Source organism: Oculina patagonica, chromosome 14, assembly GCF_052425735.1.
Source record: "Oculina patagonica isolate OP01 chromosome 14, crgOcupat, whole genome shotgun sequence".
Lineage (NCBI taxonomy): Eukaryota > Metazoa > Cnidaria > Anthozoa > Scleractinia > Oculinidae > Oculina > Oculina patagonica.
The window spans coordinates 10,057,433-10,286,431 of NC_135771.1; the positions used below are offsets into that span (position 1 = coordinate 10,057,433).

At 38.6% G+C, this 228,999-nt stretch overlaps 11 protein-coding genes, 10 long non-coding RNA genes, 1 other non-coding gene and 2 pseudogenes across 34 annotated transcripts in view; 11 read left to right on the forward strand and 13 right to left on the reverse strand.

Moving 5' to 3' along the window:
- The window catches only part of LOC144639190 (uncharacterized), a 41,623-nt gene extending 39,572 nt beyond the window's left edge, over positions 1 to 2,051 (reverse strand). Inside the window, exon 1 of the mRNA XM_078498464.1 lies at positions 2,002 to 2,051. The gene's annotated coding sequence lies outside the window, so the exon portion shown is untranslated. The remainder of the gene's footprint in view (positions 1 to 2,001) is intronic.
- A 1,148-nt stretch (positions 2,052 to 3,199) lies between these two features.
- On the forward strand, positions 3,200 to 8,468 carry LOC144639189 (uncharacterized). Its single transcript, XM_078498463.1, has 2 exons — positions 3,200 to 3,672; positions 7,234 to 8,468. The coding sequence occupies exons 1-2, from the start codon at positions 3,492 to 3,494 to the stop codon at positions 8,154 to 8,156; spliced, it is 1,104 nt and encodes a 367-aa protein (XP_078354589.1). The 5' UTR covers positions 3,200 to 3,491; the 3' UTR covers positions 8,157 to 8,468.
- A 9,754-nt stretch (positions 8,469 to 18,222) lies between these two features.
- Positions 18,223 to 21,242, reverse strand: LOC144639187 (uncharacterized). Of its 2 annotated transcripts, XM_078498460.1 has the most exons (3): positions 21,042 to 21,242; positions 20,369 to 20,442; positions 18,223 to 19,571 (listed from the first exon to the last, which is right to left on the reverse strand). In XM_078498460.1, the coding sequence occupies exons 2-3, from the start codon at positions 20,424 to 20,426 to the stop codon at positions 18,592 to 18,594; spliced, it is 1,038 nt and encodes a 345-aa protein (XP_078354586.1). In that variant the 5' UTR covers positions 20,427 to 20,442; positions 21,042 to 21,242; the 3' UTR covers positions 18,223 to 18,591. The 2 variants fall into 2 exon arrangements, with proteins under 2 accessions (XP_078354586.1, XP_078354585.1); XM_078498459.1 differs by lacking the exon at positions 21,042 to 21,242 and having other exon boundaries at positions 20,369 to 20,616.
- Positions 21,243 to 22,807: 1,565 nt separating this feature from the next.
- On the reverse strand, positions 22,808 to 27,330 carry LOC144639183 (uncharacterized; annotated as a pseudogene). Its single transcript, XR_013568073.1, has 2 exons — positions 27,033 to 27,330; positions 22,808 to 24,079 (listed from the first exon to the last, which is right to left on the reverse strand). The product of XR_013568073.1 is annotated as an uncharacterized LOC144639183 (transcript).
- Positions 27,331 to 34,525: 7,195 nt separating this feature from the next.
- LOC144639121 (uncharacterized) lies at positions 34,526 to 36,339 on the reverse strand (annotated as a pseudogene). Its single transcript, XR_013568062.1, has 2 exons — positions 36,188 to 36,339; positions 34,526 to 35,503 (listed from the first exon to the last, which is right to left on the reverse strand). The product of XR_013568062.1 is annotated as an uncharacterized LOC144639121 (transcript).
- A 3,257-nt stretch (positions 36,340 to 39,596) lies between these two features.
- On the reverse strand, positions 39,597 to 42,682 carry LOC144638580 (uncharacterized). Its single transcript, XM_078497770.1, has one exon. It carries the CDS (start codon positions 42,550 to 42,552, stop codon positions 39,862 to 39,864), a length of 2,691 nt encoding a protein of 896 aa, XP_078353896.1. The 5' UTR covers positions 42,553 to 42,682; the 3' UTR covers positions 39,597 to 39,861.
- Positions 42,683 to 46,016: 3,334 nt separating this feature from the next.
- Positions 46,017 to 48,235, forward strand: LOC144637892 (uncharacterized). The gene is made up of 2 exons (XM_078496982.1): positions 46,017 to 46,364; positions 46,952 to 48,235. The coding sequence occupies exons 1-2, from the start codon at positions 46,214 to 46,216 to the stop codon at positions 47,920 to 47,922; spliced, it is 1,122 nt and encodes a 373-aa protein (XP_078353108.1). The 5' UTR covers positions 46,017 to 46,213; the 3' UTR covers positions 47,923 to 48,235.
- A 1,106-nt stretch (positions 48,236 to 49,341) lies between these two features.
- On the reverse strand, positions 49,342 to 56,033 carry LOC144639405 (uncharacterized). 2 transcript variants are annotated; one of them, XM_078498725.1, is made up of 4 exons: positions 55,551 to 56,033; positions 50,987 to 51,043; positions 50,551 to 50,670; positions 49,342 to 50,094 (listed from the first exon to the last, which is right to left on the reverse strand). In XM_078498725.1, the coding sequence occupies exons 1-4, from the start codon at positions 55,940 to 55,942 to the stop codon at positions 49,917 to 49,919; spliced, it is 747 nt and encodes a 248-aa protein (XP_078354851.1). In that variant the 5' UTR covers positions 55,943 to 56,033; the 3' UTR covers positions 49,342 to 49,916. The 2 variants fall into 2 exon arrangements, with proteins under 2 accessions (XP_078354851.1, XP_078354850.1); XM_078498724.1 differs by having other exon boundaries at positions 49,342 to 50,097.
- Positions 56,034 to 56,102: 69 nt separating this feature from the next.
- On the forward strand, positions 56,103 to 79,034 carry LOC144637677 (general transcription factor 3C polypeptide 3-like). Its single transcript, XM_078496736.1, has 21 exons — positions 56,103 to 56,390; positions 57,964 to 58,374; positions 58,739 to 58,815; positions 62,067 to 62,184; positions 63,442 to 63,551; positions 64,694 to 64,750; positions 65,162 to 65,249; positions 66,255 to 66,313; positions 67,528 to 67,764; positions 68,686 to 68,770; positions 69,172 to 69,233; positions 69,647 to 69,824; positions 71,359 to 71,468; positions 72,199 to 72,328; positions 72,707 to 72,790; positions 72,954 to 73,021; positions 73,867 to 74,227; positions 76,143 to 76,267; positions 77,538 to 77,625; positions 77,703 to 77,794; positions 78,773 to 79,034. The coding sequence occupies exons 1-21, from the start codon at positions 56,168 to 56,170 to the stop codon at positions 78,887 to 78,889; spliced, it is 2,880 nt and encodes a 959-aa protein (XP_078352862.1). The 5' UTR covers positions 56,103 to 56,167; the 3' UTR covers positions 78,890 to 79,034.
- A 990-nt stretch (positions 79,035 to 80,024) lies between these two features.
- Positions 80,025 to 81,599, forward strand: LOC144637810 (uncharacterized). The gene is made up of 2 exons (XR_013567804.1): positions 80,025 to 80,155; positions 80,721 to 81,599. It is a non-coding gene; the product is annotated as an uncharacterized LOC144637810 (long non-coding RNA).
- Positions 81,600 to 85,655: 4,056 nt separating this feature from the next.
- Positions 85,656 to 87,870, forward strand: LOC144639149 (uncharacterized). Its single transcript, XR_013568067.1, has 3 exons — positions 85,656 to 85,680; positions 86,654 to 86,863; positions 87,530 to 87,870. It is a non-coding gene; the product is annotated as an uncharacterized LOC144639149 (long non-coding RNA).
- Positions 87,871 to 89,476: 1,606 nt separating this feature from the next.
- LOC144637890 (uncharacterized) lies at positions 89,477 to 95,469 on the forward strand. The gene is made up of 3 exons (XM_078496980.1): positions 89,477 to 89,581; positions 94,380 to 94,627; positions 95,112 to 95,469. The coding sequence occupies exons 2-3, from the start codon at positions 94,403 to 94,405 to the stop codon at positions 95,205 to 95,207; spliced, it is 321 nt and encodes a 106-aa protein (XP_078353106.1). The 5' UTR covers positions 89,477 to 89,581; positions 94,380 to 94,402; the 3' UTR covers positions 95,208 to 95,469.
- A 430-nt stretch (positions 95,470 to 95,899) lies between these two features.
- On the reverse strand, positions 95,900 to 97,625 carry LOC144637891 (uncharacterized). Of its 2 annotated transcripts, none has more exons than XR_013567817.1 (3): positions 97,490 to 97,625; positions 96,597 to 96,808; positions 95,900 to 96,094 (listed from the first exon to the last, which is right to left on the reverse strand). It is a non-coding gene; the product is annotated as an uncharacterized LOC144637891 (long non-coding RNA). The 2 variants fall into 2 exon arrangements; XR_013567816.1 differs by having other exon boundaries at positions 96,588 to 96,808.
- A 3,531-nt stretch (positions 97,626 to 101,156) lies between these two features.
- LOC144638572 (uncharacterized) lies at positions 101,157 to 105,430 on the forward strand. Its single transcript, XR_013567969.1, has 3 exons — positions 101,157 to 101,317; positions 103,108 to 103,311; positions 105,265 to 105,430. It is a non-coding gene; the product is annotated as an uncharacterized LOC144638572 (long non-coding RNA).
- A 6,485-nt stretch (positions 105,431 to 111,915) lies between these two features.
- On the forward strand, positions 111,916 to 114,523 carry LOC144637692 (uncharacterized). The gene is made up of 3 exons (XR_013567756.1): positions 111,916 to 112,071; positions 113,481 to 113,691; positions 114,352 to 114,523. It is a non-coding gene; the product is annotated as an uncharacterized LOC144637692 (long non-coding RNA).
- A 34-nt stretch (positions 114,524 to 114,557) lies between these two features.
- LOC144637675 (tetratricopeptide repeat protein 28-like) lies at positions 114,558 to 122,423 on the reverse strand. The gene is made up of 4 exons (XM_078496735.1): positions 122,305 to 122,423; positions 121,418 to 121,483; positions 116,011 to 118,906; positions 114,558 to 115,537 (listed from the first exon to the last, which is right to left on the reverse strand). Exons 3-4 carry the CDS (start codon positions 118,893 to 118,895, stop codon positions 115,534 to 115,536), a joined length of 2,889 nt encoding a protein of 962 aa, XP_078352861.1. The 5' UTR covers positions 118,896 to 118,906; positions 121,418 to 121,483; positions 122,305 to 122,423; the 3' UTR covers positions 114,558 to 115,533.
- A 2,111-nt stretch (positions 122,424 to 124,534) lies between these two features.
- On the reverse strand, positions 124,535 to 136,449 carry LOC144637674 (uncharacterized). 3 transcript variants are annotated; one of them, XM_078496733.1, is made up of 3 exons: positions 136,308 to 136,449; positions 132,898 to 135,913; positions 124,535 to 124,616 (listed from the first exon to the last, which is right to left on the reverse strand). In XM_078496733.1, exons 2-3 carry the CDS (start codon positions 135,900 to 135,902, stop codon positions 124,613 to 124,615), a joined length of 3,009 nt encoding a protein of 1,002 aa, XP_078352859.1. In that variant the 5' UTR covers positions 135,903 to 135,913; positions 136,308 to 136,449; the 3' UTR covers positions 124,535 to 124,612. The 3 variants fall into 3 exon arrangements, with proteins under 3 accessions (XP_078352859.1, XP_078352858.1, XP_078352860.1); XM_078496732.1 differs by lacking the exon at positions 124,535 to 124,616 and adding an exon at positions 132,023 to 132,258; XM_078496734.1 differs by lacking the exon at positions 124,535 to 124,616 and adding an exon at positions 132,232 to 132,271.
- Positions 136,450 to 140,952: 4,503 nt separating this feature from the next.
- On the forward strand, positions 140,953 to 142,913 carry LOC144638513 (uncharacterized). The gene is made up of 3 exons (XR_013567960.1): positions 140,953 to 141,090; positions 141,981 to 142,176; positions 142,712 to 142,913. It is a non-coding gene; the product is annotated as an uncharacterized LOC144638513 (long non-coding RNA).
- Positions 142,914 to 143,940: 1,027 nt separating this feature from the next.
- LOC144637694 (uncharacterized) lies at positions 143,941 to 146,772 on the reverse strand. The gene is made up of 3 exons (XR_013567758.1): positions 146,470 to 146,772; positions 145,338 to 145,457; positions 143,941 to 144,540 (listed from the first exon to the last, which is right to left on the reverse strand). It is a non-coding gene; the product is annotated as an uncharacterized LOC144637694 (long non-coding RNA).
- Positions 146,773 to 147,125: 353 nt separating this feature from the next.
- Positions 147,126 to 153,377, reverse strand: LOC144637697 (uncharacterized). The gene is made up of 3 exons (XR_013567765.1): positions 153,184 to 153,377; positions 151,406 to 151,525; positions 147,126 to 150,482 (listed from the first exon to the last, which is right to left on the reverse strand). It is a non-coding gene; the product is annotated as an uncharacterized LOC144637697 (long non-coding RNA).
- A 2,010-nt stretch (positions 153,378 to 155,387) lies between these two features.
- Positions 155,388 to 157,942, reverse strand: LOC144637693 (uncharacterized). The gene is made up of 3 exons (XR_013567757.1): positions 157,776 to 157,942; positions 156,634 to 156,753; positions 155,388 to 155,550 (listed from the first exon to the last, which is right to left on the reverse strand). It is a non-coding gene; the product is annotated as an uncharacterized LOC144637693 (long non-coding RNA).
- Positions 157,943 to 163,386: 5,444 nt separating this feature from the next.
- Trnat-ggu (transfer RNA threonine (anticodon GGU)) lies at positions 163,387 to 163,458 on the forward strand. The gene has a single exon. It is a non-coding gene; the product is annotated as a tRNA-Thr (tRNA).
- A 14,173-nt stretch (positions 163,459 to 177,631) lies between these two features.
- Positions 177,632 to 194,409, reverse strand: LOC144637695 (uncharacterized). 5 transcript variants are annotated; one of them, XR_013567761.1, is made up of 7 exons: positions 193,476 to 194,409; positions 187,874 to 187,954; positions 184,078 to 184,146; positions 182,338 to 182,444; positions 181,868 to 181,949; positions 179,496 to 179,606; positions 177,632 to 178,610 (listed from the first exon to the last, which is right to left on the reverse strand). It is a non-coding gene; the product is annotated as an uncharacterized LOC144637695 (long non-coding RNA). The 5 variants fall into 5 exon arrangements; XR_013567763.1 differs by lacking the exon at positions 193,476 to 194,409 and adding an exon at positions 188,154 to 188,285 and having other exon boundaries at positions 182,338 to 182,427; XR_013567760.1 differs by lacking the exon at positions 193,476 to 194,409 and adding an exon at positions 188,154 to 188,285 and having other exon boundaries at positions 181,890 to 181,949.
- LOC144637680 (sodium- and chloride-dependent GABA transporter 1-like) lies at positions 188,435 to 208,670 on the forward strand. 2 transcript variants are annotated; one of them, XM_078496749.1, is made up of 16 exons: positions 188,572 to 188,866; positions 193,025 to 193,159; positions 194,255 to 194,405; positions 194,976 to 195,080; positions 195,265 to 195,397; positions 195,744 to 195,878; positions 196,481 to 196,584; positions 196,889 to 197,013; positions 197,214 to 197,326; positions 197,569 to 197,697; positions 205,115 to 205,214; positions 205,901 to 206,001; positions 206,721 to 206,888; positions 207,194 to 207,270; positions 208,267 to 208,380; positions 208,483 to 208,670. In XM_078496749.1, exons 1-15 carry the CDS (start codon positions 188,572 to 188,574, stop codon positions 208,337 to 208,339), a joined length of 1,944 nt encoding a protein of 647 aa, XP_078352875.1. In that variant the 3' UTR covers positions 208,340 to 208,380; positions 208,483 to 208,670. The 2 variants fall into 2 exon arrangements, with proteins under 2 accessions (XP_078352874.1, XP_078352875.1); XM_078496748.1 differs by having other exon boundaries at positions 188,435 to 188,866; positions 208,267 to 208,670.
- Positions 208,671 to 228,999: the final 20,329 nt, after the last annotated feature.

Below are 228,999 nucleotides of genomic sequence, written 5' to 3' on the forward strand. Positions count from 1 at the left end.
CAGGAAAACCGTTGTATATTCGACGGTATTCAACTCAACCTTCCCATCGTGCGCTGCGATCTTATTCTCGACGAAATTTATTAAGCGTATTTTATATGGCATGGTATAAAATAGTTACACAACACTTTCTCGTGGTATACCATGGAATATCCCACTTGTCACTTGTATTTTCTTCGTATACACACTCGCCTAAAGGCTCGTGTGTATACCGCGAAAATACAAGTGACTCGTGGGATATTCCACGGTATACCACTCGAAAGCGTTGCATAACTAGTATGTATGTACGATATTGCGTGCCATGCCAATATAGGTTTTATCAATACATCTGTAAAGAATATAAAGGCGAAACGTGCATCCAATTACATTAACAGAAGAGCGAAATCCTAGATACGCCACAACCAAGCACGTAAACATTAGCCCTATGAAAAACTATCGGGTTGAAAGAATCCGGCACCCTCAATCCCCGACTAAGGCCATGGCCTACTACCATAAAGGCCTGGCTAAACTAGAATTAGTGTTGCGGATGCAAATGTTTCCCAGTTTAGCCACGCGGGAAACACGTGCTTCGGGAACAGATTTTGCTCCACGGAAACAAAAATGTTTCTGCCTCTAGTCAAAAACAATTTTGCATCCTGGAGACAAATTTTGCTTCAGAAACATATGTTGCCCAGTTAAGCCACCAAGCAAGCAATGTTGACTAGTTAATGATCATGCGTGACACTTTGGTCTTGGAACAGTGTTTCCTCGTGTAGAGACTCGGTTGAACTCGGGCAGCAAAAAAAAATCCTTGCTTTCCGCTAATTAAGCCACCGGAAACCCGACAAGGAACAATTTTTCAGCAACAAATTTTCCTAGTTTTGCCAGGCTTTGAGGGTTAAAGTTGCTTTATCGCAATAGAGAGAAATTTTTCAGTAGACAATTAATTACCTAAAAACCTCTGTTAAACCGTTAACTTTATTACTTTGAATACGGCTTTTCTTTACTGTGGTGACCCGGTAACATTAAATTCCTTCGGGCGACACGGCTCTGAAACGGCGACATGAAGGAGCTGAAATGACGACGAACGACGAGATGCTCCCATGAAATTACGACAGCGACAAAGAAAACTGAATGCAAAATCAACAGCGACATTGGCGCTTTTTCAAGAAGCGGCTTGTAGGCGAAATTACCTTTGCTGTAGATTTACCCTTTTATGTTCGTAATTTGCACTATGTGAAGACCATTATCGTGCTTTGAACGAATGCAATCTTGCGCTGTAACATTTCATTTTCAGGTAGAAAAGTAATTCACTCCATGTTCTCTCTGAACTAGATCAGAATAAAGGAAAAATTCGTCTTAGCTCCTTCAGTTTTTCAAAGTTTAATGGGCATGTTCAAAATAGGTGAGACAATTATGCCTTTCTCCAAAAGTAACGAAGTATTTCGTTTTGAAAGCGTCTAGAAATCATGTACTAAAAGATCCTCAGCAAGTCTTGAATTCCGTCCACCCTGCTACTAAACGTCTAGTATTTTGTCAAAATTCTAGTGTACTAACATATGCTCAGTCTTGCAGTCTAGAGTAAATTAAGCGGCAAATCATATCGCGCAGAATTTTTGCATCCATAGTATGTTGTCGTATAAAATAGTACTGAATTATAATTATAAAAGTTATGGTGCAGAAATTCTGCATGGCGTAGCTCAACTTCAGTGTATTGAACGTAGTTTTTTCTGTAAATGTTCAGTGTACAATTCTGTTGAGAATAAATATCAGGAGTTATGACAACCGTCTGAAACTTTGCCTTCAGTGTGTTAACTGGGAATGACTCCTTCAAATTGTAATCTTGCCGTCGAATATTTTCATTTTCTGGCGAGAAATGGGATTTATGTTGTGTGAAAATATTACTTTTCGGCTGAACTCTAGATTTTGGAAAAACCCACTTTATTTGGAACCCGTTTCTGCTTTTGCTTACAAATAGTACTACAGCGTCTTAAGTATTGCTAACAAATTCTCAGTAAGTCTTACCTTCTCTGTAGTTTGTGTCTTTTGTTCCAAGCCCGGTTCTGTAAGTCGCGTACAACATCAAAAGCAGGGCAAGGCTAAATATCAACAGCAAACGAGCATCCCTTTTCGTGCAACAAATCCATCGCAGACGAGCTCCTGTTGTAGAAACCGACTGGTTGATGTTTGGCTTTTGAGGCTGCATTAGTCAATGCGTTTGGACTGCACCGATGGTAAAATTGAATGAAAGCACGGTTTTGGATAAATCTATATCGTGTTAGCAATCAGTTGTTGTTGCAAAGATGAGAGGAACAAGGCAATTAAATAGATTCTTATTGTATGAATAACACCGAAAGAAAAACTGATAAGCAGAATAGATAGCAATCTGCTAACCCGATATCTGATCATGTACATAATTTATTTTTTGAATATGGTCAATATGACGCCATTTGACCATTTAAGGTCACCGAAACATGCAACTTTCGTTACTCGTAGCACGCATTTAAGGCCCCGTCCGCAATAATGCGGATAAATTTGAAAACGCATTATGTGGCATTAATACAAGAGGTAACAGGAGCACAGTTTCACAGTCTCTCTGTAAATACCCAAATAAGCTCCGCTAATTTTTTGGTAAAGGTGCGGCGCTTATTCGAGAGCGGCAGTTATTCCAGTAGCGGCGCTTAATCGATCATAAACCGAGTGGGGTCTGGTGCCCTCAGTTCATACTCTACCTTGCGTTTTCTTGTTGTCGGTAGGACATTGAAGGTCACGTATGTTGATTGGCTTAAAACTGGTCATCTTTTACCGCCCACTTGAAGTTGCCTCAACGGGGGAAGGGGAATGGGACGGAGGAAATGTTTGAAATTGCTTGCTACTTGAGGAATTAAAATTACGTGCGTTATACGCGATTTTCTTTATGTTTAAGTCAACAAAGAATCATCGCTTGGACCACAGAGGAAAAAAGAATAGCTGGGCAATTAGAAATGACCAGTACGAGATAAAAAATGAAAGAGTCACGTTATATTTTATGGGTTTTAATAGTAGAAAGAAAACAACTCTGACATCTTTACTTTCAAAGTCTTCTATATCGGATGTCACGCGTCAACATGACGAACTTTTTGTTGGTTGGTTGGCTAAGCCGGAGAAAAAGAAAATACGTTTTCAAATTTATCCGCATAATTGTGTACGGGGCCTAAAATGCGTGCTACGGGTAACGAATGTTGCGTGTTTCGGCGACCATAAAAAAAATATATGGTCAAGCGATGTCATATTGACCAAAACTTCAAGTTATGTACATGATCAGATATTGGGGTAGCAGGTTGCTATCTATTCCGCTCATCGATTTTTCTTGAGGTGTAACTTATACCATAGGAGTCTATTTAATTGCCTGTACCAATAGCCAGCTTGTTCTTCTCATCTTTGCAACGGCTACTTATTGCTAACACACCATAGATTTATTCCAAAACGGGGTTTTGTTCAATTTTAACATCGGTGCAGTCCAAACGCATTGACTAATGCAGCCTCAAAAGCCAAACATCAACCAGTCGGTTTCTACAACAGGAGCTCGTCTGCGATGGATTTGTTGCACGAAAAGGGATGCTCGTTTGCTGTTGATATTTAGCCTTGCCCTGCTTTTGATGTTGTACGCGACTTACAGAACCGGGCTTGGAACAAAAGACACAAACTGCAGAGAAGGTAAGACTAACTGAGAATTTGTTAGCAATAATTAAGACGCTGTAGTACTATTTGTTAGTAACAGCAGAAACGGGTTCCAAATAAAGTGGGTTTTTCCAAAACCTAGAATTCAGCCAAAAAATAATATTTTCACACAACATAGATCTTATTTCTCGCCAGAAAATGAAAATATTCGACGGCAAGATTACAATTTGAAGGAGTCATTCCCTGTTAACACACTGAAAGCACAGTTTCAAACGGTTGTCATAACTTCTGATATTTATTCTCAACAGAATTGTACACTGAACATTTACAGAAAAAACTACGTTCAATACACTGAAGTTGAGCTACGCCATGCAGAATTTCTGCACCATAACTTTTATAATTATAATTCAGTACTATTCTATACGACAACATACTATGGATGCAAAAATTCTGCGCGATATGATTTGCCGCTTAATTGTCTCTAGACTGTAAGACTGAGAATATGTTAGTAACACTAGAATTTTTGAAAAAATACTAGACGCTTAGTAGCAGGTTGGACGGAATTCAACACTTGCTGAGGATCTTTTAGTGTTTCTAGACGCTTTCAAAACGCAATACTTCGTTACTTTTGAAGGAGGGCATTATTGTCTCACCTATTTTGGACATGTTCATAAAACTTTGAAAAACGGAAGGAGCTAAGACGAATTTTTCCTTTATTCTGATCTAGTTTAAAGAGAACATGAAGTGAATTACTTTTCTACCTGAAAATGAAATGTTAGAGCGCAGGATTGCATTCGTTCAAAGCACGAGAATGGTCTTCACAACGTGCAAGTTAGGAACGTAAAAGGGTAAATCTACAGCAAAGGTAATCTCGCCTACAAGCCGCTTCTTGAAAAAGCGCCAATGTCGCTGTCGATTTTGCTTTCAGTTTTGTTAGTCGCTGTTGTAATTTCATGGGAGCATCTCTTCGTTCGTCGTCATTTCAGCTCCTTCATGTCGCCGTTTCAAAGCCGTGTCGCCCAAAGGAATTTAATCCTTCAGGGTCACCACGATAAAGAAAAGCCGTATTCAAAGTTATAAAGAAACCAGAGGTTTTTAGGTATTTAATTGTCTACTGAAAAATTTCTCTCTATTGCGATAAAGCAACTTTAACCCTCAAAGCCTGGCAAAACTAGGAAAATTTGCTGCGGAAAATTATTCCTTGTCGGGTTTCTGGTGGCTTAATTAGCGGAAAGCAAGGAATTTTTTTTGCTGCCCGAGTTTCACTGAGTGCATGGCTACACGAGGAAACACTGTTCCGAGAACAAAGTGTCACGCATGATCATTAACTAGTCAACATTGTTTCCATGGTGGCTTAACTGGGCAACATATGTTTCGGAAGCAAAATTTGTCTCCAGGATGCAAAATTGTTTTTGACTAGAGGCAGAAACATTTTTGTTTCCGTGGAGCAAAATCTGTTTCCGAAACACGTGTTTCCCGCGTGGCTAAACTGGGAAACATTTGCGTCCGCAACAATATTTCTAGTTTAGCCAAGCCTTTATGGTAGTAGGCCATGGCCTTAGTCGGGGATTCAGTGTGCCCGATCCTTTCAACCCGATAGTTTTTCATAGGGCTAATGTTTACGTGCTTAGTTGTGGCGTATCTAGAATTTCGCTGTTCTGTTAATGTAAAGATGCACGTTTTGCCTATATATTATTTACAGATGTATCGATAAAACCTATATTGGCATGGCACGCAATACATAAATATTTGAACTTTATTTATCAAATTACAGAGTATAGCCTGGAAAGGCTAATATCTTTGAGAACATGAATACAGTCAACTCTCGCCTTGCGGACACCCCGCTATTGCGGACACTCGCAATTACGGACAAAATCCAGATCCCCAACGAACAAGGTTTGACTGGAAATGACTCCCGCTATTACGGACTCTCGCTATAACGGACACTAAACGACGCCCCGAGCGTGTCCGCTATAGCGAGAGTTGACTGTAGTATAAAAAAGAAAAAAAGGGGGATCTAATTACACCTATTTAAATAAAAAATGTTAAATTAAGAATTGGTTCATGCTAACCTGCGTATTTCGAGTTACGGATGGACGCGGGAAGTATCGAGAACACGAAAGAAGCGTAAGAGTTAGCTTCTAGCTAGCTCTAGCTTCTTGAGTGCTCTCCACACTTCCAATCCATAACTCGAAATACGCACAGCTAAAAGCATGAACCAATTCTCTTATAGCACAACGACTACAAAGTAGGCTGAAAACAGCAAATTTGGCATGAGCTTTGAAATACAAGAAATACAGCAATCAGCCTTCTCTAAAACCAAAAAGAAATGTTTGAAGGTACTTGTGAATGTACAAAAACATCGACTGAATGAAACCAAGCTGTTATGAGTTTCTGATGAAACGCGAAGACCGGAAAACTGACAACTAAATTTTATTCAGTGTACCGATAAAAATCAGGCTCAACACTTCAGTAAAGTCAGACCTTTGAAGCTTGGTCTTGTCTTTTTTACGCCAAGTTAAAACTTGTTAGGCCCGGGCCAAACGTCGAACTTCACATGAGTCGAACTTAATGCAAATGACCAAAAACAATCAGCACTATGAGCTTAATTTCGCTTCAATTTCAGAATAGTAATAATAATAGCCTTCATGCTGTGGAGCCGTAAACAAGTAAAAAGCAGGCCCCTGCTTTGTTCGACTTGCACAAGGCGTATAATTTCCAGAAAAACAACTCCAATGATTCTTAAATGATTTACCATTTTTTGGTTGTTAAATGTCAACCGTGACCAATTTTTTGCTTGGTATTCCACGCCGCCAAAACATTCTCAGTGACGTGAAACATCAGGTGAGAAATCAGTGGCGTGAAACATCAAATGCAAACACCGCCACTATTCGCATTTCACACGCATGCGGTCATTGATATTTAAATCTTTCTGAGAAAACAAAACTTTGGGTGACATCTTTATTGGCAACGGCTTGATTGACATAGACTCACACCGTTTCCAGGCACTGTTATGTCTCCAAAGAAAAGTGCCGACTTCCCCCCTCCCCCCCTTGGCGTCAACCAAAACAGCTGGGAACCTCAAAATTAGCAATTCTTTGGGCGTTTTTAATAAAACAATTATTCCACTCGTGTTTGCTGGATATGAGATTGTTTAGCGAACTCGGCGCTACGCGCATCGTTGGCTATCTACCATCTCATATGCAACGCGCGCTCGTGGAATAATTGCTAAATATACAACGGCTTTCCTGTATTCTGATTGGCTGTATTTTAATGACATGGTTACTATGATCGCTTAATAGGAATTAGAAAGGGCTTGCGCGCGCTCTATGTTATAAATATACCCAGGAGCGATAGTCCCGGATATGGCTTTTGATATAACATTATGTCTGAAAGGAGATTACTTTCGGAGTCGATCTTCTAAAACCAGTTAAAGTAGGCCCTTATCTTACATTGTTAGGTAGGGAGCTCCAAACAGAGTTGAGGCCATAATTATGTTCTTAAGGCAGTGAAGCTAAAATTAATTTGATCGAAATCAGTGTTCAGATGATTTTAATAAAATAAATCTTCTTTTTCTTTGTTTTTGCTGTTAAATAGGTACTCCAATGGGAAAACAAATTCACGCCAGTGAAGATAAAACAAAACCATTCATTTATCTCACTCAAACCGAACAATGTCTCCCTGCAAAGTTGTCTTCTTCTAGAGGGATAGGAGACAGCGACACTTGCAACTGCGATGTTATAGTACTAAGTTACAAAAAAGAATGTCAAGAAAAAAAGCCGTCACACATCTCATATATATTTGTCACAGAAAGCACTTGGACCTCAGGAAGGAATATCCTTTACTTTATTGCAAGGGCGAGAATGCGTCGCTACCATTATTACATCTTCTTAGATGATGATGTAGATCTTGAATTCAACTCATTTACCCCTCAAGAAATGAAGAAGCTGACTCCATTTAGAGCCTTTGAACGATGGCTTTTGGATAACGAGCCGGCTATTGGAAACTGTCCAGGTTCCCGGGAAGACGTCGATGTAATTTTTAAAACACGGCGAATGCTTTGTGGCATTAATGAAACATCAATGGTCGTTCCTGTAATGTGTTTTGATGCTATCTTAAATGCTTTTCATCATAAAGCCATCGACCACATTTTACCTTATCCCACTAAATACGACAAGGAAAGCTGGTGGAGCTCCCAGTTACATGTAATATGCTCGGTGGAGCTGAAATTCCGCGGACAAGCGCTTGTATGTGTACCTATAACCGTCCACAATGGCCAACACCGTGACTACCCCAGGATGAAGGGAAATTTTGATGCTCAAGTACATGCATTTGTCCAAGAAATTCAAAACAGGGCACCCATTGCTTACCGAAACCGCACCTTATTTGACAAATTAAAAAACACTTCGATTGAGGAGTACGTCTTAAACACGACTACTTATTGTATGAACACTGCTCCTCGTCCTATTGTGCCATACTCACATTTTGAACGCGAGAGCCAGCTGGAAGCAAAAGTATAGATCGTGTTAAAAGGATTTTGCTTCTAACGCCTGAAAGACACATTCGGTTGGAATGAAGCTATGGCTTTGCAATTTAGATCCAAAGAAGTGCAATCATTAACCCTATTCAGACCGGGATCACAGGCATGTTTTCCCAAATTTGTAATTTCCGTGTTTTTATTAATGAGAATTAACTGCAATTTCATTATTTTTACCTTGTTACGGGTTTTAAGCACAGTTTTATTGATTTTGAGTACGTTGCAGTAATTTTGGGTGGTTTTCTGGCGTTTTGGAAAAATTTTGAAATCCAAGATGGCGGCTGTTTTGACATCATGATGCAATTGTCACGTGATATGACATCATCATCTCACGTGACGTATACCAAAAGAAAGATTTTTGGACATACTATACGTCCTATAAGATTCATTGTGAATGCTTGAAGTTACATGGGGGGGGGGGGGGGGGGGGTTGGCGGCTTTTGAAGTTGTCCCCGGTCCCAGAAGGTCCAGGAAAGCCCCGTCTGAATAGGGTTAACTTAAGTTTCATAACGAGTGTTTGGCAAAACTTAATAAATTAAACTTCATTCATGTCGGAACACACTCCCTTTAAAGCTGAAGACGCAAGGTGGGGTGTGGTAAAGGAACGCCAATTTGAAAGGGACTGGGATGCTCGTCCTCTTGCTTAGGGGGATGTTCAGGACAGAATTCTAATTTTATCTTCATGGTCTGACTCGTTTTGTGTTTTACACAAAGAAACAAAAAGCGCCGTCATTCTGTATTGAGCAGTCTAGAACGATAAGGCATAAAATGGACTCTTTTAGGGATCAAAGCCAGAAAGCCTCAGTCATGCCCATGCAGATTGGTCCCCTTTGAAGGTTTTAGTTTAATTCTCCGACAACCGTTCCCTCCCCTTTCATATGGAAGTCCTCCAGCATTTTACTGTTTGTCACTTTCCATTAGGTACAACTACATCTGATGGGTTCAGGGCTACACACTTTCAAGTTTTTCCTTGACAACTCTCGTTCTTTAAAAACTATCACGTCGTTTTCTTGAACCCGAGGAAAGCGCGTTAGGAGAGATCTATCGACAATTACCATAACCCACTGACCGTCTATTATGTAATCGCGCAATCTGATTGGCTTCACAGGTGCCGTCTTTTTAACAATTATTCTGTAGTGAGATCAGATATAAGGGGTATCAGTTTGTTATTTATTTCATGACTCGGCAATGTTATACCGGCAGAACACATTTAATTGCCTATACCAATAATGATTTTGCTCCTCTTATATTGCAAGCAACAGTTACTAATGGCTAACACGCTACAGATTCATCCATCGGTGCAGTCCAAAATACATTGGCTGATGCTACCTCAAAATCCAAACAACCATCAAATGACTGATGTGCTACTCTGCGAATGTTTTGTGGCATAAGAGGGAATTTTAGTTTCCTGTTGATTTAGTCTTTCCCTGATATCGATGTTGTACTCGACGTACAGGACAAGTCTTAAAACAACAGAAAAAAGTTGTAGAGGAGGTAATACTTTTTGAGAATTTGCTAGTAATACTCCCGGGGAAAATTATCGAGCAAAATCGAAACCAAATTCAATCGAACACAGCCAGTTACAACCGAACACCAATCGTTCGATTGGGGTCGGTAATCGAACAAAATCAAATATCTACAGTGGAACCTCGATTTAACAAACCTCTATATAACGAAGCCCTCGATACGACGAACGTTTTTATTCAGCGCTGCCAAAATTACAGTGAAATGTATAGAACATAACTTCGGTATAACGAACCTCTATTTTTAGCGACATCCTTGTTATAGCGAACACAATCCAGAAGCCCAAACGTATAAAATATACCTCGATATAACGAATAAATGTCAACGTGTGACGCAAGATGAATACGAAACAAACCAACAAGGATGAAATTTCTTTAATCCTGTAACATGAGGGTAACAGCTCATTACAGCTATAAACATACTCACATACAAACACAAAAAACCTAAACAGATCGACTTAACCCTCGGACGTACAAGCAAACTCACACCCCCACCATCGTACAAGGGTGGGGGGAGGGGTGGATGGAACCCCTCCCCGGAGTTTTCGTTATATTAAGGCGTAGCGAAATTATTTTGCACTGAGAAGAAAGCCCTTAGCTTACTCTACAAGATGACATAATTTTAATTGGCTGTGACGTCATATGACGTCACGCGACGTCATTAGAGCCGCCATCTTGGATCCGCCATCTTGGATTTCATCATTTTCTTAGAAAGTCCCAAAATAACGTAAATTGATGCAAAATCAAGCCAGAATGCTTATGGAATGTAAAAATAAACAAATCTTGCACTTCTGTTTCAAAAAACTGGAAAAATAAAAAAAATGTTAAAAATTACGATTTTTTGCAAGACCTGCTTGTATTTGTGACGTTGCCATGGCAACGTCAAATGTCATGGACACATGGTTGACATATCGAAATTTCCGCAAAGGATGAATGAACAGCTACTGAACGTTTGAGCAGTGTAGAGTAATTGCTTTTTTCAAAATTTAGAAAAAACCTTATGCGGGGGGGGGGGGGGGGTGGCATCCACCCAACCCTCCCTTGTCTGTCCGAGGGTTAATCATCTTTGTGTCTTGTAAGTTATATTTTTTCTTTATCTTTGAAGGCTTCTTGTGGTTAAGAAGGACTAAATAGCAAGACTTTCTAGTCCAATACCCAGGTTTCTTCGTTTACCAACAACTTCCACTGATATTTGTCCTCTATGCTTTAGAAATAAGTGGAAGATACGGCACATGGCCCACGATACAAATCTGATACGATACGATCTGAAGCGTTTTGTTTACAATGTTCATTTTGAGGAATTTCTTAAAATGGAAGACGCATTTTTACGAAGGAAAAAAAGGTCATTGGCATTAATCGTTTATTAGCGTCTTAATTTATGTTTGTTTTTAAGTAGTTTTATTTGCCTGTCCCGTTCAGCTTTTAAAGATACAAAGCTGTACTTATTTAATGATTGACACATTTTCTTTTGTTATTCAACAACCTTTATTTAACTTACAACCCTGTTGAAGAGCTTGATAATGTAGCAGGGAAGAGCGGAGCTGATGAATTGAATTTACGATTTTTAATGCGGGATTTATCTGTATAAATACCTTCTTTCAGGGATTTATACAAATTAATACCTCAAACGAGGGATGTCTCTGTATAATCTGTTAAACCTCTCATTAATATTCTAGGCGTTGACTAATCTTTTCTTGACCAAATCAAACCCTTGATTGGACAGATTAAGCTCTACATTTCCAACAATAAAGTTTTCAAAGCAAACTTATATAAAACAATTCAAGACATATAGGCAGCCCAAACATATCTTAGGTTTACCTTTCCTAAAAGTTTAAGCTTTTTGAAATTTAAAGAAAAAAAGCAAAATCGACATGAGCGATTCGCTGAGCTCAGTTGAAATTGTCGCTGCATATGGCCTCAGTTAAAAATTCCTTCTGCTTGATTATCCTGTTTGAATACAACAACAACGCGCGTCTTCATTTTTGAAAACATGGCATTCCTAAACGTTTCCTAACAACTTATCTGGAGTACGGTTTCGCTAAGAAGCTTCAGTCGCAATGACCATGTTCTTGTCGTTGGTTGAACTCCGGCTTCGTAAAATGTCTTTGCCTTTTTCTGGAGGTTTTTCTTCACACGTTGCTTTTATGAGGCTGCAGTGACGAGAAAAACTATACAGCGGTTATCCAATTACATAAACATGGAATTCTCCATTTTGCTTTCAAGAAAATTTCCAATTTCTCTTCGGTTTCGTCGCTCTACGTTTGTTTACATCTGTGGAAAGGCATGGCGGCAGATTATTTTAATACTGATCAAGCTTTAGAAATGGTTTTGCGGGCTAGAAGTGATCTTTAGGACAAAGAAAGCTCGGAAGACGATTTTGACGATCGTGGAAACTGTATCTGGCTCGATTCAACCTTTGCCACCATGTCACGGGTCTTCGCTGCTAGAAAAGGGAATAGAGCTTGTTTATCTTCTTTAATGTCTTAGACGAAGTTTAAAAATGGTTGATTGGACATTTTGGCCAAGTTAAATTGACAGGTGCGATTCGAAGCTCACTGGAAGCTGTCCTAGGAGCTGCTACCACGTGTTTTTCCCTATGTTATACTAGAGTGAAAGTCACATTATTTTGTATATAGGAAATCGCTGTTAGCTAAATGATTGTGCTAAATGAATAACATGTGAACTGGCCTTTTTGATGATGTATACATTGGCTAGAAAAAATGTAAAACATCTTGAGAAAATTCGTTCAAACCTAAAAGTTTTTATTTTAATTTGCATATTTGCATAAATCATGTATGTTTATCGGTTGTCATGGAGACGGAAATAAATTATTTGTTTATGTTTTGGATCAAAAAATGTTCAGAATTTTATAAGCTTTCTAACCAAATATAACATGTGTATATTACTGTGAAGTTTACTCCTTGATAAAAGCCTTTTGTTCTGTAGCCTTGAGAACCATTTTCTGTCTAAAAAATATTCAGTCTGAAAAGGGTTAAGTTCCCCTGATAAATTTCACTCCAAACAAACAAAAGGTTAATAGAATAACTATTTAAAAAAAAGCACCGAAAATTTTATAAAGCATTATCGGTGGAATTTTAAGACCTCAGTAAAGCAAACGCACAAGGATGGACGACGATTTCTTTTTAACATGCCAAATGTCCGATGGCAGAGAAAATGGTGGACGCTGACTAGGATCATTTAAAATGATCTTTACTTATACTTCCTGCTGGCTCTCGCGTTCAAAATGTGAGTATGGCACAATAGGATGAGGTGAAGTGTTCATACAATAAGTAGTCGTCTTTTCGATGTACTTCTCCCATGCAGTGTTTTTAATTCTTCAAACAAGGTGCGGTTTCGGTAAGCAATGGGTGCCCTGTTTTGAATTTCTTGGACAAATGCACGTACTTGAGTATCAAAATTTTCCATCATCCTCGGGTAGTCACGATGTTGGCCATTGTAAATGGTAATAGGCACAAATGAAAGCGCTTGTCCTCGGAATTTCAGCTCCACCGAGTATATCACATGTAACTGGGAACTCCACCAGCTTTCGTTATCGTATTTAGTGGGATAAGAAAATGTGGTCGATGGCTTTATGGTGAAACGCACTCAAGATAGCATCAATCCACATTACAGGAACGCCCATTGATGATGTTTCATTAATGCCACATAGCATTCGCCGTCTTTTATAAAGAAAAGGGAATTCTGTGGATCCTGCGCAGACTCCAATTGCCGGCTCGTTATCCAAAAGACATCGTTCAAAGGCTCTAAATGGACTCACCATTTTCATTTCTTGAGGAGTAAATGAGTTGAATTCAAGATTAACATCATCATCTAAGAAGATGTAATATTGGTAGCTACGCATTCTCTCCCTTGCAACAAAGTAAAGAATATTCCTTCCTGAGGTCCAAGTGCTTTCTGGGACAAATATATAAGAGATGTGTGATGGCTTTTTTTTCCTGACATTCTTTTCTGTAGCTTAGTATTATAACATCGCAGTTGCAAGTCTTGTTGTCTCCAATCCCTCTGGAAGAAGTTAACATTTCAGGGAGACATTGTTCGGTTTGCGTGAGATAAATGAATGGTTTTGAAGTTGACTTCTTTGTCGTTCTTACTGTAGTGTTCGTTTCGGCTTGACTGAAGTGAACTTGTTTATGTACAACTCTTGGAGAAACTATTAAAAGAAAAAAAAATTGATTTAGTTGAGATCGTCTAAACACTGAACAAATTTCGAATTGTTTTGTTTTTACTTCACCGGCGTGAATTTGTTTTCCTCTTGGAGTACCTATTTAACAGCAAAAACAAAGAAAAAGAAGATCTATTTTATTGAAATTACTGAACACTGATTCAGAACAAATTAATTTTAGCTTCACTGGCTTAAGAATATACTTATGGCCTCTACTGTTTTTGTTACTTTGCATTTAAGACCTGGAATTCCCAACCTAACAATGTAAGATAAGGACCTACTTTAACTGCTTTTAAAAGACTCCTGAAAGTATTTAAAAGACTCCTAAAAGTAATCTCCTTTCAGACATATGGTATATCAGGAGCCATTATCGGGGACTAATGGCTCCTGGGTATATTTATAACATAGAGCGCGCGCAAGCCCTTTCTAATTCCTATTGAGCGATCATAGTGTAATACTCTTTAAAACTATGCCATAAAAAATACCGCCAATCAGAATGCAGGAAAGCCGTTGTATATTTAACAAAATAGCGACCTTCAGATTGGACTACGAGTACGAGATTGAGTACGAGTACGAGTTTTCAAACTAAATTCGTGTGCCTCCAATAATCACTTATCACACCAATCTTATCCTTAACGTTTATTTATATGTTAGTCAGTAACAGGAAAGAGTTATAGCTTGGGAGATATGATTGTGTTGAAATTCCACAGTCGTATTCGTGCTCGATCTCGTACTCGTAGTCAAATCTGAAGGTCGCTAATTATTCCACGAGCGCGCGTTGGATATGAGATGGTAGATAGCCAACGAAGCACTAAACGTCGAACTTCACATGAGTCGAACCTAATGCAAATGACCAAATGCTATTGTTTTTGGTCATTTGCATTAGGCTCGACTCATGTGAAGTTCGACGTTTGGCCCGGGCCTAACAAGTTTTAACTCGGCGAAAAAAAGACAAGACGAAGCTTCAAAGGTCTGACTTTACTGTAGTGTTGAGCCTGATTTTTATTCGTACACTGAATGAAATTTAGTTGTCAGTTTTCCGGTCTTCCCGTTTTATCAGAAACTCATAACAGCTTGGTTTCATTCAGTCGATGTTTTTGTACATTTACAAGTATCTTCAATAACTCTGGCACTCCCTTTGTTTTGCGTAGTTGAGTTCACTATAACATTTTTTTTAGCGTTAAAGAAGGCCGATTGCTGTATTTCTTGTATTTCAAAGCTCACAAATTTCAGTGCTGTTTTCAGCCAACTTTGTATTCGTTATGTTATAAGAGAATATGTTCATGCTTTTAGCTGTGCGCATTTAGGGTAATGGGTGCACTTGGGAAGTTTGGAGAGCACTCAAGAAGCTAGAGCTAGTTAGAAGCTAACTCTTACGCTTCTTTCGTGCTCTCCAAACTTCCCGCGTGCATCCATAACTCGAAATACGCAGGTAAGCATGAACCAATTCTCAATTTAACATTTTTTATGTAAATAGATGTAATTAGATCCCCCTCCTTTTTTTCTTTTTTATACTACAGTAGAACCCCGGTAACTCGAACTCTGATAACTCGAACAACCCCGCTAACTCGAACTAAATTGAAATTTAGTTTCCCTTGATCAAACTTTGCGACAAATTTACCCCGATTACTCGTGTTCCGTTTCTTTCAACACGTTACGGATGCCCATTGATTAGAGCAACGAACAGATCACGTATTTGACAGCCATTTTCCACTCTTACCTAAGAATTTATGATCGTGTTAGCGTTTCGGACGAGATACGTTTAATTTGAACTTACTGTATACTGAAGTGCTGAAAAATCAGTAAACTATCAATATTAACTTGGTAAATTAAATATTCAATCGACCCCGATAACTCGATACCCCTCTAACTCCAGTTGTTTTTTTTTTTTTGTTTCTCTTCAGAGTTCGAGTTACCGGGTTCTACTGTGTTCATGTTCTCAAAATTATTAGCCTATTCAGGCTACTCTGTAATTCGAGTATAAATAAAGTTCATATATTTATGTATGTACGATATTGCGTGCCATGCCAATATAGGTTTTATCAATACATCTGTAAAGAATATATATGCGAAACGTGCATCTTAACATCTTAAGTCACATTAACAAAACAGCGAAATCCTAGATACGCCACAACCAAGCACGTAAACATTAGCCCTTTGAAAAACTATCGGATTGAAAGGATCGGGTACCCTGAATCCCCGACTAATGCTATGCCCTACTACAATAAAGGCCTCGCTAAACTAGAAATATCGTTGCGGACGCAAATGTTTCCCAGTTTAACCACGCGGAAACATGTGTTTCGGAAAGAGATTTTGCTCTACGGAAACAAAAATGTTTCTGCCTCTAGTCAAAAACAATTTTGCATCCTGGAGACAAATTTTGCTTCCAAAACATATGTTGCCCAGTTTAGCCAACATGAAAGCAATGTTGACTAGTTAATGGTCATGCGTGACACTTTGGTCTTGGAACAGTGTTTCCTCGTGTAGCCACTCAGTTGAACTCGGGCAGCAAAAAAATTCCTTGCTTTCCGCTAATTAAGCTACCAGAAACCCGACAATGAACAATTTTTCCGCAACACATTTTGCTAGTTTTGCCAGGCTTTGAGGGTTAAAGGTGGTTTATCGCATCATAGAGAAATTTTTCGGTAGACAATTAAATACCTAAAAACCTCTGTTAAACAGTTAACTTTATGTTATAATATTGTCACTCGATCCTTACCATATATAACTCCCAAATATTGTTGTTAAAATCGTGAAGGAATTTTTGCTCTGTCTTTCATTTTGACTTGATAATGACGTGAGCCTAACGTCGAAACGTCGTCGTTTTTAACAAACTTTTTAGCTTTCTTAATATGCTTCGTAATATTTTATCGCAATTTTTTATCGTTAAATGTTTAAAAAAATCGCTTCTTATTCGTTTCAGAGACTTGTCCTTCTAATAAGCGACAATTGTTTTTTTTTTTTCAAATTAGCAAGACCGGTCTTGCTAATTTGAAAAAAAAAGTTCTTTTAAGAACTCCATGGCCAACATTAACGACGACAGTGTCGCCGCCATACTCGCAGACATGAGCAAACTGAATCTCCTACTCCAAATCTTATGAGAGGCTGGAATCTCATAACTGAGAACCATTAACCCGCTCAAACATTTCCTAAACCTCCAATTGTCGCTTATTAGAAAGACAAGTCTCTGAAAGACAGAGCAAAAATTCCTTCACGATTTAACAACAACATTTGGGAGTTATACACGGTAAGGGTCGAGTGACCATATTATAACACTTCGGCTTTTCTTTACTGTGGTGACCCTGTAAGATTAAATTCCTTCGGGCGGCACGGCTCTGAAACGGCGACATGAAGGAGCTGAAATGACGACGAATGACGAGATGCTCCCATGAAATTACGACAGCGACAAAGAAAACTGAAAGCAAAATCGACAGCGACATTGGCGCTTTTTCAAGAAGCGGCTTGTAGGCGAAATTACCTTTGCTGCAGATTTACCCTTTTATGTTTCTAACTTGCACTATGTGAAGACCATTCTCGTGCTTTGAACGAATGCAATCTTGCGCTGTAACATTTCATTTTCAGGTAGAAAAGTAATTCACTCCATGTTCTCTCTGAACTAGATCAGAATAAAGGAAAAATTCGTCTTAGCTCCATCAGTTTTTCAAAGTTATATGAACAAGTCCAAAATAGGTGAGACAATTATGCCTTCGTCCAAAAGGAACGAAGTATTGCGTTTTGAATTCGTCTAGAAATACTAAAAGATCCTCAGCAAGTCTTGAATTCAGTCCAACCTGCTACTAAGCGTCTAGTCTTTTTTCAAAAATTCTAGTGTACTAACATATGCTCAGTCTTACAGTCTAGAGTAAATTAAGCGGCAAATCATATCGCGCAGAATTTTTGCATCCATAGTATGTTGTCGTATAAAATAGTACTGAATTATAATTATAAAAGTTATGGTGTCTGTTGAGAATAAATATCAGGAGTTATAACAACCGTGTTTTAAAACTAAAACCTTGAAAGGGGACCAATCTGGGCGTGACTGAAGCTTTCTGGCTTTGATCCTTAAAAGAGACCATTTAATGCCTTATCGTTCTAGACCGCTGAATACAGAATGACGGCGCTTTTTGTTTCTTTGTGTGCAACACTAAGCGATTCAGACCTGACGATAAATTAGAATTCTGTCCTGAACATCCAAGATGAGACCAAACTACGTAATTTACTCTTCTGAGCGACAATCCCTGTCCCTTTCAAATTGAAGTCCCATTCCCACCCCCCCCCCCCCTCCCCACACCTTACGTCTGCAGCTTTAAAGGGACTGTGTCATGACTGAATTAAGTTTATTTTATTAAGTTTTGCCAAACACTTGCTATGAAAGTTTAGTTATTGATTGCACTTCTTTGGATCTAAATTGCAAAACCATAGCTTCATTGCAACCGAATGTGTCTTTCTGGGCCAAACACTCGCTATGAAACTTAATTTTTGCAAAGAAATTAATCTTAAAACCACATAGCTTTATTACAACAAAATATGTCTCCCAAACGTTATGATTTAAAGTTGCTATCATGTGGTTACGTGTCTTTAGTAAATAAGAACGACAATGATGAGAGAGGAGTTGTATCTGTAGGGTTTTTGGGAGAGTACCTTATTGGCACTTAATTCCGCAGGTGCTAAATTTCGCAATTTTGACACATTTCCTTTAACATGATCTATACTTATGCTTCTAGCCTCGAGGATTCTAGCTGGCCTTCGCGTTCAAAATGTGAGTAAGGCACAATAGGATGGCGTGTTGTATTCATACAGTAAGTAGTCGTTTTTAAGAAATACTCCGTCGCTGGAGTGTTTTTTAATTCGTCAAACAAGGTGCGGTTTCGGTAAGCAATGGGTGCCCTGTTTTGAATTTCTTCGACAAAGGCATGTACTTGAGCATCATAATTTTCAATTTTCCTAGGGTAGTCACGATGTTGATCATTGTACACTGTAATAGGTACAAATGCAAGCGCTTGTCCTCGGAATTTCAGCTCTACCGAACATATCACATGTAACTGAGATCTCCACCAGCTTTCCTTGTCGTATTTAGTGGGATAAGGTAAAATGTGGTCGATGGCTTTATGGTGAAAAGCATCAAAGATAGCATCAATCCACATAACAGGAACTACCATTGACGTTTCATTAATGCCACATAGAATTCGCTGTCTTTCAAAAATGACTTTCACGTTCTGACGGTTATCAGGATAGTCTGTTACACCAACTGCTGGCTCGTTATCCAGAAGCCATCGTTCAAAGGCTCTAAATGGACTCATCATTTTCATTTCTTGAGGAGTAAATGAGTTGAATTTGAGATTAACATCATCATCTAAGAAAATGTAATAATGGTAGCTACGAATTCTCTCCCTTGCAACAAAGTAAAGAATATTCCTTCCTGAGGTCCAAGTGCTTTCTGTGACAAATATATATGAGATGTGTGATGTCTTTTTTTCCTGACATTCTTTTCTGTAGCTTAGTACTATAACATCGCAGTTGCAAGTCTTGTTGTCTCCAATCTCTCGGAAAGAAGATAACTTTGCAGGGAGACATTGTTCGGTTTGAGCGAGATAAATGAACGGTTTTGAGGTTATCTGTTCTGTCGTTTTTACTGTAGTATTTGTTTTGGTTTCACGGAAGTGAACTTGTTTTTGCACAACTCTTGGAGGAACTATTATAACAGTGAAAACAAAAAACGGAAAATGATTAAATTGAAATCATCTAAACACTGAACAAAACTCAGCTTTACGGCCTTCATCATGCATACAACCGGACGCAGTGTAATATTGCGTGCCATACCAATATAAGCTTTATTTATAAATTCGTAAAGAGTAAGAAAGCGAAATGTGTATGTTTACATATACATAACAGCGAAATCCTAGATACAGTGGAACCTCGATATAACGAAGGGCCAAGGGACTGACAAAATTTGTTTGCTATAACGAGGTTTCGTTATATCGAGGTACTTTCTCATACCTTTTACTATTACTGGCCCCAGTAATAGTAAAAGGTATGAGAAAGTACCTCGAATCGTTCGTTATATTAAGGTCCTCGCTATATCGGGGTTCGTTAAATCGAGGTTCCACTGTACAGCACAACTGGGCACGTAAACACCTCAACGAAACCGTCGAATTTCAAAGTAGCTTGAGTTCGTGTCTTCATTAGTCAGCGAATATCATATTAACAAGTATTTAAGTAAGGTTTCGATTTCAAAGCGACGGTTCGCGTCCTCGCAATTATTGACTATACCTCGATATTACGAACATTTTGGTTGTTTTTCCGCAAATTCGTTATACTGAGGACTTCGGTATAACGAACAAATTTTCCCAGTTCCTTGGTACTTCGTTAAGTGCTTCGTTCACTGTATTCGATTTTGTTTGATTACCGACCCCAATCGAATGATTGGTGTTCGGTTGTAGCTGGTTGATACCCCGGGAGTGTTTCTAGCAAATTCTCAAAAAGTCCTACCTTCGCTGAAATGCCTTTCTGATGTTCCAAGCCCGTTTCTGTAAGTCGTGTACAACATCAATATCAGGGCAGAACTTAAAATCAACAGAAAAATAAAATTCCCTCTTGTGCCACAAATCAATTGCAGAATAGGTCTTGTTGTAGAAATCATGTGGTGGTTGTTTGGACTGCACCAATGTTAAAAGACCCAGTTAAGGATGAATCTATAGCGTGTAAGCAACTGTTGAATGTAATATAAGAGGAGCAAAGTCAAGGTCGTGTTAGTAGTATTGTGGGGAGGGTTAGACGAAATTATTCATGAATTCAACAGGCCTGTCAGTTAATGAGCTCGGCGTGCATTGGTTCATGAGCAGGGTTTAATGAGATGCGTGCCACGTTGGTTCATGAGATGTGTCTCACGTAGGTGTATTAGGGAGATACTATTAAAGCTTCATTTATGCATGGTATTGTTGTGAGTATCGCATCTTGTTTGCTAACTGGTCAAACTAGTTTTCAGGCCGGATAAAATTATTCAAAATGACGAATTAAAATCCACACTTTTTTAACCTTAGGCAAAGGAGAGTGCTTCTAAGCTAACTTGTATAAAGGGAAGCTGGTTGTGTTCGAGTTGGGTTTGATTTTGCTTGATTAGATACCCCGGGAGTGTTACTAGCAAATTCTCAAAAGGTCGTACCCCCTCTGCAGTTTGTTTCTGTTGTTTCAGGCCCGGCTCTGAAGGTGGTGTACAACATGAATATCAGCTCTTGTTGTAGAAATCATTTGGTGGTTGTTTGGCTTTTGAGGATGCATCAGTCAATGTATTTGGATTGCACCGATGTTAAAAAGCCCGGTTAAGGATGAATCTATAGCGTGTTCACCATATGGATCAGCAAATGTTGCATGCAATATGTAATGTTTAATAAATGAGCAGCAGTGTTTTAGCAACTTTTAAAACAAGAGGCGCAGCCCAGTGTTTTAGACTTGATAAAGTACACGAACTGCGAATTTATTGAACGGCTTCAAAATCTTCTGATGTAGATCAACTCATTCTTGCACTAATATTTAGATTTGGGGTTGTTTTGGCCTAGAAAATTGGACGTAAAGTTTAGCCGTGTCTTTATCAAATATAAAGACACTCATTAAACATTAATTTCTTTTGTATTTTCTTTATGAATTATAAATGAGTTTTTGAAACGTCTGGCGTTATTGGTGCAGGCCATGAATGTGTTCTGGTGGTATAATATTGCCGAGTCACGGAATAGTATTATATTCGTTGTTTTGACATTTAATACGCGCGGATGTTTATATTTTTAGTTGCAAAGTAGTTTTAAAATGGAAGGAACGTGGTTTTAAGGGGACTGCGTCACGGATTTGAGTCCAATTTAGGCAAAGGAAATGGCCACCAAATTCCGAATAGGTGAAATATAAAAATAACTGCTTAAAAGGAATATTTCAATAAGAATGCAAATACAAAAGAAGGTAAGGATGGTCAAAAGTGAAGATATTGAAACGGATTGCGATATCGGTTTTTGAAATACTGCTAGGCTGTACACTTTTCAAAGTTAATCCCGTTTGATAACAACTTTAAATTATAACGTTTGAGAGACATATTTTGTAGTAATAAAGCCATATGGACGTGCAAACGGACTCGATTCGCGCAAAGGTGTTCACTTGAAGAATTTGCGATCCTTGGTTATTATGTTAATTGGTAGAGACTATAGAATTTGATATCGCATTATTCATTCACTTTGCCTTGAGAAGGGTGTCACGATGACGCCGAAACGTCATCTTAAACCATCCCTAAACGTGCAAAGGTGTTCACTTGAAGAATTTGTGATCCTTTGTTATTATGTTAATTTGAAGATAAATTTCTTTGCAAAAAATATGTTTCATAGCGAGTATTTGGCAACTGCCAATAAAATAAACTTAACTTAGACATGACATAGTCCCTTTAAAATAAAGTCTCGCCGTTATTTTGAGTGTTTTCGTTTAGATTGGGGGCATAATCGAATAATAAATTCTGTATTTTAGTTATAAGGGGTGTCAGACTGTTATCTATTGTATTCTATTAGAATACAATAGAAGCACAAAAGCGAACGCGACAATACCGAAAGGTAAAATGGCTAGAAAATGTGGACACGCAACACGCTTTGCAACAAGGTGCAAAGCACCTTTTTATTGTAAACCTGAGGAAGTAGCCAGCTTAAGCGAAGTAAGTTTTAAGTCGGGTTCACACAAGCATTTTAACTGTGACAGTATTTAATTATGTGACAAATATATTCGATCATGTAGATGACACAACAACATTCTCTCGGCAGCTCAGAGTTCACTCAGTGCGCCACTAACGACCTTGGACAGCAGAGATTCGCACAGAGATACGCTTACTTTATACTGACTTTAACTTAAAGTTACAAAATAACGAAGGGTATAATGGGTAGAAAACGCGCACACGCAACACGATTTGCAACAAGGTGCAAAGGACCTTTTTATTGTAAACAGCAAGTAACAGCTAGCGCTAGCTTAAGCTACTTAAGTTGTAAGCCGGATTTACACGAGCAATTTTTTATGTGACAGTTTTTATATGACAAATATAATGATCATGTAGATGACACAACAATCATTTCTCCCATTTCTCACTCACTCACTCACTTACTTACTTACTTTCTTACTCATTCACTCACTCACTCACTCACTTTCTTACTTACTCACTCACTCACTTACTTTCTCACTTACATACTTACTTATTTACTAACTTACTTATACTTTAATGCTTCTTAGCTGGCTCTCGCGTTCAAAATGTGAGTATGGCACAATAGGATGGCGTGTTGTATTCATACAGTAAGTAGTCGTTTTTAAGTAATACTCCTTCGATGAAGTGTTTTTTAATTCTTCAAACAAGGTGCGGTTTCGGTAAGCAATGGGTGCCCTGTTTTGAATTTCTTCGACAAAGGCATGTACTTGAGCATCATAATTTTCTTGCATCCTAGGGTAGTCACGATGTTGTCCATTGTACACTGTAATAGGTACAAACAAAAGCGCTTGTCCTCGGAATTTCAGCTCTACCGAGCATATCACATGTAACTGGGAACTCCACCAGCTTTCCTTGTCGTATTTAGTGGGATAAGGTAAAATGTGGTCAATGGCTTTATGGTGAAAAGCATTGAAGATAGCATCAATCCACATTACAGGAACGACCATTGATGTTTCCTTAATGCCACATAGCATTCGCTGTCTTTCAAAAAGGAATTTGACGTTCTGCAGGCGATTTTGGTAGTCTGTAACACCAACTGCTGGCTCGTTATCCAAAAGCCATCGTTCAAAGGCTCTAAATGGAGTCAGCATTTTCATTTCTTGAGGAGTAAATGAGTTGAATCCAAGATCTACATCATCATCTAAGAAGATGTAATAATGGTAGTTTCGTATTCTCGTCCTTGCAGCAAAGTAAAGAATATTCCTTCCTGAGGTCCAAGTGCTTTCTGGGACAAATATATATGAGATGTGTGATGGCTTTTTTTTCCTGGCATTCTTTTCTGTAGCTTAGTACAATAACATCGCAGTTGCAAGTCTTGTTGTCTCCAATCCCTCTGGAAGAAGACAATCTAGCAGGGAGACATTGCTCGGTTTGAGTGAGATAAATGAATGGTTTTGAACTTGACTGTTCTGTCGTTTTTACTGTAGTATTCGTTTTGGTTCCACGGAAGTGAACTTGTTTTTGCAGAACTCTTGGGGTAACTATTATAACAGTGAAAACAAAAAGGAAAATGATTAAATTGAAATCATTTAAACACTGAACAAATTTTCAGCTTCACTGCCTTCATTATGTATACAACCGGATGCAGTGCAATATTGCGTGCCATGCCAATATAAGCATTCTTTTTTGTAACTTAGTACTATAACATCGCAGTTGCAAGTCTTGTTGTCTCCAATCCCTCTGGAAGAAGACAATCTTGCAGGGAGACATTGCTCGGTTTGAGTGAGATAAATGAATGGTTTTGTTTTATCTTCACTGGCGTGAAGAGTACCTATTTCAACAGCGAAAACAAAGAAGAACATATATTTTATTAAGATCAACTTAACACTGATTTAGAACAAATTTCAGCTTTACTGCCTTCAAATATACCTATGGCCTCAACTTTTTTCTTTACTTTGCATCTTAGCCCTGGAAAACCCTACCTATAGTAATGTAAGATCTGAGCCTACTTGAATTAATTGGTTTTAGAAGACTCCTGAAAGTAATCTCCTTTGAAACATATTGGTATATTTAAAATTTTCCTGTGGCTAGATGTCAAATATTACTGAATAGATTCCCCTTCCCCTTTTTATGCTACAGTCGAAGCTCTCTTAACGGACACTCTCGTAAGCGGACAGCTCTACTTACGGCCGCCTTGTTTGAAACCCCATTTTAACTCCCATACAAACTCTGTTGTTTTACATTCTCGTAAGCGGACATTCCCGTAAGCGGCCGCGGACACTTCGAAAGATTACGACTTAGACTTTTTCTTTGTTTTTAAGCTCCTGTAATCGGACACCCCCAAAAAATTCCTATTAACTACCTCTGTATCTGTTGTTATCAATTAACTTCACATCGACATTCGTCGCAATGATTTTACAGTAATTACAGTACCATATTGTAGTGTTTGCTTTGTCGGCATCCTCGTCAGTCCGGTTATTATTAGCTGGGCAAGCTCCGTGAGCGGCCATCTATCCCCTACACCTCTAGTGGCCGCTTTGCATGAACCATTCTCGAAAGAGGCCAGCTCCAGTTACGGACACTTTTTTCGCGTCCCAAGGGTGTCCGCTTACGAGAGTTTCAAATGTATTTATGTTCTCGAAGATACAGTGGAACCCCGATATAACGATATGCCAAGGGGGCAGTAAAATTATATCGTTATATCGAGGAATCGTTATATCGGGGTTCCGTCCCATACATTTTACTATTGCCGGGACATAACATATTCATCGTTATATCGGGAATATCGTTATATCGAAGATCGTTATATCGGGGTTCCACTGTATTAGATTTTTGAGGCTACTCTGTAATTCGAGTATAAAAAAGTTCATGTATTTATGTATAGTAGAGTAAAAACCCGCGAGTAAGAACCTAACATTTAAGAACCTGTTACGCTAAAATTTGCAAATTAAACCCCATTTTTATAAGAACCTATTTAGCCTAAAATTTGAAAACACGTTCTTATTTTCTAAAATTGATTAACAATGTTTACTTTTGGGAAAATAAGACATAGTTTGGATATGCAAGGCTTTACTGTACATGTATACAATGTCATGTTCTGAATGAAAAGTGCTTCATTTTTACATAAACACTTGTCTGGTATGCAAATTTTATACATATAAAAGGCTGAATATCATTTAAAGTTCTTTAAGCAACAATGTCAATTTTTCCTCTGAAAAAAGAACCTATTAAGAACCTAAATAGCCCGAATTTGCGTTAACTACCATTTAGGTAAGAACCTGTTTAGGCTAACCTGGAAAAAACTACGTTCTTACTCGCGTGTCTTGCTCACTGTATAATGATATTGCGTGCCATGCCAACATAGGTTTTATAAATCCATTTGTAAATAATATATAGGCGAAACGTGCATCTTTACAGTAAAAGAACAGCGAAATCCTAGATACGCCACAACCGAGCACATAATCGTTAACTCGTGAGAAACTTTCGGATGGAAATGATGGGGCATCCTGAATCCCCGACTAGTGCTATAACCTACTACTATTAAGGCCTGGCTAAACTAGAAACATTATTTCGGACGCAAATGTTTCCCAGTTTAGCCACGCGGGAAACACGTGCTTCGGAAACAGATTTTGCTCCACGGAAACAAAAATATTTCTGCCTGGAGTCAAAAACATTTTTGCTTCTCGGACACAAATTTTGCTTCCAAAACATATGTTGCCCAGTTTAGCCACCATGGAAACAAAGTTGACTAGTCTATGTCCATGTGTGACACTTTGTTCTCGGAACGTTGTTTTCTCGTTTAGCCATTCGGTTGAACTCGAGAAGCAATAAATTTTTCATGCTTTCCGCTAATTAAACTACCAGAAACCAGACAAGGAACTATTTATTTTTCCGCAACAAATTTTCCTAGTTTTGCCAGGCTTTTAGAGGTGCTTTAGACAATTAAATGCCTAAAAATCTCTGTTAAACCGTTTTCTTTATCTCTTTGAATACGGCTTTTCTTTACTGTGGTGACCCGGTAAGATTAAATTCCTTCGGGCGGCACGGCTCTGAAACGGCGCCTTGAAGGAGCTGAAATGACGACGAACGACGAGATGCTCCCGTGAAATTCGACAGGGGCAAAGAAAAATGCAAAATTGAAAGCGACATTGGCGCTTTTTCAAGAAGCGGCTTGTCAACAAGTCTTGAAATATCCAACGTTCAATCAAGTGTTTAGTATTTCTCAAAAATTCTAACATAACATATTCATATTCTCAGTCTTACAGTCTAGTGTAAATGCAGATCATATCGCACAGGATTTCTGCGTCCAAAGTATGTTGTCGTATAAAATAGTACTGAATTATAATAAAACTATAATGATTATAATAAAAGTTAAAGTTTTCGGCTGGATTCCAGATTTTGGAAAACCTATTTTATTTGGGACGCGTTTTTGCTTTTACTAATAAATAGTACTACAGCCTCTAGTATTGCTAACAAATTCTCAGTAAGTCTTACCTTCTCTGCAGTTTGTGTCTTTTGTTCCAAGCCCGGCTCTGTAAGTCGAGTAAAACATCAAAAGCAGGGCAATGCTAAAAATCAACAGCAAACGAGAATCCCTTTTCGTGCAACAAATCCATCGCAGACGAGCTCCTGTTGTAGAAATCATTTGGTTGATGTTTGGCTTTTGAGGCTGCATTAGTCAATGCGTTTGGACTGCACCGATGTTAAAATTAAATAAAAGCTCGGTTTAGGATACATCTATAGCGTGTTAGCAATAAGCCTGCTGTTGCAAAGATGAGAGGAACGTAACAAGCTGACTATTGTTAGAGGTAATTAAATAGATTCTAATGGTAAAAGCAACACCGCAAGAAAAACCAATATTGCTACCCCAATATCCGATCATGTACGTAATTCATTATTTGATATGGTCAATATGACGCCATTTGACCATATAAGGTCACCGAAACACGCAAAATTCGTTACTCGTAGCACACATTTTAGGCTCCGTCCACAAAAATGCGGATAAATTTGAAAACGCTTCTTTATTTTCTCCGGCTTGGCCATCCGCCCAAACTACCGTAAACGATCGATTAAGCTTTCGATTAAGCGCCGCCCCTTTTACATAAGCGCCGCTCTTGAGTAAGCGCCTCGGTGCTAATTTGGGTATTTACCGAGCTTTTTGTTTCGTTTGCTCAGAAACAAGGATTAGTGGAAAACACGGGGCCGGGGTCCCGGGGTCCCTGGATTCCGGGGTCCTGGGGTGTGGAAAACGCGGGGTCCCGGGGTGTGGAAAACACGGGGTGTGGAAAACGCGGGGTCCCGGGGTCTCTTTTTCCGGGGTCTCTGGAAAAACACGGGGTGTTGAAAACGCGGGGTCCCGGGGTCTGTGGAAAACACGGGGTCCCAAGGATTAGTGGAAAACACGGGGCCGGGGTCCCGGGGTGTGGAAAACGCGGGGTCTCGGGGTCTGTGGAAAACACGGGGTGTGGAAAACGCGGGGTCCCGGGGTCTGTGGAAAACACGGGGTCCCACGTATTTCATTTATTCCAAAGTTGAATTTGTTTTTTGTTTTGAAAACAGTTACTAGCGGCTTGTGAAATGTTTTAGGGTTCTTTTTAAAAATCGCTATGCTCTCAGACTCTTTCAGTGATATGAAAAGGTAGGTTGTTCCAAAGTTTAGGGGCGTAAAAAGAAAAGGATCTTTGACCGTATGTACATGTTTTCACGTCAGGAATTTGTAAGAGTAATTGGCCAGATGATCGAAGGGAACGAGCTGGTTTATAGGCGTTAAAAAGACAAGTTAAGGAGGCTCGATGTAGTTTTTTTAGCCCTAGGGTGGTCGTTTTGAAAATGAAAACTATCTGGGAAGCCAATGTTCGATTTTTGCCAAAATACACCATAATGATTAAATATGACCAAAGTTTAATATTTTACGGGTCACTTAGTCACAAAGGTTACCATAGCAACGAATGTCGTTTTCTTTTGTTTTCAAACAAGCATGATTTTCTTGAAATCTAGACTAACAATTGGTATTTGTTTTTTGATATGTTAAAGTATAGTGGATTGACTAACTGTAGACAAAATTTCAGAAAAATTTGTAAGAGCGTTTTAGAGTTAATCAAGAACAAAGTTTTTTGTAACTTCTTGTAGTTTCCTACAACTGGCAGTCGGTATATTTTAACAAATTAAAGCAAAAGCTCTTTCGCTTTTAGTCAATGGTCTTTGATGGTGTAAGTATTTATATTTCATTTTGAATAACTGCGTTCAAATACTACGAAACAATTTAAAAGCACCTATTTCACATTAAAACGGATTTTTTCTGAAAATTTCATTCTTGATTTACTTGAAAACGCTCTTACAGATTTTTCTAAAATTCTGTCAGCGGTAAGTTAATCTACTAATCTTTAACATATCAAAAAATGAATACCAAAAGTCAATCTAGATTTCGAGAAAATCAAGCTTGTTTGAAAACAAAAGAAAACGACAATCGTTGCTATGGTAACCTTTGTGACCAAGTGACCCGTAAAAAATTTAACTTTAGTCATATTTGAATATTATGGTGTATTTTGGCAAAAGTCAAACATTGGCTTCCAAGATAATTTTCACTTTCAAAACGACCACCCTAGGGTTAAAAAAAACTACATCGAGCCTCCTTAAGTAGGCTAGTGAATGACAATTAAGGGCTTTGTGGGTTAAAGGTAGGATCTTAAAAACGATGCGTGATTTGACAGGAAGCCAGTGCATGTCTTCGAGGGTGGGAGTTATGTGTTATTTCCGCTTAGTACCAGTAATCAGTCGCGCTGCAATGTTCTTTATTCGGCTGCAGTTGATCATGCTCAAGCTTAGGGAGGCCGCAGGGTCGCAACTAGCAAGAGACAAGACGAGGCACTTGCCTCGTCTAAATTTTTACCCAAAATTAAAAACAAGATACGTTTTGTTGGGAAAATAAACTTAAGTTGTACAAGACTGACTTTTTTTTCCTTGAAGAAATACCTCATGAAAAATGTAACTGAAAGAGTTTCATAGCTTCTTAGATTTCAAAATTTTCTAACGGGGCATGCCCCCAGAACCCACTAGCAAGATCTTGCTTCGTCTATGGCAATGGTGTGGTTACAGCCCTGGAGGCCGTAGAGTATACTGTTGCAGTAATCCAGGAGTGAAGTGACAAAAGCGTTCACATTTGAGATTGTCATGACAGATATTCCTCATCCTAAATACTCGGTACTGCCAAAATCACGGCACCGCACGCCGATTCATGAATGAAACTAGGTGAATAAAGTCAGCGCAGTGCGAGTCATGGACGATGTTGGCGCGTAGTTTGTCTTAATGTTTTCGGATTCAGGATAAACATTTGTAGGTTAATTTTTGGAAAAAAATTATTTCCAACTAACAAAGTGTATATAACTCATATTTAGTTTCTTTTTTTTAAAATGGAAAAAATACGATATTCAAAAGGATCGCAAAGACAAGTATATGATTCACAAAGATGAATGACTTTTTTACGACAGGAATAATAGGCGTTCAATGCAAGGAAACACGTTTTACGAATGTATTAACTTTGGTGATAAACTATTATACATGTCTTTTTAGCCAGAAAATTTTTTTCACCGTCTAGATCTTTTTATTTTCAGACCCCGGGACCCCGCGTTTTCCACAGACCCCGGGACCCCGTGTTTTCCACACCCCGTGTTTTCTACAGACCCCGGGACCCCGCGTTTTCCACACCCCGGGACCCCGGGACCCCGGCCCCGTGTTTTCCACTAATCCCAGAAACAATACGGTATTATTTTGGATTCGAGGCGAACTATTTACACAGTGGAGGCTACTATCCAATCAGGAGAACGCTCGCAACCACAAAGTAAATAAGTTTGACCGAAAGCAATTAATTTCGTAAAAGCATGTTCTTCAAATATCGGAAAGATAATCCTCAGCATGACCAAACAAATATCCGACGACTTCAATGGTTTTAGGTTTGATTAAAGCGATGTATTAGAGGCCTTATGCGTCCAATGGCGCGATAAGGATCGATGATGAAAGCGATGTATTGGAAAAAAAATAGAGTAAGCTCTTTTAGCGTTTAATTGTAAAGTAAACATTCTAGCTATATTCTGAAACGGAAGAAAACTTCCACCAATCAGAGTGTTTGCAACGCAAACAAAAGCGTGATGACATGGCATATCCGCCGTGTTTGCTAGCACGGAAGGGCTAGCGTGCCCCGAAAACGGGCAAGTTGATTGAAGAGAAGGGCATATATGCAGGAGAGTTACAAAGTTTTTTCACCTCATGTAACAGATTAATATACAAATGTGTATAGGAAAATTTACGGCATCTTCGACGTCACAAGCCGCGCGAATACATACAAAATTGCGTGGGTTCTCGCGTGGACGTATCCGGAGTTGCGTGATCAGTGTCACGTGAATCGCGAAAACATTCGAGTCGGCACGAAAGGTTCAGAACGAAAAAGAAGACAGTCAAGTTCTGTTAAAACATCAAATTTCTTATGGACAGTTTCGTATAGCAAGCTGTGCAACTGTCATGTCGAACAACATTTATCTCATTGATGTAAAGCTCAAGATTAACTACCGCGACTGCTGGATAAGTTTTCTGAGATGAAATTAGGTAATAATTTCATCTACGATTATATTGATAGGAACATATTTTTTGTAGTTATTTATTATTATTATTATTATTATTATTATTATTATTATTATTATTATTATTATTATTATTATTATTATTAGTATTAAAAGGAACCCCTATTAAAGCGAGACGACGGGCATCCCTGTCCCATTCAAATGGGAGCCCCTCCCCCTTCTCCCCCAACCCCCCAACCTGCGTCTTCAGCTTTAAAGAGACTGTGCAACGACTGAATTAAGTTTATTTTATTAAATTTTGCCAAACACTCGCTATGAAACTTAACGTTTGCAAAGAAATTACTTCTTTGGATCTAAATTTCAAAACCATAGCTTCATTGCAACCGAATGTGTCTTTCAGGCGTTACAAGCAGACGAGATTAACTTAGAAAACTATTCAGCTCAACATACAGTATTTCAAAAACACACAATCGCGATCCGTTTCATATTCCAAGTCGTGTACAATACCAAAATGGTTAGACAAAAAATCAACAGCAAATTAAAATTCCTTTTCTTTGAGCTACAAATCATTAGCAGACTAATTCCTGTTGTGAAAATCATTTGATTGTTGTTTGGCTTTTGTCGCTGCGACAGTCACGTCCAGAATGAACCAAGTATTAAGATGTCTGAGGTTTAGTTAGAGGGTGATATTGCCACACGTTAGAAGAGATGGAAACAATTTGGTGTGCTGCGAAAATGAAATTTTGAAATTTAGTCTGGCGGAAATATAGAATAGTGAACTCGATAGCGACTTTACTGTTGAATATATGATAGAACATGTTGGTTATAGGTGTTGGGGGTGGAGATATTTTGAGCATTTTTGAAATATTTACAGTACATTATTTCTGAAGTAGAGTATCACTACTGCCCCGGGGGAGGCACTCACTTAAGTGAGCTCCTTACTTAGGTGGGGAGCGGCGCGCTTCCAAAAGCCCCTGTTCCTATGTCACTTCAAAATAAACGATTTCCCTGCCCTATTTCTGGCCTGACCCCCCAAAACGATAACATATTTCAAAGCAGACCCTACCCAGGAACTTAGGGCCGTAACTAGCTATAGCAAGAGGCACTCGAGGCACTTGCTCGTCTAAAATGGTACCCAAAATTAAAAACAAAAAATGTTTTGTTGGGAAAATAATTCCCAGTTGAACAAGATTAATTTTTCTCAAGTAACACCTTATGAAAAATTTCTCTGAAAGGGATTCGTAGCTTCTACATTTTATTTTTTGAGGGCATGCACCCAGAACCTACAGCAAGATTTAGCCTCGTCTGTGGCAAAAGTCTGGTTACGGCCCTGGGACTGCTTCTGTTAGAGTGAAAATTTGAGAAAACCATAAAATTTCCAACGTTATAAAATCGCACTTTTCAAGGAAATAATAATAACGACCATAAAATTAGTTTTTGTTTTTCAAGAATTACATCTAATTGCTCTTTTGAGTGCAGAAAACATTCCCCTTTTCAGACCAAAATGGCTTGAATTAATACCGTACCATACCCTTTGGCGGCGCACGCAGATAGACAGCTTGCTTGAGGGAGTCCCCCTCCCCCTCCCGTCACCGGGCAGAAGTAATACTATACAAAAGAAATACTGTACTGTAACAATATGTAAAAAAAATGCCCAAACTATCGCCAGCCCCTTTATACCGTTATCAATTGTTTACAATGCAAGGCAAATATCTTCCTCAGTAAGGTGGCCAAGAGCGATCTTGTTTATTCACATATGCCGACGTTTAATCTTCGCATTAAACTGTAAAAACGAAGGTAGGCTAAAAATAATGTGAACAAATTATAATAAGAATTTCTTTTATCTTTTTCAGAGTGGTTTCTATTTATCATTTAATTCTGGCCTACATACCCTATATCGACCTTCCAATGATATTGTTGCGAATCCAAAAAGTTTCAATTGCCTAAGTGTATTGATTTAAGGTTGTTTCGTAGGTCAAGGTGAAACATCAAATCTGCCGTACTAATTCGGATCATTTAGGACCCCCCCCCCCCCAAACCTAACATTAACCCTTAGTTATCGCTGGGATGTTGGGGGGGGTGGTGAGCGTCCCGAAACTAAATTGATCCCTAAATTCTAGGACCCCTCCTTTGTTTGTCAAGCTTTTTTGCTTTTTAACGTTCAAGTATAAGCTTTAGATGTAAGCATGTTTGTCAGTCTCCTTACCACATTAGCTACCACCTCTTTTATAAAGAGATTTTAGATCTTCTATGGATCATCTATTACTTAAACATTTACGCAGCGAGGGGAGGGGGCTATGCACCTATTTTTGAAATTTTTTGATTTGTTTGTCCTTGTTTGGTTGACATCGAACATGACAGCCATGACCTGAGCGTAAACATTACCAAAAATTGCCGATAACAGCATTTTTGTGTAGTGGAGACTTGACCCCATTTAACTTAGTTTAACTATTTCATTCCAGGCCCCTGGGGCGAAATTTAAGGCAATAAGACCATGAACCAACCAACGACCAACCAACCATGAACGATATGAACCACTGGTACTCTAGGTAGACAGCGTTGGTAAGCTTAGTAATGTTCCTTTTATCGATAATCAAGATATTTTCTAATTTTGAGAGCCTTAAAGCATGATTTCTGCAACCTGTTTTTTAACATGTTTATTCTGTCATAGACGACGATTATTTTTTCCGATTTCCAAGTAAAAATTTGGGTCGCATCGTTCATGCATGGTTGGGAGTTTTTTTGGGGGGGGTAAAAATAATGCTTTTTATGGGTCAACGATTCTTTCATCAGATGTATTCAAAGCTCAGTTGCTTAAAAACGTTTGGTGACTATCTAAAGATAGTCTATAGCTACAGGAAATGTCATCGTATAGTAAACATTTAACGTGAGATTTCCATCCAAGATTGAACAAAGGAAGATCGCGTCTTTAGCTGTTGTATGAAACTATACTTATATCTTTCGGCTTTTTAGGAGTGGAGAAATTATACCATGTTTTGCTACAGCTTTGCCATCAACTGCTTTCTACGGAGTTGGATTTTAAATAATACGAAAAAGCTGCCGTTTTCTAATCATGTCATATATATTGACCTGGTTTAAAAGCTTTTCGCTGCTGAATTGACCAGCGTTCTCCAGATATGTGATAGGTCTAAATGTTAAATCCCGATAAACTGTACCGTTGAAGCAACATACTGAAAGGTCTCTCTTTAATGAGGCAATTGTAATCTATTAGCATAACACCCATTCGTAAACTTCTTTTGAACTTTATTCATCAGCCCCCATATTGCTGTGGGCGTTTTTTGGGGGGCCCCCCCCCCCTAAAAGGGCTAAAGTGCTGTCGGTCAATAATTTTTTTTTTAATTGAATGCTCGACTGATTTTTTTGCTATTGTTTCTGCATGGTCAAACATTGCTTTTAGGCTTGGCTAAATCTATTTATTAAATTTCGATCAAAATGCGAGTATGGCACAATGGGATGACCACGTGTTGTGTCCATGCAGTAGGTAGTCGTTTTCTTTGTGTACCTCTTTCTTATTAGATTGCTTTTTAATTTATTAAACAATGTACGGTTTTGGTAAACTATAGGCGCCTTTTTTTGGATTTCTTTGACAATAGCAGGCACTTGTGCATAAAACTTTTGTTTGCCCCTTGGGTAGGGACGATGTTGTCCATTGTGGACGGTAATAGGTACACACAACAGGGCTTGGCCACGGAAGATCAGCTCTGCTGAACACATAACATGTAACTGAGAAGTCCACCAGCTTTCCTTGTCATATTGAGTGGGGTAAGGTAAAATGTGGTCGATGGCTTTACGGTGAAAAGCATTAAAGATAGCATCAAACCATACTGTAGGAACAGCCATAGATGTTTTATTAATGCCACACAGCATTCGCCTTCTTTGCAAAAGCCTTTTTGCACGTTGCGAATTGGCCATAGCCAAAGCACCAACTGCTGGCTCGTTATCCAAAAGCCATCGTTCAAAGGCTCTAAACGGAGTCAGCATCCTTCATTTTTTGAGAAGTTAATGAGTTGAATCCAAGATCTACATCATCATCTAAGAAGATGTAATAATGGTAGCTACGCATTCTCTCTCTTGCAACAAAGTAAAGGATATTCCGTCCTGAGGTCCAAGTGCTTTCTGTGACAAATACATAAGAAATGTGTGATGGCTTTTCTTCTTGACATTCTTTTTTGTAACTTAGTACTATAACATCGCAGTTACAAGTCTCGTTGTCTCCAATCTCTCTGGAAGAAGACAATCTTGCAGGGAGACATTGTTCGGTTTGAGTGAGATAAATGAATGGTTTTGAAGTCGCCTCATCTGTCGTCGTTACTGTGGTATTCGTCTCAACTTCACGCAAGTGAACTTGTTTATGCAAAACTCTTGGAGTAACTGATATAAAATAAAAACAAAGAGAAGGAAAATTGATGTTGTTGTGATCATCTGAGCACTGAACTTCGCTGCTTGCACAATATACAACCAAACACACACTAATGCCTACCATGCTAAAGTTCCTTTGATTAACAAATTCGTAAAGAATGCACAGGCAAAAATCTTAAATAGACCGGCACAGCCAAGAGGATGCACCCCTAAGAAACCGTCCAGTGCAAAAAAACGGGGCACCACTGTGTACCACCGACTGATGCTATGATTCTATAAATGGGTCTAAAATGTGCCTTGCTCAAACAGACTGAGCATTTAGATATATTTTAATTATTTCAATAGAGCTAACTCCAGTTAGTTTTTATACTTCATTAAACATTTTGGGCGTTCTAAAACAGACCGACGCCCTCGTTACTTTAAAACTGGCTTCGAATAGGGCCTTTTGTTCCCTTACAAAATGCCTTGAAAAATTTTTTAGAAAGTAATGCCCCCGTAGGAAATTAATTATTGATCTCTCTTCAGTATTCTCCAGGTATTTTGCAAGTTGATAATCAGAACGAAAATATTGAAAACATTTTATTATAATAACTATATACAAATAAATATTTTGTAGGTATTTCTGTAGGTTGAGGCAAAAAAGAATTTTGTTTAGAAAGCATCTAGTTCTTCTAACAAATTCTCAATAAGTCTTACCTCTTCTGCTATTTGTTTCTAGTGCTCCAAGCCCGCGTCTGTAAGTCGTGTACAACAACAAAATGGTAAGACTAAAAATCAACAGCAAACTAAAAGTCCTTTTGGAGCTATGAATCATTCTAAGACTTATTCCTGTTGTAAAAACCATTTAGTTGTTGTTTGACATTTGACGCTAAGACAGTCACGTCCAGACTGAACCAAGTATTGAGATGTCTGAGGTTTAGTTAGTGGCGATATTAGCACACGTTAGAAGAAGCTGGTACTAACTCGGTGTGTATCAAAGATCTAATTTAGCCTGGCAAAAATTATAGAAGAAGAAGAATTATAGAGGGTTATAGGATAATGAAAATCGATAGCGTCTTAACCATTTAGTTAACTGTTGTAAATATGAAAGAACATGTTGGTTATAGGTGTTGCTGCTGGAGATATTTTGGCAATTTTTAAATATTATTACAGTACAGTATTCCTGCAGTATAGTATTACTACTGCCCGAGGGGGGGGGGGGGGCACTCGCTTAAATGAGCTCCCTACTTAGATGGGGTGGGCGGCGCGCTTACTAAACCCCTTTTCCTATTTCACATCAAAATAAACGATTTCCCTGCCCTATTTCTGGCCTAACCCCCCAAAAAGATAACATACCTCAAAGCAGGCCCTACCCAGGAACTTAGGGCTGTAACTAGCAAGAGGCACTCGAGGCACTTGCCTCGTCTAAAGTTTTACCCAAAATATAAAACAAAAAATGTTTTGTTGGGAAATAATCCCCAGTTGAACAAGATTAATTTTTCTCAAGTAATACCTTATGAAAAAAATAAGTTTTTGTTTTCCAAGATTTACATCTAGTTGCTGGCCTGAGTTGCAGAAAACATTCCATTTTTCAGACCAAAATGGCTTGAATACCATACCCTTTTGCGGCGCACGCACATAGACAGCTTGCATGAGGGAGTCCTCCCCTCAACCCCCCCCCCCCCCTTCTCTGTCACCGGGCATAAGTAATACTATACAAAAGAAATACTGTACTGTAACAATACGTCAAAAATTGCCCAAAATATCGCCAGCCCCTTTATACCGTTATCAATTATTTTCAATGCAAGGCAAATATCTTCCTCAGTAAGGTGGCCAAGACGGCGATATGGTTTATTGACATATGCCGGCGTTTAATCTTCGCATTAAACTGTAAAAACGCAGGTAGGCTAAAAATAATGTGAACAAATTATAATTAGAATTTCTTTTATCTTTTCAGTGTGGTTACGATTTATCATTTAATCCTGGCCTACATACCCTATATCGACCTTCCGAATATTGTTGCAATGCCAAACATTTTGTCGTTAAGTGTTTTGTAAGTCAAGGTGAAACCACAAATGTGTCGTGCCTAATTCTAGACGCCTCGTTTGTTTGTCCGAGAGATTTTGCTTTCAAAAATAAGTTTTAGCTGTAAAAATGTTTGTGGGTCTCCTTACCACATTGGCTACCACCTCTCTTAAACAGATTCTAGGGTTTATCTCTTACTTAAACATTTACGCAGCGAGGGCAGGGGGGCTATGCACCTATTTTTGACATTTTTTTAACGGTTTGTCCTGGTTTATAATTAGTCGTCCAATTGTTGACGTCGAACATGACGGTCGTGACTTGAGCGTAAACATTTTGTTGCTGACAGCGAAATTTGCCGACAAAAGCATTTTTGTGTAGAGGAGCACTAGACCCCATTTAACTTAGTTTAATTTATCAGGTACTTGTTTCACTGGCCCAGCCAGCTGGTTTGACAGCTGAAACCAACATTGTTTCCTGAACGTGTTCAAATTCCAAACAGATCACGGTCTTTACTCAAGCGTCAGGTTTAGTGAAGTAACCTTTCTTCGCCCCACAGATGTGTTTAAGACTAAAACTAGCTTGCAATAGTTGGGTTTTTCGTGGAATCTGTTTTGATTAGCTCTAAAATGCCTTTAGTGAGGGGCCTGAGTAAGAGTAAGAACCTAACATTTAAAAACCTGTTAGGCTAAATTTTGCAAATTAGAACCCAATTTTATAAGAACCTATTTAGCCTCAAATTTGGAAACAGGCTCTCATTCTTAAATTGATTAAAAATGTTTACTTTTGAGAAATAAGTTTACAATAGACAAATCATAAAATGTGCACGTATATTTAAGCTAAGCAATAGACCACACTTTCCAGGGCTTTACTGGCGTAATAAAGCCACTTGGGATGTTGGGAGAACACGAGAAAAGCTTGTAAATCGCGAGCCGGCAGGCGAGTGATTTACAAGCTTTTCGAGTGTTCTCCCAACATCCCAAGTGGCTTTATTACGCCAGTAAAGCCCTAGAAAGTGTGGTTTATTGCTTTTATGAAATAACTATAGGAAACGTCCTTCAAAGAAATAAGAATCTATTTTATTTTTCGTGATCAAATGTCTTATTCTCAACAAGTTCATCGAATGACGCGGTAAACCAATCACAGCGGCCGAAAGAATAAATCACAGGTTCAGCTCCACACACAAAATCCACAAATCGACGCGACAAAAACGTTTTAAAGTTCTTTTAAAGCTACGAAAGTCATAAAAAAGGAAAGGAAAAAGACAAACTGTCACGGTATAAAATGTATTCAACGCTTTTAAAGTTCTTTGACGTGGAAATCTAGCAAATTGTGGCCGGAGTCATTCACCGCGAAAGTAAAAGCAGGTAAAAGACTGCACGAAAACTTTGCAAGTTTACAAACTTCACAGACTGACAAAGGTATTGAGAATAAAGGTTAGTTCCACAAACACGTTTCGACGTTTGGCCTGTGCCTAAGTTTTAGAAGAATTAAAAAAAAAACATAAAAAGGTTGCAAAACGCAAATACAAATTTAGCAGTACTTTCCAAAGCATGAAAGCGAATTGGAAATAAATCACGTGTCAAATGAAATCTTGTATTTTCATTTCCAACGATATGCAAACTCGAGTGAATAGAGCGTTTGCACTCAAGTGACCAGCGGCCATATTGGTTTACTAAATCAAAAGACTTTTTACATAAAAATGGAGTTTAATTCCCGGAGGAATGGCTTGGTACACCAATATGGCCGCCGTTCCTTTGGAACACCAACATTTTTACAATTCCTTATGCCGTCGTTCGTTTTGTAATGTTTGTCTTTATTGATTGATTGATTGATTGATTGATTGATTGATTGTTTGATTGATTGATTGATTGATTGATTGATTGATTTTGTTATTTCAAATCAGATGAATACAAGATCCCTAAGAAGTACATCAGTGGACTAGAACAGTTCAAGAGTGGCAATAACAAGAAATTAAAATATAGCTTATATTTATGAAATAAAGAGAAATTTTTGCTTCATTATAGTGTGTTTCCTTTGCTTCGTGTAAAAATTTTGTCGCTGTTTCCTCAAATATACAAGGTTCTGAACGCGTATAGCTTATTCCAGGTCGGTCCAGGGGTTGGGTTAGTTGGAAAGCAGCGCGAACTGCTTTCCTACTTTCGAATAAATCAAGCGAACTGAGAACTAAATCGAGTTCTTTATTTATATTAAGGTTTACAAAATGCTCGAAGCGAAGTTTAGATGTTAAATCTTATGTTACTGCTTGCTTAAATATGGTTATCGATTGTCTTTATGTTTACTTCTCTCAATATCAATAATAAAGCAAATTTGAAAATACAACGTCAAATCCCCTGCGTACAGTCGAGTCAATCTAATGGGATTTCATCCATATTTGGTGCTTGTGACAGGACTGGTTGATCGGTTGGAGAGTGTTGAAAACGGCCGTCAAAAAAACGGCGAAAACACTGCGTCACTATACCAGCCGGTACGACGCGGTTGAAATCAAAAGGATTGTCAGGAGAAGGATTAAGCATTCTGTGAAGTGTTGCAACCTCATTTCCTGGTGTGAAGTCTTGCTTCAACGTGTACTTCCACATTTCAACTTGACCCTGAATTGCATCAAGCATACGCCGTCTCATGCTTGGTTCATCGCTGTTCCAAACCTTATAGTAGGCGACGTCCCAATAGTAGTCAAACACGTTCGGTAAATCTTCAACATGGATGCTATGGTTACTTACAATTTCTCTGAGATCTTCCACCAGGGACCTTTCCAGAGGGTCCAGAGTTTCAGGCTTAAAGTTGGCGTCGTTGAAAGCCATATCGATCAACTCATTGACGATCTCAAGGTAAACATCTTTCAGGTCGTGAAATCGATAACTTGGTCTACTTTCTTGAGTTGCTTCCTTCATTTGGGTGTCACCGATGCCTTTGGATGGAAGTTCTTCAATTTCAATATGTCGTTGTCCTTCGCCTGGCTTGCTGCTTGGATTGTTTTCTTTGGACTGAACGATTTCCTCCGGATTAGCAACTTCTTTTGTATTCTGGATCAATGCTTTTGAAAATCGCATCGGATTTTCCATGATCTGTTCAACATTTTTGGCCAGGGATTCAAGGATCTTGGGGTCTTTAATGTAATCCACACTGAACAGGTTGTATGATCTCACGAAGAAATGCCGCAAATCCTTCTTTGTAAGAGCTTCCAAAAGGTTCGCTAGGAGCTTTATCATGCATTCCGCTCTGTTGCTTTCGGTCCACATCTCGGCACCGGTCTCTTCAATCGTTTGCAGAAGAAGATTCTTTAGATGAAATGTCACCAGACTCGCTGGCTGAGTGGAGAGATAAGCACGATGATATTTTTTCAGACAACAATAACACTCCCGCTGGATGTCGTTCATTTCCTGGCTTAACAAGTATTCAGCATGAGAAAATGATATTCTGAAGTCGCATTCGGGATTGCCATTTGTCTTTGGGGGCTTTACTACCAAGTGGAACCCCTCCTGGGTAACCTTGTCGACCGTTTCAGGCGAAGGCCATTTACGGTCTCTTCCGATCCACTCCCTTGCAACCTTCGGCCATCTTCGGGATCTTAGTGCAGGAACAAAGTCAATTCCGGATACCTGCTCGTGGAACTTCGTTTTCTCGGTATTCTCGAATTTTATTTCATGTGATGGAGCTGCCTTCGTTTCAGTTTCCGTCATGAGGAGATGTTGAAACAAGCGGTCACGTATTCCTCGTTGAATTTCTTTAGTTTCGTCTTCTCTGTTGTCAGCTGGATTTCGTGGTTGATCTTTGGAAGTCATCTTTTTTATCAGGATCTGCCCCAAAGAATGCCATTCTGTATTTGTCTCATGTTTTTCCTGAGGGTCTCCATTCGTGCTAACTTCTCTCTTGTCGTTCATCGTCGTTTCCGATAATTGACACGAGTTACCTGGTTGATCTTTTGGCATTGTTGAGTAACCTGAGGTAGAATGTACCTCTTGAGTGGAGCGGTGATCGTCATCGTAGTTTTGTGGCGTGACACTTGACCCATCCTTTGAAAGCAAAGTCTCTTTCGAGTAGCTTTCCGCCATATTTGTTCCTTCTGAATCGTCTTCTGTTCGGGTGACAAATTGCTGATCATTACTCCGTACTGCAGGTGCGTCCCAGAAAGTTCCCGATTTACCTGCGGTTTCGTACTGTGATCGGCATTCGATCTCTCGAAGTCGAGCTTTGAGATTTTCGGCTCGTTCGCTCCAACAAAGCTGTTGAAAAACTGCTGGAAACAACTGTGGAACACCGTTTAGACTATTTTGATGCAAAGACAATTCCAACTCATTCACAAACTGCACAAAGTGGCTTAAAAGATCGGCGTGTTGTCTACTATAGTCAATTCCTCTGGTTACACAGTTTAAATGAGCCAGCCACTCCCATTCAGCTGGGTCCATATAAGACACATTTCTTTGATCTTTTAAGCCCTCCCGCTTTTCGGAAATAATTCCAAACGACTGAGCATAATTAAGTGTTACTGCTGGACTTGACGCTTTGTTCTTCAGGTGGGCAGTAACGTGTGAGACTGGTGAAAGCTTTCCTCCCGGCATTGCTTGAAATACACGGGTTATACGGTCGGCTAAATGAGACGATAAACTTCCATAAATTGCAGGATGGAAACTCTTTAAGGCTGAAGTGGCCACGTACTCTGTGTTTTCCACGAGACAGGATTGTAACATTGGATGATCGCCTCCTTTAATTCTCACGTGCAGTGGATTATCGAGGGAATATTCAAGTAGTTCCTCGTTAATCATTAAGTTATCTGAATTCGGGAAGATCATGATATCTACATCGCCAAGATCATAAGGTTCAAAAGACTTTAAATCTTCCGCGGCGCTGCCATAAGGTCGGACCGTGATGCAGTTTGTAGTAGTTTTGCTTAAAAGCTCAGACAACTGCTCTAAAACATAATTAGAAACATGCTCGTTGCGTTCCTTCCAAACCTGATGAGCTTCTTTCCATTGCTCTCCTAGACACTTGAAGATAAAGTTTAGTTCCTTGTTTTTGGCACCTTCTCCCGTCGCATCCATTTTAGAAAATTGAAAAGTTGATCAAGCCGAGCTGATTTAAATCTTTTTTACTCGCTGAAAGTGAAACCTTTCTGAGAATTTCACTTTCAAAGAATATTTTTGGGCTTTTATCCAATGCTTTGCCGTATACTACGAGATGCAAAACTTATGAGATCCGCTTTCTAAAGTTCTCCCTACTGAAATAGAAGATTAACCGGAATTTTGTTTTCTGAACAACCGCCCTGAAACAGAAACTTGCAACCATGTAAGGAAGTGTAAATGTAGGTAATCGTATGGGGGGTTATATCTAAGGATTAATATCACGCGTGTTTTAGAAGTTGTAGAAATTGCCAGAGGCGGAAGCGAAGAGGACAGAAATTTTCAGGAATTCGCGCCTACAATAACTAGTACAGCGTGATTTAGTCTCTCTGGCGACACTATACCCACTTATTAACAAATCATACGTCCGAAGAGAATAACGCTGACAGTTGTATGCAATGAAAGGTATGAAAGTCGTGAAAATAATAAAAAATTTTCCTACGTAAAATCGAATCAACCCTTTAGGGTTGATTCGATTTTAGGGTTTCACTTTAGGATGAATCCACGTGATGGCATTTTTCAAAGAAAACAAAAAGACCCCAAACTGTACATGTTCAAGTCTCAAACTGGCCAGAATGTGACCTTCATCTGGAGTGAAAATAAGTCCTCCTTTAATCTTACTTGGTGGTGAGTCTTAGAGAACACAAGGGACCAAAATCGTCATTTTTTTTAGTGGGTCATGTAGAACTTTCTTATTCGATTCTTTTGGACCTAGAGAGAAAATTAGGATGAATCCACGCGATGGTGTTTTTCCAATCTGCCCTGAAACAGAAACTTGCAACCATGTAAGGAAGGAGATCTGTATTTGAAATTTCTGCTCAAAATCCCGCCGTCTTGAAGCCAACGAAGTGCAGCGCGCTCATCTTCAGAAACGATTTTTCTAGGAAACGGGGAAAAAAAAGGTGTAAATGTAGTAATCGTATATTATATCTGAAAGGACAGAAATTAGGATTCGCGCCTACAGTAGAACATGGTTTACCTTATTAAAGGAAATTAACGCGTCGTGAAGTTAACGCGAATTTAAAAAAATCGCGTTAACCCAAGTCGCGTTAATTTTTTTTAACGTTAATTTCCGCACCGTTAATAAAGTGGAACGTTAATTTTCATGACCTTATTTCCATTATTTTGGCCCCAATTTCTCGTTACAGTCCACACGTTCTTGACTCTAGTCCCTACGTTAAGTACCACGAACATTGTTTGCGTTACGCCTACAAGTGTTGAAATAAACTTGTTCCTGTTGAGTACGTCGCGTTAATTTCCTTCATTTTGAAATGTTACCCCCTCTTTCGCCTTAATTTCCCCTATTGGGAAGTAATTTTTCCTTCAATTCGCGTTAATTTAGGTCACGTTAATTTCAAATACCTTAATTAACACAAGCGTTTATATTTCTGGCCACTGAACCAACTTAATAACAAATCATACGCCGCTTTTCCTACGTAAAATTGAATCAACCCTTTTAGCATCATGATTACAGCTGTATTTATTACACTGGAAAAGTATCGGTTTCTATCGGCATGAAACGACAAGGAGTTGGCAACCGGGGGAAGGGGGGGGGGGGACTCCCAGCCATCTGAAAGGGACGGGGATGCTCGTCGTCTCGCTTTTGCCTAGTTCCTAGGCCTCTATTTTCCGCGTTCGCCCCGGATACGTCACCGGAACGAGTAGTGACGTCAGTAATACCGTGAAGGCCTGGGAAAAAAGCCGTACAGGAACTAGGCAAGTCTCGCTTAGGGTTGTTGTAAAAACCCGGATGTCCGGCCAGTGGTCTCACTTAGGATGTTTAAAACAGAACGCCAATATTTTGAGCGGTGAACATTTTATGATGTCATTTCTATGGTCTATAAGTGTTTAGAATATATAGCCGCTGTCTACGCGCGATGGAATTCTAGCGGGCATTATTTTTAATAGAACATAGCTGAAAACTATAGAAGCCCGGTACCCCGGATGTGCGAATTGTTTGTCGAATTTCGCTGAACGACTTCGTCGACTTCGCTTCTATTCTCTTGTTTTGTTGTTTAAATGATGCTTTAAAGCAGCAAGTTTTTATCAGAAACGTTTTACTTGCTTAAATGGAAGTAAGACAGTGCCAAAGGAAGCGACAGATGAAGAAAGAATCGTTGAAATTTGTTGTTTTTCTTTGGAGTTGTGTACGCCACTATTTTGCCGTGAACTGCCCGAAATTGATTGGAAATTATTTAGCAAAACAAGCCGGACTCTAGAAACGCTTTGAGGTAAGAAACCTTTTTTTTAGCCACCATCTGAAGACCGAACACTCCACTTTTGTTCTTTTTAAATCGAAATTAGAGGCGAATTTGAAAAACTTGCTGCGAAACGAACGCATGAAATTTACATTTGAATGAAATTGAAGTAGGCTTACCAAACTTGAATGCGTAAATATTTCAACTAGAATTGTCGGCTTTGCGAGAATCTTTTGGTAGTCGGAGAAAGGACTATAAATAGAAAATATGAATGAAATGGTATCTTGGTTTATTAATAAAGAAGCCGCCAAAGAAAAGAATAAACTAAACTTTCACTTTTACCGATGTTGCGTGCGTTGTAAATGCCGTGAGTGGCCGCGAGTCTTGTAAGTTCTGTGCTCTTTTTAATGCTATATTCTAAACCAACTAGAAGATGGTTTTCCTATGTCCTATAAGAAAATAATGCACTTTTGAGGTCTAGAAAAGCAGCTGAATACCCTCGCCTAACGGCTCGGGCATCCACTAGCAGCTTTTCTAGACCTCAAGCGTGCATTATTTTCTTATAGAACATGGAAAACCATCTTCTAGTAGGTAATTAGAATATAGCCGCTGTATATGTGCGATGGAATTCTAGCGGTCTTTATTAAAGAAATAAAAAAGGGGTCGGTGTTTTTTTTTATTTTATAATGAAGGAGGAAATTTTTAAAAAAAAAAGAAAAATAGAAAGAGGAGGAGGGGGGGCGGGGTTTTTTTTTTTTTTTTTTTATTTGGTTTTTTTTTTTTTTTAATTTTTTTTTTTTTTTTTTCGCCAAAAAAAAAATAATGAGTTCGAATTGACCAATCACAGCGCGCGCAATTCCTCGACCATTTTATAATATTTTATAGAACATGGAAAACCTCTTCCAGTGCATGGGTAAGTAGACCACTGAATAAGGTGACCGTTTTGTTAAACAATACATACATCTTATCATAACACGCACGAATATTTAATTTCTTACTAGTTGTGTGGTTGTTTTAAAACGCGAGCTACGTGATTTTAAATGCGATTTAAATGCGTGATACAAGTAGCGTATTTTGCGTGTTTTTGGTGCCGTTATGTGGTCAAAGCCGTCATACTCGAATGATAAATTAGGAATTAAGGTGAGATATTAGTGGTAGCAGATTACTATCTATTTCGTTGCACGGTAATTCTTGCGGTATTATTAATACCACTAGAACCCATTTAATTGCCTCTACCAATAATCAGCTTGTTCCTTTCATATTTGCAAGACAACAGTTACTAATGACTACACACTATAAATTCATCATTTACCGGACCTTTTAACATTGGTGTAGTAGACTAAACGTATTGGCTGACGCAACCTTAAAAGCCAAACAACAACCAAATGATTTCTACAGCAAGAGTTACTCTGCGAATGATCTGTGGCACGAAAAGAAAGTTTAGTTTCCTGTTGATTTTTAGTCTTGCCCTGTTTTTGATGTTGTACACGAGTTACAGAACCGGGCTTGGACCTCTAGAAACTAAATGCAGAGAAGGTAAGACTTTTTGAGAATTCGCTAGTAACACTAGACGCTTTCAAGACGTAATACTTCGTTTCTTTCCGAAGAAGGCAATATTGTCTTGCTTTTCTTCAAGGTTTTCCATAGAGAATTTGTTTTAAACTGACAAAGCTACCAAGTAAAGAAAAATCGAATTCTAAGCTATAAAGCAAACGGTTTAACAGGGGTTTGTTAGGTATTTAATTGTCTACAAAACATTCACTCCGTTTCGGTTAAGCACCCGTTTAAGCCCTAATGGTCGTAGATCATAGCATTAGTCTGGGGTACAGGATACCGGTTTCTATCCACCGTTTCTTAGAGGGTTTACGTGCCCGGTTGTAACGTATCTAGGGTACGTTTCGCTGTTCTTTTAATGCAAAAATGCAGATTTCGCCTGTGCATTTTTTACGACTGTATTTATAAAAGCTATATATTGGCATGGCACGCACCAAGGTAAGATGAGATAAGATATCACACTGTGTCCGGTTGTATATTGTGAAGTCGGTGAAGCTGAAATTTTTTCAGTGTTCAGATGATCTCAATTAACTCAATTTTCTTTTCTATTCTTTTCACTGTTATATTAGTTGCTCCAAGAATTGTACAAAAACAAGTTCACTTCAGTCAGGAAGCCGAAACGGATACTACAGTTAAAACGACAAAGCAGCCAACTTCAAAACCATTCATTTATCTTACTCAAACCGAGCAATGTCTCCCTGCAAAGCTGTCTTCTTCCAGAGGGATTGGAGACAACAAGACTTGCAACTGCGATGTTATAGTACTAAGTTACAAAAAAGAATGTCAAGAAGAAAAGCCATCACACATCTCTTATATATTTGTCACAGAAAGCACTTGGACCTCAGGACGGAATATTCTTTACTTTGTTGCAAGGGAGAGAATGCGTGGCTACCATTATTACATCTTCTTAGACGATGATGTTGATCTTGGATTCAACTCATTTACTCCTCGAAAAATGAAGAAGCTGACTCCATTTAGAGCCTTTGAGCGATGGCTTTTGGATAACGAGCCAGCAGTTGGTGTTGCTGACTATACAACTCGCCGTCATAACGTCAACCTCATTTTTAAACGACGGCGAATGCTATGTGGCATTAATGAAACATCAATGGTCGTTCCTGTAATGTGGTTTGATGCTATCTTTAATGCTTTTCACCGTAAAGCCATCGACCACATTTTACCTTACCCCACTCAATATGACAAGGAAAGCTGGTGGACCTCTCAGTTACATGTTATGTGTTCAGCAGAGCTGATCTTCCGTGGCCAAGCCCTGTTGTGTGTACCTATTACCGTGCACAATGGACAACATCGTCCCTACCCAAGGGGCCAACAAAACCTTTATTTACAAGTGCCTGTTATTGTCAAAGAAATTCAAAACAGGGCGCCTATAGTTTACCAGAAGCGTACCTTGTTTAATGAATTAAAAAGCAGTCTGATAAGAAAGAATTACTTAGAGAAAACGACTACCTACTGTATGGACACAACACGTCGCCATCCCATTGTACCATACTCACATTTTGAACACAAGAGCCAAAGACGTTAGTATAGATTTATACTGCAGCTGAAGATAATGCAACGGCATAAAAGAGACCTAATGATATAGTCATTGCTTCGCTGTCACTCTAGCAATTGCACCTGTAATAATTGCAGCAGAAACTGTCACTCGCGGATTGGCCTGATTAGCCACTCGCATAGGTGCAGATAAAACAAACTGGACGCTACACCATCAGATAACGTAAGAATAACTGAAGTGGAAACAATTTCCTAAACCACATACTGAAGTTAACCTTGAGAGCTCTCAGCCAATCAATTAAACTTGAAATTCCTGAAATAATAAAATGTTCCAAACCCGTTTCTGTAAATTGTGTACAACAATAAAATGCCAAGACTAAGAATCAACATCAAACTCTAGCCGTCTAGGCGAGAGAGATGCTGAACAGTTTTACAATATTACAAGCCAATATTATTACCGCTATGCCTGATAACTGAAAAAAACGACAGGCATTTTGGAATTAGAATTTGAAGGTTTTGGGTTTACATATAAACTTTCGAATAATTCCAAACTTTTTCTTTTAGTGTTCGCGTCAAGTTACGTAAAACAAAAACCAATCTTCAAGATCATATGAACATTTGTTCCACGAATCTGATAGGTCAGTTTTTCCATGATATATTGGCTTTTAAGACCAATCTCGTTCCCAGATCTTTTGTGGACGAATCTCACCTTCGGCTTCATCCACAAGAGATCTGGGAACGAGATTATGTGAAGACTCGTGTAAAGTCAGTCAAAACCGGTACTGGATGTTTTTCATTCAACAAAACAAGTGTCCATTTTGTTTATGTACCTAGATCAGTTATCATGCGATGAAAGAAAATTTCCCGTAGAATTTGAGTTCCCAAGTCTTGTTTATTATTGTTGTAAATGGGACACATGCTCGGTTTTACTGCACCACAAAATAATATATATCAGATAACGCAAAAGTAACTGAAGTGGGAACAATTTCCTAACACCACACACTTGAGAGTTAACCTTGAAAGAGGCTGCCAGGGTAAATTCGACAAGGCGTGGCCCAAAAAGGAGCGACAGCACATAAAATAAAAACGGGATAAAGAAATTTTTGGAAAATTTTTTAGGAATTTTTTTTTACAAAGGAATGAAGAGGGAAAAAAAATTTTTTATTTAAACTTTTTTTTTTACCCCCCCCCCCCCTGTAGTGTTAGCGTTCGAGGTTATGCCGATGCGTTTATTGTATTGAAATGTCTAGTTTTGCGTACATTTATATTGACACACGATTGCAGCGGAAGCATCTGCCAATTAACCTGCGATCGGGTGTTCTTTTTTTGCAGCAAGAGGAAAAAGAACCTTTTTTCTGGTATGGATCAACTTACATGTATCACATGCATTACTGATTCAGAAGCAAGCAAATAGGAAACCAGAAGTCGTAAAAGAAGTACAACCCAAGTATTTGTAGCAATAAATTATTTTATTGTTAGTTGCTGGTAATACAGAACTGATGAAAAATCATTGGTGGTTGCTAATAATACATGTGCAAGATGTAATAAGAAAATCACTTATTATAAATACAAACTAATTAACAACTGTTTTGTTTAAAACAAAACAATTTCTTAAGTGAAGTGAGTGAATTAACTGATCAAAAATAAAGCCATGCACAAGAATTGGCAGCAAAATTACTATTTGACTTTCGTACTACAAACAAAGCTATCAAGGCCACAATTTTGCAAAATAAAAGAAAAATTACTAGAGGGATTAGTTAGGATTAAAGGAGCCATGTCATATATACATGTACTTGCCCCATAATGAAGTTTAATTAATTTTCTAGTCTGTGCATGAGAGCTGTGAGAGATGCTACCAATTCATTAACAATAGTAACACTGGCCTTTTCATTATTAATAGTACAAATACAGATAGTGCATACTAAATTTGCGGAACCTACTCTATCAGCAATTGATTTGTTATTAAAAAGTACACAAAAACTCTACAAAGGCTAAAATATTCAGAAAAGTCTGAAAGACATGCATTTATTCAGCATTGTCTTCGATACTATGATCATCATCATCATTAGGTGCTGGAGAGGCACTGCGGGACTTTTGTTCACGATCATTGGCTGCAGGCTTGTCAGTTTCCTCCTCTTTTCTGGTTTCTTCCTCGTCTTTAAAGTCTTCCTTCTCTTTGTCTTGGCTCTTGTTAGGGCTCATACTTCTAAAAATCAACACAGCAAAGTCATTCAAAATAGGAGGCAGTGTGGCCTAATGATTAGTGGGCTGAACTTTGGATTGAGTTGTCTGGTTTCCAGTCCTGGCTGGGGCCAATGTGTTGCATTCGCGAACAAGAAACTTTTCTCGCTCAATTCTCTTGATCTGTAGGTGTCGTCCACCGATTGCTAGTTGTAGGCAAACATTCAAAACTTAGGAAAAACCTATCACTAATCAGAGATACCACTGATCCAAGTAAAGACGAATGTCAGTTTGGTACATGTACTTACTCACATGTAATTAAAAGTTCAAGGTCTTACATGTAAGAGAGGGCATCAAAAATTTGAAGATGATTAGAGAACTTCAAAATGAATAATTTATAATATTATTATGAGTTGAATACAGTGACGACAAAGAATGGATGCAATTCTTTGCAATGTAACATGTATGTGCACCACACCTTCTTTCTTTAGTGGATTTCTCCTGGCTTTGGCTTCGACTGCGGGAACGGGCTGGGCTCTTACTGTGAGACTTAGAGCGAGACCTTGACTTTTTGTCCTCATTTGATTGTGAACGCCTCCTGAAAGATAAAGTATGTAAATACAATTTTAGAGCTTAAAGTTATAATGTACATGTATGTATGTGAGCTTGGGTTAGGTGCCTTAAAAGGTTGCTGGAGCCAGGCAGAATAATTTGGCATGGCATGGAGGTATCCAAGGCAACCATACAAGCAGCAACAACCCAAATCTTCAGAATCCAGGGACAATCTCGTTAAACACAATGCCTTATGCCTGTCTGTATTAAAAAGAACTATGGGGGTTTGAAAAAGATGACTATAGATGGAAAACTTGTGATAAAGTGTTGGCTTAAAAGAAATAATCTACAGTTCATCTGACCTTGGTGATTGGCTCCTGCTGTGGCTTCTTCTTCGTTTGGGTGAGCGTGAGCGCGACCTGAAAAACATCAAATATTCTGGGTCAACCATTTTGTTGGTTAGCTTAATATTAATGCACTCACATGACTGTATAAACACAGTAGGTATCAATAAACAGCTCATGGATAATGTTTTGCTAAACGGCACCAATTCTTTTTTTAATAAAATGGGTTGTTATGACCGCCTGTATTTTTAAAGGGTGCTACCTTGAGGAGGGAAGGGGGCGGGGGATCACTACTTTCGGAACTTAACAGATCACATTTCAATTCTTTGGTTAACAGTGACGTTTCATATTAAATTTTAACTTAATGATACAGTTTTGTCATTCAAAAAGTAAAGGAAGCAGCAGCTTTTTTATTTAAATTAAACACTTTTTGCCACAATGCAAATACTTAAATCAAATGATTTTTTTAAGTTAATTTAAAATCATTCCACATATTTTTTTTAATTCAAAAACTCATTAATAATTCATAAAGAAAATACAAAAGAAATTAATGTTTAATGAGTGTCTTTATATCTGATAAAGACAAGCCTCGACTTTACATCCAATTTTCTAGGCCAAAATAACCCCAAATCTAAATATTAGTGCAAGAATGAGTTGATCTACATCAGAAGATTTTGAATTCGCAGTTCGTGTTTTATCAAGTCTAAAACACTCGGCTGCGCCTCATGTTTTAAACTTGATAAAACACTGCTGCTCATTTATTAAACATTACTTAAACTTGCTTCAATAACGTTGTTGAGGAACGATGTTTAACTTATTGCAATATCAAGTTAGATTAAACCTTGCATGCTTATAAGATAAAAACAAAGCTTATTTAATCAAGTTTATCATATAGATAGGAGTCTACGCGTGCTCTGATTGGCTAAAAACCTATGTTTTATCAGAGTATAAAACACAGAAAAATCATGTTTTATTGTTTTTCATCAGCTTTCCTCGAGTGCTTCGAGCGTTGTTGACTGTTCGTTGGCTATAACCACTCGTATCCAACAAGGGCAAATGGAATAAATGTTTTATTAAATTCCTAGTATAAATTCTCGGCACTGGACATTTCATTTTGATGTAAACGAAGTGAAATAATTCTTGAGTTGAATGAAACTCGCAAGAAAAGCGAGCGAGAGAGTTTTCTTTCGAAGTTTTTCTTTGACACTCTCCTTTTAAATAGTCTATTCATGCTGGAAAATTGTGACAACAACTAAGGTTTACGGGAAGATCCGAGGCAATAGCTTTTCTGGAAATTATACGCCTTGTTCAAGTCGAACAAAGCAAGGGACGGCTGTCATCGAGACTACTATATTATGCTGAGACGAAATTGCACTCAGAGTTGGTGAAGTTTATTGAAGTTCAAAAAGACAAGATCAAGATTGAAAGGTAACAAACTTAGCTAAAATGCTTAGCCTTATTTTACGTCGAACACTGAATGAAATTGTGTCAGTTTTCTGGTTTCCCCGTAAACTAATTACTGATTTTCATCTTTGTTCGGTAACTCTCGTTGTACATTTACAAGACCTTATTTTTAATTATACTTTTCACTCGTGGCGTCTAAAATCTATATCATAAAGCAAACTTAAGAAAGAAGCTCAAGTCATGTTTTATTGTCATAAAACACGACAGGGATTTGAGAACACTCGAGAAATGTAGAAAACATTCGCCTGCGGCTCATGTTTTCTACATTTCCCTCGTGTTCTCAAATGCCCGTCGTGTTTTATGACAGTATAAAACATGGCTTAGGCTTCTTTATTTGTTAAATAAACCAGTTAAATGGCCATATCAAACATAGATCTTTAAGCGATATTTTATCTGACTGTACATTTATTATTACACCATGTACATGTACATGACATAATAGGCATGCAAAAGATGTGCTTTCGGTAGTTCAAAGACAGAAACAAAACAGCTTGATTTGATGTTTTTAATATCATTTGAAGTTTCTGCTTGATTTAAGTGAAACAGTGTCGTAAAGTTTGCAACGCGCGGTATAATTATGTTACGCGTTACATTCCAAAATGGCGCTTTTTCCACTGGTCGAAAAAAAATATAAATTGCATGTTGTTCGATTTTCGCAAAATAGTCTGCTGTGAATAATCTTTATTTACCTGGGAAAATTTCTGCAAATTTTCAGCTTTTTGAAGCAAGGCGTTTTTAAGATATTCCCATTTCAGTGTTCACATATGCAAATGTACCCCTCAATTATGCTATTGATCAAAGCATTAATATGCCTTGGGTATAAATAATAACAGCCACGATTTTCATGTGGTTTGTAGTTTACAACATTAGCTGTGTTATATTTAAGGAAAATAGTTGTCCTTAAAGACAGAATACAAGTTCAATAAGTTTTATCCACAGGGTCTTGGCACAAAAGTTTAATCAGAATCTAGTTTATCCATACTGTTACACTAAAACCTTTAATTTATTATTATGTTAAAACAAATTAAAGATTATACATGTAAGTGTCTGTTCTAAGTTAGTGCACCATTTAAAAGAAAAAAAGATAACATATTTCATGTTTCTGTCATGTTCAAATAATAGGAGTGGAAGTTTAGGAGTACAAAAAATGCTGTGGGAACACAAGCCGCATTTCCAAAACTTTTTTTTGAGTTCTTCTAAACTTTCAACAGCATTTCTATAACTTAAAAGAAACACAGACAAAATGTTTTCTATTTCTTTTAGAAAACACTGTGAGAGAAAGAAGGAAAATCAATTGTATATTTTAATTATCAAAAAGTAAATTCTCTTTTTCCGCACCGTTATAACGTCAACAGTTTGTGCCAGTTCTGTGTTTCTATCCAGTTATAGAAGTACAGCCTTAAGTCCTCGCTTTCTTACAGGGTGCTTTCTGATAGTTCATATGTAGTGAGATCATCCAGTGAGGGTAATCCTGAAAAGGCCTGTTGTTGAAATTAATGGTGAGAACAGTCCTTTTGCGAACTACATGTACCCTAAACATGGATGATTGCACAATATGAACTACTGATAAATGTACTTCCAGCTTCAAACCATTTACTATGTTAACACCTTTTCCAAGTTTAGGTATCATCAATTTTGTCTCCAGATTGGAAATGGTCTTAAGGAAAGATTGTCGATAGACTGTATGACCATACTAGGTTAACTATTGACACCCTTGGTTTCAAACCATGAATTCACCATATTGTAACTTTTGTTGGGTATGATTGCAATGCTAAATTGCCCAGCATTTTCTTTTTAGAAGTCGCAATCAGACATGTATGAAAATGGTACTGTTGAAAAGTTGGTACTTACTCACTGACAAAAGTACCAGAAGTGACGCTGTGTAGTGCGCAACTAGTGCTTCACTAGGGAAGTGAATTGTTTAACCCTGCACGCTCGTGGGTAGAGAAGCTATAAGCATAAGGCTTGTTGTCGGAGTAGATGGTTGAAAGCATGACGCTCGTGGAAGTCGCAGGGGAGAGTAGAGTAGAAGCACACAGGGTGGGTAGAGTCACCTCTCAAGGTGCTGGCGATGCACACACTGCTCGCCAGTTGATTTGACAACTGACGCAATATTATAACACCCTGATATATGAAACAAAACTCTGCATAATTAGTCTTGATAGTTTGTTGAAATCCCAAAGACATACCCAGCAGACTACTGTACATACAGTACCACCTACTACCATACCTAAAAACTAAGGGGGAAAGCTAAAATCAAAAATAACCTTTCCAGCTTTGTAAATTTCCACCATTTTGATAAAACAGATGTCTCTTTCTGCACCCTTTGTTTATCTTCTGAGCCACTCAAGATATACATGTACAGTAGAACCCCAATAAAACAAACCTCTTTGTAACAGAATCCTCAGTACTGTATACTGAAAGATGCTGTTCAACCTGGCCAAAGTTACATAAAAACAGAACCCTGGAATAATGGACTCTTGTTTCGACGTTCACATTTTCCGAGGCTCTTGGCCCTTTGATATATTGGGTTTCACTGTATTTACCGTTTAATATGAGAACAATCCATTTTGGAAGACAAGGCTCTAAAAAGATCTATGAGGTGGTACAGTACCTCTGATTGGCTATAATCTTTTAGTTTTTATGCGCTAATGACAACTACGTCACTGGCTACGTCACTTTAAAATCCAGTCTTTCAAGTAAGTTATAACTGAGCGTGCAAAAAAGACATCTGTTTTATAAAACAGGTGTAACAAGCTTGTTGAAAGATCATGAATTTGCATAATTTATGAGGATCAAGAGAAACTTTTCGCTAAACTGCAACATTGTGGGTTTGCTATCAGACAGGGTTTCGAGTTCCTAAATGACCTGACCTATCGCTACATTTGGTTAAAAAATCAAAATAAACAAAACCTATTCGTACATGTAGCAAAAAGGAATCGGATCAAGATTGTTCTTACTAGTAAAAATTTGATTGTAAGCTAACATGTATTTCCGATCATGTTTTGTTTTTCCTACAAATGTAACCATCGATCTACTAGTATAACAGTAAGCTTAAAATCACACTTACAATGACCAAACATGGATGGAAAAATATAAACCTATATATAAAACTCACCGAGGACTTCGAGATCTAGAACGACGTCTGCGTTCGCCTCTGTCACGGCCGTAATTTCCCTGTCTTCGAGTGCAAGCTCGGGCAAAATGTCCCATCCTTCCGCATTCATAACACTTCTCGTTAGTCATTCCACGGGAACCGCGTCCACCTCCACCTCCACGGCTCGGGCCACGAGCCATTTCCACGCGAACTTTTTCACCGCACACGTACCTTCCGTCCATTTCGCGGCACGCGTCTTCTGCGTCTCGTGGATCTTCGAACAAAATGAAGGCAAAGCCCGGCGGATTGCGAGCGACCCATACATCGCGAAGAGGGCCGAATTTATCAAATTCACGCTCCAGTTCGCGCCTGGAGCCGTTGCTTCCCAGGTTTCCAACGTAAACTCTCGTCATTTGACACCGAAATGCAGGTACTTTGCACAAAAACTAAACAAAAAGATCGAGATATGAAACGGACATGAAAGCAAGCAGAAAGCAGATTGAAGCGTGAAATCCCAGGGCGCTTTGCGATACACACAAAAAACCCGGATGAACTTCCCGCTTAGCAGCCAGGTCAAAGATGGCGGACGGTCGTGTGTTCAAAAAGTGAATTTTCATGCATGCTTTTTGTCGCGCAAGATGGAAGACGAACGGATTAATATTCTTATGAAATATGTTCGTGGGGAAATAAGCTTTGCTGAGTGGATTGATAGTGGAGGAGGGACAGGTGATGCAGAGTTGGAGGATAATGGAATGCAAGTTGACATTGAGGGGGATGGAGAAACGCAAGCACAAATGGTTGCTGAGGCTGGCGATATTCAAATGAATACTGCTGCCAGCGAAGACAACAGTGCGCCAACTGGTAAGCTCCTTTTCAAGGAGGTTAATTTGTTAATATTTATGATTGCATGTAGGCTGCTGGACTTGCTAATACAAGAAATTTTAATACGTCATTTGCAAGACCTTCCCAGCATGGTAGTAGCGGAGGTCCACAGCGGAGCCACATACCCATAGAAAATCCACAGAAATAGGAAAACCATAAACTTGAGTTTTGATGGTCTTCACGGCAAGCAGCATGGCTCGCAGGCGCGTACCTCCGTACGTACGTATGTCGCCCACTTCAGAAATAGATTAACCCTAACCTCTTTGATACTGGGCATCCACATTATGGTCAATTGACAGCTGTCAATACAAGGTGTCTGCCGACCAGTATCACATGACCATATTGCAGGCTCAGGTGTATCACTCATCGAGGCAACATGTTTTTATAAAGTTGAATGCTGACCGGAAAATGGTTTTATATTAGATGGTAGGCTCAAGACCTACATTTTTTTATGTCTATGGTCAGTGAATTCAGACATTAAAATAAAAGGCAAAGTAAATTTTTGGGGAGCTATGCTTTTAGGCTTGGCTAAATCTATTTATACATGCAGGGTGGTAGGTCATTTTTTTGGCAGGGGGGTGCAGTGGCGGATCCAGACCTTCAGCTAAGGGGGGGCCCGCTTGACTATGAATATTGAATTCTGCGAAGAAAATTCCCGCACTTCAAAGAAAATGCCCTATTCCGAAAAAAATAGGGGGGTCCGGGTCCAGCGGCACTTCAAAGTGGATCCGCCACTGGGGTGGTAAGAGGTTTGAAGGTCCACTATCAGCCTGTCTATTTAACAAATTGACCACATTAATTTTTTCCATGGTCTACACTCTTATAGACCATAGAAATGACGTCAGAAAATGTTCAAAACTCAAGTGGAACCACCAGGCGTTAGCCGAGTGGTTTCACTGCAAAGTTAGTAGCCAAGCTTTGAAATGTAGAGAGGAGTCTGGGCATTAAAAACAAACATTGCGACATTTTCTTCGGAAGAAACCCCTTTTTTAAGATTCTTGGAAACTGCTACCCACAACAGGATAAAAACTTTATGCAGAATAAGAGTTTGATAATCCAACAGATGCATTTGCTGTGATTTAGGTCAATAAAAAGGCGAAGCGGCCGGCCATTTGCCTTGTGAGTACTTGGTTTTTTCTTGGTGCTTTATACGCGCGCGGAAAGACATGCTTCGAAGTGACCGGCAGGCTTCACTGCAAACAGCTTTTCAGAGGAACCAAAAGGCAGTGAACAACAACAAAGTTTTCAGGTTGTTATATGTTTATTCAGTGCCGTCTTGAGAAGTTTTTTTTTTATGAATATTAATTAGGCCTTTGAAAACTCCAACCAGGGATGTTTCCGTAGATAAGCCGCACCCCCGATTTTCGACTTAAATTTTGAGTAAAAAGGTGTGGCTTATACATGGATCTTTACGGTATGTATTTAACTATTTCTTGGACATAAAAAAGTCATGAATTAATTATAGCAATAACTATCCAGAGACACTACTTTACTAGACTGGATGTTACGACTGACATTATGTCTCACATCCGTTTTTTTTTTGTCTTTTCAGAAATGATCACTGTTGTTGTATCAGATCCAATTTTTGCCAAATTGTCAGAAATAGGTTCAGTTGAATCCGGGGCCAGCACTGCGTCAGTTGAGCAGAATCAGTTCACTGATAGTGGTCAAAATCGTGATTTACTGAACCTGGTGCAGCTGACAAAGAAATCAAGACCTGCTGTTAAAATGACAGATCTCTTGCTACAAGGATCAGCTGCAAAAAGTGCAAAGAAACATGGGGGTACAGATGTCGATGAATTTATGGAGGAGATTCCACTCCAAAAGAAACGGAGAGCTGGACGACGTAAACTATCTGAATTACCACCAAAATTGAAGCAGACTATGGGTCAAGCTAACATTTTATGGGCTAGAGGAGAAATTGAACAAGCCAAAGGAATATGTATGGAGATAATTCGACAAGGTACAGATTTTTTTAGTGAATTTGCTATAACTACATGACCGTATTAAAAATGTTGATTTACAGCTGTAATCTGGTCGCTTCAAGGAACAAGTAGTTTATGCTTGTTTTAGATAATTTACGGTTAGTAGCTATTGTAAACTGGTCATTAAAGTAAATAAAAACTTGTTATAGCAATTAGAAATTAAATGACCATAGATTGTAATCATATAGAAATGCCACATACATGTACAAATGCACATGTACATGTAAACCTGCTTGTAGTTTTTACTGGCTTGCTCTTGAAGATATCCCATAGATTACTCTTCTGAGTGCCGTGCTGATTATTTTCCATATTTTGACCTGGACGATGCATTGTATTTTTCAGTTCCAAAGTGTGCAGAACCTTTCCAGACTTTAGGGATGATGTACGAGGAACAGGAAGATCAAGACAAAGCTCTCCAGGTAAATTCAGTTACAGTGTCAGGGCTTGAGACTAACTTTTTAACTCACTGGTTTACTGGCTAGTGACATGTCAGATTTTACTAGCCAAAAGTAATTTTTCACTAGTCAGGTATATTGATTTCTATCAAGAACAGTTGACTTTTCCGAGTTTTTCACTAGCCAAATGGCTAGTAGGAATGCTAAACCCGGTAGCCAAAACCTAAATTTTAGTAGCCTTTGGCCCCTGGGGGGTACTCCGGCTTGTAAATGACGGGGATGATCGAATGGAGGCAAAACTCAGGACCTAAAAAAATCCTTAAGTCTTCCGACATTACCCAAAAAAAATCCCTGGACCAAAAATAACCCCCCAAAAAATCCCTTGCCAAATTACCCCTAAATTGCCAGGAGGGGCAATAACATAACACAAAGAACGCTCGTTTTGTTTATTCATGATACCATTAGTACGCCAAGGCCGTGCCAAGGCACTTTAGTTCGTTTTTAATACGCAAAAAAATCCCCTATCTAAATCAAGTCACCCCAAAAAATACTTGCCAAATTTTCCAACCCAAAAACATCCCGGAATCGAAAATTTCAAACCCAAAAAAATCCTTCGATCATCCCCATCATTAACAAGCTGGAGTACCCCCCTGGGCCTTTGGCTAGTTGGCTACCGTTAGTCTCGAGCCCTGAGTGTACACTGTGTATACAGCTTGTTAGGAGTTACAAAATTTATGATCTTTTCAAAACGTCTTGCAGAATGTGAGTACAATAATCACAGGTCTGATAATCAACAGTGCACTGTTCTTTGCTTGAAGAGCGGGTCTCAGTCAGGGGAAGCAAAAAAGTGTCATTTTTGGTAAATCTTTGTTGAAGTAATAGTATTTTAGTTTCTTACATGTATTTGTATTATCCCTGGAAAGGGTACAAAGAAAAATTAATGGTTTATCTAGCTTGTCCTTTGGGCAAGTTGGAACTGTTGTGTGTTAGGCTGAAGGTCTCTCTCAGTGGTCTACAACAACAACAACAACAACAACAACAACCATTTTATTTTGCCAAATTAAATAGAAAATAAATTACAGCATAATATAAATTAACTAGAATAGGCAAAAAAACTACTCAGAATAGAAATAAACTAAACGAGCTGAGTAGTTAAAAAAAAATTTAATTGCTTTGACAAGGTTGTACATAAAAGAAGACAAAAGTAAAATAAAACAAGTACTAAGTAATTAAGTACCATGCAGAAAAGAAAAAAAAAATATAAAATGAAATACAAATAAATAAGTATAATGTAACTAAGTATGTATAAGTGATAATTTAATTTAGAAAAGTAGGGAAAAAAGGGAACATGGGAAAAGAAAAAAAAAGAAAAACAGTACCAGTTAATGTTTAAACTAAAATTTGTTAATATTAGTTTAGAGTGATTTCATTTAACCCGTGCAACAATATCTAGCAGTTTGTGCGTAATAGTCGAACGGAAACAAAAGAAAACAATGAAATTTGTGTCTAATAGTATCTAAAAGTGTAATAACTATTTCACGGGTTAACTGAAATCACTCTAATACGAGCGAAAAGAAAATTAAAATACTAAGCCAGCATTAACCATAAGTACTTAAATAACGCTTTTTCATAGTTTGCTTAAATGAATGAAGAGATAGACTTTTTAGTTCTTCATCCAAGTTATTCCAGATGGAGGGACCAGAAAAGTGTAAATTAAATTTGCCATAATTAGTTCTAACACGATTGATATAGTAGGTTGATTTGGTCTTACTTCATCTTACTTGATTTGGTCTTACTTGATTTGGTCTTACTTGATTTGGTCTTACTTGATTTGGTCTTACTTCATCTGCCAACCAAAAAGTCCAAACATTTACTTAACTAGCCCAACAGGAAAATCTCTCAGCCCCAGGCCATTGGACAGGACTTTCTTTGCAATTTGCTGGAATCAAAGAACAGTGCAAGTGCTCAAGAGTACTCAATCTGAAAGGTTGTCACCCAGTTGCTTAGCATTTTTGAGATGAAAACTGTAGGTGGTATAATATAATAAATCTGGTATCAGAATGGAGTTGATCATCAACTAGTATTTACTAGTTGATAAAAAACCTGACAAGACCTCTTAAATGAAGCAGTTAAAAAGACGGTTTCAATCTCCCAATATGCAACCCACTGCGATACTGTAAAATTCCATTTATGAGCCCAGAGTTTACACAAGTTCGTAAGGGCTTGGGGAGTTTACTAACAGGGGAGCTTACACCCCTGGAGGCCCAAGAGCAGATTGAAAGAAAGTACACTTCGGAATGAGCTTAAAGGAAACGAAACTGGTCTTTTAGCATAAACTAGTAATAAAATTATTTACAATCATGTGCAAAACTTCATTTGTCTGCCACAGAGTTGCAAAAAGTACAGCAAAAGAGTCTAGAATCTGGGTGCTTACCATTTAGCCAAAAAATCCGGAAATTTCGGTTTAAAGTCAAATGGTAAGGTAATTTTCCGGAAATTCCATTCGAAAATTGTGGACTACCTCTAGAGGTACTCCACTTTTTCCGTTCGGAACGGAACATCGGAAATTTCCTTACCATTTGAACGAATCTTCCGTTTCCAGGCCCTTTTTAGCACTTTCGCGCGGTTTTAGTCGTGTTTTATACAATATGGCGTATTTACTGTGACCAATTTAGAACGTGTATGTTCACCTCGACCATAGAAATGTCAGCACTTTTTTTAACAGGAGATAAAAGCTGCCTGCCTCTGGTATTCCACGTTGGAATTGTTCATGTGTTCATATTTTTTCTCGGGACAGGATCTAGCTCGGCCGTGCCAATTTTCACTCGACTGCGAAATTCACTCGGTGCGTAGGTGGGAACAGTTACCTCAAAATAACCTTGTATTCTGTTTAAATCGCGTCTCATGGAACAGCTGACGGCAGTAAACAGCATCAGCCCATCTTATTCGTCGAAAAGTTTGTTTTCTACCTCAAAATATTCAGCTATATCGACAGAAAACAACACTGAATTTGGCGCTTGATCGAGTGAGCGGGATGGAACGCCTGGTAGAATAATGGTAAGCGAAATCTCATCCGGTTGGTCGGCATATTCGGAAAATCGCTTACCATTATGCAACGGTCACACCAACCGGATTTTTCTTACAAATGGTAAGCACCCTCTGTCATTAATCTTTTGTCAACTCTTAGCTGTGGAAAACGTTCTTCACTAGAACACTGCTCATTGAGTTATTGTGCTCAATCCCCATGTTAATGGCAGTGTTCTCCTGCATTATAGTTTTTCCTCATTGCTGCCTATCTCAGCAAGTCTGGTGATGTAGAGGAGTGGGTAAAGCTGGCTATGATGTCTCTTGAACAGAATAACTTTGATCAGGCATTAACTTGTTACAACCAAGGTAACTTAAACTAGTATTCATGGTAGAAACTCAGCCATGTTCTGTTGAAAATCTGTGGATGTAATGGTTGTTGAATTGTTTTCCATTTGCCGATAGAAAATGATTGCGCACATTGACTAGCTTTCCTTTTTTTTGTCTTAAAAGTACATGATAGGTTTCGGACTGCAATTAGACTGTTTACAGTCCCCTATTTTTCCGTGAAGTCATAGAGATCGATTGTTCAGTCCGATGGGCTGCCATCTTGGTTCACAAACATGAATTAACACTGGGGAGAGTGCAAAATTCCCATGGGTATGGGGACTGGGGCGGAAAAAAATATGTTTTCCACTCCCCCACCCCCACGCTATAAACACCCCACCCTCTTCCTACAGTGTTTTTGCACTTTCCCCAGTTTTTGTTCACATTCTGAGCCAAGATGGCGGCCTGTTGGACTGAATGATCGATCTCTACGACTTCACAGAAACATACAGGACTGTGAACAGTCTAGACTGCAATATCCTTTAGCGTTTCTACCAACTAAACAGTTAGACCACTCACCCCTGTTTTCGATGAGTGATAGTCAACTTGGCTATGCCTTTTTGACTATTTAACAATTAGACTACGAGCCTGAGTTTTCTATGAGCAAATAGTCAACGAGGCGCAGCCGAGTTGACTATCGCTCATAGAAAACGAGGACGAGTAGTCTAATTGTTTTAGTAGAAACTCTAAAGGATTACAGTCCAAAACCTACAATATTGTGCACTTTGAAGACAAAAATCAAGAAAATTTACCGCTTAAAGAGCTACTCGCGCGCACGACTGCTTTCTATCAGCGAATAGAAAACAGTGGGAGAACCAATCTGATTCGCGGATTTTCAATAGAACACAGCTGAGTTTCTATTAATCGCTTATAGAAAGCTCAGGCTTGTAGTCTAGTATAGACTAGTATACTTAGTAGAATTGCTGTTCAAGGGAAATAATTCTAATCTTGAAGCTGATAATAAAAAGATCACTCTTCTGATGACAAAATACAGTACATGACTATCAATGTTTAAGGAAATTAATGTAAGAAAAGTCCTGTGTTAAGAGTACAGGCCTTTCAATTTGTTTGGAGGCTCTTATTGAATTTCAGGCATCCAGTTTTGTCCACAATTTGAACATTTGAAAATGCTTAAAGTTGAATCATGTTTATTTATAATGTCATAGTATGCAAATTACAGTAACTGGAATGTGAAAGAAAAAAGAAATTTAATCATGTCTACTGGTAATTGTCTTGTAGCACTGAAGCTGGATCCTATAAATGTAAACATTCTGTGGGACAAAGCAGCCTTGTGCTATCAGATGGAAGATCCAAAGAAGGCTTTGGAATGTTATGAAGCTGCTCTTAAGGTAACAGTTGTAGGTGACTCATTTTAGAGCTACATTTGATATAATTACCGGTATAATGTTTTGTACCATTTTGCTAACCAGAAAACAGATCTTTTTAGGGGTGACTATCGGGATCATTTTGCCTATTGCGATAAAATTGTGATAGTCAAATTACTATAATAATAATTGCAGTACTATTGCGATAGTAGTGACACTATATTGCGATACCATTGCGATAGTATTGTAGTTAGCAACTTTATAGGGTTGTAATCATTTCGTTCTCCTAGAGCGAGGTGGAGTTAATATTTGAACCACCATTTTGAATGCGATAAGGCCCTGGAGACAAGCGACGTCTGTGAAGTTTGCTTTTATGGCTAGTTATACAGTACGGATTCTGAAACAAGGAACAGAAAGCCCAGAAAGGATGGCAGAGAACAAGAGAGGACACCATTTGAAAAACTATCATAACTATCGATAGTTAATGAAACTATCGCGACTGTTATCGATAGTTGAATTTGCGATCGATGTATCACTATCGGAGCACTCCTGATTGCGATACATCGATAGTTTGATGTATCGTTTACACCCCTAGATCTTTTTCAGACAGTTTTGATGTCAAAATTAATTATAAAGCACTTAACCAAGGAAGAGGATTTTAAAATGCTATGCTTTCTCGCACATGTTAATAATGGTAATAGGACTGAGTGGAGTCCAATTTGGTCTGTAATCATACGAGTGATTAACAAAATCGGACGACCGCGAAGCGGGAGTCCGATTTGTTTAATCACAAGTATGATTACAGACAGAATTGGACGAAACGAAGTCCTGTTACCAATTAATCAAAACTATGACAAAATTCGAGAAACAAACAAACTTTACCGGCGAAATGGTTAAGTCTTAATGAATACTGAAAAACATAACAGTTTACTCAACAAAATGCACAACAACAGCGCGCGCAAAATGACGCGTACTGTCCAATTACACAGGCATGATGCGTAAACTGTCCTATTACACTGTCCAATTACAAGCATGACGCGTACACTGTCCTATTAGTGCTCAAATCGGGCTGTTGATAACCAATCACGTTCGAGAATTTTGTTATAGTTTTGATTAATAAAGTTATTACTGTAAATCAAGGTACTTCAACTTCTGTTGGTTTGTAGGCTGTGCCTGAGGATGATGGTGCAAAGTATATTGATCTATCTTCTGAAATAGCAAAGGTGGGATGCAAGTACTTACATGTAAAAATCATAATTAATACTATTTTATTGAGATATTGAAGCCTGTTACAAGTCTTACAGTCATTAAATGAACAAAACATGCAGACCTTTTTATTTCACGAGAACATTTAACTAGTCGAGCTATGGCTCCTGAGCTCTTGTTGGGTAAAAAACTATGTCTACACCAATGACATTAAGTACAAAACAAGCTCTTCAAGCCATAACTAAAATACAAACTCGTAAAACTTATATTCGGTAGGGCTTATATTATCGCAAGGATTTTTGCATCTGAAATTTTTCGGTGATATGACATGTATTTTTACAGGGAGAGGGTGTGGGGGCTTATTTTAATTTTATTTTTAATTTTAGGGTACAATGTAAAATATTATGTGCTTCTTATCTTTGGACTAGTTATACCATGAAAACAGTTCGTTGGAGGAAGCTGTTAAAGTGTTGAAAGCTGCATTTTCTAAATATCCAAACCATGTCAACAACCAAGGTAAGTTTGTTTTGTGTAAAGTTGTTTGAGCAGGTTCTCACTTTCTCGTTTGTATGTGTAGCCATCTTTGATTTAAAGCTGATTTCCAGTCCGTACTGCGCAGACTCGGGATTTGTTTTTGTTTTTGTTTTGAATTCATTAAAACGTTACACTTCGGTAATAGCATACAGTCATGAAGAGTTTTAGTCCGCCATTACGGTTCGTTTTGTTCAAGAATTTCCGATGAGCTGAAACGTCGGTTTGAAATAGCTTCGAGGTTCTCCTACTCCTTATTATTGTTTGCAAGGATATCTGTTGCTTATAATGAAGAAAAAGGTAAGCTTGTCACAGAATTTTTAACTTTGCTAGTAAACATTCCTTCGTGTGAGACTCACATAAACATTGCAGGCGGAGATTGCGCAGTACGGACTGGAATTCATCTTTAAGGCCAAAAAGAGCGATTTTCTTATGACCTTGAAAACTGTTTTCCTGAGTCTTTGTGATCTGTTCCATCGGCTTATAGATCAAAAAATCAAAACAGGCTATATGTCAAGTCTTCCTGCTTATTGTTTGATTGAACTATCAGAATGCTGAAAAATGAGTGATATCAAAGACAATAGCTTCTTTCAATCTGTACACGTTTACCTTCCTTTGTTTAAACCAACTTGTTGCTTGCTTGCTTGATTTGCTCACTCACTCGTTCGCTCCTTCATTTACTAGTATTGGCTCGTTTATTTGTCTTGTTTGTGTTCACGTGCTTGAGGCCATACAAAAATCACTCTGACTATTGTAAATTGAACCCTTTTGCTAGAGGTAAAGGTCAACTTTATTTAGGTAGGGTGGCCCAATCAGCACTTGGCTGGTATCAAAAGGGGCCCTGCTGTAAGAAAAGACAAAAATCTACCACTTGTCCCTTCAAATATTAATTTTTTGCCATAATTTTCCTGTGTAATTTTAAAATTGTGCATCAGATTTGTTTTATTAATTTATTAAACTGCATTAATTGTAATTCTTGTTATTGCCCAGTCATCAATATGCTTGCTGATCTTCACATGACATCCAAGGCTTATGAACCTGCATTACAGGTAAACTATAGTGAAATACAGTTAAATGTAATGCAATACTGTTTCATTGGTAAAATTATATGAAAAAGATAGTTACAGTAGCTATATTATATCAATGGTAAAGGAGAAGCCACAAGCCAAGCGGCCCACACTGCCGCACTGCCGGAGCTTATCCTGGTTTCCGTAGCATTAAGCGGCTAGGATGGGATGCTAGTCCATTGCAGAGTCCCCCCCCCAGCATTATGTTGCCGGTACCCATTTATACACCTGGATGGAGAGAAGCACTATGAAAGTAAAGTGTCTTGCCCAAGAACACAACACAAGTGGCCCCGGCCGGTGCTCGAACTCGGACCGCTCGCTCCGGAGTCCGGCGCTCTAACCATTAGGCCACCGCGCCTTCCACAATACTATTCAATACTGTTAAATGTAATGTTATACTGTTATATCGGTAAAATTATATGAAAAAGATAGTTACAGTAGCTATATTACTGTATATCAATGGTAGTTTCATTATAAATACAGGGAATTAACCTTAAGTACCCTTTGAAACCATAGGAGGCCTGGTGGCCTAATGGTTAGCACGCTGGACACCGAATTGAGTGGCAGGGCCAGTTCAAGCCTTGGCCGGGTGGTTGTGTTGTGTTCTTGGGCAAAACACTTTACTCTCAGAGTGCCTCTCTCCACCCAGGTGTATAAATGGGTTAGCGAATTTAATGCTGGCAGGTAACTCTGCGATGGCAACCCTCCAAGTTTATTTTTTTCCTTAGTGGCCATTTGGCCACCAACTACTCAAGTTTGGTCGCCAGTGAAAAATTTTAGTCACCACATTAAGCTGATGCTTTCAATCTTTCCTCCCAATTTTAGTCGCCAGGCTGGCGACCTTGGTTCAAATTTAGTCGCCAGCTCCAAAATTTTAGTCGCCATGGTGACTAAAATGGTCTTAACTTGGAGGGTTGGATGGATTCAGGGGGGAGTAGTAATACTCCTAGTCATCTCATGCTATGAAAACTGGAATAAGCTCTAGCCTGATGGGCCACTAAGCTCAAAAGCAGACCTAGACTTGCTACAAGTCGACTCTTTTGAGTGACGAAGTCGGGATAAATGAGCGACAAAGTCACGATAGCGAGCGACGAAGTTATAAGAAGCAAGTGACGCAAGTTTAATGCAGACCTTATCAACCCGTTGAACTGATAACAGTCAAATTAAATGTTATACTTCTTGATTTTTTGTTTCAGATGATTTTAAAGTATTGTGATGTAAAAAAGGAAGTGATAACTCAACCTTCTGGGGAGTCACCTCTAACATTATTTTCGCAACTACAAAGTCCAGACCAGACAACCACAGCCACGTCTCCTCAGAAAAACAGTGGTGAAACAACAATCAAGTGGATTTTACCAGAGGACCTTCCAATCGATTTACGTGTTAAGATTGTTGTGTGCCTTATCCATGTTAGGCAGTTACTTGCAGTTAAGGTACATGAACTGTGACTATGGGAAATTCTGGTTTGATAATGTGGCTAAATTGAAATTAGGCTAAGTTAGACTTTAAGATGAATTCCAGTCCGTACTGCGCAATCTCGGCTGCAATGTTTATGTGAGCCTCACACGAAGGAATGTTTACAAGTAGAACTAAAAATTCCGCGACAAACTTACCTTTTTCTTCATTATTAATGCCAGATATCCTTGCAGAACAAATAATAACGAGTAGAAGAACCTTGACGCTATTTCAAACCAACGTTTCATGAGCTCATCAGAAATTCTTGAACGAAACGAAATGTAATGGCAGACTAAAAAACTTCATGTATGCTGTCACCGAAGTGTAACGTTTCAACGAATTCAAAACAAAAACAAAAACAAACCCCGAGTCTGCGCAGTACGGACTGGAAATCAGCTTTAAACAAATGGTAACAAAATGGGATTTAGGCTAAGGTAGACTCAAACCAATGCTGGTCAGTGGCGCATTGCAGCAGTCATGCGTATTGGGTCTGTGGGGGCATCATGCTTGTTGTTCCAGCCGTGTGCTGCATGTAATTTTTTGTGTGGTCTCCTGCTCAACTTAGACCATGCTTTTCTGCTCCCACTCCTCCCACCCTTTCATAGGGTAAGCATTAGATTTGGCAAGTATTTGGTTGGTAAGTATTCCACTGATTTCTATCAGTGTGATGTGCCTGGTGGTTGCTGCTCTCAGGGTTACCATGGATACCTTTGCATTCGCTAGAAGCATACATGGCTCCACCATTTCCATCATCTATTGGTGATGAGTTTAAAGTGTCTTTAAGTTCATCTTTTTGTCAACCTTGAAGAATACTTACGAATAATATTATTAAACACAATTTGCTACTGTCAATAAATGGCACATGTACAATGACATATTGTTACTCTCTATGCTTTCAGGAAATTCTTGCTCCTCTTTTTATGGAACCAGTGGAGGGAGTAGGCGATCTGTACATTGATGTTGCTGAAGCTTATGCAGAGAACGGTGAGTTATGGTGTCCTCAGAAATCAATAAACGAGTAAAGTGAACTCCTTGTCACCCTCGGGGCTAACTCGGGGCTGTCCAACAGATTGAGCAGTAGTAAGAATACTCCTTAAATAGATTGACAGATAGGCAACTTTATTTAGAGAGGGTAGCACGTAACAGAAAAATTCTGATGAACCTGCAGCCCTCTTTTAAAAAAAAAAATACAATTTAAGATACAACTAATTAATCTAATTACAAAAACTAAAAATCTCTAAAATTATGCTTAAGTTACAATAATTAATTGCAGTTGTAATTGTCGCTTAATGCTTTAGAAACCGGAATAAGCTCTGGCGTTGTGGACCACTTTTGTGCAGGTGCAGACACTTTACTTTATTTTTTTCCCCTTATTATGTGTGTAGGTGACTGCGAGCAGGCTTTGCCAATTCTTGACATGCTTGTTGCAACGAAGAACTACTGCCTGGTGAGTGACTGGATACTTGCCGTTTTTCCGCAGTTCTATTCTTACTTTGATGGGAGGCACAGTGGCATTTAGTGACATGCAATTCAACATAACTAACAGGGGTGGTATTGGTAGGACCTATCTTGGGTTGGGGCGCACGGGCCGGGGGCTGGGGGGTAGGTAGTAATAATTGCGTCTGTTTTGGTTAGCGGTAATTGGCAGCGATAAGAGTGTGGATAGCAATACCACTTTAGAAATTTCATCCTGCTGAAATTGCAAATTTACACACAATGTAAGTTGCTGCTAAAATGTCCTGTGTTAATTTGTAAGGCAATCATAAGTGGAGCTTTTCATTCATGCCAGCAGCTACTTCATGTATCGGTGATCAGGCAAGTTCTTCTGTAAAAATTGACAATTACTATAAATGCATGTAGGCTGGTGTGTGGCTAAAGAAAGGAGAATGTCTGACCTCGCTTGGCAGATTAGAAGAAGCCGCCTTGGCGTATGCACGAGTTGTCAGCTTAGCTCCAAACCATCTGGATGCGCGGCTCATCTTGGCATCCCTTCATCAACAGCTTGGGAGACCCAACCAGGCTCTCGATGTGTTATCTGGTGAGTTAACTGTCAACAGAGCTTTTAAAAAGCCCTGACCAAACGGAGACGCAAGTCTTGCGTCTACTTGCGTCTCCGTTTGGCTAGCACTTGCGTGCACTTGCTTTGACTTGCGTTCAGTTAACGCATGTAAGTTAACGCAAGTTTTTCTCCGTTTGCCCACCCAACGCAAGTCTTGCTGTTTACTTCAAATACTGAATTGCACCTCGTAGCATTTTAAACGGCTTTTTGCAAAGTTGCGTACACTTTCAACTAAACTTGCGTGTCCATTTGGCTACCCAACGCAAGACTGTATACAAGTTGAACTTGCAACTACTTGCATCCACTTGCCTTAACGTTTGGCCAGGGCTTTAGCGAATGAAAAAAAATAAACAATTTTATAAAATGGCAATAATGTTATGAGTGTCCTGATTGGTTGCCTAGTTTATTTGCGTATAGTTATTACATGTATAACCAGGGTACTGTTACTAGCCAGCTATCTGGCAAGTTATGTTACTGCTGTTTACACTGCACAACAAGTTTCAGAGCTGTAGAAAGTCAAAGGTTAGGAGGATTTAACAATTCGAACATATTTTACACTCCAGAATTTGCGTCGTAAAATGTTCAAAACTCGAGTGGAAACACGAGTTGCATGCGAGTGGTTCGGTTTAAGGGACTACCTGGGGAACGTTGGTTTTCCCTTGGGCGTCTTTTCACTACTGTTCGGCATCTTCTCGTTAATATTGTTCACTTCCGCGTATCATGTTGGCCGTACTCTTTTCCAAGACGCCTGAAGAAAAAAAATCCACCTGCTCTGCCAGCGACACCCTGTGTCATTCACCGGAGTGTCACTACCCATGTCTCAGCAGGCCTCCAAAGAGTACTTAAACCCGGCTATGAAATCCTTGTCTGAAGTAGTCCGAAAATCGAGAACCGGCCACCGTCATCTTGGTGTAAATCAGCAGCCTGGTGATGTACACATGTGTGACGCTAAAGAGCTCAACCTAAAGTTTGGCAGAAAGTTTAAACATTGTTTAAACACTTGACACTCATTGTTTATTTTGTATTGGCTTGTTTTTCGAAATGCCTGTTTGTGCAGCCTCATTTTTCACAAACCAAGCTCCAAGAGATAGTAAACGTTAACTTCATTGACGTTAAGCATACATCACCAGGCTGCTAAGTTACCGCGGTACTCTAAGATGGTGGCGGCTGGTTTTTAAGTTTTGTAATTCAGACAAGGATTTCACAGGGTTTAAATACTCTTACGGAAGCTGCGAGTTTGGTTAATAACATATCTTTGTATTATCATTTCGTTGGCGTGAAGAAAAAGAGTGTCATTTTGGAACGAACTTCACCTTTAATGCAATGACTGCAGGAAGAACATGCAGTGGCATTATAGTCACCCCAGCTTCGTTTAGTCAGTTGCGTTTGTAGAAAACTCAAGCTCACGTTTTTATTCCTAGGTAGTAAACTATTATTGTGAGGTATCGTTCCTTTTGAAGATATTTCATGACGTAGCTTGTTCTTTTTTTTTTGCATATTGGTAACATGATAGACCCCAGAGGTACAGCAGGCGCTGCCGATTCCACTGAGGAAGAAGTTGCCATGGATACGAGCTCTGTGCACTCAGAGGGATCTGAAAGGGAGCCTGCAGTACAGCCACAGGTTGGTCAGTCAACTATGTTTCTGTTTCGGTCACCAGTTAAAGGGACTGTGTCACGGCTGAGTTTAGTCTATTTTATCAAGTTTTACCAAATACTCCCTATGAACCGTAATGTTATTGAAGAAATTACTTCTATGGATATAAATGACAAAACCATAGCTTCATTACAAACAAATATGTCTCCCGGGCATTAAAATTTACAGTTGCAAACAAACAAGACATTTTATCGCATTTTAAGTCAGAATTAATAAATCAACACAGTAAAATAGTTATCGTAGAGTTAAACAGCTGCTTGTATCCGCATGGTATGATATAGTTTAACAACCTCTTATTAACAAGAGGAATCAAAAAGTTATTTGTTTCTTGCTAAATCAGTACTTTGTCAAACTGTCAAGTTGTGAGAAAACAGAAAATCATCAAGTGGGGGACATCATCCTGCTCTATCACAAGCTGAGTTCTCAGAACTAAATTTTCCAAAAAAAAAATGAATGTTACTTTGTTGAATAAATTCGGCTTCTGTGATCAGAAAATGTGATCCTTACAAGGGGAATCAGTTATATCAAAGTACGTTATTCACACGAAAACGTCCGGTCTACGTCTTGAAGGCTGGGCATAAAGTCTGTTTTATTACTGTAGAGTGGGTAAAACAGGGAAAATTTCGTTTGATCACGGTGTTTCCTCTCGGTTTCTTTTTCGTCTGTAAATCATGGCAATTTCTGTTTTATTTGACAGGATTTTCGACTACTCTTCCACAAGTGTGCCTTGTTGCACTCTCAGAATCGCATTGATGAATTTCTCGAAGCAGGAATTGAGATGTTCAGACTGTTCTTCATTGATGTATATTACATGAAAGATTTGGCAGGTTTGTGTAGAGATGCTGTTTTATACAGTCTTTTTATGACGGGGATGGGACGGGGCTGCTTGTCGGAAAATTTGAATTGGACCCTTTCATAATGAGACCAATCTGGGCGTGGCTCAAGCTTTTTTACCCCTAAAAGAGACCATTTTTCTTTCCTAATCGATCTAGACCCGTTTTAGACCGCCATCACAGCATAACAACGTTTTATAAAAGAAAGGAAAAAATGATAACAAAAATGACGACGTTTTATATCTTTTTACGTGCATCTCTAACCTAGACACCCTACGCGGGACCAAAATCCGTAATTTACACCCCAAAGCAAGACAAGGAAGTGTCACGTCTGCTGAATAATTTTTTTGTTGATGTTGTTGTTTTTCTTAGAGATGGCCCTAAGATCAACTAGACACAGGAGAGAATTCAAACAAAAAGAAGCGTTGGAGCAAGAAGAGTCACGCTCAAGAGCAAGTAGGACTTTACAGCTCTATTATTTTGTCACTGCTAATGCTTATGTGATGTTTACGCTACGTTATGTAACGCAACGCTTATTCCCACCAGTACGTCACGCTTTTGTTCTAAATTATTATAATGGACCATTTTTTGGTGAAATAACAGTTCCATTTTTTGGTAGGTATTGCAGCCAGCAGTAGAGGAGACACTGGTCTTAGAAACGAGGAATGGTGGGACATGTTCAAAAAGGTGAGAGAACGAACGAACGAGCGAGCGAGCGAGCGAGCGAACGAATGACCGAACGAGGGAGCGAGCGAACGAGCGAACGAAGGAACAAACGAACGAACGAACGAGCGAGCGAACGAAGGAACGAACTAACGAACGAACGAACGAACGAGTGAACGAACGAACGAACGAACGAAGGGGCAAGTGAACGAAAGAAAGAACGAACGAACGATCGAACGAACGAACGAAATCTTACGAACTCTAGTTACAGAAAACGGATCTGGTTTACGTGAAAACAGTGTGAAAGTGCGTATGGTTGAGAGTGGTATTGCTTTTAGACAAAGAATTTTTGATCAATTAGCATAATATACTGAAAACCAATAGACCATATATGTCCGAGGTGCCTTTTGCCTCCGTTTAAAAACGAGTCCTTGTGCAAAACCATTCACGTGGGAATGAGTTTAACTTGCACGTTCCACTTCTATTTTTCATATGAACAGTTTTGCACCAGGGCACGTTTTGAACGACAAACAAAATTCAGCTCGAAAGCGACCTATTGCTTGTGCTTAATTCCAGCTTATTTCTTCTAAAAGGTTAAGTCTGTATTCGAGCCTTATGGCCCATTCCGTAGCATGAAGCAACAGGGACTATTTCTACTCACCGCTGGATGGGGCGCAAGTCCTTCACAGGATTGTAGTCAAAGCATTAAGTACCCGTTCATACACCTGGGTGGAGAGAGGCACTATGAGAGCAAACTGTTTTGCTCAAGAACGCAGTGCCCCAGCCAGGGCTCAAGCCCGGACTTCTCGATCCGGAGTCCAGCGCACTAACCATTAGGCCACTGCGCCAATTCTTTGCATTTCTTGTAGGTTGTGTCAAATCTAAGTCGTCTTAAGCGTCACTCTGAGGCCCAGCACATGGTGTTATGTGCGCTGTCTTCGGATCGCTTCTCCGACTCCTACCAAACAGAGCTTGTCTTTATGAGTATTGTGGCCTTGTACCTTAACAGAGAGTACAAGACAGCCTTTGATGCCGTAAAAATACTCATCTTAAGGGACAGACAGAATCCCGTCTTGTGGGTTATAATGTCCAGAATAACTGCCAAGTCAGGAGACTCGAGGCATCAGCGATACGTTTTGCGGCTCTTGATAAAAAATCCTGATGAATTTCCATTGGTGATTTACAGCGCTCACAATGCTTTGGTCAGCGGTAGTTACAGATTTGCAATAGGTATGTTTTCACAGCGGTTAAACGCAAAAAACGTCGTCACCTCCGGTTTCACCGCCTCGAACTTTTCAAAGAATTTGACTCGACCTTTTGACCTGAACTTTTGTAAGAAATTGTCATAGAAATAGTACGGTGAGAGAAAATTTCAAGCTGGGTAACTCAGTGGAGATCAATTATCAAATTTCCCGTCCATAAGTTGCGTATAAACCTTAACTTTACAGGGACGGCGTTAACTTTTGGCTTTAAAGCGAAAGCTTTCGGAAAATTTAAGACTTTGTATGAAGAATTTTGGCGGGAATTGCGCAGGAACTGCGAACGCGTGCCGCGTTTGACAGCTGTGTGAGGTTTGTTTCTTCACAGCGATCAAAAGTCGCGCGTGTGCAGTTCCCGCCAAAACTTTTCCAAATTGCTGCATACAAACGTTTTAAATTTCCTAAAACTTTTTGCTTTTAAGCCAAAGGTTAACGCCGTCCCTGGAACTTTGAGGTTTATACGCTGCTTATGCATTGGAAATTTCACAATTAATCTCACTGAGTTTCCCAGCGTTAAACGTTTTCTTAGAAAATTCTTGCCCACTTTCGAGTCAAATTCTTAGAAGGGTCGAGGCACCGAAAATCGAAGGTGACGTCAATGTTTGCGTCTGACCGCTGTGTGTGCTTTGTTTTGTTATGGAACAAAAAAGTCGCAAAGTCGTAGCCATGTTGAAGTGGGCTTTCCCGCAAGCGATTTTGAATTAAACTTTGCTTCTGCTTCAACATGAAGTCTGATACACACTTTTTCATTTCATTAAAAGTAAAATGAGTTCAATGTAAAGGTCTTGTATCGGGCAGGACTCTTTTTGAAAAGGAGTGAGAACTGGGAAATGGTCTATTACACGGATGTCCTGGGTTCGAAATCAGTGGATTCCGCAGAATGTTTTGTTCAGGGGGGGGAAGCAACTTCCCATACATTCTCTTATATGAAATCTGAGCGATGCTCTCACAACTTGCAAAGCAATCATCGGGGCGGTAGTCTGCGGATGTCTCTAAGGCGCATGAGCAGCTCCTTTCTTTGTGAACTTGCCAAAATAAAAACAACATGGGACCAGTGAGAGAGTTCGATTTTTTTTATATATGTAGTAATAAAAAAGACTTTCTAAGTTTTGTCTTTAAAGCAGCGAAAATTTCTCCGGAAAGGTTCTTGGTGTCAATATGTGGTGTTTGTTATGAAATAAAACCATCACTGGAATGGTAATGAAAACGTGGCGATCGAATATTCCCGCGCTGGTCGGAGCTATTGTTCTTGCCGCTCTATTGTTTGAGGTTGTTTGTTGACTTGGTCTTTCTTTGTTTTACTTCATTTACAATCCCCATGTGGGCCAGTTGAAAATCGTGGTACAAACATGTCAAACATTTGCATTTCAGCACTGAAAAGTAGCACGGCATCACAAAATTCTGCGTTCTTAAAACTACACGACGATGACGAAATTTTCGGATTTAAACACGCTGCTTTTAGATTTTTAGTTAAGAGAATTGAACCCCTTTATAATAAGTGATTCCACGACATAGCAGCTTCCATTTCGCGGGAAAAGATTGCCTGTTGCATCATCGTCCAAAAACCGCTGACTACATCGTGAATTGATCGCTTTGCAAGTTGTGAGAGCATCGCTACTCGGTCCCAGACCTCGTTTCTTCCCCCCCCTGGTTTTGTTTGTTGGTTCTTTTTTAACAATAATAATAATAATAATAACAGTTCTTAGCACGCACTTTACATACGTCTCAGTGCGTTTACATTTGAAATTTAAAAGTAAAAATATAAAAACCCGATTTAAATTACAATCAGATAAAAACCCTTTTCTTTTGCGAGTTCTCTTTGAAGCAACTGGGTATTTATCTATTATGTTTTTTTTTTGTTCATTTTTGTTTCCGTTTGTCCTCAGGTGAATACGTTCGAGCGTTCCGCCAAGCTCCAAACGATCCGCTCATCATGCTATGTTTGGGCCTGCAGTACCTCCACTTGGCGTGTCAGAAGTTTCCTCGGAACAGACATTCCAGTGTTGTGCAGGTATTTTGTTTCGTTAAAAAACAAACAAAATCAACGTAATATTGTTGTTCTATTCTAAATTAGGCCCGGTTCATTCGTCGCATTTCTGCCGTGTCGAATTTAATTCAATTTAGTGCGGCAGAAATGCGACTGTTGATTCATACGTCGCACTTGTGTCGCACTTAATTTGGAGGTTATACTGCAAGTAGACTTGCTCCAAGTCGCTCGTTAGATTCGCAGGAGACCGCTGGATACGGAAACGGAGGGCGCGCGTGGGCATGAGAAACAAAATGGCGGAGAATCGTGGCGGAACGAGCGACTTGTCTCACCTGCAGCGCGCCAATTCTGAAATATGGCATCACCGGTGGATTTTTCCACCGGTGACGCCATCGAGATTATGTCAATCATATTGTATTGCGCGCGAACTTACTGAGCGCGCTGTGCCCGCTAACTTAGCGCGCGCTGCTCGCGAGACAAGCTTGCCTTTAACTTTTTACCTCTTGAGCAGACTTGTTTGCTTCTCACATTGGCAGTTAAACCAGTTTTAGAACAAAAAACACAAATGTCTTCTTTTGTGCCTGTCCCTTTTAAATATTACAGAAATGAGAGAGCCATCAAGGGCCTTGAGTATGATTTCCCACAAAAAAGGGAAGAAAAGCGAAATTTTAACACACGCCACAGCGCGCGTCAGCTGCACACGGCGCACGAAACTGACGTCAATACAATAAAAGAAACTCATTCAGTGCACACAAGCATGATGCAATTTTTCGCGGCAATAAACGTCAGCCAGAATCGATTTCCTGCAAGTGACACAAGTCGCTCGTTCCGAGCCATTCCTCGGCAAGTGTCATTTGTTTTCCTTCGCGCGCGCGTTCACAGAAATGAATCCCGCGCGATCTCCTGCGATTTCAAAGGTGATTTTACTCAAGTGGTCTTTCGCGCTTGATTTCAACGCGATTTTATTTAAGGAGCTATAGATGCAAAGAAAAAACGAGCGACTTGGGGCAAGTCTACACTGCAAGTTGAGTTTACTGGCCAGCCGAACTATATATCCAAACGCAAAATATGTGTATCTTTTATCAGATTCGACACGGCAGAAATGCGACGTTTGAATCGGTGTCGCATTTCTGTCGGATAATGCGACAAGACTAGTCGAACGTGCGACAGAAATTCGACAGCCGATTCAGACGTTGAACTTCTGCCGAATTTAATTCGTTTAATTGAATTCGACACGGCAGAAATGCGACGTATGAACCGGGCCTTAATACCATGTTCATCCTTTTTTCGGCAGGGAATCATCTTTTTATTTCAATACCTTGGCGTCCGTGGTGAATGCCAGGAAGCATTTTACAACATTGCACGCGCCTTCCATCAATTAGGTCAGTTTGTATTCGTTTGAACATTCTTATCGCCTCTGAGCACAGTTTATTTTTAAATATTCCCATTTCTGTTCCAGGGCTCCTTCAATTCGCCGTGCATTATTACAACAAGGCGTTAGAATTTCCTTTACACGAGGCTTCGAAAAATGGCGGAGAAAAAACGGCCAAGGTAGGTTTAATGTACGTTACTACAGACAGGAACTCTGCTTTTGAAAATGTGTGGGTGAGACACAGAAAACTGGAAAATGCCAGCAAAAGAGAGAGCTGTTTCGAAAGCTTGGAACAGGCACCATCTTTTTGTAAGTGTTCAATAGTGTTCTTGGAGTACATTGAAGGCTGTAAAAAAAAACCCAGACGCTTCGGGGAAACCCCTTTATCAGTGTGAATTTGATGTCTAAGAAACACTTGAGCTACAATATACAGCCTTCAATGCACTCCAAGAACACTATTGAACACTTATTGATAATTGTTTTGAGTGCTGCGCAGCAAAAACTCTTTTTTGTGGCATTTTTTAATACAAAAAGATGGTTTTTTAAACCATCTTTTTGTAGCAAAACGCCATCCTAGAAATCTAGAGTTGAGACACTCTTGGTAAATAATGGCTTTTCAGACATCTGCAATTTATACCTTGTGCCCTCTTTTTTCCCTTATTTTTTTTTTTTTTTTTTTTTAATTTTTTTTTAAACTTTTAAAAAATTTTTTTTTAAATGGGGGGGGTGTTTTTTTTTTTTTTTTTTTTTTTTTTATATATTTTGATGTTTTGGGTTTTTTTTTTTTTTTTTTTTTTTTTTTTTTTTTTTTTTTTTTTTTTTTGGGTGATGTGTAATGAAAAAAGCAATCTATGGGAGAGTGTCTCAACTATTTTGCTAATGGTTGTAGCTGTTGCCCTGTCACTGCAGCATAACAGTTAGGTCTGGCTCACACTAGCGACAAAACAACATAAAGAAGGGGCCGTTATGCTTATTTCATTATGTTCCTGCTATGTTATGTTGTGTTGTTCACACTGGTGACATAAAACATCAACGTGTTTTTTGAGGGTTGCGTGACCTTGCAGTTTTGTCGTTATTTCGCTAGTGTGAACCAGGCAAATGTTAACAAATGTTGAGCTAATTCTTTTTTTTACTTCCCCCTTATTTGTTTTGTTCAGTTTTCAGAAAAGCACGATCTTCACAGGGAGACAGCGTATAACTTATCGTTAATATATAGAGCAAGTGGAAATGAAATCATGGCAAAAGAACTGTTGATGACCCACTGCTGGGTATAAAACATTCCTGATGCAAATTTGCCGCGTCAACAGTGAATTAAGAAACAAGTAGAGTATCTATTGTATATAATGTACATAGTTTATCAAAATATACATTATTTATAATAAAAGATAGTTTATTTTTACAATAATTGTTTCTTGGTGTTTTGCTATTATTAATGTCACATCATTCCAAACCAAATCGGTCATACTTTATGCAATTTAAGCTGTCACTTTTTGAAGCGCCTGTGTTTCATTTTTAGCTGCAAACTTGAAAATGTCAGTGAAATATATTTCTTTCAGTCAGTCAGTCAGTCAGTCAGTCAGTCAGTTCATCAGTCAGTTCAGTCAGTCAGTCAGTCAGTCAGTCAGTCAGTCAGTCAGTCAGTCAGTCAGTCAGTCAGTCAGTCAGTCAGTCAGTCAGTCATAGAGTCAGAGAGCATCACGTCCCGACCCGCGAGGCAAGAGCACCCAGCAGAGGAGAGAAAGAAGCCGCGGTGGAGGGAGGCAAACCAGAACAGACCAACCCGGAGGAAGGCACAAAGAACGACGAAAACAGCAGTCAGTCAGCAGCAGTCAGCAGTCAGTCAGTCAGTCAGTCAGTCAGTCAGTCAGTCAGTCAGTCAGTCAGTCAGTCATTCATAGGTTACTAAAGTATACAAACATCCTGAGTTGACAATATAGATCTGACAGGAAGAGCCGCTCACACCTGCCATTTAGAGTTGCACGTATCAGGCTGCGTGCGATCCTGACCCCACCTTAGCCTTAGTCACTAGCCGCGTGAGGCATGCACCACTCTCGTTGGCTCATCCCTCTGTAGTTTCACTGCTATTCACCAGGTGTGGCATGCGCCACACTGGTTGGCTCACCCATTACTTGCGGGATGTGTTGTTGCCACCCCATGCCACCCCATCACTTTCACTTGGAGGGTGTATTGCTACCACCCTATTTAGCCCAGGGAGCACCCACCAACCTTAGTCCCACTTTCTGCCAAACACTGTTGTGGTTTTATTGTGTACATTATTACAAGGAACGTGAATGGTTAGTGGGTTGAGCGGAAACGAATTGTACATAACTCGATATCAGTTGTCTCGAGGTTGGGCTTATTAAACTCTTTCGCTAATGCTAGATGCCTTGTATGTGCTCGCGTGATGATTTGTTTGATGGCGTAAGCTGATGTTGGGCGTTTAGAATGCTGGCTCAGCTGCTGTGCCAAATATCTCGTCCTTATTCTGATGAGCACATGCGAGTATTGAATACTGCGTTAATTAGATGCGTTACTTGAAGGTTAGGTTAGGTTACACTGTTGTTGTTAGTGTTGTTTTTGTTAGTGTTATTGTTGCGGTGGTGTTTACCATTTTAAGCCCTAAGGCTGAACGGTCTTTTTTCCTAAATTAATAAATATAAACGGGATGTCTATGTATAATACACCAATTATGTTGCATACCACATACGTAAAGTGAAAAAACAAACAAACTAACAAATCTATAAGTTATGAAGGGGGTGGGGGAAACATGAAATGATGGGGGTGGGGGACAGTTTTGTTGTCTTGTTTAGTAATGGCATGTCCCAATTGACACTGAGGTTAAAGTGTTAAAGAAGGACCGTGCAAAGCAGATCCATTAGATCACCCACCCACAACAGCAACGAAAAATATGTCAAAATTGCGCGCCAAATTACGAATGGCACTACAGAGATATTTTACTCAAGTTTACACAATGTACAAATAATGTAATGCAAACTTAATTTTCCACAGATACACATAGTTGTAGCTGGAGCGGTTTAGCATGCAGTTCTATCTTTGTTCTTCGGTTCAAAATGTAATATTTTTTTCTTATGTTGCGCTACGTAGGTGCAGCAACACAAGACCGATGGGTGCGAGAGAACACCAACTAGACATTGTTCGGGAAAAGACGTGAAGACTAATGCTATAAAAACCCTGTTAAGCCCCCATTCCCCCCCCCCCCCCCTTTCTTGGTATCTCTCAGTTTATAATGACCCCCTTCAAGAACTGCAATTTTCCTGTTTTATCTTTTTGTCGTAGTTACTGTACAGCTGAATTCTTTTGTTTAATGCTGGTTTTCACTGGGTACAGACTGTATAAGCATAGCACAGAAGAACGAACACACATTATTCTTGTGCTGTCCTCACCAGGAATAGGTATTGTCATAAGCACAAGAAAACAAAATGGTTCGTGATGAAATGTAAAACTTTATTTTAACACGGAAAAACATCAGTTATTTAAGCTAAAGTAAAAACCTAAAACTAATTACAACTGCCTTTCATGATTGTGTGGGAAATGATATATCAGCTACCTTCTTAATAATTTGCTTAAAATTATTAACAGATACAGGATTTTTTAGACATTTGGGCAGGTTTTTCCATAACATAGCCCCGCTGAAAGAGAAGGTTTGTTTCAAATAGTTTGTACTGGTTTGGGTAGAGTTGGCTTTCCCTCAGAGTCTCTCAAGTTATAAACAGAGTGACGCTGAGAAAAAAGACTTTGAAGATAATCTGGGGCGAGGCCATTGCTTTTCGTTCTAGCTTTTAGTCTCATCGTCCATTGTTATACTACTTATTGAGTCTAATATTATATTGTTTCTTTGTATTGCCTTTCTTATAACCATTACTTTCAAAATATTCATTAATACATGCACAACTTGCGATGCTCTGATGCTCTTACAGTACATTAATTGTAATACATTACTTAATTACAATACATTTTATTGAAGTAGATCTATCACTCACTTGCCTACAAAATAATACTTACTGCAACGAATGAAGTGGAAAAGGGAATGAATAGAACATCCAACCAGCTGCCAGACCTGCGCTCATGCACGAGGCAAATGCGCACCAGAATGAGCATGAGGAACACCACCCAAGGAGGAGAGAAGAAAACGCCCACAGAACGCGAGCGGAAAACACCACCCAGTGAGAGACAGACAGCACGAGGCAGCCCCCAGAACGAGGAGGAACCACACCCAGAGACCAGAGGAGGGGAAAAAGCCCACAGAACCACAAAAGACAGAAGCAGAAAGCGCGACCCGAGCACGAGGCAAGGCCCCAGACAAGCAAGGAACCGCCACACAGACAGGACAGCCAGGCAAGGCCCCAGAACGAGGAGAAACGCCACCCAGTGAGACAGCCAGCACGAGGCGCCCCAGCACGACCCCACCACCACAGGAAGAAAAGACCAGAGAAGGAAACAGCGCCCCAGGAACGAGCCGAAACGCACCACCCAGAAGACCGCCGACGGCAGGCAGGAACCACGCCCAGGAGCACGAGGACACCCTCAAGATGACGGAGGGACCGCGGAACAGACGAGGCAGCGCGGAGGAGGAGCCACCAAGAGAGGGCCCCATGAGGGAACCAGCCGGAAAGGGAGAGAGGGCCGGGGCGAGGAGCGCGAACGAGCCGGAACCACACAGGACAGGGGGGCCCCGAACACAAGAGAAGGAAGAGCGACAGAGAGACACAGAAAGCCAAGAGAGAAAAATATGAGGGGGCGAGGGGCGGTTACAATGGCGAGCCGATAGGCGAGCCATTGTAAATGCCCATACAGATCTCCCGCGAATATTTTATTCTACTTGTGAAATGAAAACAATAAAAAGAATGCATAGTACTGTTATGCGAATCAGTAGAGATCTGTATCAAAAGTTAATGAATACTAATTAGCTGAGCAGGAGTTTGTATCAAAAGTTAATTCTATTGTTTGATTTGTATTGGGGTTTACAATTGTGTACATGTGATCTGAATACTGTGCTGGGAGTGGTTTGCACCCTCATGAATTATTAATGAATTTTACAACGACTGTTGAAGCTACACAGAAGTAATCCTGATTTTAATGACACTACTACCAATGCCCCCCTCTCCCCCATCACAAAAAACACCACAACTTATAAACACTTTTACTTTCCTGACATTACTTTTTCATTCGTAGCATACAGAAAAACCCGTTTGAGCTCAAAATGAAGAGAAATACCTTCAATGAACCATTCAGGCGATCTTAGTGATTCTTGAAGGACAGTAACCAACGGGAAGCGTTTAATCGACAATTCCAGCGAAGTCGGCGACAGTACTCGATAACAGAAAAAAATCAACAACATACTGTTGCTGGTTATTCGCTTTGTTCGCGGCTAATTACAGCCATCTTAGATTCTATATATTTACTCTCTGACCCGTTTTAATTTTGGATATATTTTGTGGCTGCCTTTGAATTGAAGGCGATTTTTATTGTTGTTCCTTGCCAAAAAGAAAAAGAAATGACTGGCTTTATTGGGGCATATCTCTATCAGGGAAAAAAACTTTTTGAAGTAAAGATACTTGTTTTGTTTCCGCGGTTGGGATAGGACCCGGCTGTATATTCACAGCAGAAATCCATAAGTACAGATGAAAGAGCAGCCAATATTATTTATACTTACATGAAGAAATGACTGAAAAATTTGGCAGTCCACGTCGAATGAATAACTGTGACTTCTCATACGAAGTAAAACACGTGACTAAAAACTCCAATAAGGAAAACTGACAAGGAAGCTTCTTCCGATACCGATTCAATTTACTATGACTTTTCCTTAGCGGTTCTATAACAATGTGACAGACCTCAATCCTTTAATCTTCCCAGTCATGGCTTGCCGGAATAACTGGCTTAAAAATGAAAAGACCCCAACCTAGCTGCATCCTTCAACAAAATAAGACGCTTATTTCATAATAGGGCGATAAATCAAACCACTAGAGTAGTTGTCACAAGGAAAGACGCTTCCGCAAAAGGCACTGCTTGTGGGCGTATTTGACGATAAGATGTCGCCACATTTTAGCCGGTTAATTAAGGGGGAAATGTGGTGAGATACGTATGCGTGATTTTGCTGTCAGTAGTTTTCGTTGACATTATATTTTAGTGGAAATAATTGGTATGATTTCAGTAGTGTTTCCTTTTTTGCTCAATTCTAATCCACGAGTCTACTCTCAGTGTACGTTTTGTGTTTTTCACCCTACATTGAGTCCTGGCACTCGTGTCTTTTTACACTGATACAACAACAAAGTTTGAACTTTTGAAATAATAACATTAAATTAAATAGTAGTTGAGAACATTTGACTTGTTTTAAATGTCCATGAGCGGGTCTACCGTTATTAAGTGATTTGTCAACCTAGACAGCGAATAAAATATTCCCATCCCCCCGCGCAATTCATGTCTTGATAGCAATTGAAGTTGACATTTCGTAATCCCAAGCGGTTATATGTGATCCATGCGTTTTGTATAAATATCCATTACAATTAACAATACTATTCGGAGATAATTTAACTTTTGCATAAAATTGAAATTGATTGGCCATCTTTGCTTAAAGGGTGTCATTTCCTCATTTTAGTTAAGTCCAGATGTTTAAAAAATCGTTAACTACAATTAAAATGGTATTTCAATCGTGGAAATGAGTTTTTCGGAGACTGAACCTTCGCATTGATGTATAAAAAGAACCTCCTAAACTTGATATGTAAGATACACTGAATTTAGCAACCGTATTATTTTAATTAGTAAATATAAACGTTCACTTTCAAAACAAACGGCTTTCTTTTGTTGCATAAAACACAGTGATAGCTACAATCATTCAGTTAGGAGTTGTCGGAACACTTCAGATTTAAACACGTTTACCATTTCAAAATTGTTGCAAAACGTTGAGACGTTTTCAACTGAAACAAAAAAATGTATAATTTTCAACACTGGAAAGAAAAGAAAGGGAACTGACATGTTAGAAGTCGTATAAAATTTCGTAATAACACTGTCTTGGATAATACTGAGCGCAAAAAGTCTGCTTCATTTGACAAAATTAATTTGGGATATCAGTGTCCATAACGATTCATGAATCGTAGCTTCTATTTAGGACCATATTCATTGTTCATTCCGGTTCGTTTTTCTGTGGTAAGTATTCTCTTATTTCTGTTTTAGTGTAAAACGTTTAAATAATTATTCAGTTTTTGTGTTCGAATTGAAGCCAATGTGCAACTCACCACACTGAGTCTGCATTCAATGTAAATTTCCCCCCAAACACCAATCTTACAGTCTCGTTCTTGCTACATGAGCCACATTAATTAAAAAAACTGTGGCATTTTTGTTCGCTTTTGAAAATTAAGCGGTCCATGATCGCCCCGATCGTCCTGTCGATCTGCGTGATCGAGGCGATCGAAGCGATGGAGCGAGAGGGCCTGACGCCCCGATCGTCGGCAAGGCCGACGCTGCCCACATGAATCGATCCGACGACGACGTGTGCACTCTGAACGCGGCAGCCCGATGCAGGCACGTGGCCCCATCTCAATGCCGACGGCGAGAAGGGGAGGCCCGCGAGCGGGCTGGCACCATGGGACAGTTTGGAGCTCGATCCCCCGGGCAGAGCCAAATCGTCGCGACGCCGGGCGCGACCGACGCCCGGAAGAACGGGGCGACGAAGCGACGCGACGCCCCGATCGTCGCAGACGTCCTGATGCGACGCCCCGACGCGCCGAAGCGAAGAGGCGACAGAGACGATCGGGGCGATCATATGAGAACCAGCCTTAAACGAGCTTTTTTCTTGATTGCAAGCAGTGCTATCATTATGTTAAATCTTGAATTGCGTCTTATCTGCAGATAAAAAACGGGTTCGCTTTCATGTGTACTGACTGAATAAACCGCCAAACATTTTATTATTTATCCTAAGATCTAAAGCGCAGGAAATACGAGCGTTTATCTTTTAAATTGCGCTATTTCCCCATGGTTATAAATTCGCCAAAAACGGCAAAGAATAAATGAAAATATATCCGCCGTGAGGGTTTGTTTCGATTAGCAGGTTTGAGGCTTCTTTTTCATTCTTATTACAACGAGGGACTGTTAGAGATCTCTAAAATTAATATGTATATCCAAAATTACCTTTGCTAAAGACCGCATTATTCTAAGATGGGTACCGAACTAATGCCTCGTCGATTTGACCAGTTAAGCTTTAACCATAGAGAGAAAGTTTAATAATTTCCTTTATGCCCAGACCTGGATTTTGATGTTGTTTTAGCGCACTCTATTGAAATGGAAGAAAATAGCGTTCACTTTGTTTCACGTTGTAAAAAAAGAAACATCTCTCAATAATCTTTTACTGTACTAGAATATTCGACCAGAAGTGGACAATACAAAGGTTATTGTTTCCTACTGCTTTATCTGCAACACAGGCAGATCATTCTATCTCAAGTGATCTGCGGTTAGGCTTTCTTTTTTTCATGCACAACACGTGTTAATTGATGCGTATGGAGACCTTTTTTGATAGGTATATTTGAGGGAAGGGATTACCAATTTGAAATAAAAACACTACAGAAAATCGAGGAGTGTTCGTCAACATTCACTGCTTCTAGGCCTAACTACATATAAGTCCTTGAGACTCTTATTTTTGTATACACTCGTGGTTTTAAATTATTATAATGCCCATGCATGTAAAAATCCATTTTTTTAAAAAAAAGACCTTTTGGCAGAAGCAGTCGTATAAGACAGCCGTTGTCCAATTGCAGCAATTGGTCATTCTTAGTCTTCACAGTTTTACAAAGTGCAAATCCGTGAAAGTCCCGTTTTTGTGTCACTACATTTTCATTTTGTTTTGTTTGTTTCTATTTCATATTATTTTAAAAGAATAATATCGTGGATTGACTTTTAGGAGAACCCATACAATCTGATAAGACTTGACGATGTGTTATGTTGTGGTAGTTATACTCTTCGCATTTCTATTATAAAGCGCTACTCTTCTTTTCGTATCAGTATATGTTTTATTCTTTGCTTCACAGGAGAAGCCATGCCATCGGCTAAAACTTCGCACGTTATCTTAGTCGTTTTCGTCGCAGTACTTTGCGTTCTCAGTCTATCTGGAGAAGCATTTTTACGAGAAGGAAGAACTATGGACCAAAAACCTTTCCTAAAAAAGAAAGCTTTGCCAAGAAGAAGCCGAAGTAGCATAAACCAAGGAAGAAATGGATACGAAACAGATCTATTAAGGGGTAAGTGTAAATGCAACTACTACGCGTTTGCGGCTAGGGGACCTTTGGGAACTGTCGTTTTCCTGATTGAGCCCGCGAAATTCATGTGGCGCGTGCGCAACCGACCGTAAACTTGTCCCCATGGTCTTCTCCGCGACGTTTTTCAGAATGGCGCTCGTCGGGCCGTCCCACTCACCATTTTGAAAATCGAAGAAGAGCCGTTGGCATGCCCGTCAATTCTATTGATCAGAAACCAATTGGGATAAAATATTGGATCGATGAAACGTATATATACGTAGCCATGAATACAACCACACAATTTTGACGACAAATCTATAGCTTTCAAATTTAACAAAGCTCTGAGGTCATGAGATTGGCCGTTTTCACACTAGAAGACGGTCAAATCATCTAGACGGACAAGTCGTCTGACGATTTGTTCGTCTAGTGTTAAATTTAAGACGGCTTTTAGACGACTTGTCCGTCTAGACGATCAAGTCATCCTCAAAAAATCGTCTATCCAGACGGCCAAATCGACGGACAAATTTAGACGACTTGTACGTCCAAAATCGTGTCCGTCCCGTTTTCACCCAAAGACGACTGTCCGTCTCTAGTGTGATAACGGACATTTTAAGTGGCTTTTCGTAAAAAAAGAAAGAAACTAACACGGATTGTACTGTTTCTTTTCAGGTATTGCGAGAAAGATCAAAAGCGAAGAAAGTCGATGACGTACCCTCTCATAAGCATCGCCGAACAAACTGTATCAAATTTTCAGTACTGCTATATTGCAGGGATATAAAATGTCCTTTTGTATGACATAGAATGTCTTTGCATCATCTTATGATACATATGGTAACATTATTTTTGAGAGAATATAAATTATATTAAGAATATGTTTTCGAATGTTGTGACCAGGCATCACGTAGAATTTAAACATTCCTCCTTTTCACTTTTACTTTACGATTAATCAATCAAGAGGCCGCATTGGTTCAAAGAACTTATGCTAAGGCGGTTGCCCTCGTATTCTTAATTAAAAAAGGTTTTCACGTTATAATTTCTTTGTCAATTGCTCCTTGTACCTAATCAAGTGTTGAAACTATACAAATCTGCCAAGTGTTATCGGTTTTTCTTTAAGCAGACCCCGTACACTGTACTGCGCGCGCACCCTTACCTTGTGACCTTACGTACACTCACCCCGCCCCGCCCCGCCCCGCCCCGCCCAGCCCCGTACTTTAATATTCAAAGTGTAGCAGTTATTCCCTCTTTAAAGGTAGAGTATACATGTAGTCCAATTCCCATACTCCAAATACACGTGAAGGTATTATTCTGAACTAGCCACACTAAAGGAAAGATGTCCACCTCATATGTCGTTTATATTTCTTGTGGTCGATGTGTACATCTGCGAGCACATTTCTAATTTCGCTTTCTTAGACATAGAAATAGACGTAGACAAATCTTTATTTATACACGGTTAAAACATCAGTAAAAAATGATAAAGCTGTATGTTATACATTGTTACGTGTTTGCCGTGTGGGTGCCCCTTGAAGAGTAAAGGTCATTGATTCCCTTTCTTAACCTTGCAAGGGTTAATGGTTTACGGGTTTACGTAATTTAGATGGCAGTCCATTCCAAAGAACAGCCCCGGAATAGCCAAAACTGTGTATAAGAGAATTAGTTCTTGGTTTAGGTACTTGCAGGATGTTCTCAGAGTTACGTATAATACTGTAGTAAAAATCACGAGCGGAGAATAGATCTTGCATGTATGGGCATGGGGGCGTTAGTTTGTTTAGTTTTTTACTCTTCCTTCTCTGTGCTTTCTGTTCTGGCAAAACGCAAGACGGTTTAAAAAAAAGAAAGAAAAAACGCGCATGAAAGAATCGAATTGTGGAGCAAGCACCATCATCATAAGTAAGAATTTCGCTTGAAAATATATGTCTCGACTGTTTTTGCCAATTTTTTTTTCAATTGTAGAAATGTTTTTTTCTGGAACCTGTCTTCGTTGTAAAAGAACTTTCGGTTTTTCGTGCAGCTTAATTGTCTCGCAATTTTAAGTCGCGATACAAATTACACTAAACAACTAACACCTATTGTAATATCGCCTTAATAATTCAACATTAATTCAAACTTTAAAAATTTTCAATTGCATGTCCCTTTTCATTATCCAAGGTTCAAAAGGGCCTGATGAAAAAAATACATTTATCAGTTAAGAAATTTTCGTTAATTGTTCAAACACACCGATTATTAACAATAAAACACATGTGCAAGCCGTCTTTAATGTAGAATGCTGCGTTACTTTTTATTAGAATCATTCGTTGTTAATTCTGGCTTTTTTTAAAGTACAAACCATTAATTTTTTTCCAAATGGGGAACAGAAATTCTTAAAGCGAATGTTTAAAAAGAGAAACCGTAAAATTCGTGCGAAACTTTTAATTTGCAAGCGGATGAAAAATACATTAACTTTAAGAAACAATACGTGTACAATACTAGTAGAGACGAATTGTTTCCAAAGTCAGTTATTATCCTCTTTTCAATTGAGTAATTACAAGGTATAGGCAAACAGAAGTGAAATAAATTACAGCTATTTGAAACGCTCCTCGTCAATTAAGGCAAACGGTGATTATTGTTATAAAAGGAAGACGCGAAAAACAATTTGAAAACAGCACTCGCTCGTGTTTTGAACATATCTCTTGTTGCCAAAAGGAAAAAGACTCAAAGCCTAAGCGAAGGAACATTACTTTAAAGGTGAGTGTTATTATTTAAAAGCTATTCAAACTTTGCGAAAAATGTTCGCTCTTTCTTTGTCATCAAAAACTCTGTTTTTACACACCGTTGTCAGATCATGCACAGTGTATATGTACATGTGCCGTTAGCAGTAGAATCTCTTGGAGTTTTCTATTAGAAACCAGCAAGGGCATGCCATCTTTATCAGTTAAAATCAACAGTAAGCTTGAAGGCATAAAAGGTTTGATTACAGCATCGTAGTGCATTTTCCAGGTTTTAAATTGTTTTTCGCTATTGTCTATCGCGACTGTAAAGTTTCCGCTTCTTTAGGCGTAAGTTATGGCAATACATTTAATAACCTGATGATTAATGACACCTTTAAGATGAAGCTAGCTGAGAACATGAGAAAAAATAATGCTATGGCTCATTTTACCCACATAAAAACGTAAAATAAATATTATGCCATGGCATAATAAGCGACTAAGGTAAATGCGTTGGTGGGTTTGTAACAACAAATGAGACAAAGAACTTGGGTGAAAATATTAAAACGTCGATGCAATTTGAAATAGGGTTGAAACTTGACCAAACTCATAAAAGTAAATCACCATCATTTTCAAGTAAAAAGCACAGTGTTTTCGTGTTATGTGTCAATTTGCAGACGTGTTAAGATTCTGAGAAATGATGTCAACTTCATCTTCAACTCCAAAGCATCAACTTTATTCAAATGCAATCTTTACAATTCTTTTAAATAAAACAAAAGGATCACCAGGACAGTTTATTCCAGTAAACACAATGCTGGTGAACTCAACATATTTTTTTCCGCGAACATTAACTTCTAAACCTTTCTCTGTAAAATCCTGTCAAAGGAACGTAGAAATCTTAAATACATGAAAAATGTAATAACCCAGCTGCAGGCCCTTATGTAACGGTAGGCGTACGTAAAACGGGTGAACTCTGAACTTGTGAAAGCGCGACATCTGCGACGAAACTTGCGGGGGGAAATTAGATGCGGGCCCCGTCTACACTAATCCGGATAAATTTGAAAACGCATCTTTTCCTCTGGAAAGGCCAACCATCTACACTAAAACGGCATTTTCTTTTTCGAAAACGGTCTCAAAAGTGGAGAAATTTGAAAACGCCAGAAAGTAGTTGACGTGTGGACGGCGAAAACGGACCATTTCGAATTAAACGCTGACGTCAAATAGTCATGTGATCTCTGTCAAATTTATCCCGATTAATGTGGACGGAAAACATTTTTTTCTTTTTCGAGTCGAAATTTCCGTTCTCAAATTTATCCGGATCAGTGTGTACGGGGCCTCAAACGGGGCACTTACTTTTAATTTATAAGAAAGAGCCGTTGCAGTCTTGGGTGACGGGATCTAACCACGAACTGCATGGACGGACAAAAACAGCAACACTCAGCTTGGTTCCAACAGCAGTTTATTGCTATAATCAAAATGTAATCGAAATGTAATCGAAAAAGCATACTAGTAATAAGTGCAGTGCAATTTTTTATATACGATTTGCATGTGTCTATTGTTAACCGAGTGTAATAAGTGTGTTAACAACAATATGTGAAAAGTAATAACAACAGATCATAAGGTTCTTTGAGGAAAGTGTCGAAAAGCGTAGTCTCTTTCGCAGCCAGAGTTTGGGATGTAACGCAACGCTACCCTAATAAAATTCAAACTTAAAAGTGCTAGTGTTCGTTGCTTGGCAGAGAAAGTTTCAAAAAAAACTCCGAGCACTAAATTAAAACTACCGAACGACATCAACCTATAAATAGCTAATAAATTCTTAGTGTTAACGAGCACTTTTTTCCGCCCGACTGCACCTTTAACAAATTAAGTAACTAGGCATTAATTAAAGAAACTGGATGTGTCAGAAATGTATTCACAGTTAAAATACGATGAGTCAACGCTAGCAACCAACAGGTTCTAAGAGTTCGACGCAAGCTTATTTGGTTAGGTGATCCAAAAGCTAAATTAACTTCTGACAAATTGTTACACTTTGAAGACTTCAAAGTGTAAAAGAAATGCGACACTTGCGGAACTCAAAAGTAATTACGCTAAAGTGATTAACCAAAACGACAGTTATTACTAAAAAAAAAAATTCATTTAGATTTCCACATTCCACTTAACCAACATTGTGGAGCCATCTCTCGAGAAGAATGAGTGGAGTCATGGAAGAAGGGCAAGGGCGAGGGGATCGGCGGCGACAGATCCGACCCCCCGACTGTCGACGTCGTGCGCACCTGAGAGCACCGGGGGGCAAGAAAGAGCTGAGGCGAAACAGGTTAGTATATTTTAGTTATTACTAAAACCGTAGTAGAGGGAGACTGATTATAAAAGTCGGCGGGCTTCAAAGGACTAACTCTGCTAAAACTTACGTCACAAAAACTTCAGAAATAATAAGGAAAAATCTATTTTTATAACGAACGCGTTTTTGCTATCTCGGATACGACATGAACAATACTTGAGTCAACATACTGGTTTTCGGCTAGGCTAACAAGCTGCTGTTGGCTTTTTAAGTGTCTTAAACAACTAAATACGGTTAACCAAAGAAATGAATGAAATACGGCAAATTCTTTCGTGGTAACATTTGTCACATCTTTATCCCTCTCCAGTTATACTATCTGACGTTCAAAATTCAGTCATCTGACAGAATTTAAATTTCACGGCCTTTATAACATCGTTGTTTTTTCCTTTTTGTCATATTTTGCGCAGTGTTTACATCTAAGAATATAGCGAAACAAAATCCTTAAAAAAGAGACAAAAGAAATCTTGTGATGAACAATGAGAATTGTTTGACCATGAAATTTAAACTTATCCGGCCGAACCTTTTAAAGTGAAAAGCTAAACTTTTTTGCAAAATCTTCCACGGTAATTTTCTTGAATACAGCAATAGCACCGATTTTCAGGGTTTTTTTTTCGTGCTGATTTAAAAATCGTTCGTGACAACTCATGATTAATCGTGCATTTCTCTGATACAGCAGTCTTTTAATTTCTCTTTTTAATTCTTTGTTTATACAAATGTTTACGGAATTTGCATCGTTTGAAATTGAAAGCGGAGTAAATTATGTCCCAAGGGGAATAACGTTTGGCTTTTACACATTTTAATTAATAATGCATTTAAAACTAAGCGTTCTTTTAACGATCAAAATTCATATTTCACCAAATTTGTTTCTTGCACTGAGCGAGGCTTATCCGCCAGAAGGTCAATATTTTTTTTCTAAAAAGGTGAGCATACAAAGCGTTCCTTTCTAGTTTCAAGTAATTAGTTGGGTTAAAAAAGTTGTACAAATATTGTACACTTTGAATGGCAACGGTCAAGCAAAATTTGAAATTTAGATTTTTCGGTTAAAGTGAAATTTAATCCTCGAAAATGTCGCTTTTCTACCTCGAACTCTAAATCCAAGTTTGAGAAATGACAAAGTTTTTAAGTAAGAGATAGCTATTTTTTTTTTAGAATGTAAGGTAAGAACCTTTTTTTAATCTTTTTTTTTAACCTTTTTCGGGGCCCCCAACTGACTGTTTCGGTTAATATTCTGTTCGGAAGTGCTTTAATCGCCTACGATTTTCGGATTAAAGTGAACTAAAAAAACTGGAGTTTTCTTTAGCTCAAACCTTCGTGATACAGGGAAAGTAATGCCTCTTGTTTTCGGAGAGAAATGTCGTTTGGGTACAAAAAAGGCCAGCTACGTTTTTCGAAAAGGCAGCAGCAAATCGTAAATTCGGGTAATAATATTCGTTCCCTGAAATTTTCTGAAGTTTCAAAGTTCAGCCAATGCATCGGAACCGATTTATTTTTCTTAGCGTTTAAAAACAAGCCTTTAAATGACACATAAAGGGCACTTAAAACATAAAAACAGTGTTCCGACTCCTGTAGTAGATTTTTCTCGTTGGGTGCTCCTGACTTTTGCGAAACTGTGTTTAAAATTCTTTGACTTCGAAAGGGAATAAATTAGCTGAGAATATTTCAAAGAAAGGTACCATTCTTCAACTCTGTTCGTATCCTAAATGAAGCTCAACTCGTCAGGCAAGCTTTTTTGGTGAAATTGCTAAATGCCCGCTTGTTTCGTGTTTCATTCGAAGAGACAAGGGGGAATTTGCGAGTCGATAATCTAAAGTACAAGGAAGGGTACTCCAAGGGGGGGGGGGGGGGGGGGGGAGGGGAGGTGCCGCTGAGACTCTGAAACCCTTACCCTATAACAGACCATGTTCAGCAGATTCTTCGACCCTATACTAGACTCAACACCGAGTATCCCTACCCTACCCCAGACTTGCTTTTTTAAAAACTGTATCTCAACTAGATCGAAAACTATCTGTCAACAACGGTTCTGCAATGATTTTAGGTCATTTTACTTTTTTACTTTACGTTCAGGAAGGCTTCTTTCTCTTCCGAGTCTCTATTCCTATTGTAATTATTCATACCACGGATCAGTTTCCCGTCAAATGATATCCTATTCTAGACCAAAACTCTTCGATTCCTATACCCTGTCACAGACTAAACCGGCTGCTTGAAAACCATACCCTTCACAGCGGCACATACCTATATAGTTCATATATATATGGGAGTGCCCCCTCCCCCCTGAGAGACGACTCAACATGAAAGTAAAGAAAGGCTTTTATCTGTACTTAATCATAATGCAGCCATAAATTCGGCTGATTCGAAAGAATCAGAAGATGCAGAATGTTTTTTTAAAAAAAATAACTTCGAGCGAGCGAGCAAATGAAACTTTTAATTCGTAATTTCCTATGCGTAATTTTGCCAGCTAGTTAATGTTATTTATTTATTATTTTATTTTTACATTCTTTAGGAATCGTCATATACCAGATAACAATGAACAAGGCTCTCTTTACAGCGTTGGTTGTTGTGCTGATTACTGGGTTGCTTCTTGGACAAGCTTGCTCTATGCTTAGAGCAGGAAGAGACAAAATAGCGATACCAAGAAATAGTGCTAAAAAACAGCTCGAGCTTAAACCTGAAGTTTATCAGCGAGTAAAACCGGTTTACCTCAGAAAAGCAAGCTACAGGCATACAAAGCCTTTGGGGAATACAAACAAGGTAAATTTATAAAAATTTTGTATGGGAATATTTAAACGGTATAGATAAGTAAGTTTTTGTTTTAATTGTACCAGGTGTGTCCAGGGCCCCGTTTCTCGATGGTCGCGAAAAGTTTTCGCAGCCGGAAAGCCATGGCAAAATTTCAAACCTAAAATAATTACAGAGCCGTTTTATTCACATTTTTTTTTATTATGAACTGAGATTCCCTTCGTATAAAGTTCAGTCCTATATATTTCTATGTTTATAAAATACAGATAACTAAAATGGCTTTGTGGGCCCGAAACGTTTCGGGGTCTTTCGAGAAACGATTTTTTTACCAATGATTGGGTATCTGTTTGATACAATTATTGTAGCAGCAACTGATAAAGAATTGCAGTACTGACCCACCAAAGTATAAGAGCTGGAAAATGGCGGGAACCGTAAGTTGTCAGCCTCCTTAAACAGAAACAAACTTGTTTTTATAACTTCATTTGTTTTATTTTAGAAATCAAAAGGGAATGGCCTGAAGTCTGACATCCTGGCTTACAACTGCGATAGACAGAAGAAAAATAAAAATGTAGTGTTCCTCCACCGCTCTTGAATAGAATGAGAACTGGATGTTTGTGTCATTTGTAAACTCATTTTCTCTCAAAACTGAGTTCTAAAAACTAAAGAACTCTTTATTTTGTTTTTATTACTTGATGTAGAAAAATAAATGTGTTCACTGTGTGCATCACCAATTTCTGTTAAGCTTAAGTTGAATAACTGCAATACGGATAAAAATGGCTTGTTTGGAAACTAAACTTTTTACGTTCTGCCTTCCAACATCCATACATTCCTTTTATAACTAGTTCTAAGGAATTGACGGCAGATCAATGCGCTATCCGTAACTAAACAGCGTTATTCTGAGCTTCATTAAGCTTCTTGTTTTAAAATAGTAAGAAATTAAGTCGCACTGAATGTTGTAATCTGTTAATTCTTTGGCCATAAATTAAGCAATTTTAATAGTCCATATACTGATTAACAAGACGCAAACTGCATTGATGATGTCACCACTTCTTTTATATATGCGCTTTCCACTTATCTACTTGGAACGAAAACTCGAGAAACTACCAATATTATGAACAAAAAATAAAGTCGGAATTTTTCCCTTTTCTCCGCTTTCCTCATAGTAAGGAAAACTTTTATAGCATTTCAACCTCAGGCCCTAGCTGTGCAAGTTTCTCGGTCGCAGGTCCTAACGCTTTTCCCCCTGCAGCTTTTAAGCTTATACTAAAATAAAAATTCAACTGCTCTGCTCAAGCTACTTTATTTACACCGTAAGCTTACAGTTGGATTTCAATGTTATTAGCTTCCTTTAAATTTGTTAACATGCTTTTATATTTTCCATTGCCACGTCTACGAAAAAAATCACATTTTCTTTGTCTCTGTGTAAGTTTTTAACTCTTTAGGTTCTTCGTTGAATTCATTTCTTTCTTTCGACCGTGTCTGTGAAGATATAAAAAGACCAGAGTAAATTCGATAATAACAATATGATAATAGTTAGATCTGTTTAATTGCTGATATGAGGTTTACGCGGAGCTCTGTAAATAACACCTGGTCTGGGGGCATCCCATATGAAAGGGGCTAGGATGTGTGTCGAAAAATTTGTATTAAACCCCTAACAAAAACCATTCTTGGCGTGGCTCAAGGTTTTTTAACCGCTAAGGTACCATTTATTATGCCTGAATGGTCTTTCATTTCTTCATTTGCAACTTAAAGCGAGACCTTAACGGTGAAAATACCGGTATTCTGTTCTGTACACCCTAAGTGATACTAAACAAAACAACGAGGCGACGAGCATTCCTTTTATATGTTGTATAAATTGGTGAGATATCAAATTTACTAAAATAAATATATACTGAATTACGCAAAGCTGCCTAGCTTTATCGCTAGGGCGTTCTTCGCTTGGGTGACTTTTTGATCGTTTGAATATGTTTACCTTTCTTACCTGGGAGAATGCAGTAAGGGACTCCACCCATTTCATCTGTCTCCCTTTGCTGCATTTGACGGTTACGCTGCACTCTCTCGATTTTATCCCTACCGGCACGAAGCAGGGCGCTTCCGTGCTCTACGAAAACTCCAGCAACTAATACGATCACTAGAACTGTAAGAAGTGTTTTGTTCATGGTGAAGACGGAATATTTTTCTCTGACAACAAGTCTGAAAGAATAACAATGGAAGAATTAAGAATTTTGTCTGTTTAGTTTGGTAAACATGTAGATTCTGGGATGTGCTTTTTGCTGTCCTCAGGTTGAAAAGAAATGCAAGTTAACTTGTTGCAACAGATTTTTTTAATCTTCGCTCTTTCAGGATTTTATCATCTCTGTTGTAATTAATTGCATTATTTAAAACTTATTAAATTAAATAAAAACATGACTGCACCGAAAACATATTCACAGATAGAACTGTTGTTAAATAAAAAACAAGTGCATTATTGACAAGAAATATTGTTCAAGTTACCACGAGAAACACCCTAAAGTTTTAATCTTTTTTTAAGACGTGGCAGTGAACTCCAATCGAAATAAAAGGCAAAAGCCTCAGCTGAAGGTAGACGATTTAAAATGTCATTTTACACTAATAAACAACAAAATTTGACCGTGTATATATATAAAGAACAATTTATAATGCTATATCCCTATAATTTGTTTTTTTCAAAACAGTTACTTTTTATATCCTTTTTTGACAGTAAACAAGGCAAATTAGAAATTGTTACACAGATGAATAACGTCAAATAAGTCAGCTTGAAACTTGTAGAAACACATTCACGAGGTTTAAGAATCTTAAAATACACATAATGATTAGCGGATTAGAGAAAACTTAAACGTGTCAAGAGTATCTTACCTTAGATTCTACGAGCTTCGTCTTCTCCAAAGACTTCTGTGATTTATGATGAAATAATCAAAAAGTTGACTTAATTTATAACCAAAAAACACGTACTTCATGTATCATTCATTAAAGAGCGTGAAACACATCTCAGATACAAATTTTAGATAATAGAAAGCTGTTAATGTCTTTAAGGACCAATACGCCAAATTACCATAGGCAAGCACGAAATGATCTTCTACACGCTCTGGTAGGAAATAATGCATTAAGATATAAATAAGGGAAAAGGCGCCTATCTGACAAAATATCACACAAAAAGTTTCCTTGATGTATCATTTAGTTTGCTTTGGGTATTCATTCCTTTGTTAAGTTAAGGCCGGGAATATCAAAGCGGAAATAAATCACGGTATTAGATAGCTCTAAAGATTCTGTTACCTACTTTTAAAAAGATTTCGATGCGTTAATTTCTATCATTATAGCAAAACAGTAACACAGAGTGTTTTATTTTGTCAAAGCAAGAAAAAAACTATGGCTGAGTTTGACCATTACCTCACATCACGCTAATAGATTAGGTCACAACAATGTCCCAAGCCCTGCCCCAAAACAACAACGATAGCGTTTAAAAAGGAAGTGTGAAAATAGAGGTTACTTCATGAGTTGAATAGAAATACGAATAAACGATATGACAACTTGAAAACGCTAATTTTGTTTTTTAAGTTCTGCTCGGATCCTTTAAAGGGATCGCCTTCCATATTTAATTTAGACATAATTTACAAAGTTTTTTATTTCATAGATCGATAAAACATTTTCTTCAGTAAATTAAAGTTGGAGGAGTTTTTTTTGGCTTTAATTCTTCAAATGGTCTTTCAGATATTTTATGACCTGTAAATGATACCTTAAAAATTTAAAGTACAAATAGTAATAACAATTTGCCTTCGGTTTTTTTTAAAAGGATGTCAAATTGAAAATAATCCTACAATTAATTTAAATATCCGTCTCATATTTAAGTATTTAAAAAAAATCTCAGAACGTCCAAAAATTGCGTGATCTAATTAATTAGAATACGGTATCCGCCTTTTTGATAAAATCATCCATGAATCATTCAGTTCATTTTCTTTCAACAAGACGCAATTGATAAAACCTTTTTAGCTTTAGTAAACTTAAGACGAAAGGCTTTATGGTCGATAATTACTCCATTAAGCCCTAAATCTAGGAAAACAGAAAAGGGAAGTTAGGACAAAAATAGAAATGTAGCCGTCGTTGTTGAAAAATTTCAAATACTTAACTTCATTTGTTCAACATAATGTTTGTCAAGGGGATAAAATGTTTAAAACGTTGAAAGGCTATAATATATACAAATAAAAACCGAACGTCTTCGACTATAAAAAAGTCATCATTAACCCTAATGATGACTTTAAGTCGAAAACGTTCGGTTTTTATTTGTATATATTATAGCCTTTTAACTTTTTTTAAACATTTTAACTTCATTTCATCAGCGTTTATTCAAGTTTTATTTTACAGACACGATTTACGTTTTATTTTCATATGTTCAAGTCCAAAACAAACTGTAACAGTGATTCTGCGAAACATGTAGACCTCGAAGATTTGTGAAGTTTAACGTTCAAGACATGTTAAATGAAATTTGTATCCTTGTTTTTTTTCACTTGACGGTGCATCATTTTTTGGTATTCTCTCACTTGTATTTTTTGAACATGTTAAAAATATAACTAAAATCCAAATTTTTTGTCACGATGTACGCGGCTAGGTTTCCTCAATGCAGGGGGCGCGGTCACGAGTTTACTCTGAAGATAATGATTAGTTACGCCCATGACAAGCCCATCGTTTATAGGACAGTGAAAACTGTGACAATGAGAAAAAGGATGTCGCACCCCGGGGTGTCACACTTTAAGCCTGGTTTTCGTTAGCGACGCAAGTACAAGCGCAAGCACAAGCGCGATCACGCAAAAAGGACAAATTTTGATCCTTGTTCTTGTGCTTGCCGCAAGCACAAGCACAAGGATCAAAATGCAATGAGCTTGTGCTTTTGCTTGAGTCGAAGCCTTTTCCACGGAGAAATAAGAGCTGTTATCCTTGCGCTTGTGCTTGCGCTTGTGCTTGCGCCGCTAGTGAAAACCAGGCTTTAGTTAGATAATAAAATTCGAGGGGAATTGTTGTCTTTCATGTAGTCTCGATTCCGTGTTACGATAACAAACTTGAGTCTTATAAAGCTCATAAACCACGTCAAATTGGACTCACTCAACTCGTTTTCATAACGTTTTCTTTGCGAGTGTTTTCATAAAATAATGTTAGCAAATGGCCACGTTGTTTTGCTGTTATTGGTAATTAACTCCATCAGCAAGCGTGTCACTAGCTGATAAGCGCAACATATCATGACTCTTAAACGTTTTTTTTTTTGCGAGTGTGGCATGAGTCACATATTTCCCTCCACGTGGGAGGCGCGGTGATGTAATGAACGTACGTGGTGCCCCCCGGAGTTACTTTGCGATAAGAAGGTTGAAAGCCCGATCATAGCAACTGCCTTGGAGTTGTGTAATCGTACAATAAATTTTTTACATAAGGTGCCAAAAAGTCAACCTCAGTATAACTTTAGGTGAAATCAGAAGTAACAACTATCGACACCATGTAAGAATGCGCGCGTTAAAAGTCCTACTTTTGTAACTCGATTGAAATACGGAACTGGTACAAGTTGTTGACGCAATGATCGCGCGTGCAAAGAGAGTTCACATTTTGATAATGGAAATAAACGATTGATTTTCCTGCGTTTTCTCTCAGTGTTTTTTTAAAAAATGGAAAACACTTTTCTCTCTGTTTCCGAAAAAGCCGAAAAAGCTATCGGAAACACACCTATGGCTCGTGCTCCTTAATCTTCGGCATTTAACTTTTTTTACAAACGTTTAAAATATTCAATACTCAGTTTTATTCTACCGAGTCAGGGAACCTCTTTTCTTAATTTCCGATGGGGATTACAAACACAATAGTCACTTTCTGCTTGTAAAAAGGAGCTGAAGTTGAATGATTTATGAAAGATTTTATCAAAAAGGGAAGTATTTTGATAAGCAAACCGTCACGTACCTTAATAGATTAAGCTCCTGAAATTCGAATACAATTTCATTTAAAGCAGTGTTTCAAGCACTGAGATCGTAGCATCGCTTATTTTCTCTGAACTTACCCTGAAACAAGCGGAAATTAATTAATGATTAAAATAATTGAATGAATCCGAGCCACATTTGGGCCACGTGGAATTCATTACATCTCCATGTTCCGCTTCAGTTTGTCTCATGATATTGTTATTCTTTTTTCAGTCCTCGTCAATGTTAGTCATCTTTGCTTCCTAATGGGTTGCTGACATTTCTCTAATACTGTTAGACTATAAAACCAAACCATTATCTTGGTGCATCATATGTTTTTTCATGACCTCCCGAAACCATGCCAAAATTAAATGTAATACTACCGCCTAAAAACCAGCTGATGTACTGATATATTTCCGCAAAAAATTCTTTAAACATTGCGCCCATTTAAATGCAAATGGCACTTCGTAGAAACGCCACAGGGACGTTTTTTAAGTTATGTTCTGTAAATGAATTATTTCCTTTTCACGAGAGCGTTGTTAAAGAGCTTTGCATGTCAATATGGAAAACGGACCTATTGTTTCTTCAAAGAGAGTCATTAACTACAACTAGGTTGTCTTATCTAAATTAATACGCATCCGCCGTATTTGGCTAATGACGAGCTCCTATGTGCATGGTTATAAAGTAAGTCCACTTTCACATCGCACAGATCACATCACGCCACGCAACGCTTAGAATAAGACTTACTCGTGAAAAGGTAAGAAAATCTTAATCTTTACAAAATTTGCTGTAGCCAGATCCCCTTTTATGGGACTATTATTTTTAGGATAGGTATTTCTCGTGCTTTTAAAGGCGATTTCATTTTATTTTGTCTATTGCAGATTTTCGAAATAACTAAATATTAGAAAAAGAAACAAAAAAATTACAGTTGCAAGATACGCCACAATTAAACCATTTTCAAACAAAAACGATTACTTTATTACTTGTCAAAATTTAATTAATGTTCGCAGTTTTTAATAATTAACCTATAGCTAACAATAAAACTAAAGTAAAATTCTTCAAAGAAATTGTTATTTTGGTATCTGGTTCTGTTTTATGAACCTTTATTAATAAAAGTGCTTTTTAAAATTTTCACTATGAACACATTAAATTTTTTGACAACGTCTTAGAAAAATTGAAACACCGACCTAATACAAATACAAAACAAATGCACCTATCTAATCGTTTGTGTGGTTCTTCTGGCTTAATGTTTAGGTCAGAATTAAAGTTCCCTTCACGGTCTGTGTCTCTGATTCAATAACGCTGAATGAAGACTTTTGTATAGATTTTACGTTTCAGTTGAATTCGTACATGCTGAATAATGGTACATGGTCTCGTTGTATTGAAAGTGTCAGGTCGCCTCAACCGTCGTGATAAATTTTGATTAATTGTGTCGTGATTAATTAATATGTTTGGTTTCTGGGCGGTCCTATTTTGCGTTTTAATTGGCATAATAGGCATATACTGGTTACAGGAAAGTAACAAATCTGTCAAAAGACAAAGTAACCGTTCTTTTCGTAGCGTATGGCTCATGACCCAAATAGGCCATTTGTTAGATGCCTCTTTCCTCTGTTTTATAACGAGAACCCGTGCATAAACGTTCATATGGAAATGAGTTTCACTTGAACAATTCTTGTGTTACAAATCAAACTCATTCGTTATGTATAATCCAACATATTTTTTGTTAAATTTTCTTGGCCATTGTTTATTGTATCGTCGTTTTCAGAATATTTGTCGTTATTGTCGTCAAGGTATTTCAACGTTTGGAGTAAGCACAGTAGTTCTTGTAAGTTTCCTTGTTTTCTTTCTCCCTTTTATGCTTCAGTATATATATTTCTTTATTGTTTCGTTCCTCGTGTTGTATACAGACGAACGTTTCCTTAAAGGACACCTCCATAATAGGGCGACTAAGCTCTGCCCTGTTGCCGTTCTTATTTATTGTAACTTTGATTTTAGCAAATCGCCAGAGATTGCGTGTGATTCACAGCAAGTAGATCATTCCTTTGTTATCGCATCTACTGATTTCCAGTTTAGCCAAAGCGAAGAGAGATTGTGGCTACAATGTATAAGAGTATAATTATATTAGAAAAGTTGTCCCTGCCAAGGATCTGCCAGCCGAGCCAAAAATGCAACTCCGGTTTTAAGAATGCTCCGCATCCAGACTGGTCCCTAGTGAGCGAGTAAAGAATAGCCAAGTGTTTATAACGTTGGCTTACTCCCCAGCGTCAACCTACCTTCAAAGCGAATGACTCTCCATCCAGGGTCACCCTATCCCCTGAGCCAACGTTGCTATATCTCATATAAATGATTCTCAACTATTTTTTAAAGAAATGTGTGAAAAGCTCTTTCGCCCGGGGTGGCTCTTAATGGACGGTATTGCAGCCTTCGAGGGACAACTTTTCTCCTAAATATATAAACAGACCCTAATAACAATAATGAAATTTTCACAAAATGCTTGGACTGCAACGCCAACAGAACTTATAAACCGTCAGTATTTCATTTTTTCAGACCAGTCGCAAAAGAAAACCCTCACCATGGCCAAAGCACTTCTTACGGTCCTGTTGATCATGCTAGTTGCCGGAGAATACATCGATGAAATTGACGGCCTACTGCGTGCTGGCAGGGACCGTATCGAAAGGCTACAACGTGGCCTTGATCCGTACGAAAGAAAGGCTGACGAAATGCGTGGAAGCCCTATTTACTTTAGACGAGGTAAACGAAAATGATTTTTTAACTCCGAATTGTTTCACGATTAATTGTATCTATAACAAAGTTCTTGATTGTTACTGGTTCCTTGCGCGCCTATTTTGTCTCGTAATTTGCCCGCGATCACGTGGTACGCTCCAAGGGAGGGTTTTCTGTCAATGTACGGTTTCGTTCAAACCTTTCTATTTCTCCAACGCTTTCTGTTTCTTCTTCGACGATTAACCCATAACATGCTAAGTCCGGATTATTCCGGGATTTGGAGGAATGGCCATTCAACCACTTATGACGTCCCCAATTTACAAGTCAGCACATTTTTTTGGTGTGCAACTTATAGAGTTTGGATAGATCTTTCCACAGGACTGTCCATCTTGAATATTGACTGCATTCCGAAAGAGCTGATCGAAAAAAAACGTGATCAGTTTTTGGTGTAAAATTGGTGCTAAAACAGGCCAATACTGATACCCGTACTTGATCATGGTCTCCTTCCCAGGGTTTTCCATTGATTAAGATCAAAACTTTTCAGGCCAGTAGAAATGGTGCACAGAGTAAAAGATAGAGAAAATAACAAAGCCGAGAAAAACGAAAAGGAAAGGAGCAAGGAAAAAAATCGGAACGGTTCAGCAAAAAGTCCAAATTTTGGCTTATGCGCATGCGTCAAAGTAAAATATTGTACATTTTTACATCGAAATTTCATTAAAAACTTACTGCAGTGTCGGAAAGTGCATTTCTAGCAAAGTTTCGAGAAATTTAGGAGCGTAGAGCCAAGAAAATCGATTAACGGTTTAAAAAAAGTGGTTTTCGGAGGAATTTCAGCATATTAAGGGTTAACATAAACCAAATAGAAAGACACAAGCGGTAACTCTACGTGAGAGTTATTGCCCTATGGCGGCCATGTTGCAAATTGGTATGTAGTTCGTATAGTGTGATCGTCCGGGTGAGAGTAGTTCTTAGAAGAACTGTTGTTGGTGACTGAAGTTTCGACAACCTGAGCGGAAGTCATTTTCAGAGTCAAGTGAAAAGTTGTTGTCAGTCGATGATATTATAAGTCTGGTCCGTTGAAGCTGATTGGTCAGTTAAGCCGTGATGTTATTGGCTGTAAGACTCGTGTAAAGTTTGTCATCAGTAATTGGTCAGTTTCGATCCGTCTATTGTTAGTCTAATTAAGTCGTTCTGTTCCGTCTATTGTTAGTCAAATTAAGTCGTTCTGTTGGCGGTTCGTTTGTCGGTTCTGTTTACGTCGTGAATAAGTCGTTTGTAAGGTGCCGGTAGTTGTTGACATCTGTTGATAGGCGTCTGTTCTAAGTTTGTGTACCAGCTTTCCAGAGTCAGTCGTTGAAAATAGTTAGTACTGTAGGTTAAGCATTCAGCAGAGTCCCAGTCGATTTTGTGTTTAGTAAGTCGGTGGTGTTCAGAAATGTGATTGTTGACATCACCATTTCTCGTCGCTCGGTTGTGTTCAGTCAGTCTCGTGGTCAAGTTTCTACAAGTCTCTCCGATGTAGGAGGCCTGGCAGTCGGAGCATTTGATCTTATAAATCGCTCCCTGTCTGTTGTTAGGTTCGTCCCTGTCTTTAACGTTGGTCAGTAAATGTCGTTATAGGTTTGTGAGCTACACGGATATTGTAGGGTTGTAGGATCCGCGCAATAGTCTCAGAAGTGTCCTTGATGTAGGGTATAAAGTCGCTGTAGTAACAGATGTCAGATTTCTGTCAGTTTCAGTAGTTTTGTGAGTGTTGCGTCTAATAAAGTCAGTATTGTAGTTGTTCTTGTGGAAAACGCGGTCAAGGTATTTGTTTTCGTCAGATAAACTGTCCGGTGTGTCACAAACTAGTTGTGCTCGTCACACTCGCATAAATTTTATTCATTTTTCCAAAAAAATAGTAAACTATCTGCTCATATTGTCTGTAAACCATCCAATAAGGTGAAGGTATTGATTTGATTATTTTTTTTTTCTCCACAGACAGGATCGAAGAGCCTGAGAAGTGAAAAACCCAACCGACCTAAACCTAAGACCTAAAAGAAAGAAATAGGTCTGCCTGTTGCGATTACATCAGTATACTTAAAAATGAAAAAAAAAAAACAATGTGAAAGTGTTGGCAAAAACACTAGAACTGCAAACCCAACGAGATCTTTATCATGGCAGCAATAATTTGTTTTAACGAAATAAAGCTAGTCTACTGAGTAAAAAAAAATGTTGCTCTTAATTGTATGTCTGTGATTGAATGTCAAGCGCTCAGCGCACGCCCATGCAGTTCCTACCAAAACTGTCGCCGCTTATAAACTTCTAAAATTTCCGAAATAATCTACTGTTTTCCAAACCCAAAGTTAAGGCTGTCACTAAAAAGGTACGTTTTGTTCGCTACATACAATGTATGCACAAATAATTTATTAATTGTTATCCACCTAGTTGCTCATTTGGTTCGTCACTGCTTTTTTTGTATACCTTTTTCTAACAAACGTCTTGCACATTTTCGCTTCAAACTCTAACAATCGTTGAGGTAACGAAAACTGGAAGTAGCTTTGGATTTTTGCGTTTAGCCGCTGTGAAATTCCACTCAGAGATTATTAGACAAACGAGGACATGGATCGGCCACAAGCCGCGAAACTACCCACTGTCGTGGCCATGTAGCATTGGACTGGACTACAGGGTACGAGGAGTGTCGGAAAGCCAAGGAAAATGTAAAGAAAGTGCATCAGCGGAGGAAGAGCTAACTGCAGACGGTTCATGTGTGATACATGACGTAATCTGTGACAGTGATAGCCTCTATCTCTTCCAAGAAGACAACGAAATAATTAGTGAGTGTCGTCAATCATATTTAAAATGTCTTACTGGTCTGTACAGAAATTTAGTAGAGCCTGCAGAACAGGCGTATTTATTGGCGAGCACTGAAACGCTCAATGCTTCCTCGCAGACTCATACCCAGTAGCTATTTATTGTTTCAAGGCGAGAACGATCTGGATCGAGTACAGCGCGCACCCCGCGCGCCTCAATCCACCCTCGTATCTAATCTTCTCTACCCCAAAAAACACGCAATAATAACTGGGTACGAGTCTGATTTACTCGCGGAATGGGTGGCGGTCATCTTGGGTTTTGGAAGCAGAGAAAGATTCGGGAGTGTAAGAAACTGTGAACAAGAGGGTGGTAATAAGGTCAAATGACGGAGGGAGAAGCGAAGGGAGATAAACAAATTGAAACCAACAAGGTGTCGGTGAGAGTTTGCGAATATAATACAAGTTCTTGTTTGTTGCTAAGGCTGCTGTTCTGACACCAGCAGCTTTTATAAACTCAACTACTCATAAAATGTTCAATGCATAACAAAAACTTATTAACCCCAATATCACATAATGACACCATTCTATCACTTAAAGAATTTCAGCAACACTTAGTAAAGAGACTTGTACCTAAAGGGTGTTCATTAGAAACAAATTATGGCTAAAGTCTTAGAAATCATAGCAAAGACCTAATAATACCATCGAAGGTTGCCGAAAAACACCGAAATGTTTCCGAAGATTTGTGAACAATTCCCGAATATTTTTGAAAGGGTTTCATAAAAAATGTGAACAGTTTATTATTAATAAGTAATCACATGAGTTTTCTCCAGCGCTTAGCAGGAATAAATATCTGAATCGTAATAGGTTTTAGCCTCGTGCATATTTACTACAAATTGCACTTTTTTTACCTATAAGTACATTTATTCGCAAAACATTGATTTTATGCTTTCAAACGTAATCAAAAATGAAAACAATTTTCGTGTTTATTTTTTTTTTCAAATGCCTATGAGGGATTCAGTATTTATTTGTTGGTATTAAGATGTACAACTGCAATTACTTGGTGCGAAAAAAATGTTTTCACGAATAACTCACGTAAGATTGTTCTTTAGCATATCTCTGAGTTGTGCAACCATTTTTCGCGTGCTTTTCATCCAAGACACATCAGGGAGTCTAAAACCAAATGAACTCCACAGGAAGAGTCACATTAGGGTGTCTCAGTTCTCGCCTCTGTTGCTTTTTGCGATTGGGGCTATTATATGAGAACAATACACAGACAATCGCTAACGTCTGCGGCGATTTGGGTGATCACGATCGTTTGGATCGCCGCCCGTGTTCCATCCTTCTAGCTTCTCTTTCCCTTCTTCGCCGTAAAACCGTAATTACTGAAAAGATAGGAGGCCAGTTGCTGCCAGTAGTTCTTCTCCCTCATTGAAGGATGCCATTGTGTTGGATCTAGGACTAAAATAATTGTTTTTCGTAGGTCTTCACTCATACCAGGCGATCAAGACCATCATATGAGAAGCCCCTGATCGCTTCTATCGCTTACGATCGTCTCAGTAGTCGCAAACGACCACTGCGATAGAAACGATCGGGGTGATCATATGAGAACCAGGCTTTATCACTCGTACGCGCGATTAAAAATCTTGGATAAAGTTTGGCGTGATTTAAAGAAGCTATATCGACCAAATATATTTACTGCTTATTCTTTTTACGACACACAAAATCACCTTTATTAAAGAAGTAGTTTAGTTATTATACCTGCTTCAACCAAAGCTTCAACATGTTTAAAAGCATTTTACTGAAAAAATGGTTTGAAATTGTTTTGTCGACAAAGTTTGACTGTTATTTATTGTCTTAGAAGTTTCCATTGTGGATCTAAGGCTTATTTGCATCTGTGTGAAATTCTGACTTCTAGTTTCCTTGTTACTGATCGCCAATTTTTTTAAAACCTGCATTATAAAAAACATATATTTTTAAAATAGTATGAAAGAGGTGTAAGGTATAAAACCCTGACTAAAGGAGCGAAAAACTTAACAAGCTAAGGTGGTTAAAACCAAAACAAGCACAAGGACGATTTTGGTCATAAAAGATCGTGGAAGATATAAAATGGTTAAGAACGACAACAAATTCAGACTTCGGAACGTAATTCCTTGCTTTTTCAAAAATATCTCACATTTAAAGGAAATCAGCTCCAATTTTTAGCTTCATAAAATGACGATTTTTCAGGCTGTCCACGATCGAGTTTACACTGTTGTAGGAGAAGTATTCTTGTTTACAATGAGGTATACGTTGAAAAATGAAACAAAATATTTTCAATTTTTCTGATAAATCACAGCGTCATATGACAGATTAATGGAAGATGATAAAATATGTATCAGGAATAAGATATGACTAGTCAGTTTACTCTACGGGAAGTAAATGGTTATCATCGTATTAGGCTACTGAAACTAAGATTAACTTCTTATCTTCTTTGCTGCGTTCTAGTTTCCTCCAAATTTAATATCCGGCTCAAAAAATCATGCATATAAACAAACTTAATGCCATGAAGGCAAAAATAATGGTTCGATCAAGGAACACATTTCTCAAAGCATTTCAACTGTGCTATTTCACCTTAAACTGAACAAGAAGAAGATTAAAATATCTAATCCGGTACAACGCAATCAAGAAAAAATCACGATGATATTGTAAGGAATTTTTCCGTAAGAGCAATTTCTTGTTGCTCCTAAACGACTATGAGGAGACCCCATTTTTATTTCAAAATAAACGGTCCCATACGATAAACAAGCAATAGAAAAAGTTAGAACAATAGCAGAAAAGTGAAGTTTATACCAAAAAAATAATGTTTCAATAAAATCAAAGTTTGTATTTTGAACCTCAGACACCATAAAGGGAATTTATACCATGCCATAGAAAATACAGCCAATCAGAATACAGGAAAGCCGTTGTATATTCGACGGTATTCAACCCAACCTTCCCATCGTGCGCTGCGACTGTATTCTCGATGAAATTTAGTAAGCGTATTTTCTATGGCATGGTATAAAATAGTTACACAACACTTTCGAGTGGTATACTATGGAATATCCCACTTGTCACTTGTATTTTCTTGGTATACACACTCGCCTAAAGGCTCGTGTGTATACCGAGAAAAATACAAGTGACTCGTGGGATATTCCATAGTATACCACTCGAAAGCGTTGCATAACTAGTATATAAACTACTTGGAATGTTATTTGATGGCTGGCTAACTGGCTGGTTATTTACATAAGGATCGTCTGGCAGTTGAACCCTGCGGGACCGCTGTGCTTTAAATCAGCTAGCTGAGCCCTACAGCCAAGAAAGCTGTCTCCTCTGGCAATGCTGCCTCTATCAAATGGAGTTTTTTAGCGTCATTTCGATTGGCTGGTAGCAAACAGTACAATTTAAAAATTGGTCAGAATTTGGCAAACGCATCCTCGGACTCTGACTTGGTTAGTCGGGGCGACACGAAGTAAACAGAGCAGGAAAATCATTTCGAACGGAAGTTTACTTCGTGTTTCCCCGATCGACTAACTGTCCCTGGGACTCCTAGGATATGAAATGTGAAAAAACGTTGTATGTTTGGGATTTTTATGTCTGTATCGTAGGAAACCTAAAAAAATAATGTTCCATTTTTATTAACAAGCGTCTTTGGCTGTGGATGGCTAGGGCGGAAATGGATTGAAACTTGAAAAATAAAGGCTTAACTTTTCAAGTTGTTTCCGCGCGTCTTAAAAAAAATCGATATTTAAAGCCGTAGCTTGATTTCTACCCGCGAATTAAGATTATATCGTCCTCTTATATGTTCCAAGATAATGTTTTCATGGGTTAGTTGCCTAGCACTAATTTCAGAGCCGTTTATACCAAAAAATATGCGAAATCCCCGTGACGTAGCTTCCTTTTATTTGATTTGATTTGGAAAACAATCAGAAATTGGCCTAATTATAATGCAGAGCACCAATATTTTGAAATGAGGACAAATGTGGCAATTTTTTTTAATTTGTTTATTTGTTTTTTAAAGGCGTATTACACTCCTCTTATTACCTTAGACATCATGTTCAAATTTCAGTTACGGGTATAAAACTGATTTAACTTGATTTGAATTAAACAATTTGTTTAAATTATATGCCTAGATTTACCACAAACCCCTTACCAAGTGCAAATTAAAGCTGTTATAATTCTTTTTATCCTTAAATTTCGACACTATTTAATGCTTGAATTGAGACCCATCCCCATATCTCTGGCTTGCCAAACGACGAAAACACACCTTTCAATAAAATGAGTTGTCTGACCAAAATACTTCGTGAAAACGTCTAAACGATACGCCCCAAACCTTTCTTTGCAATTTTTTCAAGCATAACGTAGCAACAATTATTAAAAACATAAATGGAAGCGTTCTTTTCGGGAAGGAACATGCAAGATTTTCAAAAAATCTGTAGCTGTTATAAGTTCACATTATTATAAATTAATATTAGCACATGAATTCATGGCAACTCTTTGGAACTATACGTCATTGCTATAGGAAAAAATAAATATATATTTTTATATATCATTATTGTTATTTTTATGAAGGTAATTACCGTTAACCGAAAAGGAGAATAAACAGGTTTAGGATCGACACGGAGTTTAAGGAAGGAGGTATTAAGACAAATCATTTAATTCACATAAACCTTATTTAATACAAGCTATTTGCTCTCCTGAGCTGAATTACGAGTTCCCAACAATAATTCTTCCTTCTGTAGATGAATAATTTATTACTTGTCACAGTTAAACGCAGAAAATAGTGCGACTTTAAGTTTACCTACAAGGCTATTTGTCATCGGCTTTGTTTCAAATTACCATTGTTGCAAAAACGAATGAGCCATTTGAGTAAACATGAAGTTTATTTTTTCCAAATTTTATTTTTTGAAGTATTTTTTTTTTATTCACTGGAAGTTTTTTCTCATTTCCGACGGGAAGAATCTACGCTTAACTCCAACAAGTCTTATCAGTTTTATCTTGAATGATTAATGGCAGATTTTATCAAGAAGGTAAATCCTTATTAGAACACCCATGCCAATGCTTGATTAAACATGTCGGAACCGTTTAGGAGATTTGCCACTCATTTTCTCCAATCTTCAGTCCAGCAATGTGTCTGTTGAAGATTTTACTGAAATCAAAATTTTTAAATGGTTTTCTTGTGTCACAAAATCCAGTACTTACGTTTTTGGCCTAGATTTGTACCAAATAAGAAAAAAACGCGGAGGAGGAAGGAACTGATTTATGAATAAAAAAATAACCATTTGGAGTCACAATGAAATGTATCTTTAAAGTTAGTTCCGCTCAGCGATTTTCGTTCCTGTTGAGCTGAGCGGAATAAATCTTAATATTATAATGAGCTGTGCAATAAACCCCGATATTATCTGCGCTATTTGTCGTGAAATCAAAAAATGCTTATCTGTTCAAGAATTAAGTCTTGATATTGTTTGCAAGCTACAAGAAACCGACGCGAATTCATTAATGACTTAGCGAAACTCATTTATTTAAACCGTGTAAAAGAAGGGAAGATTAGGGAAAATGTAAAAAGGAAGCTGTTAAACACGAAAATTGTATCTGATTTTGTGACAGATTTCCACCATAACATTCTAAAAATCGACGAAAGGATAAAAAATAAAGCAAATAACACAGCTCAGGAACCTTTGACGTGTTCCTCGCCAGTGGGGCGTCCTCGATAATATGAAAAATGAATTTTAAAATTCGTGCTGAGCAGATAGCAGAATTCCTTTTGCATGTTTGGATATGGAAAGGGAACATATTGTTCTTAAAACCTTATTAACCTTTTGTGCGTGTTATCTAAATTTTGTATCATTCACACCACGCTAGCATCCGCTTGTTTTCAGCGATGATGAAGTGCTATATGGTTATAAATAAAGTCCGTTTTTTCTCAGTTCACACCTTACAGATCACAGGACTCTTTGGAGAAGACAGAACTCACAAAAGGGTAAGAAAATCTTGATACCTTAAAATATGTAGCGTACTGAAATAAATTTATTTGGATCTTTTACCAGTAGAGATTATATTGAGCACATCTTCCTCAAACCACGTATGAAGTTGTTCTGTTACAAAAGTGCTAATTTGTCGGAGAAAAATACCTTTAATTTGTCATATTGTTTAATTTCGTGAAAAAGACAAAAACTGATATAACAACATAATTTCATGTCGTTCGTGCTTTGATCTGTGCGTTTTGGTTGACAGATTTCTATTTGTATTAAAATACAAATAAATTTCAAATATCTGAAATTGCAAACGCCATATGGTTAACAGTCACTTTCGACAACTCCAATCTAAACACGTGCATTTAGTACATGTTTTTTTTCTCGCAAGCTATCTGAAAATACGTTGAATGATTTTACGCCATGGCTTAAATTGACTGTAAGGTGGCTGGACTTAAGTTTTTTATCTCATTGGTAAAGTATTCGTAGAAAAATTATCTTTTTAGTCGAGAGCCTTTTTCCCTATTAAAAGCCAACGAGAACGGATTTTCCAGTTGTGATTTCGTTGAATTGGAAGTACTTTTATTTTTAACGTTATAAATTATTTGTATAATTATAGTAATTACTACAGCACAAAAACATTAAGACGGATGGGTGCTCGTCTATTGATTGAAATCGTTACGAATTCTCTTTTATAACACTGTAAAAGAAAATTTAGGAAAGAGAAGGTTCATTCATTTCAATCATTCAGTTAGGAAAGAGAAGGTTCAACGACGATCTATCAGTCACTTCTTTAGAATAAAGAAACAAAAGTACATTTATTACAGAACTTCGATTAAACTATTAGTACTAATTGTTGATTTACAAAGGTTAACGTGCAATCTGTTTTATTTTGCTGGTATTTTTTTCTAAACCATCTCATGTAATTTTCTTATCAATGTACAGTTCTACACTAAAAATTCCGATTTTTACTCAATCTTCTTATGTTCCTATTTTATTTTATATCGACTTATCCCCCCCTTCTATTTCTACTCTTCATAAACATTACAAACTTTCCAGAACAAAATCTCAAAATTTACTGTGAACCTACCAAAGGACATTTAAATAAGAGAATAGCGATAAAACGGGTAAAACATGTACATAGGCGACACTCAAAGGTAAAGCCGCCCTAATTTTCCTGATAGATTTTTATTTAAGCGTTAAGGCTAAAGTGCACTTAGTAACCTCTAAGCTATTAATGTTAAAGAAACTTATTTAGCTTTGAATGGTAAAACTACCCACCCAATTCATTCGGTTGATAGCCATGGTTTAAATTCCATCCCCTCCGTGGTCGACGCTTTGTGGACGGTTTCTTCATATGAAGTGCAGATTAGACAAAGCTACATACTTAAGCTACGCTCTGATTTTTTTCCCTCAGATCTGACACAGATACCCGTCCTTCTTGACAATGAACAAAACACTTCTTACAGTTCTAGTGATCGTGCTAGTTGTTGGTGTTTTAACACAGCAAAGTGACGCTATCCTTCGAGCCGGAAAGAGGGATGGATTTGAGAAGCTGGAACGTAAATCTCAAATGCAGCAAAGGGAAGCTGCCGACATGGGTGGGGTGCCTTACTGCATTCTTCCAGGTAAGGAGGTTTGAGCCTCCCTTCCCCACCTCCCCCCTCCCCGGGAAAACGATACTCTCTTATATAAGCCATGTAGATATGTGCGACGTTTAAGGGTATAGTTTTTTGAGGTCTGGTAAGAGATCTTGACTCACTTCTCTTCGAGATAACAATAGAACAACCAACAATAACAATGCAGCTAGTCCCCCCCCCCCCCCAAAAAAAAAAAAAAAAAAAAAAAAAAACAACTGCTACACTTGAGGACCAGTTTCATAACTATCTTACAATAGCTGCATACATTTTGACCTTTTTGATTTCAAAAAGGCTATGATTTGCTTACTGTAGTCAGCAATCAGATCTAATTATTGTAAGAAACTACTTTTTTGATCGTTATTATTCATCATCTCATCTCTCGTCGGAAATGTGAAATACTTAGAAGCATTTTCAGGGTAGAGTTGTGTCTGAAATAGGGTGTCACTAGGGTAAGGGTTTCAGGAAGCGCGCAGGACACCCTCCATATATGTCGAGCCAATTGGAAAACCTTCCATTACATAATAATCAAACTGTCGTAACTATTTTTTTAAGAAATGAAATGTTACATTAACTTTGACTTTTCTTCTTTCACATAATGGCCACCGCCGTTTATACAGGAAATTACAATTTGTGTTATTTTTTTAACAGACGGCATGGAAAAAAAGAAGTAAATGACTGAAACGACCATAACCGTGCACAAAGACCAAGAAAATAACTATCGTAGTCATTAGTTTCATGTTTTAGTAGAAAAAATCATGTAAAAGTAGAGTTGAACTGATATAAAGGTAGTGATGCAGAATAAAAATATTTGACCATGACACCAATTTGTACTCGCGATCTGTTTTTATTTTATTGATGGTGTAATTGCTCTCCCTCCCCCACCCCTCTGGCTCTCTATCTTTTGGCTTACTCTTAATAGAAGAGATAAAGGAGACAAAAACAACAATCTTTATTGTACTCTTCTTGCCTTGACAATTTACAATTCTACAATATCAAGATATTTTATTAGAAATAAAATTAGAATACTAAAAAAACTTTAAACCTGGAACAAGTCTGTCCGAATCAAGACCGGCCGACGCGTATGGATAAAGCCTTGAATCATTAAATACAAAAGAAGCACCCCGCTTCTTTTTATACCACCCAAAATGTCAAGCATATGAAGTCCCTCACGGGAGATCAGACTTAAGGGGATCAAAATTTTGAGCCAAAGGCGGAAATCATTTCAGAGGCTTAATCCATCCACAAATGTAACTGTAAACCCAAAAACACTTTATTGAAAAACACATCTAGCAATTCGAAGAGATTTCAGTATCTCCTTAATTTCGAAATTGCAGTAATAGCAGTCACCATATGCATGACCAATAGTCACCCACGAGCATTGGATGTAAGAGACTAAAATGATATAATGTAAGAACAACATTTGTCGTCATATCAGAATTCATATGAAGTGGTAAAAACATTAGAAAATTTCGCACCCGCCATCAGCCCTAAAAGTCAGTGGTCGCGGCCGGTCGCCGACAAAGTCAACGAGAGCTGTATTTAACTGAGAAGCATTTTTAATTTTTTGGTTTTGGGAAAGTGGTCATTTTACGGGAGGTGGTCGCACAGGTGAGTTCGAGCGCATTTGACAAAATAAAAATAAAAAATCCGTGTAACATTTCTCTTGATATCGTTCCTACTCGAAGCATATTCAATCAGGCAAACAAAGCAAGCAAAACTCGATCGTCAAGCTACAAATATATTGTGTCAGTACGACTCAACACTAGCAAACAGTCTCTCAGCTGGATCATAAGTTCTTATTAGGTGGGGCTTAATAGGGCACTGATCAAGTCACCTAAAAGATAAAACAAAAAAACAAAAAAATAATGAGTATATCCCTCAGGTCTTGCGACATAACTACATTAGAAAAGTACGACGGGGGCTTCCCTAAACCTATTTATTTCCCATCGACGAAACAGCATAGATAGTACACTAGTTAGTTTGAACGATAAACGTATTTGAAATACATCATTAACTACCGAAAATAAAATTGAAAATATACAATACAACAAAATCTAACAGGAGGCTCCACGTCGGTGAGTGAAGCCTCAAACCTTTGATTTGAACACTTGAAGATAAAAAAGATTATATTCCGAAATCTGAAAGAGTTGAATAAAAAAATTAATTCTCGTAAAAAGTAAAACCCGTGAAAATTGTTGTTATTTTGGGACTTTCAAATCCCGAATGATTAAGTAGCCGACTCTTAAAAATAAATAAAAGCTAGTTACTTGTTAGGAAATATGGATTCTATTCATTATTTATACTTACTTTGTTTTTTCAAACTGAAATGTCACGTTATCACCAATCAGCATAAAAGGCGCCCACTGTCTCACTTCAGAATAGCCGTTACATCTCATCCACTTCATAGCCTCGTGGAGAGATTCACTGGCGCTATACCCACCAACAAGGTGGTCGTAGAAACGACTCATGAACCGCTCTGTCGCACTGTCTTCTAGAGCCCACAGTGCCACCAACACTGAGCGTGCACCAGATCCTAAGAATGCTCGAGCGATTCCAACAACTCCCTCGGCTCTTATCTGTCCACGTCCACTGTGACAGCAGCTTAGTACCACCAGTTTTGCTCGCAGTTGAACTTTTGAAATATCAGACATTGTCAATAAGTAGTCTTCTTCTTGTGGGATCCTGTTGAGAGTACGAAGAGCCGGAGCAAGGGCAATTTCTCCCCTTTCTGCATCACCGTGTGCAGCGATATGTATCAGACTCATTGAATTTAACACTTGAAGTACTGCTTGCTTAGTTGCTTGCTTTCCTAGCAAAGGCTTAACACCCAGCTTCTCTCCTATCATGGTTGCTTCGCTTTCTGCACAAGGCAGTGGTGAAATGTTCCTTAGACGTCCATGGAGATGCACCTCACCAACATCAGGATTCCCCACTATTAGTGCACCAGTCTGACTGTGATAGTCTGCTGGGCTGTCCTGAATGAGCTTGAGAGTCGTCAAGGAAGGAACGACGCGGATCCTGAAAGTCTCTGATAAGTAATTTCCACATTCATCAGGTAACGCGGCAAAAGGAATCTTGTATAAAGACCTTTCAGGAACAATGATGATTTCAGGACCCTTTAATAAGTCTACAACAGGTGCGATGACAAATTTGTGACACAGAGAAAGATTGCGTTTGAGACTATCCTGGTTATCTTTAACATCATTTCCATTTCGCGACGTTTTACGGATATCTTCCTCACAAGGTTGCTGTTGAATATCGTTCAAAGATCGGTCTTCGCAATGTTCCTTTGGTAAATTGTCAAAACTTCTGAAGCGTTCGTTGGTAAAAAACTCGTCCACATTTTTTGTCAGTCCTTTGGGAGCAATCACTTCTTTTCCATCCACATGTCTGAAATGCACGACTCCTCTTGCTTTCAAAATCCACAAAGCCATATCCTCATCAAAATAAGACAAGTATAGGCAAGTACAACTGAGTTCTTTGTCCATGACACTTTCAATGTCAGCCCATGATTGAGGATTAGCTGAGATTTGATTCTCCATGGAGTACTGAGCTGACATTAAATCTGCCAGAGCTCTGGCCCGACGAAGCTCTGAAACGTACAGAGCTTTATAAGGATTTCCAGTAGAACAGAGCAATGCAGTGAGTACCAAGTAGGGATAATAATGTTCGTGAGAAAAAGATATCTTAAATTGATCGTTGCTTCGTAGAAAACCTCGTAAGTCTTCGCATTTTTGAATACTTGGAAGGAGAAAAGTGAAAGCTTCCTGAATCTTACCTGCTCGAAGCATAACACATCCAAGATTGTAAAGACACATATATTGTTTCTTAACGTCTCCAATCTCTTCGCTTATTACAAGCGCCCTCTTATGATACTCTTCCGCCTTGACATATTTACCAACGAGTTCAAAAACTTTTCCAAGCTCTGCATAATTTGTGGCTTCTCCGTTTCTGTCTCCAGTTTTTTTACTGATCGTCAGCGCCGTCTCTAGATATTCTTTGGCTTTCGTGAAGTCACCAATTGATTTAAACAGAGCTCCAAGATTTCCGTAAACAGCGGTTTCTCCTTTTCTGTCACCAATTTCTTTACAGAGTGTAAGTGCTCTTTGAAGATATTCGTTAGCCCTGTCATATTTACCAAGAGATAGGAGCACAGCCCCGAGGTTTCCATAAACAGCTCCTTCTCCTTTTCGGTCGCCGATATCTCTTCTGATCGCAACTTCTTTCTCGTAATATTCTTTAGCTTTGAAATACTCACCAATACATTGAAACACGTTTCCAAGGTTTCCGTAACAGGAGGCTTCTCCTTCTCTCTCGCCGATTTCTTTTTTGATACCAAGTGCCACTTCAAGATACTCTTTTGCCTTCTCATATTCTCCAAGTGATTGAAGTACGGCTCCAAGGGTTACATAACATGTGGCTTCTCCTTTTTTGTCACCAATTTCTTTTTGGATGGTAATTGCTTTCTTATGATATTGTTTCGCCTTCTCGTATTCACCACAAGATTGAAACACATTTCCAAGGTGACAGTAACAGCGGGCTTCTCCGTTTCTGTCCATCATTTCCTTTTTAATCGTAAGTGCTTTCTCGTGATATTCTTTCGCCTTCTGATATTCTCCAACAAAATTAAACACTGTTCCAAGTTTATCGTAACAGAAGGCTTGTCCATTTCTGTCACCAATTTCTTTTCTGATGGCAAGTGCTCTCTCGTGATATTTTTTCGCCTTCTCGTATTTTCCAACTGACTGATACACTTCCCCAAGGTTTGCGTAACAGGAAGCTTCCCCATTTTTGTCACCAATCTCAGTACTGATTAGTAGTGCTTTCTCACTGTGCTCTTTTGCTTCTACGTACTTACTCTGACGAAGATGCAATGTCGCTAGTGTTAGGGTTATCCTACATTCTTCGAGCCTTTTGCCACATTCTCGGAAAATGTGAAGAATGTTTGTAGCGTATTTTATTGCACTTGTCCAATCATCGATAAGCCAGTAGGCCAGTAACATTGTCAAATATATCACCTTGTAAAGCAATTTAAATTTCTTTTTTTCTTTTATAAGTGGTGTGTTGTCGAGGATGAACAAACATTCTTTGCATAACTCGATGGCTTTTTGAACTCGACAGGTGTTGATAAGGAAATGTGCAACAATAAGGCCGATATTGGTGACTTGGATAACTTCTCCTATGTTGTTCATGTTAAGCACTTCTGTTTAAAAAAAGAGAATATAATCATTGTTAAAGTGTCCGTTAACATTTGTATTACATTAGCTGGGAAAAATCCTCTTAATGATATCAATAATATTTGTTGCAATTCTTACCCTTTTGTATGCTGTAACGTGTGAAATTCCTACCCTAATATACCTACAGTCTGAAAAGGTACCCCTTTCAGGAGGATCCTCACCGTTATTATTAAAGTCCACTGTAGGAAGTACCCCAACCCCCCGGGTTTGTATGTTATCAACTTCCAAACCTTTTTTTCGCCTTGCATTTGTTGTTGATTTAGATTACTGAACCAACAGGTCCTCTCAAAGAGGTATTAAGTTTATCATACAATATTATCATTTCAACTTCGGACTCTTAAATTTCATGGTAAAACGACACGTACAAAGCAGGAATTAATGTTGGTAAACTTAGCACAATTCTGTGCCAAATGACTGCTACCCCCCCCCCCCTTCCCCCCAAGCAATATTGAGAATTGACCATCTCACACACCGAGATCAGGGCATATATGTTTGTCAACATCGCTTGGGGGAAGGGGGAGTTAAGAAATGAACAATAACAGTGCCAAACCCATTTTTGACGTACAAAAAGGTTATTTGGTATGATTAAGACATCGCCTTCATAAGCGTCCCAAGTATTTTTGACCTACATTGTAGAATACAAAATAATCCAATTTTTCTATCTTTAAAATTCATATCAAATTCAAATCATGGAAAGTGAAATTAGGACTGTCGACGTTCTCAGCGTCATTAATTGTTCACCTTTAATGACTTAGAGAAATGAAAACTATTTATGTTGTCTTATTTTTTAACAAATTGTCTCTTTCAACAGCAACAAATGAAATATAAACACTCGACGTTACCTTAGGTTTGGTCAATGTTGCTACTTTTTAAACCTTGTATAAGTCCTTTATAGACTTAATATGCGAGGTAACCTTTATTACTGTAAAATGTATATCGTGTGAAAAAATACAACTGACAGTAAAATATGCGTTTGCTAAACAGGGATCAACAATCCTTGAAAATCACGATAACATAAGTATCGAACTCCTCTATCAATGAGACTAGCTTTCATTTTCGACTGGAATCTTTCTAACACAGAGCAGTATTAATTTAAAAGGAGAAATGAAGCACGAAATCAGAGTTGTGGCTGAGCCGGTTTCCGAGTCGCTGTTATTCGTTGGAGTTTTAGAACATGTTCGGCTTAACTTGCAAGGTCAAACGAAAATCAGCCTCGTGCTTCCTTTGAAAATGACACGCAAGCGCATATAACGTATTGTAGATACAGCACAATCATCCGATCTCTTACCTCCAGAAACGGTGAAATTTTTACAAGGTAACATGTATTTTTGTGACATTTTTCCCAGTCTAACATCGTTATTGATATTTAAGAAATAGAAAACATGTTCCGTGTTTCTATCGAGTTATAGAAACACGAGTGGAAGTTTGGGAGAACGAGAAATGCTGTGGGAACACGAGTCGATAGACGAGTGTTTCCACAGCTTTTTCGAGTTCTCCCAAACTTTCACGAGTGTTTCTATAACTCGATAGAAACACGGGAAACATGTTTTCTATTTCTTTTAGAAAACAGCACAAAGTAAATAACGCACATCAAAGTAATATTTAGCGCTTTATTTAACATCAAAACGTAGATTCTCTTCACCTCGCGGTTTTACGTCATGAACATAATCAGCCAATCATAGTAAGGGAGTCGATGAACAGAAATAAATCAACTGTTCAACATTTGATTGAAGGCTAAAATTCACCGTTTTTTGGCCAAACAAACAAAGAAACAGGCCCCAAAGTTAACGTAATTATAAGAAATAACTAAGCCGATGGTTTAACTGAAGTCGAGCACTGGAAGGAGTCAAGAATTGTGGTTAACCGAATGGTTTGACGACCGATGCTGTCGATCGAGCGACTCGAACCTTGGAGGTGAAATTGCATTATTTTCCTGTTAAAAGAAGTTTGACTCGGCATTCTGAACGAATACCTTGTCCTGTTGAGGAGCTGTGAATAGTTCTGAAGTGCTGCAAAGCCTAGAATGGAGTGAAGTTGCGCCAATTCATATACTTCTTTGAAAGGTCAGCCGCTTCGATAATTTCTTTGACAGACTATTTTTGAATGTGTAGCGGGCTCTGTAAACATCTTACTCGCTTGTTTTCAAGTGTGCAAATATTTGTTTAGTCTTAACCTGGTTTTTGTCAGCTGTGACATTAAAATTTGGCACAATTCTTAGTTGTTATTTATGCATTGCTTGTTTCAGCGCCGTGAATATTGATTGCCGTGTCTACGACAACTGTCTGTGTCTCCATCAAGTTATAGAAACACAATTTTTAACCAATCAGCGCACGTATTTACTTTGTGCTATTTTCTAATTCTTATTTGTTGTTTTAAAAAATTAAATTATAACACACTCGACTATAAGATGTTTTAGATTTATTTAAGAGAAGTAAGAACCCTTGCCTAGGTGCAAATAAAATTAAGTTTGTACTTACCACTTTCCCTGTGCCTTGTGAAAAGAATACAAAAGTAACAGCGGCAGTGAGCAACAGGAACTTTGTCTGCAAGATAAGAAAAATAATCCAACCGGTTTATATGAGTATATTGAATCTTTGGCCCACACTTTAACCAAATTCCCCGGAAACGAGGATCCAAATTCCTCGTTTATACTTTAGGAAATCTAGCAAGCAAAGAACAGAAACTCAGGAAACTGACCGGGAACGACTGTACGAATTACCAATACAGTCAACTCTCTCTTAACGGACACCTCTATAGGACAGACACCTTCATAAGACGGACACCTAGTGATGGTCCCTGCCGTTTTTTAGTCATTTCACTGTAACAAAACTCTGTGTAAGCCGGACGCCTCTTTAAGACGGACAACGGACACTTTGAAACCGCCAACGGACACGCACAAAAAGTTATTTTTTAGCGAACAATACTTTTCTGCAGTTCATAACTTGGTATCGACACGTAGCATAGTAAGTCAGCGCCTTTAGACTACCAGACTTACGAATAACAATTCGCTTTAACGTATTACTTTTCTGTGTATGGGCACCATAGAAGTAGTTTACTACTTACAGTATAACCGTTTGTAATGAACTAACGAATCAAATTTCTGATATTATTTTTGTTCCACCTTATAGGTTTTGCTAAAGTAAGCCACTCGAAACAGACATGTATTCGTTGTGCATAGCAGTTTAGCTTTATCATCTCAAAATTTCTGGTGTCACGTTAACTCGACGCTCTAAAAGGCGGACAAATCTCTAAGACGGACAGTTGGGGCTAGTCCCGACGGTGTCCGTCTTAGAGAGAGTTGACTGTACTGGTCATGAGAGAAAGTTAATTAGAGACTCGTAGTAAAACATAATAAAACACCTACCTTTGCGAGGTCATGCGCAATACGTATTTTTAATAGTTACAAACGCTTAATCGGCTCCTGTCTTCCTATCGGCCAAATGAAACTTGGCCAATTAGGTTGGATCATAACTTGGGTTAAACTTTCTGTACGTACCGCTCTATGAGAAGTCCAAATCGAAATGATAAAATCCACATTAGCCTGCGTCCTAAATGCAAACTTCCTTCGAAATTATCAATGACACATTAGTAACTATTAGATTTTCCGACCATGACATCACCTTTCAATTTCGACTGTAGTGTTTTCAATACACTGTGACAATAAAAATTGTACATTTTGTAATAAAATATAGGCTTTTTGACATCTTCAGCACAATGACTACACACTCATGGCAATTTTCTTGAGTGTATATCTTAATCTCGTCACTGAGTTTGTGTCATTCAGGCGAGTTTGAGCAGTTTGACATAGTGCTATTTTTGCATATTATCTGTCATTGCTACACTTAGTCTCATATATCTCACTTTCCCCTGTGTTTCAGTTTTCGCCGCATTAATTCAAGTCACGATACAGAATCTTGTTTGTGACACAATATTTCATCAGTTTATGATAATCCTTCCCTTGCATTTGCAAGGTCCTTCACTGGGAGAAGGAGGATGGGGAGGTGGTTTTTGTGTTAAGATAGGTTTGGGGACAGGCCTTTTTTTGATGTTTCGAGACGTGGAAATATAAATTCCCACATCTCGTGATATCAAATTGTCTCACCCTTGATCTAAGAAAAAAAAGGAAACGAGGCAACATGGGCTGACAACAACAATCTTTATTGTATTCTTCTTGCCATTACAATTTAAGATATTTTATTGGAAATAAAATAACAGTATTGGCTGCCTGGAATATCCATACGGGCTAGCGGAGCCAGGCAACCAGTTGATCTAACCATTTAATGAAAATAAACTACCGTAATGATTCGATTTAGCGCCCTCCTTCAAATAAGCGCCCCCTTCCGAATAAACGCCCCCCTTCGAATGTGTTTTTGCAAATAAGCGCCCCTATTCTAATAAGCGCCCCCATTCTAATTAGCGCCCCCGTTCTTATAAGCACCCCTATTCTAATAAGTGCCCCTATTGTGGATAACTGCCCATACTGAAGTTATTGACGTCAACTAGATAAACTCCTGACCGTTCGCCGTACAGTTCATGTATATATTTACTGCTAAAATGAACAATTATTTTAAAAGTAACTGAACTTTAAACAATTTCTAACTGTTACATTTTCTGTTATTGTTAGATACATTTGGTTGTTTCTCAAGAAATTAAATAAGCGCCCTGTCCCGAATAAGCGCCCTGTCTCGAATAAGCGCCCTCCCTCGAGGTGCCAAAAGTAAATAAGCGCCCCGGGCGCTAAATCGAATCATTACGGTACGCCCACAGAAGAAAATGGCAAAGATTGCAAATTTTAAAAAGTGTACTAAAAGGAACCAGTCTCTTTAAACCAAGACTGACCCGGTGACGTATGGATGGAGAGAATCATTAACTACACAGGAAGCACCCCGCTACTCTCATTTTTCTTTAACTACAGTCAAACATCCCGTAAGCGACCACCCAAAGTGTCAAGCACATGAAGTCCCTCACGGGAGGCCCATCTCCAGAGGATCTAAATTTTGAGCCGAAGACTGCAATCATTTCAGAGGCTTAATCCACCCACAAATTTAATCCCAAAACGCTTTATTCAAAAACACATCTAGCAATTCGAAGAGATTTCAGTACGTTCTCAATTTCCAAATTACAGTACTAACAGTCACGATGAACCAATAATCACTCGCTAGCATCGGATGTAAGAGAATAAAATGCTATAATGTAAGAACAATATTTGTCATCGTGTCAGGGTTGCAATGTGCCTCGTTACCCCATTGGTGTCCGTAGTGAGATCAGATCATATGAAGTGGTCGACGTCGCTTTAATACTGAAGGATAAAAACATTAGAAAATTTCGAACCTGCCATCAGCCCTAAAATTCAGTCGCGGCCGGTCGTCAACGAGGTCAACAAGAGTCTCCCCCTGTATTTAACTGAGAAGCAATTTATTTGGTTTTGAAAAAGTGGTCGTTTTACGGGAGGTGCTCGCACAGGGAAGGTAGAGCGCATTTGATAAATTAACAAAAAAAATCCGTGTAACATTTCTCTGAATATCGTTCCTGCTCGAAGCATATTCGATCAGGCTAACAAAGCGAGCAAAATTCAATCGTCAAGATACAATTAAATAGTGTTTACGACTCAACACTAGCAAGTAGTCTCTCAGCTGGGTCATTAGTTCTCACTTGATGAGGCACTTACCAAGTCACCTAAAAGAGAAAAAAAAAAACAGCAACAACAAAATGAACATACCTGCAAATTTTATTTCCCTTAGGTATTGCAACATAACTATAAGAAATGTACAACGGGAACTTCCCTAAACTTATTTATTTCCCGTCGTTGACTCAGCATAAAATAGTACACTAATATTGAATTATAAACGTACTTGAAATACATCATTAACTACCGAAAATAAAATTGGAAATATAATATGACAAAATTCGTCACTATTCGCGACTATTCGCGACTATTCGTCACTATTCGCACTATCCGTACTATTCGCTATTCGCGACTATTCGCTATTCGCTAATCGGGTTTTCCAGACACCCCGTCCGCCCATATTACATATTGTAGATACAACACATTCATCCGGTCTTTTACCTTTAGAAAGTGAAATTTTTACGAGGTAAACTGTCATTCTATTATGAAGTTTTTCCTAGTTTTACATCGTTATTGATTACTGATTAGAGTTTAAGTAAGTAATAACAGAAGTATGAACTCTTGCCTGGTGCAAATCAAATAAAGTTTCCTTAGCTTGTGCCGCGTGAAAAGAATACAAAAGCAACAGGGGCAGTTACAACAGGAACTTTGTCTGCAAGATACGAAAAAAAATCGTATATGTTTATACACGGCATCTTTGGCCTACGTTTTAATCAACTTTACTAAAACGAGAAGTCTTAATTCCTCGTTGTTCTTTATGAAATCAGGCAGGCAAAGGAGAATGCTTCAGAGTTAATCCACTGAGGGTTGATGATTTCTTATTTTAGAAAATTCCTTTACAAATATTGTAGTGCCTGATAACACCCCTCTGTAACAGACCTGGTGACACCTGATTTTCCACCAGGTTTTCAACACAAAATCGACCAGGGCAGTCAAAAATCCACCAGGTTGATTACTTTTTTTCACCAGGGAGGGTGTTGATATATTAAATCAACCAATTATTAATGCGAACTCTGTGAGCTAGTATGCAATAAACTTAGCGGGGTTGTCGTGCACAATTTTCCGCACCGATGTCGTCTAAGGGCTGTAGATGACACCGTCGTTTTTTTCGCATTGCACGTAAACAACTGAAGTAACACACTCTTTGTATCCTGCTCTTACACGAAGAAAGGTGGCGAAGGAGAAACGGCAAACGGGCCGTTTTGAGATCCCCGTGAGTTCTTTGTATCTAACAGTGAATTACCGCCACTAGATCCGCAATGGGTCAAATTTAGCAAATAATTGTCCCAATGAGCCAACGAATGGCCCTACTATTGACATGGTTAGTTTACCCTTGGACTAGACTTGCCTACAAGTCGAGCTCAGCAAGCGCAAAGAGAGAAAAGCACACAGAGCGCGGAAACGAGAAACGAGAAGCGAACGACTTTTAAAAAGTCTACCCTTGGGCTTAAAGCAGTCGCCGAGGTTATATTCCTAAAATCCTCTGAAATTCTCGCATGCACGTTTTTGTCCATCAGGGTATCAAACAAGGCACGCAATGCATGCAGAAGCGATGACGAACAGAAGAACAAATTCCGCCAATAACGTTATGATATAAGGTGATGGACTGACATCATCGTCTGAAAATGATTACACTTCCTTTTGATGCATGTTACTTTTCCAGTTCTTAGCAGGCCTACAGGCAGGATTTGAAACGACGGTTCTGAAAGATGCAAACGACGAAACGACGGATCTGAAAGATGCAATCGTGTGAACTCCGAAGATGTAAGCTACTCGGGAGCTCTTCCGCTTACTTCGCTCGCGTAATCCTTCTCTAGAGCCTATTCACAGGCTAGCTACTCGGGGTCCAGGAGGCATGCCTCCCCGGGATATTTTGAAAAAAAATAGACAGGCTAAAATCACATTTCGTGCGTTTTAAAAGGAGTTTCATATGCAAATAGGCACCTAAAATAAACTTAAAAAGCCACGATTATTTCTAGACCTTTTCAGTTAAAATCAAAGCGTCTTATTTTTGAAAGGGAAACTGGACGCGCTTCACCAGGCAATCAACCTTGCACTCGACGAATTACACCTGCCAAAACATACATTAACGACTAAAAATTCCTAAACTGCGCGTCGAAGGACTTTGAGAAAGTCTAGGTAAGCGTTAATTCAGCCAGATATTCGATAGTTTTTCAAAGAAATTGGGAGATTTTTTCGTGGGAATATAATTATTTTCTCAACTCCCTAGTTTGAACGTCTATCTAGCCCTGCTAATCTGAATACAAGTTTAATTACTTTTCCAGAAAGGTAAATGGCATAAATATTTATTATCAAAAGAGCCTAGCATCAAGAGACAGAATCAGCGCCTCTCCACTCGCGAGTGCACCAAGATAAATTTAAACTGTGTCATCTGTTTACTTTTAAAGTTGAAAAATGTTCAATATGCCGGCCCTTATTCGTTGATCCTTTTTTAGAAGGTCAAAGCATAAAAAAATCTAAATAAGAGAACCGTTTGCTTATATTTTTTACATGTCGAATAAATTATCTCTTTTTTGGATTTAGCGAGCAACGAAAAATACGTGTTAATTAATGACTGCTGTCCCCCAGCCCCGGGCTCCAGCCGTAGGCATCAATAGTCTCATGTAGGTGAAAGCTACACAAAGTTCTATTTAGACAGTACTTACAATTTGAGGCAGCTTAATTAAAATTTACCGTAATACGCCACTTGAATGATCTTGAATGTACTTGAATAACTGGCGTATATTTTACATCACATTGTGCCGGCGAGCTGCAAAGTTAAACATGATTTACATCAAGCGCCTCTCAAACTGCTCGAGGCTGCTTAATCGAAGGGAACAAGCCGCTTAATACTCACCAAGAATAAGCTGATTATCCTCTGCGTAGTTATTCAATAAAACGCTGTTAAAAGCCGGGTCAAAAATACTTCCAATCTTGGGCCGCGCGCGCTGTTCAAATCGCTCGATCTGAATCATTCACAAGTTCGAAATACATACAGTAAAGGAAACATATCTGTTTTGTCTCTTCAGTGACGTGCATGACAGCAGAACAAGCGACGAAAAGAATAGTAAAAGTTAACAATTACTTTTTGCTATATTTACTTTGAGTTATAGTCAATTTTTTTCCTGACCAGGTAAACAAAATTTTTTCACCGGGGAGGAAAAAAATCGACCAGGGATTTTTCAGATAATCACCAGGTACCAGGGAGGTCAAATTTCCACCAGGGAGGGCAAAATAACCCACCAGGTCGGGTTCCACCAGGTCTGTTACAGAGGGGTGTCTGATACACTTAACTTAGTCTCGGTAGAGCCTCAATTATACCAAATCATATGTTATGGCGAGCTTTTCTCTTGTGCGTTTCAGTAGAAAGAATGGTAAAGAAACTGAAGAGGAACGATTATAGAAATTAACAATACTGAGAGGAAATTAATGAGGGACTCAGAAGAACATAATAAACACCTTCCTTTGCAAGGTCCTGCGAGATACGTAAGGTAGTTTAGTTACAAACGCTAATTCGGTTCCTGTCTGCTTATAATAAAATAACTTCGCCAATTACTTTGAATAAAAACTTGGGTTAAACTTTCTGTACGTACCACTCTATGATAAGTCCAAATCGAAATGATAAAACCCGAGTTTAAGCCTGCGTCCTAAATGCAAACCTCCTTCAAAATTAACAATGACCCAAGTAAACCATCTCCATCGACTGGAGCGTTTCAATACACTGCCAAAACGGTATCAGATTTAAAGAAAGTTAATATAGGCTTTTCGACATCTCCGGCACAGTGACTACACACTTGTGGCAATTTTCTCGAGTTCTTAATCTCTTCACTGAGATTGTGTTATTCAGGTGAGTTTGAGGAGTTTGACGTACTGTTATTTTTGCATATATTATATTATCTGTCATTGCTACACTTAGTCTCACATATCTCACTTTCACCTGTGTTTCAGTTTTCTTCGCATTCATTCAATACACGACGCAGAATTTTGTTTATGACACAATATTTTATCAGTTTATGATAATCCTTCTCTTGCATTTGCAAGATCCTTCATAGACTAGTCGGTATTTGCGTAAAGTCATTCTCAGAAAAATGAAGGGGCATTTTTTAGTAAAAGTTGGTAACAGTAGTTTTCTTAAGTAATTTGACCTGCTGAAAACGAAAATACTTGTTACCAAAAATTTTTTTGCGATCTTCAGTCTCAAAATGACGTCACAAATAAAGACACCTAAGATGACGTCATTACACCGTTAACCCTATCCGTAACTTCCTGAATATTAAAGCAATCACAATGAAATTTAGAGGATATATAGTATGTCAAAAAATCTATTTTTTATAATACGTCATGTGTAATGGTTACGTCACATCACGTGACAATTACATCATGATGTCAAAACAGGCGCCATCTTGGATCCGCCATCTTGGATTTCATAATTTCCCAAAACGTCAGAAAACCGCCCAAAATTACTAAAAAAAGTACTCAAAATAAATAAAACGTTGCAAAAAACTAAAAAGGTGAAAATAATTGCATTAATGTTAACTTAATTTCATTAATAGAACACAAAAATTACAAATTTTGGAAAAGAAAAATATGCCCTTGACGACGAATTTGTAACACAAAGATCCGAAGAAAAGGTCAATTTCACGTTTTGTTGGAAATATATGGAAATGGACTCTATCCTCTTAATTCTCGCACGGGCTCATAGAGAGGGGATATGAGATCTGTACTTGCAAGTTTCCGCCCGATGTTGCCATATGAAGGGAAACTTCCTTTTCAAATGGAATGCAAGCAAATTCAGCCAGGTCAGTGCTGATCACAGTCTTGAATGGCTAAATGAGATAGGGAAAAGAGGAGGAGGGATCGTGGACATATCCAAGAAGTAATCAGCATTGAGTAGAGTGGCACTGTTCTATAATCCCCTGTCACAGATTGCTGATATTACACACACAATGTTTGGATTGAGCCAAGAAGTTTTCCCGCAACAAGTCTACTCCTGGTAGGAAAGATTGGGGCAAGAAGGATGAATCTTTATTGCTCGCCATCATTAAGTAATTATAAGTATTTTCGCCACCAGAAAATCAAACCTGACTTTATAGCATTGCCACGAACGATCTGTCGCTGTTAAATACCAAAGAGCTTGGTCAAAAAAAGCAAAAACAGGTGAGAGAATTTGTGGTGCAAAAGGTTGGAAACTGTGTCTTGACAGGAGCAAGATGAATCGTCAAAGATGCACAAGAATAACGCTCCAACTTTCGATAACTTAAAAGCCCTATCATTGCCTATAAAGCTGGTTGTTCAGTACTTTTATTTCTTCTAAGATATATTTGAAGCAAAAACACCGCCAATATGAATAAGTATAAGGCAAAGATGTAAATGACTATTTCCTAATAGCGAAACGTCCAAGGAATGTGTTCGCAATTTTTAAATGAAACCGTTCCTTTTTATAGACCCAACGAAGATTCCATAACGGTAAAGGTATAGATCTCAGTTGTTTCTTTAACTTTTAGCCACAGTTGAACAGCCTATAGAGTCGACAGTATTTATTATATTTTTCATTCAGCATTTCAATTATCCTGTCGCTGTGTAGTTAAATGGCAAGCTATATGTGGCGTCATTACATGACGCCACAGGTTGCCTGGAATGCTTTCTGTGGCCTATTCTAAAAAAAGGCAGGAACTAGGTTGGAGGCAATTTATTTGGTATAAAAAGATGCAAATATAGTGCATACGGCTTAGAACCTATTTTTATTCACAAAGTTAACCCTATCCAGACCTGTAGGGGAAGGTGGGAGGGGGAAGTAACCGCGCTAACTTTTAACGCTTATAACTTTTTCAAGATTTAACCGAACACTGCCAACTTTGCGAGTTTATCTAAAATTTATCTGGGAATAATTTGGAAGGATAGGTTGTTGTTTGGGGAACTTGACATTACAATGGCAATGACATTTTGACAGGAATGTTTTCCAAAATGTGTGATTTTTGTGTTCTATTAATGAAATTAATAGAACACAAAATCTTTTTAGGTTTTTTGTTTTGCACCGTTTTATTTATTTTGAGTACTTTTCAGTAATTTTGGGCGATTTTCTGACGTTTTGGAAAAAAATTTGAAATTCAAGATGGCGGATCCAAGATGGCGCCTGTTTTGACATTATGATCTGTAATTGCCACGTGATGTGACGTAATCATCCCACGTGACGTATAACAAAAGATAGATTTTCGGACAAACTATATATCCTCTAAGTTTCACTGTGATTGTTTTAATATTCTGGAAGTTATGGTTAGGGTTAACGGTGCAATGGCGTCATGTTAGGTGCCTTTTTTGTGACGTCATTTTCAGACTGAAGATCGCAAAAGAATTTTTGGTAACAAGCATTTTCGTTTTCAGCAGGTCAAATTACTTAAGAAAAATCCTGTTACCGACTTTTACTAAAAAATGCGTCATAACTTTCAAATTTTATGAAAGTCGTCTAGTCTATCACTGGGAGAAGGAGGATGGGGAGGTTTTTTTGCGTTCAGATAGGTTTGGGGACTTGCCTTTTTTGATATCACTAGGAGTGGAAATATTAATTTCCACACCTCGTGATATCAAATTGTCTCACCCTTGATCGAAGAGAAAAAAGGAAACAACATGCGCTGACGGCAATAATCTTTATTATACGCTTCTTGCCTTTACACTTTACAATTCAAGATATTGTATTAAAAAAATATAATACTGGCTACCTGGAATAAACATAGGGACTAGCGAGGCCAGGCAGTTGATATAAGCATTTAATAAAAAAAAGCTACACCGACAGTGGAAAATGGTAAAGATTGTCAATCAAAGTGTACTAAAAGTCTTAAAAAAACTCGGAACCTTGAACCAGTCTCTCCAAATCAAGACTGACCCGGAGACGTATGGATGGTGCCTTGGGGGAATCATTAACTACCCAAGGAGCACCCCGCTATTATCAACTTCCGTTAACTACAGTCAAACATCCCGTAAGCGACCACCCAAAATGTCAAGCATATGAAGTCCCTCACAGTAGGTCAGACCACAGGGATCTAAATTTTGAGCCGAAGGCTGCAAGCATTTAAGAGGCTTAATCCATCCACAGATACATCGGTTAACCCAAAACGCTTTATTCAAAATCACATCTAGCAATTCTAAGAGATTTCAGTGCGTCCTCAATTTCCAAATTGCAGTACTAGCAGTGTCACGATGAACCAATAGTCATTAGCGAGCATTGGATGTAAGAGACTAAATGTCAAAATGTAAGAACAAAGTTTGTCATCAAATCAGGGTATGTTGTAATGTTTCTCGTTACCCAATTGGCGCCCATAGTGAGGTCAGATCATATGAAGTGGTCGCTTACTGAAGGATAAATAATAAAATTAACCCCCCAAAATAGGGGCCGGGGCCGGGCCCCAAAAAAGCTCCCCACAAAATAAAAAAGAAAAAAAAAAGGGAAAGTGGTCGCTTATGGGAGGTAGGCTCGAGGGTATCTTACAAAATTAAAAAAAAGAAAAAATATATGTAATATTTCTCTTTAGATCTTTCCTGCCCGAAGCATTTTCAGTCAAAAAAACGAGCAAAGTAAACTGTCAGAGCAAATTCGATAGTCAAGTTACAGTTATAGCGTTTACAACTCAACCCCAACAAATAGTCTCTCAGCTGGGTCAAATCAGTTTCGTGTTTAAGATCTCACTTGATGGCGCACTGATAAAGTCACCTTAAAGAGAAAACAAAACAACAATAAAAAAAATAAACATACCAGCAAATTATCCCACTATATAAAAATATGCTATAATGTAATCTTTTGGTCAGGTATACCAAAGTCAATTTGAGATAACCCATTTCATAAACTTTGAAGCTACTAAACTTTATATCAAAAGCTAAAACAGTAAAGAACCTGAGATCCAATAAATTGTCATAAATGAACATGTATTTTACTACCGAGACCAAAACAAGAACTTAAAAGACTTGCGAAATAACTATTAGAAAAGTACAGTTGGGAATTCCCCATTGGGTTGAATGATACACGTACTTGAAATACATCATTGACTACTGAAAATAAAATTCAACAATATAATGCGAAAAAATCTAACAGGAGGCTTCACCTCAGTGGGTGGAGCCTCCTAGCAAAATCTTTACTGATTTTCATATTGTTATAACAGTATCACAGTAAAGATCGCTCAAAGTGTTGAATAGAAAGTTTTACTTCTCGCAAGTAATTTCTGTATAATTTTACAAGTCAAGATTACGACTTTAGCGTCCCCAAAAAGTAACAACTCTTAAAAATAAATAAAAGGTTGTCACTTATTAGAAAAATTGAAGTCTTTTCTTTTTGAAACTTACTTTGATTTTCCGAAATCAAATCTCACGTTATCACCAATCAGCATAAAAGGTGCCCACTGTCTCACTTCAGAATAGCCGTTACATCTCATCCACTTCATGGCCTCGTGAAGAGATTCACTGGCGCTATCCCCACCAACAAGGTGCTCGTAGAAACGACTCATGAACTGCTCTGTTGCACTGTCATTTACAGCCCACAGTGCCACTAATACTGAGCGTGCACCAGATCCTAAGAATGCTCGTGCGACTCCAACAACTCCTTCAGCTCTAATCTGTCCTCGTCCACTGTGACAGCAGCTTAGTACTACAAGTTTAGCACGCAGCTGAACTTTTGATATATCAGACATTGTCAATAAGTAGTCTTCTTCTTGTGGGATCCCGTTAGGAGTACGAAGAGCCGGAGCAAGGGCAATTTCTCCCCTTTCTGCATCACCGTGTGCAGCGAAATGTATCAGACTAACTGAATTTATCGCTTGAAGTACTGCTTGCTTAGTTGCTTGCTTTCCTAGCAAAGGCTCAACACCCAGCTTCTCTCCTATCATGGTTGCTTCTCTTTCTGCACACGCCAGTGGTGAAATGTTCCTTAGACGTCCATGGAGATGCACCTCACCAACATCAGGATTTCCCACTATCAGTGCACCAGTCTGACTATGATAGTCTGCTGGGCTGTTCTGAATGAACTTGAGAGTCGTCAGGGAAGGAACGTAGCGGATTCTGAAAGTCTCTGATAAGTACTTTCCACTTTCATCGGGTAACGCGGCAAATGGAATGTTGTATAAAGACCGTTCAGGAACAATGATGATTTCTGGACCCTCTATTAAGTCCATTACTGGAGCGATGATCCATTTGTGGGACAGAGAAAGATTCCGTTTGAGGCTCTCTTGGTTATCTTTACCATCATATCGAATTCGCGAAGATTTACGGGTATCTTTCTCACAAGGTTTCCGTTCAATATCGTTCAAAGATCGGTCTTCGCAATTTTCATCTTTTAAAATGCCAAAACTTCTGAAGCGATCGTTACTGAAAAACTCGTCCAAATTTTCGATCAATCCTTTGAGAGCAATCGTTTCTTTTCCATCCACATCTCGGAAATGAACGACTCCTCTTGCTTTCAGAATCCACAAAAAGATATCCTGATCAAAATAAGACAAGTATAGGCAAGTGCAACTGAGTTCTTTGTCCATGACACTCTCAATACCAACCCATGATTGAGGATTAGCTGAGAATTGATTCTCCACGGAGTACTGAACTGACATTAAATCTGCAAGAGCTCTGGCCCGACGAAGTTCTGAAACGTAAAGCGCTTCATTGGGAGTTCCAGCAGAACAGAATAGTACAGTGAGTATCCAGTAAGGGTAATAATTTTGGTGCAAAAAAGATATCTTAAACTGATCGTTGTCTCGTAGAAAACCTCGTAAGTCCTCGCATTTCTGAATACTTGGAAGAAGATACGACAAAGCGTCCTGAATCTTTCCTGCAAGAAACATAACCCATCCAAGATTGCAGAGGCATTTGGATTGTTTCTTAACGTCTCCAATCTCTTCGCTTATTGCAAGCGCCCTCTTATGATATTCTTCAGCCTCGACATATTCACCAAGGACTTCAAAAAGAACTCCAAGATTTGCACAAATTGAGGCTTCTCCGTATCTGTCGCCAATTTCTTTACTGATCATAAGTGCCTTCTCTAGGTATTCTTTAGCTTCCTTGTAGTCACCAATTGATTTAAACACAATTCCAAGGTTTCCGTAAACAAGGGATTCTCCTTTTTTGTCACCAGTTTCTCTGCTGAGAGCAAGTGCTTTCTGAAGAAATTCGTTTGCCTTGGCATATTTACCAAGAGAGAGGAACACAGTCCCAAGGCTTCCAGAAGCAGCTCCTTCTCCTTTTCTGTCACCAATTTTTCTGCTGATCGCAACTGCTTCCTCATAATATTTTATAGCCTTGACATACTCCCCAACAGATTGAAACACGTTCCCAAGGTTTCGGCAACAGCAGGCTTCTCCGTCTCTGTCGCCGATTTCTTTTTTGATCGCAAGTGCTACCTCAAGATATTCTTTCGCGTTCTCATATTCTCCCAGTGATTCAAGTGCAGTTCCAAGATTTCCATAACAGGAGGCAACGTCTTTTCTGTGGCCAATTTCTTTAGAGATCGTAAGTGCTTTCTCGTGATATTCTTTCGCCTTCTCAAACTCACCAAAAGATTGAAATACAATTCCCAGGTTCCCATAACAACAGGCTTCTCCGTTTCTATCCCCCATCTCCTTTTTGATCATGAGTGCTTTCTCGAGATATTCTTTCGCCTTGCAATATTCTCCAACAGATTCAAACACAGTTCCAAGGTGTTCGTATTCGACAGCTTCACCATCTCTGTCACCAATGTCTTTTTTTATCGCAAGGGCTCTCTCGTAATATTCTTTTGCCTTGTAACATTCCCCAACAGATTGAAACACCTCTCCAAGTTTTCCGTAACATAAGGCTTCTCCATTTCTGTCACCAGTTTCTTTGCTAATGGCAAGTGCTTTCACGTGATATTTTTTCGCCTTCTCATATTCTCCAACTGATTGATACACCGCCCCAAGGTTTACGTAACATAACGCTTCTTTATTTTTGTCACCAATTTCTGCACTGATTAGTAGTGCTTTCTCACTGAGATCTTTTGCTTCTACGTACCTACTCTGATCAAGATACAATGCCGCTAGTATTATGCTTATGCCACATTCTTCCAACCTTTTGCCGCATTCGCGGAAAACTTGGAGATTTTTTCTTGCGTATTTTATTGCATTTGTGTAATCATTGATATGCAAGTACGCCGTTACCATCGTCCAATATATCTCCTCGTAAGGTAATGCAAATTTCTTCTTTTCTTTTATGAGTGGTGTGTTGTCGAGGATGAACAGACATTCTTTGCATAACTCGATGGCTTTTAGAACTCGACGGGTGTTGAAAAGGAAATTGGCAACAATGAGGCCGATAGAGATGATTTGTACAATTTCCTCTCTGTCGCTCATGTCAAGCAGTTCTGTCAAAATAAGAAGAGAATGAAATTAAAGTTGAAATTTCCGTTTATGTTTGAAAAAAGGATTTTCAGTAAAGTCGAACTAACGACAAACCGATCAAGTATTCTGGCCTCTCACAAGTTTTGATTGAAATCTGAACAGTTATACCGTTGTGCAAGTGTACGTTTTATACGTGAAAAATTTCCGATTGTACATATAAATAGCGCTAACTCGATCTCGTACCACCAGAAAGTGAAATTTTTACAAAGTAAAATGTCGTTTTACCTTGAAATTATTCGCAGTCTTACATCGTTATTTCTTCTTTCTTATGATCAATGATAACACACTCAACTATAAAATCTTCAAGAGTAGTATGGGCCCTTGCCTCGGTGCTAATCAATTTAGGTTTGTACTCACCACTTCCCTTGTGCCGTGTAGAAAGAATACAAAAGTAACAGCGGCAGTTAACAACAGGAACTTTGTCTGCAAGATAAGAAAAAATCACCCCGGTTTATTTAACCACTTTCACTGAAACGAAATGTCTCAATTCCTCGTTTGATGCACTCAGGGTTAATGATTTCTATTTTTTTTTTCAAAATCCCTTCACAAATATTGCAACATTAGTGCCTGTGCCTTTGCCTTTCCAAACCATATGATATGGCAAGCTTTACTCTTGTGAGCTAAGAAGATAGAATGGATACAAAAACTGAATAGAAACGGTTACACGAATTACAAATACTGAGGGAAAATTAACGAGAGACTCTGCGGACTCAATAGAACATAACAAAACACAAACCTTTGCAAGGTCCTGCGATTTACGTATTTGAAGTAGTTACAAACGCTTAATCGATTCTCTCTTCTTATTACGGAAATTAACGTTGTCAGATGCTTCAGTGATCAAAACTTGGGTTAAACTTTTTGTGCGTACCGCTCTATGAGTAGTCCAAATCGAAATAATAAAATCTACATTAGCCTGCATCTTAAATGAGAACTTCCTTCAAAATTAACAATGACGACAAGTAATTATTAAATTTCTCAACCATGTGATCACCTTTCAATTTCGACTGTAGTCTTGTCAATACACTGTGAAATAAAAGTACCAGCTGAAAGGAAGTTAAGGATGTAGGCTATTTGACATCTTACGCACAGTTGCTATACAATTACGACAATTTCCTCGAGTCCATAGTTTAATCTCGTCACTCGCTTTGTGTTAGCAGGAGAGTTTGAGCAGTTTCACGTAGTAGTGCTATTTTTGCATATTATATTATCTGTCATTGCTACACTTAGTCCCACATATCGAACTTTCCCCTATGTTTCAGTTTTCTTCGCATTAATTCAACTCACGGCCCAGAATGTTGTTTTTGATACAATATTTCATCAGACTATGATAATCCTTCCTCATTTGCAGGCCCTTCATTTAACTTCGTCCCTTCTCCTTCATTGGGCCTAGGAAGGATGGGGAGAGGGTCTCTGGGCTTAGGATAGGTGTACCCCCTTGTATCCCTTCCCCGTGTGGGCCGCTACATCATCGTGCCGCCAGAATGTTAATTTCTGATAATTCTACCCCATTCCTCTCGATCGTTCGTCCCCATGCCTCTCAATCGTTAAAAACAAAATTTTCCTATGTCGTCCTATGACCAAACAAATGGCTACGGTTTTTCATTTCTGCAGCGACTATTCCATTCTATTTTTGGACCTCTGTTATCACCTAAGTACTAGTTACCGACTTTGCATACTTGCTTCCTCAACTACTAAAAACTACTTACTGCAGGCGAAAATAAAAGAAGGTCACTTAAGATAACTTAAAAGTAGACTATGTCTTCATGCTCAAAGCTGCTTCTTCGCAATATAAATTAATCTTTCTGAACACTCACTTTTTCTACTAGACCTAACTTCCCGTTATTAGCGTGTGCACAGTTTTATGAAACATTGAGGCTTTTTTTATGTGTCTGAGTTCACGATAAAGATGAATAATAAGATATTTTGTGTAGCGGCAAACCTCTAGATTTGAATCCCATGTAGTTGATAAAAAGCACATTCATTAAAATACAAAAAGCTTTTCTCTCCCTCTCTCTATTCTCCAAGTCCCACAAAAAATAAACTAGAACTGAGTTCATTTTACAATCAATAAATCATTCCATAAATCTTGGCGAGTGAATGTTCGTCGCTCAATCTCTAGTCTAAAGTTGTCTTGTAATAGAAAATTAATTATGTCAAACGTCATTGGTTAAATAACCGGAAGATTCGAAATAATTGCGGAGTTGTACATGAGATTCCTTGTGCAAGGCAAATCGAGCACAATTTTACCTTTCAACTGCTACTGCGGCTAAAGAAAAGAAAAACCCCGGAAAACAAATTAAATATCCATTTTATTAAATTATGCTTCCACATAATTTGGCTTAAGGTCGCGGGGGATACCTACAGCATGAATAAATTTATTAGGCGAAATTTTGCTTGACCTGCATCTTTTAAAACGTTTATTTCTCGGCCGTTATGGGTGCGATTAAGCTCAAATTTTACAGAGACGTAAAGAAATGATGGAATATTACGAATGTCATCTTTTACTTGGAAGATTTCACTTGACGGGGTGATATAGCCTCGGAAGTGAAAATGGGAGAAAATATTGTGGAGAGTTTGCGGATCGATAGGAGACAACACTCTGTGATCTTCAATAACTGATCAGTCATTACCTCTAGTGTGTCATAACAGAAGCGGATATTTTAATTTAAAGTTTGCCAGCAAGTTATGATGGTTTAATCGCAATTGAATTTAATGCTTTCTATCTCTTTCTAAAAGCGCTCTTTAAAATTCCGCTTCTTTATGACACACTACAGTATTCCTAGTTTGCCCTCTGCAGTGGCAGGTCATGAAGTTCTATATCCGCGATGAATCTCTGCCACAAAATTGTCGGAAAAGTCCAATTTTCAGATTTCCGAAGGTGTCACGATCAAAACACGGTTTCCAAGTAGTAATTATGGTAATATTTACACGCTTTTATGGTGAGAACAATGCGTTTTCAAAAAGACATAAACAATTCCACACGCAAACACATCAAATCACGCGCGCGTGCCATATTTTTATGCAAATATCTCGTCGTAAAGTTGTCGATGTCAGTCGTTGCACTTCGTGCATACGCTTTAAATAAATGCATAATGATAAACCTAAGCTGTCCCCCGCGACCTTAATGCTGGAGGTTTGCGAGCAGTTTTTATTCTGTTAATGGTAAAGATTCAGTTACATTTCCCAAACCAGTTTAATTTTTATTTTTCATTGTCTCATCTTTATTATCATAATCTGAAACCAAAAAAAAGAAACATAAATCAAACTGGTTCGGAAAATTTTGAACCAAAGATATACTTAAACCACAACATGCGTTTTTCTCTCTGAAAAATAAGGATAGTAAAATACTTAATGCCAACATCACAGGGTTCCCACACAAGCCATAACTATACGATGAGAAGTATGTTTATAAAACGAACTTAATTTCCTCAGTTTTGCTGTGGTTTTGAAGAGATGTTTTGTTTCCAGAGATTTTTAACCAACTGAAAAGCGGTTTGTTCTGCGAATTTTACTATCGTTAAAAGGTTGAAGGGAACGATTCCTGTTCGAACTTTTAACTCTAAACTTTACTCCAGTGGTCGGTATAATTTTCGCTGGTACATATTTATACACCTGGGTGGAGAGAGGCACTATGTATTTTGCTCAAGAACAAAATGAAGGGACCTCAGCCAGGGCTCGATCCGGACTCCAGCGCGCTCATCATCAGGTCTCCGCGTGAGGGTAACCCTGCGATGGATTCGCATTCCATGCAGTGGAGTAGTCAAATGTTCCTAGTCACTTTATGCTACAGAAACTGGGATAAGCTCCGGCCTGATGGGCAACTAGGCTCGAACGCAGCTTTAACCCTACCATTATAATCTCGAACCTTAACGAATTACTCATTGAAAAGTGAAACACGCAACGTTATGCTAGAATCCAGTTTCTTGCGCACGTGAAATTCGCTCAAGTAATGGTTTCCGCGATCATGGTGCAGATCCCTCTAAAAAATATCTTAAAATCGCAACAAAACTCAGGGTAATCAATTTGCTCCGACAAAGTGTGGATGCCTTGTGAAGTACACCAAGTTTTCATTTCCTGTAAACAATTGATGGCTCAAATCCTTGTAGATAAAATAATAATATTGAAATGTTGTCTATGGGAAAAGCACCGTGCTGTAAATCAATTAGGAAGAGCGGATACTAATGATGATTTGTAATGAACAGATTTTATCAGTCCGTCTGTCTCGCTTAGTTCAAAGAAAAATCATATCTAAACTGTTACTTTGTAATTTCCTTAGATGTAATATTCATACATGACCACGAATACTTTTTTCTAGAAAAATAATGAATGTTTGATCGGCACCAAAAGCAAGATTTTTCTTAGAAACTCAGGCGCGAAAAGCAAGTAACATTATTTTAAACATTTATTGGGCACCGGGAACTGTCCTGCTTAACGTAAGTTTTTCTTCTAAGGTTTAAGCTAGCTGGCTTGGTTTTTTATTATTTTCTTTGTTATAAGGAAGCGGAACTTAAGTAATGAATTATTATTGTCTACGTTTCAGCAGATATTTCTAATTGACTTAAACGTCACTAAATATCGAGATTTGTTTCGGAAATAGGTTAACAATTGTCATATCTTTTGAAACTATCGGAGTAATTGATTTTAACCTCATTAGCGAAATGACATTTATGCTACATTTCCTTCTCTTTGAATTCTACAAAAGCAAAAAGATATAATTTACAGTTAAAACTAATGGAGAGCCTTACATAAATTTCCCATCCAGCGACAGAACAACATGGCGTTACCATTTTTAAGAGAATTTATTTGGAAAATTCGCTTAAAAAATTTGCTTGAAAAAAAACGTTTATTTGATGCAGTAATTGAAATGTTAGATTTTAAAATTTCACTACATAAATTGAATAATTATTAAGACGACATGTCGGCTTTTGTTTAGAGTTACCTGAAAGCTTTCAAGGCTTTTATCTCTTTTCGGAGATCTGATGTTTTCGAGTGGACAATATCCTTTCACGTAAGAAAAAAAGATATTGTAGATATATACAAGGGATATATTTTTCCCACTGAATCATAATTTCACATCGGTTTTAGCTGCAGTGGCATCAAGTTTGATTACAACAAGCTACGCTCGAGAACTAGCTGAAAGGTAACCGATGTTTTTGCTTTATTTGTTGTTATATTTTCTTATTTTATCCATTCCGACCATTACATTTCAAATCGAACAATCGTCTTTGTTGTTGTTTCCGTATTTCATCTAGTTTCATTTTAAAAAATGCTATGTTTCGTACATGATCTTGCTTTTTTAGATGATAATGAAGTGTACAAAAGGTTCAAAAGGATTTACTTATGGCGAATTCAGTAAAACCAACAGTTGCTTTGTCAGAACTGAAGTTAAACTTGAGTTAATTTGATTTTAACATAATTCGATTAAATTGCTGACAATTTACTTTGTTTCTGGCCTATTCAATCTTTTCTATTCACTCTTTCTCCGAAATTATTAATTCACTGAAATATAGTCAACGGCTCGTTTCATTTTTAAGGTAAAAGTCGATGTCCGTCCAGCACCATTTTCCCGATCTATAATTTTATATCAAATTATGACAAACTACGAAGCATGGATATTCAATTAAAACAATTGTTTGTTACACAAGACTCCTGAAATTTCCTCGGTCAGATGGATGGATAGCAGGGTGGTGGTGCGGGGACAAACAAACAAAACGAACGAACGAACGAACGAATACGAAAGAACGAATGAAAAAACGCACGCACGCACGCACGCACGCACAAGAACCAACGAACGAGCGAACGATTGAACGATCGAACGAACGGACAGACGGACGAACAGGCGTATAAATAAAGAAGGCGAAAATGCAGTTAAATTGACTGATGCAGTTTTGGGCTTCAATTGTTCTGGAAAGTTTTTTTAAGATGAGTGCTCATATTTCCATTTGTCTCGTGCGAAAAAATCACTTATCTTGCTGGTAAATAGAAAGTTGCTTTGAATCACTAGTAAACTTATTCCTTTTATTCTATAAGTTTTCCAACACCATGAAGAAAATACTGGTTACAACACTGCTACTAGCACTACTGGCTGGCGTATTCTTCGGGTCAGGACAAGCACTCATTCGTGGTGGTAGAAATATGATTCCGAATCAGCGGGCTGAAGGAGAAGCTGACGTAGTGTATGAAATGTACGACAGAGCCGAAAAAATACCTCGTTATTCCAAACGAGGTAACAGTTATTTTAATATATAATCATTAAGAAACCAGTATCTGGGAGGCCATGGGTTCGATTCCCGTCGGGGAATTTTTTTTTCTTTGTCCCATGGTCGTGCCATTGTTGAACAATTCATCTTCATTATTTATCAATGAGCTTAAAATTTACCATCTTTTTGAATTACTACACACTAGATGAATTCGACATTGCTGATCCTACACTAAGCAGTTTGCAGGACGCGTATCAAATATCAACCTAGTAATGGCCCAGCTCACCACGTGTCTCTCGTAGGTCAGTTGGTTAGAGCGCCCAACCGGTATCTGGGAGGCCATGGGTTCGATTCTCGTCGGGGTCTCAGAATTTTTCTTTGTCCCATGCTCGTGTCAATGTTGAAAAATTCATCTTTATTAATTGTGTTAAAAACAAGATCACTCTTCAACAATTCAGTTCAGTCATTAATTGTTACAGAGTTCACTTTTGAGAAAGAGTAGGACTTTCAAACTAAGTTGCTTGCTGGTTTGTTTAAGTATTTCTTTTTCGCTTTTTGCAGAGAAACGGAGACGCGGGGAAAATGAATCCTGAACGTATTCTATAAATGATGACTGCTGCAAAGACAATCGATCCTATTAGCAAAAAGAAACAACCACTGATCACAAATATACGACAATGATTAACTAAGAAAAATTAAATTGTGACAATAATTTTGAATAAATTGATACGTCATTGACAATAAACAATGCCAATTGTTGAAAGAGTCTTTTATTTACAAACTCGTATTTTTTATCCTTTTTGTAGGCAAATTAAGCAGACTGTCGTTTTTTTTTTCTTTTGAAGTACTCACAAGTGCTAGCTTTTTTAGGAAAAGAATATTGGAAACTTTGCAAGTGATTTGCCAAAATCAGAACTTTATCACTTTGAGTATACTGAGCATTCCCGACAAATATTATATGTATTTATTTTACTATCTAGACTTGAAAGAAAGAAAGAATGTTTCATTCATTTTTATGAGTTCAAGATTTATCAGCATTGTAAGGGCGGAATCGTGTTTCACTTAACGTGGGGGATGTAATATTCCTTGTTCATATTTGTGCCTACTAAAGGTAATTGCACCCCCCCCCACACACACACACACACACACACACACACACACACACACCCTCAAGCCTTGCTCTCAAAGTGCCAATCGCTCTTCTTACCGCTTTTAAGAAGCAAGAAAGAGCACTGTTTCCCTGACTCCCTTTCTGCCTGCCCACTCTTCCGTCCAAGAAAGGACTCATTTTCCCCACGGATGCCCCCCCACCCCCTCCCAGGCTCCACCCACTTTGCCTTCTTTTAAGGCCGTCTCTATCAGCCACCGCAAATTGAAACTTCCGTTAGTTCACTTTGCTTTATGAAATTGGTTTAAGCACTCTCATATCTTCATTGATCCTTTTTCACTCAATAGCAAATGCTCATAGAGCGGTTTTCACTTGAGTGTCGAAAGTAAATTACGTTTGCTTCGGTTTTGCATTACTATGCTTATTGATTGGCTTAAAATCTCGCACCACTTTCTCAGCCAATCAGAACTAAAACCAAAACCAATCGTGACTGCTCGCGCACGTTTTCCCGCGCTTCGTGCCAGCTACATGTATTTGCTCGAGTTTTGATTGGTTTTGGGTTGTCTGGGTCTTTGTGATGGCCAGAGTATACTTTGGTTTTAGTTTTACGACACTCAATTGAAAACTGCTCATAACAAACCTTACACAAATTTACTGGAAATCGAGCTGAATGACCGAGAACTGTGAGCAAAGATCATTTTTAATTCAATTTGTGACAAATTCTAAAAAAAATACAAAGTCGAGGTGGAGGAATTTTCCTTTGACCTTGTGGCGCAAGTTAGTCTTCTATCTGAGGTGTCAATTGTTGAACAGAAGTTTGTTTCCCTGTTTATTTTTTTATGAATCCTTGCCCTTTCTAAACTAAACACTAATTATTTGTTTTCCTCCCTGAATTATGGAGACTGTATAATTCAATGGACCAATCAAAACTGGATTATTAAATCTCCGCGATTAGCTTTAGAGTCTGGTTTGCTTGTCTTGCGTGTTCACGTTCGTTGGACCAACCAAAACCCGCGCGAACTCGCGTTTTACAACCAATACAAAAAGCAACAAGGAACTCTACTTTAATGTGAGTTTTAAAGTTAAAGATCACTGACAATTAAGTGTTTACAGGTCTTTCTTTAATTACCTTCAAATAATAGGATATATAAGTTGAAACGTATTGGCTACACAGTGCTAACTTGAAAGTTAATCCATTGTGATAATATTAATTCTATGTTTAATATTTAAACATTTTTTTTTTAATCTTTGACATCTTCCTTTGGCGGTAGTCCTTTTTACCCTAGAGATAACAAAATACACATTTTGTTTAAATTCAACAGGTATGCAGTGAAAATGTAAAGATAAAATTAAGTAACTCCACTTCTTTAAATGGGCATATTAATACGCCCACGGCACAGGGGATACATGTACAGTTATTCATACTTGTCTTCCTACATGTCCTATATGGTCATAAGCATCACTCATCAGTCTTTTTGCTATTTTTTTTTTCTTTTTTTTGCTCAGTACTCCGCTAGCATGTCTTACAGTGTAATTTGTAGGCTTTTTTTTTTCAAGAAAGTATACATAATTCCGATGAAATCTTGTGCTTACCCTTAATCGACCCTGAAATGAATAGCGTACTATCATTTTAACGTGCTTTCACATTCAGAGTTCCAACTGCCCGGATATTTGCTTATTTTGTGCCCCCAGGTTTTTTTTATGTTTTGTGGTTTGGACAGGCAAGCACCCGAGCAAAAGCAAGGGCGTACAATGCTTCCTGGCCTACAGGCTAATCCATCTCCTGTTGCGGGGTGTGCAGGCCACAGAGATGGTCCATAACCAAGGACGGCTAACGGCATCGCCAAACGTCATGATAAGAGGGAAGAAGCCGAGTTGGGTGACCCCAGAAAGGCTCCAACCCCGCTGCATAAAGTACTAACCTTAAAATAATCCAATAAGCGATCCCGCGGACAATTTTCAAAGTGAGCTATTGAGATTGCAATTGTCATGTAGGTGGTGGGATTTGTGGACATTAATTCGCAAAGACGAAAATCAAATTGAAATTAAATTGCGTAAGAGGTCATATACATATCTTACCTTAAGGACAGCCGCATGTAAAGCGGCACTTCTCTCTCATTAATTCACCATTGCGATCACTGTATGGACAGAACTTATTAAACCGCTTGCAGAATCCAGTGGAAAATTTGTTCATGCAACCTATAATAAAAATAGTTTAGACCATGATACTAAGTTTATTTTGAGCGATAAAAATTGCTTCAAAACCAATCTCGTCCCCAGCCCCCCCCCCCCTGTCTTTCTTAGCCGGCGGGGCCTTTACACCTTTTCCTCGTGCAGAGGCCCCGCCGGTTGAGACGGAAAGGGGGCTCTGGGGACGAAAATGCGTTGGAAGCGCCAATGGAATCAACAACTTAAAGAAGGGTCAACGGCAAAATTGAAAAATAAAATTTTGAGCATATACTGAAATGTTTACTGATAGTTGGCGAATTAGGAATGCTATCTGAAACACGAAAGGGGAAAAATTGCTTTATCGAGGTATGCCGCCGATTTTCTTTTATTTTCTTGGCTATTGTTAGTCTTCATCGTGCGGATGTGAAAAAAAAAACATAAACCGTCTACGTACATTTGTTGGAATTCAGGGAAAGTTTTGACTACAAAGAAAATAACAAAAAAAGTTGTATAACATACATTAGGCTTAGTACTTAAAGCTGATTTCCAGTCCGACTGCGCAGACTCGGGGTTGTTTCGTTTCTTTTTAATTCGAAACGTTACACTTCGGTGACAGCATACATGAATTTAGTCCGCCATTACAGTTCGTTTCGTTTAAGAATTTCCGAGAGCGAAACGTCGGTTTGAAATAGCGTCAGGCCCACTCGTTATTATCTGCTGCAAGGAATCTGGCGTAATTATGAAGAAAAATGTAAGTTGCGGATTAGTTTTGCTGTAAACACGTCGTGTGGGCTCACATAAACATGCAGCCGAGAGCGCAGTACGGACTGGAATTCATCTTTAAATTACTGACAGCGGGTTTTTTATTTTTTTTTACATGTTGAATTTTCAAACATTACAAGATGCATGGTAAAAAAAATTTTTAAAGTATTAAGCACATTTCTCATTAAAAAAAAAAAAAAAAAAAAAAAAAAAAAAAGAACAAGAACAAAACAAAACATCACATTCTTATATAGGTTTAAAAAGGTTCTTTGTTACATACCCGGGAAACCCAACCTATCTGAAGGCGAGCTCGAATCGGCGAAGGATTCCTCCCCTTGAACCAGAAAGAAGGCAGTCGCCAAGAGGAAGAGAAATACCAAAGCCGATTTCATTGCGAAGGGAAAGTCGTTGGTCGATCCAGAAATACTGATTTGTTGATCTGATTCACGAGTAATAGAGAACTATTGCGGAGACCCTTTCTGTGCTCTATTTTATAGCTTACCTAGCTAACGACAGCTGTTTATGATGGGCGAGTTTGATTGAACGTACATTAATGGTGTCAAGTTTTACCACTGCTAATTACGCCTGCATGTCTTAAATGGAGTAATTTTGCGTGTACATGTTTCTGTACTATATTAATGGATCTATATGTCACGATATTATAAGCCATCTTTCTGATATTCAAAATTTCTTTCAAATTGAACGAACCCTTAAAAAACAGTTTTCTAGGGAAGAAAACACCAAAATGTAATAATAAACCAAAAATAATAAAGATTACGAATTAAAATCTTGAAAAAATTGTCAAATTTTTCAAGACCTGCTTTCGTGACGTAACTGCTTAAAAACGAACGTGTTTTCAAACATTGTCGTTAGAAACTAAAAGACAAAAAAAAAATAAAAATTATTGTAGGGCAATAAAAACAACAACAGTAACTTAAAAGAGATAAAGTCGGATAATCTTACACATAAAAGGTTTTTTATTGTTATTTTATAGCTGGGGATATTGCTTTTAAAATACAGCTTAAATGAAAAAAATATTTGTCTATTTGCTTAGTTGGCTTTAGTACCGACAAAACAAATCTTTTAATTTATTAATGACCACTTATTATACCGTACTTTGATCGGCAGGCAGTTTGCGGTAGCAGAAAGAAAAGCGATATTAAATGAATGACTATGAAATTATCTCCCATACCATTTTTAACCGGAATGGCGACAGTACAGAAAATCAGACGGCGTTATGAGTTAACTAAACTTAAGAAGAAACACCATAAAAGATCTATTGACTCTTTCCTGTCACGCACAAAATATGCAAAATTGAAATCAATGAATATTTCATTTAATATCTCGACAGGTATTTACAGGAATATGGATTTTTATTAAGCCACCTGTCTCTTTTAAAAAAGCGCGAGCCCCTCTCTAAAAACCCCCCTCTCTAAAAACCCCCCTCTCTAAAAGCCCTTCCTCCATCAAAAGATCTCAAAAAGGAATACCCCAGAGGAGGGGGGCTTAATAGGACTTTTAGCGTAATTCTAGGCTTAATCTTCATAGCCTACGTAGCGGGCATAAAAGGGGGAGGGGTAAAGGGGGGAGAGGAAGAGGGGAAGGGGGGAAGGGGGGAAGGGGGAAAAGCAAAGTGCTCAGGCATTAATTTTGAACACGGCCTTATTGTTCATACTTGCACTTGTGAAGTCTTGAACCCCGCTTGGAACATGTATCCTCGCTTCTGAACTTGTGAAGAAGCGAACCAACACTTTTAATATGAAACCTCCCTTAACTTTTTATTCAATGATTGTGAAGTTGCGAACCAACGCTATCAACATAAAACCTCGGGTAAAGGGACTGTGTCACGATTTAGTTAAGTTTATATAATTTCATTATGTTTTGCCAAATACTCGCTATGAAATTTAATGTTTGCAAAGAAATTACTTCTATGGATCTAAATGACAAAGCCATAACTTCATTGCAATCAAATGTGTCTCCCGGGCGTTACAATTTAAAGTTACAAGCAATCGAGATAAACTTTCAAAGCTGTTCAGCCCAACAATATTTCAAAAACCCATATGGCAATCCGTTTCAATCTTCCCCCCACTGTTTTAGGAGGTTATATTTTATATTTCACTGAATTTGATGGTCATTTCTTTCCCACGCCTAAATTTGGCTAAAATACGTGACAGTCCCTTTAACTTTATTCATACTTTTGAAGACGCGAACCAACGATTTAAAAATATGAAACCTCGCTTGTCTTTTCAGACTTTTTATTCATACCTATGAAGACGCAAACCCGCGGAAACCTCGCTTTTTGATTGAATATCTTTCACTCGTAATTTCTAATTTATCATTTTGTGACACTGATTAATTATGGCATTATAAAACTGACACTTGCTTAATAACGTATTAAACGAATATGAAAAATGAAAATGAAAATCAAATCTAAATTTTTTTTACAACGTTTAAGAAGTTGGTAGACCATTAGTTCGATAACATTTTGATTTTGATTAAATCTTCCCTTGAGATATAAGTCCTGTTTTTAGTATCTAAACTTAGTCACTATTGATGGTTTAAAGTCACAAATAAAAAAGATACAGAGATTACACACGAGTGCGTGAATAGTATTTGTGCGACTTCCGAAGCCTTTTGAAAGCTATCCAAATACTGTCTTTAGTGATAAACTCCTATATTATTATAAGATCAAGAATAAGACAGATAAAGAGATATATAAGTTCTTGGAGAATGAATTTACTACGAAACATTTTTTTGCACTTTTCCAAACTTTCCAAGAATTTTTCGACGAGTTTTCAGTGTAGTGATCCGAAGATGCTTCGACTAATAGTGATGGGATTTTTAATATTTCGTTTATTTCATTTTAATAATTATTTTTTATTTTATTTTCATTTTTTGTTTCTCTAATTTATTATTACTATTTTTTATTTTTTTTCGCCGTCCGCCTTCCGCCGTCCGCAGTCCGCCATTTGCCATCCGCCATCCGCCATCCGCCATCCGCCATCCGCCATCCGCCATCCGCCATCCGCCATCCGCCATCCGCCATCCGCCATCCGCTGTCCGCCATCCGCCATCCGCTGTCCGCCATCCGCCATCCGCCATCCGCCATCCGCTGTCCGCCATCCGCCATCCGCCATCCGCCATCCGCTGTCCGCCATCCGCTGTCCGCGTCCGCCGTCAGTTTCCTCACTTTTGAATCGAGTCGCCGTTTGAACATTTTATTATTCAATTTAAGAATGGAATATTTAAGCAAGAATGAAATCAAATTTACATTAATGAATTCATTAATTCACCCCTGATAGGAACCCTTGAGCTTTTTTGACTGTAAAACCCAGGGGGGGGGGGGGGGGAAGCAACTTCCCATACATTCTCTTATAAGAAATCGGAGCGATGCTCTCACAACTTGCAAAGCAATCAGCGGGGCGGTTTTCAGCGGATGCCTCTAAGGTGCATGAGTAGTTCCTCTCATTCTGAACTTGCCAAAGAACAACAAAGTGGAGCCAGTGGGAGAGTTCGGTTACTTTTTTAGTAGTAAAAGAAGATTTCTAAGTTGTGTCTTTAAATCAGCAAAAATGTTTCCGGAAAGGTTCTTGTTGTCAACATGTGGTATTTGTGTTGAAATAGAACTATTACTGAAATAGTAATTTTTCCCGTGCTGGTCGAAGCTATTATTCCTGCTCTATTGTTTCGTGGGTGTTTGTTGATTTGGTCGTTCTTTGTTTTACCTCATTTGCAAATCGTGGTACAATCATTTGCATTTTAGCGCTAAAAAGTAGCACAACATCACAAAATTCTGCGTTTTTATAACTACACGAAGATGACGAAATTTTCGGATAAAACCAGTGGATTAAGGTTTTAAGTAAAGATAGTTGTGATCTCTTTACAATCAATAAATCTACAGCATCGTAGTCATGGCTGCTGTAGATTCCATTTCGCGGGAAATGATGGCCTGCTGCGTCATCGTCCAAAAACCGCTGACTTTATCGTGAATTGATCGCGTTGCAAGTTGTGAGAGTATCGCTATTCGGTCCCAGACCTCGTTTCTTCCCCCCCCCCCCCCCCCTGGTGAAACCAATACAAAGACGTCAAGGAACTCTACTTTAATATGAGATTTTAACATAACTCACAAACAGTGTTTACAGGTCTTTCTTTATTGACTTTGTAACATATGATGTATAACTTGAGGCATCCGTAAACAGTGTTAATTTTAAAGTATTTTCGTTATGATTACATTAATTCCATGTTTAATATTTCAATCTTTGACGTGTTTCTTTAGCGATAGTCCATTTTAACCTAGAAATAACAAAACACAAATTTTGTTAAAACTTAATAGGTCTGCTGTAAAAATGTAAAGATAATTTTAAGCAACTTCAACTCTTTGAATGAAAATTTTAACAAGCCTGCAGCATAGGGCATTCAGTTCAGGGCCGTAACTAGCATGAGGCAAGACGAGGCACTTGCCTCGTCTAAATTTTTATCCAAAATTAAAAACAAAATAGGTTTTGTTGAGAAAATAATCCCCAGTTAACAAGATTGATTTTTCTCAAAAAATACCTCATAAAAATGTCTCTAAATGAGTTTCAAAAGGCTTCTAGATTTCAAAGTTTTCTGGGGGCATCCCGGGGGGCATACCCCCCTTAGCCCCCTTATAAGATCTTGCCTCGTCTATGGCAAAGGTCTGGTTACGGCCCCGCAGTTATTCAAACTAGAGTTCGTATATGGTCATTAGCCTTACTCATCAGCCTTCTTGCTATTTTTTTTACTCAATAGCGAGTAGCGAACGTATCTTACAATGTAATTTTTAAGCTTTTCTGGAGGAAGTATGCATACATGCCTTGTTAGTTCTTAATCTTTTATCGACCCTGAAATACATGCTTTCGCATTCAGAGTTCCAACTGCCCAGATATTTTGTTTATTTTGTGCCCCCAGGTATGCACCTCATGTAAAACTACTTATAATTTCCCGAGTATAACCTGTTAACCCTTGTCAATCTTGTAAACCCTTGTATACAAGTATAAACCTTTGTGGTATACTCAAGACATTATGAGTAGACTTAGCTTACATAAAGTACTAACGTTCAAATAATCTAATAAGCGATCCCGCGGACACTCTCGGCCAGGGCCTTTACTCTTTTTCAAAGCGAGATATTGCGATTGCAATTGTCGTCAATTGCTTTCAAAATGTGGCGGGGGTCAAAGGTCATATAGATATCTCACCTCAAGGACAACCGCATGTTAACCGGCAGTTTTCTTTCATATATTTACCATTGTCATCACTGTTTAGACAGAACATCTTATTCTTCTCGCAGAAATCTATGGAATTTATGTTTTTGCATCCTATATATAATACAAAATAATTAAGACCACGATACTTAGTTTATTTTGAGCAATAATATAATAATTGTGTCAGAACCGTTCTCGTCCCCAGAGCCCCCTGTCTTTTTTCCCTGTTTTTTTTTTTTTCCTCTCGAGCAACTTATTGCATCTTGAGCAATTTCCAGACCGAAGATCTCCGAAGATTATCCGAGTGTTGCTCAAAGGCCATACGAACGTTTCCGAAGATTTACGAAGTTTGCCAAAGATGTTCGAGGAACATCTGAAGACGTTTCAACTTTCGGCTCATTCCGCAATAAAACATTACAAAACTTGTCAGGAAACATGACGTCGTCGATATCTTCACGATTTTCCTCAGTTAAAGAAAATCTTGTTATTTAACAAATTTTCGCCTTAATATATTATTTAGATACTTCTTTTGCTGTAAAATTGCAGAAAACGGCTTAGAAATCTATCCTTCAAAGGGAAATTAGCATAGATTTTGAGAAATTCTCTTGATTAGAAGCGGCGTTTTAGAATTTTTGGAGCAACCTTTGAGCAACTTTTATTATCAGAAGCAACTTTTTTGGATTTTTGCAGCAACTTTTGAGCAACTTTTTGAGAAATCTCGAGCAACTTGTGGAAAGCCCTACAGTCTCAGCCAGCGGGGCCTTTGCATCTGTTCCAAGTGCAGAGGCCCCGTCAGCTATGAGGAACGAGAGGCTCTGGGAAAAAAATGTGTTGTAAGGGCCAATAGATTCAACAGCTGAAAAAGAAGGGAAAACAACGACAATAGTTATACATAAATGTGGAAACGCTACAAATATTTAGTTAATTAACCCCTTCAGGGGGCTAGTATATTTGAGGATAATGCCCAAGGCTGAAAGATTGTCGAAAAACGAACAGTTGGCCAAGAAGCGAAGCTTCGAGGGAGTGTAGTTGAGGGCAATCCTTCAGTCAAGGGCATTATCCTCCAATATACCAGTAAGCCAGAATGCAACTCTTTATTATGCCTAAAATGAATTAGGGGGTATTATATTTCTCACTCTATAAAAAATTATTCTCTTTGTTTGACAGCTCCTCTATCTTATCAAGTTTAGCGCCAATCGCATTTGCTATTGTTCAAGCAGCTAGTTCCTGAACACAGATTTCTTGCGACGAAGCACAGACTCGTAAATCTGTTGGCAATGCTGTTAAAAAACGTCAATTCCGTGGAGTGTTGGTTTTGCAGAAGATATTTTTGCCAGGGCTCCATAACTGGTAACTGAATATGGGTGCAAAGACATCGGCGGGGGGGGGGGGGGGGGATCACGAAAGTTACCAATAGTAATGAGAGGGGATTACTTCATTTAAAAGGTGGACCTGCTAAATTTCACCGTGTTTATCCCAACGTCCTTCGCTCCCCCCAAGTGATAAATAATGACCGGTCCCTTAGTGCAAATTTCATCTCCACCAAAGTGAACGCAAGTCAACGCAAGTGCACGCAAGTCCTGGCCAAACGGAGACGTAAAAGTGATCGCAACTTGCGTCTACTTGCGCTGCCGTTTGGTCAGGGCCTTAGAGGCGACAATCATCATTTTAACAAATATAGCATAATACTGACTTACTATTTCATAAATTACTGACGGCAAGTGAAGTTTTTAAACAGTTTTTACACAGTCTTATGTTTATTACGGACATACCCCGGACGCCCAACTTGTCCGAAGCTGAGTTGAGTTGAGTTGAGCCGAGTTGAACGCTGAGTTGCGATCCCTGCCCTTGACCAAGAAAGAAGGTAGTCGCCAGAAGAAAGAAAAATACCAAAGCGGATTTCATTTTGAAGGGAAATCGTTGACCAATCCACAAACACTGTTTTGCTGAATGGAATCTGATTCAGGAATAGTGGAGGACTGTTGATAGGACCCTTTCTGTGCTCTTTTTTATAGGCTTCCTAATTAATGACAGCTGTTTATGGTGGGCGAGTTTGATTGCATATAAATGTAAATTAATAATGTCAAATTTTACGTCTGTATGTCTAAAATGAAGTGATTAACGCGAACACGAACCCTGCGTGTACATGATGTACAAAGTCTACTTTCAATTTGAACGAACCCCCAAAATAATAGTTTATAAGGTAGAAAATCACAAAAGGAGTAACAATAAACTACACATAAGCAAGGGTTAGAAATGACAAACTTAAAAAAAAAACTGGCCAGTTTTTCAAGACGAGGCCTTCGTGACTTAAAACGAACGTGTTTAACATTGTCGTTAGAAACTAAAATATAAAATAAAACTTATAAAAGGGCAATAAATACAACAACAGCAACTTGATAAAGATAAAGTAGGATATTCTAAACCATGAAAGGTTTTTAATTGTTATTTTCCAGCTGGGAATATTGCTTTTAAAAACAGTTTAAATGAGAAAATATTTCTCTCTTGGCTTATTTGGCTTTAATACTGACAAAACAAATCTTTTCTTTATTAATGACCACTTACTATACTGTACTTTTGATCGGCAGGCGGTTTACAGTGGCAGAAAGAAAAGCGATATAAAAGTAATGGACGAATTCCTGTGTATAATTATGTCGGAAAAAGTCAAAGTGCTCGGGCATTAAATGTAAACACGGCCTTATTGTTCATACTTGCATTTGTGAAGTCGCGAACCCACGCTTGGAACATGTATCCTCACTTCTGTACTTGTGAAGAAGCGAACCAACGCTTTTAACATGAAACCTCCCTTGACTTTTTATTCACTGATAGAAACATGAAACCTCGCTTATCTTTTCAGACTTTTTATTCATACTTATGAAGACGGGAACCTCTTCCTTTTTAGCCATGGGATATGGAAAAAAAACTTTTACTTCCTTAATGACGACGAATTCTGTCACAAGAATGCCAAGGTCCGCATATATATTACTATTATATTACTACGGTCAAACAGACATGAATTGATTTTACTTCCATTCTACGAAAAAAAAAAAAGAGTAACCTGTTGTTAGTTCTTTGCAATTTAATCGCATTTAAGATCTATCTATTGTCCCTTTATACTTCGAATTATTGCTGTATTTTTACAAGCAGATTGAAGCCAAATTCTACCAAACTTGTGCGGTTTTTACAAAGGACAAGCTAGCTAATTGTTGCGCCAAAACCCTGGCTGCTGTACCAAGCATTTCACGTCTCGTACGTCGACGATACGTTAACCAAATTGTAGGATGATAAGAAATCTAACTGCAAATATTGTATTTTCAATCCCTAAACATAACTTTACTTAACTTAAATAAAGATAATTAAAGGGAAAACCACTTGTGTGCAAGGTAATTGTTAAAATATATTATTAAATATAATAAAAAGGCCAGACAAAGAAGACTGTTTACTTTATTTGTCTCAAATACAATATTATTTGTCTTAAAGACAATATTATATATAAAGACAACATACATATTGTTATGAAAGCGGTCATGGCCTATACGGGGAGGCTCCGCCCGAAAGGGGTACCTTTTTCAGGCTTCAGGTATATAAAAGGGTAGAGATTTGACAAGCTTAGGTAAATGAAAGGGTGGGGATATCTTTCATTTAGGTATTTAAAAGGGCCTTTAATTAAAATATTTCGAACAGACGCAACTTATGGCTGTATCTTTTTTTTTTTTTTTTTGCGCTGCATGAAAATGACAAGAAAACTTTCTGTTTTAAGTCTAGGTCATGTCATGTAGGTATATAAGAATGAAAGGGTACCTTTTTTCAATAAAAGGTATATGAAACGCGGATCTTTTCTGGCAAAATGATATATAAAAGGGTAAGGGGACTGATCTCAGGGCGTAGCCTCCCCGTATAACACTTTTTGGAGTACCCCCCCCCCCCCCGGACTCTACTTTAATATGAGATTTTTAAAAATAAATCACAAACAGTGTTTGCAGGTCTTTCTTTATTGACTTTGAAACATATGATGTATAACTTGAAGCGTCTTAAGTAAAAAGTGTTAATTTGAAAGTTAATTTCGTTATTATTGCATTAAGTTCCATGTTTAGTATTTTAATCTTTGATTCTTTCTTTTGGCGGTAGTCCTTTTTAACCTAGAGATAACAAAACACACATTTTGTTAAAACTTTATAGGTCTGCCGTAAAAATGTTAAGGCAATGTTAAGCAACTACAATTCTTTGAATCGAAATTCTAATAAGCCCGCAGCATAGGGCATTCAATTAGGGAAATGGTCAAAACTATTGAACTCAGACAGGACCCACCACTCTGCAAAAGGATGGGTGGTCTCTCATGTACCCCCCTTTCCCCACCTTAAAAGATGGTGTTTTTTGTAAGCCCCCACTCTATCAGGAGTAGAAACTAAGAAAAAGATTCAAACCTCCTTGTGCCATTTCTCCAGCAGGGCAAGCTCATGCACACCTAATATGAAAGTCTCAACTCAAATTTTAAGGTCAATAATTTTGTCCATTTGGCTTACCAGACAGGTGGTATCGCAAAGTCCCCCTACCCCTACACAAGGTGGGTCCTCGTCGAGTACACTTGTTATGACCACTTCCCTTATTCATACTATTGTTTGTATATGGTCATCAAGTTAGCCTCACTCATCAGCCTTATTGCTTTTTCTTTTTTGCTCAGTAGCGAGTACAGTTAACTCTCGCCTTGCGGACACCCCGCTATTGCGGACACTCGCCATTATGGACAAAATCCAGATCCCCGGCGAAAGAGGTTTGACTGGAAATGACTCCCGTTATTATGGACTCTCGCTATAACGGATACTAAACGACGCCCCGAGCGTGTTCGCTATAACGAGAGGTGACTGTAGCTAGCTATAGCATAACTTACGGTGTAATTTATAGGCTATTCTCGAGGAAGTATACACATGTCTTGCTGGTTCTTAATCTTTCACTGACCCTGAAATAAATATTTATGTGCCCCCAAATATTTACTTCATGTAAAACTACGTATGATGTCCCGAGTATCTCTTTTCACTGTAAACCCTTGCCAGTCTTGTAAACCATTTTACACCACAAATAACCATTGTGATATACTCGGGACATTATAGGACACTCTTGGCCCAGGCCTTCACTCTTTTTCAAAGTGAGCTGTTGCGATTGTAATTGTTGTTGTCACTTTTTACAAAATTTGGCGAGAGACAGCGGTCATATACATATCTCACCTCAAGGACAACCGCATGTAAAGCGGCACTTTTCTCTCATGTATTCACCATTGTGATCACTGAATGGACAGAACTTCCTAAACCGCTTGCAGAATCCCGCGGAAAATTTGTTCATGCAACCTATAAAAATAATAAAAATAATTTAGGCCATGATACTTAGTTTACTTTAAGCGATAATAATTGCGTCAGAATCGTTCTCGTTCCCAGAGCTCCCTGTCCCTCTTAGCTGGTGGGGTCTTTGAAACTGTTCCTCGTGCAGAGGCCCCGCCGGCTAAGTAGGACAGGGGGCTCTGGGGACGAGAATGCGTCAGAACATCCATTACGTTAACAGCTGAAAAGGAAGGGAAAACACCAAGTGGGAAATAAAATTTTGAGCTTATACTGAAATGTTTAGTACTGACAGTTTGCGAATTCGAAATGCTATCTTAAACACGAAATGAGATTTGCTGTATCAAGGTATTCCGCCGATTTTCTTTTATTCTCTTAGCTTTTTGTTAGTCTTCATCGTGCAGAAACACAAAAAAACATAGGGCATCCACGTACATTTGCTGAAATTCATTAGGGACCGTTTTGACTTCATAGTAAATAAAAAAACACTTTTATAACATTATTTCTAGTTGCCAGAAATACCTGTTCCGCTTCGATTAAAAACTCTCCAACCAGGAGAGACAGCCCAAATAACCCACGTTATGTGTTAGGTGTGACACGAGGACAGGTCTGAATACACCTTTAATAGGGGAAGGAGTAGGGGAGAGAGGAGATTAGGCCAACAGAAGGTCACAAATTTGCCTTCAGTGGGTGGGGAAAGGGCTGACGAGGAACTAGGGTGCAACCATCAACATAGAGCTAAGATTGACTAGTCCATCCCAGAAATCTCTCTTTCGCGCGCCCTACATAGGGGTTGAACCCAGGCCTGACAGGGAACTCTACGTTTAGGGGTAACAATCATAATTTCGACAAATACAGCATAATATTGACTTAAGGGGGAACTTTATAAAATCAGGTTTTGCATGTTGAATTGTTTAAATATTACAAATATGAAAGCAATTTTTTTTAGTATTAAGGAAATTTCTTTAAAAACTTAAGAACAAAACAAAACAAGACAGTCATAGATAGTTTTTAAAATGTTCTTGGTTACATACCCGGGAAACCCAACTTATCCGTAGGCGAGTCCAAGTCAGTGAAAGATTCCTCCCCTTGAACCAGAAAGAAGGTAGTCTCCAGGAGTAAGAAAAATACTAAAGCCGATTTCATTGTGAAGGGAAAATCGTTGATCAATCCAGAAACACTGCTTTCTCGATATGATTCAGGAATATTCAGGTATAGACTAAAACCCTTTCTGCGCTCCATTTTTATAGTTTTCCTAATTACAGACAGCTGTTTATGGCGGGCGAGTTTGATTGCATATAAATTAATGGTGTCAAGTTTTACTGTATACATGTCTAAAATAAAGTAATTAGCGAATACGAACCTTACGTCTACACGTTAATGTACCACATTAATGAAGGCATGTCACGGGATAATAAGTCAGCTTTCTGTTGTACGTAATTAATTTCAAATTAAACGAAGCCCCAAAATACAAGTTCCTAAGGTGGAAAAACACCAAAGGAGTAATCATTAACTGAAAATAAGCAAGGATTACGAATTAAAAACTTGAAAAAAATTGCCAAGTTTTTCAAAACACGCCATTCGTGACAACTGCTTAAAAACAAACGTGTTTTCAAACATTGTCGTTAGAAACTAAACGACCAAAAAAAAAAAAAAAATTATTACATGGCAATAAAAACAACATCAGTAACTTTATAGAGATAAAGTAGGATAATCTTAAGCATGAAAGGTTTTTATTGTTATTTTATAGCTGGGAATATTGCTTTTAAAATACAGCTTAAATGAGAAAATATTTCACTCTTGGCTTGCTTGGCTTTAATTAATACTGACAAAACAAATCTTTTAATTTATTAATGACCACTTACTATACCGTACTTTGATCGGCAGGCAGTTTGCGGTAGCAGAAAGAAAAGCGATATTAATGAATGGACGACAAATTACAACTGCATGATCAATTCGTGTGTATATTCATGTCGGAAAACGGTACTTTAACTATGAAATTATCTCCCATACCATTTTTAACCGGAATGGCGACAGTCAGGAAAATCAGGCGGCGTTATGAGTTGACTAAACTTTAGAAGAGATCTGTAAAAGGTTATTAACTTGTCACGCACAAACAATGCAAAATTGAAATCGATGGATATTATTTAATATCTCGACAGGTATTTACAGGAATATGGATTGATTAAGACACCTGTCTTTTTTTAACCCCCCTCCCCCCCCCCCCCACCCCACACCCCCTGTCACTTTGACTGTTCATCGCTGATTTGAACTAAATTTTCATTGAACGCTGGTCTAAAGATTCCCCCCCCCCCCCACATCCGACACTGTTTTGTGTGATAGAGTCATTGTTGACTTCTTAAAGCCATAAACCGACTCAAATAATTAATTCACCTTTATAATGTCCGCTCTATTTTCATTCAAATAAACACAGTTCATTTATTTACTAGACTCAACATGAATGAATAAATAAAAACTTTGTTAATTTTTCAATTATTATATTCTACAGCCTGCTATAGCCTGTTAGAATGAGTATTAGTTTACTTTATGGCTTGCAATTTGAGAAATGTTTCCAAATGTGTTGGTTTTATCTCTTTTTGCTAAGAACTGCATCATCGATTTTTGAGTCTAATGCTTGCGTGCGCTTTGCGCATGCGCATTAGACTCTTTGTTATATGAAAAAAGCTGTTAGCAATCCCAAGGGAATGGTTCGGGATCGATAATCGTTCGCTGTAATGTAGAAAACAATGATCAGCTGCAAGAACGGACTCCGTACGGACACGCACGATTAGTTTCAATTAAAAACAGCCAATCAGCGACACGTGTTGCCACGCATAATTAAAAGTTCTTTCTCAAGTCACGATTATTCAACACTTGAACAGGACGTAATAATTTTCCAGTTAAGACATTTGTAAGCTTTTTGTGAAAATAAATCTTCGTTTTCAGTTCAGTTAAGCACTTGTGTTTTCGTCTTGCTTAAAAAGCAAGACGTCTTTGAGAAAAAATATTTCGACGGCGACTCGCGTTTATTTACACAATGCGACCAAATATTTATTTTGTTTTAAAAAATAGAAAACTTTACCTCGTATTTTGTATTTAAGTCATTCGAATTTTGACCAATTTTTTCTTTACAGTGCAAACAAAAACCTTCAAAAATAAAAGATGTACATGGATAAATGTAAATCAAGTTACGCGACTAAATCAAAATGCGTTTGTTTGGCCGCTTTGCAGTATTACACTGTCCCGGCCTTTGCCATACACTGAAATCGAATTTCATGCTTTTACGACTCTCAGAGATCTTAAGTTCTTCTTACAGCTAGAAAAATCATAAAATGGTTACATTGATATGGAAGTGATGATTCGCGAAATTTGTACATCATGATAAACAGTCTTCGCTCCTGTGTATGGTAGCTCGATAATAATTGCCTAGTTTCCAGCGTTCAAAAGGTCATCATTATATTGACGTGAGCATTTACACCCGTTTTTAGGAAAATCTGTCACTAATAAGTGCTTACAGTACAATGGAGTAACAGTCACTATTTCAAGTGCTTTTATTGCAAAATCTGTTTCAAGAGTCATCATCAAAATGGTGAAAAATCTGAAAGAAAACGATGTGAAGTTCTTCAACCCTTGTTGTAATGAACATGCTTTTTGTAAATCGTCACGCAATCTTGTCCAAATGTTTAATCGTTTCTGCTTTTACGGACAATACGGAAGAAGTAACATCAACTCCTGTTCATACTTTAAATTTTGTGAAGCATATAACATTTATGACTGTTTCGTTTTCATCCATAATCATCCACGATGCCCCTAGCTTGCTATAAGCATTTTAAATTAAACTCCCGAACACAAACCTCTAACCAATTTTAACCGGCTTACGAAAACCGCGCAATCTGTATCACTATGCCATACGGCATTAGACTCATGTCACCCTTGGTGACCTATTTTTGCTATAGCTAGCACTCAAAATGAGTAAACGAGCGTTTTCAGAATCACAGTGGGAAAAAAACAAAAATTCTTTCGTGACATTTAAATTAAAAACAAAACCCTGTTCTAGCTATTTAGTCCTGCAAAAAGTCATATATAACAATATAAGATATCAATGGAAAGCTAATTCACAATTTTGTAGTTTACTGATGCATGTTGCTAATTAAAATGCGTACATCGATTTTTTTTTTCTTGCGTTCTAATTTAAGGTAAGGGCCAAATAAAGCATATTCCGTTCCAAACAAAGATCCTACCATATATAAGGCTTTCTTAGTCAATTTTTGATTGCTGATTTTTTTTTTCGCTTCTGCATTGAAAGCAAAACCATTTTCTACTTCATTCCTAATTAAAGTCATATGCCAAAAAATGAAATATTAAGGGAAAGTTTATTTTCCCAATCAATTGTAATGTATAATTGATGTTACTGATTAAAAGGGGTGTGTAGCTTAATTTTGATTGCGCTTTGCATGTGAATAAATACCGCTAATTCTACTCAAAACGGAAAACATTTTTGAAGTCTTTTAAATGTAATACAATTTCTGACTTAAGTTATGAAAAACCTTTCATACGAAAGTGAAACTTATTAACGTGTTCATTGGTCTACATATGATCTTCATGAAACTTTTTTAATCAGAGGTTTTGCACCTGTTCTGTTTTTCGAAAGGCAAAAACTAACTTCAAAATGCGTATGAAAAATTGTAATCATGCGAAAGTATTTTTAAAAAAATTAAGCTGTTTTCTAAAATGTTTTACAAGAGAAAAGAGGAAAAGCCCTCCCGAATATCAAGCCTATGGTCTTCTATTCATAGTATATAATAGCCCTTAAAGAGAGATGTGCATTTTCCGATTATAGTACCCTTATGTAGGGCTTATTTTGTATTTTACGTTGCCAGAGCGACTGTAGGACGTGTTTTGATTTGGGTTTCATGTCGTTATGTTTAGAGAGTTTTTCTATGTTTTTTTTTTTTTTTTTTTTTTTTTTTTTTTTTTTAGATAAAGCAGTTTATTGATTAACACTGACTTACAATACATAACAATACATAGCTTACTTACAATTACAATACACTACAATACATAGCTTACTTACAGAGAATAATTTACGTTACACAAAGGGTATGCAGAAACTAAATAAAAAAGAATATATTACAGAGAACAGGAAACCTGGGTGCCTACTTTTGTTGTTGTTATTATATCTATTATTTCTATATATGTTTATTTCTATATATACTTATTTCTATAGTTGTTGTTACGGATTACAACTGTATCTGTTTCTTAGATTTATGCATCTCTATCTGAATTTTACTTTCAAGAACGGCCATGAAAGCTTCCCAGTAGTACTCTTCTTCTTTTCTGGAGGCAGTGTAAATGTAATGTTTTGCGATAATCAAGCAGAGGTTTAAACCAAGTCGACGAGAGAAGTCATTGGCAACACCGTAAATGATCATGTTTTCATCAAGAGTTATTGGCTCGGAGTTTTTGAAATTCCACCAATTAGTAAAATGAGACCAAAAGCTCTTAATTTTTGAACAGGAAGCGAAAAGATGAGCTAGTGTTTGTCTTTCAGAGCATAGGTGACATTTATCGGTTTCTTTAAGTGCGTCTCTGAAAAGTGTTGAGTTTGTTGGCAGAATGTGATGTATAATTTTAAATTGAAAGATGGCAAGTCTGGTGTCCTTAGTAACTTTGAAAGGAAGGCTATATATGAGTTGTATTGTTTTTTCATTCAAATTTGCTTTTACCATCCTTTTTTCGGCAGTAGGTGTTACAAACTTTTCTTTGACAAAGAGTTTTTCTATGTGGTATTCTTGTACGCACCAAAATAATTCCTTTCACAGTATCCCGTCCAAACAGAAACCCAACGATTTTTTACCCTTGTGCCCCTGGGCGCATAAGGCCATAGAGGCAAATACAAGCCCAGAGCTTGTTCTCTGATTTTTACAGAATACCTTCATTTGTCCTATGAGATAAAACAAAATCAGGAATTGCAATTCCTAACAGTGATCTGGAGAGTGCTCTATTGAAATTGGTAAGCGTTTTAGCATGCTAGAGGCTTGACATCTTAATAACGTTCGACCTTATTTCTCATTATTTTAACCAGAGTTTGTTGATAGTAGATTCAGTATATGGACTGTAAATTAAAAGAAATAACAAAGCTTTTATGATTTCGTAATTGTTTCATCGGTCTAGCCAAATTCTTCAATGACAAATTGTATGGAAGCCGAAACTTTTATGTCAAAGAAGCCGCTGATAGCATGTTTTTACTGAAACCTTTTAACAAGATTTGCGCTTGAGGTAATCATTTTCTAGCTTAACACCTGCAAAGATGTACAAAACATCAATTTGTTGTCACGGAATTGTTATCAACCTCATTGTTACCTATGGATAAGGCAAATTTTGCAAGACCTAAATTTCGCGATTTTGCAGAAAAATAATCATGTTTCGTGTAAGCGAACTAAATTTCGCGGAAAGTTCACAAACGTCAACAAGCTTTGTTAACATTAACGAGCCAGAATTGTCTCGGTTAAATGGACTCCTGTCGTAACAAAAACCATCATTTTTCCCCATACATTCCCAGTTATCGACAAAACTAATCTTTGCAGTTTGCGGGAAGTTTTCGCATTTGAACTTATATTAGTTATAAAGCCAAACTTCCAGGATTCTCCTGTAGCTCAGTGGTAGAGCGTCCGACTGGTGTGCGGAAGGTCATAGGTTCGAATCCTGTTGGGGGAACTTTTTTTCGAGTAGTTTTGCTCACTGTCTGATTAAATCTTTTATGTGATATATTTTCCCTCTGCTATCAGATGCATTTTCTTTTACAAAGAACGCTTCCTTTCCTTTTTATTTTAGTTTTTTTACCATTCCACTTGGAAGCTTTGCAGTCACTGGCAAAAACAACTAAGCAAAAGAAGTGTTATTCATCACGTGCGATGGTTTTATTTTTTGACGTTTTGTGATTCGCTGGTTCAAAAAGCGTGCAAACAAAATCCGCGCCAAAACCAGTGACGTATTGGTCAGTGATGGGCTCCAGTTTTTAATCGTATTCACGACAAACTGTTTTGCTTTTTTTCAGACCACGTTGGTCGTGGACGTGTGAAGACGTGTCGTCCGCTGAAGACTGGTTGGTGTCCTTGAAGAAGACGCTTGCACGAAGAAGAACTCAAGCTGGGGAGGAGGTCTTCACGCGCCATCATGATTCCAACCGAAGGTAAGCCCCGCTTTTGGAAAGTTTTACTTTAATTTTGTTCAGAAAGCTAGCCAAGGGTTATCAGAATGTCACTCGAGCGCGTTAACATGTTTGCTCGCATGCTCTTCGCTTCAAGCGTCTCTTCAACTCGAAATTCATGCCGAGCAAAAAAGCAGCATCTTCATGCGTTCGTTTGCAATATAGCATTGCGGTGGTTACAAGAATAAGTTTCTGGCGTGAATTAATGATGCGTAATATTTTTAGAGAAATTACGAACAGTTTAGTAGTCTAGACGTCTAAGACCAACGCTGAAATGAATATTCTAGGTTAGAAAAATGCAAGGGTCAAATTTTGAAGTGTAAAAAACGCTATAACCGTTGAAATCTGATATCGGCGCGTTTGTCGCGGCCACGTGTATCAGCGATATTTGTTTTTCTAAACGTACAAAGGCTTTCAGTTCCTCTGTTTTAGCATTATGTCTCCACAAAAAGTTCGCCAAATTCTTCCTTTCTTCACTTCGGAACTATATTTTTAGGATATTTACTCAGTACTAGTACGAAGGCTTTTAACTTTGGACTTCAAAATGTTTTAGTTTGCAAGTTTCGTTGGACCATGCGCCAAGCCGGTCGCACATTTGCATTGTGGGGCAAATACAGCCATAATTGAAGCATTATGTTAGTTCTAAAGATTTAACAAATTCTCATCGTTGAATTTTGTTACTATTTCATTTCCAGGTTTTAACATAACTTCTTAGAAAGCAAAGAAGAGCAAAGAATCTGACGAAGTGGACACAGGGGATTTACTACATTAGGATGAAAAAACTGCAAAGATAAGAAGTTTGAATTTATATAGCAGTAAAAATGTTGGCTGATAAATTATTTAAATTTATAAGAGAAATTTTCTGTCGGTCAATTAGCTCGGGCTTATTGATTGTCTGCATTTTAGTCGGAAAACACCGGGGGGGGGGGGGGCAAGAAATTGGCACAAAGTACTTTGAAAACAAATAATATCAGCCAACATTTTTTGTGGAATAGCCTACAAACTTGACAGACTACAAACTTTAAGCGATCATTGTATTCAAGCCGATTTGTAAAAATTGCATTTGTTTACATCGTAGAGAAATCATCGATATAGTTTTGATTTAAATTGGCGTTTTTTCAACTAACCAAAAGGTGGTTTTTGATTGTGTAACGTTGATCGCTCAAGGTCATGTTTTATGTATGCACACACAGAATGTCACATCAGCACCGCTATCGCTACACACGTGTTGTAGTTGGAACTCGAGTTGATGGCGCAGAGATGTGGTAATTTTAAGGTGGCACTGTAAGATGAATAGGAATTCTAGAAAAGATCGGCATTAAAACAATCAAACAAATTAACTAACTAAATAAAAAAACCAAAGTTATCCATTTTAGATGACAACAATGATATTCCGATTCTTTCAAAAATTAAAGGAAGTTTTTTCACCGAAAGTACTTTCAACTTATCCAAAATAAGAAATTCAAAACAAAATTATTATATGGCAGACAATAATTGAGACTTTCTTTTGCTTTGTTTCCTTCAGAAGTATTTTTAAACGGACTGTTATTTCCCGAGCTTTACTTGAAAAGGAGGGGGATTCCCAAGCTTTCCCAACGCTCACTTGCGATCAACAAATAGGACGAGGACTAAAAACTTATTCTTCAATAAAAATATCGCTATTTTTCTTTGCAAATGTTTTAAAAAATCTATCAAATAATGAACCGTTATTGAATTACTTTCTCAAAAAAAAAATTTACTGTGCTAGGTTCTCAAAAGATTTGGATTGAAGCTTCGTTGGAAAGACTCTCAAATATAAATTCAAATAACATTGTTTGAATTCATTTTTCAAATTTTTCATGTCCGTTGTGAAAGTAAGTAACGACAAAACTTTATTCTTTTCTTAAATTTTCTCGTTTTAATAGTTGTTTCGACAATAAAAATATTCGGATTATGATCGCAAAGATTTGGATCCCAGTATCTGCGAATTTTTTCGGAACTTTACGGATCATCTTAGGCTTTAAAAGAAGGTCAAAGAAGTTACTAATAATTGTAGCCATCTTTAAGAAATCGGAGACAAATTTAAGTTTCAACACCAATCTGCAATAGAAAATTTCTGATTAATTGCTTTGTCCGAAAACGATCAAAATGAAGCCGAATGCATAAATATCACTCCTTTTTTCCATAAAAGCAGTATGTATTGCCATATAATAAACTACCCATCAGATTTGTTTACAATATATAACTGGCATGAAATTATGTTGACAAATACAGTATATTTCACAGTGCCACCTTAAAAAGACTCACACGTTTGCGTCATCAACGAAATGATTGAAGTTGACAAGAGAACACTGGCTTTTTTAAAAATATAAAGAACGGATTCAAAACAAATTCCTTCATTCAAATTATTTTACGATATAGCTGAATTTTTGAACAGCAAAGTGTAGTTGTTTATACAAATTTGGCTTGCTTTACAGATTGTAAATAAAAACACGTATTTGCCTGTGTTCTCTTGTCGGCTTGGATTGTTGTAAATAAAGTCCTGATGTCTGGTTCTAAGAATAATGTCTTAAAAAAGTCAGGAATTTTCTGTTATGAAGACCAGTTATACAGACCACATAACGGAGCATTTCAAAGACGTTTTGATGATCCAAAAAATAACAGCACAGGTAAAATGTTGTATCGTCTACGAAAAACATCAGTGATTAAGTCCATACTCTTTTTAAGAATTAAAAATTGGAGATAAGAGTTTTGCACAACCTTTTGATGTCGCCATGACATCATTTTCAATTGAAAAAATAAAAAATCAATAAGCAGTCTTAATGTTTGTCCAAATGTAGTCGATATTGTTCGCGAAAATTTTAAATTGCCATTACTTCTTGGTACACTGTTCGACGGAAAATAAACACTTAAAAAATTTCTTTAATTCAAATCCTATCACCAATTGTTCTTTTTCTTCCAAAAGAAAAAATACACGGAAAAGAACGATAAAAATATTGGCTGATAAAAAAACTGTGTTCAAACTTTGTTCTTGTGAATTGAAATTATTTTGAAATATTTTTTTGTTTGTGAAGGTTCTGTCTGCCAAAGCAAAAATTCACGCGAAATCTAAACATTAAAAAATCTGTTTGATAACAAAAAAATAAAAAGAACATGAACAATTCTGTTCAAATTATCACTTTTTGTAAGTTGACAATCTTGTAAAAGGAATAGTTTGTTTCGTATGTACAATCTCGATCTACCAAAAGACCAAAAGATAAATTTTGCTGACTTTATGTGGCCTGTATAACGGTTATTTCATTAATTCTTGTGTCTGTTGATGATTGTATGTCCATCAAAAATGAAAGTCGTGTTAAGGGTGGGATTGAGTTCGGAGTAGCGTTTCTGTTCCTAGAACCAGGCAATGGGTTATGTTGTGATCTTTATATTTACCGTTAGTTTTTCTGCCGGATTTAAAAGTAACACAGGACAAATCGATACTAAAAAAAAAAAATGCAATTGAATTATTCGATCATTTTACTGAATTTTGAGGACTAATAAATAATATGGAGCCAAGCAATTAAATTGTCATATTTCTTAGCTCTTGTGGCTAAACCAAAATTTCAAGTGCTCGCTCCAAGAATCTTTTGTCATCAATGATAACAGAGTGCTTAGAATGTACATTTTAAGGATCGAATAGATTTTTCTGAAGCCAAGCAGTTAAGTGGCAGTTTCTCTTAAAGCGGTCCATCGCATTTCGGGTCGGAAAAAGGTCTTCCCTCAAACTTTGCCCAGTGAACTATCTTAGGTTGTAAGTAAATGCAACGACTTTAGTTTTTGGAAATACGTTAAAATATATTTTTTAGAGCTCTCAACAGTGAAGGCCTAATTTTTAGCTTGGCCAGAACGAGAAATTTTACAAATTGACGAGCTCGCCGCTCAAAAACAACCAAACGCACCAAATTATTATTATTTTTCCTAAGTTAAGTGATCCTTCAAAGGTTGGAAACGCATGTTAATTTTGATATATTTTGATTTACGGGTCCGTGAAAATTTAAATATCAGCAACCGGTTAGATCGCTTTTTGTAAACATGCAAAAGTATGGTGTCTTCGCCGGCCTTTATTTCACGAGTCCAGACCAGAACATTCTAAATTCCAACTGAATCATACTAAACAGATGTTAGGAAGCATAGAAATATAAAAATACCTTGCACTTTTTATCTTCCTTTGCCACAACAACCTCGAACATTTCGTGCTTGGGCGAGTATTTCATACACATTATGCAAATGAGCTTACTTACTCGCATAAGCACGAAATTTTCGGAGTCGCTGTGGCAAAGGAAGATAAAAAGTGCAATGTATTTTTATATTTCTATGCTTCCTAACATCTGTTTAGTAGGATTCAGTTGGAATTTAGAATGATCTGGTCTGGACTCGTGAAATAAAGGCCGGCGAAGACACAATACTTTTGCATGTTTACAAAAAGCGATCTAACGGTTGCTGATATTTAAATTTTCACGGACCCGTAAATCAAAGTGTATCAAAATTAACATGCGTTTCCAACCTTTGAAGGACCACTTAACTTACGAATAATAATAATAATTTGGTGCGTTTGGTTGTTTTTGAGCGGCGAGCTCGTCAACTTATGAAATTTCTCGTTCTGGCCAAACTCAAAATTAGGCCTTTTGCAGCCTTCACTGTTGAGAGCTCTAAAAAATATATTTTAACGTATTTCCAAAAACTAAAGTCGTTGCATTTACTTACAACCTAAGATAGTTCACTGGGTAAAGTTTGAGGGAAAATTTTTTTCCGAACCCGAAATGCGATGGACCGCTTTAAGAGAAACTGCCACTTAAATTGTCATATCTGTTAGCTCTCGTGGCTAAACCAAAATTTCAAGTTTGTGCTTCGACAATCTTTCAATCTTTATGGCAACAAATATTGTTCAAAACGCGTATTTTTAAATCGTTTTTTTTTTCTGGAACCACACAATTCAATTGTCATATATTTATTTGCTCTTGTGGCTAAACTATATTTTTTTAACCAGTTTTCGTAATTGACAACAAATTGGTCAGAAGGAAGATTTCAATGATCGGATAGAATTTTTTACTTCGTGTTTTTTGTTTGATTTGTCCTGTGTTACAATAACTGACGGCCGAGAGAGATTTTTTAGGGGCAGCATGGCAAGTTATAGGCATTTAAAATTAAAAACGAGAACATCACGCGCTTTTGGCCTCGTAAAGGCCCAGTTATACGGGCAACATTTACTTTCAACTTGTTTCACAAAATTGTTGCATTGCAAGTATTAAAGTGTTGTTGCGTTAATTGCCGCCTGTGTTGCAAGTTGCGGCAACATGTTGCGCGAAGTAGACAACTTTGTGCAACATGCTGCCGCAACTTGCAACTCGGGTGGTAATACGCGCAATAACACTTTATAACTTATAATGCAACAATGTTGTGATACAAGTTGAAAGTAAATGTTGTCTGTATTACTGGGCCTTATTTTATCCAGATTTTCGCTGCAGCCTATAGCTTGTCATGTTGCCCATCTTTTAGTAACATGTATACACCATCTCGTGCAAAAAAAGCAAAAAACGTTTCAAAAAACGATAAATTCGAGTTCAAAATTTCATTACCAAAAGAAGAAAGTATGAAATTTTTCTCGGAATTTTAAAGTTAAGAACGAATTTGGTTCTCATTTTTAGCAATATTTTTTGCACGAGGTGTTGTTTACATGATTTTTGGCGGAAAATTTCAAGGGAAGCCATTTTGAATTTGTTGTCGAAAATGTTGTCAAGGGAAACGCTGTGCAAATTTTTTCAAATTTTCCCGCCAAAAGACTTAGTATATAGAGGAAACATTTTTCTTCACACTTATAATGATTTAATCGAATTCAATTAACTAATTAAGTTATAATGTGTTAACTTGAATAAAGATAATGAAAAGAAAAACACTTGTGTGCAAGTTGTTGAGATATTTTATTAAAGTCAAGACAAAGAAGACTGTCACTTTATTTGTCTTATACAATATTATATATACAGACAACGTTCACATGGTGAATTCAATTTATTGACAATATTATATTAACATGAAAAAGTACAATGAAATGAAAGTAAATAAAGATTTTTTTAAAAAAATTTGGCGCATGCGTATTTTGGGCGCCCGTATTTTTCTAAGTCTTTTGGCGGGAAATTTAAATTTTTTCAAACAGATGTTAACAAGAAGTAATTATTTAAAAATTTGGCGCATACGTATTTGAGCGCCCGTATTTTTCTAAGTCTTTTGGCGGGAAAATAACAATTTTCTGAACGGCTGTCAACACAGACGAGCAATTGCCAAAAAAAATGTTATTACAAAACTAAGGAAATTTTTTGTTGCAGTAATCAATTTATTTAAAGTTGCGATTCAACTAAGAACTCTAAATAATGGTTACGCTTGTTTTAGAAGTTTTTTTTTTCTTCCACAAGTCAATTCACCTGAGGTTAACCTCAGCAAGTGGTTTTCCAAAACAACTAAAGCTCAGAATATTTCTGTGATAATTTTGAAACAAAATTTCGTTAATTTCGTCTTCTACCTTTAATTAATCTTCTCTTGGCTTGGCTTGGCTTGGCTTGAATGGTTATCTTTCTTGATTAATTCTGACTTGAAGCTTCCCGCAACCTGCATGAAAATAAAAACAATATAAATCAATGAACTTCGTAGCATTTCATCTAGATATTTTTATGCGCTCAACTCGTCGAAGAGAAGACGGTCAAAATGTCAGGAACCGGCCGCAGAAACATTAACGTCAAGCTCAACTGCTAAAGCAACACATTCAAACACACTCGATTTTCATGTTTGTTGAATTAGCAGCTAAGCCCAATGTTAATGTTTACTCCAACCGGTCCAAGGAGCTGATACTGTTTAAACAACAGCGGCTAAAAAGGAAACTAAAAGCAAGTTTCCAATGAATCGTTTACGATCAATCGCTAGGGAATTCGAGTAAAATATCAATATGGCCTACTTGTAATCATTTAAATTTTTTAAGATATTACTGCAAGAGAGTTTTTTTTGTCCCAAAGCAGCGTAAATCCAGTTCAGTGACCAAAATAAAAAAACTGTGGCGAACACAAACAATCTTATGGAAACCAGTCTGACATGAATACTTACAAATAAATGCCGCATGTCTTTTTTGGTATTTATTCATCTACAAATGCATCTTTACAGCAACACAAATTTGATCTGCATTATTTTCAGCTCAAAATGCCCAACAAAACAAGACTTTTACTAAGTTTTTACTTCACGCCAAAGAAAAATCGTGCGAGAAAATTGGCGAAATTAACAATTACTGTGAGAAAAAATGGCGTCAGTGGCTTTGTAATGCAAAATTTGTTTTTTCGAGGGTGCCTAGGTTCTTTTATGAATGATAATTTTCTTTATTTCCACATGACGAAACTGACATTATTTTTGACATTTGTCAATTTGAAGAATTTTTGGCAAACTTAGTTATATGCGCTCTGTAACCGTAAATGTAAATTGTAGGACCCGGTTCTGAAAGTTTGATTATGGAAATCCAGTATTACCTTCATTTGAATTCTGATCAATCCTGTATTTTAAATCACTTACAAAGAATTCCGGTTTTTTCCTTCATTTTTGCCTCTACTTTATTGAGTTGCACAAAACCTTCGAACAAATGGCATTCGACCTTGGGCAACTGTCTTTTGTCCTGGATTATCGTTAATCTGCTTTCGAACAACTTGGACCCAACTGACAGGTGTTTAAGATACTGAACTAACCTGATTAGCAAACGTCATTCTGAAGTTGTCCACTGTTTATCATTTCCATCTTTTCCCATTTTTTGCTTGACTTTTTCTTGGAAAGAACGGAACGTTGCACATTAATACAAAATCAGCGCACGGAGGAAAAATAATAACGTAATAAATTTGGGAATTATCATGCAAGTGCACGGTATTTCTTGATAGAAATTTCTAACATAACAAACGCCTAACTTAACAAAAGGCGCATTGTTAATTTCCAACATTTGTTTCACGCCAAAGAAGATTAACTTGAAGCGACTACGCGTACTGCTTCCCCCCCCCCCCCCCTCCCGCTCTCCCCCACCACACCCCGATGAGATCGCAGGTAAGCGATTGCCCTCAAAATTTTTGCTAGATTCGTTAACAAATTTCCAGTAGCCATTTATACACTTGGGTGGAGTGAGGCACTGTAAAACAGAGGGTAAAGAATTTTGCCTAAGAACATGGCAAAAAGACTAGGTCCACAGCTTAAGGACGTTCGCGCTAATTGTTTATGCGCATCCTTACTGCGCACGTAATTTATGTCGCAACGTCACGCCACGTCATGCATGAGCGCGCGCGCTGAGAAAACTTTTCCAAACACATATAGGGTTGGTAGCCGTTGCGTTAACTTCGCTTGCAGTTTCCTCTCTTAAACGGTCGGTGACCCCCACTTTTTTCGGGATATACCAACTTTACCGATAAATCTCTACTGATTGACAAAAAATGAGCGAATTTCCAATGTTGGAACTTTGTTATTTTTTCATTTTCTCCCCTCGCGCGCGACCAAATTAGTCACATTTTCCAGTCTCGAGTGTTCGCAAATCCAATTCTTTAAGGCAAGATTTTCCTTAAGGGACTTCAAAACCGAAATATATTTGTACAATAGACCCACTAAAATAAATTCAGACAAAGAGAGTTAGCCTACATCAATTAATTTAAAATATTTTGTCGCCCGAAGCCGCTGAGGTCATATCGAGTGACGAAGTGAAATTTATCCAAATACGCGCCCTCTTTCGGTTATCGTATTTCGGAAACGAAGTCGGTGACCCCCACTTTTTTTTACATTGCTGATAAAAGTAACTAATAAACTAGCTCTGGTGAAATTTTAAGAAAAATTGCAATGTTGGAAGATTTTCGCGCGAACGTCCTTAAACCCGGAAGTCTCCGGCTACACAATTTAACATGCTCATTGTTGGGCCACCACACCTCCCAGAATGACCCATTTTCGAGCCGAACAAAATCGTAATAAGAAATACATATTCTTTAAATTTTGTGATGGCTTTTCGTGAAAAACATTCAAGGGCCTATAGCACGGTGTAACGCTCATGTACAACTTTGTTTGAAAGTATAATGCGCAAGAACATAGAAATCCTCTCGCTCCTTACTACAAATAAACCTTAAAGGGAACCTCCAATCTTACAACATGTTGACTTCGAATTGTTTGAAATAATGCCCATATTCCAAATTTCACAGGACAGGGGAGAGCTAACATTTAATAGTAACAAAAAATTGGAAAAGATTATGGCTTTTAAATTTCCCGCGCAACACCATATTGAATTTTTGGACGCTTTTGGATTTTATCAACTTGTCTTAAGAGTGGAGGCCCCCTTTAAACTTACTATGCGATACAATTGATTTGGTTGAATTTTTTTTTGAGTTTATTTTTCAGTTTTTTTGAGTTTATTTTCGATCTGAACTTACTGCTATTTCGATAAACGTTGTAAGCAGGGGCGTAGCAAGCAAACTTAAAGACAAGGCCGAAAGGTAGCATGGGTAAAAGAGAGCTGCCCAATGTGCTGAATATACTAATGAGATGTAACGACATGACAAACGCGAATTTGCACGTTAGTTTTTTCTTCAAACATGTGGAAACAAGGTTAAACTTTTAGCCACATTGAATTTTTGAGAATTTTTTAAAACTCAAAGCCGTGCGAGACAAACTTCTACATTTCCTCTAGGCCAATATGCAATATTTCAGTAAATACCTAGACTACCATTCGGTCCTGTCTTTAAGCGTTGATCTGACAACGTTAATTGAAATAGCAGTATGTCCAGGATGCAACACAAAGGTGGGGGCAATGGCATTGCTCAATTTGACCAAAATAACACAATGCTATCAAACAAACTGTATTTCATTACATTTCTTTCAATCTGAATTCAGCATTCTCGCATTCTTCTGAGCGATCACTAACGGTCGTCAGTTGTCATATAGAAACCACCTTTTAAGAGTAACAATACTTCCCCTGGTACAAATATTTCTAGTGTAATAAACAATAATTTGAGGCTGATTTCCTGTAGATTTTACAGCATCGAGGTGCGTTGAATCTCCGATCTACAGCTTTGTGTATAAAGTAAACAACTCACCTCTTAAAGAACATTATCTCGAAGTTGTCTTTCTCCATGACATAGTCACGTGATGATTTCCAGTTTTCCCCATCCCACGCTTGAAGTGCAATTCCTTTGAGGACCAGAAACTTCATGTTAGGTAACACAACTGTCTGTAATGAAGGACACAAAGGGTTTCTGGAAAACCCGAATAGCAAATAGCGAATAGTTGCGAATAGCGAATAGTACGAATAGTGCTAATAGTCGCGAATAGTGACGAATAGTGACGAATAGTCGCAAATAGTGACGAATAGTGACGAATAGTCGCGAATAGTGACGAATAGTCGTTGAATTATCGCGAATATTGACGAATAGTCGTAAAATAGTCGCTGTGAATAAGCCTGCAGGATTTCTACAAAATTTTCCGCCACATGCACAGAGCAATCTAGAAGTTCAAGCAAATAATACATCATATGCTTGTCCGCTCACTCTAACAGAGAGTGCAAGTCAAGATGTAACTATATGAATACTTTTATTGATCAATTAAGCCTATATCTCAATGCCGACCGACCATAAACTGTATTTACTCACACTTCATTCTCATGAATCGCGATCCAAGGCACGTTCTATCAGCAAAACAATAAAAATACAAATGAGAGAAAAGTGTTCTGTAATTATTATTAATTTATCGATGTGAAAAGACAATAGAAATTGTGTTATAAAAAAAAACAACGCCAAACCCAGTCTCTTTCGCAACCGTTGTTTAGACTCGTCACGCAACGCTTGCTTGCATTAACTTTATTCCCTTTTCTTTTCTGGACTCTGCCTGGGGCTGTCGATCACCGGCAAGAAAACAAAAAACACAATAATAAGCGAACGAATACGCTTTTTCAACGGTATAAAAGATAAGAAATTCCGTTTACCATTTATAACTTATCTCCTACCAAGCATCCATTTTATCGGGAAAATCTCACGTTGTTGCGAGGTATGGGGAACTACGTCTCTAATTCGTCACTATTCGCGACTATTCGACGACTATTCGTCACTATTCGTCACTATTCGCGACTATTCGTCACTATTCGCGACTATTCACACTATTCGTACTATTCGCTATTCGCGACTATTCGCTATTCGCTATTCGGGTTTTCCAGACACCCAGGACACAAATACACAATCAGCTTTCAAGGGATTGACTGGGAAAGACCTTGAGTGATTTCACATGAGCTCGCATGCATTTTCACGTGACGCCAGTCCAGTAAAAACATTTTGAAGAATTGTTCCGAATCACCACGTGAATAGGATCATAAAATACAAAGCTAACAAACAAGTATCGCAACACTTGCAAGACCTTGCAAAGCTAAGGAAGGGATGTGCCAAGGATGGGGTGGCGGGGTGGCGTGGCGCGGCGCCCCCCCCCCCCCACCCCCCAAAAAAAGGTTAATTTTGAACAGCTTAAAACAAATGGTGGTTTCTAATAATCTGGTATATCCAAATCCTTTTGTCGCGGAAACAAAGTACCAGAGAATTTGCTGCTGGGGGGTAACCCTGCGATGGACTAGAATCTCATTCAGGAGGAGTAGAAATATTACTAGTCGCTTCATGCTACTGAGACAGGGATAAGCTCCGGCTTGATGAGCCATTTAGATCTAAGTTAGTCTACTCTTAAAACACGTTGAGACACTAACCTGTGTCAGTTGAGAAACACCATAATTCCACTGTCCATCTCAATCCCAAATAATTTTTCTGGCCAGTCGTACGACATCGCTGGATCAGACACTTGCCTAATTACGAAAAAAGAGAGATGGTAATACAAGACTGATAAAACAACTGTTAATTGCATGTTGTAGGCGTCGTGGTTTAAATTTATCTCTGGTTCAAAATTTTTCAAACCAGTTTGATTTTGTCTTTGTTTCAGATTATGATTATTTATAAAAGACAATGAAAAATCAAAATCAAACTGGTTTGAAAAATTCTAAACCAAAGATAAATTAAACCACAAATTACATTGTAAGTTCCTCATAGAACGCGAGTTTTTCTCTATCATACCAATAAATGCCAAAGAACCGAGAGAAAAAACTCCACTTATACTTCCCCCTATTTGCTTTGCTCTTAGAAAGCTTGTTGACGGTTATCACCATTTAAAGGGTAATTCTAAACTGCCAAATGTTTGTGATTACAATCCATTTTTTTTTTTCAAAAAGTATCCTGTCCCGAACCTTTTTTATGCAAATACACCGTGCATACCATTAAATATGTTTAGCGTAACTTTCTGTGCCACAAAGAAAATTTTTTCTTAATGAAAGTTTAAAGCACATTTTTGTAGGCAATTTCGAAAATGCAACATAGAATAAGTTGAATACCTGTCAGGGAGGTCCAAAACGAAACATGTTCGTCGACTTCTTCGACGTTAAATGTGCACGTGTTGGCGGCCATCGTTTCAAAGCAACTTTCTTGTCAAGTCAAAAATTACACACTATCTTGCTCGATTTTTGTACCAGAGAACATCTACAAAGGCGACATTCACGTCTTTCGATGCTAACAACGTTTAACGGGTGTTTCTCTACCTCAAAATAACTACAAAACGACATTCTGGCATCGAGTCGTTCGCTTGTTCTTTCACGGTATCGGGAAGAGGTGACCGTAAAATTCGAATAACTGAATACTAATGTAATGTATCTGAAATTCAAATGAAGATATCCTAAACAAATGGACAAGAGGTGGGGGGGGGGGGGGGGAGAGCTGTCTTTCCCAAATACTCTAGAAATGTTTCGGGCAATTTCTGCAAATTCTTTTCAGAAATTAAATGTGGATAGCAGTGCCAGCGATTTATTGTAGACAACGATAATAAAGGGAATGTGACACTGCTGTTAAGTTTTTTTTTTTTATTAAGTTTTGCCAAAAACTCGCTATGAAACTATGTTTGCAAGAAATTACTTCTATGGACCTAAACGACAAAACCATATCTTCATTACGTGTCTCCCGGGTGTTACATGTTAAAGTCACAAGCAAACGAGATCAACTTTAAAACTGTTCAGCCCAACAGTATTTCAAAACCCCATATCGCAATCCGTTTCAATCTTCTTCACTTTTGGCGATCCGTACCTTCTTTAGTGTATTTGCTGCGTTATTAAAACGTTCCTTCACTGTTATAAGCGGTTGTTTTAATATTTCACCGAGTTTGACGGCCATTTCCATGCCTAAATTTTGGCTACAGCTTTATCCACACCGTGACTACAAAGGTAGAAACACTAAAATAGTTTTCATTTGATGATCATCCGGCCGTAAAATTTCGAACCTTAGATGGGGACAAGGGAGGTGATAGAACATGACGAATTAGAGGTTTTACATGTAATGATAAATTGGGAAGTTTAATTTGTCACATTTTGTTTGTGATTTCATAAATTTGTGTAAAGAGTACGACTACAACTGCAAGCACATTTTCACACCGTTACTTGTTTTATTTTAAAGATAAAGACACCATGTCCAACAGATGCAGTGTAAACACAAAAATGTTTTTCATCATTTAACGACTACCAGCCGTTAGTTAAGCAAGGAATAATGAACATATCAGAATAACTCGTCAAGCGTCACTAAGATAGGGTGTGCCATGTTAATAAAATTGTTTTTTTTTTCATAGATAGAGCGGTTTTCACTTGAGTATCGGAAGTATTTCGCGTTTGCTTTGGTTTTGCTTTTCATTGCTTAGCGAATGGTTTAAAAAACTCGCGCCACTTTCTTGACCAATCGGAAGCAAAACCAAACCCAGTCATGCCTCGCACACGCAGGTTTTCCCGCGCTTTGTACCAGATACATGTAATTGCTTCGAGTTTTGATTGGTTCACTGGATTGTCCGTGTCCATTATGATTGGACAGAGTGATTACTTTGGTTTTCGTTTTACGATACTCAGTCGAAAATCGCTCTGCATACATGAAATAAATAACTGCTGATTGCTTTACTGTTGTAGCAGTATACTGTTCGTTAAGATATTTCGTATACCATGCGCACCACCCATGAGATGGCCTAACAGTTCATTCCTTTCTACTACAAAACTGTTATGAGTATTCAGTCAAGCCATAGCTAGTGATCTCTGTCGTTTTAACTTCTCAGGGCTGAATCAAGGTGAAAGCGATGCTAGGCGGCGGTATTCGCAGGCTAGCAGAGTCAGGAACAAGTGCATGCTCATTGGAAATGAGTGCAAGAAGCTGTGCATCACTGTGTACTACACGTAAAACAGGTAAAACGTTGTTGTGTTTGAGGGATGAGGATGTTAGCTATTCCAACGTTGAAAACAACTGTTTTTTTAGAGTTAATGACATTAATAGGAAACAGTCTTTCGTCCACAGTTCTTGGTCTGCGGTCTGTGGTACAGTCCTTGATTCTGCTCTTGATCCACAGTCCTTGGTCATTGGTCCACAGTCCAGTCCTTGGTACTCTATCCTGGGTCCGTGAAGAACTATGGTCCTGTATTTGGTCCACAGTCCTCAGTGGATCCACGCTTCTGGGTCAATGGTCGTTGCATCTGTCCATGGTCCCTGATCCTGTCTTTGGTGCCACGGTCCTGGGTCCATAGACCTGACTCCACGGTCCTGAGTCCAAGCTGTAAAACAATAATAAAGAAATAAGTAGTGTACCTGGGCCCTAACCTTGGAATTGCATATTCCAGCATAACCGCTATTATTATTTGGTTTTGTGGGGAGATTATCAACATTTATTACATGGCTAAGGTGGCCAGAGGGCTATCTAAGTATTGGACTGAGTATTATCCCAATAAACCTCCGTAAACCTGTGCAGTGGTTTGGCTTACAAAAGTGAAAAAAAAAAAAAAACTTGACTCACCTTAAAAAAACCCTCCAGTACTTTTTATTTGTTAGTAAAACAAAAAGTTTTCTTTTCCGACCAAAACTAGCCCTATACCAATCATTTCCAGCTACATGTTATGTAATAATTCTCTTATAAACCAAGTTTGTTTGAGTTCCAGACCATACTCGTCTGGGTGAATATTGGGTCTATCTTTTTGGTACAGACCCATTCTCCTACCCATAGCCCTTTTCTTTCTCTTCTCTTTTATTGGCTGTTAAAAACAAAGAATTCTTGAACGGAAATAACAAACGCAATGACTTCCTCATACATTCTTTTGAAACATTAACACTGCATACGTGGAGTCCGGAAGACCTAGAATCTAGGACTTGAAATTCTGTGTCTCCAGAGCCCTTTGTTTCTTGTGCCAAGGCCTCTTCGGCTAAGAGAAACAAAAAGGGCTATGGGGACGAGAATGGTATGGACCTCGCTGCACTTGGTCCATACTGTCAAGACCATGGGCCGATATTTTGCCAGTACTGCCCTCGCCTTTGGTTAATAAGATGTATGTGTAACTGTATGCCTAATATGTGCCACAATACAAATGTATATCTGTAATTATTTTTTATACTTCACGTGTAATATGATTATGGTAACATTGAAAAATAAAAATTAATTAACTCACCATGCACATTTGAGGTCTTTTTTCATCTACCAAAATGTTTGGTCTGTCCTTAATCTGGTGTTTGGCCTGCGTGTCTTCTTTCCAATCCTTCCCTTTTCAGGAATACAGGTTCTTAAAGATAAGAGACACAGTCTTACTTCAAGATTTTAACCACATTTATGACACGCAAGTTCCACTTAGGAAATAAGGAAAAGGAAATAATTTGATTTGTTCTGGGCAAAACTTTATTTTTGTGTGGACTTTAAAGTCTACACATTGTTGTCATGCAGTTTTTTCCGATTGGGGGGGTCACTTTCCGTGATAACTCGGGTTAGTGCTTTCGGAAGTTTTCGACAGTGATCGGAGGATCCGAAGTTTCGGTGAGATGGGCAGCCAAGGCAGTAAACCCAGAAATTCGATCAGTATCGAGTAAGTCGCACTTTATTCTTGAATCTAGAAGCCTTTTTTGACACAGCTTTCGAAGAACGTGTGGTGGCTGGAAACTATACATCAAGGAACAACTTCAAAGGCAGCGGTGGCGTAGATGAAAAGTGAAATAACAATCACGACGGCTGAAATCTTCATATCTAATGAGCTGAACAACTGCGGTCATAGGTCGCGTTTCTTGTTTTTCACACTTTTGACTCACTTTCCACAGTTTTTGTTTCTCTGTGCGGCTTGAGCATTTTTGATTCGCATATTAAAACGAATCAAATGTCTGGTTATTTATTTATTTCAGCTTTGCCAAACACAATGAATGCACAACGAGTTGTATCAAAACAAGTTCGCTGATCATGTTGTTTACTTGTCTTGGACTCCGGGATATAATTCACCAGCTCCATTTCTCTCAAGTAGTATATTTAACAAAAGACCGATGTCGAATTCAGAACTGAACTAAAACATTGTCATGAAAAGAATAAAAATAACATCGAACCGTAGAATATGCATATATCCAAACCGTGCGACAAAATAATTTAATTGTCGGTTCAAATAACGTCCTTCGCGGCCTCTCAAAACACCGACTTCAACTAATCAAGTGAATATTTCGTAAACAGAAAAATATATTTCTCCGCCTTTCTACGCAAGCTACTAAGAAATTATTTGTGAAAGCTTATTGAAAAGTTCTTATTCCAAAAAGGTTAAAAAAGAACTCATTGAAAGAAAATAAGTTTTTCGATGAGTTGTTTACACAAGCTTTACACAAAAAGTAAGGGTTGTGTAAACAAGCGATGCGAGACAGTTCACGTGCTCCACGCAACATTTCTTTTTTTAATGAAAATAGTATCCTATCTTGCTAGCGGTAAGGAAAGGCTTTTGGTCTAATAACTGCTGTTCTTGTAGGATTCTAGGTTTTTATTTGCATGAAAAAAGGCATTTGTCGTGAACGACGTGACAAAAGGGTCACACCACGCTCCTTCACATTGCGTGACATCCCAAGCGGCAATGGTAACGTTTGTTTCTTGAAGCGTAGTACATAAGACAAGTAATAGTACACTTTGTTCTTCCAACAGTCTTGTAAATAATAAATTGATTGACAAGTTCTTTGTTTTTTCGCCTTGTATCTCGAATTACTCGATTCGAAACTTGAAGTTGTTGAATGCTACAGTAACTCATTGATTAATTCATAATGTCAACTTTTATTCAAATGAAAGTCCACACATGTTCGCATAGCGGACTCACTTTTACTGTTATTGTCAAAGTTTGCAGTTCAATATTCTTGTTTTATTAATTCATTTTCTGGTTTCAGTGCTCATATCCACTTTTTGATATTAAATTTTGCAGTCTTGCAGAACAACATCAAGAAAGATTTTATAATAAGTTTATTATAAAAGTTAAGACCTGTCTAGATACAGGTAAAGAAAAAAACAGATATACAATAACATTGTCTTGTTTTGTTGCCATGGTAACATCAATGTCAGTGAGACCAACTTTTTGGAAAATTTCATTCAATCTCTTAGAACAGTGTAAGGCAGTTTTCTTAACTGAACTCAGACAGTTGTGTGTCAGTCATTTAAAATAATCACATTTAGGATGGTGTGCCTCTGAAAAATTGTAGGAAACCTGCACCTTAGAAAATGCCAGAAACAAATAAATCCCAGTTTTAATAAAACACGCAGAGGCAGAGATTTTAAAAAATATCACTGTGAATAGTCAAGAAAATACAGTTACAAGTGATGGACCACAAAGCATGCAAATGTTTTAATGTTTTTGAAAATTTAGGTTTTACACAGTCAGTCTAAATCCCAGGGTATCAGCTTGCGAATTGAGTCTGTGCAGGCCAGCAGTTAGTACTGATGACAGTCACAGCCAACAGGATTCTCAAATGTGCAAGAAATCAATATTAATTTATGAAAAAGAATTCAAAATTTCACAGTATGCAAATGATTGTTTACTTGATTGTTTAATTCCTTTTACCATGATTACACCAACTCAAAGAAAAGGCTGTTTCAGCTTCTTTCTGAAATGTCCAAAAACCTGAAAAAGGTTAATGGAAAAGCATGAAGGATAAGTTTTTATACTAATGAAACAGGGAAGGCAGACCCGCCAGGGTCTTCTCTTTCCGAAAAAATGAAGACTTTTAAAAGGCACTAGTCAGCCCCCCCACCTGGAAAAATGTTCCGCCGTCCCTGTGATAGTTGACCAAAACACTATGAAAACTCATACACTGATTTGGATAATACTCCAATAATAATACTACAATTCAAGATTCAAAATAAAAATTACCAATCGGAAATACTGCAGGAAAATGTAGCCAATGCTACAATACAGCAACCCCAATGCCCCCCTCTCACTATAACTCTGTAATGATGATGGTGTACTACACTGTGTAAATAAAGCAACAGAAAAATAAAAATTAACTCACCATATCCATTTAAAGTCTGGTTTTGATCCTTCATGTGGTTCAGGCAATCTTGGTCTGTTCTCTTTTGGTGTGGATATGACTGTCCTCCTTCTTATCAGAAACAAAGGCTATTAAAGACACAGTCTTAGTTAAAATTTCAAATTTAATTTTCATGTACAAAATGTAAGTTGCATATGAATGGTCTTATGGTTGTGTCATATAAGAGTCTGGATGTAGACAAATTATGTGGATTTAATCCTCAAGGCCATTGCCCTTGTGGCATGTTCCTGCAGGGTAGGGCTGAGCTTTTGACTCGTGGTGCCAGCTTTTACCAGCCAGGTGTATTTAACAATTATTATTCTGTGAAATCGCATGGAATATCCCGTGAGGCCATAGGCCGAGTTGGCTAAAATCAGACGATATTCCGCAAGATTTGAGCAGGATAATTGTTTCATAATTCAACAAATTGTCAACAAAGATTCTGCAGAAAGAAAAACTAATATTATTATGCAGCACTTTACAAGAATTCGGGCGAATCTTCGCAACCTACGTATATCGCATATTATTATTCAACAAATGAGTGCGCTGTTATTGATATCTGTCATTCGTACATTCGGGCTATGCGATATACCTAGGTCGCGAAAATTCGTCCGAAGTCTTGTATAATTAAAGTTTATCCATCTGCAAAACTTGTTTCATGGACAATTTGTTGAATAATAAAACAATTATCCTGCTCAATCTTGCAGAATATTGACTGATTTTAGCCCACTCGGCCGACGGCCTCCTCGGCTAAGTATCAGGCAATATTCTGCGCAATTTCGCAGGATAATTGTTAAATATCTGTTATGTAGGGATGACGGATAACGTTAACATTTTGACCATATATGGGCACACGTGCATTTGTTGAATAATAAAAAAAAAACAATTGGACAATCCCAGAAACCTAGTGGGCAACCTATGGATTGTATATAATCACCCTCATATTGAATTTCATCTGGGGAAGGGGGGGGAGGTAAAAGTAAAGTCTGTGTCCGAGCAATGAGGCTCATACAGGTGGAGCTTATCCCGGTTTCCGCAGCATTAAGCGACTAGGAGTATTGCTACTCCCCCCTGGATGGGATGCTAGTCCATTGCAGGGTTACCCCCAGCAGTAAATTCGCCGGTTTACATTTGTACACCTGGGTGGAGAGAGGCACTGTGAGAGTAAAGTGTCTTGCCCAAGAACACAGCGCAGCGCCTGGGCCATGCCTCGATCCTGGGCCGTTTGACTCGGAGTCGAGCGCGCTAACCATTAGGCCACCGCGCCTTCCACATCTGGGGGAGGGGGAGGTAAAAAAAGTTAAAGTCTATGTTTGGGTCTAGTGGCCAGCTGTTAGCAGGCTGGAGATTTTGTTGGTTTCTTAAATAGCATTATTAATGATTAGGAGTATTTCTACTCCTTCCTGGATGGAATGCTAGTCAATTGCAAGTTTTAACAGTCCTGCCATACAGTAGTAAGAACTAGACTGCTCCATCCGGTATCTAACACTCCACCCATAAGGCCACCACACCTCCCACAAGGGTGAATGGGGGGGGACTAGTTTCTCAGCCATGAGCTCAAAAACAGAATTTATTTTTACCTTGATAAATGTTATGTATCATTAATAGTAAGAATACATTTTACCACAGACTGTACACTGTAGAAAATAGTTTTCAGTCTCAAATAGGTTAGTTATGTTAAGTCGTTTACAGTCAAAACAGCAGAAGGCATATTACACCTACCTGTAGGAAAATGATATTTTATCTTTTAACTGCAGCTTCCATTGCTAACACGCAGATTCCTTTGGTTTCCTAGAAAATCAGGAATGAGGATCAAGGATCAGGGATCAAGGACCGGGGATCAAAGATCATTAGGATCCAATAGAAATGAAAAATAATAATAACCAGATTTACATTTTGAAAATAATAAAATAAATTAAATTACATTTATTTACTAATTAGTATTTAATAAATTTATTCAGTAAGTATAATTTCATGAACAGAAAAAATAGACTTAAGACAGTGACTTGATTTTGTATTTTTTTTCTTATGTGGAGCTTTAAACTGCCTTGGATGGGAAAGAACACAAAGCAAGCCGCCTTCACATTAATTTCTCTGACATCATGATGTTACATCCACTAGTAGATGCCAAAACAAGATCAAACAAGCTATCAGCTAGGGTAAAGTTTGCTTCGAGCCTAGTGGCCCATACAGGCCGGAGCTTATCCCGGTTTCCGTAGCATTAAGCGAACTGAGAGTATTGCTACTCCCCCCTGGATGGGATGCTAGTCCATCGCAGGGTTACCCCCCAGCAGTAAATTCGCCGGTACCCATTTATACACCTGGGTGGAGAGAGGCACTGTGAGAGTAAAGTGTCTTGCCCAAGAACACAACGCAGCGTCCCGGCCAGGCCTCGAACCCGGGCCGTTTGACTCGGAGGCGAGCGCGCTAACCATTAGGCCACCGCGCCTCCCGCCTAGGGCTCAGGTGTTAAACTTATCGAGATCCTGTTTTCTGAAAAAACGCCAACTAGAATATGGTTTTTCATTTGATTGAGATAGGATAATATGCGAGCCAGCAAGGCATGCAAGCCATGCGAGCCAGAAATCCCAAATCCCAATAAAAGGCTAACCGCAAGCTACCTAAACTAACTGTAGGCTAACCAAAGTACTATTTAGGCTAACCGGAGTGTTATGTAGGCTAACCAATGTGCTATTTAGGCTTTTTTTTTTAATTGCAATCACACAAAAGTACATCACTTACAAAAATACAAAAAAAGGACGCCCACTACTCACTACTTACTATTTACAACACTTACACTACTTACAATGCGATGCTTACTACTTACAGTGAAATATATATTTAGGCTAATGGAAACAAACTAGAACATTAATAGGGGGAAGGGGGGTTGGAAAAGTGGGGCACAAGGATAAATTGGTCCAAATAGCAATAAAATGGGGCTTTTGTCAATGATTGTTGGTATCAGAGATTGGTAACAATAAATCAATCAGAAAAATTGACAAAAAATTGCAGTCTGTTCATAAATGCCAGGCCCCCATTTATTAATAAAAAGCCTGCTTTTGAATTAATGCCAGGTCCACAAAGCCAAGTTTGAAATAAACGCTGCGGGCATACGGTACATTTTCTTTGATTTTATATATTTGTATAGGGGAGCAGGGATGGCACAGTGGTGAGAGTGCTTGCCTCCCACCAATGTGGCCCGGGCTTGATTCCCGGACCCGGCGTCATTTGTGGGTTGAGTTTGTTGTTGGTTCTCATCCTTGCTCCAAGGGTTTTTCTCCGGGTTCTCCGGTTTTCCTCCCTCCACAAAAATCAACACCTCTAAGTTCCAATTCGATCGGGAATCCGAGGGCCACAGGTTTGTCAGTCGAAAGACTGTTATGTGCAACCCTCGTAAAACAAAGTTGATTTATGTTTAGGAATTGAAAAAACGCCCACCACTTTTTATCTAGTCGGAAGAAAAACCAAAACCAATGATGACTTTAACTTGACTGTGTGGACATTTCCCTATGCATCACATGTACTTGCTTCAAGAGTTGATTGCATTAATTCACTAAATTGCTTGTGCTTTTTGACTGGCCAGAGTGAATATTTTCAATTGGCTTTGGTTTTAAGACAGGCTCAATCGAAAATTGCTAAAGATAATGTACAAATTAGTAATAATTATTTTAGTGAAAATAAATGAAGAAGCATTCTCAAGTCGAATACTCGGAAAAAAGAATTTTCTGAATTCCCCCAAGGGGAGTCTAGAACCTAGTATAATATTTATTATGACCTCGCTCACCACGAGTCTCTCATGACTCAGTAGTTAGAGCATCCAACCGGTATTTCTGGAAGGTCAACTGATGGGTTTGACTCCTGTTAGGGGAACTGGGAAAATCTTTTTTCCAAGTATTCGACTTAAGAACGCTTCTTCATTTATTTTCACTTTATCCAAGGCACCATTCCACTTAACAAGTATCTTTAAGGCTATGCATTTCCATTAGAGGTTAGGCACCCCCAGCCATCCTGGCTGCAACCTACATATCACAGGGCTGGAAAACATGTATGTTACGCCGAAGATCTTCAGAGTGGAGCTCGATAATTTATGCCACTTCTGGCGTATTTCATAGGGATTTGGCGTAAAACTTCGGCGTATCAAATACGAACTTTCCAGTGTGGACATATCATGTAAGGTTAAGTCTTCATACAAGCCTAGTGGCCAATCAAGGCCAGAGCTTATTCTGGTTTCCTTAGCATGAAGCGACTGGGAATGTTTCTACTCCGTACGCAGTCTATTTCAGATAAGATGAGGTAGAAACTGTTCCTGTAAACTTCAATTGTGCTCTTTCATCATACTGAGGTATGAAGATTTATTTCCTTTTTTTTTGCACACATAAGTTCAAAATTTTAAATGAAAGCGATAATATGCATCTCCATTTATTAGCTTTTGCAAAAAATAGAGGATATTACATGGTTGCTTGGAGATATGAAATTTATCTTCGAGTGTTCAAATCGATATCTCACGAGTGAGCGCAGCGAACGAGTGGGATATCGATTTGAACACGAGAAGATAAATTTCATATCTCCAAGCAACCATGTAATATTCTGTTTATTATATAAACCTACTAATTACGATGTTTTTGACGATTTTCCGAAGATAACCGACCATTTTCCGAAGATTTCCAAAGATTTGCAAAATGTTGTCCGCAGGTCGTACGAATGTTTCCGAACATTTTCCGAACTTTTCCGAAGATATCCGAAGATTTCCGAAGATTGTCGAGGAAGATCCGAAAATGTTTCGACTTAATATCGATTTACTTTGGCTCATTCAGCATTGAAACTGGGCAAACTTGTCAGAAAATGTTTGGAAATCGATATCTTCACATGTGAAAATAACATGTTATTTTCACGTGTGAAGATATGATTTTTTCGCGCGAAAGATTTCCTGGTATTTCACTGATGTTTATATAATAATTAATCTTCTCTTATGTATTTTTTGGGAGAAAAAAACGGGATTCGGGAAAAGCCATAAAAAATGAGGACGCAGGAATTTCGTAAAAAGAGAGCGGGAATGTGGGATCCGTGGAGGGGGACAGGGGGGCAGGAGCCCGGGAGAAAAGGGGCGGGAAGCGGGATTCTTAAGGCGGCGGGAACCGGGAGAAAACGAGTGAAATTTTGTAACATTTCATTATATTTCACAATAGACATAATAATAATAATAATAATAAGGTTTTTTGGGCGCATTTAAAAAACTCAATGCACTTACATTTCTCTATTAAAAAAATTAGCTAAAACTAATATAATGTTATAATTTTTCTAAGACACTAAAAAAAACTAAAATAAGTGAAACAACTAATCATGGAACAAACAGGAGAGAACAGATATAAAAAGGGCGGGAGGAGGGAGTAAATGGTACGGGAAGCGGGAGTAAATGGTACGGGAGGCGTGAGGTTCAGACCCCTCTGCCCTTCCCCCCCCCCCCCCCCCCACGGATCAGGGCCCCCTTTCCAGACCCTGGTCTTATAGTAAACCCTACCGTTTGTTCAATCACCATAGGAATTAAGGATTGCCTCCTGCAAGACGAATGGATCCCTCTTCAGGATAGCCTAGAAATCACCTAAATAGAAAAAAATGGATATAGTGACAAATGACAAGTCATACATGTAGTTTCTAACTATGAACAAATGAAGCAGAAAGTTTACAAAGAAAAATAAATGAAATAAAATAAATAACTTTATTTTAGTTTCAATGTATATAGCACTGTCGTGCAAATCGTGGACATAAATAAATCATTTGTAAATTGGTAGTTCTCTTACCCGAAACAGAAGGACCTTGTCGAGCCGCCATTTTGAACTGGAGATGAAACCGCTGGTCATATTCACTGCTTATTCCTTTATGATAGCTTGTCCCAGTTTTTTCTCCGATCGCGAGCAGGGCAAGTGTGAAAATAAAGCAAACAGACTTGGCAAGTGCGACCAGTTCATTTTCGATAACAGTTTCAGTGTTTTAATATAGCAAATTTTTATTTAAACGGACTATTGCTTTTAGGTTTCCAACGACGCAAAGCAGCGCGCGCTGCATTCTACGGCTAATTCCATTCCATTGATAAAGAGAAAGCAGTCTCGAAACGTCTGCACTTTTGTAATATTCACAACATCTGAAAAAAAACTTCTAAACTGAGCTCATTGTCAGCGGCGTTACACAGTTTTTATTATCCTAATAAGGCAGCTCGTTATGACGTCAAAAGATATTTATGTCATTAGCCTTTGTGACGTCATTTGCATTTGCCGTCTTGATTCAGAGATGGAAGTCGAGTCGTTCGACGAGAGAAAAAATGCTAAACTTGTCTTCAAGATGAGGAAAAACAAAATTAGTCCAGTGACTATAACGGTAGATGAGACTGCGAACACGAGCGAGGAACGCCAAAAATGGGAAAAGAAACTGGAGTTTCTTATGTCATGCATTGGGTATGCTGTGGGACTCGGCAACATTTGGCGATTTCCCTATCTTTGCTTTAAAAATGGTGGAGGTAACTTTGCCTATTGTAAATAACACGGCGTTTTTTAAGTTATTGATAGAAGTCCTATTCTCTGCTGTTAAAGAAAAGTAGTTAAAAATTGGGTAAATATAGAGTTTTCGCTTTTTTGAACTTGACTTGCGCAGTTTTGCGAATCGCTGCAAAAAATACAACCGACAGTAAGTGCGCTAAAACATCCAAGCACAATACGAAACTGCCGAAAAGTTGGAAAAAGCACAGGAAATCAAGTAATCCAAAGAAAAGTTAGGAGATAAAAATATATGTTTAATACTGAATTTCGCGCTAAGCCCGGGAAAAAATCCATGCATTTGCAAGCGCGGAAAAAAACTTGAAATTATCGGCAGCAAACACTAGCCCTGCTAGCTTACACTGGAAACCATCAATTTCTGCCAATGCAGAAAAACACCCAATTGACGGTAGGTAAGAAAAATAAAACCAAGCATTGACAAGAAAGGAAATAGCCAATTGGCTAGCGAGGAAACTAATCCAAGCGCGCAAGCACAAGCGTGAGAAGAAAGAAAATAGACGCGCGCGCTAAGGTTAATATATTGCTCGCTCAAATAACGAATATTTTTCATGCGTAAATTACGCGATCGGTAGTTTACAGTTAGTTTCTAGCGGTTAGTAGTTAGATAGATTTGTGGTCAGTGATAGTTTTTTGACGCCTGTTACGGGCTGTTCCAGGGGTCCTGAGTTTTAAAAAGTGGTAATGAAATTATCTTTGGTTGGATTTACGAAATCAGTTATTGTTTTTAGTGGCGCGCGTGGTCGCGTAGTTAAATTTTCTCAAATAACGATTTATGAATTACGCCATATGAAGTTAGCTTAGCGTTGTTGTACAAAACAATAGAGGTCGAATTATTCCATGATATCCTAGTCAAATAAGAGCTCAAATATCCAAGATGTTGAACAACGTTATTCCCAAGTGCTAAAAAAAATGGAGCGGAACTCCTCGACTCAAAGCAAGTACCACGAAAAGTGGGCCAAAAGGAAGAATTTATCATATGATGAACTCTTCTTTCTTGTTCCAGTTTTCGTGATAAATTATCATGCTGGGCATCAGCTATATGCCGTCCTGCAGGTAACATCACCTATTGTAAATATGTTCTACTATGATTTTTAAAATATTTAGAAGGTTACACGCTTTGCTGTACAACGGAATCTTCATATCTGTCCAGTTCCGTTCTTGTAACAATAATATATAGTGTTGACATTAAGGTAAACTTAAGGCGAAAAACATACGAACTAGAAAAACTTAAAACAATCATCGTCAGCAAACGAGGAATAAAATTCAATCGTAGGAAAACATGTAAGTCTGCGGTATGCACGGATAAAAATGCAAACAGCGGCAAGTACCAGAAAAAATACAACCAGAAACAAGCACGAAGAAATCCAGTCTGTAGCAAGATCAAATAAAGCTCACTAAATCAGCATTGAAGTAGCGAAAAATGAGAAAATTAAACATTGACAATTGACTATTTTAATTTTTATTTAATATGTCATAATTTAATCAAAGACTTTGTCACATAACAAGGGCATGGCGCGCCATGCAATGTAAAGAGCTTTGCCAGAATCAATTCACGTTTCCTTATATATAGAACAAAAAACAAAACAAAGCAATCTTTTTAAAACAGGTCCGTAATTCTCACTTTTCTAATATTTAATATCTTTTATCCAGAGCGTCTTTCCTAATTCCATATTTTTTCAATATGGTATTAAAAAGGTCGCTCTGGAGAAAGGCACTTTTCTGAACTGGCTCCCCGGACAATACCTGAGCCTCAGTAAAATAAGACACATATGGATTGAACTGAGTGACAAGAACAAAGGATATATTTGAATAGAGCCGTACCTTTTTAACGCGACGCAATTTATTGACCAGTTTCTGGCATTTATTGACATTAGACGTCGAGGGATGCAGTTGAGATGACAGATGGCTGATCTTTTTCTAACAGTGTCTTTGCACGCTCAAAATAGCGAAAATTAGTTAAAAGATTAAGCTATTTTTGTATTGTTGATCGTATTGTTTTTTGTGCGAGATTTTGCCTTCTTTTCAGTTCTCGTTCAAGAAATGTGAACAGCTTTAAATCGTTTAAAATCTTTCCTTATAAAACGATTGCTTAAAACATTGATTTTAAGGTGGCTCGATACAGTTTTTTCTGGGCCATACCTACAATTTGCAATTGGCCTTTAAACGATCTTCCCTGACTCGGATCGATATGAAAATTATACCATATATTGGTTTTAGATTGAAGTTTACTTTAATATATATTTTAAGGTAATCGATATTTCCATGGCAACGATAAACAGAAAACCGCCAAATCAGTAAAACCTGATTTTTGCGTGTATCAGATTTGCCGCTTAAAAACTAATACCAGCATCTTAAACTATGATGTACTGCAAAAAAAATATTCAAGAATTAAAAGATTCTGTGTGTTTGATTTCGAATAAATCGCAAAAATGTTTCAAATCGTAGTTTTTGCATAGCGATAATAAATTAGCCGAGACACAAACACTGCGTAGACGAAGTAATCTCAAAAAACGGTAGAATGTGTATTAAACTTATCTTTCGACGTCGTGAAAGTTTTGTTGAGTTTCCACAGCGCAATGCCGAGAATTTGTTTTTTTCTTGCGACCACTCGTATTGTAATTTTTAAGTAAGTTTATAGTTGTGCACTACATTCTGTGCTTTGTTACCCGTGGTGGAGCTTTTTGTATTTCTCACAAAGGAATGTAGTGCACATTAATTTGAATATTTTAACACGATTTTATAAACCGTGAATTGTAACGCAAGTTTTTCGTCCATTCGAAGGACTCCTTTATCGTTTAATTTGAAAACGTTCCAGTGAATCAATGATAATAAAACTTTGCGACTAAATAGTTTACATAATCAAGTACGCGTGCTAAAAGTCTAAAGAAAATCTATCGAGCCGTTTTATAGATTTTTCAAAAAACGCTTAAAACCGAAAATTACTTAAAAATAACAATACGAGTGGTCGCAAGAAAAAAACAAAATCTAGGCATTGCGCTGTGGAAACTCAACAAAACTTTCACAACGTCGAAAGATAAGTTTAATACACATTTTGGCGTTTTTTGAGATTACTTCGTCTAGGTAGTGTTTGTTTCTCGGCTCATTTATTATCGCTGTGCAAAAACTACGATTTGAAACATTTTTGCGATTTATTCGAAATCAAACATACAGAATCTTTTAATTCTTGAATATTTTATTTGCAGTACATCATAGTTTAAGATGCTGATATTAGTTTTTTAGCGGTAAATCTGATTCACGCAAAAATCAGGATTTACTCATTTGACGATTTTCTGTTTACCGTTGCCATGGAAATATCGATTACCTTAAAAAGTATATTAAATCAAATTTCAATCTAAAACCAATATATGGTGTAATTTTCATATCGATCCGAGTCAGGGAAGATCGTTTAACCCTTTCACTCCTAAACGCGCATTCAGGCGCTATTTGGAGGTGCAGTCATTGATTCACTTGTGACGTCATTAATTAGCACTTCAGTGGAATTCGTGATAAGAATCTGATAGAGCTTGAATCGACCTTTCTACAGGACTGTTCATTTTGAATATCAGTTGCATTCTGACAGAGCTAATCAAAGAAAAACAAAATCCATTTTTGGTGCAAAATCGTTGCTAAACAGGCCAGTACACCTGTAATTGGTCAAGGTCCCCTTTTCAGGGTTTTCCATTGATAATGTCAAAACTTTTTTGGCCAAAAGATAGGATATGAAGAGTAGAAAGTAACGAGAATAAGAAAGCGAAAAAAAAAAGGAAGCAAAAGGGGCAAAAAAAATTTGAAACGGTTCAGCAAAAAAAAAAAGTCCAGATTTTGGCTTATGCGCATGCACCAAAGTAAAATATTGTACATTTTTACACAGAATCTTTATGAAAATGTTGCTGAAGTGTAAAAAGTGCTTCTTTAGCAAAGTTGAGGTAAATTCCAGACCATAGCACCAAAATTTCAGTTTAGCGGCTAAAAAAACGCGTTTTTTGAGGAAAATTTGGGGGTCAAAGGGTTAAAGGCCAATTGCAAATTGTAGGTATGGCCCAGAAAAAACTATATCGAGCCACCTTAAAACCGGTCCGTCTTTCTCACTTTTTCTTATATGTTCTATCTTTTCTCCACAGCGTCGTTTTTAATACCTTATTTCCTGACTCTCATTACATGTGGGGTTCCACTTTTTTACCTCGAACTGGCTCTTGGACAATACCTGAGCCTCGGTCCCGTCAAAGCTTGGGCAGTGGTTTGCCCCGTGCTCAAAGGTATGTCATGTACAGTAGCACCAACCTAGCACGTGTGTTGTAATGTTGGTTTAGGGCCAGCATTACTATATGAATTATTCAAAACTTTTTAAAATAACAATCATTGCCGATAACAATGAGCAGATCAAGGAAAACATCATTAAAACCAATTGTAAACCAAAAATAAACAAGGATGACTGTGCAAGTGAAGATAAAATACGAAAACCGTCATCTTCTACAAGTCATGCAATGGCCGTGGTGATTACATCACTTTTGATTTCTATTTAATACAACGTGATCATAGCGTGAAGCCCTATCTACCTTTAGCAGTCGTTACCTTACGATTTCCCGGGAACGTAAAAATTTGCTTGAAGTGCCTTGGGGAATCCTGCGGTAACTCCTGTAACACCACTTTAATGCAATACTACTTAGCTGAAGGAAAAGATCATAAAAACTGATAAAGTTATGAACTAAATGTCTAAGAAAGATGTGCTCCACAGTCAAAACTTGAAAACCGTCGATCTTTTACAGGTCTCGGCTGAAAAGAAATCAAAAGTGAGGTTATCACCATTGCCATTTAATGGCCGTGGTGATTACGTCACTGTTGATTTCTTTTTAATACAACCTGATCATAGCGTGGAGTCTTAATTGCCTTTAACAATCGTGTGGTCTTGAACTACCTTGGAAATCCTGCGGTAACTCCTGTAACACTGCTTGCAGCGTTCTTGATGGTTAAAATTAGTTACTTAATTGATGGAAACTTTAAAATAACAGTTTTATAAGGTAGAAAAATGCCACAAAAGTACTAACAAACCGAAAATAAACAAGGATGTGCTACCAGAGTCAAAATACGAAACCGTCGATCTTTTACAGGCCTCGAAGTAACACTGTCGTGATAACTTGTGATTTCTATTATTACAACGTGATCATATCCTAGAGTCTAAAGTTCACCTGAGGCTCCATGATATGACTACATTGTAATAGTTCAGAGTCTTACCTACCTTTAGCAATCAATTGTTCATGAAATAAATTAAAGAAAAAATTAAGACGAGCTACGAGTCGCCAATGACTTATCTCCTTTAACAGAATCGTGCTAACGGCTATCATCTTTTGCAGGACTCGGAGTTGCCATGGTAATAACATCATTGTTAATCTCGATATATTATAACGTGGTAATTTCCTGGAGTATCTACTACTTGTATAACTCGTTTGCTCCAGATGTACCGTGGAAGTCTTGTGGGAACGAGTGGAATACTGCAACTTGCAGGTAAAATAACACTTAATTAGTTGCATAAATTGGAATAACTATGCTAAGACGCCTGCATGAACATGCTGCTAATAAATATTTTTAACCTTGCTACAAAGGAACTCCATGACTGGTAAAATTTACTTAAATTTTGTCAGGTGGAGAAATCATTTAGAGTCCAGGCTTTGATGCGGAGTATGAGTGTACTACAAATGGTGTATGATTTTTTGTAAATAGTGTAAAAAAATCTGAATCTCAATCTGTAACCTGGTTCGTTTTTCCCATTTTTTTTTATTCTCTTTCCCTTTTAGATATTTTTAATTTCTTTATCTTCTTCTTTAATCCTTGAATTTTTTTATTTATTTCCCCATATTTATCATAATCCACTATTTTTTCTTTATTTTTTTTTGCAAAAGTGATCATTCCTCTAACTCTAATCGGGGGCTTTACGTTTGTGTCGCGGGATAGGGTAAGGTTTGTGAGGTCCTCACCTTAGAATATTCTTTTTGTCCCTCTTGACATTGTGATGCCAGTGTGAATCCTAAAAAAACGTCAACTAAACCTCTTTTTAATTTTATATTCTTTTCTTAGTGAGGCGTGGGGCAATTTCACATCCAACTGCACCACTTCCATCGGTCAGCCGCTTAACTGCCGCTCAACGGTGAAGCTGACTTCACCTAGTGAAGAATTTTGGGAGTGAGTATCGTTTGATGTTATAGTTTGTTTGGTTTATGTTTCTTTGTGTTTTCTGTTTTGACAGTTAAATCTCTTCCAAGACAGATCGTAGAACCGACTATTCTTTGCTGACGAAAATCAACACCGAAACTTCGTTACATTTTGTTTTCCATTAACCCGTTTATATTAATACTCTTGTTGTCAGACGTTATATTCTCGCCATGTCAAATGGCATTGATGAACCGGGAGAAATCCGATGGCCGCTGGCCATTTGTCTGCTGTTCGCTTGGACTGCAGTATTTTGTTGTTTGTTTAAGGGAATCAAGTCTTCTGGCAAGGTAAACGCATGCGCAACAGATCCCCTTCAATAATGTTTTCTTGCGTTCCTGTTTGGCCACATTTTGCGATGGATTTTTTTGCTTCACTTGTAGATGAAATAATGCACTAATACAACGTGAATAATCCACGAAACGGGATTGTTATACCAGAAATATTGTATGTTTCCCAGCAAATCAACATCCGTGAAACTTCATTTTGCCAAATAGCACGTTTTTTTTCTAGGCATTGGATTTGTCATAAAAATAAATAGCCCTTTTTGCGCTTGGACCTTTTGATTTTAAAAGTGACTGGGGCTGGATATTCATACTATAAAAAGCTTATCGCCTTCTCGCCTTCTGTTGATAGGTTGCCTATTTCACTGCCATATTTCCGTATATTGTACTTCTTGCTCTGCTTGTCCGGGGGGCCACTTTGCCTGGTGCAGTCAACGGAATCGTATTCTACCTTAAACCTGACTTCAACAAACTTTTAGAGCCACAGGTAGGATGAATTGTGTAAAGATTTTTAAAAACCATTTACCAATTTAATAAGAAAAGTAGCTTACTTTGGACAATTTCTAATGTCCCACTTAGGTTTGAATTGATGCTTGATTCCCTAATACAGACAACAGAATACTGCTTTGACGGCTGTGTTCTGTTGTCTTTACAAGGGAATCAAGTCTTCTGGCAAGATAAACGCATGCGCAACAGATCTCCTTCCATTTTGTTTTCTTGCGTTCCTGTTTGGTCACATTTGGCTGGACAGGTGTATTGTAAAGCCTGGCTATCACTAGCGACGCAAGCACAAACGCAAGGATAGCAGCTCTTATTTCTCCGTGAAAACGGCTTCGACTCAAGCAAAAGCACAAGCGCATTGCAAAGGATGCTTGTGATTGCGGCAAGCACAAGCACATGGATTAAAATTTGTCCTTTTTGCGTGATCGCGCTTGTGCTTGTGCTTTTGCTTGCTTCGCTAGTGAACACCAGGCTTAAGTAGTATCTTGTTAATAGTGCTGTAATATTGTAAGTATTTTTCTTTTGTGTTATTTTCTAAACGAATAAGAAAAGTAACTTACTTTGGACATTTTCTCATATCCCATTTAGGTATGGATTGATGCTGCCTCGCAGATCTTTTTCTCCCTTAGTGTCGGTCTCGGAGGGCTTGTCACTTTTGCCAGCTACAATCAATTTCACAACAACTGTGAAAGGTAGGTCCCATGCTCATTCCTTTTTTTTGTCGCTCGCTCACGAGAAGGTCTTGACATGATCTCGAGAGAGGTCTGGGTGATTCGTGCTGAAAAATTCCAAAATGATGACGTAGCCCTTCAAAGGTCCATGCAGTTGAGTTTGGTTTTGAATTCTCACGCGCAAGTAACAACCAACAGAGAGAATACACGGATCTCTGTGAAGCTAAGCCATCACATAGAATTTCACCGGTTCAACCTGTTACAAATACCTGTCAAGCAGGCCAATACTGGAATATTTCACGGTGTGTGATCCTTTTTTTCTCAGGGACGCTGTTGTTGTAGCGACAATCAACTGCTTGACAAGCTTCTTCGGAGGATTTGTTATTTTCAGTGTGATTGGGTTTATGGCTCATTCACTTAATAAGGAGGTGTCAGAAGTGGTCTCTTCCGGTAAGTAATGTAACTGAGTAATCTTTGTGTGTTTCGCATGAAAAAGGTCCTTCTCCTACGAGGTGCTTTTTCTCTGTACCGGGTTGCAATTTGAAGGGAAGTCATCAAAGGGCATTGCTTCTTTTAAAAAAAGGTTCTGTTAGAGAAATAGAATGTTTTCTATTTCTATTTTTCAAACACTTTCCTTTGTTAACTTGTAGGACCTGGACTTGGATTCGTGGCGTATCCTGAAGGCATTGCTCAAATGCCTGCTGCTTCAGTTTGGGCGGTCATCTTCTTCTTTATGCTGTTTACTATCGGAATGGGGAGCCAGGTTAGTAACACCATAAGTCAACTTGCTCACAAGCTAAACGTTGCCGTCTAAGTTTGCTCTGACGTGAGAATCAAAGAGTTACTTGATTTATTGATTGACTTGCTGACTAATTGATTGTTTGATCAATTTGATTGACTAGTTGATTGACTGATTGAATGACTGATTGATAACAATATAACCTTGCAGTTATTTTGCGCTGCTTCATATTTACTAGAATTTTTTCTACACTTTTCACCATTCAGTTTGTCTTCACGGAAACAATCATGGCTGCTCTCATGGACAGCTTTAACAAACTTCGACCCTACAAGGGATTGTGTCTTCTTTTTCTTTGCATCTTTCAATATGTTATCGGACTGTCTTGCGTCACCCAGGTATGTAGACCCTGTAGCTAACGCACCAGCAATACAACTTAAAATTCAACGTAAATTTATTCTTGTGGACGTAACTTAATTACCAGTGGTTTCTAGGACATAAATAAAGAAATATATTACACTAAGAACAGAAATAACAGCATACAACAAAGGAAATACTAGAAGACAAACGAAGGAAACGATATGTACCTGACGATTTGGATACGCGGCGAAACGAAGGACGACAAACGAAGGTAGCTTCTTAGATATAAACGAATCTTTCCGTGAAGAAACAATATGCATAAAACCCGCGAAAAGGTGACTTAATATACACGGTAGACTGGGTCGAGTAATACATAATCGCGGTAGATTGGGCCTAGGGATTGGTTTCTACACCGGCCCCGAATTAGCTTCGCACTTACAGCTAATTCTAATAACGAAAAGTAACCAATTCCTAAATTACGTAGTTAATAATGCGACGAAGAACAACTCATTTCTTAAATTACGCAGTTCGTAATGTGACAGAGTTCGTAAACAGAGTTCATGAGTTCTGGACTCCTTCAAGAAGACACAGCTTTCTGATGTCTCGTTTGTAGACAGATGTCGCCGTTTTCACCTTGACGTGACGTCATAACCTTTACTGTCCGGGAACACCTGTTCAACCAAGCCCATTGGCCAGCGACCTCTCGGCGTTTTCTCATCGACGACGAGAACCAGATCACCTACGGCGAAGTTACGACGAGGGGAGCACCATTTTTGCCTTGTTTGAAGTGCAGGTAAATAATCTTTCATCCATCTCTTCCAAAATGAGTTTGCTAGGCATTGTGCTTGGCGCCAGCGCTTACCATACTTGTCGTGTTTTGTGAGGACATCAAGGGGAAGGCAGGGATTTGACTTCAACAGCAGAAGTTTGTTCGGAGTCAGCGGCTCAGGATCATCCGGGTGGTCACTGAGAGGGGTTAAGGGCCTGTCGTTTAGTATCTTCTCCACTTCACACAGCAACGTGGACAGCGCTTCATCATTCATCAGCTGCTCCTTTGCTAAAGCGGCCAAAATCTTTCTTACGGATCGGATCATACGTTCCCAAATTCCACCTTGATGACTTGCCTCCGGAGGGTTAAACGACCACTGAACGTCATCGATCCTCAGGTGATTATAAACCTTGGTCTGGTCCAAACGCCCCAGTGCTTCTCTAAGCTCTCGCTCAGCGCCGGTAAAATTGGTGCCGTTGTCGCTGTAAACTCTCCGAGGTTTTCCTCGACGGCAAACAAAACGCTGATAGGCACAGATAAAGGAATCGGCTTCTAACGTATGCGCGACTTCAATATGAACCGCTCTCATGGTTAAACATGTAAACAGGCAGCCATAACGTTTTACTTCACTTCGACCTTGCTTCACGTAAAGGGGACCAAAGTAGTCCACTCCCACATGTGTAAACGGGGGATCTGACGGTGCGATTCGTGCCTCCGGGAGAGGTGCCATGATCTGTTCACCAGGACGAACATTTCTCTTGCGACAGTCCATGCAATTTGCTAGAACTCTTCGTACTGCTGAGAGCCCTCGAACAATCCAATACTTCTGTCGGATAGAAGTAAGAACATGGGTAGGGCCACAATGCCCTTGTTGGCGATGAAAGTTCTGAATAATTAAATTCGTCACGTGATGTTTACTTGGGAGAATGGCTGGATGCATCGCTTCAAACGGAACTGGAGCATTCTCAAGGCGACCTCCAACTCTTAATATTCCCTCGGCAAGGAAAGGGTTCAAGTTGCGTATTGGACTACTCCGTGGGAAGCACTTCATCTGTTTACCAGATCCTCTCTGGCCTGCCACAGCTAATTCCTCTGGAAACGCATCACGTTGAACGGCTTTGACAATGTCGCTTTCTGCAGCAATAACTTCGGCAACAGTTAGAGGCCCCTTGGCAATACTGTCTACAGCCTTGCTAGCGCGGCCAACCAGATATTTCTTAAAACGTACTAGCCAGGCGATGGCCTTTCGCAGACCATCCCAGGATGAATAGCGTGTCAACAACGGTTCCAACGCCTTTCCATGAACAATCACATTCACCTGACCAGAGCGTTTTCTGCATTCACTATCACCTTCAGGTAACTCTGGCAAGTGGGAAGGTTGTTCAGGCCAAAATTTCTCTTCCTTCCATAGAAACTCTGGGCCATGAAGCCACAACTCCATCTTGTGTAGCTCGCAACCTTTGGCCCCTCTAGACGAGACGTCCGCAGTATTTGAACTGGTGTCTACGTGTCGCCATTGACGTGGCGTGGATTCTTCATGGATCATCGCGACTCGGTTGGCTACGAATGTCTGAAATCTTCTTGATTCATTGCGAATGTACTGCAGGACTACAGTGGAATCCGTCCAATAGATTGTGTCGTGTATGGGATACTCGATTTCGTTCCGGATAAGGCAATTCAACTTCACAGCAACTACAGCAGCGGTCAGTTCAAGGCGCGGTATGGACACCACTTTCAGGGGGGTCACGCGAGATTTGCCAAGAACAAACGAACAATGTATGACACCTTTGTCATCGACCATTCGGAGATACGATACTGCTCCGTAACCATATTCGGACGCGTCCGAGAAATGATGTAACTGAACACTGACAACTGCGCCAAATCCTGGTGGCTTGAAACATCTGGGAACTGATATTGTTCTCAAACATGCTAGTTCCTTTAGCCAACCTTGCCAGACAATGGAGTCTGCATTCGAAATCACTTCGTCCCAGCCATATTGCTGCTTACACAGGCTCTGCAACAAGCTCTTGGCTGGCAGGATAATGGGTGCCACGAACCCTAGAGGGTCGTACATCGAACTGACGACTGACAAGATACCTCTACGCGTTGAAGCTTTCGCTTCATCCATTATTCGAAACTTAAAGTCGTCTGTCTCCATGTCCCACTGTACACCCAGCGTCCGTTCTACAGGTAGATCTTCCAAATCCAAATTGATCACTGACGCCGCTCTCTCCGTAACTGGAACAGTGGCGATTACGTTCCTGTCATTACTAAACCATTTCGTAAGGCGAAATCCTCCTCTTGACAGCAATTCTCGCAACTGACCAGACAAACGTACCGCTTTGTCAGTTGAAGGAACTGACTTTAGGCAATCATCTACGTAGAAGTTTCGGTTGACAGTGTCAATGGTTTCCGCATCAAATTCAACCTGGTTATCTGCGGCCGTCTTCTTCAGGCTAAAACTTGCGCAACTTGGCGATGACGTGGCTCCAAACAAGTGCACTAACATTTGGTAATCAACTGGCTCTTCTGAGAGATCGTTGTTTGGCCACCACAGGAACCTCAACGCATGACAATCTTCAGGAGCAACTCGCACCTGGTGGAACATTCCCTCCACATCAGCAACCATGGCTACGGGCTCTTGACGGAAACGTATGAGGACGCCCACAAGACCATTTGTTAGATCTGGACCTTGCAGCAATTTATCGTTCAATGAGGTGTCCTTAAACTTGGCTGCACAGTCGAAAACGACTCTCACCTTTCCTGGTTTCTGAGGATGGAATACTGGATGGTGGGGTAAATACCAGACTGGTGTATCCTTTCCAACCTCCTGTTCCTCAGAAGGAACTCGTCTTGCGTACCCGCTGGAGACATAACCGTTTATGGTGTCCTTATACTTCTCAAAGAGATGAACGTCTCGCTGGAACCGTTTCTTTAACTTGCGTAACCTTCCTAGAGCGAAGTCGCGATTTCTTGGAAGGCTTACAGGCTTACATTTCCAAGGCAACGCCAACTGGTAATGGCCATTCACAAGCTTCGCTGATTCTTCCATCTGGGACAAGGCTCTCCGATCTTCAACTGACATCGCGACCTTTGAGGTGATCATGGGCTCGTTGAAGTCGTTTCTAAACATACTCTCCATCTGTCGATGAAGCATTTCGTCATCATAGCGAACAAAGTTCACACTAAAGCAATTTCTCTCAGACGAATTCAGAGGTCCCATCAAGGTCCACCCGAGAGGGGTACGCACTGCATAAGGTTGATCACGCCGACCACGCCTTTGATCGCTCACCCAGTGAGCTTCGGGTACATCACATCCGATAAGCAACGACACCTTGTCATTTTGAATCATTGGAAAGTCAATTCCATTTAGATGGGGCCACTGGGCAGCATCCTCTTTCGTTGGTGGACTACCTTGAGGTAAACGCAATGTATCCACTGTCCATACTCTATTCAATTCAATCTCCTCATCCATACGTAGACCTCTAACGGACAAAGATAACTCATATCCCATCCGGGTTTCAGACGCTCCATTAACGGTTACTAGTGAGAATTCTTTGGGAAGACTGTCTACTTGAAGTTTCTCCATTAGACTCACATCACATAACGTCACATCCGATCCAGGATCTAGTAGCGCGTTCGTCATAATTGTATTGTGCTGGCCTTTCCCTTTCACGACGACTGGAACGATTCGTAAACAAACATTCTTCTTGCCAGAGTCGGTAGGACTGCACTGACCAGTCTCTACGGAGCCACTAACGGCACTCGTTCCAGTCTTTTGGCCCGCACTGGGGGCATTTGTTCCAGTCGCACCGGCCCCATTGACGGCACTCGCTCCAGTCGCACCGGTTCCACTAACGGTAGTGGATCCAGTCTGTTGTGAGGTGACTGGAGGGTTGTTACGAGAAGTGTCGTTATTTTCATTCTTCTTTCAGACATGCAGCATTGTGTGGTGCTTCCATCCACATCCACTTACTTGACATTTCATTTTACTACCACAATTCATGGCCATGTGTCCGCTTTGGAAACAATTGTCACACAGTCTCGCTTGTCTAACGAAGCTTTTCCTTTCTTCTGGGGTCTTTGCTTTCATAAGCTCACATTTTGACAGTCTGTGTTGACCAGAACACAAAGGGCATATGGCGAGCGCGGGTGATGCGCCAACTTGGACACCGCCTGCGACCACTTCTGACTGCGTTGCAAACGTGCTTCCTTTCGAGGAAGGAGGCTTCACTTTAGATGGAAGTTTAGAACTCCGCTCTTTGTCTGGTGTTGAACCAAAAATCCTTCCATACATCGTATTTGCCAACAAAGCTTTCTCTTCAACAAATCCAGCTAAATGCGTGAAGGTAGGCTCAATGCCAGCTAAGGTTAACGTACCAGCTCTGTCCGCCCATTTGGACTGCAGATGAACAGGAAGGCGCTTTACTATCTTAACGAGATTATCTGAGCTATTAACGTCCGCCTCGTAGCCCATCTGAACGAGAGTCAACGCACAATTCTGCATTTGAACAGACAAGTCTGACAAACCAGTAACATCTGTATTCTTAAGCTGAGGACCCTCCGCTATCTTCGCGATGTGAGCATGCGCAACAATATGTTTCTGTCCAAATCTGTGATACAAGATTTCCTGGGCTTTCATGTAGCCTTGTTCTGGGTCGGAAATAATGGCACAGTTCTTAATAGCTTCTCTAGCTTTACCTGTACAGTGCTGTACGAGGTATGCTAACTTCGACGCGGCGTCTGGTACCCGTCTCGCGATATTGACTTCGAAGTTGTTCACGAAGAGCCAATAGTTCTGGGGGTTACCATCGAAGGTTAAAAGTTCCCTTTTAGGCATTTCGAAACCTTGCTGAATTGAGAACGCCATCAGATGCAAGGCATCTTGTCGCTGCTTCAATATTTGTTGCAGAGATTGCGAACTGGTGAGGCTTCCACCACTGATGTTCTGGGGAGGAGGCCCTGGGTCCGAACTTCGTACATTTGGGTCCAGCGCCGATTTTGTACTGCTTCTCTCAACTTGTTTGTTGTCGCCATGTTCAAGGCTTGATTCATCACGAGGCACTGTAGGAGGCTGTTTAACGGAAGGGAAGGTTTGACGCGATTTCTCGGTGTTTTCCTCTTGTTTTAGCGGTTTAAACTCTTCTTTGGTAGTACGTTTTGAATGCTCCGAGGTTTCATAGAGATCGTCAACCACTTTAGCTTTTTCTATTTCCCCCTCGGCCGTTAATAAAGCAATCCGGCGCCTTAATTCTTCTTCTTGAGCTTTGATTTCGGCTATTTGACGTTCCATTTCACGTTCCACTTCTTGGCGCTTCAACAAGTTCTTTAATTCAACTTCTCGACGAAGAAGCTCGGCTCTAGCCTTTCTCGATTTCTCACTAGCGCGCGAACTAGCCTTGGAACTATGTTTGGAACTTGACTTGGAGCTTGTCTTCGAACTCTTTTTGCTTCTTGAACCGACTAAAGAAGGTGTGACATTTGGCACTTCTTTATTAACATAATCTTCTTGACGAAGACCCGCAGAAGCTTCGTCCGCGATACGTTGAACTGATTGGCACCATTCTTCGAAGCGTTCGTCGAATTCCTTTTTGCCAGTCATAACGCTGTGCCAAGCATCAAACGCTTCTGATTTTAACACGGGATCATCAACAACAAATTGGTAAAATTCGTCATAGGCTTGAAGACATCTCGCAAATGCGATATCAACTTTTTCTTTTTTATCACAAGCTTCGTGATAATTTTCGGCGTTTCGCATTAATAATTCGACGTCTTTGTACAGCTTGTTTAAATTTCCAAGGTAACCAGCTCGAGATTTCTTTAGGGACAACATTCTTTCACGCCAAACGGCTTCGGTGTCGAGACGCGAACTTGGTTGTCGAGTCCTTTCAAACTCATCCATAGCTCGTCCGTTTAACGGAGCATCCGTAGACACAAACGACATAATTCCACAGGAATAAACACACAAACGAACCAAGTAGCTCAATCCATTTCGTCAGAAACTGTAGCTAACGCACCAGCAATACAACTTAAAATTCAACGTAAATTTATTCTTGTGGACGTAACTTAATTACCAGTGGTTTCTAGGACATAAATAAAGAAATATATTACACTAAGAACAGAAATAACAGCATACAACAAAGGAAATACTAGAAGACAAACGAAGGAAACGATATGTACCTGACGATTTGGATACGCGGCGAAACGAAGGACGACAAACGAACGTAGCTTCTTAGATATAAACGAATCTTTCCGTGAAGAAACAATATGCATAAAACCCGCGAAAAGGTGACTTAATATACACGGTAGACTGGGTCGAGTAATACATAATCGCGGTAGATTGGGCCTAGGGATTGGTTTCTACAGACCCCTCGGGGAATATTTGCTCGTATCAACATGATCAACGGGTTTTTTCAACGGGTGCAAGTATATAAACTTAACCTAGCATGCGCTCTTACACACGGATGTTTTAGTTTGCAACGATTTAAGTATTATGACTGACACAAAATAGTTTAATAAAAAGATAATTTGGTAGAAAGTCTCTCTTTTCTTCTCTCATGGAGAAGCCAGTAAGTTGACTATTTACCAAACTCGTCATTTTCATCAATTCCAATTCTCTCAATGTTAGTTGTAATGCTGTGTGGATTCTTGTTTTTTGATTTCATTTGTATTTTTATCCTCAACAGGGTGGAATATACGTTTTAAGCATATTTGACAGCCAAAGTGGCGGTATATCCCTGATGTCGGTGGTTATTTTTGAGGCTGTAGCTGTTAGTTGGGGATATGGTAGGTAGTAAACAGTTGACCCTTAAAGATTCTTGTTTTTTTTAATTGCACTTGTATTTTTATCCTCAACAGGGTGGAATATACGTTTTAAGTATATTTGACAGCCAAAGTGGCGGCTCATCTTTGATGTTTTGTGGTTATAACCACAGACATCAAAGATAAGCCGCCTTTGAGGCTGTAGCCGTCAGTTGGGGATATGGTAGGTAGTAACTTTTGGCAAGAACCACTGGAGAAATCTTTTTACAATGGTATAATGATTAGGTTTAAAAACGCATGATGTCCTGAATGCCATATAATTTTCCTTTGTGGCCGCCACCTTGAGTTTCATTACGAGAGAAAAATTTTATGCAACAACTGTGTAAAGCATTTTTCTGGAATGGAACTTAATGTCGAATAAAGGAAAATATATAGGAAAAATAAGAAAGGTCGAATTATAAATTAAAATATATTCTAATAACTTCAACTTACGATTTTTGTTCTTGAGCTCAATCAATCGAGAAAGATCGGTGGATGTACTATTGAAAATGCTATTGAAGTACAGTGAATTTACTATTAAAATCGTAGTTCTGATTTAACAGTTCTATTTTCCATACCAAGTCTTGCCTTGTGCCAGCCACCCTTAATTAATTCATTGCTTTAGTTTTGAAAGAAAATTAACATAAGGGTTTTATTTTTTTACTTTACAGGTGTGGATAAGTTCTGTGAAAACATCAAATCGATGATAGGCAAGAAACCTAACATGTATTTTATAATCTGTTGGAAGTACATAACACCTATAGTTGGAATGGTAAGACCATAAATCGTACACAAAGGGCATATAAGTTTATTTTATTTTAAGTGCCCGGATAGTACATGTGATAATATATATTCACCGTGCACGTGGTCAGTTTTCGTCTTAGCCAATCAATTTGATGTTGTTCGTAGCGATAAAGCCTAAACCAACAAATAAATGTGTGGTTGAGATTCGGTCTGTACATGGACGGGTACATGTTTTTTTGGCTACAACGGCAAAGACTTCGATGATCGTGGCGAACTGCTGTACTTCTGCACAAAAATTAAAAATCGAGCGAAAACCTGATCTCTACAAACTTTTCCCACTGCTGGAGAAATTACAGTTGTTTTAACAAAGTTGATAGATAAACCGCCTCATGAGGCACGTTTTCAAGCCAGTCAGCAAACGTGTTATATTAATATCATGATTAAAAATTTCTGACCGTTAAAATGGGTAACGTTAAACTTCCTAAGAATGTGAACTAAGTCCGTTTCCTGGGAAATGTTAGTAACTCAGTGGAAAAGAATCATGTTCGATGATGTTCATCATTGTAAATTCTTTCCCAACGGGTAGCACTTATGTAGCAAACTAACAATGAGTTTATGACTAACAAAATGTCGTCTCGTAACCATATGTCGCAGTTAAATTAGAAATTGTCAGAATTGTTGTTGAAAGAGGAAAACTCTCTTAAGTCAGTCAGCATATTATATATTTTCTTTCGTTTTCTTCAACAGTTTATCTTCCTTGGTAGCCTTTCACAATGGAAGAAGATTAGCTTCGACGGAAACGTTTACCCCGACTGGGCACAAGCTGTTGCGTGGCTATTGGCGCTTTTGTCATTTCTGGCGATTCCAATTGGAGCAATCTTTGCAATATTCCATCCAAAGGGATCCTTCAGAGAGGTATGGCAATTAAGTCATAATCTTTAAGGCCCTAAAGCACCATAATGCGCATTTATAAATCTGCAAACTGATCCCCCATGATTAAAGGAGAATTCTGATTGGTTCCTGAGCGGTCCGATATTCTTTTTGTAGTTTTATAAGATTGGCCATCATAAATAAGTTTAGCCAAATTGCTTTCTTAAAACATGGTAAAAATAAAAGCGGTTCTCTATTAAGTAGAAAGAACATATTTCACAGTATATTTATTGACCACAGTTATGAGGCCTGAATGGAAAGGTAATATCTGCTTTTCTTCATTTTTCTAGCGATTAAGAAAAGCCGTGCGTCCAGATATCTCATATCTAAATATGGTTGCCGAGCAACACAATCTTGGGCCCAAAAGGTAAGTTACTGCCGGTAGTAAGTTAAAGATAAAGATGAACTTAATTAAGGTTGAACGAAAAGCTGAAGGAGATGAGGGAAGGTGATGGGGAAGGAAAAGGCGCAGGCAATGGCAATCGCGTTCTGATTCAGGGATTCGGAGGAGCAACAGCTTGGTTATTGAAGCATGAAGAAACTAGAAGGATTGCTACTCCACCCTGGATGGGATGTTAATTAATTAGCCCAACTCAGGGTGTCCCTACAATCATTTCCTTAAGGTTGCTCCAACAATTCTCCAATGCACTTATACAACAGATATTGAATCCTCTATATTAACATTTAATTCTGAGTTATTTTTATTGTATTTATTCGATTCGAATAAGCGCCCATCCACCACCTACCTCATAAAAAAACCCTGAAGTGCAAAAGATTGGTATTGATTATTTAAAATTGCGATTAAATTAACTTAGTAGTACTATTAAAGAGACTTCCGCAGAGACCGAGTTTTCTTAGTAGTTTACAGAAACTTTTAATGAACAGTACGTTAGAGTTTTGCTTTGGTACATCTCACGTTTTATTATTATTCATTGTTTTGTTGCAAAATAAACTAACTACTTGCTAAAAATGGTGAAAATTTAATAAGCGCCCAGCCTCGAATAAGCGCCCACTCTCAAGGTCCAAAAATTAATAAGCGTCCAGGACGCCTAATGTAATAAATACGGTATCGGATTTCGAACAACCCGGCCCTGGATAAATATTCCTGATGACAGTTTGACATTTGTCTAGTCTACTCTTTATACTATAGAATCCCGATTTCTTGGACCCACGGTTTCTCAAAGCTCCATTGGATGGTACTTCTCTGTAATACTTTACACCCGATTTATCGAAGCAATTTTTGTTTCCCCTGGAGGTACGAGAAATCGTGATTCTACTGTATTTAACAGCATCACTCTCTATTGTTATCACGTGGCTTGGGCAAATCTTGAATCTTATTTTCTGTTCTCTATTTTGTTTTCAGTACATGTCCTGAGACACGAATCCAAATCGATCCTGTAGTCTGGGATGAAAACATTCCAGAGTCAAATGTCTAAAGTGTGCTGGTTCAATGAAGAAGGACTTTCATGTGCTATTTACAAATCAAAGTGCAAAACCGTCTTGGACAATAATTTGTTTTTGTCGAATGTGTAAAGTGTCCTTGTTCAATAGAGAAGGACCTTCATGTAATTCGTTGTTGACAAATCAAAGTGTAAAACTGTCTTGGACAATAATTTGTTTTTGTGTACTTGTCAGTTGTTTCTGTATTTTTATCACACTGACAACAGCAGCACCACCAAAAACATTATGTACAGTTACAAAACTAAGAGAAATGAAAAAATTGAAATAAAAAATAAAGAAGGAAGCTTCTTATGACGTAAGAAGCTATTTACCTAATACTGTTCACTTATTATTAAGAGTGAGTCCGCACGAGAACCATGCAGGCGAGTCTACAGCGCATCTCACCGATTTCCCTCAAATTTGGCACACTTGTGTAACTTCACTAGTACATTAACCATGTGCAATATTTTGGTTCAATTGTTTATTGTTTTGGAGAAATGTCAATCAAACTGTCAGACAGTGGAAAGTACTTAAATTTGACCTAAAAATATTCACCATGTTTGATCCCCTGCTACATGCTAAATATAAAAAGAAATGATACGAAACTTTTACATAAGACAAATCAAGTCCCGAACAATAGAAAAACGTTCAGTAAACTTGTGTCATTTGCTGCGTTTGGCTGAAAGCAAAATTCCAAATCTCCTTATTCAATTCGTATCAAAAAAGTGGGGTTTCAAAAGTCGTTGTTTGTAGACATGCGGCGTTTCTTCAATCGAATTTGAAAGTATCAATAGATTGCCAAGGAAATGGTGTTCCTATTTATCAAATAAAATCTCTGTTAAGTTTAAGAGGAATTACAGGTTCGCATCAATTAATGGTGTTAACTTCGTGACAATATGCAAATGACACACATGAGAGTTACCGGTTGTGGCACAACTTGCAAAAAAACCGCTCGGGCTCGCCTGGCTCGCTGGCTCGCCAGTCTCGCCTCGCTATTTTTTGCAAGTTGTGTCCACAACCGGTAACTCTCATGTGTGTGGGGGTCGCAATGCCAAAACTCTCATGTGTGTGGGGCCCGCAAGGCCAGCCCTTTTGTGTGAAAGGAGGAAAATGTGAGTGGCTTTCACATTCCTAACTTCCTGAAGCAGATTCGCCGGACCCGACAGTGTACCAATCGTTGTATGGCGCCATTGTATTAAATTACAACCAACCTTTAATTGCTGTGCCAGAAATAATTCCTATTGAACAAATGCTCTTATTGAGTAAACGAAGATGGGAAGAGGGAGAACTGGAGAAATTAACTTGAATGTAAAGAAAAACTTGAAAAGATCTCGTGGAAAAGCGTTTACAACCTACAAAAAAACTAAAGAAAATGAAAAACAAATAACAATCTTTTTAACAGACGAGGTGATTGAAAAATTAAAAAAATTAGACAGCAGTGTTGTCGCAAACGTTTTAACAAGCTAAACAAGACTTGCACGCTCCGGTGAGTGCATAAATTATTGCAGCAACACAGAAAGTCACAACAATGACTTTGATTGCGTGGGTGTATTGCTGTCAAGAAACGGAAAACCCCCTTGACGTAATCTAGTTGTTTTTTTTTAGGAGTTTTTAGAGGACAGAGCTCAGTTATAGAAATGCCGTCATGGGTGCATTTTTAGAATATAAACCGATAAATAGAAATGGCGTCAGGGATGTATTTTTTAAGCAAACACCATAACCAAATTTTGGAACCTAAAAGCCAAAAAATAATATTTTATAAGATAGATCAGATTCAATTGAACTGTTTCAACAACCAGAGAAGTGAAAAAAAAAAATCCTGCGTAAAATTATTTTTGCTTATACAGCACATTCCAAATCGCACAATAGAAAGGACATTCCAAATCGCACCACACATTCCTGTTCGCTTGTGATTTTTTTTTTTCACGAAAAAAAAATTTTTTAAAAAACGCTGAAAATCAATGGCGAATCGGCATGTTTGGCATGTGTGTGTGACGTACCGGAAGTCCAGAATATTCTAAAGCGACATGATTGTAAACAAGCCGATGTGTTAATCAAGCTTTAAACGGCTAAAGCAAAAAAATTGAGAATCAACTGGCAAAAGATTAAAAATTGGTAGAAAAGACTCTTGATTGAAACAGTAGTACAGAGAGTATTTGACAAAAACCACAGCCGGTGTTTGTCATTGGCGATGAGTCATGATATTACACCGTCTAAAAATATCATTCGGGTAATACCCCGACTTTGTACACCCACGCACGCAAACACAAAAAAAAAATTTGCATGCCGCTGTGGGTCACGCAATTTCTCGCTGTTCGCTTCAACTTAATTGTATTTTTTGCACACTCAGATTTAATCCTTTCGACTCGGCTGAAAGTCACTTTAAGCACGCTTTAACCTTTTATTTTGCCTCGTTCAGGCAAACAACAACCTCTCTTGTGATGTCTCGAACATTTTTTTGCAACTCGAACGACAATGCTTCCATCACAAAGTAAACGACAAGATGAGCGCAGACAATCATTCTTTTATAAAATGAAAAAATGTTTTATTGGACTGAAATTTTATTTCGAAATGTCGGTGGCACTTTCGAGAAGTTTTTTTTCCAATCTTTTGCGTTCTTCTCTCTTGATTTCTTCCCGAATTTTTCCGATGTCTGGCTGGAGTGAATTTGTTTGTTTTTTTGCAAAGTTTGAGCGTAAAGTATCTTTAAGTTGGCGATATTTTTGCATTTCTCGTGTGATCAGTTGAAACTCTTTGTCAGAAACAAGATTATCATTCAGAGCTTGTGAGACAGAGCTGTTTATCGAGTCATGTTTTGCAACAGCCAGAGCGAGGATTCTTGAGTGCTTATTAACTTTACGTTCAAGCTTTTTGTTGATAACTGACAGGCCAGTGGAAGCTGCGCCAGATACAGCTGCTACTGCTGCAACAGGCGCGCCGATAACAATTCCAACACCAGTAAGTGAAGTGGCAACAGCTCCAGAAGACAGAGCTGCCGTCACGGCGCCAAGACAGACCACGGAATAGTGAATAACTTTCCGGACTTTTTTATATTTTTTTAACACAAGCCTGTAATGCTCAGCTTCAGCGGATATTTCTTTTTCAATTTTACTTATTTCAGTCAGCCGAAAATTCTCGGCATTTGTTGGGAGGCTTGGATAAAGTTGTGTTTCTTCGCGATCACCATAAGCAGGGGCACTCGGGAGAACATTAGCAGATGACATGGTCGTATACAATAAAAAAATATTAATTTAATTCTAATTCAAAATGCAGCGGAGCTCCAACAAAGTCAAACTTACTGCCAGTTTTGTCTTTGACGGTCAATGTGACACTGTTCACACTCTGAACAGCGTCGATTCGACGTGAATTATTGATAAAATTTTGAGGGTAATGAACCAAATCATAAGGTTTTCCGGTTATTGGTACACAAGCGAGAATGTCACTTGGCTTTCCATTATACAAGTTATTTTCTTTGGAAAGTAAATCGCAGTGAATGTAATAAAAGTCTGGTATAGTAAAATCTTCAATTCTTGCGTTAGCAGCATCAACAATTGTGTTCTTAAAAAGTTTAGAAAGATTTTTATCAAAAGAAAAGCTTTCAATATTTTTTGTTTTTGTTATTGAAAAGCCTCTTTTTAAATCATCCCTTTTTACTGTTAGCTTTTGTTGATCTTTGAACTTATTAGTCAGGTAAGTTGTAATTTCATCAAAATTGTAGTTGCCTGGAAAAAAATCAGCAACATTGTTGCTCACATTGTTTTGTTTAATGCTTATGGAGCCAATTCCTTCCAGATTATGCCAGCTGTTTTGTAACGAGCATGACAGCAGGCTGATAAACCTTGGTTTTTCAATTGGCTGGTCAAAGTAAACAGCTTCCCCGTTGGAACTCGCGTCGATTGTGAGCACAACCATCTTTATAATTATCTTTTGAAAAATAAATCTTTAATATAAAATGGCGCCGCCTATTCCGAGAGCTGATGACATTTCTCAATCAATTTTTCTTGATTCCAAAGAAAGAGATTTTATGAAGTGGATGAAAACCCCAGAAGCAACTAAAATTTCTGAAGCGGCAAAAGACAATGCATGGAAACCTTTTCTTGCAAAATATCCAAACGCTGACCGAACAAAATTTGTTGCACAGGTTGAGTTCGCGTACAACCACACAGCAACGGCAGACATTTATTTCAAGGCAGGGCAAGGCCATTTGATAAATGTTTTTGGCTCTGACAGCAAATATTGGAGCCCAGAGATGAAAAAAGCACTGGGGGTGAATCAAATTTCAGGCGGTTTTCCACAACAGCTGTCACCAAGCGGCGCAAAAGGCTCATCTTTGCCAATTCCCGCGGTTGGATTTCACGAAGCCGCACCAAGTTTGAAAAAAATATTTAACAGCCAAATAAACATCTACGTCACACCAGACCAATATTTCACAACGAAATTAAGAGAGATTTTTCAAAAAGCAAAACTGAAGCATACATCAGGAAAAGAGTCAAAAAGGTGGCTTGCTAGCCAAAATATGGCCTATTGGCCACAGCAACTTAACTTTGCTGTTTGGTGTGCGACAACAGGCAGTGGGGTAAGCCGAGAAATTTTCGATGAAGAACACTCATCTCTTAGCTTGCCACCGATTGTGCGAAATTTTTACCTTTTTCACGTTTATTTCACGATAAGGCGAATATTGTTTCAGATGGGGGGGATTCAGAGCGTAAGCGCCTTGCCTGGCGACCCAACGTTTAGCCAGTTTGACAACAAGTACGACGTGGCTTCTTACAAAAGAATATGCGCTGAGTTCGGTGTCGACCCGTCAAGCGATTTCCGTTTCACAACAGGCGCAAACCACGGACTTGGTAACGTTTATATCTGGATATCAGGGCATGGTATACAAAAAACTGGAGCAAAATACCCCGATTACGATAAATTTTCGGATGAAGGTGGAACTGCAAGCAAAGGTAACTTGATTCAATACATCGAGCCAGACGACGCTGCATATGCACAGGCAGACTGGTTTTGTCCTAACGGCACTGAAGGGCTTACTCAGGCAGGTTTGTCGAGAGTAAACCAGTCGATAGAGGCTTTTGTCTACTGTATTCTCGGTTCGCAGGTGAACGTTCGAAGTAGCATACTTGGAACAGGCGGCCGTGCAAAGGAAGCGCAAAGTGAGTTCCTCGTGTTGGTTGAAGACGCTATAAGGCAACCTGATCTGGCAAAGTCGGTCCAAAGATACCAACTAGCCATCGACGAAGCTAAGGTTCGGCTTAACCTTGCAGTCTGCCCAGGTGCCTGGCTGATGCCCGCTCGAATGGTGATAAACACAGAAAGCGTTGTTGGCTACAATAACCAGCTTAAGCAGGCTGTTGTTGGGATGAAATTAGGAGTGAATGATGAGGTTAATAAAGCTACAAAAAAAGTGGGCGCAACAAGTATGAGCGGTGGGCCATCAAAAGTTAATAGACCAACAAGTCATTCGTCAAACCCGATTCACAAAGCTGCAAAAAAAGAGCCGGCGCCACATACGCCTTCAGCGGGTACTGTGACAAAAACAGACGAAAAGCAGAAGCCAGACACTGAAGATACAGCACACGAAAAAAACAAGACCTACCTTATTGCTGGTGCCGTTATTGTTGCGTTTGCAGTCAGCCGAGCTCTTTGAGGGTGCCCAAGGGGCACCGGAAACCCTTCGGGTTTTCCCTCTAGCGCTTAGCGCTCGCTTCGTTTTGTAACTCGCTCGATAAGAAAGATAGCAACACCGACAATCAAAAGCCAAGCATTCTTGCCGAGGAAGCTGATCACCTGGCCGGCCGTTCGAAACACAAAACTGGCGATCGAGCCAAGGAGGCCCGGCAGAATACTTGCAATTTTTTTTCCAAGTGTCTGAAGACCGTCACCAACACCTTTTGCTAAACCTTTTAAACCGTTTGAGAGAGAACTCAGAATTACGCCAATAGTCGTGCCAACGGCAAGCAAAACTGCTGTGGCGGTGAAGCCATATTTTTTGAAAATCGCTTTTACCTTTTCTCTTAATTTGTCTGTTAAAGACAATCTTTCGATCTCTTCTTCTCTTTCATTTTCTATTTCATTAAATTCTTGATTCAAGTTATCAACTCTTTCGCGAGCTTGTTGTCTTTCTGCTTGTGGCCTGTTTTCGTCGTTTGCAATATTTTCTTGTTCTTGTCTCTCTTGTTGTATTTCCACTTCCCTTTCTTGCCTTTCTGTTTCGTGTTGCTGGAATTCTTGTAAAGGTATTGTTACCCCAATCACAGGCTCGTACTCTACTTTTTTCAACCGATCTAATTCTTTCTGTAGATCAGTGCGCCTTTCAATTTGTAGTTTTGCTCTTTCTTTAGCTTTTTTTCTTTCCTCCGGGCTTTCATTGTTATCTTCTGCTGTTTTTTTGTTGTTATTGATGCCTTCTGAAAGACCTCTTATTTCATTTTCAAGAGTTAATCGACGACTTGGACCAAGGGCTTTTAAAACTTCTTTGGGAAGTCTTATATTTATCTGGTATTCTTCCTTGCCTTGAATTTTGGTTGTTAAATTATAATAAGGCTTACCTGGTTTAATTAACCCGACTTGCAGCCTTCCATTTCCATCTATTTTGTATTTAATCTTTGATTTGTCAGCTGATGGAAACTCTTTGTCAAGATAACTCGAAGCAGTGAAGGTTGTTGTCGCACTATCGTCGGGGATTTCAGGAAACATCGTTGTTGTTTCGTCCGGCCTATTCATTGTGGTTCTTCTCCCAGGTATTCCTTCACTAGGTCCGGGCGTTGATGCCCCTCCAGGTTGGAATGGGCCTGTTGTATCGCTGTCATCGTTGTCATTACGGTCGTCACGGTCGCCTGTATGTTCCAAAAGAGGATCTCTGTCACCAAAGCCACCTTCTGCCGCCATGTTATATTAAATAAATACATTTTTTAATTTAAATATACAATGGCTGTCAGCGAAAGACACCGACCAACGTTCGAAGAGAAAACACCAAACGCGCTCAAGGCAGACAGAGTGCGACATCGCATTACATTTAACCCGAATAAAGCGTCTCCAGAAGAAATTCTGAGAGTTGCTGTGCCAAAGCTTGAAGAAGGCGTCGTTCTCGTTCCAGGCTCCCTGGCTCTTGTGTTCAACTTGACGGTGAGCGGCGAGCCCAACAACTTTCTCGTAAACAACGTCACCCGGGCGCTTGTCTCAAGGATGGTGGTCAAGTTTGCTGGAGAAACGCTGCAGGATACGAACGCTTACGACGTCTACAAACTTTTCGAGGACCTTTTTCTGCCGGTAGAAAAGCGCAGCAACATGTTTCTTGAAGGTATCCAGTCCGAGGATTTATGCAAAATCCGTTCAAACGCTGGTGACAAAAAAAAATCAGGAGTTGACGCGGAAAAGAAGCTGGCAGAAGTTTATGGAAGCAAGTATCGTATCCCGCTTGATCACGAGATTTTGAGAGACCATGGCGTGTTCTATCCGCGCGCACTCGCAGACGAGCTTGTCTTCGAGATAAAACTGAACAGTCCAAATGTGGTTGTAAGAGGAACAGATCCATCAAAACTTGGGTATGAGCTAACTGACATCCAACTCGAATACGAGGCTATTTATCACAAAGAACTTGCAAGAGAAGTAGAAAGCACTTACATTAACGGCAAAAGTTTCTTTTACGAGCATGTGCATAATTACAAAACGATCACAGTAAAAAAAGCTACTGACACGATAATAAACGAAAGCATTAACGTCCCAAAGCGCTCCTTGAAGGGACTTCTACTTCTTTTTCCTGAACCCCACGCCGCAGGTGCAAGAGATACAGAATCTTTCTTTAACCCTGACATAACAAATGTAAAAATCAGCGTGAACGGCGTTCCAAATAAGGTGTACAGTCAGGGCGTTGAAGGAAGAGACATGTGGGAGGAAGTTCTCAGGTTCTTTGGCAAAAACGCAGACCAAAAAATCTTTAATAACGCCACAAAGTTTTATGCAGAAAAAAAGTTCGGGCTTTTCATTGACCTTCGCTCCATGAGCGACAACAACATGCACGGCAGCGGGCTCCGCTTGGTGAACACAAAGGATGGCGTTAATTTAGAGATACAGAGAACAGCCACAGGATCAGGGAATGTCAAATGCTACATTTTCGCTATCGCTGATGCACAATTTTCTATTGTAAATAAAGAATTAGAAGGTGTTGAGTATTGATATAGCTTTCGCAAAGCGAAGCATGGATCCTGCCAATATACCCTTCAACGCCCTCATTGTGGGACCAACGAACTCAGGAAAAACAAGATACGTGGTCAATCAGCTTTGTGGCCCTTTCCGAGGCAAGTTTGACTACATCGTGCTCATCTGCCCGACTTTCGAGCACAACAAGACTTATTATCGCTTTGCTGAGGAAGATATTCGATTTTTTGTTTTCATTTGCGAGCAGCACGAGGTGGAATCTTGGTTAAGGCTTTCAAGATTTCTTTTTGAGGGTACGAACACGCTTATCATCCTCGACGACTGTGCTGCTTCGAAAGATGTAAAAGGAAGAACAGGGGAGTTGGTGAATCTTGCTTTCTCTGCTCGCCACGCAGGCTTGAGCATATGGGTGTTAACTCAAAAATTGACAAGCATAACATCCTCATTCCGCGAAAATGTTGCGGCAATCGTTTTCTTTTACACCCCCTCTGCCAAGACCACGAAGGCAATCTTTGAGGATTACGCTGGCGAACTTGCCCATGAGGATTACAAAGAAATCATTTTAAAGCTAAAAAAAAATAAGTTTTCGCATCTTGTCATTTCTCATCGCCACCCTTACGGCACAAAATTTTCTTATTGAACATATTTTTTAGAGTAATAAATGGCTGACCCGTTCGCAACTTCTCTTCCCGAGAGCGTCAAGGGCGCTGCATGTGAACAAGAATTAGCTTCCGTAATGGAACTGCTAGGAGCTGAACCAGAAAGTACAGAAAGCGCAATGGCACTCATTCAAGGCCCTGACATTCCTGCTTTGCGTGAACAGCTTGCAATCCTTGTTTCAACAGGAAAAGCCAAAGAAGCAATCGGTGTGCAACTGACACACGAGCAGGTGAAGCGCTTGACAGATAAAGAAGTTGAAAAGTACTTAAAGAGATATGAGGCATACGTTGGATCCAAAACAACCGACAGCTTGATTGACAGCTTTATTTTTCTTGTTACTAAAGTCGTTGGTATGGCCGTAAATATCAAGGACGCCAATGATTATCAGAAGGAACTCAAAAACGACTACATTATCAGTAAAGAGCTGTCCACTTTGGCAGGCGGTCTGGCTTTGAAATGCGGCCGATTTCTTGCCGTTGCAAATGCTGCGCTCATCACAACAAAGCACGTTGATTTAAACGAAGCCGCGCCTGGCGCGGGGACCCAAGGGGTCCCTACAAAGTCGCACACTTCGCTGTGCGAAACCAAAGGTGCTTCCAAAGATGCGGACACAAACACTACTGAAGATTTTTCTGAGCAATGCTAAGAAAATGCTAAGTAATTACTGAACAATGCTTAGCAATTGCTTAGCAAAAAATCTTGCTGAGCAATTTTCTATTTAAATATTATTTTTTTTTATTATAAATGGCCGAGCTCGAACAAACTCCGATCGCTCAAGAAGAACAGAAACAAATTACTTCAACAACTCCAGCAACAAAGCCTGCCAAAAATCCAAAGCGAGTTGCTGCTGGCAAGCTTGCAGCTGAAAAAACAAAACAGGCTCGTGAAGCACAGAAAAAAGCTGCTGTCGAGGCTGCTGCAATAATTGCAAAAGAAAAGGAAAAGAAATCTGCTGCTGCAAAGCGAAATGTAACACCACCGGCCGTAACGGAACCAGCTCCGCCCGAGGCTCAGCCGCAATCAAGCGGTCTCACCACAAATCAATGGATATCTTTGCTTGGTATCGGCGTTGCAATCGTTACAACTTATGTGAAACGCGAAGACATAAAAGCCTTTATAAAGGAAAAAAGAAGTCCAACAATTAAAGCTCCGCCAACTCTTATAACTGATGACACACCAGTTACAGCAGAAAGTATTGGAAGGGTTGCAACGCGTTCTTCAGACACGCGCCAAACGGGCTCTAGAATTCCGCAACCAACAAACCAAAATGGCTCAAAAAGAGGAATCCGTCCGATGGATTAAAAAAATTATTAAATAATTTTCATTTAAACATTTGATTTTTTAAAGTATACAAAACACGATGACCGACACGAGGACATACACTATGCCTGACCCAATGGATTTTGGAAGCTTTGTTTTGTTGAGTCATTGTGCCAAATGCTTTGAAAAATGCTTTGAAGAAGATGAGGTACGAGTAACAGCTGCTATGGAATGGATAAAAGCCTTTTTGAACAGGCTGAAACCAGAAGGATTAAAAATTTTAAATGCTATTGCTGAAAAATCTGTGCAAAGTTTAAACAGGCAGTATGAGGATTTAATTGGTAAAGTTAGCCAACTTGAAAAAGAGTATGAAAAAATAGAAAATGAAGAAAAAAGAAAAGAGAAGATTGAAGAAGCAAAAAGTTTGGTGTGTGCTGAAATGGAAAAAATCTTTATTTCCATGTGCCATGATGTGTTTGACCATCTAAAGTTTTTATGCAAGTAATTTTTGTGTTACTGGCTAACTTTAACAATTAAAGCTTTTTTTTTCTTTATTATAACGATGAAGCTACCGCGAACTTTTGATGAATTTTCATCTTTATTTTTTAAAATCGGTGCTACGTCGATTTCTATTAGTGTATTATGTTTTGTTATAGGCTCTTTAAGAGATGATTTTATTGAAACATCAAGTGGAGTTGAGGAATATGAAGAGGACAACCAACAAGAAGAAGCGCGCGAGCGCCAACGAGTCTATAATGAAGGGTACAACGCAGGTATCGAAAGCACAAAAAAAGTTGCAGCCGGCGCTGCATGAAAAAAAATTTTCAATTGAATACTTTTTTATTATTTTATACTGAACTGTCATGTCCGACAACAAGCTCGTGAAAACGCTCATGGATGCCGCCACCATTACAGGTCTCGCCGCCGGAATCGGCTGGGCTGCCAAAAAAGTTGTAAAAGAAAACTTCACATCCGACCCAAGCAGCAGTTTTATGAACTATGTAAAGTTCACAGCCGTCATGGCTGGCAGCGTTGCACTTAAACAGTATCTCGAGGACCAGAAAATTCTCCCCACCAATTAAAAAAAAATATCATAATATAAGAACAAAAACACACAATGGCAAGCGTAGCGATTATGGCTGGCGGAGCTATCTTGAACGCTGCTGCTTTCATTGGCGGCAACTATCTTGCTCGAGCTTTGGGTGGCGGAGATGACGCCGCTTTGAAAGAAAAAGAAAGACACGACAAAGCTCTCGAGGCTTACCAGGCAGCTTACGCGAAGTACTCTCGCGACCGCACGAAGCTTCTCGACTGGATCGAAACCAACAATGAGATCAAACAGCAAGCGAAACAAAACTTTACGAACACAGACTACGCTTTCAAACTCTACAACCAGGCACATCCTGACAAACAAATGATTCCTCCGAAAGAACCCAAGTTCTCTGATTTTTATCAGCCAAGCGAGCAGCAGAAACAAGGTGAACTGATGTTTGTTGGCGCAGGCGCTCTTGCTCTTGGGTACGCTGCCTTTCGGTTTCTTTAAACGTTTCTTTTTTTTCTTGTATACGCATGGATGCAAAGATCTCGAAAGTCTACTATAGCCCCCAGGGCTACTGGAAGGGAATTGCTGCGATAAAAAAATTAGCCGAGGCTGCCAAGGTTTCCGAAGATGCCGCAAAAAAGTGGCTAGTTAAGCAGGCCCTTTGGCAGATCTACCTTCCGGCACCACGATACGTTCCTCGCCCAAAATTCGATGTTTCTTCTCCTAACGCGGTCCACCAGGCGGACCTTCTTTTTCTGCCACACGACAAACTGCCGCGAGGGCGAAAAGTTTACAAATACGCTCTGACTGTTGTCGACGTTGCCAGCCGTTTCAAAGAGGCCGAGCCTTTGGCCTCCAAAGATTCAACTGAGGTTGCAAAAGGTTTTCAGACAATTTACAGGCGAAGTGCACTAAAATGGCCACAGATGCTGCAAGTTGACCCTGGTCGCGAATTCATGGGAGCTGTTACCAAAGAAATGGAAAATCATAAAACCTATATTAGACGCGGGCGTGTTAATATCCACAGAGATCAAGCTATTGTTGAACGTTTTAATCAAACACTGGCAGGGCGCCTGTTTGGTTATCAGTACGGTGTCGAGATGAACCTGCCATCTGGCCAGCGGTCGACAGCGTGGGTAAAAAGGCTACCCGAAGTTGTTACCGCTCTGAACAACGAAGTAACCAGTCTTACTGGTAAGAAACCTGCTGCTGCAATTAAAGAAAAGGCTGTTTCGTCAAAACCGTCCTCAAAATATACAAGACCTGTTGGCAAGAAAGAAAAAAAACTCCCCTCTCTCGTTAATGTGCGCTTTCTCTACCAACCTGGCGAGCTGGAAGGCGGCGTAAAAAGGGCTACAGATCCGATTTGGTCATTAAAAGTCTACAGCATTGAAAGGTCTGTTACTAAACCTAATCAGCCAGTTCTTTATTACTTGCACGATGGTCCAAAGCGCGGCTTCGTGCGTGAAGAATTGCTTGTTATTCCTCCAAATACACAGTTACCACCAAGCACTTAGTGCTTGAGCCCCTTGGGCTCAGAAAAGCTCTAAACGTTATGTTTATGTAGGCTTTGTTTCGCAAAACTTATACCCGTAAGCATTTGTATGTATCCCATCATCCGCTATCCATCGCTTTGAGTCAAAGGAGGATAGCGATTTTTTGTTCACCACTATCGAACACAACTCATGCTTAAAGCTTCTTAGCATGTGCATTTCGTGAAAGCTTTCCTTGGTTTGGAAAAGTGTTTCTTTGAAATTTTCGTGATTTATCTTTTTCTTTGTCACACACTCTTTTACCCCCTTTGCCTTTTTTATATTTATTTCGTCCACTTTTAGCATTTTGCAACATTTTAGCACACTTGCTTTCGGATGTTTCTTTATTATTTTTTTGACCAATTCTTCATCGTTTGCCATTATTGCCTGCATTCTTTTCCCGGCCCCTGCGCACGCGCACTCTTTTATTTCCACCTCAGGGAAGCCTTTCTTTATTTTTTCAATTTCATTTTTGCTTTCACCTTCTGTCATTATTGAATACATTTTTGGCCTCAAACAAACGCACTCTGAAATTTGTTTTCCTGCGCATTCGTCTTTCATTTTTCCCAAAACTTTTTTGTTTTTTGTTGAAAACAGCGAATGATCTTTCGGGTAGTCGCTTGTGTCGTACTTGTCAATGTTTTCTGCCATGTCCGCGTAAACGTCTTCTGTTTCTATCTCAAGCAAAAGGCTGTCTGTGTCTGTATACAAAAGCTCGCAACGCTCCCCGTACTCTTTTTTCAGGTGGTTGTAATAAAAATCGTACATACATAACTTGCTTACGTCAAGGATGGTCATGCCTGTGTAGACCGGTTTATTAAGAAAAAGCTTACTTTTTCGCATGTCTATTCCAACCAGATCGTTTGAAAACATTACATGTCTTGAATACAATGGGCTTGCAACTAATTTTCTTATTTTCTTTGTTTCGTCGCTGCGCACTATTCTTATGTCTACACGGTTTCTCAGGTTTTCCATTGTTTTTCCAAAAACTGAGTTATTCATCAGCTTGTAAAAGTTCTTTTCAAAGTCGCTTTTCGCTTCTTTTCGGAATTCTGTGTTCATCCGGATGTACGGCTCCATCCACGCCTCTTGTTCAAACTCTAAGGCCCTGTGCACTTTTTTGAGTTTCATTCCCTGTTTTAGATAAAACTGCAAGTTTCGGTAATGCACGACGTAATTGGTTTTGTCTTCAAGAGTTAAAACAAGCTTTTCGGTGTCTGGCGGGTGCAAATCAAGATTTTTTATTGTTTTGTTTTGGTGAGGCGAAAACATTTCTTTGTTTATTTTCTTTTTCTCTGGTGCTAATGGATAGCTGTTGTGGGCGTCATGCAGCTCTTTTGGGTATTCCAAGTCCACCTCTAAAATCCATCCAGCTTTTGCATACTCTTTTTTTGTCGTTATTTCTTTTTCTGTTGGCATAACCTTTTTCCATCTAAATCCACTTTTTGGAAGCGGCTTGCTCATTGCCCACCCGTAAAGGTTATTCGCATCGAGGTACGTTATGTATTTTTTTGGCTGGCTCGGGTCAAATCCCTCAACATAAGGGTTGTTCGCCTTTGCATACCTCTTGCTTACCATCGAAATCCCGCCTCTTATTCCCCTTTCGACAAAAAGATGCATTTCATAGTCTGTAAGTAACTCAAGCTCCACGCCTGTTTTTTTCAAGAGTGCGTCCCAAGCAAGGCCTGGCGTCGTGTAATAATTCGCGGGATCCAACCCGTACTTCTCAAGACAGAGTTTTCGGAAGCTTTCAAAGACGTCGGCTAACAGGGTCACGTCAGTCTTAACGTACAAATCGTGGTAGTCGCCCAGGGTCTGGCAGCCAAAGGTTTCCCACACGTTTTGCGCGTGTTCGTACTCTTTATCCGTTATGTTCTCATCATTAAGTTTGCTGTAAAACTTTTCTTTTTCAGGCAAACTTGTTTCGCTAAATCTTTCCCATGAGTCCATGTATTCGTAAGGATAGATTCCCTTTTTGCAAAGAAGTTCAAAACTTTCATCAGACGACTGTGTTGAATTAGATTTTGTTATATTTAATTCCTCCTTCGGCATCGCTTTCACAAGTGAATCAAGACTTCCTTTAAGAAAGTTTAAGCTGTCTATAAAACGCAGTTTGCCAAGTGAAAATGTGATGTATTTTTCCATGTTGTTTGCAACACATTTTACTTCTTTCTGTGCCTCTTTTGAAATCTTTGAAATTGACTGCATTAAATGGTGCGCATCATAACCCCTCAGGTTGTGAAATGCAACTGGTATTTGGACCTTTTTCGGATCTAATCGCATCATAAAGTTACAAATGTTGTGTGCGGCTCCTCGAAACTTGCCTGTTATGTGGCAATGGTCTTTTACCACATCCTTGTAGTTCGGCTGGATAAGCGGCTTGTGGCACGCTAAGCAGTTTTTTTGGTTTTTCGCTGCTAATTTGTGTGTTTCTTTTTCAAGCTTTTTTAGCTTATAGTGGGTTTCGGTATCCAGGTTTTTTGCCTCTTTTTCCTTTCTGTAATAACATTTTTTGTGCATCTGTCCAAAGTAATTAAGCTCCTTTTTATTTCCAATCCAAACTGGCAAAGAGTCCAAAAAGTTTTGTTTTATTAGCGTTTCTTCGCAAATGTGGCAATTGGTTGCATTTTTGAAGTTTACCCAGTCTTTTGCCGTCATCACAAGGGGTTTTTGCTTTGACAATTCATATCTTATTTTCTTTTCTTCACTTAAAAGACAGTTCAAGAATACTTCAACGGAGTTTTCTCCTCTGTACACAAATGTTTTTTCGTGTTTACCATCACTTCTTACAACTGTGTAAGCAAATCCGCATGCCTCGTGCTGTTCTGTTTTGTCTGTGTAACTCGGCTTCATGTCTTTTACTTCTTCACCAAGGTCTTTTCTTATCTGGCGCTCCTCGGGCGTTTCGCGTTTACACCCTTCTATCGGCCTTAGCAATGCCTCAAAGTCGGCGTAAATCGTATAAGGCGCTTTCATTTGTTTTTGGTAGTTTTTAAAAGAAAGAGTGTTTTTCCCCTTCTCCGGCATTTCAATCCTTGTTGGCCTGCCTTTAGCGCCATTGCAATATTTTTTGTGCTTTTCGAGCAAGTCTTCTCTTGTAAAACCTGTCAAGCACATCATGCAAAAGTGTTTTTTATGCTGATCTCCAGTTTGGTCATGTAACAAAGCACTTACTCTTTTTATAAAACAGTAGTGCTGTGTTAATCCTGACTCAATCAACATAAGGAATATACGGGGAATGCTATTTTCTTTTTCGCTTAATCTTAAAGGTATCACACATTCGTCTTCTGAGTCCCACCCAAGCACATTTATTGCAAGGTCCCTGTTTTGCGCCTCAAGCCTGTCAATCTGCTTTAGTGGAGTTGGAAAATCGATTCCATTGTAGTTAATGCCGTCGTCAACTGGGTATCTGCTTGTTCTTTGTGGATTTTTCCCATCTCTTGGAGGAAATAATGCAGCTCTCAAAGCCCATTTTAGGCATTGGTTATCTCTGTTTTGCACGTTAATAATTGCTTTCTTGTTTGCCAACTTTGGGGGCAAAGGCAAATAAGTTCCTCCTCTCAATGGCTGATAACGCGCAACGTTGATGTACGCATTTGTTATTCTTTCAATGGCCCACCCAGAGCCGTTCTCTGACCAACCCTCAATTTCTCCCTTTGCTTTGTCAATAAATTTGTCAAACTCTTTTTTTATTTGGTCTTTGTCGTTTTTTAAAAAAAGGTGTGGTTCACTTTCTCTAAAATAGTGTTCCATGTATTGCTTCTCACCGTCTCTTTGTTTCGAAAATTTGACTTCAAGTCCAAAGCTTGCTTTTAAATTTTGTAAGTCATCAATTTCGCTTACCAAAAGCTCATAAAACTTTTTTTTGTTTTTTCTTGCAAAAGTGTAAAGATCTTTGTTGTTTTCGTTAGCTTCCGGTATGTTCATTTTCCATACACGGAGCCATTCGTTAAAATCGGTGTGGGCCAATAAAAAAGTTAAATTTCTTTGGGGGTTTTCTTGAAATTCACGGAGGTTTTCCTCCATCATAGCTTGCAAAACTTCTGACGAATATCTTGCGGCAGCCATTTTTCGGTGTATATACCTTAAAAATATTTGTTCAATTGATATTTATTCCTAGCACAGGGTTGGCCTTGCGAGCCCCGCACACAAGAGGGCTGGCCTTGCGGGCCCCACACACATGAGAGTTTTGGCATTGCGACCCCCACACACATGAGAGTTACCGGTTGTGGACACAACTTGCAAAAAATAGCGAGGCGAGACTGGCGAGCCAGCGAGCCAGGCGAGCCCGAGCGGTTTTTTTGCAAGTTGTGCCACAACCGGTAACTCTCATGTGTGTAAATGAGCTCAACACGGAAATCGTGATAAGTTCAGAGTTTGTAAAATATAAACTAAATAGAATGTTGCTATAAGATCCTATAAGAAGTAAAACATCGTTATGAAGCTTTTTGCATAAAAATACTTTTAAATCGTTTGTAGTTTTAACTACTGGAAGTCGTTGGCTGGTAATAAGCAAATTAAACAAATTCAAACGAACACAAAGGTCATACCGACCTGCTGGTCGTACTGCACCAATTTGAAAGATATCCCCACAAGCAAGCATCATTGCATAAAAGTCATTTCCTTCAAGGGTTTTTGGCATCGCCCTCTTGGTGTGTAAGCTGCATTTTGCCGTATTTGCCAGCACCATAGTAATTTAAGAACAGATGTTATCAAAACAAGTTGGTGGCGAGGCATCAAATATAATATCCACCGATCATGAAAACCGACTTGTTTTAGAATTCGGTCGCGTGTTTTGTTCACATATAAAAAACATGTTTCCACTGCAAAGAAATTATGTGGTCATCGTTTCCATCCAGTAAGAATCTGCGGCACAAGTGGTTTTTGGTGCTGTCGTTCTTCGAAGAACACCGACAATAGTTGATTGCGTGACAGACCGACTTGTGAATTTTATCTCAAATTTCATGTCTCAAATTTCACTCTGACTCAGATCATATTGCGATCGTCATGGCTTCGTTTATGTGCTTTCAAGAAGGACCTAACATTCAGGGGACATGGGATATGTATTGAGTCATCTATAAATGATCCAATACGCCACAAATCGCAATGGCTTTAATTTTCCACCTTTTTTAATTTTAAAAATCTGAAATCGAAAAATTAGCCTTTAATACCGACTTACGTAAATGATCTTATAAAGACCTATAAACGCCAGGGCTTTTTAATTTAAGGGGTACATGCGGGAGTGTTAAATAAATATGAGGCGTTTAGTAGAAAAGGGGCATTCATTTCACCAGGAGCCCATGGTTTCACTCTAACTGTAACGAAACAAATAGACAAACAAGTATGTAAATATGACGCGTAGTTTGCTCCCGGATAAAGATAGGAAACAGATTTTGTGAGTAGGAGACTACTCTAATCTTTTCTAATGCAAAGCCTAAAGATGTCGTTCACAGATTGTTCGATATCGATGTCTTCATTGTCATAGCATCGGGGTTAACCATGTTGGCTAGCTAGCTCCTTTGGTCCCTTCGATGTCCGAGTGAATCAATTAACTAACTAAAGAAAATTGCGTGTTTTTTACTCCATGAAACGTTTACTTGAATTTTGAGGCGAATATATTTTTTCTTTTTTTATTGAGGAGGGGGTTGGGGGGGGGGGGTGATTGGGGGGAGCAGGGGTGTCTATTAGACACGGGACGTTTATTAGTAGAGGCTTCTAATACAAGTTTTACACCTCAGGTGGAGGCGTTTATTTGAGAGTGGGGCATTTATTAAATCATTTACAGTATTTCACTCATTTACATTTATTCTAAGGATTGCCTACAGGAAAGATAAAATAGAACAAAAGAGTATGATTATGAGTGTCATTGAAAACGAACTTTCAACAACCTGGTCAAGGCAAAGACGAATCATGAGTTGTAAAAAGGCACGCTGATCTACACTTATTTAATTCCGTCGATACATCGGTCCGTCATTCTAGCTTTAAATTAGGAAATCAGTAGGAGCACTATCAGAGATACAGGTGATTCCAAATTTGTTGAAATTGTTCTGGATCCTTGTTCCCAGGGTCTTCGTTCCCCTAAACCAGCGGTTGATAAACGAGTTTAGATATTAAATTTCGTTCCAAGAAATTGCGCATTTTTCGTCAGCCTTGACCGAACTGGGCCGTCCTCTGCCCTCTGGGCCATTTATGGTTCCGGTGTAATTGTGCGCAAGCACCGGAGACTTGAGATGGAATGATCCGTTCTCGCTCCCAGAGTCTACGGTCCTTCTGTTCTGCGCCAGGGATCGAGACCTCTGCCGTTAATGTCTGTTAAGCTACGCAACGAATTGAAGGCGGGGTTTGGCCGGGAATGAAAAGGGATGAGGCACCAGCGGAGTGGCCCCAAGACGAAAGCGGAAACCCGACTGAGAGGTAAGTGCTTGGACGGTTGCTATAGAAAACGGCTCCACATCGAGGCCCTTTGAGTCGCACTAGGGCTTTCCACAAGTTGCTCGGCAACTTTTTGGCATTTTTTCATGTTTCGAGCAACTTTTTCCCCTTGGAGCAACTTTTTTCCTCTCGAGCAACTTGTTGCATTTTGAGCAATTTCCAGACCGAAGATTTCCGAAGATTATACGAATGCTGTTCTAAGGCAAAATGAACGTTTCCGAAGACTTACGACGTTTGCCGAAGATTTTCGAGGGACATCTGAAGACGTTTCAACATTCGGCTCATTCTGTATAAAACATTACAAAACTCGTCAGCAAACATGACGTCATCGATATCTTCAGAATTTTTCCCAGTTAAAGGAATCCTTGTTACTTGACAAAATAATATTCCCTTTAATATGTTATTTAGATACTTTTGCTGTAAAATTGCTTAAAACTGCTTTGAAGATCTTACTCTCAAAGGGAAATTAGCATATATTCAGAAAAAAATATTTTGGTTAGAAGTAGCGTTTTGGATTTTTTGGAGCACCTTCGAGCAACCTTTATTATATGAAGCAACGTTTTTGGATTTTTGGAGCAACTTTTTGGGAAATCTCGAGCAACTTGTGGAAAGCCCTAAGTCGCACTGCCCGAAGCCAGTGGATAGCACGGATGAAAGAAAGAAGGATATATTGAAGGCTAGAGCAACGAAAAAGAAACTACTTGCAGCAAGCGAGCAGAATGCAAATATACGCGTCAGCATGACGACATGTCGACAGCGCACGAAAGACATGATCCACGAGGGCGACAAAATGAGTGAAAGCAGCCTTGTCGCAGCGTGTGTGCACTTCTGCGACAAAATATAAACTAACCAATGAGAGAGCTTCATGTATTGAATTCAAAAACTAGTTTTTTCTCCCTCTTCCAAATTCGCTGCAGGTGCACCGAATAAACGCTTTGTTGCAGGGACTTTTTGAAGTAGTACACACGAAGTGATTTGTCGCAGAGAACCTTAAGGTTTATTAGTACTTCATTAGTGTTTTCATCTACTGTTTTCAGCTACTTTAACTTTTTCATATATCACATTGATCTGCAATATGGCACGAACAGGAGCTAGAGAGATGGTGGATATAACCCCAGTGTATAAAGATTGAGTGAAGTCCAATTGGGTATGTAATTATACGCGTTATTAACAAAATCGAACTGCGCGGTCGTTCGATTTTGTTAATAAGGCCTTTGAAAGACCTTTCAATAGGCCTTATTCGTATTCCCCGACGGCCCTGGGACGAGAGCCTTCTGAACATGAATGCGAGGCTAATGCGGGGTACTTTGCACAAATTGCAAAGAAACATATGCAAAATTGCGACTGGGTTGCCGAAAAACCTTAAAAATTATAAACGCTTTGAGGATCTAGAGCTAGTCGGTGATCTGCAGGCTAGAGGGATACCAGTGTCAATCAGAAAAAATTAGAAGATCTGGTAGAACTTACCGAGAAGGCTAACAAATTTACACTGAATCGTCGGGAACGGTTTCGAGTCAGCAGTACTTGCGAAGTAAACTTCAACACCAGGTTATGTTTCCAGCTAATCTCT

Coding starts and splice junctions, on each gene's coding strand:
- LOC144639187 (XM_078498459.1), bottom strand. CDS start 20,519: ATGATTTCTACAACAAGACCTATTCTGCAATTGATTTGTGGCACAAGA. Junction 19,572..20,368: donor AGAAAGGCATTTCAGCGAAG/GTAGGACTTTTT, acceptor CTGTTATAATAG/TTCCTCCAAGAGTTGTGCAA.
- LOC144637892 (XM_078496982.1), top strand. CDS start 46,214: ATGATTTCTACAGCAAGAGTTACTCTGCGAATGATCTGTGGCACGAAA. Junction 46,365..46,951: donor AGAAACTAAATGCAGAGAAG/GTAAGACTTTTT, acceptor CTGTTATATTAG/TTGCTCCAAGAATTGTACAA.
- LOC144637680 (XM_078496748.1), top strand. CDS start 188,572: ATGACGTCAAAAGATATTTATGTCATTAGCCTTTGTGACGTCATTTGC. Junction 188,867..193,024: donor TTGCTTTAAAAATGGTGGAG/GTAACTTTGCCT, acceptor TTTTCTCCACAG/CGTCGTTTTTAATACCTTAT. Junction 195,081..195,264: donor CCTAGTGAAGAATTTTGGGA/GTGAGTATCGTT, acceptor TCTTGTTGTCAG/ACGTTATATTCTCGCCATGT.
- LOC144637675 (XM_078496735.1), bottom strand. CDS start 118,895: ATGAACAACATAGGAGAAGTTATCCAAGTCACCAATATCGGCCTTATT.
- LOC144637890 (XM_078496980.1), top strand. CDS start 94,403: ATGAACAAGGCTCTCTTTACAGCGTTGGTTGTTGTGCTGATTACTGGG. Junction 94,628..95,111: donor CTTTGGGGAATACAAACAAG/GTAAATTTATAA, acceptor GTTTTATTTTAG/AAATCAAAAGGGAATGGCCT.
- LOC144637674 (XM_078496732.1), bottom strand. CDS start 135,902: ATGAGCGACAGAGAGGAAATTGTACAAATCATCTCTATCGGCCTCATT. Junction 132,259..132,897: donor TTTGATTTCGGAAAATCAAA/GTAAGTTTCAAA, acceptor TGACTTTATCAG/TGCGCCATCAAGTGAGATCT.
- LOC144638580 (XM_078497770.1), bottom strand. CDS start 42,552: ATGGATGCGACGGGAGAAGGTGCCAAAAACAAGGAACTAAACTTTATC.
- LOC144639189 (XM_078498463.1), top strand. CDS start 3,492: ATGCAGCCTCAAAAGCCAAACATCAACCAGTCGGTTTCTACAACAGGA. Junction 3,673..7,233: donor AGACACAAACTGCAGAGAAG/GTAAGACTAACT, acceptor GCTGTTAAATAG/GTACTCCAATGGGAAAACAA.
- LOC144637677 (XM_078496736.1), top strand. CDS start 56,168: ATGGAAGACGAACGGATTAATATTCTTATGAAATATGTTCGTGGGGAA. Junction 66,314..67,527: donor CTTATGAACCTGCATTACAG/GTAAACTATAGT, acceptor TTTTTGTTTCAG/ATGATTTTAAAGTATTGTGA. Junction 74,228..76,142: donor TAGTTACAGATTTGCAATAG/GTATGTTTTCAC, acceptor GTTTGTCCTCAG/GTGAATACGTTCGAGCGTTC.
- LOC144639405 (XM_078498724.1), bottom strand. CDS start 55,942: ATGACGAGAGTTTACGTTGGAAACCTGGGAAGCAACGGCTCCAGGCGC. Junction 51,044..55,550: donor TCTAGATCTCGAAGTCCTCG/GTGAGTTTTATA, acceptor GATGTTTTTCAG/GTCGCGCTCACGCTCACCCA. Junction 50,098..50,550: donor AAATCCACTAAAGAAAGAAG/GTGTGGTGCACA, acceptor GTTGATTTTTAG/AAGTATGAGCCCTAACAAGA.